Genomic DNA, 243,793 nt, shown 5'->3' with positions numbered 1-243,793 from the left:
CACAGGGTTGCTGTTAGAATTAGTTAATGTTTGCCCTGTGCTTTACGATCCTCACATGAAAGGCACTAAGGAAGTACAGTGTGTCTACACAAAGTAATAATATCAGTACACATTGTAAAGAATAGTGGGATCTTTCTGAATGCAAGGTGGAATATTAACTTCAGGTTATTTTTATTAGTGTTTGCAGAAGAACACGATGAAACTGAAAAGGTTTTCAGGTGAACATGTAACTGACAAAAGCAGACACAATTCTGTTGTAGACTAAGGCTATGTAAATATCAAAAGACTAAGGATAGGTAAATATCAAAAGAAAGAAACAAAGAAAGAAAAGAAAAGAAAAAAGTACATACTCAATGTTTAAAGAAGGCAGACTAAAAATAATAATGAAGATTCTTGATTCTCAAGATTCTTTTCCCATTGAGATAAAACAACTATAAACTGGCCCCAAAAGAGTTTACCAGAAATATTTGATCTTATTTTTACTCTGCATAGTTTTACATGTAGTTGATGGAAGGCAGTTCAAAGAAAAAGGAGGAGGGAGGAAAAACTGGCTAAGCATAAACATCAGTGAACACAGGAGATGCCGGAGAGTTGTTTTGAACCTGCCCTTTATTTCCCTCCTCTTGATAATGAAGGCCTAATAATATTGCCTTCCAAATATCAGTTCCTCCTTTCCCATTCCCACCTGCCTCACCCCAGTTGGATCCCGCAGCAGCTCAGATCCAGATTGCCACAGCAATTCCTAACACTCTCACCCTGTGTGCCAAACTCATCCTATCCAAACTCCTTTCGTGCCTTTGAAGGCCTGTTATTATCAGGCCCCACTCTACCTACCCTGCATAACTCTCTATTCAGCTACATTGTTCTTCTTGGAAGTTATTCCCTCCTTCATAATCTTTAAACCACTGAGATGTACTATCCTTCCCCTCCACCAAGCTAAACTAAAACCATTCTCAAAGTTTCTGGTCAATTTTAAAGCCTTCCCTAACCATGACAGCTCTCAATAATACTTTCTCTTTTCTGACCTTTTTTTTAAAATATAAATGTATTTATTTATTTTTGGCTGCGTTGGGTCTTCATTGCGGTGCGCGGGCTTCTCATTGCAGTGGCTTCTCTTGTTGTAGAGCACGGGCTCTAGGCGCTCGGGCTTCAGTAGTTGTGGCACGTGGGCTCAGTAGTTGTGGCTCGTGGGATCTAGAGCACAGGCTCAGTAGTTGTGGCGCACGGGCTTAGCTGCTCCATGGCATGTGCGGTCTTCCCGGACCAGGGATCGAACCCATGTCCCCTGCATTGGCAGGTGGATTCTTAACCCCTGCGCCACAAGGGAAGCCTTTTTCTGACCTTTTTTGACATCTAGGCATCTAGAGTTTGTGCCACAGACTTCCATGTTTGTTGCTCTTACCTACAGGATGAGACTGTAACCTCCTTGAGGGCAAAGACTGTTTTTTGGGGTTTTTTTTTAGCGACTCCATTCAATTTTATTTCACACTTAAGTAAACCTGCCTCTTAAATTTGCCAATTTCAAAGACTGTTCTTGATATACATTTTGCAGGTCACAGAGTGAGGCACTTCAGAGGAACTGAGTAAACATTTGTCTGATTGGCTCTGATCCTAACTGTGGTCTATTGTTGTCTCCCTTTCAAAACAGGATTGGCGGGGGTGGGGGGGTGCTGTGAAAAACACTGGCTTTGGAGTCAGAGCTGAATGATAATTCCACTGTTGCCACTTACATTCCATCTCTGTTGCATGAACGTGGGGAAGATTTTTCTTTTCTAACATCCAGAGAGCTACCAAGACATGTTCATCCAGCCCCTGACCCATGGAGAAGGACATCAGATCTGGCAACAAGAGCCATCAGGTTGTGTCCTCTGGCATGGGGGAAGGAGTATTTCACTAGCCATGTCCAGAGCCTAAAGGAAATTTTTTTTACTTCCCTTGCTACAATTCTACTCACTAATAAACTTTCTGGTTTTCCAGGTTCCGTGATACCAGAAGAGGGACTCCCAGGCAGAGGGTCAGAGTTTCCAGACACTAGAAAGGAATATATCACTTGACTTGGCTGTTATGTTACTGTCCTACGAGTTTGGTCAGTGTGAATTGTCATCAAGACACTCATCATCTTTGGGAAATTGAGAAATTCCAGTTTATGAAAAGGGCTGAAAAACAGTCACTGGGCATTGATGATCCACCAGGTACTCTACCAAGGAAGGCCTGCCAGAGCAGCTAACTCCTAAGCCATACTTCCACTCGGTCCCCACACTGTTACACACTTCTGCTTGTCAAATCACCTGTCCCAATTTTGGTTACAACAGAGTAGCCATATATTGCAGTGGCCTCAGTTTGAAACATGACCCTATTATGTACTAAATCACCCTGAGCAAATAGCCAAGGCTTATGTGCCTGTTTCCTCATATGAAGTAAGATGCTAACTGCATCTACCTCACAAGGATGTCATGAGACGCTAACATACATAAAATACTTCAAACAGTGCCCAGCGTCTAATTGCTCAATAAATAATAATTATGAAAAAAGCAAGTTCTAGGTAGGACTATGATAAAATTAGTTTAGTCCCAGTCTCCTGACTCATTTTGGTAAAATATGAGGAATAATTTAAAGAATTTGTCAGGATTTTGTAAATATTTCTTACCTCTCCATTTTCGCCAGTTTCTTTTGACCACAAATTTGTTTCCACATAGCAATTAACAGTAATTCCGTGAAAACAAAAAGGGTGTCTGGGCTTTTTTTCCTGAGGTGATTAAGCATGGTTAAAGAAAGCTGAAGAGGTAGTTTCTCAGATAGCTTTGTAAGGAGAAACATAGATGGGGTAGTGGCAACTGTGAAGAAGAAAGAAATATAGGAGGAATCCCATAAACCTGAGGGAAGAAAGGTGTTCAGAGGTGTTACTGGATCTCAAGATCTCCTTCTGAACCAGAGCTTCTGACTTAACTAAAGGTCGGCTTGATGCTTGCTCTCAGCTCTGCAAAGAGACAGTCTTCAATCCTTCAGTAGCTAAAGTTGTTTGTAATACAAACAAGCTCTTAGTTAATACCCAAGAATGTGCAAGATATGCTTTTTTGTGGACATTCTCTTAGGAAATTGAAATACATTGTATCTGATATATTCTTTGGATGATTTAGAACACTGATAGAATTTTTGAAAATTCACTCCAAACTCCAACAAACATTTCTGGGTCTTCAGCATCTTATGAAGGTTCAAAACCAAATTTGGTCTCTTGCTTTGATTCCAAAACCTCCCCTAAGTATACTTGAAAAGATGTTTTCTCTTATCCAACTATATTGGGTGGGTTTTTTTCCTCCTACTCTTTGGCAGCACAGCCTAAGAGTCCAGATTTTGGGTTGGACTGTCAGGGCTCAGTTCCCAGATCTACCACTTTTTGATGAGTGACCTTTGGGCAAGCAACTTAATCTTTCTCTTTCTTCCATTTCCTCATTTGTAAAATGGAGATAATAATAATAATACCAATTTATAAGTCTCTTATAAGAATTCGAAGCCAGTATATTTGGAACAATGCCTGACATATAGTAAGCACTCAATTAGGATTAGTTGCTGTTGTAAGTTTTACTGTTGTCCTTTATTGAATTATCTAAAAATGAGTTTTCATACAGCTTACTTAAAAGGCAAAGTATGGTGAGCATGCGATTTTATTTTACTTTTTTAAAAATTAATTAATTAATTTTAATTTTTTTGGCCACGCCATATGGCATGTGGGATCTTAGTTCCCCAACCAGGGATCGAACCTGTGCCCCCTGCAGTGGAAGTGTGGAGTCCTAACCACTGGATTGCCAGGGAGTTCCCAGAATGTGATTTTTAAAGATATTGAATATTGTAACATAGATTTATCTGCCTAGCCCCCTTCTTCTGGTTCCATGTGGTCTTGGAGTTATTAATCAAGGTCCCCATTTTCCCAACCACAGGGGTGGGTACATGCCACAGGTTGGGCCAGACCCTTCCTCTCCTGGACTTTCCTGCGTATTATGCTGAGAATGGGATTGAGAGGGGGGAGCCTCTCTTGCTTTTGCATTATGGACTATCAGAATGTAGCCCTGGACTACTAACCACATCCTCCCTCCCCTTTCTGCTACAGAAGAGAATGATGCCATGAGACAAAAAGTAACAGTCCCAAGAGATGCAGAGAGAACAAATCTCTCCCTGCCTAAATAATCCAACACAGTTACATGAGCCAATACAGTCACCCTTTTAGTGAAACTAGTTTGAGTTGGACTTCTACCAGCCACACGTGCACACAAAAATCCTAGACTTTCCAACATAATTTCAATTTCAAACATTCTGTTTTTTTTTTTTTTTTTTTTAAGATTTTTAGAAATTTCATGTAATGTCTGAAACATTTATATTAACATATTTCCATACAAATAACCCAAAAACATTCTGTTTTATTGTTCCCACAAATACTACTACTACTACTAAACAGCTACAATGTATACTGCTTTGTATGTTCTAAGCACTGTTCTAAGCATTTCATATGTTGTAACTCATTTAAACCTCCCAACTATGCTATGAAGTGGTATTATTATTATCCTTACCTTACAGATAAGGAAAGTGAGAAACAAAGAGATTAAGTAATTTCCACAAGACCACATAGATAGAAAGTGGAGATAGGATTCAGATCATGGTAGTATGAATCCCGAGTTCATGCTTTCCGTGCCTCATGGTGTGTCAAATGGCCACTGATCATAGATGTTGGTAGGAATTAAACTCTCTGTAGTGTACCCTAAGAAGAAGATAGGAAGTGGCCCATATGATACATGTGCACTAATTTGAGAATGGGGAAGAGGGAAGGACACAGAGGCCAATTATACTTCTATAGCTACTAAATGGAAAGCATGCCAGAAAATGTTATCAATGATTTTCCAAATAGATTAAGTTCCTTAGATATTCTTCTCCCATATTCCACTCATTCTTCATGCCATTTTATACTCTCTAACCCTTTTCCAATTTTAGAGAAGTCTGGCACAATTTTCATTCATTTCTGGGATTCTTGAAACACTTGATACCTCTACTATTTTACCTCCCTTTAACTCTGAAACCCACTGCATTTTGGCTTAATTGCTATACCCTCTTCCTTATGAAACAGCCCTGGAAAAGGGTGCCAAGAGCTTCCTGCACACCAGGTCCATTGAGCATGTCTTAGTAGATATGTTGCTTGATAGATACTTCTGGTTTTTTAACCCATTTCTCTAGCCTTCCTTGGCATCCTCTCCCTTGTTGTTTGGGCCACCACCTCTCCTCATTCTCTTCTTCCATGCTGGCTATTCTTTTCAATCTCTTCGTAACATCCTTTTCCTTTTTACCATTAAATATTGATAATCCTGTTCAACTTTTTAAATTCAGGTCAATGTTATTTCCTCCAGAGAGGCTTCCCTGTCACCTACACCCATAGAGTTCACCAAACCTTCATCTGGTATGTATCCATTGCCCCTCTTGTGCTGTATTGTTATTTTACTTGCTACTTATATCTCTCCTGCTTTGGGTTGAAAATTCCTACAAGGGATGATGTTTTATTCATCTCTGTACCCCAGCACTTAGCAAATTTTCACCATGGAGTGGATTCCCAGTAAATGTTTCTGAATGAATGAATGGGCTTGTCTGGTTTTCAATTGTGGAATATCTGCCTATTATGACTCAACTTGGCCTTTTTTTCTGTAAAACAGGAGAGACATTACATTATCATAAAGATGCCCGGAGATATAAATTACCTAATAAGTCAAAGGACACTTGGATACCCAGTAGCGAGCATCTCATACCTAGTAAGTCTGAATATCTGTTTTCCTGCTAAATAAATCACTGGTGATGTGTGTGTACTTGTGTGTTTACAGGAAATTAGAGAAAAGTAGGCTTTTAGTACCTGACACAAAAATCAAAACACCTGGGCTTCCCTGGTGGCGCAGTGGTTGAGAGTCTGCCTGCCAATGCAGGGGACACGGGTTCGAGCCCTGGTCTGGGAAGATCCCACATGCAGTGGAGCGAATGGGCCCGTGAGCCACCACTACTGAGCCTGCGCGTCTGGAGCCTGTGCTCCGCAATGGGAGAGGCCGCGACAGTGAGAGGCCCGCGCACCGCGATGAAGAGTGGCCCCCTCTCGCCGCAACTGGAGAAAGCCCTCACACAGAAACGAAGACCCAACACAGCCAAAAATTAATTAATTAATTAATTAAAAAAAAAAATCAAAACACCTGATTGCTAGTCTTGGCTCTATGACTTAGCCCAGTGACCTTGGGCAAGTTATTTAGATAATCTGAAGCTTGAATTTTTAAAATGATAATTAAAATCTCTAGCCTACCTACCTCATAGAGCTGAAGTGTGGATAAGATGGAAGAAATATGAAAATGCTTTAAAAACTGTTTTAGGTTGTTACATTGGTTGCAGAAAATATAAACACACCCAGATTATGTCAGGTAGTAAATGGTTTATTGTAAGGATACCTGGGGAAATTTTTAAAAACAAAATAAAGCAGAAATCTCAGCCACTAGTTTCAGCCAACCAGGGAAGTGGAAAGTGACACAATCATGGGGTCACACAAGAGTAATGGGAACCTGAGTATAGCTGAAGACTACAGAGACTGTAATGTGGTTTCTGAACTGGAAGTTTCTTCAGGGTCTGGCACAGATAAAGCAAGAGCTTGCTAATCTCTCCTGAGTGCTCTGCAATTGACATGATGTCTTTTCTCTCTGTCTCTTTTTCTTTCCTGGTGACTTTCTGCCTTTGATCCCACCAACTAACTGACCCCCTAAGTCTATAAATCAAACAACAGATAGATTGTTGCTAAGGGCCTAATGGCAAAGCTCTCTGCTCCAGGTTCTTTCATAGGAAGCCAGCCAGCCAATAGTTGGCCGTTCTTGGCTCAGAGGCACTCCCCTGGTCCAGTTAGTGGTGGCCGTGGGTGATAGAGCCAAGAAGAACAAACACACTCATTTATGTACCCAAGGCTCTTGCTTTAGATTAGCCACAGTAGGATGTCACTAGGCTAAAGGGTCTAAGGGAGAAATGAGTGTTAAAGGATCCCAAGGACTAGGGGTTACCTGGTGGAAGCCTGCCCAGAAAGCAGCTGGAACCATGAAAGAAATGGCTGATGTCCAAGATGCCACCTGAAGCAGTTAGAAGGGGGTTTGATGAGAAATAACCTGGCTTCTTTTCCTTCCTGCTCTCCAAACTCCTCCCTTTAGGCAAACATACCAGGAATCCAGCTGACACAGGAAAGTAAGTCTTCCCTGTGATACAGAGAAGATCAGAGAAGGGCAAGAAATGGATCTGAGGGCAGAGAGGTTCAGGACCAGCTCTGTATCTTATCATTAACAGAGTCAAATCTTCAGTTTACTTGGGGATGGCCAAGAGAGTCAACACTGTTATAGTGTAGACCTAGTACATTGGAATGAGTAGAACTGGCTTTGAATCTTAGCTCTGCTATTTATTCTCTTTTATTTGGGTTGAGTTACTTAACCCTTCCAAACCTGTGTCTCATTCTGTAAAATGGTGATAACAATACCCATCTTCCAGGATTATAAAGATTCAACATAATGAACATAAAACTTTCAGCACACGTCTAGACATGGGGAATGCTTTATTGTTACAAAGATGATAGTGATGGTGGTAGTGGTGGTGATGGTGATAGTGGTTGTCCCTGCCACTAGGATATGTTTAATTTTTGCATCTCCAATAGCATGTCTTAGAGGTTTTTAAGCTGGTTAAAAATATAGGCATCACTGGGCCTCTGAGTAACTTTATCAATATCAAGGTTACCTGCGGTTAAAGAGTCTAAATTGGAAAAATGCCATGGAGGTTTCTGCATCTCATCAAAAAAAAAGAAAAAAAAATTATGAGGTGCTTTACACATATAAAATGCTTGCCTATGTACATGGTAACAGTCATACCACAATATTAACCATTTAAGAAAAAGTACAGGGGCTTCCCTGGTGGCGCAGTGGTTAAGAATCTGCCTGCCAATGCAAGGGACACGGGTTCAAGTCCTGGCCCGGGAAGATCCCACATGCCGAGGAGCAACTAAGCCCATGCGCCACAACTACTGATCCTGAACTCTAGAGCCCGCAAACCACAACTACTGAGCCCATGTGCCACAACTACCGAAGCCTGTGCACCTAGAGCCTGTGCTCCGCAACAAGAGAAGCCACGACAATGAGACGGCCACGCACCGCAACAAAGAGTAGCCCCCGCTCACAGCAACTAGAGAAAGCCCACGCACAGCAACGAGGACCCAAGACAGCCAAAAATAAATAAATAAATTAATTAATTAATTTTAAAAAAAGAAAAAGTACAAAGCATATGTAGCTAAGGGACTGTATCTTTGAAACTGCAAATATATTTGAGTAGACCAAGAAATGAATCTCAGGGGAATTATGTGACTGATTGTGAACAAGTGATTCATCCATTGTGATGGATAGGAAGTTAGTGGATAGTCTAATAGTGTTTTGGTGATTTAACCAAATTTTGGAAAAGTACTCACACTAATTTCTTTGTCATTATCTGCAATGTCAAGTTCAAAATATCATAGGGTTTATTTATTTATTTATTTATTTATTTTAAGTTAAACCTCCTTTTATTAGCAAATTCCCTGAGAGGAGAAGACAGTGCTTTCGGCTCTCTATTCTGATGTTTCTATGACTTTTAAATTTTTCAAATTTTAAAAATTGTGTAATATATAATGTACATAAAATAATGAATGAAATTGTACAGTTAAAGAGTAATGATACAATGACATGTGTGTATTCACTACCCAAGCCAAGAAACAGAATATTTCCACCCAGGAACTCCCTTATTACTACCAAAGTGAACACTGTCCTGAATTTTAATTAATGTATTAATAGTTCCTGTTTTCTTTACATTCTTAATCACTTGTGTATATATCCTTAAATAGCATATTATTTAGTTTTGAATGATTTTGAACTTTAAGTGGAATCATAGTGATTACATTCTGCTAAGACTTGCCCCTTTCACTCGACATTGTGAGTCATTCATGTGAACACAGCTCTAGTTCAATTTTGCATCTATATCGTAAGTTGACCTACAATGTTCTTTTATTGTATTATCTTTATTGTGTTTTGAAATCAAGACTATAGCTTTCTTTTAAAATGAGCTGGGAATCTTTTGTTCTTTCTCGGTTTCTGGAAAAAACTTCCATGAAGCAAGAATTAGTTGCTCCTCAAATGTTTAGTAAACTCACCCATAAGAACATTTTGACCCGTTTTGTTTTTGTTTTTGTTGGGGGGGGAGGTCTTAACTACCATTTTAATTTCTTTAAACTTAATGTTTATTCAAGTTCTCATGTCAATTTTGAAATTTTATAGTTTTAGATATTTTTGTATTTAATTTAGATTTTCAAATTTATTACATATGGCTGTTGTAATTCTTCACTGTCTTGTAAGTGCTCTCACGTCTTCAAGATTTCAAAAATATTTTGACCAGCTTTTCTAGTTGTTCTCAAAAGAGGGTTGATTTGAGCTCCCTAGTCCATCAGTATCAGAAATAGATGTTTGATTCTTTTTTGAATCTGCCTACTCTTGATTCATGCTTTAAAGTTTTATTTCTCCCTAGAAACATTAAAATTACTTACTGATTTTCTGTGTTGAATAATTCAACATCTGAAAATTCCATGGATCTGACTCTGCCATTTCTGTTCATGATGCCTTATTATCTTGGGTGATTATTGCTTATTGACATTATTATTGTTTTTCTTGTTTTTACTGTGAATTATGCTTTTATATTTGAACTCTCAGTGAAATTCTTGAGGCCTGGGATGCAGGTAGATTCCTCCAGAAAAAAAATTGCCTTTACTTCTGTCAGGTGTCTGGAGCAAACTAGTCAAGAGCCACTTTAAATGAAATGATTGGCTTGAGATATTTTTGGCCTACTCAAGAAGTGAGAATTCAAACTATAAACCTGCAAAAGGGTTGGCTGGTGGTAATGAATTTTCAGAGGAAAATTTTTCCCCTCCATTCATCACCAAAGTTTAAAATAGGTAATTTTTTGCAGTCCCAAGGAGGAAAGAAGCATTCATTTATAGTTCATCCTAATACTGAGGGTACAGCCCTCTGGATCCTGGCTTTAGGAGGGAAAACTCTCATGTTAGACTTTATATTTTGACTCTTGCTTTGTCTTTTGTGCCCCTAGTCCTTCTGGGCCATGGAAACTGAGTTTACCAAGAGAGGCAAATTCAGCAAATGTTCTCAAGGAGAAAACTCTCAGAGCTTCTTGTAAAGCTCAGAGCTCCTGACTTTATTCAGAACTTGGCCTGAATATTCTTCACTTTCTTGCCAGCTCATGTATATATACAAGATCATTTTTTGTTGCTTTCAGCAGGAGGGTCTAAGTCACTGATAGTATTGTTCTCTGTTTATATGATTAAAAAGAATCATATTATATACATGGTTTCATAACCTGCTTTTTAATATTCATAAGGTAAAAAGAATACTTACCTAACTTAAGGAATACGTGTCTACAATCATTATTTAATTATTTATTCATTCAACAAATATTTCCTGAGGCCCTAATATAGACATTTTTTGTCCCCAACGATACAACAATGAATAAGACACACAGTTGCTACATGTACTAAACTTAAATTCTAGGGGAAGGGAAATATTAAACCTATTATTGCACAATAAACTATATAGTTACAAACTTTCTTATCAAGAAAAATTAGAGGATACTTTGAGAGAGCCACTCAATTTAGACTGAGAAGTCAGGGAAGGCCACTCTGAACAAGAGACATTAGAAACTAAAGGATGAACAGGAATTAGCCACATGAAGAGTGAGGGGAAGAATTTCCAGGCAGAAGGAACAGCAGGTATGAAGGCCCTGAGACAAGAGGGAACATGCCATGTTTTGGAGATGAAATAAAGCAAGAGAAGCTGTAGTAGAGATCAAAGGGGAAAAGAGTGAGACATGAGCTGGAGAAATTGGCTGGGTCCAGAGCATGCATGGCCTTCTACTCTGTATTCGTCAGCTTTGGATGCCACAAAAGCCTGGATGGCTTAAGCAAGAGAAACTTATTTTCTCCCAGTTCTGGAGGATGAAAGTCCAAGATCAAAGTTCCAGCATGGGCAGGTTCTGGTGTGACTTCTCTTACTGGCTTGCAGACAGCTGCCTTCTTGCTGTGTCCCTACATGGTAGGGAGAGAGCTCTGGTATCTCTTCCTCTTCTTATTAGGGCACCAGTTCTGTCAGATCAGGGGTCCACTCTTAATCCTAATTACCTCCTTAAAGGCACTATCTCCAATACAATCCGTGGGAGGTTAGAGTTTCAGCATATGAATTTGGGGCGGGGGCGGTGGGTACACAATTCAGCCCATAGCATATGCCATGGATTTTTATTTCAAGTGTGATGAGAAGCCATTGAAGAGTTTTGTGCCAGGGAATGACATGATCAGTTTATGTTTTGAGAGAATCGGTGTGCTTCTTGAATTGAAGACAGAAGAGGAGAGACCAGCTAGGAGACAATTGTAATAGCCGAGATAAAATATGGCAGCTGGGACCTCTTTGGTGTGAGGAGTAGAGAGGATTCAATGCATTCTAATACAAATTTAGGAATAATCATTGTCACCATTTAGTGATTGTTTGGATGTAAGGAAGACCTAAATATCGAGGAGGTGTCTAGATTTATGGCATGGGCACATGACTGGATGGTGGCATAATTTACTGAGGTGAGAAACACTAGAATTGCAGGTTTGGAGCAGGAAGAAGATAAATGTAAGTAAGTCTGTTTTGAAATGCTGAGTTTGAGATGTCTACTAGATGTCTAAGTGAGATGTCAAGTAGCAGATAGATCTGGGATAATGATACAAATGTGCAAGCTGGTATTTGAAGTCATAGGAGTGGATGAGATTGGACAGGAAGAGAGAACAGAATAGAGAAGAACAGGGGGCCTAAAACTAAGCTTTGAAGAACATAATTTCCTCACAACACTGTATGATGAAAATTTTTAAACATAAGGACTCACACTGTGAGCATCCATATACCCACCACCAAGATTCTACAATTAGCATTTTACTATATTTGCTTTATCCCATATCTATTTATCTGTCTATTCTTCTATCCATCTATCAAGGCATCTTATTTTTTGATGCATTTCAAAGTAAGCTGTAGATATTCGTACATCTCACCCCTAAACACTTCAGCATGCACATCAACTAGAGTTCAAAATTTATTTATGGTTCATTTTTATTTTTATTTTTTATTTTTTTTAACATCTTTATTGGAGTATAATTGCTTTACAATGTTGTTAGTTTCTGCTGTATAACAAAGTGAATCAGCTATATGCATACATATATTCCCATATCCCCTCTCTCTTGCATCTCCCTCCCCCCTCCTTATCCCACCCCTCTAGGTGGTCGCAAAGCACAGAGCTGATCTCCCTGTGCTATGCAGCTGCTTCCCACTAGCTATCTATTTTACATTTGGTAGTGTATATATGTCAATGCTACTCTCTCACTTCATCCCAGCTTACCCTTCCCCGTCCCAGTGTCCTCAAGTCCATTGTCTACATCTTTGTCTTTATTCCTGTTCTGCCCCTAGGTTCTTCAGAACCATTTTTTTTAGATTACACATATATGTGTTAGCATACAGTATTTGTTTTTCTCTTTCTGACTTACTTCATTCTGTATGACAGACTCTAGGTCCATCCATCTCACTACAAATAACTCAATTTCATTTCTTTTTACGGCTGAGTAATATTCCACTGTATATATGTGCCACATCCTCTTTATCCATTCATCTTTTGATGGACACGTAGGTTGCTTCCATGTCCTGGCTATTGTAAATAGTGCTGCAATGAACATTGTGGTACATGACTCTTTTTGAATTATGGTTTTCTTGGGGTATATGCCCAGTAGTGGGATTGCTGGGTCATATGGTAGTTCTATTTTTAGTTTTTTAAGGATATGGTTCTTAAGATGAAATTTACATATAATGAAATGTGCCAACCCTAAATGCACTATTTGCTGAATTTCAACAAATGCATACTTGCCTATTTAATGCAAATTCCTATCAATATTTAGACATTATGATTACCCTAGGAAATTCCCTCAGGTCCCTTTCCAGTCAGTCTCTATCCCCTCTCCCATAGAAGCAACCATAGTTCTGATATTTTTCCACCAAAGATTGCCTTCTGGAACTTCATATAAATGGAATCATACAGTATATACTCTTTCTTGTATGTAAGGCTTCTTTTATTCAGCATATTATTTTTGAGATTCATTCCTGTTGCTGCATGTATGATTAGTTTGTTCCTTTTTCTTGATGGGTCTTATTTTATTGTATGGCTCCACCTTGGTTTGTTTAGCTTTTCTTCTATTGATGGACACTTAAATGCTATTTCCAGTGTGAGACCGTCATGCATGAAGCTGCTATGAGCATTTCTGTATAAATCTTTGTGGACGTATGTTTTCACTTCTCCTGAGTAAATATCTAGAAGTGGAATTGCTCATGAGGTCAGAAGGTCGATAGATGGTTGCTTTGGTTTGGTTTGGTTTGGTTTTTGTTCTTTTGTGATAGAATCTTTATTTTACATGTTAGCATCATAGCACGAGAATCCATCCCAGGCATTGTCCTGATCTGAACCCCCACCCATTATGTTTACACAAGTACTGTTCCATGATCATTTGTGTTAAATATATATAAATATAGAAAACTCCTTCTGCATATCCAGCTAATCTAGAAGCAAAATGATGTTTATAGACTTGCAATCCTTCCCCTAAATGAAATTTGTTTCTGGATTAAATATGTCTGAATTCTTTTGAGGTCACATGATGAGGAAAATCCAAATTACAGTCTGCAAAAGCTACTCAAGGAGTCAAGAGATTCCCTTGCATGCACAGGATTTTTGGATCCTTCTATAATAGTACTTTTTAAATTAATTTTTAAAATTGTGAGAAAAAACACAAATTAATTTACCCCCCTAACCATTTTTAAGTGTTCAGTTCAGTGGTGTTAACTATACTCACATTGTTGTGTAACAGATCTCTAGAACTTTTTCACCTTGCAAAACTGAAACTCTATACCCGTTAAACAACTCCCAAATTTCCCCTCTCCCCTTCCCGGCAACCACTGCTCCACTCTATGTTTCCGTGAGTTTGACCTAATCTAGATACCATGGAACCATACGGTATTTGTCTTTTCGTGACTGGTTTATTTCACTTCACATAATATCCTCAAGGTCCATCCATGTTGCAGCATGTGACAGGGTTTCCTTCTTTCTTTCTTTTTTTTTTTTAATTTATTTTTGGCTGCGTTGGGTCTTCGTTGCTGCACATGGGCTTTCTCTAGTTGCGGCGAGCGCGGGCTACTCTTCTTTGCAGTGCACGGGCTTCTCATTGCGGTGGCTTCTCTTGTTGCAGAGCACGGGCTCTAGGCATGGGCTTCAGTAGCTGTGGCACGCAGGCTCAGAAGTTGTGGCTCGCGGGCTCTAGAGTGCAGGCTCAGTAGTTGTGGCGCACGGGCTTAGCTGCTCTGCGGCATGTGGGATCTTCCCGGACCAGGGATCAAACCCGTGTCCCCTGCATTGGCAGATGGATTCTTAACCACTGCACCACCAGGGAAGCCCTCCTTCTTTCTTAAGGCTAAATAATATTCCATCCTGTGTATATACCACACTTCCTTTATCCAGTCATCAGCAGATGAACATTGGACTGCTTCCACCCCTTGTCTAATGTGAATAAGACTACAATGATAAATAAATAAATTTTTTAAAAAAGACTGCAATGAACATGGGTGTGCAAATATCTCTTTGAGATCCTGCTTTCAATTCTTTTGAATATATACCCACAAGTGGGATGGCTAGATCATAGATGTTTTGTTTTTATAAGAAACTGCCAAACCTTTTTCCAAAGCATTTCACACTCTTACTAACAACACATGAAAAAACTAGTTGCTCCATATCCTTGCAAACTTTGTGGTCAGTCTTAGAATACCAACATTTAAATGTCTAATAAAATAGGTGGACCGATTAAAGGAGACTATGGAGTAGTAGAGAGATAGGAGAGAAACCAGGTGTGATTACATAAGAAGGCAAAGGAAGAGAGGTTTAAGAAACAGGGACTGATCAAGATCTTCTCATGTACTTTTGCTCTGCCTCTAATACATCTTCCACTCTATAATTAGTAATTTTTCAACAAGCAAATTTTATCATTTCCCTCCTTTGCCTTTCAGACCTCACATTGCTATGAAAATGGAGTTGCCAGGTTTAGCAAGCAGGATGTCCAGTTAAATTTAAATTTCATATAAATAACAGATAATTTTTTCAGTGTAGAGTATGTTCAGTGTAATATTTGGGACTTACTTATGCTAAAATATTGTTTATCTGAAATATAAGTTTCAGGTATATATCTGAAATATAAATTTAATTCAACATCCTGTATTTTATCTGCAAATCTATCAAAATAAAGTTCAAAAACTCCTACTTTGGCCTCCAATGCCTACCTGCCTACCTCTGCAGCATCTTCTTTGCTAGATTGCTTCTGAATCTCTATACTTTCTTGTAGTCAAACAAGAAAATTCTACAAACTTTCTCATAGGCTTCTTCTGCCTCAGTGCACTTGCATATGCTGTTTTCTCTGGCAGAAACATTTTGCTTTCTCTCTTTGCCTAGCTAAATTCTACTCATCCTGTAGCTTTCAACTTAACTGTCACTTTTGTTCTTCCCCTTGGCCATGAAGCGGCATGAAGGATCTTAGTTCCCCGACCAGAAAATGAACCCAGGCCCCCTGCAGTGGAAAGGCAGAGTCCTAATCACTGGACCAACAGGGAATTCCCTAACTGTCACTAGGACTTCTCTATTCATCTCAGGCTAGGTTAATTCTCATTGTTATATATGCCCTTTGGCCTTCCAACTTGTGGTTATTTAATTATTTATATGTATTTTATCTTCCCTGCTAGGCTATAGGCCTCCAAGGAAGAGACTGCCTGTCTTGTTCATTGCTGTATCACCATAGCATAGTGACTGGCATAAAACAGGTTATCAAATATTTGTTGTGATTGCTTGCTATAAAGTGGATGCAAATTAATTTTGTTCTGTGACTTTTATATCATCAGTTGAGAACATTTGATGCTCAGTTAGATGTTGCAGAAACGAGGTTACAAATCTCTGCAGAAAAGAACCACAAATGAACACCTCAAGTATAGGAGTTGAAATACTTATGCAAAAAATTTAAAAATAATTCTGTTTCCATGTAATTTTACCAAAGAGGAAATGCTTGATTAGGAAGATGCCTGTTAGCAAAAGGAATTCAAGAAAAAACAAAAAGCACTTTGCATTTGTCATAATTTTTAGCTAAGAGAGATATTTATATGGAGACTTTCCCTTTCAGAAATCTGTGAAATATTAGTTTTTAATGTAGACACTGAACATTCTTGGCAGAATGAGAAAAAAAATCAAATTGAAAGCTTGAGAGGAGTGCTTATTATTTGAGTATAATCAATGAACTGAGTAACAGAAGGAAACGTAATTTAACATACCTCCACTTCGGTTTAAGTGAAATGGATACAGATGTACTCTTAAGTTTTGAGACTGTAATGACTAGAGTCATGAAATCAGGGCCCAAAGAAAGAAAAAACATGGATAACTCCATTAAACTGAGTAAAGGTCAACTATATGAGAAATGAGAAAATGGATTATTTCTGCAAACCCTTGATTTCTGTACCCTTCCTCTTGTATGTTAAACTATCTCAGTGGCTAACTTAAGCAGAAAGGGAATTTTCTGGAAGAACACTGAGTGGCTCATAGTTTTGATTGTAAGGAAGGGAACTGAGGGAAGCTAGATGGCCAGAACCAGAGCTAAAGTCAATCCTGAAATGGCCTGGTAAGGGTACTACTGCCATGACCAGTAGATGCTAGACATAACCCCAGGGATTGTTGCCATTGTCCCATCAGATTCTGGGTATCACAGGTGTGAGTGGGATGAATTCTACTTACTTATGGGTAACTCAGTCCAGATTCAAAGTCCCAAGTAAGAGCATCCAGTCTACCAAGCTTAGATCATTTTCCCTCACCCTAGGATTGCTGTGGGGCAGAGGGGGGAGGAGGTGGTGAGTGGAGGGCAGAAGGCAAATATCTGGACTTTCTGGCCTGTAGTGGGAGAAAAGATTCTGCCACCCACAAAAATTCCCAAATGGAAAATTCCCAAACAGTGTAAGGGGGGGAGGGTAAGATGGGGAGCAGCCACAAAATTATAAATATCCATTATATATGTCTATCTTTCAGGGGTATGAGGAGATATGAGAATCTTGCTCTATCTGACAGCTACTATTGTGTCATTTCTACAATTGTAGGCACTAGGTTACTAAATCACCAATAACTTGATTTAGACATATCCATATATACATGTACACACAAGCATACAAATTGATCCATTGACTTTTTTTCTAAGTTTACTATTCCTATCGAGAAAGGGAAAGCTTTTTCTTTTTTCCAGGTCAAATAAAGGGAATGGTCACAGGTGTCATTAAACTACAGCTATATCATAGCCCCTAACCTCAGAGGATAAATTTGACAATAATGTATTTTGATGAAATTACATTGAGAGAAGGCAAATTCAGCCACGTGGAGAGTCATGAGGTCCCATTTAAAGGACTCCTTTAAAAGATGCTCCCTGATCAGCTCGGTGCTTTGTGACCACCTTAGAGGGGTGGGATAAGGAGGGTGGGAGGGAGGGAGACACAAGAGGGAAGAGATATGGGGACATATGTATATGTATAACTGATTCACTTTGTTATAAAGCAGAAACTAACACACCATTGTAAAGCAATTATACTCCAATAAAGATGTTAAAAAAAAAATGTGTTAAAAGGGTAGATCTCATATGAAATGTCCTTAACACAAAAACAAAAATCAAAAAAACAAAAGAGCCTAAGGAAATATGTGGTGGTATGTCTATTACCTTGATTGTGGTGATAGCCTCATGGGTGTAACCTCATCAAATTGCATACATTAAATATGTGCAGTTTTTTAATATACCAATGATACCTCAATTAAGCTGTTTATAATTAATTAATTAATTAATTAATTAAAGTTATGCTTAAAACTATTCCAAGATTTCTGGAGGACAATTAGGCACTATTATAAAATCTTCAAATATATGCATAACTATTATCTAACAATTCCACTTCTACAAATTTATCCTAAAAATGAAAGATATGTTGAAAGATTTAGCAAACTTTTAGTTGTGAATAATTTCAATGGTGTGATATATCTCAAATAAAAATGGAAATAAAACCTCAACAACAGTGGAAAAAACAACAAAAAAAAGATGCTCCCTTATACAGCTTCTTGCTGAAAAGGAAGATCTAATCTGGGGCATTGCTCTCCTCTTCACATTGGTTCCCGAATGAGCCCTTGTGCTCCTTTGATTTTATCTGATATTTGTAAATCAAAAGCATTAGGAAAATCTGCCCACCTCTGAACTCAGTTTCCCACTTAGTCTTGTAGAGTCATCTGTATACATGACAATTACTCACACGGGATTACTTATAAATATTATGTCAGTGCTGTGGTTGTTTTAGATTACTAATTCCTTGGAAAGGCAGGAGCTCTGCCTGTTTAATTAATTGCGTTTAACACCAAACAGTGGTCATTACATGTAAGGTTTTTAAAGCTGCTGTTGGACATTATAATAATAAAAGACTTTTGCTGGCTACAGCAAATGAAATCTCTCTTCACGTAAGACAGGTCTGACAAACAACAGTGTGGGGGCCAAAGCGAGCCCACCACCATCTCTTTATCTCTGTTCCTGTAAATAAAGTTGTATTGGAACACAGTCATGCTCGTTAGTTTACATACTGTCTGTATCTGATCTCGTGCTATAATGACAGAGTTGAGTAGCTGTGACAGAGACCGAAAAGACTGTAAAGCCTAAAATATTTACTATCTGGCCATTTACCAAAAAACCTTGCTGACCATGGATCTACTTCAGTGGTTCTCACCTCATATAACAGGATGGGATCCTCTGTAAAATCCCAAAAAAGAAAAAAATCCCTGTCCCCACACCAACACCCCAAATCAAAAGGTCTATGGTGGGACTTCCTTGGTGGCGCAGTGGTTAAGAATCCGCCTGCCAATGCAGGGGACATGGGCTCGATCTCTGGTTCGGGAAGATCCCACATGCTGCGGAGCAACTAAGCCCGTGCGCCACAACTGCTGAGCCTGCGCAGGCTCTAGAGCCCGCGAGCCACAAGCACTGAAGTCTGCGCGCCTACAGCCCGTGCTCCACAACAAGAGAAGCCACCGCGATGAATAGCCCCCGCTCGCTGCAACTAGAGAAAGCCCGTGCGCAGCAACGAAGACCCAACACAGCCAAAAATAAATAAATAAATAAATTTCTTAAAAAAAACAAAATGTCTATGGTCAGAGCTGGAGATATACAGCTTTTAAAAGTTCACACAAAACTGAGAATCATCAGCCTAATGTAATACACAGTACCTAGTATAATTTTAATAATTTTCATTCATTGTCTACTAGATGTCAGGCATTGCCCTAGACGCTCTACATGCATTTTCTCATTTATCTCCATAAAAACTGTCTTAGATACATTTTACAATCCTTATTTTACAGTAAAGAAAATGGAAGTATTCTAAGGTTAACTTGTACAAGCTAACACAGCCAGTAAGTGGAACAAGAGCTTGCACTAGGTCTTTCTACCTATCCAAGATTGACAACAGAAGAAAAATATCCAGGTGGAAAGAGACTCTGACTCTTATCCCCTGAGATGTGCTTTTTCTCTGGGAGAGCTGTAGGTATTTCCCATTACTGATGCTACACTGACCTGCATAAGAATGACTGGCCAGGGACTTCCCTGGTGGTCCAGTGGTTAAGACTTCGCCTTCCAATGCAGGGGGTGAGGGTTCAACCCCTGGTCGGGGAGCTAAGATCCCGCATGCCTGGTGGCCAAAAAGCCAAAACATAAAATAGAAGCAATATTGTAACAAATTCAATAAAGACTTTAAAAATGGTCCACATAAAAAATTAAAAAAAAAAAAAAAGAATGATTGGCCTAAGTATGGCTGCAGAACTCTCCTGTTGATAGAAGGTAGCACAGCTGAGAAAAGACTGGAACATTCAAATAAGATGTTATTCAAACCTAGAGGATAACAAAAGGGAAATAAACTCATCAAGTAACATGAAGCTAAGTATTCATCTTCAATGAGAAGCGCACCATAGGAACATCTTTCTTTCTGGTTCGTGACCTGCCTCCAATTTGTAGAGCTCATCTTTAATCCCTAACCTCTTGGAACATCATAAAGAACTCTAAAGACTCCCCCACGTCCAGATCCTAGAAATTAAGGCATAGAGCAAAAGGAAGTTTCCTTTCCATCTTGCCTAAAGCACAACTTTCAAATTCTGGTTTCCTGAATGATTTATACACCAATGTTCAACTTTTTCTTAACTGGTTACTCATGACATGACAAATCTAATAATGTCTAAGAAATATTGAACATCCATTTTTGCTAGATGATATCATTTGGTTACAATATGTATTTGACCTCAGTGTATCTATAATTGCTTATTTAGGCAGAGCTCTAAATGATCTTCAAATCATTAACCCTATAAACAAAGTTTAATCCTTTCATACTAATCTTGGGTCTGTTCAAGTTCTGGTACTTGTTTTCTGCTAATTCTTATTGTGATGTGACTCAGATAATTTTGATAATCAGTTTTTAAAAAAAATTCTAGTATCCTATTTATTGTTGCTAATTTATACCCCCAAAAGCATTGACATTTTATGATGCAAGGAGTAATCAGAAAAAGAAAAGCTTCAGATTTCATTGGGTAGATTTAAAATTGTACCCTCATAAGGGTGCCTTTATTCATAAGTATGATACTCTAAAAATGAGCATTTATTATTGTTATGGGCTGAATTGTATCCATTCATCCCACCCGCTCCCACCACCAAAATCATATGTTATAGTCCTAACCCCCAGTACCTCGGAATGTGACTGGATTTGGAGATAGGGCCTTTAAGGAGATAATTAAGGTAAAATAAGGTCATATGGGTAGGCCTTAATCCAACATGCCTGGTGTCCCTATAAGAAGAGATTAGTACACAGACACAGTGAAGACCATGTGAAGACAGAGGGAGAAGATGGCCATCGATGAGCCAAAAAGAGAGGCCTTGGAAGAAACCAAGCCTGACTACTCTTTGATTTTGGACTTCTAGCCTCCAGAATTTTGAGAAAATTCCTGATGTTTAAGCTATCCAGTCTGTGGTATTTGTTACAACAGCCCTAACAAACTAATACAATAATGAAAACCAACAATATTCCAGTGAGTTTTGCCCAAGTGACAAGTGGAGCTGCTTTCTCCTATGACACTGTTTAAAGTAATACCTAGGATGCCCCTCTCTGCTGAAAGTTGTCTGATGTCCCTTTCATAAAGGGGGTGCTGTTTACTATCACCCTGGAATACGTCTCAGGAGATCAGTTAAAATTCAGATATTCTCAATTCATAGAAGGTAGGCCAGTTCAAAAGCAATTTCAGGCAGGACTCGGAAACATCATTTTCTTTAGCTCTTTTAGAATCAAGTCTACAGGGACTTAGTTCCAGAAATCCCAGAACTAACTTGGGCTACATCTGCCATGATCACTTTGGATTGTTTCCCTGAATCTAAGGCAATCCCTTAGCTTTAGTTTGCAGTTTTACTGACTTGGGCCTGTTTTGGGACTGGACTCTAAAGATTAAGGGTAGGTCAGAAACTATTGACTTCCTCATATTTCCTTGGGACATCTTTACTTACCTTAATGAACACTGGTAAGAGGAGTGTAGACTGGGGGAGAAAGTAGATTATGGAGAATCTATGTGTAGGAAAAGGGGAGGGTGGGAAGGGGAGGACTAAATTGGCCTCCCACACTTACTTTACCTAAAGCAATTCAGAAAATCCAAATGACTCAGCTCCAGTACCCCCTATTTTGTGCATGTGTTCCTGTTTGAGGATGTCATTCCCTCCCCATATATAAATGATTTACACTGGAGAAGTCTTAGGTCCTAGCTGTACTTTAATAGAGTTAATCCAAACTCTATTCTCATACCCTCCAATTAGCCCTGTATTGAAAGCTGATTGTACTTGTATGCCTCTGGGTACAGATCTAATACATTGTATTGACATCTGTTAAAAGGTAGGTTCTATGACATTAGAATGAAGATTCCTACTAGCTTTTCCTTTTAACTTTCATAGAACTTTATACTTTTTAATGCAATAATCACCAAGCTATTTTATACTCTAGTTGTTGACATTTACTTCTCATTGTATTCCTCCTACTAGATTGTTACATTTCTTCAAGGCAGGGACACGTGACTCATTCATTTTTGAATTTTTTCCTCCTATTCCACTCCTTCCCACTCTCTGACCCCCTCCTCAATAACATGGTGTTTATTTATAACAAAGAGTTGTATAGATACATGATCTAACTTTTCTTAGTCTCTGTTTCAGCTGTTGCAGTAAGTGGGTTGGTATCTTAGGTCTTTTCTAGTCCTATAAGACAACCAATGCTTTAGGTTGATAATTACACATTCCAGAGCAATTTTAAAGCATGTGGTAACTTAAAAAATCACTTAGCATAAATGAAAAAGCATAGGCTATTCTAAATAAATAAATAATCAAAGGAAGAACATTATAGTACAGGTATATCAGAAAATACATTTAAAAGATTCATAAGGCCTTATTAGCATTAATTTTTTTTTAGAGTTCATGCTAAAATCAAAACTGTATTTGGTTACTTGTCATCCTTATTTGACTGATCAAGAAACTAAAGACTATAATGACATACCTAAAATGGATTTTTAAAAAACATTTGAGTACTTACTACGTGCCATGTGCTGTTCTAAATCCTTTACGTGAAGTGATGCATTTAATTTTCATAGTATATCAGTGGTGGAGGCCGAGGCAGAGTCCAAATTTCTAGAACTAGATAATAAAATATAAAATAAAACCAAATTGTTTAAATTGTGTTAAAGCTACAAAATAGTGATTTCTAAGCACAAACGACTATGAGACATTTAAGCTGTTTGTCTTTAGTAGTTCATTCTTAATGAGTTAGCTTAGCTTAAGGTACTTCTCAGGCACTATTTTGCTGTATTAATACAAATTTCACTTGATGAAAACAAATTATACAATTTTAAGAGTTTAGAAGCTAAATATAATTTAAATTTTAACATAATTATTTAATCTTATTCATATTAACTCTCAACACCCTAAAAAAAGTCACTATTATTTAACAACAACATAGCAAAAATTTTAAACAGCAAAATCAGGAAAAAAGAGCTTAATTCACCACCTAAAATTCTTACAGAGTTAATTTGGGAATAAAACCCAGAATATCTTTTTTTTTTCACTGAATAACCGTATTATCTTTCTTCTAAATAGACTCAGTCTCAAGGGATAAATTATTCACTGTATCTTGTATGTCTACCTTAACTGGGGAGTTCAAAGCATATAAATGACTTTTTGTAGATTAGTTTTTATTGCAAACACTTAAGTGTTTTCTTCAGAGCTGCTCTTCTCCTTTTTCTGCCAAATTTTTGTTTAATTATATCATTAAAATGAATTTTGGGAAGCCCCTCCATTTTAAACTTATTTTTAACTGAAATATTTATGAAATAAAAACAAATTTAACTTAAAAACCATATTTTTTTAAGGGAACATTGAAGGGGGTCTACCTGTTGAGGTGTAACTATTAATAGTTCAAAGAAATTATATTATCTAGGTTGATTCTATTGAAAGTTGCCTCACCTAAACAGGGAAGTTGGCATGTTTGCCTAGCAACAGCCGCTAAAACCTTCTGTTGTGGAAGGTTCCCTAGGAGTGAGAAGGGAGGAGGAGGAAAAACTGGAGGAAGAGATTAATCTGTTTTTTTCCCAGCAGGGGACTGAGGCCTGGCTGAGGGATAGCCTTTAGATTAGCACACACTAACCTAATCCCTCCATGGTAGCTAGAAATTTGCTCTTTGTAGGACTGGGGTTACTATTTAGTGGGTTGAAGAGATGGTTACAGATTTAGCCCACTTCAAAGAGAGTAAATTCCAATCAGCAGGAAGACATCAATAGGTCTTCGAAAAGAAGCTGAAATCTGAGTAGCAGGAGGGTGTTAGCAACCAAAAAGAACTCTTCCCTGCTTAGAGTTTAGGAAGGTGTGTGATATATTATTTACAAATAATATAAGAACACTAGCTGTTACAGTAATTGAATTTATCACCTTAAAAGCAGAAGCTTCTCTAAATATAGTACTTCTCTTGGTATTGGGGATGTATGCAATGAAGAAAGGACAGGAAAGCAAAATCTCTGCTCACTTGGCCAGACCTGAAGCAAAAAAAAAAAAAAAAAAAGTGGGGGGAGGGTGATAAGGTACAAGAGTGTTAACGGGGTGCTTACTTGAGCACCATCTCTCTCCTCTATTCTAGACGATTTATTTTGAAATTAGGACTGTATGGTATGAAAAGAATTCCATTTCTCTCCTTTCTTAAAAGCAAGGGTTTGGCTAAACCGAATTATCTTGAAGGGGACTCCCATTTTACCCAAAATGAAAATGGCTTCTTTTCCATAAGGGAGAAGAAACTTCCAATAATCATAAGGTTAGCTTTAGATCCAATAGCTCTTCTAAGGGCCGAAACTTTTTCTGTCCTGCCCCAGACAGCTCTTAATTGGTCACATAGGCCTGGAGAGACGTTTTGGGGCAGTGAGTGTCCAGGCCTTTGGGCTGTTTACCCCTGCTGGGAGGCTGAACTCTTTGGGGGACTCTGTGAGGTAAATGACTAGGGCAAAGCTGGTGTGATCAAGAACCAGGATAAGACGGAATAAGAACAAATTCTTCTGGGGTGGAGGAGGAGAGATGTGAAAAAGAAACAAGAGCAGAGGGACGAGGCTAAGAGAAGGCCAAGGAGGAGAGGTAAGCGCGGGATTGGATGGAAACGTCAGAAATTTTCCAATTCACCATCTGGCCACTTGCCCGCTGGGCGCCGAGGCGCTGGTGGACCAGTTCTTCTGCTCAGGGGGTGGTGCGCTCTGGGTCCAGGCGGTAAGCGACACCACCCTCCCTCCCGGGCGTTGGTGGCCGGTGACTCAGAGCTTTGCTCCCGCGCCCGCCCCGCCCGTCCGCTTGCCCCGCCCCCGGAAGGAGGGGCCTCACTCTGGTCTCCGCCCCAGTCTCTGGGGCGGGCCGGAGCCCGAGGAAGAGGAAGGGGACGAGGACAACGAGCGACGGGGCGGAGGAGGAGGAGGAGGAGGAGGAAGAGGAGGCAGACCAACAAGATGGCCCCTGCTGCAGGAGCAGCCTCAGCAGCAGGTGGGAGGCCGGAGGCGGCGCTGGCGGTGGCAGCGGCGGCCGTGGTCCGGCGGCCTGGGACAGAGTCAGAGTCGACGGTGGCATTGGCGGCGGCGGTGGCTGCCGCGGCGGTGGCGACGGCCGCGGGGACTCGGAGCTGAGAGGAGCTGCTGCTCGGACCAGCGCGGTGAGCGAGCGGCAGGCGGCGGCGGCGGCGGCGGCGGCAGCGGCGTGGGGAGCCGGGCGGCTGCGGCCCGGCCTCCGTCGGGAACAATAGGCAGCCGCGGCGGGGCAGGGGCTGTCCTCGGCCGCCCTCGGCTCCTCGGCCGTAGCGCCCGCCCGCCCGGCCTCAGGCCCCGCCGGCGGCCGAGGGGCTTGTCAGTGCCCGGCGTCCTTTAGGCCTCGGGCCTCCGCGTGCCGCCTGGAGGGCCTGCCGGGGTGGGTAGGCCGTGGGGAGTTGCAGACGCCGCCCTGGTCGAGGGGAGGGCGAGGGAGGGTTCGGCCAGAGGGAGGGGGCCACAGGGCTGCCCAGCCCCGCTGTTCGTCCGAGGGCCTTCGCGGGAGTAGAGTGCGCTCGGGAAATGCTTTTTGGACCCCCAGTCTGTGGGGGTGGGGGAAGTGAGGGCGTCTGTAAACAGGCGCCGCCTGCACCTCAAGGCTGCTCCCTCCCCCTCCCCCTTAAGCACTCCTGTTCCTCGGCCAAGTGGGTTTTACGATGTCTGTTTCCCTGGAGCTACTGCAGATCGAGCCCGATAGTCTTTTTTTTTTTCTTCCTGGCGGCGCTAGGGAGGTTGTGTTTGCAGGTGTTTTTCAAAAAAATTTAAGTGCAGCAACACCAACAATTCTGCCTGGTAAAATGTGATTGTCAAGGGATGGAGAGAGATAGAGGGCTGAAGGATGTTCCTCTTTAAACATTTCTAGGCATCAGTTCTCTCTAAACAGTTTTGCCCACGTCCCGGTGAGAGTGGAACTAGGGCCCTTTTGGAACAGTAGATAATGTAACTCTTGACATCCCAGAATAGTCCCTGAAACTGGAAACAAAGCCGCTTGCTGGCAACGCGAAGACGAATTGTAATGTTTGAATAGAACTTTTTTCTTCAAAGGAACCGTTGTGAATTATTAATGTGCCGCATAAGAAACAATGTTAACTAGCATAAAATGGACCTAATGAAGCATTTTTTTCAGGAGACAGAAGAGCTTCGTCTCCAGGCTAGAACTACTTTTCTTTTTTAATAATTTTCAAAAACTAGGAACAACTGTTCTGTATTGAATGTTTAGGCTGAAAAAGAGACGGCTCCTCATTATAGTTGCCCTGCATAGTGATTTCTGAAACTTCAACAGTTAACTACTATTTCTCCTAAACTTAATTTCTCAGGACATCTATCATGTACCTTTCCAAGTGAAGGGGAAAATTATCCAAGTTATTTCTATGTCAGTTTCTATACGTATGGAGAATTTATATTAAAGTTGTTTGGATGTCTCTAAAAGACTGCTTTCCACTATTTAATATTAAATTGCGTGGTCCATCTAGTTCGTGTTCTTAAAAGGACCTGTGCTGGGCAGAGAAAATGCCAATTAATATCTTTCACCCATTTTTAAGGTGAATTTCTAATGAGAATTGTCCATATCTGTTGTAATTCAGAGCATTTTCAGGTTATATGAAGTTTAATGAGAGGCACTGGGCCTTGGTTCTTCCACAAGAGTTGACAGTAAATAGACTAGAAATTGAATAAACCTGGAGGTTGGACTGTTTTATTGTTGCTTAGGATTGAAGTATAATGGATGAATATGAATGACTTTCATTTTAAGCCTAGTATAAATAATGTGGATATTTTGACTTTTTAGGGAGTGGGGAAAGAACAACTTTCACATGGCTTCTGCTGATGTGAATTTTCTGGGAATAAATTTCAAAAGGGGCGTTTTTTTTTTGAGTGTTCAAAGTCATGATTTAATCAATCAATTTTTTTTGCTGAATTTTGTTAGGTTGGTACAGAATGCAAGTGAACTCTATCTCATAATGATACTTAAAATTATCTGTGACTCTAAACCTATTAGAACAATTGTAGTAACATATGAATTTGTAAGTGGTCAGTGTGCTTTGTTGTGAAAACAAATCTTATGTTGTGTCAAGGACTAATTTGCCTCATCAGTTTCCTAAAAACAAAGATTTTTAAGTGTTAAGGTTTTGTGTTTGAAATTAGATGCTGACCCAGCAGTCATTGAGTCTGGGTCCCAGTTTATGCTTGATATAGAATTCTGTTTTTATTTGTGTCAGGCTGTTTTAAGATGTGATCCCTCAATTGTTATGTCTTCAGTATCAGTGTTTATTCCGATTATGTCAGTTCAGATTTTCTCAAGTAATATTTAAGAATTTTCTTCCAAGAAGTTTTGGGACCATAGCTTAAAAATTAGATTTGTATTTTCTCGGTAATATTAAAAGTTAATATATGTTTGTTTCATTTGGAGAAATTTGAAAGGGTTTTTTTTTGTACATAAAAAATTTAAAATAAGTTTTTCAAAGCACATTTGTTAAATGAGTAAAAATATTCTCATTTATTCCTCCTAATTAGTCTGTAATATAGGAAGAATCTGAGGCTTAGGCGAAGCTAAGTAGCTATAACTAGCAAAAAGGCCGCTTAATTAATAGGTAAAAAAGCTTACTCAAACTGAAGTCTTGTGACACAAATTAGATGCTTTACTATTGCTACTGCTGCCATATGTCCCAGGGTTAAACTTTGAAGCATCTCCTGTATTGACGGATTCCTTTTTTTTTTAAAACCATGAACTGTGTTTTGTAATACTGTGCTTGCCTTTAGCTCTAATATCTTTTCTATTATCATTATTTGTACACGGCCAAATTATTCACTTATAAGTTTGAGAACGTATTTACTCGTGTGAATTACCAAAGAAGCACTTATATTTGTTTTTAACAGATCTGAATGCCGTAAATATAGAAACTCATACCGTTTACATAGGACAAATTTGTGGTATTGCTGTAATTGTTTCATGGCTTTAATTTGTTATATAAGCAGTTAACTAAGTTGTGCCTTTGAAATAAATACTTAATGAAAGTTTTTTTTTATTTTTATTCTTTTTAATAAATTTATTTATTTATTTTTGGCTGCGTTTGGTCTTCATTGCTGCGCGCAGGCTTTCTCTAGTTGCGGTGAGCAGGGGCTACTCTTTGTTGCAGTGCGTGGGCTTCTCATTGTGGTGGCTTCTCGTTGTGGAGCACGGGCTCCAGTAGTTGTGGCACGCGGGCTCAGTAGTTGTGGCTCGCGAGCTCTAGAGCACAGGCTCAGTAGTTGTGACGCATGGGCTTAGTTGCTCCGTGGCATGTGGGATCTTCCTGGACCAGGGCTCGAACCCGCATCCCCTACATTGGCAAGCAGATTTTTAACCACTGCGCCACCAGGGAAGTCCCTTAGGGGAAGTTTAAAAATGACTTTAGTAACATTCAGTAGTGTTAAAGTCAGGTCAGCTAACATTTGGAATTCTTCATTTATAATTTTTTAAAGCCATAGACCATTTAGAATTCTGCAGTGTTTTTTATCTCCAGATATTAGAACTTGAAATGGAGTTCAGTGGGGTCTAATCAGTCCACTCTTAACATATATCTTGCCAATGGTTGGCACCCAGTAAAGTGAAGAATAAACTGATAAGTGATCCTTGTTTGGTGGACACTTCAGAGCAGGATGTTCCTTGGCAAGGTATACTGACCTGGTTTAGCTTTGGCTATGTCCATGCTCAGGAGTTGAGGTATTCTTTCGGATTGGATTCAAATGGATTTAAATTCTCAGATTGACCTGCATCAGAACACTCACAGATTTCAAAATCAGCCTGTTCGTTAGGATCTTCTTTAAGATCGCCTTCTTTTTTGTTTAATCCTGGAGTCTAGACTGCATTTGGACTAGCCTTGGAGGTTATAGCATAATATTAATTTTGTCAGCCATTTATATAAAGGAATTTTTCTTACTCCAAAGTTTCTTAATGTTGATTCTATACATTTTCTCTTTTTTTAAATATTTATTTATTTTTATTTGGTTGCGCCGGGTCTTCGTTGTGGCATGCGAACTCTTAGTTGCAGCATGCATGTGGGATCTAGTTCCCTGAGCAGGGTTCGAACCCTGGCCCCCTGCATTGGGAGCATGGAGTCTTAACCACTGCACCACCAGGGAAGTCCCGATTCTATACATTTTGAAGTGTGAAGTTTACTTAATCTGAAGTGATGTTGTGCTACATCCCCAAGACAGTTAGCTTTAGCATATTTATTTATATCCATTATTGGTCAGATTTGTGTCTGTTTACTTCTTATATTCTTATTTACTCTATGTAATGTTAGACATTTCTTGTCAGTGCACAATATTTTCCTGATTGAGGTTTGAGAAAAGAATTCTAGTAAAAAATTTGAGTTCATCTTACATGCACAGTTGAACTGACTCAAATTATGTTCTGCCCTAGAGAAATAAATGTTTTAAGGTTCATTTATATTTATTTGAGATTATTTATAAAGGTATGTTTGATGTTTGTCAAGCATTTTAGCACTGATATCAGTACACACCCATTACTGTGCATATATGGTAATAATTTAGTTCGTAATGTGTTTTTTTCTAAATATCTCCAAGATCTAAATAGCGTTTGAATGTGGTAGCAATGTTTTTGAAGAAGAGTTCTACAGTGGTCTATATATCTTAACATAAATTTTTTTTTAAATGGAGGTTTAAATTGCATAACATAAAATTAACCATTTTAAAGTAAACGGTTCAGTGGCAGTACATTCACAGTGTTGTGCAACCACTACCTTTAGTTCCAAAACATTTTATCACCCCAAAAGGAAACTCTTGTGCCCATTGAGCAGTTACTCCCCATCCCCCTCTCCCCCAGTCCCTGGCAACCACCATTCTACTTTCTGTCTTTATGAATATTACATAAAATGATTTTGAGCCAAGATTGAGCAAGAGTGCTATGTATAATTGAAATTGCAGGAAAAAATTTTGGGATATGATTGTTAGGAATCAAAAACCACCTCATTCTTTACATTCTTCTCTAAGTACAGTAGGCATGCTGCCAGGGATTCTTTATGGAAGAAAAGTTGGAAGTCACAGCAGTTCGAACTTTTCGTCTTGATCACTCCAAAGAAGTTGTACTTAAGCTCTCAGACTCATTAGTATTTCCTCGTTGAGTTGTGAGAATTAACTAAGTTTTAATGTTCTATACAAATGTGAGCGATGAATAGTCTTATCTACAGCTTGTTTGGCTTTTGTTTTTTCTTAATATAGAGAAGAAACTTGGAATATTAATAGACAAGGACTTATATGAAGTTATATTAGAAAATGATTGTTAGATTGAAACTCTTTAATCTGTGTGAATCTAACTTTATTACTTTTTTTTAAATTAATTTATTTATTTTTGGCTCCGTCGGGTCTCAGTTGCGGCACACAGGAATCTTTTGTTGTGGCACACCGGCTTCTCTCTAGCTGTGGCACGTGGGTTTCTCTCTAGCTGTGGCATGCGGGCTCCAGAGCACACTGGCTCAGTAGTCGTGGCACGTGGGCTCCAGAGTGCATGGGCTCTCTAGCTGTGGTGCATGGCCTCTCTAGTTGTGGTGCATGGCCTCTCTAGTTGTGGTGCATGGGCTCTAGAGCACGTGGGCTCTGTAGTTGCAGCGCGTGGGCTTAGTTGCCCCTTGTCATGTGGGATGTTAATTCCCTGACCAGAGAACCTGCATCCCCTGCATTGGAAGGCGGATTCTTAACCACTGGACCACCAGGAAAGTCCCCTAACTTTATAACTTTTATTCAGCTAATCTTTGAGGCTGTTTAGAGTTATGATTTGCCAGACACTCTGCTTGTTGAATAAATCTTTGAAACCTTGGTCTTGGCTCTATACCTGACTCCCTCCAAAAACATAGACACTGTTACAGAAGCAATTGGTTTGTAGCTTTTTAAAATTGTTTGTTTGATTGAGGGAGAAAATAAACAGACTTTTTTTCTTTCAGCTTTGACTTAAATTCAAAATTAGGTACTTCCCCTAATTAAATTTAAATCTTAACAATTAAGGTGAGAAGTGAAATACAGATTTTATGTTACTGTTAAAGATTTGTAATGGTTTACAGATACAGAAGCTCTAAATTGGGAAGAAGAATTTAAATTTTGATACTAATTTCCCCCCTTTTAGGAAAATTTTATTTAACTATTAAATTTAGTTATAAGAACAACTTAAAAAGTGATGAAAAGAATTATAACGAATATTTAGAACTCAATGCAGTAAAATTCCTGCTTTTCTTTAATAGTGACTTTTTTCAGGAAATATCAACTCTAAATATTTCTATGTTTATATACATCTGATTAATCTTTAATAGTAACATTTATTAGAAAGCTAGTGTACTAAATTAATACATTCAATCATAAAATAACATCTTTAAATGAGGTTAAGTTTAGAGATCTATGCTTGAAAATATGGTTTAGTGGAACATTTGTGAATGAAACAGGATCATTATATTCTTAGCTTCATTATAGAACAGTATATCATCTAACCTGATCCCAATTGAGAATAAGTAGACAAAAAGACCTTTATCACAAAGTTAATGAACTAAATCATCTACACTAAGGCACTGGCTTAGAACCTCTCTTGCTCTGTACATAATTCTAAGAAGTTTGATATTTTCACAGCAGAATTTAATCTGCTGTTTTCTAATTTCACAGCAGATTAAAACATGCAAATTAGATGGGGGAGTAAAGGTACTCTAGGTAATATGGACAGCAAGAAGGGTAATGAGGTAAAAATCACATTAGCATGGGGCAGTTTAATGCAGGGCCACTTTTTTAGACTCTGAGTATATCATTAATTAATTACTGTATTCTGCTATATAGCCTGTTGTTCCTGATGATAGATTCATTGTGGGAAAATTCGCTTTTTTTAAATTTTTTTTTTATTTATGGCTGTGTTGGGTCTTCGTTTCTCTGCGAGGGCTTTCTCTAGTTGCGGCAAGTGGGGGCCACTCTTCATCGCGGTGCGCGGACCTCTTACTATCGCGGCCTCTCTTGTTGCGGAGCACAGGCTCCCAGACGCGCAGGCTCAGTAATTGTGGCTCACGGGCCTAGTTGCTCCGCGGCATGTGGGAATCTTCCCAGACCAGGGCTCGAACCCGTATCCCATTGGCAGGCAGATTCTCAACCACTGCGCCACCAGGGAAGCCCTCACTTATGTTTTTGATTTTGGGAGTCATAAAACTATGTACAGAATATATTAGAACATACACTTTGGAGTCAGATGTATCTAAGCTCCCATCTTTTGTCACATAAGCTTTATGATTCTTCATCTCTAAAAACAGAAATGGTAATATCTTCTTTTAAAGGATTGTTTTGTAATTTAAATGAGCTAGCATATATCTATAGTATAGCACCCATTCAATAAATGTTGTTTTCTTCCTTAAATTTTGTTTAACAAAAATCACTTTAGAAAGCTATTTATCTAGAATATTTGAAAATTTTCTGCTGTCAAATGTTAGTATTCAAGATACAAATAAACTGTGTATTTATGGAGTTGGTGGTCAGAAATGAAATACCATTCTCATTTTCTTTCCACATCAGTCTTTTCATTAATATGGACCTGTGCTGTTTAATATCAGCCACTAGCTACATGTGACTACTTAAATTTAAAATTTTTAATGCACTTTTTTTTTTTAAAGCAGTGTGCTTTCTTTTTTTTTTTTAATTATTTTATTTCATTTAGTTTTGGCTGCGTTGGGTCTTTTGTTGCTGCGTGCGGGCTTTCTCTAGTTGTGGCGAGCGGGGGCTACTCTTCGTTGCGGTGCGTGGGCTTCGCATTGCAGTGGCTTCTCTTGTTGTAGAGCACGGGCTCTAGGCGTGCGGGCTTCAGTAGTTGTGGCACGTGGGCTCAGTAGTTGTGGCTCGTGGGCTCTCGAGTACAGGCTCAGTAGTTGTGGCACACAGGCTTAGTTGCTCCACGGCATGTGGGATCTTCCCGGACCAGGGCTTGCACCCGTGTCCCCTGCATTGGCAGGCGGATTCTTAACCACTGCGCCACCAGGGAAGTCCTTTAATGGACTTTTTTTAAAAGCAGTTTTAGGTTTATAGAAAATTGCACTGAAGGTATAATTTCCATATATACCTTCCCCCACAGTTATTTCTGTTAACATCTTACATTTGTTATAATTGATAAACCAACATTGACAAATTATTAACTAAAGTCCATAGTTTACATTACGGTTCACTCTTTGTGTTGTACAGTTCTATGGGTGAGATTGTCTTCTTTCACTTAACAACGTACATTTAAGGTTCTTCCATGTCTCTCTGTGACTTGATAGCTCATTTCTTTTTATTGCTAAATAGTACTCTGTTGTATGGATAAATTTAAGTTTTAATTAATTAAAATCAAAATTTTAAATTTAGTTCCTCAGTTGCACCAGCCACATTTCAGGGGCTCAATAGCCACATGTGGCTAGTGGCTACCATATTGGAAAATGCAGATATAGCACATTTCCATCATCTCAGGAAGTTCTATTGAAGAATGCTGATATAAACCAAAGTCCGGTTCTCCATTTATATTCACTCTCACAGAGAACTTACCATTTGCATGGCCTCAATTTGTCCTAAGCCTACCTTTTCAATGTTTTTGCTTGTGCTGCCAGCAATCCTAAACTTGACATAATTTAAAATCCTTTACTCTCCCCCCCAAAGAATCAGCCTTTCCAGATGCTGTCCATTATAATACGGTTTCTTATCAGGGCATCATCTTTTACTCCACTCTTCTTGTCCCTAAAATCTGGAGTCATCTTTTTCTTTCTTATTTTTTCTGTAAACCTTTTGAATATTTATCAAAGATAAACAGGTCTCAGAGCTAATAACTGGCAGAGTTGAGATTAGAATCTAGAACTCCTTTTTCTAGTTCTCTCTTGGGATCTCCACTAGTTGGGGTTGCTTTTACAATTAATTTTAAAGTTGCGGTCACTTTTGAAGAGATTATTGGGGACTGTTTGATTATGTACTATGTAATTTAAAATATAAATCAAAACTATAGAGGCTCTAGCTATAGATTTAATAAATACTAATGTACTCATTCTTTAAAAAATTAGAACTTGAAATGAAGAAGTTTATCTTATTTCTTATCTTAAATAAGAAATTTATCTTATTTCTCTATAATTCAGTTATTATGGAAAAATATTTTTTCTTCTGTGTGTGATCCACTTTACATAATAAAAATTAATTACCTGTACTAATATGAATTGCCTGGTAAGGGTGAATAGAATTTAACTGAACAGTGTTGCCATCCAGAATTCTCTATTGGTACTGATTTACATTGGTATTCTATTCAAATACTTTGTAAAATCCAATTTGGTTACCACATGAACTTGTACCTTCTTAAACATTCTTTAAATTACCATGTTAAAGTTTCCAGAGCTCTTTTGCCTTTCTTTTGGGGTAAGCTTTACCTCTGCTTTTGCTGAAAACAGCTATACTGTGTAAGGTCTTGATTTGATCTTCTCTGTATACTGGTTATGCTTGCTCAAAAGTTCATTTTTGTGGAGACATTCTGTTAAAGAGTAGTAGTCTTCCATGTTTAAGTACTGTATTTAAAAAAAAAAAAAAAAGCCTGAATTTTAAACTTCATTTTGAAATGCTTTCCCTATAATTACTGCTCTTAAAACCCATGTTTTATATGTCAGCTTTTACATTAATTACTGTTTTGATTAAAACTGTCACTCTTTGCTCGAATCTGTCCTCTCTTTAAATTTATTAAAAACTTCTTTAAAACATAAGGCTCTCCTTATATTTAGAAAAGTTGAGTTATGAGTTATCTGAGTCAGTTTTTTCAGAAATGTCATTTTATTATGTAGGTTTGCAGTTGACAAAATCTGCTCATAGGGACACAAAAGTTCCTTCCAATATATTCTCTTTCTACTGCGTTAGAAAAAATGAGGGCAGGAGAGAGAGAGGGTTTTTTGAAATAAGAAAATCCTTAGAGTAGAAAATGTAATATTTAAATCTCTTTAAAAACATGTAAGAGTAACTTAGAATATCACAAAGCTTAGAACAGTTAATGTCATGACAGCATCTTTGAATATTGAAGTTGTAGTACCTATTCCCATAGTGACGTGCATTATTTAATTCATTGTTCTCAGAGTGTTAAAACTTTAAGCGTCTTAAGTGTATCATGACAAAATGGTGAGGGGCAGAGGGGAAAGAATGGGCGGGGAGCAAAATCCTGTCAATAGAATCTCCATTTTTGAGAGAGATTTCAGGTTCACTTGTTGATTTTTTTTTTCCAGTATTTTTTGTTTTTAAAAGACTTGGTTGGTTGGTTGGTTGATTTGTTTGTTTTAGAGTAGTCTTAGGTTCACAGTAAAATTGAGAGGAAGGTACGAAGATTTCCCGCTTACTCAGCTGCCTCCACACATGCATAGCCACCCTTATTATCAACATCCACCGCCAGAGTGGTACGTTAATTACAATTGATGAACTTACATTGATGCTTAAAGTCCATAGTTTGTATTAGGGTTCACTCTCGGTGTTATACATTCTGTGATTTGCACAAATGTATAATGAGAGGTATCCATTATTATAGTATCATACAGAATATTTTCATTGCTTTAAAAATCCTCTTTGCTCTGCGTATTCATCCTTCCTCACCCCAGCTTCTAGCATCCACTGATCTTTTTATTGTCTCCATAGTTTCGCCTTTTCCAAAGTGTCCTATAGTTGGAATCATACAATATGCATTTAAGTTTCTTCCATGTCTTTTCGTGACTTGATAGCTCATTTCTTTTTTAGTACTGAATGATATTCCATTGTCTGGTTGTACCACAGTTGTACCACTGGTGGACATCTTGGTTTGTTGCTTCCAAGTTTTACAGTTATGAATAAAACTGCTATAAATATCCATGTGCAGGTTTTTGTGTAGGTACAAGTTTTCAGCTCCTTTGAGTAAATATCAAGGAGAGTGATTGCTGGATCGTATGGTAAGAGTATGTTTAGTTTTGTAATACAATGCCAAACTGTTTTTCAAAGTGGTGGTCCGATTTTGCATTCCTATCTGCAATGAATGAGAGTTCCTGTTGGCTCCACATCTTTGTCAACATTTGGTGTTGTCCGTGTTCCAAATTTTGGCCATTCTAATAGTGTGTAGTGGTATCACATTGTTTTAATTTGCATGTCCCTGATAACATATGATGTGGAGCATCTTTTTATATGTTTATGTGGAATATATAATATTGTATAGTTGGACTCATGCAATACGTAGCCTTTTCAGATTAGTTTCTTTATCCTTATCTTTTTAATCTGTCACTTCACTTTTAGCTTTACCTCGCTTATAGGTAGTTTTAAGAATATGGTTAATTTTGGAAGCGTACGATTTTCTTTTTTTTTTTTAATCAGTCATCAATTTTATACACATCAGTGTATACATGTCAATCCCAATCACCCAATTCAGCACACCACCATCCCCATCCCACCGCGGTTTTCCACCCTTGGTGTCCATACGTTTGTTCTCTACATCTGTGTCTCAACTTGTGCCCTGCAAACCGAAACCGGTTCATCTGTACCATTTTTCTAGGTTCCACATACATGCGTTAATATATGATATTTGTTTTTCTCTTTCTGACTTATTTCACTCTGTATGACAGTCTCTAGATCTATCCATGTCTCAAGAAATGACTCAATTTCGTTCCTTTTTATGGCTGAGTAATATTCCATTGTATATATGTACCACAACTTCTTTATCCATTCGTCTGTCGATGGGCATTTAGGTTGCTTCCATGACCTGGCTATTGTAAATAGTGCTGCAGTGAACATTGGGGTGCATGTGTCTTTTTGAATTATGGTTTTCTCTGGGTATATGCCCAGTAGTGGGATTGCTGGATCGTATGGTAATTCTATTTTTAGTTTTTTAAGGAACCTCCATACTGTTCTCCATAGTGGCTGTATCAGTTTACATTCCCACCAACAGTGCAAGAGGGTTCCCTTTTCTCCACACCCTCTCCAGCATTTGTTGTTTGTAGATTTTCTGATGATGCCCATTCTAACTGGTGTGAGGTGATACCTCATTGTAGTTTTGATTTGCATTTCTCTAATAATTAGTGATGTTAAGCATATTTTCATGTGCTTCTTGGCCATCTGTATGTCTTCTTTGGAGAAATGTCTATTTAGGTCTTCTGCCCATTTTTGGATTGCGTTGTTTGTTTCTTTAATATTGAGCTGCGTGAGCTGTTTATATATTTTGGAGATTAATCCTTTGTCTGTTGATTCGTTTGCAAATATTTTCTCCTATTCCGAGGGTTGTCTTTTCGTCTTGTTTATGGTTTCCTTTGCTGTGCAAAAGCTTTGAAGTTTCATTAGGTCCCATTTGTTTATTTTTGTTTTTATTTCCATTACTCTAGGCGGTGGATCAAAAAATATCCTGCTGTGATTTATGTCAAAGAGTGTTCTTCCTATGTTTTCCTCTAAGAGTTTTATAGTGTCCGGTCTTACATTTAGGTCTCGAATCCATTTTGAGTTTATTTTTGTGTATGGTGTTAGGGAGTATTCTAATTTCATTCTTTTACATGTAGCTGTCCAGTTTTCCCAGCACCACTTATTGAAGAGACTGTCTTTTCTCCATTGTATATCTTTGCCTCCTTTGTCATAGATTAGTTGACCATAGGTGCATGGGTTTATCTCTGGGCTTTCTGTCTTGTTCCATCGATCTATATTTCTGTTTTTCTGCCAGTACCATATTGTCTTGATTACTGTAGTTTTGTAGTATAGTCTGAAGTCAGGGAGTCTGATTCCTCCAGCTCCGTCTTTTTTCCCTCAAGACTGCTTTGGCTATTTGGGGTCTTTTGTGTCTCCATACAAATTTTAAGATGATTTGTTCTAGTTCCATAAAAAATGCCATTGGTATTTTGATAAGGATTGCATTGAATCTGTAGATTGCTTTGGGTAGTGTAGTCGTTTTCACAATATTGATTCTTCCAATCCAAGAACATGGTATATCTCTCCATCTGTTGGTATCATCTTTAATTTCTTTCATCAGTGTCTTATAGTTTTCTGCATACAGGTCTTTTGTCTCTCTAGGTAGGTTTATTCCTAGGTATTTTATTCTTTTTGTTGCAGTGGTAAATGGGAGTGTTTCCTTAATTTCACTTTCAGATTTTTCATCATTAGTGTATAGGAATGCAAGAGATTTCTGTGCATTAATTTTGTATCCTGCAACTTTACCAAATTCATTGATTAGCTCTAGTAGTTTTCTGGTGGCATTTTTAGGATTCTATATGTATAATATCATGTCATCTGCAAACAGTGACAGTTTTACTTCTTCTTTTCCAATTTGTATTCCTTTTATTTCTTTTTCGTCTGATTGCCGTGGCTAGGACTTCCAAAACTATGTTGAATAATAGTGGTGAGAGTGGACATCCTTGTCTCGTTCCTGATCTTAGGGGAAATGCTTTCAGTTTTTCACCATTGAGAATGATGTTTGCTGTGGGTTTGTTGTATGTGGCCTTTATTATGTTGAGGTAGGTTCCCTCTATTCCCACTTTCTGGAGAGTTTTTATCATAAATGGGTGTTGAATTTTGTCTTAAAGCTTTTTCTGCATCTATTGAGATATCATATGGTTTTTATTCTTCGATTTGTTAATATGGTGTATCACGTTGATTGATTTGCGTATATTGAAGAATCCTTGCATCCCTGGGATTAAATCCCACTTGATCGTGGTGTATGATCCTTTTAATGTGTTGTTGGATTCTGTTTGCTAGTATTTTGTTGAGGATTTTTGCATCTACATTCATCAGTGATATTGGTCTGCAATTTTCTTTTTTTGTAGTATCTTTGTCTGGTTTTGGTATCAGGGTGATGGTGGCCTCATAGAATGAGTTTGGGAGTGTTCCTTCCTCTGCATTTCTTTGGAAGAGTTTGAGAAGGATGGGTGTTAGCTCTTCTCTAAATGTTTGATAGAATTCACCTGTGAAGCCATCTGGTCCTGGACTTTTGTTTGTAGGAAGATTTTTAATCACAGTTTCAATTTCATTACTTGTGATTGGTTTGTTCATATTTTCTGTTTCCTCCTGGTTCAGTCTTGGAAGGTTATACCTTTCTAAGAATTTGTCCATTTGTTCCAGGTTGTCCGTTTTATTGGCATAGAGTTGCTTTTAGTAGTCTCTTAGGATGCTTTGTATTTCTGCGGTGTCTGTTGTAACTTCTCCTTTTTCATTTGTAATTTTATTGATTTGAGTCCTCTCCCTCTTTTTCTTGATGAGTCTGGCTAATGGCTTATCAATTTTGTTTATCGTCTCAAAGAACCAGCTTTTAGTTTTATTGATCTTTGCTATTATTTTCTTTGTTTCTATTTCATTTATTTCCGCTCTGATCTTTATGATTTCTTTCCTTCTGCTAACTTTGGGTTTTGTTTTTCTTTCTCTAGTTCCTTCAGGTGTAAGGTTAGATTGTTTACTTGAGATTTTTCTTGTTTCTTTAGGTAGGCTTGTATAGCTATAACTTCCCTCTTAGAACTGCTTTTGCTGAATCCCATAGGTTTTAGATCGTCGTGTTTTCATTGTCATTTGTCTCTAGGTATTTTTTGATTTCCTCTTTGATTTCTTCAGTGATCTCTTGGTTATTTAGTAACGTATTGTTTAGCCTCCATGTGTTTGTGCTTTTCACGTTTTTTTCCCTGTAAGTCATTTCTAATCTCATAGCATTGTGGTCAGAAAAGGTGCTTGATATGATTTCAATTTTCTTAAATTTACTGAGGCTTGATTGGTGACCTAGGATGTGATCTATCCTGGAGAATGTTCCGTGCGCACTTGAGAGGAATGTGTAATCTGCTGTTTTTGGATGGAATGTCCTATAAATATCAACTGAATCTATCTGGTCTATTGTGTCATTTAAAGCTTCTGTTTCCTTATTTATTTTCATTTTGGATGATCTGTCCATTGGTGTAAGTGAGGTGTTGAAGTTCCCCACTATTATTATGTTACTGTCAATTTCCTCTTTTATAGCTGTTAGCAGTTGCCTTATGTATTGAGGTGCTCCTATGTTGGGTGCATATATATTTATAATTGTTATGCATCTTCTTGGATTGATCCCTTGATCATTATGTAGTGTCCTTGTCTCTTGTAACATTCTTTATTTTAAAGTCTATTTTATCTGATATGAGTATAGCTACTCCAGCTTTCTTCTGATTTCCATTTGCATGGAATATCTTTTTCCATCCCCTCACTTTCAGTCTGTATGTGTCCCTAGGTCTGAAGTGGGTCTCTTGTAGACAGCATATAGATGGGTCTTGTCTTTGTATCCATTCAGCAAGCCTGTGTCTTTTGGTTGGAGCATTTAATCCATTCACGTTTAAGGTAATTATCGATATGTATGTACCTATGACCATTTTCTTCATTGTTTTGGGTTTGTTTTTGTAGGTCCTTTTCTTCTCTTGTGTTTCCCACTTAGAGAAGTTCCTTTAGCATTTGTTGTAGAGCTGGTTTGGTGGTGCTGAATTCTCTTAGCTTTTGCTTGTCTCTAAAGCTTTTGATTTCTCCATCAAATCTAAATGAGATCCTTGCCGGGTAGAGTAATCTTGGTTGTAGGTTTTTCCCTTTCATCACTTTAAATATATCATGCCAGTCCCTTCTGGGTTGTAGAGTTTCTGCTGAGAAATCAGCTGTTAACCTTATGGGAGTTCCCTTGTATGTTATTTGTCATTTTTCCCTTGCTGCTTTCAGTAAGTTTTCTTTGTCTTTAATTTTTGCCAATTTGATTACTATGTGTCTCGGCGTGTTTCTCCTTGGGTTTATCCTGTATGGGACTCTCTGTGCTTCCTGGACTTGGGTGGCTATTTCCTTTCCCATGTTAGGGAAGTTTTCGACTATAATCTCTTCAAATATTTTCTCGGGTCCTTTTTCTCTCTCTTCTCCTTCTGGGACCCCTATAATGTGAATGTTGTTGCATTTACTGTTGTCCCAGAGGTCTCTTAGGCTGTCATCATTTCTTTTCATTCTTTTTTCTTTAGTCTGTTCCGCAGCAGTGAATTCCACCATTCTGTCTTCCAGGTCACTTATCCGTTCTTCTGCCTCAGTTATTCTGCTATTGATTCCTTCTAGTGTAGTTTTCATTTCAATTATTGTATTGGTCATCTCTGTTTGTTTGTTCTTTAATTCTTCTAGGTCTTTGTTACACATTTCTTGCATCTTCTCGATCTTTGCCTCCATTCTTATTCCGAGGTCCTGGATCATCTTCACTATCATTATTCTGAATTCTTTTTCTGGAAGGTTGCCTATCTCCACTTCATTTAGTTGTTTTTCTGGGGTTTTATCTTGTCCCTTCATCTGGTATATAGCCCTCTGCCTTTTCATCTTGTCTGTCTTTCTGTGAATGTGGTGTTTGTTCCACAGGCTGCAGTATTGTATTTTTCTTGCTTCTGCTGTGTGTCCTCTGGTGGTTGAGGCTATCTAAGAGGCTTGATGGGAGGCTCTGGTGGTGGGTAGAGCTGACTGTTGCTGTGGTCCGTACTATCTTCTAAAGATTAAGTACCAGTGTTAAAAAAAATGAACTCATCTTGTGATGATAGATTTAGCTGCCTTACATTTTATGTGAATTGTCCAACACTATCTTTAGAAATATGAAACTTGCCACAATCAAGGAGTGATATTTTTCAGTCATTTAACAATTTGTTGAACAAATATATGCCATACAACAGCATACAACAATATGGACTTCCTCTTATAGAAAGAGTTTAGAATGTATTGGGATCATCAGAGGGGCAACCTAATATACATTGGGCTATAAAAAGGTTTCTTGAAAGAGCTTCCTGAGTTGAATACGACTTAAAGGATGAATAGGGGTTTAACATCCCAGATTTAGGGGAATACTTGAGCCAAACAAGACCTAGAGTGAAAAAGAATATGTTGTGTACAGAGAAACCTTCATACTTTTGTTGCTAGAGTATAAAACATGAGGCAGATGGTGGTGAAAAATAAAGCTGGAGAAGTAGGTGGGGGCCACATCCCGGGGATCTTGTATGGCATGTTCAAGCACTTGGGATTGATTCTGCTAAGGCACCATCTAAGAGGTTTTTTAAAATTTTATTTATTTATTTATTTATGTATTTATGGCTGCGTTGGGTCTTCATTGCCGCACGCGGGCTTTCTCTAGTTGCGGCGAGCACGGGCTACCCTTTTGTTGTGGTGCATAGGCTTCTCATTGCGGTGGCTTCTCTTGTTGCGGAGCATGGGCTCTAGGCGTGCGGGCTTCAGTAGTTGTGGCATGTGAGCTCAGTGGTTGTGGCTTGCGGTCTCTCGAGTGCAGCCTCAGTACTTGTAGTGCACGGGCTTAGTTGCTCCACGGCATGTACGATCTTCCCAGACCAGGGCTCGAATCTGTGTCCCCTGCATTGGCAGGCGGATTCTTAACCACTGCGCCACCAGGGAAGTCCCTAAGAGTTTTTGTTGATGTTGTTTGTTTTTTAACTTGAGATACAAAATACATGCACTAAAGGGCAAAAATCATAGCGGTAGATCTTGATTACTTTTTACATATATACACTTGTGTAACCATCACCCAAATCAAGATATGCAATGTTTCTAACACCCAAGAATTCTTTCTACTCTTTCCCAGACAGTACACCCTCTACTGCCTCCCAGCTTTCCTAAGAGTTAATTCTGACTTCTAGCACTATAGTCTGTTTTGCCTTTTCTTAAATGAAATCATGCATCATGTCTTCTTTTTGCTTCCTCTATAAATTAAATCCTACAGTAGGTGCTATTTTGTATCTGGCTTTGTTCATTGTAATATCTGTGAAATGTGTCCATGTTATATGTAACAGTGGATCAATTGTTTTATTTTTATTAGTGCTGTATAGTATTCCATTGTATGAACTTATCACAGTTTATCCATTTTGTTGATGGACATTTGGGTTGTTTACAGTTTATTTTTGGCTTTTTATGAGTAAAGCTGTTATGAACATTACTGCATATGATTTTTGGTGGACATACTTAGTCATTCCTCTCATATAAATACCTAGCAGTGGAATTTGTGGGTCATTAGTAGACTTTGGTTTAGCCTAAGGAGATACTCCCAGTGTTCCAAAGTGGATGTACCAATTCACACTGCTGTCAGCATTGTATGAGAAGTTCGTATGCTCATATCATCTTTAATACTTCGTATTGTCAGTAAAATTTTTTTTAGCCATTCTGGTAGGCATGTGGTAGATTTCCATTGTCATCGTAATTTAAATTTCCCTGGTGAGTAATGACATCTTATGACTCTTAAATAAGCATATTATACACTTTTTGGCCATTTTGATGCCCTCTTTTGCGAAAGAGGATCTTTCAAGTCTATTGTCCTTCTTTTTAAAATTTATTTATTTTAATTTTATTTTTGGCTGCGTTGGGTCTTCATTGCTGCGTGCAGGCTTTCTCTAGTTGCAGCAGGTAGGGGCTACTCTTCCTTGCGGTGTGCGAGCTTCTCATCGTGGTGGCTTCTCTTGTTGTGGAGCATGGGCTCTAGGCACGTGGGCTTCAGTAGTTGTGGCGCGTGGGCTCAGTAGTTGTGGCTCAGGGGCTTTAGAGCACAGGCTCAGTAGTTGTGGCTCATGGGCTTAGTTGCTCCATGGCATGTGGGATCTTTCCAGACCAGGGCTCGAAGCCGTGTCCCCTGCATCGGCAGGTGGATTCTTAACCACTGCGCCACCAGAGAAGCCCTATTGTCCTTTTTTTTATTGAGTTTTTTGTCATAGAAGAAAACCATAAGTGAATAACCAGCAGCTGTGAGGAGTGTGGAGGAAGGCAAGAACAAAGCTGGAGACAGAGATCAGTTAAAATGTTACTGTGTGATGCAGGTGAGAGAGACTGTATGCTGTATGAAAGCAGGGACTTTGTTTCATTCAGGGCTACATCTTCAGATCCTAAGACACTGTCTGGCACATGGTAGGTGTTCAGTAAGTAACTTTTGAATGAATGAACACAAACTTCAATCAGGGAAGTAGAGATGGAAAGGAAGATATAGATTTAAGAGATAATAGAAAAGTTTAATAGAGGTAGAAGAGGACGGAATCTAGGATGATTACCAGATTACCAGGTGTGTACATTGAGTGTCAAGTTGTATAGCGATGTAACTAAAGAAAGAAGGGCTACAGAAGGAATTACAAGTTTAAAAAAATAGGGACAAGTTAATTACCATGTGACCTTGCACATATTACCTAAGGTTTGTGCTCAGTTTCTTCAACTCTAAAACTAAGGTATAATGATATGTAATATCTAATAATAGGGTCATTGTGAGGACTAAGTGAGATAATGCATGCAAAATTTAGAATAGTGCCTGGCACATAAAATATACTAAAAAAAAATTAGAGATAGAAACAATCGAAAATCCCTGTTTTCATGGAGCTTACATTTTAGTAGTGGTGTGTCCACACTGTAACAAAATAACTAAAATATAGCATATTGGATGGTGAGAAGTATTGTGGAGAAAAGTTAATCAGGAAAGAGATGGGAAGCACAGATTGTGGTGGTAGTGTGATTAGGGTTGAGGGATCAATTTTAAATAAGGTGATCAAGTAAGGCCTTCCCTAAGGGAATTCACATAGTAATAAGTGTAGGGAAATGGGAAAAAGGTTCAGGGTTAGGAGAAGAGAGGGACAAATTGTTCGTAATTTAAGATAAGAAAGCAGGGCTCCCTATTTTACCAAAGAATAGAGTGTGATAATAGTAGATTTATTTGTTATTGTGCAACCCACAGCAGTTAGGCTTGTCCCATCCTTTTATCCTCTCTTCCCTGTAATACACTACACAAACTTAAAGACGAATTTATTCCCTAAAAGATCTTTGTTACATATGTTGGAGTAAATGTTTTATGTTTAATTCTGACATAGTAGCAACAAATCAGTAGGTTCTTTAACAGTAGCTAGTACTTGGGAACAGCAAAATATCTTTTTACAATTCGTATAACTGTTTCAAACCACTTGATATGTGTAAATGACATACATTATAACTATAGGCTTCTGTGTTTGGACTCCATGTAGCAATTCGTCCATTCTTTTAAACTCAAAATGAAATATTGTCTGGGATAACAGTCTAGAAATAGTTCTAAAATGGAAAATTAATCTATCCTTTTTTTTTTTTTTAAGCATTATTTTTCAAGTATGCGCAATTGAAAATCATTGGAAATAGTTTGAATTCTTTCAGGCATATTCCATAAAAATAAACAGTGACAAAAAATGTCCTTAAGGCTTGGCCAGTAGATTATGGGGACAGTTTAATAATACTAATATTATTGTTATTTTACTATTATTAAATATGTTAGATTATATCTTTAACACAAAAGTTCCCTAGGTCATAGTATACACTACATATCACCCAACCATTGCAAAAGAAGTATGTTGCATATGCAGCTTACCTATTCTGAATAATCTGCATGTTTTCTCTTTGCTGTCCAGTTCTAGAATCAGTCAGAGCCCTATGGTATCTACCAAGTGCCACAAGGAAGTCTAGGACACAAGCTCCCTCAGAAAAAAAACAGAAACAAGTAAAAGTAAAGCAGTAGGGGCTGTAAGTGTGACACATGTGCAGCTTTGTTTTCTTGAGTAAAGAGGGAATTCTTTGTTTCCAGTTTTTGTTATTGATACTTGTTTTTTTTCTTCCAGTTCAGCACCAGAAATCTGCTACATTCCAAATCCAAATGTCATCACTACTCCAAAATTGAGTTCATGAAGGGTAGCTTTCTAACTGTGGTAGAGTTAACTGGAGTGTTTTGTAACAGCTTAGTAATATAAATGTAGAACAATCTAACAAAGATGTTGAGTGAAAGAAGTCAAAATACAAAACACATACTGATGATTCATTACATAGAATTTTAAAACAGGTAAAAGTAATCTATAGCATTAGAAGTTAGGATAGTAGTGACCTTTGAGGAAGAATAAAGAGGTAATGATTGGGAGGGATGGTGAGGGGGCTTTCCGGGGTGCTGGTAATGTTCTATATCTTGGGTATACAGGTATGCTCACTTTGCTTACTATGTTCATTGAGCTGAACACTCTTGTTCTGTATACTTTTTATGTGTATGTTATATTTCAATACATTAAGTATCTTAAAATATTTATAAGATTAAGATTAATTTTGTGTTTTAGTCCCCTGATTATTTCTCAGTGAAATATTCTGATAAAGTATTCTTTGTGATTCTCTTCAAAAGAAATAATAGAAGTTGCTGTAACCTGGTTTAAGAAAAAAAAAAACCTAGTAGGCTTAAATAGTTCCAGTATTCCTGTACTAAATCTACTTAATTTAAAACTAATTGTGCTCAGATTAAACCTAAAACAGGCACCATTTAGTTTAATTTAGACAGATATTTATTTATGGCTGATTAATAACATAATTATTACGAAGTATAAAAAATTACAGGTGCTAGGGCTTTCCTGGTGGTGCAGTGGTTAAGAATCCACCTGCCAATGCAGGGGACAGGGGTTCAAGCCCTGGCCTGGGAAGATCCCACATGCCACAGAGCAACTAAGCCCATGTGCCACAACTACTGAGCCTGTGCTCTAGAGCCCTCGAGCCACAACTACTGAGCCTGCATGCCACAACTACTGAAGCCTGTGCCCCTAGAGCCTGTGCTCCTCAACAATAGAGGCCACCGCAATGAGAAGCCCGCACACTGCAACGAAGAGTAGCCCCCGCTCACCACAACTAGAGAAAGCCCGTGGGCAGCAGTGAAGTCCCAATGCAGCCAAAAATAAATAAATAAATTTATTTTAAAAAATTACAGCTGCTGAAAGTTGGAAGACAGTGTATTATAGCGGAAAAAGTACAGGATTTGGTGTTGGACAAGTGTAGGTTCAAATTATGACTAGATCACTAAATTATCCAGGTAACTGTTTTCAGTTTTCTTTCCTTCCTTCATCGATAAAGTAGAGGAGATATCTCAGAAGGTTGCTGGAGGATTATATGAGATGATTTGTAAGTGCCTAGCACTCAAATCCCAGTCCCCCCTCCCACAGTTTTGGGATAGAGGGGGAAAGATTTGAGGAGTACATAAAGAAGTAGGTAGGTGAAAACAATTATAACTTGCTGAAGATGACTAAGGTGATGCTGGTAAGGAAGGTTAAATCTTTCTTTATGTAGTAACCAGTAAAGACTAACAACTTGGGAGTATTTGAATCACTTTCAATATTAAGAGTTAATAGTGCTGCTCTGGCACGTCGACATGGAGGACTGTTGCACAGATGACAATTTATATTCGGTTGGAATATAATACGAAGTTTCAGATAGATTTAAATTGAGCCTAAGTAGTACGTATTTTTAAGTCTAAAGGATTTGTTATCCATGCTGTGCTTTGAAAATGTTACCGTTTTGGTACATTTGAATGCTCTTCCCTGTAGTTACTGATAATTTATGCTGCAAGAATAAGGAGCTAAATTTAGGCATGTTGTGTTTGTGAAGGTACTTAAATATATTAGTAATTTTTAGGCCTTAAAAAAAGAGGATAGATTCATTCTATGAAAAATTTGTAATTCAGTTGAGGCAACCTTTCAGATTCCAATGTCAGTATTACATTCAGTATTACTCTTTTCTCAAAAGGCTATGATGAAATTTATAAATGTAAAATTGTGTCTTGATTATATAAACAATCAGATATCTATTATTGAAAAACAAACCACCCCAAAACTTAGTGACTTAAAACAACCACCATTTTATTTGCTTACAATTCTGAGTTAGTGCGTGAGGCTAGGTTAGCCACAGGTGGTTCTGCTGCTGGTCTCCACTGAGGTCACTCATGCAGCTTCAGTCATCTGGCAGCTAAAATTGGGGCTGATTGTTCTAGGGGTCTGAGCTGGGACAATTTTTCTCTGTTCTGTTGGTCTCAGCTCAGGTCTAGCTCAAGCCTTCTCACATAGTGGCACCATGCGTGTTCCAAGAGTGGAAGTTGCAAGGTTTCTTGAGGCCTATGCTGTGGAGCTCTCCAAACATCACTAATGCTATATTCAACTACAGTATTCAAAATAAGTTAAGGCCACCCAGATTCAAAGCGTGGGGGAAAAGATTCTATCTCTTGATAGAAAGAGAAGCAAAGTCAAATTACAAAGGGGCATAGCTACAGGGATGGGAGGAATTGTGGCCATCTTTGCAGACTACCACAACAAATGATTAAGAAACCTAAAGAGGAAGTCTTATAATAGTAAAGTTAGACAAACCTGGGTTGGAATCTCAACTCTACCCCTTACCGGCTGTGAGACCTTAAGAACATTGCTTAACTTTTCTGGGCCCTGATTTTCTCAAGGGTGTGATAATATTTTGCAAGGTTATTATGAGTATTAAAAGATAATGCACTTCAAGTTTTTAGAATGTTTTGACCCATAGTAAATTCTATTGTTATTACTTTAGAACTTGCCATTCCTTTAAATATCCATTTGCTTGTATTGCTCACTTATTACCTGAACCTGTGATAATCTCCTTCAAAGATAGGAATGCCAGCATAGCTTGCTGCTAATAAGTGGTGTCCCAGAGGCCCTCTGAAAGATAGCGAAAATTGAGAGTTTCTTCCTCTGTTTGCCAGCTTTGATATATTAAGACTCATTTGCTCATATTAGAAGTTGTCTGCTTAAAATATCAAACAAAAACCTAGGTTTTATATTTGGATACATAAGCCTTGAGTTATCTCCCCACCTCCCTCTTCCAAAGTGGAAATGTGTGTGTTCATTGTAAAAAGGAACTGTCAAGATTTTTAAAAATTGCATTTACACCTCATAAACTAATTAATATTAAACTGTTTGGGATATAAGAATACTTGGGTTTTTAAGCTTTTAATGTCTTTTGTTTATAAGTTTCTGTTTTGTAGTGTTTAGGGAAGAAATCATTTAAAATTGGCATCACTTGCTAATAATATTAAATTCAGAGTTTATGTTTTGGCCACAGAGAATTTGTCATCATGTTGCTGATGTTAGATATCTTTTTTCCCCAGTGTCTGAAGGTGGAAAGTAAGATTATTGATTTGAGACTTTCTTCTTTTTTAATATAGACAGTTAAAGCTATAAATATCCATCTAAGCCTTGCTTTAGTTGCATCCCATGAGTTTTGGTATGGTGTGTCTTCATTTTCATTCATTTCAAAATATTTTCTAATTTCCCTTTTGATTTCTTCTTTGACTTACTGGTTATTTAGCAGTATGTTGTTTAATTTCCCTGTATTTGTGAGTTAAATTTTTTTTCTGTTAGTAATTTCATTCCATTGTATGCAGAGACTATAATGTTTATGATTTCAATCCTTTTAAACTTATTGAGACTTGTTTTATGGTCTAGCATATGGTCTATCTTGGAGAATGTTCTGTAAGCATTTGAAAATAATTCTGCTGTTGTTGTACTGAGCATTCTGTGGATGTCTTTTAAGTCTAGTTGGTTTATAGTGTTATTCTTGTGTTATATATCCTTGTTTATCTGTGCATGTTACTTTTGGAAAAGCCCTAGGTTCCTTCCCTAGCAGCTTTCTGTTAGCCCAGTTGATTTTCTGTTGGCAAAAGCATAAATATTCCAACTTGATAGGTTTGCTAATGTATATTGTCTGGCTTCTTTTGTATTAAAGCCATAGAGAAAATAGCAAGAGAGGAAGAAAACCCAAGACATTCTCTGATTTTAAGGAACTTACAGTCTAGCAAGTAGTGGCTTTCTCTGTTGAGGATACCTTTAACATGGATACCACATAAGAAATTGTCACAGTAATCCAGGTAAGAGATGTTGGCAGCCTAACATAAGGATTTAGGAATGGATGGGAAGGTTTCAAGAAACATTAAAGAAATAAAATGAATGGGACATGATGACTGATTAGTTGAGGCAGGGAGCAGGTTTGAGGAAAAGTGAATAGTGAAGGATGATTCCCTATGCTTCTGTCAACAGGTAAGTCACTCAATCACTAACATAAGGAACGAAAGGTTTGGTAGGGTTGAGATGGTTTGAGACCCCAGTTGGACATGGATGACTGGTAACCAACTGGTTATGTGACCCTGGCACTCAGAAGAGAGGCTTGAACTTTTGGAAGTTGTCAGCATCTAGTTGGTAGTTGAAAGCTGAAAATAGATGAAGTCACTGAGGGAAATTTTGTAGAGAAGAGAATTGAGGAAGGAATTCTGAAGAGCCACATATATTCCAAGGATGGGCAGAGAAGGAGAAGCCTTCAACAGGGACACGTAAGGAGTGGCCTGTTAATTAGTGGAATACCTGGACAGTGTGCTGTTATAGAGCCCCAGAGGGACAGCATTTGCAGGAGTAACTGGTCACCATTATTAAATGCTGTATAGAAAGAAAGGAGATAAGGACTGAGATGTGACTGTTGTATTTCATAAGAAGGTTGTTGATATACTTGTTAAGAATAGTTTCAAAATCGTGGTTGGAATAGAGAATAGAGACTAGAAGATAGAAGAAGAGAGGAACAGGGACAGGGATTGAGTGAGTTTTTTTTTTTTTGATTAAATAAGACAGGGTGGAGATAGAAATGTGGTGTGGTTTGTTTTGTTTTTAGTTTTTGGGGGTTTTTTTAGCTCCTCTGCAGAAAGGTTTAAACATGCTGGTGAGGAAAGAACTAGTAAATTGGGATACATTGAAGAAACAGAGTATTAGTGCTGCCCCTTAAAACAGCAGTCCCCAACCTTTTTGGCACCAGGGACCGGTTTCGTGGAAGACAATTTTTCCACAAACCGGTGGTGGGGGGGGGATGGGTTTGGGATGGTTCAAGCACCTTACATTTACTGTGCACTTTATTTCTATTATCATTACATTGTAATATGTAGTGAAATAATTTTACAACTCACCCTAATGCAGAATCAGTAGGAGCCCCGAGCTTGTTTTCACTTGCCACTCACTGATAGGGTTTTTTTTTAATTTTTCTTCGTTTTTTAAATTTATTTAGTCTTATTTTTTGGCTGCGTTGGGTCTTCGATGATGCATGTGGGCTTTCTCTAGTTGCGGTGAGCGGGGGCTACTCTTCATTGTGGTGTGTGGGCTTCTCACTGCGGTGGCTTCTCTTGTTGCGGAGCACAGGCCCTCGAGTGCCTGGGCTTCAGTAGTTGTGGCGTGTGGGCTCAGTAGTTGTGGCTCGCAGGCTCTAGAGTGCAGGCTCGGTAGTTGTGGCGCACTGGCTTACTTGTTCCGTGGGATGTGGGATCTTCCTGGACCAGGACTCGAACCCGTGTCCCATGCATTGGCAGGCAGATTCTAACCACTGCTCCACCAGGGAAGTCCCTGATAGGGTTTTGATATGAATCTGCAAGCAGTTGATTTATTACGGTCTCTGTGCAGTCTAACCTCTCTGCTAATGATAATCTGTATTTGTAGCCGCTCCCCAGCGCTAGCATCACCGCCTCAGCTCCACCTCAGATCATCAGGCATTAGATTCTCATAAGGAGGGTGCAACCTAGATCCCTCGCATGTGCAGTTCACAGTAGGGTTTGTGCTCCTATGAGAATCTAATGTTGCCGCTTATCTGACAGGAGGTGGAGCTCAGGTGGTAATGCAAGCAATGGGGAGCGGCTGTAAATACAGATGAAGCTTCGCTCGCTTGCTCGCCACTCACCTCCTGCTGTGCGGCCCAGTTCCTGACAGGCCACAGACCAGTACCAGTCTGTGGCCTGGGGGTTGGGGACCTCTGTCTTAAAATGTCTCAGTTTCACTGGATTTCTCAGGAGCTTTATAGATTAGTATTTAACAATCTGAAATATAAATTTATGAGACACAAGTTAAATTTTCTTTTCATTGTGACCATTTTCCCCTACATTCAAGATTACTGAGGACTTGCCAAGCAGATTTGTCATTGTGTTTCAAAATAACTTCTGGGGATAGGTGGAGCAAACTTCCTCTTTAAAAAGGAGCCGTTATTCTAGCAGGAGGATGGATTTCAAAACATGACCTGAGAAACTATTTGAAGTCTTGTTAAAATATTTGGCCTAGCCTTCAAATTTTATTCATGTATCTTTTGTACTGGGACTGAGTCATCTTTATGGTTTAGAAAAGAGCCTTAATTAAGTGGGCATCAGTTTTCTTTCTTTTTTTTTAGGATATTTAATTTTTAGAGTAAAATGAATTAATATATAGAAAGGGCTCAAAACAGTTCCTATGCATTGTTATTGGTGTTGGTTTTGTTATTGTTTTTTAGCAAGTGTTATTATTAAGAAGAGATCAATTTTCACAAAGAAAACAATTTTCAGACACTTGCATTTAATTTGAAAGCAGTTGACATGATAACAGATCAACTAAAATGCTTAGCGTATTCCAAAATATGTCTGATTTTGGTTATTCTCATTATGTCCTTGATGTTTGGACTGCCACTAAATGGTGAGGACATATTTACATACAGTGTATGTAATATTCAGCAGAATATTAATGCAAAAACTGAAAAAATAACCTTTTGATGTTTTGCTATAACAGGTCACTTTCCCTGCCTACTGCCTCACAGTTCCTTTGAAGATGATGCTTTTGAGTCTGGCCTTTTCATTCTACTACCTCTTTAATAACTGATGTCCTATTCAGTGGAGTACGTTTTACACACAGTGTAGAACTTTGCTATGTAGAAGAGAAACCTGGAGCTTCAAACTATGTACACAAATTTAGAAACTGTCCTTCACTTGCAGTGTTTCAACTTCAGATCAGTCATCTTCTCTGTGAATGGTTTTATCCTTCCTTACTGTTTCTTCTTCTAAATTTGGCGTTAGGTTGGAGGTAGATGTGTTTCTTTTGGTTCCTCTGAACACTAGGAAGGTAAGCCACTTAAATTAGCCCTTTGTAGCTTTCTCAACCCTTCTTTATCAAGTTCTATTTTCCAGGTGTTTCCTCCTCTAAATCAGAAGCCCTTCTCTTTATACCTGTCCCAAGTATTTGTCAATATTTGTACTGACATTAGCGTATTAAGTTATTTATATCTAGGATGATGTGTACAATATAGGGTTACAATTCAATCCATTTATTTTGGGAAGAAGTATTTTTACAATCAAAATTGGGTCTTCACAGGGTATTATTGCTGGAAAAACCTTGAACCTCCAAAAATCACACACTGTTTCATCTGTAAATTAATTAATACTCTGCTGAGAATTATAACACTGAGTAGTATTATAATAAGCCTTCATTTATTTTTATTTTTGTTTTTATTTTCTTTAGCTTCATTTTTCAAGATAGTTAAAATTTTTCTCTTCTCTTATGTTTCCCTGCTTGTTGGTTGCTATGGAAATGTCCCAGAGAAATGGCAAATTAAGTTAAGGCCAGAGATAATAGTTAAACTCATCTCATGGGGTAGGATGGGGTAAAAGGAGATCCAAGATTTTCTTCTTACAGACAATAAGGTTTTGTTTGTTTGATGTAATATCTTACTCAGGGCAACTTACACTTTAAATTCACATAAGAACTGAGTTTTAGTCTCAGCTCAAAGATTTATTAGCTTTGGGCAAGTTATTTAATGCTGCTGAAGCTCAAAACGGGTATAAAATTGGTATAAAGATGCCTCAGAGGAGTGACTAGGCCAGAGTAGATACTTGATGAATTTCATTTTTCATATTTCTTTCTCTAAATCAGAGACACAAAATGAACCTTAATAGAGGAGATGGTAAGAACTTTTTAACAATTTTTAAAATGTCAGTTTGTAACATTTAAATGAAATCTTCAAAGCAGTATAATTTAGCTATTTAGTAGGGTTATTGCTGTGCTCATAGAACAATCTGAAAGGTGTCTTTATATTTTTTAATTATTACATTAAAAATTTGAAAACTAAGAGTTTATAAAAAGCCTTTAATGACTATTTAACAGTTTTATTAAAGTATAATTTACATACTGTAAAATTTACTTATTTTAAGTGCACAGTTCAATGATTTTTAGAAAATTTGCAGAATTGTGCAACCATCAACACAATTCAATTTTAGAACATTTCCATCACCCCTAAAAGCTCCCTTGCCTTAATGACTATTAACTTTCACCTGTAAGTGGCACAAATTACAGAATTTAAAAGTACCAGCTTGTGAGTTAGGCTGGACTGAGTTTGAATCATAGTCCTGCCACTTACTAGCTTTATGTCTTTGGGTAATTCTCTGTATTTTGGATTCTTTATCTTTAAAATGGAGATAATAATTACATTACAGTATTGTGGTGAACATTTACTTAATTAGATACAGTATATAGAGCACTGAAAGTGCTGGCACCTAGTTGGTGCTTAACAAATACTGGTTACTGGTGGTGATTTGTATTGTGGTTTAGATTTGTGGTAGACATTTAAATGAGAGAAGCACCTGAAAACACCTAGCATAAGGCCTGACACATGGTTTACTTTCAGAAACCCAAGCTCTGTTACGCATCGTGTCATCATAATTTTGTCTGTAGTAGCTCTTTGGGAATTGCTTTAATCACGCTTAAACCTTAAGACTCACAACATGTAGTTGTTTGTTATTTTGCAGAGGCATGGATTTGAATTGAGTAACTACAAGGCAGCTACAAGACTTAGAGTTTGATATCTGCAAACTAGTCACTTAGCTGGTGGAATGAGTCACTGGTCTTATTGTTTACTGTTCGTCGAAATAATTTTCTTACTCTGATAAGATCTTATTTCTTTATAAAAAAGAAATAAGCTCTGAAAAAAGTCTAATGATAATATTGATGATTAATTTTATTAATATAAAAGTATAGAGATTTTTCTTTTAAGTTTTAATCAGAACTTAGAAGTTGGGATGACTTAGTAAAATGTCAAATGTCAGATTCTGTATTGTAGCTCCTATCAATGACATGAAGAAGGCAAATAAAACAACCTTTTAAATGCTGTCTATGCACCCACCTACTGGTGTAAAAATGTGTATTTTATTGGGGAAGTTATATTTTTTTAATTTGGGCTTGCTTCAAGGTTGGACTGATTGCTATTTAATTTGTGTGTATTCTGAATTATCTGTTATGAATTATCAACAGTAAGATCACTAATTGTTGCCATTTACATAGGAGAGTAGGCCTTATGGTAAACTGATGGGAAAGTTAACCATTGCTCTCAACACTGAGCAGCAGAGTCACTCTTGGATTTTTTAAGACATAAAGAGGATTCATCGTTCATGCTCTGTTTCTGATTAGGAGGGTTCCAGTAGAAGTATTCCCTAATGAGCTAGATTTGGGCTGACCCCTAACACATAACTATTTATCTGCAGACTTTGAGCACGTGTGCATTAATTAATAGAATTTTTTTTTTTCTGACAAAACCTTGCTCTGAAGAAGTTTAAAGAATCTGAATGTTGGTATTTAGTAATTTTATCTCATATGTTTACTCTTGACTGAAAGAATGTTTGTTTATTACATCCACAAAGCCATATGTCCTGTGTGGTTTAGATATGTTTTGTGGTTGAACAACTGTCTTTGAGAAGCTTGGAGAATGTTTGGAAAGATGACTTTGGAGAAAGATGTTTAAAGAATGAGGAAGTGGAAATTCTTCTTAGACCTAAAAACTACAATTGATGACACTTTGAGTCTTTAAAAAATCTTTGGTTTATGATTTTGATGATTGAAATAGAATCATCAAAGAGCGACTTACTGTTCTTAACCATCAACTTTCCTAGGCAAAATCAAACTTTTAAAATACTATTTTCCCCGTAGTCTCTCAAACCTATCCTTATGGTCAAACGAATGCTTATATTTTTAGTGACGATATGGGTGCTGATTCTGAATGTTAACTCTATCAAGTTTGTTATATATCTCTAAGAACTATTTTACTGGAAAATGTAAGAGGTTAGCAACTATATACTTCATTTTACTAGGTTAATACAGATGGAAATGATACATAAAAGTAAAAAATTATATTAGTTCTTTGAAACAAATTCTAGAAAAGTTATTAAAAGGGTTTTTAATGAATTTTAAAAAGAACAAATAAGTTTTGATGATTTGGCTATCCAAATTTGTAAAAGGTCAATTTTATAAGGAAAAATGTTTTGAATAGCCTTATAGTAATTTATCTTAGAGCCTAAATTGTGTTCTAAATGTGCTCTTATGTTCTTTTGTTTTCATTCTTTCAAATTTTTTGCATTTATATAACTAATTTGTGATTATACACATTTTGTAAGTTGCCCAACTGTGTAACTGCTGTTAAGTTTGTTAGGTATCTTTCCAGACCTTTTTCTTCTATCCATTTATATTCATTAATACCAAGACTAATACATAGGATTTTTTTCCCCAACACAAATGACATCATATTTATTGGTCTGAAAGTTTTGCTTTTACTTAACGTTTCTACATGCTTAACTAATTCTCTTTTTAATTATTCCATATGTTTTCATAGTATAGGCATACCCTGTGTTAGAAACAGTGAAACAGTGGTCATTTCCTGCCTCTTCAGTGCCTTCACATAACTCTTCACATTATGACCAAATACCATACTATGAGTTAAAAAGATCCTGTAGTTTTTGGTTCCTTCTAATTCTTTAGTCTCATCTCATATCTTTCTCTCTTGATCTCTGTTTATTTTTTGTTTTGTTTTGTTTTGTTTCTGGCTTCCCTGTTGCTTTGGTTTTTTTCAAGCTCCCCAATTGTATTATATTCTGTCTAGTCTCAGAACCTGTGGTTATGCTTTTCCTTTACCTAAAATCTACATACACATATTACGTATTATTCTTTCCATAACTTTTATTCAGCCTTCATCTTCAAATCTTTTTTTTTTTTTTTTTTTTTGTTTCAAACCTTTCAGTCAATAGTCTTTATTAACATGCAAGTATCATTTGCCGCAAGCTATACAGTTTTTCCTAATCTTTCAGTCCTATTTCAATATTTTGAACTTAAGGTAACTTCTGGACCTAACATATAAAGTAACCTACTAAAATGGGTCAAAGTTAAACTGTATTCTAGCTATCACCTTGACCTTTAAGATCACCACTTAGGTTTATAATTGGCATTATTCGTCACCAAGTAGCAGAATATAATTCTTGTACTTGATAATTCTATACTAAAATATGTAACAGTGTGTCTTAAGATGTTACTAAAATATATGCAACTAACATTTATATTTAATTGCTTTCAATAACAATGTTAGGTCTTCTAAGAGGAAAAATTACTTTTATTGATCTTGGTTGTTTATGGTTTTTGCAGGTTCTAGAAAAACTGGTCCATATTGAACCAGTCTTAAAGAAGTAAGCTGAAGACGTAAATTTATAGACCCTATAATAACAGCTTTGTTTTACTACTAAGACAGAGACAATAATAAACCCAACTCTAGTGCTTCTTTTTCCACGACTAAGCAGAGACGCTCTATAATATAACGTTCTTCAAATTTTTTTTGTCTTAGTGTAAAAGCTGAATGACCTCTTCTATAAGTTTGAGTTCAGTAGAAGACCCAGATTATGGATATCATATCTAGTGGGACATACTTTAATTAACAGAAGATAATGAATATACTACATCAAAGTGCATTATTACTGCATCTCTCCACGTTTTTCTTATTTTATAACATTTCAGTTGAATGGAGGAAGACTGGAATTGTCAGAGAAGTCTTGCTCTTAGGATCTAGATGAAAAAGTTCATAGTGAGTCTTTTAAAACATATTTAAATAATGAGAAGTGTAATCACAACAAGGGACTGTGTAAGAATGAATATTGCAAAGAAAACTTTATAGTCAATGGACTGGCCGAAATGCACAATGCACATGAAACTTAAGTCATGTAGTTTACTTGTTGACCATGTGGCTACAGTTCAAAAAGTCTCTGCTCCAAAAGCTGTACCTAGTAATCTTCCAAAATTGATTTTAAATAAAGTTCTTAAATTGTAGCAATAAACAAAAAGACAAGAAACACTTAAACAATACTGCAGTTTATCAAAAGACACATAAGAAATTTCAACTCTCATGTCTTTGACAGTTATAAAAATCAATATTTTGGCTAAGTTATAAACATGTTTATAATGCAATTATATGCAATTGCATAACTCTAGTAATGCTAATGACAGCTCTAAGATCAGAATAGGTTTTTAAAAAAACACTAAAAACATAAAAATATGTAGCCCCATTATTTACCTGTAGAACGTGTTGAGCTTATGCCTAAATTTCAGCATTTACTATATCACCACTGCTCTAACTTTAAAAATCACATCCAAAGGATAAGGCAAAACCACCTAAGAATTGGCATATTTGTTTATTTCTCAATTTGTGAAAATGTCCTTAATTTGTTGATGTAGCAAACAAATTTCAACTCTGATTGCTATGCAAAAGAACAGAAGATAATCTGCTTTGCAACGAACTTTAAAGTTCAATTGCACACAGGCAACATGCTATATATGAAAAAATTACTAACTGAACTACGGGTATTAAATACTGAAAAAAGTTAACAGTTTATTATAATTTATTTTATTTAACAATCTAGGAAGTTTGCAGCCATCAGCAGTTCCAGTGCAATTTCAGGTGCAATTGGAAATTCAGGAATCTCCGTGGAGCTGTTAGTGTAGCGAACCTTGTAGGTAAAATACATGCATACTTTTGACAGCACATGTGAAAGGATCTCTCTAAAATTGACTTCATTCGTTTCGTTCTCAGCAAATTGACCTGGGCCACTCAACATGGCTTTTATTGTTCCTGATGTTAGAGCATGTTCTCTTTTTACAATAAATTCATGACCATCCGAAGATATCAATTTGACATACATGGCGTCAGGGCCCTCACAGCCACCATAGGTTTTCTCTTCTCCATCCATTATGTTCTTATGAAATTCTACTTTGCGTCCACAGGAACTTTAGTAGTTTCTCGTCAGCCCCGCAGCAACCGCAGCCACCGCACCGGGTCCACGCGCACCGCCACAGCCCCTACACCAGGGCCGCCCCCCCCCCCACCCCCAGCTGCCTGCCGCCGTGGGTTCCGGGGCAGTTCTTCATCTTCAGATCTTAACATAAATATCACTTCTGCAGGGAAGCAATGCCCTACACACAACCTCACCCCCATTTGGTTAGATTATCTCAGTTATATGTGCTTATATCTCCCTGTCCCTTACCTGCATATCATTTACCATAACTTGCAGTCATGTTATTTAGTTGTATCATTATTGTTTGTATAGCTGATGAAGGAAATAATGTTAGCCCCATGCAGACTTGGAATGATTTGCTCACTGTTTTTTATCTCCAATACTGGGCATGTAATAAAGACCAATAAAATTTTTTTTGCAAGTAGCTAATGTTTAATTTTTACTGGGAATGGAAAAAAGGTTTCTGGGTATAATTTCTCAGAAGAACTGGTTTAATGAAGAAAGAGAAGAGTTGTAAATAGTAGCATTAAAATACTTTTTTTCCACTTAATATATATTTGTAAATCAACCAATTTGGATAAAGAAACTAAAAGGAAAATATAATGGCTTATCTGTGGAGGTGGGGTGGGAATGAGGACTAGAGAGGTGGGAGATAGCCCTGGGAGGGAGATATTTCACTGTAATTATTAAAATTCTTTTTGACCCACGTGATCATATATTACTTAACACTTTTTTTTAAGAGTCTGATGAGATTGTGGTGTAAATACAGAGAAAATATATGTTCTTATAAATTATTGCTTTTATTTTTTCTATATTCTTAAGTTTTCAACAGTTATTTTATTTCAATGTGCCTGGATCAGTGATTCTTATCTTCCCTTTCCCTCCCTCTCCAAACGAAACACATCTTTAAGAATCTGATAAGTCATGGATCTTATTCCTAGAAGAATGAGCATGTTGTATATAAACAGCTTTATGTAGCATTTCCAAGGCTGATGGATACCTTAATCTGTGCCAGATATTGTTAACTGTAGTTTTAATATGCAAGGATATTTATTAAATCTTTCAGGTATTCAGTGATGGCTTTATGTGCAACGTAATCCAGTGGGGGAGCAGGGGATACTGAAAGTAGGATTCAGGAAACTTGGTTTCTGATCTTGGCTCTGCCATTATTAAGCTGTATGACTTTGAGTGAAACTCTTTTACTTGTCTTTGGTATCCTCCATGTCACGTTGGTATAGTGGAAGGTGCATAGACTTTAATGTCAAGTACTGGCCTGAAGTTGATGTGTTTTGACTTCGCCACTTACTACCTGTATGACCGTGGACAAATTCTCTGAATGTTATTTTATTTCTCTGTGAGAAGAAGGAAAATGATTCCAACTTCTTTGGGTTTTAAAGATTAAATGAAAAGAGGTGTTTGAAAAAGCTTAATAACACTTATTACTGATAGAGATATACATAAATGTTAGTTACCTCATCTTGCAAAATTAGGCTAGAACTAGATTCCTCTAAGGTATCTTTTATCAATGATTTCTCTTATGCTTCTATTTTAAATAGTTCCGTTATGACAGAATAATTTGGAAAATTTGTTATAACAGCACTGATCTGAAATCACGTGGGAGAGCAGTGAGGTATTTTAAGTCTGTAAAACTGATGTTGACCATATTTTCTGCCTGTTTTCTGTATTCTACTGTGCTGGATATGTAGTAAATCTCCAAATACTAAATTCCAAGATTCATGAAACACTAATGTAGGTTAGACTTTCTTAACCTGGAGTCTTTAAATACCCAAGAGATCTATGAATAGATTTTCACAGGTCTGTGAACTCTTTGAAATGAAATGCAAAATTTTTACTGTGCCTAAATTGTAGTGAGAAACAAGCTGTAGCTTTCATAGTGAACAAGGCAGATTAGGTCTCTGTTCTCATGAAGTCTACGTTCTAATATAAGATAGACATTGAGTAAACAAATAAAAATATAAGGAAGTATAACTTATAGATGGTAGAACTATTTTGTAGAGAATTTAAGTACAGTGATGGACTAGAGAGTGACTTAAGAGATTATTTTAGCATTTTAAGTGGTCAGGGAGTTCTGAGGAGTTGACATTTTTGGCGACATCTAAATGATAAAGAGTGGCCTTCAATTCAAAGATTAGACAGAGAGTCCAGCTAGTACTAATATCCTAAGATAGGAACAAGCTTCACTTGAGTAGCTGAAGGATAGTGGAGTGATGGAGACAAGTGTTAGAAACTGAAGTTGGAGAGATAATTACAGGTCTTATCATTTAGGGCTTTGTAAACCAGAATATAATATCCAGATTTTATTCTCAATGTAATAGGAAGCCATTTCAAGATTTTCAACTGGAGAATGATGAGAAAAGGAAACTCAAGATAGAACCCTGATAACTCACTTCAGCATTTAGGAGTTTAAGAGATCAGAAACAATAAGCCAGTGAGTTGGCAAGGATGAGGGGAGTGTGGTTCATTGACACTTTCAAGAAGGAGGGAATAGTCATGTTTCATATCTTGTTGAGAAGACAAGTAAGATTAGAACAATGACCTAATCATTAGATTTGTCAACAGTGTTGTCTGCCATGAGAACGAAATTACTGTGAAGTCAATAAATAGCTATTAGGGGACTTCCTTGGTGGTCCAGTGGTTAAGAATACACCTTCCAATGCAGGAGATGCAGGTTCAATCCCTGGTCGGGGAACTAAGATCCCAGACGCCACGGGGCAGTTAAGCCCACATACCACATCTTCTGAGCCCACGTGCCACAACTACTGAGCTTGCACACTCTGTAGCCCGTGTGCCACAACGAAAGATCCTGCATGCCACGACGAAGATCCCGCGTGCTGCAACTAAGATCCAACACAGCCAAATAAATAAATATTTTTTAAAAATAGCTATTAGCAGCTTTGTGACATTGGTCTTTTCCTTTTTAACTTTCAAAAATTTTTTAAATTTTTTTATATTTCATTTTTGTGACATTGGTTTTTGAATGAACCTGCAAGTAATTCTTCCTTTTTTAACCTTTAATCTGTGGGTGGTGATTGATGTGGTTAAGAGTTTGGGTTTTGAGCCAGACTGTCTGGGTTAATATTGCATCTCTATTTGTTTTTAGCTTATTCAGCCTCACTAAACCTCCATTTCTCATGGAGTTGACAGTTGAACACGGGGGTTAGGGGTGCTGACCCTCCGCTCAGTTGAAAATCTGTGTATAATTTATAATTGGTTCTCCGTATATGCAGTTCCTCCTCATCTGTGGTTCCGCATCCAAGGATTCAGCCGACTGCAGATCATGTAGTACTGTAGTATTTACTATTGAAAAAAAAAAATCCATGTATAAGTGGACCCTTGCTATTAAAACCCATGTTGTTCAGGGGTCGACTGTATCTGTAAAATGGGATAACAGTAGTTACCTACCTTTTATAATTTTGTTCTGTGTAAAGCAGTTAGCTGTATAAATAGTAAAAATTATAATGATTGTGCAATAAAACGTTTATATTTTGTGCTCTTTGGGGTTTCTGTAGTTTTATAGTGTTTAAGGAAATAAAGTGCTGTGTTTTAACTTTGTTTTATGATTAATTAACAAATGTTAAGTGCTCTACAAGACCATACTGGTAAAAAGGAAAGAACCATTAACTCAACTTAAGTAGAGATTAACTTAAGATCAGATTCTTTGTAGGCATTATTTTAAACTGCCATGCTAATCTATAGAAAAGTTTGTATGGATGATACTTTATCAACTTAATCAACTTCAGCAAACATTTCTGACTAATATCCAGTCCTCGTTCTGAATATTATGTCTTCCAAACACTTTTTTTCCTTTATTTTGAAGCATTCTACAACCCCATGTACAATTGTAATTGTAGCATTTGACTCTACAATTGAGTGATTACATACTGTATTTTCTTTTTTAGCACTCTGGATGATAGTCTCATTTTTATTAAGTAATAATTTAATATAAACATACTTGTAGCTACTCATTCTGTTTGCAGATGCATTTTATTTAAATTATTTATAATTAAAACATTATAGAAATCAAAATGTGGACAATTTCTTTATTCACTTTCTTATTATTGCAAGGGCGATTTGGACATATACTCAGATAACTTTAATTTTAGATCTTAAATGTGATTAACTTGGTAACTGTTTAGGTTCTTAAATTTTTTTTCCACTGTCCATTTATCTGATAGCACACTTCACAGAAACCCAGACAAAGCTGAGGTTACTCAGAAGGCAGATACTATGAGTATGCTGTTTCACTATTTCCCTAACAATTCAGAGTCTGGCACACAGTAGTAATAGTGCTTAGTAAATAATTGTTGAATGAATGGATACAGTTTTTAGCATACCTAATAGAAATTGTTCTCTCAATAATGGGCTTGCATTTAAGGTTGAGTTACTTCAATAAAACATGAATTAAGTGTAATGCTTGAAGAGTAAAATGGGTAGATAATTTACTTTTCTAATAATTACAGCTTAAATGACATTTTTGTTTCCATCTTTGTAAGCAGTCTCTGCTGAGCATGATCAAATTGTTAAGAACTTGTAACACTATGTTACTTTATTGTTCTGTGCACCAGTTCTCATTTTTAGAAACTACAGTTAAAGTACTGCAGGTATTGTTTAAGATGTGTGCTAGAAACTTCAGATTAGGTTTTGTATGTAAAGAAAATTTCTGTTAGATGCAGGTGATAAGTTTTGTGATTTGGTTTTTATCCCCTACCAAAAGGAGAGGGTAGACAGTGAAATTTGACTGTGTATGTGTTCTGGTTAACTGTATTGACCTATCATTTTTTAAATTTGGGAATTTAAAAAATCTTTTGAAGGTAAATACTTTTAACTATATTCTAACACAACATACTGTAGCAACAAGTATAAACCATAACAGAGGCTTAAAAGATCTTTACCAGTAAATAAAACTCTTAAAAATAAACCTTAAAAAGAACACCACGGTCTCTTTTTATCTCATTACCCACACTGAATTTGATGATAAAGTATTTTAAGGTAGATTTTATTTTAGGCCAATTTTTTTAAGACTCTTTATTAGGGTGTAACATACACCGAAATGCATATGCTGTAAGTGTAAAGCTTGATAAATTTTCACAGCTGAACATATTAGCGTGTTCAGATCAGAATATTATTAGCTATCTTAAAAAGGCTAATTTTAAAATATAAAACAATCATAGACTTAGATAAACTTGAGAGACTTACATTTTGGATCTAACTTTATTACTAACTTGTCACCTTCAGCAAGTTATTTCCTCTTTTTGGGGTCTACTCCCCATCTCTAAAATGAGGGGATAAGACTAGATGTTTTATTATGGCTCTCACTTTGTAAAAATGCAAAGAGGTGGACTATGTTGATATAAATGTGGTATAAAATCTTATAGGTAGTAGGGTGAGAATGTACAGTTTAATTGAAAAGGAAGAGGCTCATTTTTTTTTTCTTTGTTTTTCAGGTAATATTTCACACTATGTGCTGACTGTATTTACAGAAGATATTTAAAAAAAAAAATAAACTTTTTTCAAAGATTTTGATTCCAGTGGAATCTTTGCTTTAGATTTTGTGTGTGTGTGAGTGAATTGTAACTCCAGAAACAATGCCTGTACAAGCTCCACAGTGGACGGATTTCCTCTCCTGCCCAATTTGCACTCAGACTTTCGACGAAACAATTCGAAAGCCCATCAGTTTGGGTTGTGGCCATACTGTCTGCAAGATGTGCCTGAACAAACTCCACCGCAAGGCTTGCCCGTTTGACCAGACCACTATCAATACAGACATTGAACTCCTCCCAGTAAACTCAGCATTGCTGCAGTTAGTGGGTGCTCAGGTAAGTTGAGTAACTTGTTATCCTTTTAAATTTCTGTATGTGTGTTTTTTCCTCCCGAGGGAAACTTGTTAAGATCTGGTAATATAGCATTCTATTTTTTTTTTTTTAACATCTTTATTGGAGTATAATTGCTTTACAGTGGTATGTTAGTTTCTTCTTTATAACAAAGTGAATCAGCTATACATATACATATATCAACATGTCTCTTCCCTCTTGCATCTCCCTCCCTCCCACCCTCCCTATCCGCCCCCCTAGGTAGTCACAAAACACCGAGCTGATCTCCCTGTGCTATGCGGCTGCTTCCCACTAGCAATTGGTTTTACATTTGGTAGTGTATATATGTCCATGCCACTCTCTCACTTTGTCCCAGCTTACCCTTCCCCCTCCCCCTCAAGTCCATTCTCTAGTAGGTCTGCGTCTTTGTTCCCGTCCTGCCCCTAGGTTCTTCATGACAATTTTTTTTTTTTTAAACCACTGTACACTTTAAGATTTATTGATTGATTGATTGATTGCTATGTTGGGTCTTCGTTTCTGTGCAAGGGCTTTCTCTAGTTGCGGCAAGTGGGGGCCACTCTTCATCGCGGTGCGCGGGCCTCTCACTATCGCGGCTTCTCTTGTTGTGGAGCACAGACTCCAGACGCTCAGGCTCAGTAGTTGTGGCGCACGGGCTTAGTTGCTCCGCGGCATGTGGGATCTTCCCAGACCAGGGCTCAAACCCGTGTCCCCTGCATTAGCAGGCAGACTCTCAACCACTGCGCCACCAGGGAAGCCCCCATGACAATTTTTTAAAAAAATTTTTTTTACATTCCATATATATGTGTTAGCATACGGTATTTGTTTTTCTCTTTCTGACTTACTTCACTCTGTATGACAGACTCTAGGTCCATCCACCTCACTACAGATAACTCAATTTCGTTTCTTTTTATGGCTGAGTGATATTGCATTGTATATATGTGCCACATCTTCTTTATCCATTCATCTGTCGAAGGACACTTAGGTTGGTTCCATGTCCTGGCTATTGTAAATAGCGCTGCAATGAACATTGTGGTACATGACTCTTTTTGAATTATGGTTTTCTCAGGGTATATGCCCAGTAGTGGAATTGCTAAGTCGTATGGTAGTTCTATTTTTAGTTTTTTAAGGAACTTCCATACTGTTCTCCATAGTGGCTGTATCAATTTACATTCCCATCAACACTGCAAGAGGGTTCCCTTTTCTCCACACCCTCTCCAGCATTTACTGTTTGTAGATTTTTTGATCATGGCCATTCTGACTGGTCTGAGATGATATCTCATGGTAGTTTTGATTTACATTTCTCTAATGATTACTGATGTTGAGCATTCTTTCATGTGTTTGTTGGCAGTCTGTATATCTTCTTTGGAGAAATGTCTACTTAGGTCTTCTGCCCATTTTTGGATTGGGGTGTTTGTTTTTTTGATACTGAGCTTCATGAGCTGCTTGTAAGTTTTGGAGATTAATCCTTTGTCAGTTGCTTCATTTGCAAATATTTTCTCCCATTCTGAGGGTTGTTTGTTCGTCTTGTTTATGGTTTCCTTTGCTGTGCAAAAGCTTTGAAGTTTCATTAGGTCCCATTTGTTTATTTTTGTTTTTATTTCCATTTCTCTAGGAGGTGGGTCAAAAAGGATCTTGCTGTGATTTATGTCATAGAGTGTTCTGCCTATGTTTTCCTCTAAGAGTTTTATAGTGTCTGGCTTTACATTTAGGTCTTTAATCCATTTTGAGTTTATTTTCGTGTATGGTGTTACGGAGTGTTCTAATTTCATACTTTTACATGTACCTGTCCAGTTTTCCCAGCACCACTTATTGAAGAGGCTGTCTTTTCTCCATTGTATATTCTTGCCTCCTTTATCAAAAGTAAGGTGACCATATGTGCATGGGTTTATCTCTGGGCTTTCTATCCTATTCCATTGATCTATATTTCTGTTTTTGTGCCAGTACCATACTGTCTTGATTACTGTAGCTTTGTAGTATAGTCTGAAGTTAGGGAGTCTGATTTCTCCAGCTCCGTTTTTCTTTATCAAGACTGCTTTGGCTATTCGGGGTCTTTTGTTTTTCCATACAAATTGTGAAATTTTTTGTTCTATTTCTGTGAAAAATGCCAGCGGTAGTTTGATAGGGATTGCATTGAATCTGTAGATTTCTTTGGGTAGTAGAGTCATTTTCACAATGCTGATTCTTCCAATCCAAGAACATGGTATATCTCTCCATCTGTTGGTGTCATCTTTAATTTTTTCATCATTGTCTTACAGTTTTCTGCATACTGGTCTTTTGTCTCCTTAGTTAGGTTTATTCCTAGGTATTTTATTCTTTTTGTTGCAATGGTAAATGGGAGTGTTTCCGTAATTTCACTTTCAGATTTTTCATCATTAGTGTATAGGAATGCAAGAGATTTCTGTGCATTAATTTTGTATCCTGCTACTTTACCAAATTCATTGATTAGCTCTAGGAGTTTTCTGGTAGCATCTTTAGGATTCTCTATGTATAGTATCATGTCGTCTGCAAACAGTGACAGCTTTACTTCTTCTTTTCTGATTTGGATTCCGTTTATTTCTTTTTCTTCTCTGATTGCTGTGGCTAAAACTTCCAAAACAATGTTGATTAATAGTGGTGAGAGTGGGCAACCTTGTCTTGTTCCTGATCTTAGTGGAAATGGTTTCAGTTTTTCACCATTGAGGACAGTGTTGGCTGTGGGTTTGTCATATATGGCCTTTATTATGTTGAGGTAAGTTCCTTCTATGCCTACTTTCTGGAGGGTTTTTATCATAAATGGGTGTTGAATTTTGTCAGAAGCTTTTTCTGCATCTATTGAGATGGTCATATGGTTTTTCTTCTTCAATTTGTTAATATGGTGTATCACATTGATTGATTTGCATATATTGAAGAATCCTTGCATTCCTGGGATAAACCCTACTTGATCATGGTGTATGATCCTTTTAATGTGCTGTTGGATTCTGTTTGCTAGTATTTTGTTGAGGATTATTGCATCTATGTTCATCCATGCTATTGGCCTGTAGTTTTCTTTCTTTGTGACATCTTTGTCAGGTTTTGGTGTCAGGGTGATGGTGGCCTCTTAGAATGAGTTTGGGAGTGTTCCTCCCTCTGCTATATTTTGGAAGAGTTTGAGAAGGATAGGTGTTAGCTCTTCTCTAAATGTTTGATAGAATTCGCCTGTGAAGCCATCTGGTCCTGGGCTTTTGTTTGTTGGAAGGTTTTTAATCACAGTCTCAATTTCAGTGCTTGTGATTGGTCTGTTCATATTTTCTATTTCTTCCTGGTTCAGTCTGAGAAGGTTGTGCATTTCTAAGAATCTGTCCATTTCTTCCAGGTTGTCCATTTTATTGGCATAGAGTTGCTTCTAGTAATCTCTCATGATCATTTGTATTTCTTCGGTGTCAGTTGTTACTTCTCCTTTTTCATTTCAAATTCTATTGATTTGAGTGTTCTCCTTTTTTTTCTTGATGAGTCTGGCTAATGGTTTATCAATTTTGTTTATCTTCTCAAAGAACCAGCTTTTAGTTTTATTGATCTTTGCTCTTGTTTCTTTCATTCCTTTTTCATTTATTTCTAATCTGATCTTTATGATTTCTTTCCTTTTGCTAACTTTTGGGGGTTTTTGTTCTTCTTTCTCTAATTGCTTTAGGTATAAGATTAGGTTGTTTATTTGAGATGTTTCTTGTTTCTTAAAGCAGGATTGTATTGCTATAAATTTCCCTCTTAGAGCTGCTTTTGCTGCCTCCCATAGGTTTTGGGTCGTCGTGTTTTCATTGTCATTTGTTTCTAGGTATTTTTTGATTTCCTCTTTGATTTCTTCAGTGATCTCTTGGTTATTAAGTGTTTAGCCTCCATGTGTTTTTATTTTTTACAGATTTTTTTTCCTGTAATTGATATTTAGTCTCATAGCGTTGTGGTCGGAAAAGATACTTGATACGATTTCAATTTTCTTAAATTTACCAAGGCTTGATTTGACCCAAGATATGATCTATCTTGCAGAATGTTCCATGAGCACTTGAGAAGAACATGTATTCTGTTGATTTTGGATGGAATGTCCTATACATATCAATTAAGTCCATCTTGTTTAATGTCTCATTTAAAGCTGTGTTTCCTTATTGATTTTCATTTTGGATGATGTGTCCATTGGTGAAAGAGGGGTGTTAAAGTCCCCTACTATGATTGTGTTCCTGTCAATTTCCCCTTTTATGGCTGTTAGTATTTGCCTTATGTATTGAGGTGCTCCTGTGTTGGGTGCATAAATATTTACAATTGTTCTGTGTTCTTCTTGGATTGATCCCTTGATCATTATGTAGTATTCTTCTTTGTCTCTTGTAATAGTCTTTAATTTAAAGTCTATGTTGTCTGATATGAGAGTTGCTACTCCAGCTTTCTTTTGATTTCCATTTGCATGTAATATCTTTTTCCATCCCCTCACTTTCAGTCTGTATGTGTTCCTAGGTCTGAAGTGGGTCTCTTGTAGACAGCATATATACGGGTCTTGTTTTTGTATCCATTCAGCCAGTCTATGTGTTTTGGTTGGAGCATTTAATCCATTTACATTGAAGGTAATTATCAATATGTGTGTTTCTATTACCATTTTCTTAATTGTTTTGGGTTTGTTTTTGTGGGTCTTTTCCTTCTCTTGTGTTTCCTACCTAGAGAAGTTCCTTTAGCATTTGTTGGAAAGCTGGTTTGTTGGTGCTGAGCTCTCTTAGCTTTTGCTTGTCTGTAAAGGTTTTAATTTCTCCATCGAATCTGAATGAGGACCTTGCTGGGTAGAGTAATCTTGGTTGTAGGTTTTTCCCTTTCATCACTTTAAATATGTCCTGCCACTCCCTCTGGCTTGCAGAGTTTCTGCTGAAATATTAGCTTTAACTTTATCGGGATTCCATTGTATGTTATTTGTTGTTTTTCCCTTCCTGCTTTTAATATTTTTTCTTTGTATTTAATTTTTGGTAGTTTGATTAATATGTGTCTTGGCATGTTTCTCCTTGGATTTATCCTGTATGGGACTCTCTGCGCCTCCTGGACTTGATTAACTATTTCCTTTCCCATATTAGGGAAGTTTTCAACTCTAATCTCTTCACATATTTTCTCAGTCCTTTTCTTTTTCTCTTCTTCTTCTGGGACCCCTATAATTCGAATGTTGGTGCCTTTAATGTTGTGCCAGAGGTCTCTGAGACTGTCCTCAATTCTTTTCATTCTTTTTTCTTTATTCTGCTCTGCAGTAGTTATTTCTACTATTTTTCTTCCAGGTCAGTTATCTGTTCTTCTGCCTCAGTTATTCTTTTGATTCCTTGTAGAGAATTTTTAGTTTCATTTATTGTGTTGTCCATCATTGTTTGTTTGCTTCTTAGTTCTTCTAGGTCCTTGTTAAACGTTTCTTGTATTTTTTCCATTCTATTTCCACGATTTTGGATCATCTTTATTATCATTATTCTGAATTCTTTTTCTGATAGACTGCCTATTTCCTCTTCATTTGTTTGGTCTCGTCGGTTTTTACCTTGCTCCTTCATCTGCTGTGTGTTTCTCTGTCTTCTCATTTTGCTTAACTTACTGTGTTTGGGGTCTCCTTTTCACAGGCTGCAGGTTCGTAGTTCCTGTTGTTTTTGGTGTCTGCCCCCAGTGGCTAAGGTTGGTTCAGTGGGTTGTGTAGACTTCCTGGTGGAGGGGACTAGTGCCTGTGTTCTGGTGGATGAGCCTGGATCTTGTCTTTCTGGTGGGCAGGTCCACGTCTGGTGGTGTGTTTTGGGGTGTCTGTGGCCTTATTATGGTTTTAAGCAGCTCTGTTCTAATGGATGGGGCTGTGTTCTTGCTTGCTAGTTGTTTGGCATAGGGTGTCCAGCACTCTAGGTTGCTGGTTGTTGAGTGGGGCTGGGTCTTGGCGTTGAGATGGAGATCTCTGGGAGATTTTCGCCGTTTGATATTACATGGAGCTGGGAGGTCTCTGGTGGACCAATGTCCTGAACTCGTCTCTCCCACCTCAGAGGTACAGGCCTGTTGCCCGGCCAGAGCACCAAGACCCTGTCATCGACACGGCTCAGAATAAAAGGGAGAAAGAAAGGGAGGGAGGAAAATAAAGTTATTAAAATAGTAAATAGAAAGTAATTATTAAAAATAAAAATTTTTTTTAAAGTAATAAAAAGAAAGAAAGAAAGAGAGAGCAGCCAAACCCAAAACAAATCCACCAATGATAACAAGCACTAAAAACTATACTTAAAAAAAAAAAAAGGGGAGACAGAACCGTAGGACAAATGGTAAAAAGCAAAGCTATACAGACAAAATCACACACAGAAGCGTACACATACACATTCACAAAAAGAGAAAAAGGGAAAAATATATATATATATCGTTGCTCCCAAAGTCTGCTGCCTCAAGGTGGTATGATTCGTTGTTTATTCAGGTATTCCACAGATGCAGGGTACATCAAGTTGATTGCAGAGATTTAATCCGCTGCTCCTGAGGATGCTGGGAGAGATTTCCCTTTCTCTTCTTTGTTCTCACAGCTCCTGGGATTCAGCTTTGGATGTGGCCCCGCCTCTGCGTGTAGGTCGCCTGAGGGCATCTGATTCCCGCCCAGACAGGACGGGGTTAAAGGAGCAGCTGATTAGGGGGCTCTGGCTCACTGGGGGGGTGGGGTTACGGATTGCGGGGTGAGCCTGCAGTGACAGAGGCTGGCATGACGTTGCACTAGCCTGAGGCGTGCCATGTGTTCTCCCAGGGAAGTTGTCCCTGGATCACGGGACCCTGGCAGTGGCGGGCTGCACAGCCTCCTGGGAGGGGAGGTGTGGAGAGTGACCTGTGCTTGCACACAGGCTTCTTGGTGGCTGTAGCAGCAGCCTTAGCATCTCATGCCCGTCTCTGGGGTCCGCGCTGATAGCCGTGGCTCGCGCCCATCTCTGGAGCTCATTTAGGCGGCACTCTTAATCCCGTCTCCTCATGCACCAGGAAACAAAGAGTCAAGAAAAAGTCTCTTGCCTCTTCAGCAGCTCCAGACCTTTTCCCAGACACACTCCCGGCCAGCTGTGGTGCCCTAGCGCCTTTCAGGCTGTGTTCACGCAGCCAACCCCAGTCCTCTCCCTGGGATCTGCCCTCCGAAGCCGGAGCCTCAGCTCACAGCCCCTGCCCATCCCAGCGGGTGAGCAGACAAACCTCTCAGGCTGGTGAGTGCTGGTTGGCACCGATCCTCTGTGTGGGGATCTCTCCACTTTGCCCTCCGAACCCCTGTTGCTGCACTCTCCTCCATGGCTCCGAAGCTTCCCCCCTCCGCCTCCCGCAGTCTCTGCCCGCGAAGGGGCTTCCTAGTGTGTGGAAACCTTTCCTCCTTCACAGCTCTCTCCCACTGGTGCAGGTCCCGTCCCTATTCTTTTGTCTCTGTTTTTTCTTTTTTCTTTTGCCCTACCCAGGTACGTGGGGAGTTTCTTGCCTTTTGAGAGGTCTGAGTTCTTCTGCCATTGTTGAGTAGGTGTTCTGTAGGGGTTGTTCCACATGTAGATGTATTTCTGATGTATTTGTGGGGAGGAAGGTGATCTCCACATCTTACTCTTCCGGCATCTTGAAGCTCCTCCTGCCTTCTATTTAAGTAGATAAAATTTTGTTCAGTACTGTGCAGATCCTTTATTTCAGTACGTTAAGGAGATTTGTTATGGTGGTGCAGTGTTTCTAGTCACTGTACAGTAACATTCATTCGGTCTGGTGGTCAGACTTTCTCAACAGCCTCAGCTATCAGATCACTAGAGAAACCTAAGAGGTAAGTCACAAGAACTTCTTAATATTGAAGAAAATATTATTCACAAAATAATTGCATTTTACTTAATAGGAAAAGTGAAGCTGCTTCAGACTATTTTACTTAGTAGACACTAACTGAAATGAAAGATCAAGAAAGTGACGAAAACTATAGAGCACAGCCTTTGGGAACCATTTGTCTAGAGTAGGAGCAAATACCCCTAGGTACCTAAATATGAAAGTTACTCTAGTAATTCTGAAGGTAATGCTCTGAAAGTTTTGTGTCAGTATTCTCAAGGTAGAGATCAGTAGTATCTTCAGAAGGTTTCACAAAGCCAAGGGAAGCAGGCTTTTCAGAGTTAGGTATGATTCACTTAAACAACCCCTCACTGTTAATTTGCATAGTGTGAGTCTAAAGTATCATATGTTTACCATAAATCATTTTCCAAATAAATATGCTGGAACTTTGGACATTAATATTTATATTAATATTAGCACCACTAATATTTGCTAAATCAGTCTTTCTGTAAGTTGATAAAAAGTAGGGAAGGTTGATATTATGTATGTAGGAGATAAAGAGAGCAGTTTTCGAACAGCTTATTCCAAAGGAAAACTTACTGGGACTTCCCTGGCGGTCCCGTGGTTGGGACTCCATGCTTCTACTGCCGGGGGCATGGGTTCAGTCCCTGGTTGGGGAACTAGGATCCTGCATGCCACACGGTGCAGCCAAAAAAAAAGGAAAACTTACTTTATTTACAAATCTATCTTGATGATGTCGCCAACACTACAAAATATTAATATTTGTCAGAGGGAAATTGCATTCGATTGTTTTTCTTCTCTTCCTATACTTAATTTTTCATTTCATAATCATTTCTCTTTTTGTTTTGAAAGTTCCATTATGACATTTTGGAAATGTTATTAAAATAGACTTATTGGGGGTAACCATTTCATTAATGTAATATTTTAATAACAAATAACCAAGACTTACTTTTTTTCATAAAGTTGTCTAAGGATGAACTAATTCTTTTTCTACAAAATGAGTAAGACCTTGTCATGTCTTAACTGTAACAACTAATGTTTATGAAATTCGAGGATAGGACATTTTAATCCATAATAGCCATTATTTTAACCCCACAGATTTCCATTAAAAAACTGTTAGAAGTAATAAATGAATTAAGCAAAGTTGCAGGATACAAAGTTAACACGCAAAAATCAGTTTCATTTCTGTACACTAACAATGAACAATCCAAAAGGAAATTAAGAAAATAATTTCACTTACAGTAGCATCAAAAAGAATAAAATACTTAGGAATAAATTTAGCGAAGGAGGTGAAAGACTTGTACATTGAAAATAAAACATTGCTTAAAGAAATTAAAGAAGACATAAATAAATGTAACGACATCACCTGTTCACACACTTAATATTATTAAGATGACAGTACTACCCAAAGCAATCAACAGATTCAATGCAAGCTTTTTCAAAATCCCAATGATGTTTTTTGAATAGAAAAACCCATCCTAAAATTTATATGGACTCACAAGGGACCCTAAATAGCCAAAACAGTCTTAAAAGAAGAACAAATTTGAAGGAATCACACTTCCTGATTTTGAAACTGCAAAACTCTAGTAATCAAGACAGTGTGGTGCTGGCATAAAGACTGGCATTTAGATCAGTGGAATGGAATAGAGAGTCCAGAAATAAACCCACATATATGGTCAAATGACTTTTTACAAGATTGCCGAGACCATTCAATGGGGAAAGGACAGTCTTTCCAGCTAATGGTGCTGAGCAAACTGGATATCCAAATGCAAAAGAATGAATTTGGACCACTACCTCACACCATATACAAAAATCAAAATAGATCAAAGGCTAAAAGTAAGAGCTAAAACTGCAAAACTCTTAAAAGAAAATATTTGCATAAATCTTTGTGACCTTGGAGTAGGCAGTGTTTTTTTAATTTATTTTATTTTATTTATTTATTTGGTTGTGCCAGGTCTTAGTTGTGGCAGGCGGGTTCCTTTAGTTGCAGCTCGCTGGCTCCTTTGTTGCAGCACACAGGCTCCTTAGTTGTGGCACGTGGGCTTTTAGTTGCAGCATGCATGTAGGATCTAGTTCCCTGGCCAGGGATCGAACCCGGGACCCCTACATTGGGAGCATGGAGTCTTAACCACTGTGCCACCAGGGAAGTCCCTAGGCGGTATTTTTTTAGCTATGACACCAGAAGCACAAGGAACAAAAGATAAATCAAACTAAATCAAAATTTAAAACTTAGTGCTTCAGGGAATTCCCTGGCAGTCCATTGGTTGGGACTCCGTGCTTCTTTCATTGCTGAGGGCCTGGGTTCAATTTCTGGTCGGGGAACTAAGATCCCACAAGCCACGTGGTGCAGCCAAAACAAAACAAAAAACTTAGTGCTTCAAAAGACACTGTCAAGAGAGTGAGAGAACAACCCACAGAATGGGAGAAAATAATTGTAAATCATATACCTGTAAGAAACTTGTATCTAAGAACCCTTACAACTCAGTTATAAAAAGAACATGATTTTTAAATGGGCAAAGGTCTGGACACTTCACCAAAGAAGATATGCAGGTGGCAAATGAGCAAATAAAAGCTTGCTCAGCATTGTTTGTCATTAAAGATTTGCAAATTACAACAACAATCAGAAGTACAAACTACTATGTGTAAAATAAATAAGCTACAAGGATATATTGTACAACAAGGGGAATATAGTCAACATTTTATAGTAACTATAAATAGAATATAATTTTTTAAAATTGTGAAAACAACAGCAACAGTGAGCTACCATCACATAAATTAGAATAGCTAAAATTCAAAACATTGACAGCACGAAATACTGGTGAGGATGTGAAGCAAGAGAGACTCATTTATTGCTGGTGGGAATGCAAAATGATACAGCTACTTGGGAAGTTATTATATGATTCTGTTTATAGGAAATGTCCAAAATAGGCAAATCCGTAGAGACAGAAAATAGATTAGTTTTTTCCTAAGGCTGGAGGGGGTTTGGGAGGAAATATGGCAGGGGTGACTATGGGGTTCTTTTGGGGGGGCCATGAAAATGTTCTAAAATTGTGATGGTTGTATAACTGAGAATATACTTAAAGTTATTGAATTATATACCTTAAATGGGTCACTTATGTGATATGCAAGTTATATCTCAATAAATCTGTTACAGAAACAAAACAAAAATTTAAAAGTGCAGTAATTTTGTGTGTATGTATATAAAAGATCTTTTGAAAGAATTCAGTAAATTTAATGGGAGTTTTGATGTTACCAGTGTTAGAGTAGGAGTGCATAAAACATACTGAATAAAACATTTGATTATAATTAATTAGTGAGCACTCAAACACACCTTTTTTTTTTAACCTCTAGGTTCCTGAACAGCAGCCCATTACTTTGTGTAGTGGGGTTGAAGATACAAAGCATTATGAGGAAGCCAAGAAGTGTGTAGAAGAATTAGCACTGTACCTGAAACCACTCAGCAGTGCTAGAGGTAAATCAGATGAAATTATCCATGCTGAGCACGTGTTCATTAAAGATGCTTTTGTCACCATAAAAATTGTGAGCTATAAGTGAATGTTAACGAAATTCATTTATTTATTGTAAGCCAAACCCACTGGTGCTAAATAATTTATATCATTACAAACCACATCAAATAAAGTGGTGAGTTTAAAGTTTATGTACTATTTATTGGAAACATTTTTTGAATGAGTTGCAAAAGTAAGTATAAACACACTAGTGGTTTCAGAAGGGCTCTCTATCATTTGACAACTCTAAATTGTCGGCCTTCTATCCAGTTTTGTGTGGTATGCTGTTGGGGATACAATAAAATTGGAAGTTGCCATTACTGTCTTGCCATTATGGCTTGTTTTCATTAGGAAGGTGAGCTTAACCACTAGGAAATATACCAGACCTGTTAGGACCTCAAGATTTGGGTTTTTTGGGGGGTTTTTGGGGTTTTTTTTTTTAACATCTTTACTGGAGTATAATTGCTTTACAATGGTGTGTTAGTTTCTGCTGTATAACAAAGTGAATCAGCTATACGTATACATATATCTCCATATCCCCTCCCTCTTGCGTCTCCCTCCCACCCTCCCTATCCTACCCCTCTAGGTGGTCACAAAGCACCGAGCTGATCTCCCTGTGCTATGCGGCTGCTTCCCACTAGCTATCTATTTTACATTTGGTAGTATATATTAACTCCATGCCACTCTCTCACTTCGTCAAGATTTGGGTTTTTAATTACTAATATTGACTGGCCTTTTTTTCTTTATTTCTCCATGATTAAAATGAATAATGATATATTTAATGTCATAATGAGTGTTAACATTTGCATGCAATAACAGCTTTTGTATACTTTTAAAATGCAAACTAGGCTTCACTTGTGTAATTTGTATTGTTTGTTTTGAATATTCTGATAGAACCCAGAACTATTCCACATAGCCATAAGTCAATCAGCCCATCAGAGGAAGTTTTTCTGGACTCTAAAATTACATTGGAAACCTAGAAATAACTTTATTTTCTGTTTTAAAGGAGTGGGTCTGAATAGCACTACTCAGAGTGTTCTGAGTCGCCCAATGCAGAGGAAGCTGGTGACTCTGGTCCACTGCCAACTAGTAGAAGAAGAAGGCAGGATTCGTGCCATGAGGGCAGCTCGATCTTTAGGTGAACGAACTGTTACAGAGCTCATTCTCCAGCACCAGAATCCTCAGCAACTCTCTTCCAATCTTTGGGCAGCAGTCAGAGCTAGAGGCTGCCAGTTCCTTGGACCAGGTATATAATTAGGTTTGATATTTACTATACCATTAATTCTAAAAGTATTTATAGTGTAGGAGCTATAAGTGATGTACAAAGGCTAGTTCTTTGCAATATTCTGTTGTTATCAAGTAATATCCCACTTGGTATCCCACAATAATGGCTTGGGTAATTCCATGTCAGTTTTTCAGGATACTTAAAACTTTTAATGCCAAAAGTTTATTCATTTTGATAGAGGTTTTCCCTAACTGTATTAATCTTTTATCTGCTTTCTTAAATAAAGTATATGGAATGTAATAAAAAATTGCCCCCAAATGGTTCAAAAGTGTAACTGAATATCGGTTGTTGTTGTGTTGCCCATTAATTAAGTGGTACCTGTAAAAATTATTAAATGTTTCCCTTCTAAGAAATGGAGTTATCTTATCTCTGTACGTGATAAATTTTGGTTTTGCTCAACTTTTCCTAGCAATGCAGGAGGAAGCTCTAAAGCTGGTTCTCCTGGCCTTAGAAGATGGTTCTGCTTTGTCAAGAAAAGTATTGGTTCTCTTTGTGGTGCAAAGGTTGGAGCCACGGTTTCCTCAAGCCTCTAAAACTAGCATTGGGCATGTTGTCCAGCTCCTTTATAGAGCCTCCTGCTTCAAGGTATGAACCTATGGTAACTTTCAGCTTAAAAGGAAACGTCCTTTCCCCAAACTTAGGTAGTAAGACTTTGAGTTTAATAAAGTTGCCTGTATCTTTTCATAAAATTTTAGCAGTTTTTCTTTTCTCTTTTAAAGAATATAGATGGTGTCCTGTTAAAGTTAAATCTTGTATTGAATTTTGTATGTTAGATATTGTACAACATAGATTAAATCAAGGCTTATAGATTTTTGTATTTGAAGAGACTAAAAAGCCATGGCCGTGTTCCACCAAGACTGCAAACAGAATTGGTCTAAAGAGAGAGGGTCATTGAAGCAGGAGTACATTTTATTTGGCTATTTGCTCCTGATATAATTCCACATATACAGTACTGGAGCTCCATTTGCCATTTTGGTTTTAGTATATATAGTAATGCTGGACATGTCCTTTGTATGCCAAGTTGAATCAGCACTACTTCAAACACTGGTGCCCACTATGTATCACTTATTGTTCATCCTGTTTTCCTAGCTTCTTAATGTCAGGGTTTCTTGCTTTTGACACAACACATAACAAGTACTTCATGGGCCAGGGAAGCATGTCTCTAAAAAATTGTTAATTCATACAAGCTATAAGGAGGTCACCACATTCCCTCATCAGACACTGAAACTAAAAAACTCCCACATTAGCCATCCTGCTATATTCTAATCTTGTCATTTTTTGAGAAGGATAAAATGGTTCACAAAATCAACAGAGCATATAGATTTAACTTAAAAAAATTTTTTTTAAAGTTCTAGCTAAATGCCAATATTATTCTGTTTCTTTCTAGACTCAGATTATATACTGAAAATGGGGTGTGGATTCCACGTCTGTACCCACCCCTCTTGTTTTCCCTACGTCCCTCTGGAGCTCTCAGAACCTCAACTGGTCCAGATTGTCCCTGAATAACTCACATTTGTTGTAATGGTTGTAATAACCTGACTGTACAGTGTAATCCGGAATACATTTCAGAATGTCTGTCTGCTTCCAGTGTTACTTCTCCATTAACAGCGCCAGATAGATACAGTATAGGAAGCTTAAGAAATAAAGGGAAGGAAATCCAGCCCTCCTCTGTGAAGAAGAATAAGGGGCTCAAAAACGCCAGAATACCCCAAGTGAACCTTTCTCAATCCTAATTTAAAACGTTAATAGTAATTTTAAAAAGATTGGAATATGTAAAAATCCAATTATTTTTCACTTGGGTCATGATTATGTCCCTTTATTTCATTGTCCACCTGCTTTCTTCTTTTGGTGGCAGTTTGTACTATACTCTCAATCATGAAAAGATTCATCTTCTCTCATCACAATAGGTCCATACCCTAAACTGTATTCACTATTGCAGAGTTTCTATTAAGTGTCTGCCAATATCCATTTCATCTTCTTCATGGAACTCAAATCAGCATTTTCCTTTCTTTGCAGGTGTTTGTGTCCGTATAGCTGTGTTCTAGCTGGGTCTTTTTAGCATCTCTTTTATTTCCATTGGAAAAGCCTTTTCAAGCTGCAGGATAATTCTAGGCATTTTTAGTACAGTACAGTTCCAGGACTTCAGACATTGCATTTCTTGGAAATCTTTAAGTGTTTTTAGTTAAAGAGAGTTTTGAGAGCCAAGTCCACGGAACCAGTACATCATATAGAAAGCATATACTACATTTTAATGAGATTTAATGTATATTGAGAGGGTGTTTCATACATATACATATACATTTGGTCTTTTGACTTGCCTTTGAATAGGAGCAAAATATATTTAGTTTTTGTGACTGTAGTTCTTGATGTTTATCTGTTTGGTCTCTCTATGGACTTACCTAACAAAATTTAAGTTAGACCTTCTTATAATAAGAATGGAATACAAGTAAAAATATATCAGTATGACCTAGAAGTCCTGACTAAGATAGTCTATTGTTTCTTTGATGGGAGGGAAAAAAAATTGGGAATTTTCTATAGAGGAATTTGAGTCCTTATGAGAATAAAAGATTAGCAAGGCAAAAAATGTTGTAAAATATGTTAGGATATACGTGATCCTAGACTAGAATTAATTCTTTTACTTTGATTTATTAGGGCTTTGGCCTGAATCCAGCTTGACTTAAAATGTGAATTATTAAGGGTGATACCACTAGTACCTACCTCAACAAGTTTAAAGAATTAAATGAGTTAATATGTCACTATAACAGTTAATAAGGTAACTTAACACACTGGCACATACTAGGTGCTCAATAAATGTTAGTTATTTTTATTGCTAAAAAATATTATCATCATTGTCGTACAGCATCTTAGAATTTGCACTTTCAGGTGGTGAGCTAACCTACAAAACTGCAGGGAGAATTAAACCAAATACAAATTAGTCATCTTTAGAATCACACCAGCATCTGAAGCTCTTTCAGTTATTGAGTACCAGCTATCTCAATACCAGGCAAGCCCAAGAGTAATAATCCATAGATATGAAGAAGAAGCACGGTGTTTTTCAGAATACTTGTATGAGTGTTTTCTTCTTTTCTTTTTTTTTTCCACATCTTTATTGGAGTATAAATGCTTTACAGTGTTGTGTTAGTTCCTGCTGTACAACAAAGTTAATCAGCTGTTTGTATACATGTATCCCCATATCCCCTCCCTCTTGAGCCTCCCTCCCACCCTCCCTATCCCATCCCTCTAGGTGGTCACAAAGCATCGAGTTGATCTTGTGCTATGCAGTAGCTTCCCACTAGCCATCCATTTTACATTTGGTAAGGTGTATATATGTCATTGCTACTCTCTCACTTCTTCCCAGCTTCCCCTTACCCCACTGTGCCCTCAAATCCGTTCTCTATGTCTGTGTCTTTATTCCTGCCCTGCCACTAGGTTCATCAGTACTGCTTTTTTAAATTCCATGTGTATGTGTTAGCATACGGTATTTGTTTTTCTTTTTCTGACTTAACTTCACACTGTATGACAGATTCTAGGTCCATCCAACTCAATACAAACAACTCAGTTTCGTTCCTTTTTATGGCTGAGTAATATTCCATTGTATATATGTGCCACATCTTTTTAATCCATTCATCTGTTGATGAACACTTAGGTTGCTTCCATGTCCTGGCTGTTGTGAATAGTGCTGCAGTGAACATTGTGGTACGTGTATTTTTTTTTTTTTTTTAATCTTAAGGAATTTATTGATTGGTAACAGGAGTCTAGAAGTAGGGAGGTTCCTATCTGGCTAATTCACCAGATCAACCACATCCTCAAAAACCCAGGCTTCTCCCATCAGTCTTTTCTGCATCTCAGGTGGATCAGCTGCTCTTCACGTGGCTGCCCAATGGTGGAAGAAATTCCCAGCTCACATGCTCAGACACTAAGAAGCAGAGGAAGAAAGTTTGACTTCCTTGTGTCTCCTCTTAAGGAACCTTTCCCAAGAGGGACTCCACTGTCCCTCCAACAGATGTCCCATTGCATCTCATTGTGAATGTGACACACTAGGTCACATGACACTTCCTAAGTAGTCTCCAACTCAGATAATGGAATTGCCAGCATTGGCTTAGACCAGGGTTTATTCACCTTTTCTGTGCCATGGGCCCCTTTGGCAGTCTGGTGAAACCTAGGGACCCCTTCCCGGAATAGTCTATTTAATTGCATAGAATAAAATGACCAGATTACAAAAGAAACCAACTATATCAAAAAATATATTTTTTAAGTCATACAGGAATAAACTTGCTTCTTTATTAGTGCACTAAATAACAAAATCTAGTGGCAGATCTAATAACAACCATAATTTTTAAGTAGTGATGAGGATAAACAGTGTTCTGAGATACCTGTAATAACTTTTGTGATATGAAAATATTTGTGATTTCCATTGGTGACAAAGTCACAAGTTACTGCTAACGATACTGTGGTTTGTTGCTTACATTCATAATAGAAGGAAATGTTAAATTTCAGTTGGAGTTTAATGAAAAGAAAGACATAGTTTTTTTTTTTCTTTTTTCCCAATGAAAGATTGTGAATCCCATGCATTCCATCCACGGACCCTTGGTAGGGGTGGTCTGTGGACTACATTAAAAGCCCCTAGCTTAGATGAATTAAGATTCACATACTGAGTCTGGGAGTGGGCAGCTCTTTACTGAGACAAGTGGCTTCAAAGGAGTGTGGATATCTAAACTAAATCAGGACTAACTCAAGCAAAAAAAGAAGTAAGAGTGTGAAGAGGGTGGGAGAGTAGGGTAGAGGAGGAGTGGGGTGATCTTGACTCCAGGGTCTGCTCCGTGTAGGGTCAGCAAGGGCTTCCTTCAGAGGGAGAACACTTCTCATCACTGGAGGAAGAGACCTTGTCAAGGGGACTCAGACATACTAGGATTCCTGCCAACCTTGGCATCTTACATACCGCCCCCGCCCCCCCCCCCCCCCCCCCCCCCCCCCCCCCCCCCCCGTTTTATTTACTTTTGTTTCTTGGTTGGTTTTCTTTAAACATCTGTATGTATTTCAAGGTACAGATATAAAACTTGCCCTTTACAAATATTCAGCCTACTGGAATATATCCCTTCTATCCCACTCCTTAGAAGTGACTACAGCTCTCAGCTTAATGGATGTCTTTTCAGACTACTTGCTATGCACATGTGATATCCCACCAGCTTACAAACTTTCTTGTGTTAGCAATGCAGAGTACCAGGCCCTGCCCTCCCCCATGCTGGTGAATGAGAACAGCCTCAGTGTGCTAGATGCTAAACTCACAGTGTCCCCTTCGATTCCCCAAAGACACTTGAGGTTCAGGCAGGGGAGGTGGCCCTCACACCGCATACCTCAGAAGTGGCAGAGCTGAGATTTGAACCCATGTCTGTCAGACCCCAAAGTCCATTCTCTGAATGCCATATGTGTTGGTTTGTAGAGCTGTACCTGATGGTCCAGTCATTTTTTCCCTTTTTTTTTTTTTAAGGAGTGGGGTGGGCATATTCCTGGAACCTGGCTTGGATGGTGCCAACTTGAAATGGGCGTTCACATTGAGGTGTTCGGGTGTCTCATCAATAAGGCTTGAGTCTCCTAAATCATTCACAGGAGACTCCAGACATATTCAAAAGGCAGCATTGGAAGCCTGAGAAGAATTTACAGTAAAGCTAAAAAACAAGGCAAAGATGTCCTCTATGAGTTCCATAATTTAACATTATCTTGGAGGTACTGACCAATGCAGTTAGACAAGAGAAAAAAAAATAAAGCTTATATAGATTGGAAAGAAATGAGAAAGATAATCTTACTTGGGGAGATCATTAATCAGATGAAAAACTATTATAAGCAAAAAAAATTCAATAAGGTGTCTGGATACAAAAGTTAAAATACAGAAACCAATAGCACTCACGTTTATGCAAGCTGCATCTCGTTAGAAGACATACAGAAGAAAAGATTACATCACAATAGCAGCAACACAGGTGTTTTGGAATGAATTTTTTTTAATGCAAATCTGTAGGAAGGAAACATCTAAATGCTCTCTTCTCCTCAACATCTTACTATAAAAATTTAAAAACATACATAAAAGTTTAAATAATTACATGGAGAACACCCATATACCCACCACCTAGATGCTCCAGTTAACATTTTTTGTATTTCACATGTATTACACATATCAGTCCATATATAATCCTTTTATTCATTCAAAAATCCGTTATTTTTGTTTGTTTCTTTTAATTAATTTATTTTTTCTTATTAGTCATCCATTTTATATACATCAGTGTATACATGTCAATCCCAATCGCCCACTTCATCACACCACCACCCCCACCCCTTGCTGCTTTCCCCCCTTGGTGTCCATATGTTTTTTCTCTCCTTCTGTGTCTCAATTTCTGCTCTGCAAACCGGTTCATCTGTACCATTTTCTAGGTTCCACATATATGCGTTAATATACGATATTTGTTCTTCTCTTTGTGACTTACTTCACTCTGTTATGACGGTCTCTAGATGCATCCACGACTCTACAAATGACCCAATTTCGTTCCTTTTTATGGCTGAGTAATATTCCATTGTATATGTGTACCATATCTTCTTTATCCATTCATCTGTCTGTTGAAGGGCATTTAGGTTGCTTCCATGACATGATTATTGTAAATAGTGCTGCAATGAACATTGGGGTGCATATGTCTTTTTGAATTATGGTTTTCTCTGGGTATATGCCCAGTTGTGGGATTGCTGGGTCATATGGTAATTCTATTTTTAGTTTTTTAAGGAACCTCCGTACTGTTCTCCATAGTGGCTGTATCAATTTACATTCCCACCAACAGGGCAAGAGGGTTCCCTTTTCTCCACACCCTCTCCAGCATTTGTTGTTTGTAGATTTTCTGATGATGCCCATTCTAACTGGTGTGAGGTGATACCTCATTGTAGTTTTGATTTGCATTTCTTTAATAATTAGTGACGTTGAGCAGCTTTTCATGTGCTTCTTGGCCATCTGTATGTCTTCTTTGGAGAAATGTCTATTTAGGTCTTCTGCCCATTTTTCAATTGGGTTGTTTGTTTTTTTTAATACTGAGCTGCATGAGCTGTTTATATATTTTGGAGATTAATCCTTTGTCCGTTGATTCGTTTGCAAATATTTTCTCCCATTCTGAGGGTTGTCTTTTCGTCTTGTTTATGGTTTCCTTTGCTGTGCAAAAGCTTTGAAGTTTCATTAGGTCCCATTTGTTTATTTTTGTTTTTATTTCCATTACTCTAGGAGGTGGATCAAAAAAGATCTTGCTGTGATTTATGTCAAAGAGTGTTCTTCCTATGTTTTCCTCTAAGAGTTTTATAGTGTCCAGTCTTACATTTAGGTCTCGAATCCATTTTGAGTTTATTTTTGTGTATGGTGTTAGGGAGTGTTCTAATTTCATTCTTTTACATGTAGCTGTCCAGTTTTCCCAGCACCACTTATTGAAGGGGCTGTCTTTTCTCCATTGTATATCCTTGCCTCCTTTGTCATAGATTAGTTGACCATATGTGTGTGGGTTTATCTTTGGGCTTTCTATCCTGTTCCATTGATCTATATTTCTGTTTTTCTGCCAGTACCATATTGTTTTGATTACTGTAGCATTGTAGTATAGTCTGAAGTCAGGGAGTCTTGATTCCCCCAGCTCCGTTTTTTTTCCCTCAAGACTGCTTTGGCTATTCACGGTCTTTTGTGTCTCCATACAAATTTTAAGATTTTTTGTGTTAGTTCTGTAAAAAATGCCATGGGTAATTTGATAGGGATTGCATTCAATCTGTACATTGCTTTGGGTAGTGTAGTCACTTTCACAATATTGATTCTTCCAATCCAAGACCATGGTATATCTCTCCATCTGTTGGTGTCATCTTTAATTTTTTTCATCATTGTCTTATAGTTTTCTGCATACTGGTCTTTTGTCTCCTTAGGTAGGTTTATTCCTAGGTATTTTATTCTTTTTGTTGCAATGGTAAATGGGAGTGTTTCCTTAATTTCACTTTCAGATTTTTCATCATTAGTGTATAGGAATGCAAGAGATTTCTGTGCATTAATTTTGTGTCCTGCAACTTTACCAAATTCATTGATTAGCTCTAGTAGTTTTCTGGTGGCATTTTTAGGATTCTCCATGTATAGTGTCATGTCATCTGCAAACAGTGACAGTTTTACTTCTTCTTTTCCAATTTGTATTTCTTTTATTTCTTTTCCTTCTCTGATTGTCATGGCTAGGACTTCCAAAACTATGTTGAATAAGAGTGGTGAGAGTGGACATCCTTGTCTTGTTCCTGATCCTAGAGGAAATGCTTTCAGTTTTTCACCATTGAGAATGATGTTTGCTGTGGGTTTATCATATGTGACCTTTATTATGTTGAGGTAGGTTCCCTCTATGCCCACTTTCTGGAGAGTTTTTATCATAAATGGGTGTTGAATTGTGTCAAAAGCTTTTTCTGCATCTATTGAGATGATCATGTGATTTTTATTCTTCAGTTTGTTAACATCGTGTATCACATTGATTGATTTGCGTATATTGAAGAATCCCCGCATCCCTGGGATTAATCCCACTTGATCATGGTGTATGATCCTTTTAATGTGTTGTTGGATTCTGTTTGCTAGTATTTTGTTGAGGATTTTTGCATCTATATTCATCAATGATATTGGTCTGTAATTTTCTTTTTTTGTGATATATTTGTCTGGTTTTGGTATCAGGGTGATGGTGGCCTCGTAGAGTGAGTTTGGGAGTGTTCCTCCCTCTGCAATTTTTTGGAAGAGTTTGAGAAGGATAAGTGTTAACTCTTCTCTAAATGTTTGATAGAATTCACCTGTGAAGCCATCTGGTCCTGCACTTTTGTTTGTTGGAAAATTTTTAATTACAGGTTCATTTTCATTATCTGTGATTAATCTGTTTATATTTTCTAATTCCTCCTGGTTCAGTCTTGGAAAGTTGTACTTTTCCAAGAATTTGTCCATTTCTTCCAGGTCCTCCATGTTATTGGCATATAGTTGCTTGTAGTAGTCTCTTAACGATGTTTTGTATTTCTGTGGTGTCAGTTGTAATCCCTCCGTTTCCATTTCTAATTTAGTGATTTCATTCCTCTCCCTTTTTTTCTTGATGAGTCTGGCTAAAGGTTTATCAATTTTGTTTATCTTCTCAAAGAACCAACTTTTAGTTTTATTGATCTTGCTATAGTTTTCTTTGTTTACATTTCATTTATCTCTGCTCTTATCTTTATGATTTCTTCTTTCTACCAACTTTGCATTTTCTTTGTTCTTGTTGCTTTAGGTGTAAGGTTAAATTGTTTATTGAAGATTTTTCTTGTTTCTTGAGGTGAGCTTGAATTGCTATGAACTTCCCTCTTAGAACTGCTTTTGCTTTGTGCCATAGGTTTTGGATCGTTGTTTGCATTGTCACTTGTTTCTAAGTATTTTTTTATTTCTTCTTTGATTTCTTCAGTGATCTCTTGGTTATTTAGCAGCACACTGTTTAGCCTCCATGTGTTTGTGTTTTTAATTGTTTTTTTCCTGCAATTGATTTCTAATCTCATAGTGTTGTGGTCAGAAAAGATGCTTGATATGATTTCAGTTTTCTTAAATTTTCCAAGGCTTGATTTGTGACCCAAGATGTGATCTATTCTGGAGAACGTTCTGTGTGCACTTGAGAAGAAAGTGTAGTCTTCCGCTTTCGGGTAGAATGTACTAAAAATATCAGTTAAGTCTATCTGGTCTGTGTCATTTAAAGCTTCTGTTTCCTTACTTATTTTCTGTCTGGGTGATCTGTGTATTGGTGTAAGTAGGCTGTTAAAGTCCCCCACTTTTATTTTGTTACTGTCGATTTCTCCTTTTGTGGCTGTTGGTATTTGCCTTATGTATTGAGGTGCTCCTATGTTGGGTGCATAAATATTTATAATTGTTATGTGTTCTTCTTGGATTGATCCCTTGATCATTATGTAGTGTCCTTTCTTGTCTCTTGTAACAGTCTTTATTTTAAAGTCTATTTTATCTGATATGAGTATTGCTACTCCAGCTTTCTTGTGATGTCCGTTTGCATGGAATATCTTTTTCCATCCCCTCACTTTCAGTCTGTATGTGTCCCTAGGTCTGAAGTGGGTTTCTTGTAGACACCATATGTAAGGGTCTTGTTTTTGTATCCTTTCAGCCACTCTGTGTCTTTTGGTTGGAGCTTTTAATCCATTTACATTGAAGGTGATTATCGATATGTATGTTCCTACTACCATTTTCTTAATTGATTTGGGTTTGTTCTTGTGGGTCTTTGTCTTCTCTTGTGTTTCCTGCTTAGAGAAGTTCCTTTAGCATTTGTTGTAAACCTGGTTGGTGGTGCCAAATTCTCACAGCTTTTGCTTGTCAGTAAAGCTTTTGATTTCTATGTCAAATCTGAATGAGACCCTTGCTGGTTAGAGTAATTTTGGTTGTAGGTTTTTCCCTTTCATCACTTTAAATATGTCCTCCCACTCCTTTCTGGCTTGCAGAGTTTCTGCTGAAAGATCAGCTGTTAACCTTATTGGGATTCCCTTGTATGTTATTTGTTGCTTTTCCATTGCTGCTTTTAATATTTTTTCTTTGTATTTAATTTTTGACAGTTTGATTAATATGTGTCTCTGTGTGTTTCTCTTTGGGTTTATCTTGTATGGGATTCTCTGTGCTTCCTGGACTTGATTGACTATTTCCTTTCCCATGTTACGGAAGTTTTTGACTATAATCTCTTCAAATATTTTTTCAGACCTTTCCTTTTTCTCTTCTCCTTCTGGGACCCCTATAATTCGAATCTTGGTGCGTGTAGTGTTGTCCCAGAGGTCTCTGAGACTGTCCTCAATTCTTTTCATTCTCTTTTCTTTATTCTGGTCCCCAGCAGTTATTTCCCGCATTTTATCTTCCAGCACACTTATTTGTTTTTCTGCCATTGATTCCTTCTAGAGTATTTTTTTTTTTTTTTTTTTTTTTTTTTTTTTTTTTAAATTAATTTATTAATTTATTTATTTTTGGCTGCATTGGGTCTTTGTTGCTGCGCGCGGGCTTTCTCTAGTTGCAGCGAGGGGGGGCTACTCTTCGTTGTGGTGAGCGGGCTTCTCATTGCCATGGCTTCTCTTGTTCCGGAGCACGGGCTCTAGGCACGTGGGCTTCAGTAGTTGCAGCACATGGGCTCAGTAGTTGTGGCTCACGGGCTCTAGAGCGCAGGCTCAGTAGTTGTGGCGCACGGGCTTAGTTGCTCCGTGGCATGTGGGATCTTCCCGGACCAGGGCTCAAACCCGTGTCCCCTGCATTGGGAGGCGGATTCTTAACCACTGCGCCACCGGGGAAGTCCCTAGAGTATTTTTAATTTCAGTTATTGTGTTGTTCATCATCGTTTGTTTGCTCTTTAGTTCTTCTAGATCCTTGTTAAACATTTCTTGTATTTTCTCCATTCTATTTCCTAGATTTCGGATCATCTTTACTGTCATTACTCTGAATTCTTTTTCAGGGGTCACCTATTTCATCTTCATTTATTTGGTCTTGTAGGTTTTTACCTTGCTCCTTCGTCTGTAACATATTTTTTTGTCATTTCAATTTTTTTTTTGATGGCTAGGTCTGTATTCCTGTCTTACGGGTTGTTTTGCCTGAGGGGTCAAGCACTGGAATTTGCAGGCAGTTGGGTAGAGCGGGTCTTGGTGCCTAGATGAGGACCTCCAGGAGGCCTCACCCTGATTAATATTCCCTGTGGTCTGAGGTTCTCTGTTAGTCCAGCGGTTTGGACTCGGTGCTCCTACCACAGGAGCTCAGGCCCGACCTCCGGCCCAGTGGCTGGGGGTTCCTCCTGTCCCCTCAGGGGACTGGTGCCTGGTAGGTGCCCTAGTTGTACCGAGATGCGAACTCCACATCCTCCTAGTCCGCCATCTTGACTCCCTCTCTTCTCTTCGAAGTATTTTTATATCTCTCTTTGGTCATATAAAGTATAAGCCTAGTTTGTTTCTTACCTGACTCATTATGAGATTGCGTGTGTCTTCTTAGGTCACCAAACGTGATGAAGACTCTTCTTTGATGCAGCTGAAAGAAGAATTTAGAACCTATGAAGCTCTGCGGCGAGAACATGACTCCCAGATAGTGCAGATTGCTATGGAAGCAGGCTTACGAATTGCACCAGACCAGTGGTCCTCTTTGCTTTATGGGGACCAGTCTCACAAATCTCATATGCAGTCCATTATTGACAAGGTAGACCCTTTTTTGTTACTTACTTCTTGGAGTAATCATGCAGGTTTGGTAATTCATTTATTTAACAAGTGTATATTTAAGTGAATCTTGTATGTCAGGCTCTTATAAATTATATTCTCTGTAACTGAGTGTCATGTCATAACTAGTCACATCATAATAGCAGTTTGTTCATGTAAAGGTTTTTTAAATTGAGGTATAATTGACATTGTTCATATAAGATTTGATTTAATTAGTTTTAATGCTTTATCCAGTGCTGTCTCACATTCCTGTGACAGTCTCCTATCTCTATTTTTTCATTGCCTTTCTTCCTTCTTGTTTTCTGAGTTTTGATCACTGTATTAGTTGAATTCATTTTCTAAATGCCTTTATTGTCTTCCTGGAACAGCCATTTAATGGCCTGCAAGATGTATACATTGAGGTTTCTTGTGGTTCTTAGCCAGAAAAATTTCACATTATAAGTTACCAACCATTCTATATTTGATCAAATTTTCAGTAAACTTATTTCTACTTTCTTTGTTGTTTGTTATGATGAAAAGATCACTTGAGTACACATGAATTTTAGGTCAGGCCCCATTATTTCTGACTCTGAGTTATATTTAATTCTTTTAAAACTATAGAGTAATACTTAAACTGGTTTTGTTGCAGTTCAACATGAAATATGTGAAAGTGCTGTATAAAAATCTTAAAAGTGCCATATAAATACATTATGTACAGTAATTTTTTAAAATTTTCATTATTTACCTTAATTTTTACTATTTTATCTTAAATCCTTATAACCATAGAGATGATTATACATTAGAATCCACCTTACATTTAATTTAAAGAAATAATGTCGGGACTTCCCTGGTGACACAGTGGTTGGGAGTCCGCCTGCCAGTGCAGGGGACACGGATTTGGGCCCTGGTCCAGGAAGATCCCACATGCTGCGGAGCAGCTGGGCCCGTGTGCCACAACTGCTGGGGCCCGTGCACCTAGAGCCCGTGCTCCACAATGGGGAAGGCCACCACAGTGAGAAGCCCGCACACCACGGTGAAGAGTATCCCGTACTCGCCGCAACCGGAGAGGGCCTGCGCGCAGCTGCAAAGACCTAGAGCAGCCAAAAATAAATACATTAAATAAATAAATTAAAAAAAAAAAAAGAAATAATGTTAGTATGTAAGAGTAGCCTAAATAAAATAATATTTAACACTTACTGAGAGCTTAGTATGTGTGTGGTGGTTTTATTTTATTTTTTGATTTTAGTGCGTTAATACTTTGCTCAGAATATTTTATTTTGTTTTAGTTTAGTTTATGTTATTTTAGTTTATAGTTTCGTTCAGTTCAGTTTTTGGCCGTACTGCGTGGCTTGCAGAATCTTAGTTCCCTGACCAGGGATTGAATCCTGGCCACAGCAGTGAAAGTGCCAAGTCCTATCCACTGGACCGCCAGGGAAAGCTTCCTATCTGGTGGTTTTAAATAATTCATTTAATCTTCTCAACAGCCCTGTATTATTCCTTTTATACAGAGACAGAGGGAGATTAAATACATTTCTCCAGGATCACGTAGGTAATAAGTGACAAAGCTGGATTTGAACTTGGACATTCTGACTCTAGAATCCCTGCTCTTAACTACTAAACCTCTTTCCAGACTATTCTCCCCCCACCCCACCCTTTTTTTTTTTTTTTGTTATTCCTAAAGGTAGAATTCTTGAAATAAGTAGAAGGTTGATGTCAAAGGAGAATTAGGAAATGTTTTATAACTGCATGATGTGTAATTGTCAGTATAATGTGTATTATTTGTTCTGTCCTATAGATACCTTTATCAAAACTTCACCTGCAACTCCTAGGCCTGAAATTATGCAGTGGACTGATTATAACCTTAATCATGATCTTTTAAAGGAGTGGCTTTCTACCTCTGAAGAGAAACTTGACTTGCTTTTATGAAAATTCTACAAGGAGGTTAAATTAACCTTCTTGTCTGAACTGGACTATATAACTAGATGTATATCCTGCAATAATTTTCTCACACCATGAGCAGTAATTTGAATTTAATATCCTAAACCTTCTTACAACAATCTGGTAAATGAAGTTAGCAGTGTGACATCTTATTATTATATAGAGCAATAGAACTTCGTGTGATAATGAAAATATTCTGTATACGTGCATTGTCCAATATGGTGATCACGAGACACACTTGGCTGTTAAACACTTGATGTGTAACTTGTGTAACTGATGAACTAAAATTTTTATTTTACATACTTAAAATTTTTAATAGCCATATGTTGCTAATGGCTACTGTATTGGACAGTGCAAATGGAGAATTTATTAAAAGTGATAAGGAAAGCAATAACCCTAGTAAGTTAATAGACAAAGAAACATGAAATAACAGTTCACAAACAGGAAGTATATCTAATTGATGGGCTAGAATTCGGTGCCAATAATAAATACATTTAAAGCAGTGACATGCCAAATACTGCCTGTTAAACTATAAAGAAACATATACTCTCATTCATTGCTGATGGTTTGTAAAATGCATTACAGGTTGTTTGAGAAACAGTTTGTCAGTGAAGCCTCAAAATATTCATGTACTTTACCAAACCTACTATTTCCAGGAATTTATTTTAAGGGAATAATCCAAACTTTCAAAAAGGTTATGAATGCAAAGGTGTTAATTGCTAAATTATTTACAAAGGATAAAATAAAGGGATGGTTAAAGAAGTTAAGATATATCTGCTCAGAACACTGTTACATGGCCATTAAAATTGTGGTCATGTCAGGACAGATACTCTCTTCAGCTACTAAGTAGCATTTGATTTCTCTTTAAAAAAAGTTAGTGAAATATTTTTGTTAAGTCTCAGTGGTAGATACATGGGTATTATTATATTAGACAGTTACTTTGAAGTATTTCATAATAAAAATGGTTAGGTATTTTTAAAATACCTTTGTTATAATATTAATGGTAGGCAAATCCGTAAGTTTATAAATAGCTGATTATAAGTGTATGAAAAACATGCAAAGATGAAAAAATTGAATAAAGACATGCCAGCATTTTAATGATTAGTTGTGTTATTCCATGTTTTTTGTTTTTTTTTTGTTTTTTTCCATGTTTTTTAAAATGTATGCTTTTTAAAAATTTACCTTTTAGAATGACCTTTGGGGGAGTAAAAGTTCCACATGTGTATATATATATATATAATTGTTTTTTTTTAAGTGAAAGTGAGTTTATTTAGAGAGATACACATTCCATAGGCAGAATGCAGTCAGTCTCAAAAGTGAGAGCAGCCCTCATCTATATTAATAAACTACATAGAGATCTAAATGTTTCCAAGTAAGAACCCTTAGTTAGTATCACATAACCAGGTTTTTTACTTTACAGGTCATATGTATTGACCAGCTTAGGGGAGTTAGTGCAAGTATGTGTGTCATTAAGCCTTAGGAAAATACACAACCTGTTAGCTTCCAAGAATCCCAAACCAGTATAGGATTTTTTGAACTGGAATGAACTTCTCTAATTATTTAGTCCATACAACAGATGGAGTTCAGATAGAGTCTGTAAAGGTTATATCTGATGTCATAATCTTTGGTCCATAACAGAACTTGAATTCAAACACAGTTTGAGTACAGTTTCATTGTTTGTGCTGTTGTATAGCATTATCTCTAGACTGTATTTCCAAATTTCAATTATTTGGAAAGACCCCAAGAGCCAAAGTAACACAGTACTGTAAGAACTGGAGATGTAAAGAGTATTTCCAAATTGAGGAGGTGAGAAAGATCTCACATTTGAGGAATGTGATGGCAGAGGGAAGAGAGTATACAATATACCAACCTGTGGATGCAGAGAAGTGCAGGGTTTGTTCAAGTAACAAGTGATCCAGTCTGGCCAGAGCATGGGATGTGTGGGAAGATAAAAATTAAATATAATTAATTGCAAAAATGGTTGTGATATTGTAAATAATCTTTATTTTAAAAGGATTATCTGGTCTTTGGGGGAAGTTAATATTTATCTTTTTTTAAGTTGCAGACCCCAGCCTCTTTTGCACAAAGTGTTCAGGAACTAACAATTGCTCTCCAGAGGACTGGAGATCCAGCAAACTTGAATCGACTAAGACCCCATTTGGAGCTATTAGCAAACATTGACCCTAGTCCAGGTAAGCCCAGGGGAAATTAACGGGCTATCCTATATGTGCCTTAGTGCTATTGGGTGAGTCTTTTAATTATCTTTTGTTACATTTCTCTAGAATTTCCCAGAGTAGTAATTCCAAATCTTTTCTATAGTATTTAAGTTTCTGGCCCCAATCTTGTCTGTCTCTTTATTACTTCAACTAATATTTATTTAATACTTTTTACTGTGCTGCTCACTTTACCAGCAAAATAGGTTCCCTCTGGGATCCTTTATGTTTCCTCCCTCTCTCATCACAAATTGTGCTCTGTTTTTACCATTTTCATCTCTTTTGACAAAACTCAAGTTTTCTCATTTTTTCTGTATCATATGTCCTTAGTTGCATTTTTTTGGTCCCAACTTTACTTTCTCTACAATAATCTTGTTCTATCACATATCCTCCCTTGTGTGTCTACTTTGTCCAGCCATTTCCTGTTCCTCCTCCTTGACCTGAAAGTCACCCAACCTTCATTTTTCACTTAATACTTACATCTAGGGTGTGTTAGCTTATATCCTACTGCTGTCACTGTGTTTACTCCTACTACTGAACTAAAATTCTTAACATTCACTAGTAATTTCCTAGTTTCTAATTCCAAAGATTTCTTCTCGGTCCTTAAATAACTTGATTTGTCTTCAGCATTTGATAATGTTGTTGGCCACTTCCTTGATATAGAAACTCTCCTGATACCTTATCTTTCTGTAGTCTTATGATTCTCTTCTGGCCTGTCTGAATGCTGGTTCTGTCGTATTTTGACCACTCTTTCTTCTTCTGCCTCCTAAGGAGTAGGCTGGTTGTGTTCTTGGAATTTTGTTTTTTCTGCGCTCTTCTGTTGATGATGATGGTCATTCATTCTCAGCATCAGGTATTATTCCTTTATAGATAATAGACTCCCAAATATCTCTATCACTATTATCTCTTCATCACTCCAGACCTACTTTCCCAGATGCTTTCTGAGATTCTGTATCCTCTCCTCTCCTTAGTGTGTTTCAAAACAAACTCATCTTCCCTTGATACCTGCTCTTCCTCCTGTCTTCCCTTTCTCTGTAAATGAGCTCATTCTCTGAGGTATGTAAGCTTAAAACTTGAGTCTTTTGTCTTACCTCATATCTTTTCCTTTCACTTGCTCTACATACCATTTCAGACAACAGGATTTTTTTTTTTTTTTTTTTAAGCTGCATTTGGTCTTCATTGCTGCGCATGGGCTTTCTCTAGTTGTGGCGAGTGGGAGCTACTCTTCATTGCGGTGCGTGGGCTTCTCATTGTGGTGGCTTCTCTTGTTGCGGATCATGGGCTGTAGGCACACGGGCTTCAGTAGCTGTGGCATGTGGGCTCAGTAGTTGTGGCACACAGGCCCTAGAGCACAGGCTCAGTAGTTGTGGCGCACGGGCTTAGTTGCTCCGCGGCATGTGGAATCTTCCCGGACCAGGGCTCGAACCTGTGTCCCCTGCATTGGCAGATGGATTCTTAACCACTGCGCCACCAGGGAAGCCCGAGACAACAGGATTTATCTGTTCTTTCACAATATCCCTCTATCCCAGGCCTATTAATACTGCCTCGGTTGAGGGCCTCATTCCTTTTCCTGAGACTAAATGCCTTTCATTTTTCTCTACCCTTCTAATTCTTCCTTCTAGTCTACTTACTGCTGCAAAATGAATCACATCTCAGATCTTATTTTACACTCATAAACTTTTAGTGACACCCCTTTGCTTATAGAATAAGGTTTGGAACTCTTGACCATGACATTCAGAGTAGTAAATTTATTACCAAAATCGCTTAATCAAACCAGGTAAGATCTTTTTTTATGTTTTTATTTTATTACTTTTTAAAAATTATTTATTTTTTTGGCCGTGCCACACGGCATATGGGATCTTAGTTCCCTGGCCAGGGGTCAAACCCAGGCCCAGGGCAGTGGAAGGGTAGAGTCTTAACCCCTGGACTGCCAGGGAATTTCCCTAAGATCTATTTTTAGAACACAATGATTTTTTTCCCCCCACTTCTGTGCTTTGATCATTCTGAGCAATCAGAAGAGCACTTCACAAGCTCACTACCTCATCAACACCAATCTATCTACCTACTTCTGTGCCAGTATATTCTACTCTCCTTGTGTAATAGTGGATAAACCATGTAACAGTGGATAAACTTCTAGCTAAGGCCACCCTCTCTCCTCATGTACCAGTATCATCTTGTCAAATATATCCTTCCAGTATCATCTGTTTCTTGTGTCATCAGTTTTTTTTCTCTACTAGAGTAGCTCTATCAACATACAAACATTTTATTGTTCCTCTCATCAAAACCCACTTTTAACACCATTTGTCATCTACCTATGATTCCAATTCTCTCCTTTTTATAACACTCTTGAATGCAGTCCTATCAGGCATTTATCTCTACCACTCAATCAAAATTGCTTTTGTCAAAGTCACAAGTGACTTCCATGCAGCTAGTTCCAAATGTCAATTCTTGGTTCTCTTTGTGTTTGACCTGTTAGCAACATTTAACATTGTTGTTTACTCTCTACTCCTTGTACCACTCTTTTAACTTCCAGGCCACCACACTCTCCTAGTTTTCTTCTTGCTTTATTGAACCCTCCTTCTCAGCCTCTTGCTGATTTCTTCTCATCTCCATAGGCTCTAAACTTTTTTTTGTTTTTTTCCCATAGCGTCTCACCTTTTTTTCCCCATAGCCTCTAACCCTTGAAGTGCTTCCAGAATTTAATCCTTGTGTCTCTTTTCTATTTATACTCATTGCCCGGGTAATCTCATGTAGTGTCTTCAAAGTCTCATGGCTTTAAATATTATTTATATGACTCACACATTTACTATATTTCGTCAATTCTGAAGCTCACATTTTTTTTTCACATTTTAACATTTCCGAAACTGGGCTGCATTTGTATAATCAATGACAGGTGATAATCAGCAATCTTTTCCATTTTGGTAGCACATAAAATAATGGTATGTGTTACAGTTCATGGTGTTTTAGAATCTGTGTAACATAGTGTATACAGCCTAGACTTTCTTCCTGAATTCTTTTGTATATCCACCTGCCTGCTCAATATCCAATAGTTCTACTTGAATATCTAATAAGAATTTCAAAAGTAGTCTGTCCAAAAGTGAGTTCTATCCCCTGTCCCCTGCCCACCCACCCACCATTCCTGTTAGTGGCAACTCCATCCTTCCATTTCCTCAGTCCAAACACCTTGGAGATACCATCAACTCGTCTTTCTCTCATAAGGTACATCTAATCTATCAGTATATCCTGTAGGCCTTACCTTTAAAATCCATTAGGAATCCATCTACTTATCACCTTCACTGCTACCCCCCTCATCCCTCTTCATAGATTATGGAATAGCCTTCTGTTGTCTGTCTGGTTCTAGCATAGGAGCCAGAGTGATCCTATTACCCCTCTGCTCAAAAACTCTCCAGTGCTTTCCATCACTCAGTAAAAGCCAGTCTTTTCTATGACCTACCAGGCGTCACATGATCTGGTCTTCCTTTACCTCTCTCCAACTTCTTTTACTCTTTTCCCACCTCATTCATTCCAGATTTCACCTCCGTGAACATGTCAGGCATACTCCCATATTAGGGCCTTTGCACTTATTCTTTCTATTTCCTAGAATGTTTTTCTCTTCATATATCCTAATATATCTACAAGGCACACTCAAACCCTACTTTCAGGTCTTTAATCAAATGTAACCTTCTCCAAGAGGCCTTTTCAGGCTACCCTGTCTAAAATTTTACACATACCTGGCCCACTCCCTTTCCTTGCTCTATTTATTCAACTCAGTATCTAAATACTCTGTATTTTGGTTGTTTATCTTATTATCTGGCTTTTCTCCTTGCATAGAATAGAGGTTTTTGTTTTGATTGCTACTGCTTCCCTCCCAACTAGAATAATACCTGGAACTTAGTAGGTGTTCATTAAAATACTTTGTTGTATGACTGATCTCTTTACTTTCTCTGCATCTTTATCCTTTTCTCCTGTTGAAATTCCACCTGTCTTTCAAAGCCTAGTTCAAATGCCATCACCCAGGAGTTTTTTAGAGTGTTCCAGCAGGAAGTCATTTCTACATATGTGTTCTCGCTTCATTTTATATTTCTTTTAGAGAACATTTCAGATTTAGCCTTACAGTTAATTTTTCCTTTATAAAGTCACAGTACTTACTAAATGAAGAGTGTGTATAGCATAGCTGCTTTATATAATAGCTCTTCTACTAAATTTTTTAAGCATTCTGTTTAGCAATACTTGCTTTACAAAGAATTTCAAAATAGACATTACAAATTGGCTGACTGTAGGCAGTCCACAGTCAAGTTTGTTTGATCCACAAAGTGTTGGTCTGCAGTATACTCTAAATTTTTTAGGTGCAAACACTCAAAAACTAGAAATTTTTACATAAAAATCTCAGTTTTCCCTAGGAAACAGTGGTGTATCTGCCAGTGTCAGCCTTGCATCTTCACATAACAACAGTCAGCTAAAGTTGAATAGTAACGATAATCTTAGATGTGAGGCATACTCTTTAACACAATCCCTGTCACTCTTCATTGCCATTTTCAACACTAAGGGTCTGATGACAGTTGCCGTTTATTATCTGTCATATTTAATTCCTTTGTTACCTTCACTGTCCCTGAAGTTATTTTAGATTGTAACCCCTGCTTTAAAAGGATATATTTATTCCTTTAAGATGATGTTTAGGTGAATAAGCTATTTCATGAATAGCTGTATGAAGCTTAACTTGATTTCACTGAAGTGCTGACACTCCTTTACTAATTTAATATTGGGCAGAACATTGAATAACATAGTCTGAAAATGTTTTTAATTTGTTGTGTAGATGCTCCTCCTCCTACTTGGGAACAGCTAGAAAATGGGCTGGTTGCTGTGCGTACAGTGGTACATGGGTTGGTTGATTATATCCAGAATCACAGCAAAAAAGGAGCAGATCAGCAGCAGGTAAGGGACATGTTTGAAACTTAGAAGTAAGCCACTGTGTCTATCCTTACAGATAAAAGCAAAGCCAACAGGATGACGTGAATCTTTTTAGACTCTGTAAAAACTAGAAATTAAACTAAAATAAAAACCTATTTTTAACTCCCTGTTCCATTAGACATCATGAAGAATGTAACAAAAATTATAAGATTTATAGTTTAGAATGGTTAGCAGCCAGTTTATTGGATTAGCCTAGTAATTTTATGTGACAACATTGAAACTAAATAATCCTTGTTGGTCTAATGTGCTGGAGTCACTTTTCACATTGGATACAGCAGCATTTGATTCTTGCTAAAGGTTATTCCATTTATATAAAATTATTCTCTTTGGTTACTATTACATTTCAGTTTGACAGTAGATATCACTTTTCAGTGCTAATGCTGTATCTCTCCAGTACTGTTCACATATTTTGTAAATGCTTTTTCTGCATTAGCATTCAGATATTTTTCATTCATAATGTCTGTTATGACAGTGGGCCAAATTTTCCTCAGGTATTTTTAGATGAAATATATGGCAGTAAAATATAATAGCCTGTGTTATGGCTAGAGTTTTTAATTTTACTCCCAATAATTTCATTTTGCCCTCAGAATTTATGTTAGGTTCAGTACATCTTTTATTTTGTAGTAGTAAGCTTGAGAAATTAAAACTTTGTTATTAATTTATCTGGCTCAGTAAATATTAACAATAGATTATTCAATACTCCTTTTTTCTTTAAAAGTAAGAAATATTAAAAGTGTCCTAGTAGAATAATATGGATATGCTTTTCCCAATCTAAGCACAGATCAGGACTTTATTTTATGATTAAGAAATTTAGAAAATTAAAAACTTACTTTTAACTCCCTGTTCCATTAGACATCATGAAGAATGCTACAAAAATAATATTAACTTTTAAGTTCTGCCTCTTGTAGATTTGTAGTGTGTTATAAGGAAACATAATTGTAAGTATAGCTATATTGAACATTGTCCACAACAAATATTAGGAGACAGTTTAAATATTTGAAAGTCCTAATCTCCAGTGGTTTGCTTGTCCACTGTAAAACGTTGGAAAGAAGATCATAGAGCTCTCATGAGATTGAATCAAGAATTTATGTGATGTTACATGTTTGATAGTTAATATCAGCATATCAGAAAAATCAGGACTACTTTTTTTTTTTAAGTAATTTATTTTGCACACTTTCCAGGACTTTTCTCTGGGCAGTCTAGATAAGTGTATGAGTTAGTCTGAATTATTCATCTAGATTATTAAGATCCTAAAATGGCAATGCAAGATTTACATTTTTTTTTTATGGCTAATGTTTTAATTTTGGTCGTAGCCTCCACAGCATAGCAAGTATAAAACATACATGTGTCGAGACATGAAGCAGAGAGGAGGATGCCCTCGTGGGGCCAGCTGTACATTTGCACACTCACAGGAGGAACTGGAAAAGTAAGTGTGAAAGTCATCAGACTCAACCTTCCAGTAATTTGTTAGAGAATAAGATAGAATTATTAAGTAGAATAATTTGCTGCCATTGAGAAATATGAAAAGATGTAGTTGCATTCCCTTTGATGAATAGGAAATGTTTAGAAAGTAATACAGAATTTTAAAAAAGAAAACCAAAGCAGTTTCTTCACCTTTCATTACATTGTACCTACAAGTAGGAAGCTACTTGTGGTTAACTGAATCTAAAAGTGACTCATTTTCACTATACCCCCCCAATTAAAAGTCTGAGAATTTTCATCAACTTTAACTGATTGATTTTAACTAACTGCATAATGCATTTCCAATGGAAAAATTTGCCCTTTGCTCTATTCAAGAAATTATTTATTGCCTGGCTCATTTTCACAGATTATTTCAAATTTCAAGGACCAGATAATTTCAGTGATGTTAAATTGCCAGCACATAGTAGAAAGAAAGGAAAAGCTTCTTAATTGTTTTATAAAACCAGTATAACGCTGACAGTAAATTTGACAAAGCACAATTAAAGAAAACTACAAATTCATCTCACACATTAATATTTTTAAAAATCCCAAATATTAAAACTTAGAATTCAGTAATACATTAAAATAGACACCATTACTAAGTGCAAAGGTAGCATAATATAATTACTCTGGGTTAGAGAAGAATGGGTATGATAACCACGTGATCATATCCAAAGATGCCAAAAGGCATTTGAATAATATTCGATGTCCGTGATAGATCAAGATCCCTTAGTAGAACAAAAACATAGATGTTTTCCCAACATGATAATTAAATCTCAAATCAAAAGCCAGCATGATAGCATGTTGCTTAATTGGTATTAGTTTATTAGATTCAGTCTTGTTACAGACAAGAGTAAGGGAAATTTTTCTACTAGTAAAAAATGTTATTTAACATTCTGGAAGTTGTAGCTAATGTATGTAAACAGAATAAAATAGCCAAAATCATTAAATGGGAATACTCAAGAGAAATACTAGAAACAAAAGAAACAAGAATTTAGTAAGGTAGCAAATCAAAAAATTAGTTTACAAAAATGAAGTACTCTCATATAAACTAGAAGGGGAAACATAACCAGTTAAAAAGTAAGGTGACATTAAAATCCCTTTTGCATTAACAACAAAAACAAAAAAAGATAAATACCAAATAATAAACTAATAAGAAATATCCAGGATCTATTGAATTGAATTAGTAAACTACGTAGGAACATAAGAGAAGAGTTGAATAAATGAAGAAGCATACTGTGTTCTTGGATAAGACTTGGCATTATAAAGGTTTTATTTCCTCTTAAACAGTAAGTTCAGTGAAATCCCAATTAGAATCTTAACGTGATGATTTTGGGAACCTAACAGAATCATTCATTTGGGAGAAAAAATATGCCAATAGCCAGGAAAATTTTGGGTAAAAAAGGTCTTCAACAGGGGCTAGACTAATAACTATTAACCTGTTTTATGAGCTAAAGTAAGTATAAAGACTGTGGTATTAGCATAGGAATAGATAGACCAATGAAATACAATAGAAAATCTAGAAAGAGTTCCAGATACATATAGGAACTCAGCATATGTGCAAAAGGTGGCATTTCACATCAATAACAAAAAAAACATGATGATGAAACAACTCTATCCATTTGAAAAATAGGGCTGGATTATTACCTTTACACCAAAACAAATTATAAATTTATCAGAGATTTAAATGTTTTAAAAGGAAACTATAGAGTACTTAGAAATTTTTGTTGTTATATAATCTTACAGTAGGAAGGATTTTTTTTTTTTTTTAAACATCTTTATTGAAGTATAATTGCTTCACAATGGTGTGTGGAAGGATTTTTTAAGAATGACACCTAGCATCTATAAAGGAGAAGATCAATAAATTTGATTACGTGAAAATTAAAAACTTAAGATAATGGCCCAAACACCACAAACTTTAAAAAAAAAAGTGGGGAAATGACATAGAAAAGGCTGATATCCGTAACATAAAATGAGCTCCTACAAATCTGTAAGAAAGAGAAGAACCAGTAGATATATGGATCATGTAAATAAGCAATTCACAGAAAAAACACTAATGGCCAGCAAACATGTGAAACTATGTTCAATATCACGAATTGTTAAAGAAATGTAAAGTAAAATAAAACTTTATATTTTTGAACTGTCAAATTGTCAAAGACTGAGGCTAGCCAGTGTTTAATGAGATACTGAAAAAAGCCTTTTTTTGTTAATCGGTAGTAGTTATAGCTTTGGAGCATTATAAGAATTTCTAACGTGCATACATTAGACTTAATAATTCTGCTTTTGGTTATTCACACAAGTGCAAAGTACATGTACATAATTTTCTGTTATTACATTGTTTTAATAGCAAAAAATTAGGGACAACCTAAAGTGTACTGACAAAGAAATATTTAAGATTATGAAGTAGAGGAAAATATTTACTATGCAGCCATATATGACCCTATTTCTGTAATTTATAGTCTTAACAAATCTAAGAATATTAAGCCAGTGTATGGAGTGGAAAAATCTGTATTATATACCAAGCTGTTAACAGTGGTTACCCCTGATGGGTGGTCCACCCCCCGCCCCTTACCCCAAAGTGTGTGTGTTTGTGTGTGTGTGTGTATACACATACACAAGTTTTTAAGTTGATAGCTAGAGCCAGTGTTTCAAGAGAATTTCTAGAAAATGATGTGCTTGGAATCCTTTCCTTTTGTATCCATTTCTTAAATACATTTTAGTTCTTGATTTTTGCTTTTGCTTTTACAGTTTTGGTTTTTGATGTGTGCCTTTGCTTTTTATATAGATTTCGTAAAATGAACAAACGCCTGGTTCCCAGAAGACCCCTGAGTGCCTCTTTGGGTCAACTTAATGAGGTGGGCCTGCCTTCAACAGCTATCCTTCCGGATGAAGGTGCAGTGGATCTGCCTAGCAGAAAAACCCCTGCTCTGCCAAATGGAATTGTATCAGCAGGGAATACAGTAACACAGCTGATTCCACGAGGGACAGACCCCAGCTACGATTCTAGTCTGAAACCAGGAAAGATAGATCACCTGAGCAGTAGTGCGCCTGGATCCCCTCCTGACCTGTACGTTGTTTTTCCTAACTTTTATTTAAAGTTTCTTTATAGACATAAAGTAGAAGGAAGAAGGAATAATCAATGCTTTGTTTTGGGGGGCTTATTTTGTTGTTTTTTACTTCTCTTTCCTGTGCCAGTGATTTTTGAGAAACAATTAGCATAGGTGACATAAGATCAAAGTTTGCAAATTTTGTAGAAGAAATGGCTGTTGGAAGAAACCAGTTTCCCAAATTGTGGCAATTTTTTTTACATTTAACAATTTGTGTACATTAGAAGTATTTTCAAGACCTTAAACTTGACTTGCAGAATCTTGCTCCCATAGGCTAGAATCTGTCCCTAAGAGTATTTCTGCCTTGCCTGTTAATCCACATCCTGTACCTCCAAGAGGGCCAACAGACCTGCCCCCTATGCCTGTCACCAAATCACTTCAGATGGTACCGCGAGGTTCTCAGTTATATCCAGCACAACAGGCAGATGTTTATTACCAGGATCCTCGAGGAGCTGCTCCACCATTTGAACCAGCACCTTATCAGCAGGGTAATGATCTTTCACTTATGTCACTCACTTTTCTTAGAAGGTATGAGAATGATTTCAAGAGTGATCATATTTTCAGTAATCTCAAAATAAATAAATGCTTTTTTTTATACTTGGAAAAAACCGAGGTTATATGATCAGCTAAATAGTGTGAAATAAATGAAGTAGCAAAGCTATGAAAAGTAATTCGCCCTAACTGGTAAAAGCAGTTGTATATTAAATATGTTTACATATTTATAGAAGTAAGTCATCCAAGTAGACAATGGAAATTTGCTGAGGCTGTATATATTTTCCTGACCAAAATTTTCTTCGAGTACGAGAAAAGAATTTAATATTACAGTGGATATAAATTAAACACACAGTACATTTTTTTGCTTTCAGTTGTCACCTAATATTTTTTCTAGGCCCTGTAATATATATGAAAAAATGCCAATACATACTTTTAGATAGTTTATAGTATAGAATCAGTATTAGTAAAGAATAGAAAACTATATGTGTGAGAGTATATATATCTATATATGTGTTTAAAATGAAGTGTTCAGTTGTGGTAGTTAATATTACTGTGGTAGAAATTAACTGCAAGACTCAAGGAAGATCATTGAGAACTTGAGGAATCAAAAGACTTTGTGGAAGGATGCCCTAAGTAGAGGTATTGGGAAGAGAAAGGAAAATTTACAAATGGATTGTAAAGATGAGAGTTTAGAGTGAAGGAGGAGTAAGGAGACTCGTTGTTAATCCAGGTGTGACTGTTGAGGTCTGGATTAGTGTGATGGGAAAAAAGAAAGTATTTGAGAAAATAGACAAATGTGGAAAATTAGCCAGTTTTAATAATATACCGGGTATGGAGAATGAGGAGAGGACTTGATTGAGGTTTCACATAATGTAATTCATGTGAAAAAATAAACAACAACTTTAAAAATAAAGTGTTGACTCTCTCTATCAGAAACAGTATAGTGCTATTGTTTTTTAAACCGGGATAGATTCAAGGTGTTCTCCATTTCCTTTTCCCAAGGCTATATTAATTTTGAATCAGCAGTGTCTTCTGATTTCAAAAAAAGTAGTTTTAAGTTGGCATGGTGTCATTAATACATATAAGAATATGATCAAAGTTGATCTGTGTCTTCCTTTTGACCATTCATTGCAGGAAAAACCCAACTGCTTTTGTTGAGTTAACCTTACATATGCTGAATCAGTAAGGGTTCAATTGCAGATAGCAGAAACCATTCTGGCTATATTAGCAGAAAGAGATTTAATGCAGAGAGTCCTACAAAATCAGTAGAAGCATTGGAAAAGCAGACTTAAGCTTGGTCTCCAGGAATGAGTCCCAGAGCTAGTTGCTGAAAGACCCTGTTACAATGAAGCTGTAGAAATAGGAAACTTCTGCCCTAATCACCAACTTGAGGAGCTCATCAGTTGAGGCAAACGTCTTGAAATTGGGAAGCTACTGCCACGACTGTTGTCTCAAGAACTCTAGGGGACTTCCCTGGCGGACCAGTGGTTAAGACTCTGCACTTCCACTGCAGAGGGCACGGGTTCAATCCCTGGTGGGGAACTAAGATCCCACATACCGCACGGCACAGCCAAAAAACAAAGAACTCTAGAGCTATGCAGTTAGCTACTAGATCTGTACCAGCAGAATGGATCTCTTTCCAGTTAACTCAATTTCACATTCAAAACTTATGCAAATGAGTGATTTGTAGAACCTAAGCTTCAGGGAAATATAGTTTTTTTGCTTTTCAGTGTTTGCAGTATGTTAAGGCACACCAGAAAGATGGCCAAACAATTGAGAGAGCCAATTTACTGTTGTAGACTATAAGTAGATTGGTGTTTTCAGTAACTTTTAAGGATAATTTTTGCTTGTTATTTTTCACAAAGCTAGCCTGACTACATAAGCAGAGGGAAGAACATCTAAAGAAAGGAGTGGATTTTTAATTCTTTAGTGTTGAAATATTTTAAAAGGAAAAGTCTTAAATAGAAAAATAGATTGGCTCATTGTTGCTTTTGGTTCCTCTTTTGTATTGTACAGGTATGTACTATCCTCCACCACCACAATGTGTGTCCCGCTTTGTCCGACCTCCACCATCTGCTCCTGAACCTGGTCCTCCCTACTTGGATCATTATCCACCGTACCTCCAAGATCGTGTAGTAAACTCTCAATATGGCACACAGCCACAACAGTACCCACCTATGTACCCACCACACTATGATGGCCGTCGAGTATACCCTGCTCAGTCTTACACAAGAGAGGAGATTTTCCGAGAAAGTCCTATACCCATTGAGATTCCACCTGCAGCAGTACCATCCTATGTACCAGAATCCAGAGAAAGATACCAACAGATGGAGGGTTACTATCCAGTGGCTCCCCACCCAACTCAGATCAGACCTTCGTACAACAGAGTATGCTGGGTTTTTGGGGTTTTTTCTTATTATATAGATTTACTTGATTATTGCTTGCAGTGATTTTTTTTTTTAACCTTTTGCCATGGTAATAACTCTTTGATCAATCAGTTCTTTTTTAAAAGAAAGCATCTTCTCTTTTTTCACCTTTTCATAATCTGCATAGGTTGTTTGGTTTTTTTTTAACTTTTAAAGGGGAAAAAAATTAATACCCCACTCCCGCTAACCCATCTTAGTTTCTGAACATTAGATGGTTTTATTAACATTTCTAGATTTACTTAAAAATTATGGTCTCTGACCAAGAAAAAGAAACTTAAATTTAGCTCTTTGGGAAATCCTGAGAGCTTTCGGGGGGTTTTGTTTGTTTTGTTTTGCTTTGTTTTATTAAGTCTTGCTATTTCGGATGTTAAGATGAGTATACAAGCTGCTTATTTAAAATATGTGCTAAGTGAATCAATGTGTCCTGAAATTCTTTTTCAATTTTTACTCATCTTTGCATTTTCAGGAGCCTCCTTACAGCCGGCTTCCTCCCCCTCCCCAGCCCCATCCTAGTCTAGATGAGCTACATCGAAGACGAAAGGAAATAATGGCACAACTAGAGGAAAGGAAGGTTATCTCTCCACCTCCTTTTGCACCTTCACCAACATTGCCTCCTGCCTTCCAACAAGAGGAAGTAAGCACATCTTTTTTAGTCTCTATTAGTTTTTCCTTAATCAGTGATTTATTGTGTCCTATTTAAGTCATCTTCGCCTATTCCCAAGGTCATGAGGGTATTTTCCTCTAAAAGGTTTATTATTTCACATTAGGATCTACAGTCCATCTAGAATTGATTTTTGTATATAGTGTCTTAGGAGTTAAGATCCATTTTTTCCCCAAAGGATATCTCATTGATCAAGCATCATTTAATGAAAAGACCATCCTTTCCCCAGTACCCTGCAGTCACCTTTATCATAATCTGGTCACCTTTGTCATAGTCAGGTGACTGTATGTTTCTGAACTCTATTCTGTTTCATTGATCTGTTTCTCTATCCTTGTACCAACACCACATTGTCTTAATGTAGTAGTATTGTACATCTTAATGTGGTGGTGTATGTTTTCCAGTTTTGGTCTTCAGGATTGTCTTTGCTGTTCCTGGTCCTTGGAAATTCCAGACACATTTTAGAATCAGCATGTGGATGTCCACAGAAATCTCTGCTGCAGTTTTTATTAGGATTACATTGAATCTCTGGATCTGGGCAGCCCAGTATGGTAACCACTAGCCACATGTGGATAATGATGCTTAAAATGTGGCTAGTTCAAATTCATGTGTGCTGTAAGCATAAAACATACATTGGATCTGAAGGTTTCGTACCCCCCCCAAAATATCAATATATTTATATTAATTACATGTTAAAATGATACTACTTTGGGTGTATTAGATTAAATAAAATGTATTGTTAAAATTAATTTTACCTGTTTCTTTTTACTTTTTTTTTTTTTTTTTTTTTTTTTTTTTTACTTTTTAATATGGCTACTAAAATGTTTTAGATTACGTATGTGGGTCAATTATATTTTCATTGCACAGTGTTGCTTTAGATCCATTTGAGGAGAAGTGACATCTTTCCAATATTGAGTCTCCAAGAACATGGTATACCCTCCACTTCCTTGGATCTTCTTTAATTTTTGTCAATAATGTCATATCTCATATAGTTTTCAGTGTCTTGCATATCTTTCAATAAACTTATTCCTAGAAAACTAATGTTTTTGAAGCTATTTTAAATGGAATCCTTTTTGAAATTTCGTTTTCTCTTTGTTATTATTAAAGAGAAATTAAGTAGATTTTTGTGTATTTTGACACCTGTGTTCAGCAGCCTTGGTAAGTTTCCCTATTAATTCTAGTATTTGTTAGTGGATTCTTTTGGATTTTCTGTGCACACAGTCATGTCCTCTGTGAATAATGACCATTTTACTTTCTCCTTTTCAATTCTTAAGTCTTTTCTTTTTTTTATCTTAGTTAGGTGAGCTAGATCCTCCAGTATAAAATAAAAGTGATGATAGGTTTTCTTATTTCCAGTCTTTGAGCAAATGGAGCTTCTAATAATTTACCATTATGATGTTTGCTGTCAGCCTTTTTGTAGGTAATCTTTATCAGATTAATGAAATTTCCCTATATTCCTAGTTTTTATAGTTGAGACTGTCAAAGGTTTATTCAGTAGTGAGGAGAACAGCAGGATGATAAAGTTGATTCAAAGAGTAGGAGAGACAGGCTAATATAGGTAGTGAAAGGCAGGAAAAAAAACACTGAAATAGAGTTGCTAGAATAAACTGGTTAATGTACTAGAGGGTAAAAAACCATAATTTGAGGGTTATCAGTATTTCCACAAGTCAGTACTAACAGTTACCATGAATGAGTGTTGTCTTATTATCTTTTTAATGTCTTCAGGGTCTATAGTGACCCCATAGACATTTTTCCACTTCTGATAATTTTTTTCCTTGGTCAGTCTTGCTAGGGATTTATCATCAGTTTTATCTTTTCAGAAAGCCAGCTTTTTGCTTTGTTGATCTTATTTGTTTAATTATTTTGGTTTGTTGATTTTACATAACTGCCTCAGCTCAATGTGTGTGTATGTGTGTGTGTGTGTGTGTATATATATATATTTTTATGTCAAGTAGTTTTTTCAGTAGGGTTGCAGTTGATATTATGTAAGGAAAATGTCTTGCATCCTTTTTTTGTAGAATTATGATTCTAAACAATATTTCTAGCTGACAAATTATGAATAATAAGCAATGAAAATTGAAATATATCACACTGCATATAATAAACAGTAAACTTTGGGGTCTACAAAAGTAATCTACTAAATAAAGATTGTTCATAGTATCTGGCTTTCCTGTCTAAACACTTTGGATGAATTTTCCACAATAATGTAGGTTAATTAGTAAAGCTATAACATCTATTTTTTTTTTATCTTCTATTAATATAATTTTACTTGTAAAGTATCAACATTACATGATATTTTTTCAAAAACTGACTATTAGAGACGTCCCAGAGCCTTGTTATGCCATACCAGTTTGTGGGAAATATGGAAAGCAGTATGACACTGAAAAGTGAGCTAATTTTGGAATGAAATATACTTATCTATGAGGTTCAGCTTTGTGGCTCAGTGTGTGATCTTTTGTAAGTTATTTAGCTTTCATTAACCCTGAGGCTCAGGTTTCTCTATTTGTAAATCAAGCATAATAAAACCTACCTCACAGTGGTGTGGTGAAGATTAAATGAGACATAAGGCATCTGGCACAAAGCAGGCATTCAGTAAATAATAACTGTGTATTTATTACTTTTTTACTTGTAATAAAAATTACAATAATGCCTGGCTGTTACGGAACTTTATCTATTGACAGAATTATTTTAGTTACTGACATACAAAGATATATAATTAAACTTCAGTTCTGATTATAAACAACCTACATATAATTATACTAAATTCATACATTATAAAAATATATAATATAGAAAGAAATTTCTCCAAAATCTCATTTTCTATATCACTGTCAGTTTATTATATATTTTAACTTTTTATATGTTTCAACTTTTCTGTGCATGAACTAACACATCATTATAATTTTTAATCAGATCATTTAGTAATAATATATTCAGATTTTACGTTCTGCATTTTTTTTGTTTTTGTTTTTACTTAACCAGTTATCCTGGATGTCTTTCTGTATCAGTATATAAATGTATCCCATTTTTTTTTTTAATAAATTTATTTATTTATTTATATTTTACTTTTGGCTGTTTTGGGTCTTCGTTGCTGCACAGGGGGTTTCTCTAGTTGCAGCGAGTGGGGGCTTCTCTTGTTGCAGAGCACGGGCTCTAGGCGTGTGGGCTTCAGTAGTTGTAACTTGCAGGCTTAAGTTGCTCTGCGGTGTGTGGGATCTTCCTGGACCAGGACTCGAACCCATGTCCCCTGCATTGGCAGTCTGATTCTTAACCACTGCACCACCAGGGAAGTCCTATCTCATTCTTTTTAATTGCTGTATAATACATTGATTGCAGGGGAAAAAGCACTCTTGTTAGTAGGTCATGTCTTTAAAAAGCTAGCTGTTCTACACAAAATTTGTAAGCAGAGGAGAAATGTAAAAAGGAGCTGGAATTTTTAAAATAGAAGTAGGACAAAAAAAAGGAAAGAGATTATAAACAATGGAAACAGGAGTTGTGGTTGAAAATGAGTGGTACTGTGAACAGCATATCCCTCTGCCAGTGCAGAAGACCGAAGTGATGACTCAGAAAATAGAAGGTTTTTTTTAGTATAGGGGGAAGCATAGAGCCATTTAAATGTACCAGTACCCCCTGGATTATTAGTATGTCAGTATATACATCTGTGATAAAGTGAGAGCAATTTATTAGTGTTCTAGCACTCCCTATACTGGTATAACCTTGGTCCGATCACCCACGTTGTCTCTCATGGACTTGAAGAACATATGAGATAGTGTATACATAAAAGTACTTAGAAAACTGTAAAACATTACACAAATGTGAATGTAAGTAAAAATGCATTAGACCTAGAATACCTATTTAGTTATTACATAATTTCAGAGCTCATCCTGAGAAAAGAAAATTAGGAGTCTTATCCTTTTCACTTCATTGACTCAACCCTAAGGACCAGAATTTATTCAAGATATGAATTATTGCTATTAAAGAGATTTAGGTAAAAAAGTTATTACGTCGTCACATACTATATAGAACATTTAAGATTACATTTTAAAGAATTTCTAATGTTCTTGTTTACCTGGAATGTTATTGAAAGAAACATTAAGGAGGGTCTAGCAAAACTAGGGCCTAGTACATTCTTGCTTAAGTGTTAACTGAATCTGATGAGAAAGAGGATGGGCAAATCTCTTCAAAGATCCTAATTTGATTCTCTGAAAGATATTGAGATACTTCTTTTTTTTTTGAGATACTTCTTTTTGACCCTCTGTTAACAAAGTGTAAAGGCTGAATATCATTTTTCATTTGTTTTATATTTTTCATAGTCTACAAAAATCTTCTAGTGACACAAATCAAATAACCGTTACTCTGTTGCTTCAGCATGATGTTCTAAAGAAATTCCTGCTTTCTTTGTGCTGTTACTCATAGACCCATTTCCTATTTTGTTTCTTTTTTCCTTTTTCCATCTGTAGTTTTTGGATGAAGACTTGAAGGTAGCTGGGAAATACAAAGGAAATGATTATAGCCAGTACTCACCGTGGTCATGTGACACCATCGGCTCCTACATTGGAACCAAAGATGCAAAACCCAAAGATGTTGTGGCAGCAGGGAGTGTGGAAATGATGGTATGTGTAATAACTAAGCCATAATTAATACAAATCAAGATAAACCAAATAAATTATCCCCAGTTAATAGTGTAAACACAAGTAACTGAGCTTTGCTTAAGTTTCAGACCATATTCTATAATATGTGATTGAATTATATTTATATGTTTTTTTAGTTCTTTCAGGTATATGTAAAAATCTTTTCAAACTTGTCTAGACAAAGAAGAGCGTTTCTTATGTTTCTGTGAAGCTAGCAATTAACCCAACAGCTGTTTAGAATTGAAAGTAAATTAATTTGCATAATTAAGACCTTGAATTTCTTGTCCAAATAAATTATAACTCTTTTACAACTCTTAAGTTTAAACAGTAACGTTGAATCTAGTGAACAATACTAGTGTTTGAATCAGAATTATAGTTACTTAGCTTCAGTAGCAAGGGTCTAGCAATTAGATTTCCATTTATCTTTCTGACTGGAATGCCTTTTAAAAGCCTATGTTGGCGCTTATATTTTTAAACAGTATTTTTCTAACTATTGATTGTTGAAAATTAATTTATTGGGTCATGATGGGCCTTTTTTTAAAGAAATGAATTAGAATAACAATATAAATACAAGAGTACATTACATGTAGTTAAGGATAAATGTTTGTCATGAAAATATATATACATATATACATTCAAATATATACATATTTGAATGTATATATGTACTGGGTCATGATGTAAAAAATATTATAGGGAGTGGTCAGAGGTTTGAAAAGCAATGTTTTATATGACAACTAAAGGCAACTAATGATTTTAGTCTTATCAGTAAGAACATTATACTCTATTTTAACCTTATTACAGAGCTAGAGGAAATTATGTTAGAGATCTAAGTGTGGGGTGGATTTCTCATTTTACTTTTTACCTTCTCATTTTACTTTTTACCAGAATGTGGAGAGTAAAGGAATGAGAGACCAGCGATTGGACCTTCAGAGAAGAGCAGCAGAAACCAGTGATGATGACCTCATCCCATTTGGAGACCGACCAACAGTATCTCGGTTTGGTGCCATTTCTCGAACTTCCAAAACAATATATCAGGGTGCTGGCCCAATGCAGGCTATGGCACCTCAGGGAGCTCCCACAAAATCTATTAACATTTCAGGTAAGAATCTCAGAGGTAAGCCGATTTGGAATGTTCATAGTCACAACTCCCAGCACCACCTACTCCCCATTTACCGTCAGTGCTTTTCATAATCTTGCAGGGCAGTAGTCTTCAAACTTTTCTGTGGAATTATCCCTGTAGAAAGGTAATTATAACCCAGGGAATTGTAGGGGTACAAACTAAAATTAAATATCTGTATATGAAGGTAATAACCTATGTGCTATTTTTAATAGTTTCATTGCTTTTGTTAAAATAATACATCTCATTTTTTAAAAAATATCAAACAAAAGAAAAAATTACAAAGATTGACATTTTAGTGGGGGAAAAACAAACATCAATACCCCTCCATCTTTCAAGATAACTGTGTACATAATATGCCTATGCCTTTTAGATTATGGCTACCTAAAAAGAAGAATCAAATCTATGAATTGCATCATTCCACTGTAAATTACTCTCTTACAGATTATGGTCCGTATGGAACCCACAGTGGCTGGGGAGGTTCTCCATATTCACCTCATCAAAACATACCTTCTCAGGGACACTTCAGTGAGAGGTATAAGTCATTCTTTTTACTTTTACAAGCCTTTAAAATTACTCAACTTACTTTGTTTTTCTGGTCATAACATGTTTTAAAAATAAAATTTTAAATTTATTCCATACTTTCTTTCCCACAAAAGGGAGAGAATATCTATGGCAGAAGTGGCCAGTCATGGAAAACCCCTTCCATCTGCTGAGAGGGAACAGCTACGACTAGAATTGCAGCAGTTAAACCAACAAATTAGCCAACAGACCCAGCTGCGTGGACTAGAGGTACCAGCCTAGAGATGTTTTTTCATTCCAGTTTGTGAAGAGTTCTCAAAAAGATTTTACAAGGAGGAACTTCGGAGGTAAAATGAACATAAAACTTTGAGGTTTGTTTCCCAAGAGTTAGTGTAGTTGTCCATTTTTCAAAGAATGTAAGTACTTCGAAGTTCTGAGACAATAGGAAATATAGAATTTCTGTTACCTGAGAATAGAAAACATATTTTATATGTTTTATATATTATACATTATATATTATATATGTATATATATAAGCTCCTTTTATATTTTTACACTGTATAATATTTTAGATAATCTAAAATTTGTAGATTATCTAAAATATTATATAAAATAAAAAAATATAAAAGGAGCTTATATTCCTTGATGGCACATTTAAGTTGAAGGTATATAGTATATAGTTTTTCAATCAACAGATGCTTTTAGCTTAAGATTTGTTTTTAATTTCTTATATTTTCTTTAATTTTTAAAAATTTCTCTCATTTCTTTTACTCGTCAGCATCTTTAGTAGACGCTTAGAACTTTGACCAAAAAAAAATAGCCTCTGTATAATAATAACACCTTTCATTAATATAGTTCTTTCATTTTATAAATTACTATCACATATCTTATTTGACCCATACATGTCCCTGACAATTAGATTAGGGAGGTGGTATTGTCCTCCCCCTTTTTGGTTGAAGGATATTAGTTTCACAGAGGTTGAAACATGAACCCAGCTCTTCATACTCCAAATTCAGTGTTCTTTCCACCATGCTACCTGATACTTATGAGAAACAAAATGTCAGAAGGCAAAGAATTCTTAAAGTCCTTTAAGTGCCACATCAGGAAGACTAGGTTTTGTTTATATTATCCTTTGCATTGGAACATAGACTTTGAATATGGAAAGCTAAAGACCTTCTAGTGATAAATGCATTGCTCCCTTCTGGAGAAAAAGATGCTCTTAGAATGTTTCTTTCTAGATCTAGATCTTTCTACCAAGATCTGTAATAATAAGTAAGATATTGCTTTGGAAATAAATTTCTAACTTATTAGCAAGACCAGTAGGAGGGATTTTTGTTTGTGTGTGTGTTTGTTTTTGAACATGTGTCTGGCTTGTGCTCTTATGTAAGCAAGAAGGTTTAGAAATAAAAACCTGTATAGTACTCATGTTTGTCTCCTTTTTCCTATTGCTTTATTAACATTGGTCCAAAATTTCTTGCTGATTCCTATCGTAAGAAAAAAGAATGCTGTGTTTATTATGTTCACCGTTAGTTTATTAACTTGTTGAAGATTTGGACCTTTAACTCCATAAAGCATTATTCCTTACCTTGCTATTTCATGGCTTTTTGTCTTAGTTGAAATTTCTAGACTGATTTTCTGTTCCAAAAGAATTTCAGCACTATTTAACCCACTGTGGTTAAAAGTCCCTGCCATTACTGAGGTTTCATGAAAGAAATTATAGAATTTATATCAGAGAAAATTCAATTAAAAAACAAAAGGAAAAAAATAGAAAAGAAAAGGAAAAAAGCACATTTATAGTTGACTTCTCTTTCCACTAAGAAAAAGAGCGACTTATACCAAAGATTAAATTACTATTCACTGAGTTTAAATGCCCCATCTTTTCCCTTTTGTATTCAAATGGTACTCAGAGAAAGAAGCAGTGCCTTAACGTTTGCATCATTTTTATTGCCAATCCCTGAGTAGTAAGTTGCCTGGGTGGGTCTGGCGTCAGGCCTGGTCACTCTGTGCGCGGCGTGGCATGTGTTGAGCTGTGTGCTTGGCTTTTGCACTAGGCTGTCGGTAGCAGGTTGGCGCTGCAGAGGGAGGCGAGCGCCTTGGCAGGCCAATCACAGACCCCACCGCCGCCGCCGCCGCCGCCAAAGTGGCCTGGAGCGCCCTCAAGTGAGCAGCTGAGCTTGGAACTGCACCAGGTGGAAAGGGAAATCGGGAAGAGAACCCGGGAACTGAGCATGGTAAGTGCTATGGTGGGAAAAGAGAGGAAAGCTGAAAGAAAAGCCTCTGTGTAGTTGTGTCACTGAACTCGTGGCTCTGGAGTTCTAGAATCATCTAGAGCTGTAGAGTCATCACTCCAAGGCACTGCAGTGAGTGATTAATACTGACAATGAGTGTCCTGAAGATGGTCTGCCTCCCTGTTTTATCATTCTTCTCCTCATTCTCTTTTGGTTTGAGTGTGTTCTTTGTCTTAGTTTTCTGCATTACAAAAAACTTTCCGGGAAAACAAGGCGGTTATCTGGAAGTTACTAAATTTCTGTTAAACGTATTGATTAAGGAAGCAGAGGGGATGGTGTTTTTTGCAGTGCCCTCATGTTGAACAAAGATGTATTACCAAATAACGTTTCTAGGTTTCACAGCCCTTATATTATTGATGACATATTTTTTTGTCATGAGTGAGATGCCATCTATGTATTATTTCCTGTGGAATTGTATCCATAGATAATGCTTAGGGTTTGTTTCATAGTGCATGAACTCTCATTTCAGTAAATTTTTAGTCTTAAGAGATTGAACCATTCCCTCAGATTGCATGGTAATTGTTTTTTTGTTGTTGCATAGTTTTCATATTCTTTTTAAGCAAATACATGGGATATTTCATTTTTCTGTTTTCAATAAGTGTATTATAGATACTTATTATATTTTGACTTGCTTTTTCTGAGTCATCAGTTTTTCTGTGAGATTTTTCCATGTTAACTTGAGGCATTTGTCCCCTTGCTATCCAGCTTGGATAGTGAGCAAGTGGGCCGTACTCCATTATGTTTTTGTGCATGTCTCTCTCTCTCTCTCTCTCTCTTTTTTTTCTTTGGCTGCATTGGGTTTTCGTTGCTGTGTGCGCGGGCTTTCTCTAGTTGCTTCACGCAGGGGCTACTCTTCGTTGCTGCGCAGGCTTCTCATTGTGGTGGCTTCTCTTGTTGTGGAGCATGGGCTCTAGGTGCACAGGCTTCAGTAGTTGCAGCACACGGGCTCAGTAGTTGTGGCACGCGGGCCCTAGAGCACGCGGGCTTCAGTAGTTGTGGTGCATGGGCTCTCGGGCACGCAGGCTCAGTAGTTGTGGCGTACTGGCTTAGTGGCTCTGCGGCATGTGGGATCTTTCTGGACCAGGGATCGAACCCGTGTCCCCTGCACTGGCAGGCAGATTCTTAACTACTGTGCCACCAGGGAAGTCCCTATGTTTCTCTTTTAATCTGCCTGTAAACGTTGGTCATTTTACAGAACTAAATATGATTTCTGATCATCATTTTGTATTATCTATATCTGTTCTCTCTTCCATTAGCACCATTAAATAAAAGATAATTGAATTTATTTCCTTTTCTTTCAAAGGAGAACCAATGTTCTCTGGACATGAAAAGCAAATTGAATACAAGTAAGCAAGCAGAAAATGGACAACCAGAACCACAAAATAAGGTTCCAGCTGAGGACCTTACATTGACATTCAGGTAAAGAAAGGGACATTTTCATAGTCTTATACAGTCATGACAGAAGTACCCTCATACATATAATTTGATTTTTTAAATATTATTTTGTATACATTGAGAAAAGAATATTTTTGCATAAGTTCAGGAGTTAAAACTTATTTTAGATCAGACCCAAGGTTGAATTATCTGTTAATACCTAAGAAATAAAATTTTCTGCTTCCATCTCCTTTTTCCCCTTGTTTTTTAATTTATTTAAAACCAGTGTTAACATTTTGATGTATACCCTTCTGGTCTTTTTTTTTTTTTCTTCTGGTTTTTTGAAGTGTGTAGGCATTTAGCCTCTTCCACCCACCTACCCGCCCCGCCCCCACCCATCCTCCTGGTTTTTAATTTGGTCTATCCCACATCATCCATTATTCTTCTACAGGTACGGAAGGATACATATCAGCTATTATGAACAACCCTGCAATAAACAATATTATAGTTAATTCTTTGTTTGCATATCTTGCATCTTAGAGTATTTTGCAACTTAGGGTATTTTGAGGCTTTTGATGCATAGTCCCGAGTTGCCCTCCTGATGATATACAACAATTTCTAATGCCCTGTTGCTTTCAGGCTTAGGTTTTTGGCTCTTTAAATCCATGCATTATCCTGGGTTCAAAGCAATTTCTTGTACTAGTAAACCTGCTAAAAGCAGGGGTCAGCACTTTTTCTTAAAGGCCAGATAGTGAATGTTTAAAATTATAAGTTTTACTATTTCTGTCACAACTCAGTTCTGCCACTGTAATGTGAAAGCAGCCATAGACAATATGCAAGCAGGTGGGCAGGCTGCGTTCCAATAAAAATTTGTTTACAAAAACAGGCAGCTAAAAAAAAACAAAATTAAAAAAAGAAAAGGCAGCTAGCTAGCCTTAGTTTGCCAACCCCTATGCTAAAATAAAGCATGGATATAGAGCTGTAAATTAAAGTTTGAATGCCATTCATGTATGCCATTCCATACTGCTAAAAAGAAAGGCCCTGTTGATTTCATTCTACTAAATAATCATTTTTATCTCTCTCCTTTTTTTAAAATCCAAACTCCTTTTTTTAAAAAAAACGTGAACAGTGATGTGCCGAATGGATCAGCCTTGACACAAGAGAACATCAGCCTCCTATCAAACAAGACCAGCTCTCTGAACCTGTCAGAGGACCCTGAGGGAGGAGGGGACAGTAATGACTCCCAGAGATCAGGAGTTACATCCAGTTCTGCTCCCTAAAACATGAGGAGTCCTACTTTTATCTTCTGTTCCTAACCAATTTGTGGGGCATAGGGGTAGGAGAACAGATAACTTCTAAACCTTTTCTCTGCAAGTGGTCAGAGAAATCCAGGAAAAGCACCGGAGGCAATGTGCACAAACACCACTACTAAAAACAAACCCTGCACATAGTTCACAATAATGCATTTTTTAATTTAAAAAAAAAAAAGAAAAAGAAAAAGAAAATTAGCAGTATCTGCAAGCAATTCAGATTAAATTTGTTTTTGTTCTGTGAATGAACTTTATTTTAATAACTTTGGACGCCTTGGATCCAGGGCTTTAAAAAAAAAAGAAGATATTATATATACACTCTGTTTGATTAATTGTATGATCTTAATGAAGTAGGTTTTTCTTGTATTTTGGTATTATTACATACCCAGTGTATAATTCCTTACCCCCAATCCTTTCCAACTCTCACAACCCCATAAATTACAACAGACAAAAAGCACTGGCCTTTCTGAGAATTCTGTGGTGCTTGAGAAATAGACAGTAATAGACTAGTTATTAGAAAATGTGCAGCAAACCAACTTTCCAAGAGCTGTTATTTAGAAGCCATAATCTGCTTTCTCTTTCTGGGTCACTAGCTTCATGTGTAGGTAGGTTTTTCATATGGCATTAAAACTTTTTGTAGTTATTGTTCAGGAGGGCTTTATTTCTTGTGTTTGTGTTTATTTCAGCTTTTCAGAGAGATAATTACCAATTAATTTTTGAAGCCCTCATTTCCGATATTATGGACCCCTTTCATTCTCTTAATGTGATCAGAAACATGAGTCAATTTTAGATTGCTTGAGTAGATTTAAATGGAGATTACTTTCAGGATAAACTGTAATTTATTAGCACTGAAAATACATACTTGGTTTATTACCTATATTGAGGTGATGGCTGGAAATTTAGAGCTGTGCTTTTCCAAATTGAACCTCTGCTGAAATCATAGAATGTTCAAGAACCAGGACAATCAACCATGTTTTAAAACTGCAACACTTGATTTGAACTTAAAATGAACAGAGCCACATTAGTTCAATGGATGTTTATGTTTTACTCTCAAAAACCAAAAGTATACAATTCCTGTACACTGGAGCCCTTGGCTTTCAGAGATTGGCAAATAGGAACTGCCTGAATCTTAAGGATAGTTCATGGATTAATCAGTTGCTACTTTTCAGAATCATTAGCACAAGTAGATAGTAAGTACCTAGAAGTCAATTTTTGTAGTCTTGGCTTTACAATATTGAAGATTCTTCATGAAAATGTTGAAAAGAATAAGGAAGAATTTTTATTACTTAGTTCTGCTGCACATATTCTGATGCCACATGTCTGTACTGAACTAAGACCATATGAAACATGTTTAGTGGGGGTTATTTGATATAGTCACCCACCCTATCCCTATGTTTGCCTGATTTTCTAAAAATTTCCCTTTCTGGATTGATTATACTACTAAAACAGAAAGCACTGGTTGTGTAATAGTTACTGCATTGCTTTGGTTGGGTAAAAAGCAAGAGTTTGTATTTTTCTTGTTTCTTATTTTCTTAACCCTTAACTCCTGCTGAGGTCATAACAACCTCAGTCTAAGCTCTGTGTCCATCATATTGTTAAATGAAACAAATGGGGGGTGAGGGTGGGGGGAGGGTAATACAGTCCTGCCATTGCCTACCAGTAGGAGAGTCCAAACAGAACACTCTTTTGAGTAGCAATTATTTAATTTGCCCAGTCAAGGCACCGTGTTTATATACTATTTCACATTGAATTTGATTATGCCCTACAGACCTGGCTGGTCAAGGATTTGATATACACATATTGGCTTGGGATTCGAGCTTTCTTTTTTATTTAAATAAAAATTTATATATATATTATATATATACATATATACATAGCTATATCTGTATATATATTGGGTATGTTTTATGGATTTTTTCGCATGAGCGCAGCTGTTGCGATAAAATGACTGATTGGGAGGTAGAAGCACTGAATGAAGATGAGGCATTTTATCAGTTGATATCCATATTTTCCTTTTTTTTTTTTTAAATACACTTGCTTTTTTGCCTTTTTTATTTGTTTTATTTTGCTTAAAATCCTCTTACATTTACTCTTCAAGTACTTACTGTTTTTTTGGGAGAAGGAGAGAAACTTTTACGTCTGACGGAGTCCTGAGATTTTTCATTTCTCTCTATAGCCATAAAAGACAACATTCTTGGCCTCTAACCTTCTGTAGGCAGATTTGGGCAGATGTTATTTCTCCTTTGGACATGTTTAATTCCTAAATTTTAGGAGCAGTTGGTTCAATTTGGAACTCAGAATGATTCTGGTACTGAAAAGGAATTTATGGGTATTGATTTTGTTGAAATTTGGAGTAAAAGTAAAATTCCATTTTGGGTATCTGTTGAAACCGCTAATAACTCAACTTCTGTTGTTCTTGTTTATTTTCTTCAAATACACTCATTCTTCCTTTCACCATTTTGATTTTGTAAGCTAGGCAGAAACAGGGATTAATTTACACAGTATTCCTATTCTGAATAATACCAGAGAAGCCACTGTTTTGAACTGACTTAAAATACTCTCTTTCTCTTTTTAAGGTATTTTCATGGAGTGAAGATGGGGGGAATCTCTCAAATTGTAGCCTTAACCCTAGCTGTACCTCTCTAAGGCCTCACACTCTAGAGGAAATCTGAGTGCGTAGAACAGCAAGAGAAAGGTATACTGTCCCGTTGTGCCTGTAATTTACCTGTTTTAAATTGGTTATTCTGCCTTACCTCATAGAAATTCTTACAACTTTCCCAGTGCTCACAAGCAGTTTTAGGAATTCAATAAAACCTCCAATTTTTTTTCCTCTTTCTTTTCCTTTTCTCTGTTGTATACCTTGTGATATGATGAGCCTATAAGGGTCAGTGGCCTGTTCAGGCAAAACTGCTTGACTTTCTAACTGCTTTTTTGTTAAAATCTATGAAAAATAATTGATTTTTCTAGCTTTTTGAATTTATTCCTTTAGAGACATGTAGAAGATGAAACCAGTCAGATAGGAAATACAGTTTTTATGCTTTCTACTTATTCAAATGTTAATTTCTTCTGAAGATGACTGTTTGCTTTTCACTGAATTAAAAGGCAAGACTCAGACATCTCAGATGAAAATGAACAATTCTGAGAGGGTTAAGGTAGGAGTAATGAGCATTGTGTTCAGTCTGGATAACAACACCAGAATTTTATTACAGCTAGGAATATAAAAGTACTTGGACTTTTTCTTTCTTCAGTGAGTCTCTGGAAGAGGGTGGAAGAACAGAGAATAAGATATCTAGACTCAGTTTTCTGACTTATATACAGTTCTTTTGCCTTACTTATAGATATTGTCATAAGTTCAGTAGGTGCCACGACTTGGGTAATTTACAGAGGCTGAAGTGACCAAAGATCCATTCCTTGTTACTTTTCTAATCAAAAGAAAAGTTAGTTATAACATAGGTTTCTAGTAATATTCAAATAATAAGACACTATTTCTAATGCCAGCTACAAAATACGCAGCTACTCAGAATGTATAAAAATTTATTTCATACAGCATTAATGTGGTTGATTCCCTTCTCCCATTTTATTTCCCTTCCCTTCTCCTAGTCTTTCCCATGTATTTATTTATTTATATATATATTTTTTGCCTAAAAGACATAAAATTGGTATGATTCTCATTTGCTACCTTGAATATGTAACTCCATCAGACTTTCCGTTGGTCTTTAGGGTTGGAGCTCAAAGTTTTTGTTTTTCTTTTTTTCTCTGTCCCTTCTGTATCTTGCAAATTCCCCTTGATTTACCCACTGCCCTTCCCAATCTGCAACAGTGACAGTTTGCTGCCTCAAAACAGAGCATTCAAATGAATTCGCTTAGCCAATAACTTCTGTGAAGTTGCCTTTTCTAATGGTGTTATTACTCAGTGATGCACAAATGTGGTATTTGCCCTACTGGTAGGCAAACAAAGGTCTGGTTAGGAACGGTAACCTGCTGTTTTCTTTAAAGGAGAGCCAAAGACTTGTGCTTTACTCTGTTTTGGTTTGGGAGGAAATAGTAGCCATTTCGATTGTGAAACTTCTTAGTAGCTGTGAGTTGATTATACTGTGTAGGGAGATGTATCTAAAGTTAACTGTTAAAGTTAGCTGGCCTTATAAAATGTAAAAGTAATGAAAATTCTTCAGTTTTTCTAAACCATGAATGTCATCTTTTACAGTATTGTGTGTAAGCAGTTCCTCCTCCCTTTTGCTGAGATTATCCTGTCATGATAGCATGTTGTATTTTTGTTATTTTACTTGTGCCTAAAGGACAATCTACTATCACTATGGTCAAGTAACTATTGTCAGTACATGTTAGGTTATATTGAGATTCAGAGAAAAATAGATTCTTTTCACTAAAGAGTACTCGGTTGTTATTGCTTATGTACAAATGGTTATAGATGGAGATCTAACCATCTTTTTCTACTTTTTTTTGTTTTTTTGCTCATTTTAAAGAATTGAGTAAAGGTTTCATATATAAAATCTATCTGTAAAAAGCACTTGTAATGTCTTATATATCATTAAAAGGAAAGGCTCAGTTACTTTTTAGGGGAAATTAATAACCTGTCTGGAAATTAACTGCAGTGTTTACTTAGATTTTTACCCTAAAAGAGTCCAATTGTGTTTATTTTTTATTGATGATACATGGTTATAGTGTTTGCAAGGTGATCTCTTCCCTGAAAAGTCTGCCTATCCTTTTAGATAAAAATTAGACAGAGCTACTAAACTAAGCAGATTTTACATTCAACGTTAGGGATTGAACAGGCAAGCAGTCTACTACTGTCATCATTTTACCTGACTGCCCATTTTGCTGGCCCTCATTCATACCTTTCTACCTTGGACAACTATGTTTTTTATATTTATTTGTTGCTTCAGCTCAGCTTTATGAAATTTTCCTGCTGAAATTACTTATTGGGAATTGTAGGTGGATTGCAGTTAATATTTTTTAAAATTCTTACTTCAACTTTCCTGAGCCACTTAGAAAAAGAAAGTTGTTTTTGTCGAAAGATACTGTTAATTGTAGTAAATGCCAGCTTACCATTTGGTTCTTAAGATTTTATTTCTTTGACTGCTAAAGGTGTTTTCACTTGTATTAGATTGTAACGCTAGCTATAATGTTAATGAAGAATAGGAAACTGCCACCACCAAGAAGTAACACCTTTTAATAATAAGTATGTTCCCAGTGGGTAGATTCTCAATACTGCACTGAACAAAGTGGGTAAAGAGCCCTTTGAAATCCTATTGTGATAAAGGGACTAACCTCACCACTGGATCCTTGTTTTCAGAGCTTCTGAATTTTCAGCCAAACACTGAACTGCCCCTAAACTTTATTCCTGAGCAGAACATCCCTAGAGTAATAACCATTATTTTCAAAAGAAAATAAGGCACAATAACCCAAGAGAGAGAACTTAAGCCTCACAACAATATTGTGTCCAAAAATATGTATTTAGAAAAATAAAATCCTGTGGAGTTTGTTATCCTAATGTATGTTGTATACTAGATAAGGTGACTTATTTTCTTGTATTGAGGTCTCATTATTTCTAGTTGGGTTTTTTTGTGTATATTGTTTTTAATTTAAACTCTAAGTAGACAGAGCTCACAGGTCTTTGGCATCCATTCTAGGTTGTACACTCAGAGTCATCTTATAACTGGAAACTGTCAGGTGGGCCCCTACCCCAACTCCAGATGGTGTATGAAAGGGTCAAGAAAAGAATGGAAACAAACTATTGGGTGGATAATTGGTAGCCTTTTTTTTTTAACCTGATTTTTTAAAATCACCATTTATTAGTGTAATCTCTCTCCACTGATAGGCTGCCATTCTCACAATATCTGAACCACCCTGTAAAATATTCCTCTGATTTCAAGGCATTTTAAGCTTTTGCTTATCATGTTTACATCCTCTGTTCAACCAAGACACTGTTCTGAGAGCTACTTTTTCCAGGTGTATTGTTGCCTAAATTTCCTTTATTCCCCCTTTCATCCTTTCTCTTCTTCCCACCTTCTGGGAATGAAAGGAACTTGGGGGGAAAAAAGGTTTTCTTTTTTTCTTTTTTTTTTAAATTTTATTCATTGATTCATAGGCTTCATTATCTTACTTGACGATGAATCTGTGAGTTTTTAGAACAAGAGAAATGGAAAAAGTGAATCAAGATAATGAACAAAACCTTCACCCACTTAAAACATTTTCCAGTTGTGAGATTCCTCTTCTTGTGTGTGGTCTCTTCCCCTTGTTACCCCTCTTACCCTTTTTCCCTGACTATGGTCAATTTGGCTCATACCAGTCTCCCCGAGACATTCTGCAGTCATTATCACCTTTTTGGGTGGATTTTATTTTGTTTTTGTTTTTTTAAGTAACTTTTTAACATTGATGCATATTTGCTTGGGATAGAGCTTGTGTAATTTACCAATCGTATTGATTGTATGTGATTGTGCCCTGCGGAGGTATATTTAACAAGTCAAAAATAATCTAGGATAATAAAGGAGCCCATGAGATTTGAGTCAGGTTATAAATGATTTCATGAAATCATTTACAGTTTGAATAGTGAGAATTTATATCTCCTGTTCTTAAATTAATGCTAGACAAAATACCATTTTTTAAAAGTTTTCTTGCATTCCTATTTTTCTCCCTTGCCTTTTAGCTCCCTGTTCTTTCTTGCCTGCCTCCTGTTCAGAAATAAAAATATTGAGCCTTAAAGAGACAGCTCATTTTTAAATTGCTGAAGTTTGTGAAATTTTACTTTTTCCAAGTGTTTCCAACTTTTCTTTAAAAAGTGAAGACATAATGAGTTGGAATTTCACAAGCTGTGAAATTAGCACTTGGCAAACTGTGAAATCTTATTTGAAGACTTTATCTCCTGGAAGTTCTTTTGGAATAGGAAAAAAAGAACCCTGTTTTTGAAATAGACCATTTCCCTCTCTTTTTAAAAATCTGTTTATATTTTGAATTTTTAAACAGACTTCAAAAAAGTGAAGTGGAAGAAAAATAGTAGTAGGAAGATGTTTAGGACAGCAGAATGCTGGGTCTGAATAAGTACGTACTCTACTTGTTGCAGAGTTTTGAGAGGATGAGGGCCATCTTTTTAATTTGTATTAGCTGTGTGCATATTGTCTATATCAAAGATGCCACATTTTGTTAAAATGCTGTTCCTTTCTTTATTATCTTGGAAACTGACTCAGCCTCATGTTGCTCCAAATTAGTGTTTAAGGCTCCCACAAGTTGCAGATAAAAGGACTATTTTAACAAGTAGAAGGAGGTGATTCGCCTTTCGGTTTGTAAATATATGAAAGTCTACAAGGTCTTTATCTGCTTTCTGTCAGCATTTATATTAAATGATAAATTGATGAGGAGAAACGCGTAGTCTTTTTTTGTAAATGAGCCTGTGCCCTCTTATTCTAACCTTGGGATTGTTTTCTTACACCTTTTTTATGGAGTTGTGTTTGTTTGTTTGTTCATTTTTTAGGTGAAAAATAGAGAAGTAGGTAATGTATACAAACACACATACTTGTAGTGTCAATTTTATAGCTATCACAGGAATTAGTCCAACACCACAGTTCGGAATACTTCATTTGTTATATAGTGATTGCACATTAGGAGTAAAGGTAATGGTTCTGAAATCCTAGAGTCAGTGTTCAGTGAGACTCCATGGTTAACATCCAAAGTTCTGGTTTTTATGCCTTCTCTTAAAATCAGAACCTTTTTATGCTTAAGTAACATGGCCTTGCTCTGAATACCTTCCTGATGCAAATATTTATTGTCTTTCCATTCTTACTCACTTTTCCTAATTGTACTGAAATCCCCACCAATTAGTCATTCTTGGCATTGAGAGGATTTTCTCTTAGAGACCACTGTAAAATATGCCCTATTCAAGAACTCAGTGGCATGAAGAAGAAAAAAGGGGAGGAGAGGGGAATACTCTAGATTTAAAAGGAACTTCAGAGATACAAAAATCACATGCAACATGTGGACTTTGGATCCTAATTCCAACAAACGAAACATTCAAAGACTCTTTTATATAATATAGTTAGGGGAATTTGACTTAAGTATTGAGTATTAGATAAAACCAAGGAATGACACTTTTGTTCAGTGTGATAATAGCAACATTGTTATATAATAAAATGTCCATATTTTTAAAAGACAATAACTGACAATGGCTAGAGTTTCCTTTAAAATAACTGAATATTTTTAAAAGAAAAATAATATACATTACCAGTGAACAAACATCACTCCTTGTACCATCAGTTAGCAATTAGTTGTCCGTTAGTACCATATCTGACCTCAAGAGAAGGGGCCACAGTAAGAAAAAGTTGAGAGGGTATGAAGGATGGTAACTATTGCAACCATTCTTGAATGTCATCAAATCTAGAATGGGAATTCCAAAACCAGACTTGCTGTCTTTACCACTTACCTAGGCCTACCCTGCTTACAAGCAGCAGGGTACTTTGTGATCCCTTACACTGAGACTCATTGATTAATACGAGTTTGAGGGCTTCCTTGGTGGTGCAGTGGTTAAGAATCCAACTGCCAATTCAGGGGACACAGGTTCGAGCCCTGGTCTGGGAAGATACCACATGCCACAGAGCAGCTAAGCCCGTGTGCCACAACTACTGAGCCTGCACTCTATAGAGCCCACAAGCCACAACTACTGAAGCTCACGCGCCTGGAGCCCATGCTCCACAACGAAAGAAGCCACCGCAATGAGAAGCCTGCGCACCGCAACGAAGAGTAGCCCCTGCTCACCACAACTAGAGAAAGCCCGTGTGCAGCAACAAAGACCCAATGTGGCCAAAAATAAATAAATTTATCTTTAAAAAACCATGAGTTTGATATTTTTGTGTATATTAGCATCTCAACCCCAGTAATCAGCTAATCTGCAATGATCAATTTGTAAATCCCTCTGCTTTCCAACATGGTGGCTCATTTAGTTAATGGCTGCCCGCCTTATTTGGAACACCTAGCACATCAAAAGTAAACTTTCAACTACTCACTGAACACTTAGTACAGTATTTACTAAAGTAATTTACTGAGTACTCCGTATATGGCACAACACTGTAGAGGACAAAGGAAATACTCTCTACCCTTAAGGAGCTCAGACTCCACTTAGGGAACTTGACATGTATACAGTTTAAGGATAGATAACAAATCATCTACAAAGCACTAGACGGAATTACCAAAGGATTATGCGACCACAGCTATCCTCAGAAGAGCAAGGAGCTGTGAGGCTATACACAAAGAAGATTCAAACTTGCTTGGCTAGCCAGCAAAGGCTTTCTTGAGGAAGTGGCATTGAAGGTAAGAAACAGCTTGGGGGGGGGGGTGCGCAGGGGTGGGGCAGGAGACGCCTAGTCAGAGAAAAAAGATGGGTGAACTCTGCTAAAGAAGAAAGACTGTTACGGAAACGAAGGTCATTGAAGTTAGAGTAGAGAGAGTGAGATAGTGGCTTTGGATGCAGAGCCAGATCACAAAGTTGGGTTTTATTCTTAAAAGGAGTCCAAAGAAGGGTTGTAAGCAGGGGAATTAAAGGGATCAGATTTGTGCCTATTGAGAAGCTTCTGTGTCAGTGCTTCTCAAACCTAACATGAATGCAGTTCACCTGGGGCTCTTGTTAAATTGCAGTTACTGTTTGAGCGGGTCTGGAGTGGGGCCTGAGATTATCTAACAGGCTCCCAGGTGATACCAGTGCTGTTTGTCGGAAGACCACACTTTGGAATAGTAGGGTTCTTTCTACGTGATAGGCAATTTTAGAAGCAGAAGGATCCAGTTCTGCCTATCAGACTTAAACTTTTAGTGAAATGAGTAAGATGTAAGGCATAATTAGCACCACTTGGAGACCACTTAAAGGCAAGTGTGTAAGGCTGGGAGAAACAAAGTAATTCAGGAACGTTTTTGCATTTGAGGAGTTGATTCTGAAAGGTATAAAGAAGGGTTTATATGATGAACAAGGTGGGAAGTGGAGACTCCAAGCCTGGGAGCACATACACAATTATGAAAGAATATGGCCTGGAATAGAACTTCAAGGAGTTGGGGATAACCAGAAAAGTTAGGTTGAGGCCAGGTCTTGAAAAGCTTTATGTACCCTTCTGAGTTGTGATTTTATCCCTTAGCAATTAAAAACCAGTAAAGATTTTAAGCCCGAGAGTGATGTGATGATTGTAATTTGAAGTGGAGTAGGGCCTAAGGCAGAGAGCTCAGTTATGAATCTGGTGCAGTAGACTTACAAGAAATGATGAGGGCTTGCACCAGGACAATGGGAATGAAGAGGAGGGGAGGAATTTCTAAGAACAGCACGAGCGTAACTGGCATTTCTAAACACCCAAGTGGGCGCCATCAAACAGATGCCACCAAAATCGGGTGCGTCCCGTAATTCCCTTAACCAAGCGCAAGACCTGATCCCATATTATCAAGTTAAAGGGAAAAAAATTACCTTTGCAGTGTCAAAGCCCTTAAAAAATACAGTTTTATGGAAAACCTACAGTAACCTTAGTTTATCATCACCTTCCTATCCTCCCAAGTCCGACAGTGTTCAGGTTATTATGAACTAAAACATGCCCTCTAATTTTCCTCAGCCCCTATGCTTACCATTGTCATCATCTAACTGGGCATTTTGCTATCCTGACAGCAAGCCGGGCAACCTGATGAAATCCTGGCCTTAGGGCGTGACGCAGACTGCCTCTCCAGAGTGGGCTGGCCCGTTCCTCTCTGAGCATCTCGAGGGTTTTGTCTCCAGCAGCATTCCCTGGTTAGCTGAACCTCTGTAGCCATACCAAGATGTGATTCCTGAAACTTGTTTCTGTTCAAAGTTAGAACAGCCTGTGCCCAAGCAGTATCTGTTGGTTTACAGCACTGGCCATTTGGGAAGGGCCTGAAACCAACTATGTCCTGATGGGATAAAAGCTGCCAAACTACGTTCATTTCTAGCCCCTCATTTCCTCCTCAACCCTCAAATGGACTTGGTCAGATTTGCTAGAGCAGCCCTTGGCAGAGGTAGGTAAGAGACACCAGTCACACAATTGACCTGTACTTGTCAAAACACACACCCTTGGCCTTGGCTTTACTGTGAGTTTCTTCCCGTTGCTTCTTGGTCTGTCCAACCCAACCCCTATCTCTCCAGGGAACTTTCTCCCACTACCTCTACCTCTTCCTCTGCTGTCTTCCCAATTTCTCTTTTACCACCTACAACTTCCTGAACGAACGTAGAAGCAATGAGCTTTGACTCCATGCAACTCTCTCTTGCTCAACCTCCCAAGAATACCCTTGTCTGGTGTTTCTGTTCATACAAGGTGTCAATTCCTCTGGATAAGTAAGCATTTTTACTTTACTTGATAATCTTAACTTTCCATTTGAGAGGAATTTAAAGTTATTTTCCTGTTAATAAGTCAGCAAAACTACTCTGAACCTGGGTTTCTTCAAACACAAATATTTATTGAGTACCTGGTACATTCAAGACCCAGTGGCATGTGCACTGGACATGTTCAATAAATATTTGTTGTTTTGATTTGGTTCCCATTTGGTTTCCCTGAAACCAAAACTGAACTTTCTAACAGTTGTGAGAATTTGGACAAATTCCAATGAGATTCTTTGAGAATCTCACCTGAAAGCTGGCAAATGATAATGCAGGATTTATTTTGATAAACTTTATTTCGCCTTAATTAAAATGTCGTAACCACCAAGTAAACTAGAAACCTAAGAGAGCTGAAGACAACTCTGTTTTTTTGTGCTAGATGTTTTGCTGAATTTCTGTGGAAGAGTTAAGCTTTGAGTTACTCAGTAACCACAGCAGGGGCTCAGCTCTACTGTTTGTTCTCTGCCAAGGTCTTACTCTTGGATCCAAAGAAAAGAATAGAACAGCCCAGGATATGAGGCAGTGGCGAGGACCAGCTCAATTACCTGCTCACAGGAGTTACTACTGAGACCACAGGCAAGGCTAGGGGAAGAGGAATTTTTTATTTTATGACTGATCTTGAAGGAAGTATTAAAAAGAAAAGAGAGGGTGATTGAATGCTACATTCTTTCCTCTGCATGGCTCCTCAAATCTACCCCTAACACAGCAAAGCACAGAGGCCCTCTGAGATCCTTCCAACCTTGTTTTTGCCCAGAATAGAGAGAAGTAGTGCTAATTTTTATCTGATAAAAGTTCTTAAGTCTGCCTCCAGTTCCAGAAATGGTTAGAAGTTTCCATGAAGAATTTGATTTTAAAATATACAATTATTAAAACACTTTACAGAATACCAGTGACAGGGGAGGGGAGGGGAGAGATAGAGACCCAGATTAGTTTGCCCAGTGTACAAGCTGTTTTTTCCTTTCCTCATCAAATCAGTCTAAGATGAACCAAGAGGAAAGGGATTTGGGGTCATCAAAATCTAGACAATGAAAGCCAAGGGGAGCTGTGTGCAAGAGAACCAAAGACTGGGCTGGTATTAAAGACTCCAAAAGACCAACTGAAAGTCTCATTTGGAAGGTGCGTCAGAGACAAATGCTTTCTAATTAAATATGGGCAACCAAAGGAAAAGGTGGCAGTCCCTGAGTTTGCTTCCGGGCCCTGGATTTTGAAGGACACCTGGGCAAACTTGATAGAGACTACCCAGAGGAGACGAACCAGATGGTGACATATCATAAACACTACCCCAAGAAAAATAATTGGACACTGTAAGTTTTAACCTGGGGAGGCATGGACATTTTCTTGATAGCTATCCAGACAAGGCTTTGAATCTCACCTTTGCCAGCTTTGTGATTTGGGGCAAGTTCCTAACCCTTGTAAATAGCAGTTGTTTCGTCTGTAGACCGGGCATATTATTATCTTCCTGGTAGAGCTGACAAGAGAATTATATAAGCTAATGCCTGTAAAGCACTTAGCATAGATCCTGGAATGTAGTAAATGGAACCTATCATTATCATATTCAAAGATTTAAAGATTTTGGACTTCCCTGGCGGTCCAGTGGTTAAGACTCTGCACTTCCACTGCAGGGGGCACGGGTTCGATCCCTGGTCAGGGAAGATCCCCTCGCGTGCTGCGAGGTGCGACCAAAAAAAAAACAAAAAAACAAAGATTTAAAGATTTTGACCTAAGCTAATGTGAAGTAATGGTTAAATTCTAGACAATGAAATATTATACAGTCATTAAAAATAATTTTGCCAGTCAGGGCACACCTAAACACCTCTGTTCCATCCGTTCCACCTGAACTGGGCTTCTCTCAGTCTCCTTTTCTCCTTTGTCACCAGCCAGGGGCTCAGGCTGTTTCTAGTTGCTCTTTGGTGCTGCCACCACCTTCGTGTCATACCCTGGTACTCCTCTCTCCCCAAGCCTCTGTGGGACACAACCCTGATGCTCTTGTTGCTCACAAAGTCCAGACCTTCTTGACTAGGTGATATATTGACATGTTCAAAAATAGAAAAATAAGAAGGTTCATATTGACAAATCTCACTTCCACCCCTGTCTGTCTGCACCTGCCCCATCATCCCCACTTTGTGAGACAAAAGTTAGCATACTATAAACACTGCTCTGCAGCTTGCTTTTTTCTACTTAGTGAGCCTAGAGATCCTTCCATTTCAGTACAAAGAGAACAGCCTCATTCTTTTTGACAGTGGCAAAGTTTTCCATTGTGGGGATGTACCTTGGTTTAACTAGTCTGCTATAGATGGAAGTTGTTTCTAATCTTTTGCTATTGCAAATCAAGTTACAATTGGTAACCTAATTTATACCCATGCAGATATGTCTATAGGATACACTTTCTGAAGTGGGATTTCCAGCTCAAAGTGTAAACTCATTTGTAATGCTGGTATTGCCAGATTTCCTTCAAAGGGTTATAGCATTCTGCACTCGCACCAGCAATGAGTGAAAGGGCATTTTCCTCACACCCTAGCAAGAGGGTGTGTTGTCTAACTTAGTTGATGTCTTTGAATTCTAATGGTTTCAGTGATAATCCTTTTTAGGGAATCAGATGGGAACTAGGAAAAGAACAGTGCTTAAAAAGTCTTGCAAAGAACCACCGAGGAATGCTAAAATTAGCAGGTGAAAGTCTGATGAAAAACGATGTATCTTCATATTCTCAAAGTATCTTCTTACAGGATACTTGTTTAATAAAAAGGGAAATATTGTAATTTTACAGCAGAGAAAGAAACTCGGCAGTCCTGATCTTAACCAAGTGATCAAAATTAAGATCACCAGTAATGGAGCAAATTGATATCATGCGCCTCCTGATATGATGCACTGAGAAGGGTACAATATTATTTCTTTAGTATTCCTACCAAAAAAAAGTATAACTTGAATCTAATCCTGAGGAAACCTCAGATATACTCAAATTGAGAGACGTTCTTCAAAAATAACTGGCTCGGGGACTTCCCTGGTGGTGCAGCTGTTAAGAATCCGCCTGCCAAGGCGGGGGACACAGGTTCGAGCCCTGGTCCGGGAAGATCCCACATGCCGTGGAGCAACTAAGCCCGTGCACCACAACTACTGAGCCTGCGCTCTAGAGCCCAGAGCCACGACTACTGAGTCCGTGTGCCACAACTACTGAAGCCCGCGTGCCTAGAGCCAGTGCTCTGTAACAAAGAGAAGCCACCACAATGGGAAGCCCGCACACCACATCAAAGAGTAACCCGCGCTCGCCGCAACTAGAGAAAGCCTGCACGCAGCAACGAAGACCCAGCGCAGCCATAAATAAATAAATAAATTAATTAATTAATTTTAAAAGTAAAAATAAAAATAACTGGCCTGTACTCTTAAAAAATTCCACAGTCATGAAAGACAAAAGAGAGCAACGATTCCAAACTAGATGAGACCAAAGAGACATGACAATTAAATGCAATGTGACCCTGGACCAGGAAATGGGGGGTGGGGGGGAGTGGAGTTTTGGGGGCTATGAAATGTTTCCCAAAGTGTGATCCAGGGATCCAAGGAGGTCCACAAAACCTTTCAGTGTATTCATGAAGTCAAAACTATTTTATATAAACTATTTAAATAATTATATTTAGATGTAATTTAGCAAGACTATAAAGAGATCCTGAGACCAAAAATTTTGAGAACAACTGCTATAAAGAACATTAGTGGGACACTTGGCAAATTTAGAATATGATTTATGGATTTGAAAATGGTACTATATTACTGTCAATTTCCTATCTTTGATCTTGTACTGTGGTCATAAAAGGGAATAGCCTTGTTTTTAGGAACCTCACTCTTCATAAGGGTAAAAGGGCATTATATCTGCAAATTATTCTCAAACAGTACAGAAAAATAATAGGGAGAGGGAGTCAGAGAGAGAGAAACAGAGAGAGGGAGAGGGAGAGAGAAAGAGGAGTACCAAAAGCAGAGCAAGAAACAAATGTGGTAAAATGTTAACAATGTGAACATTTGGGGAATCTGGGTGAAGGGTATACAAGAATATTTTGTACTATTTTTGCAACTTTTCTATTGCTTTAAAATTATTTTAAAATAAAAAGACTTTGTGTCTTAGTCTTGCAAATTAAGAAATTTTTACATTATCACCTCCTGATCTTTCCCTCTCCTGACCCCAGTTCCATGGACCAGACCCACCTGTCTGCCCTCCCCCTTCCCCTATACACACTTGAGTCAGATGGCCAGTAGCATTGATTGGGATGTTTATCTTCATGTCTGGGGTCTGCTATGAAGCACGGTGCTCCTTGAGGACAAAGTCATCTTTATAACCCCGGACCCAGCACCAACCATGCCCGGTACGTACAGGCATTTATTAAACATTTGTTAATTAAATGATCATATGACTCAATGAATGGATGAAGAAATTAAACACAACCCCTGATGTATAGTTCTTCACTACCTGGCCAGGTGGTATCTGCATGCTTATCTCTTTTCCCACAGATGTTCACCAGAACCCCTTCACCCTTTGGGCAGGGTCCCCTCATCTGCCTTCCTCCAAGGACCTTCTTTACAAGGCACAAGTCTCACAACTCCTACAAGCTGGAACAATAGGTCTGAACAGCATATTCCCACCTCAGGATCTTTGTATCTCCTGTTTCTTCTGTGTGAAAAGCTCTTCCCAAAGATATTTGACTCCCTCCCTCATTTTACTCTGGTCCCTTAGTGTCAGTTTATTAGGGAGGCCTTTCCCACCTCCTTTCTACAACCGTAGCCTCCTTCCCTCCTCCCATCACTTTCTGTCGCCTTGCCCTGTTGTATTTTCCTCTGTAACCCTTATTAACACCTGACTGACATGTTATCGATTTATTTTTTATATACTGATTCTTCATGTGATCGCTGCACGTCTTCCTGTCTGGAGCTCCCAGCCCCTAGAACAGTGCCTGCTGACTCAGGTAGTGCTCCTGTGTTTGCTGAACACAAGTGGTTGAATAGGAGACTTTCCACTTGCCTTTAATCTGGAGTGATAAGGAGCCTCCGACCATTCTGGGGCTTTTTAGGACAGTTCCTTGTAACTTCATACTGTACACAGGGGCCCTCGAGATGTCCAGGGCCTAAATCAGTCAAGAACTTAGACGCAGCTTCAGTCTAGGTAGAGGTTTCCTGTCTGATGAATAAAGAACTCTTTAGAATGCCTATGACCGTACCAACTTCAAGGAGTCTTCAATCACACAGAAGGTGGCATACTTGTATCCTGTGAATACAGTTGCAGCAATCCTTATGATACTGTTTTTGGCTATTTAGGAAGAGGGAAATAAATATAAACCTGCCCTTTATCTCCATTAGTTTGACTTCATCTCCCCAATAACTAAAATAAGTAAAAATAACAATATGCATAAATAAAAATAATTCGTTCTGTTTGCTTCTTAGAAGTATGTCAGTAGTTGCATGTATGTTTTTCACCTGCCCCACCCTTTCTCCTGATCCCCCAAGAGAATTTTTCGAAGTATTTCCCACCCAGCTCATCCACCCTAGAAATGTCCTTGGCAGCACCCTGAGGCCCCTGCTCCTGTGCCCCCTCCCACCACTTCAAGGCTGAATGGGGAATGAGTCCACTGTACACACAGGTGTAACCATTGTGTGTCCTTGACTGGGTCACTGACACATCAGCTCTTAGAGGCCTGAAAGTAGCACCTGTTTCAGAATATTTCTCTTCTCTCCCCTATGATTAGATAACGTGGGCTCTTTTTCTCTCTCTTTCCCTAAAAACCTGTGAGAAAGAGGATATTGCACTGAGAGGTAGAAGACTACCTCTCATTCTGGGCATTCAACTTGGCTAGTTATATACTATTTTATTTATATAGAAAATAGACTATCTTCTACCTCCTGGTTTGGTTAACCAGGAAAAAAGAAAAAAATTCCTGCAAAGTTCTCATCAGCTAGGTATTTTCTGACTAAGTTTGAATTTGTGAACATGTTCGCCTTTTCCTTTTCTATAGAGATGAAGAAGAAAGTGAGGGAGTATGGGTAGGAAAGGTGGACCTTCTTTCTCTGGACCTGACTGAACTTTAAAACTTCTCTACTAATTAACCAGCACTGGGCTCTACACTTTGCTTAACCCTGGGAGCAGGTCATCAGCCTTTGACCTCAGGCCTCCCCTCCTCACCAGCTCCATCCCCCATCCTAGCCTCTGGAACCTCATCCAGATTTAGAGGAAAGAACCAGTTCAGAGGGATTGCCTCAGACCACACTATCTCCACTCGCCCAGACCTGTGGAAGATTAGCAACCATGCTTTCCAATGGGATAGGAACTGTAGCTGCTGGAAAAAGGTAAGAGGGGTGAGCTTTCCCTTTGCATGCCCTCACTGGGTTTTCTGACCTCTGAGGGACTCACCAGGATGACCTCGACACCTTCAAGAAGACCAGGCCCTCTCCCTGGTAGTTTTAATCAGACTTGTTTGGAAGACGTCATTCCAAGTGCCCTCCCCCCCACTCCCTTCTAGGGGTAAGGCCTTTCCCTAAGCCACACCTTGGATTCGTAACCCAAGAAACAAAGGGGATGTCTTCCCTTGTACAGAGACGTTGCATCAGTGTCAGCCCTCACAGCAGTCCAGGAGATACTCCAAGGGGAATTGCTGGGCCTGCCATACATCTGAAAAGAGGGCAAATTTAATCTATGAGGACCTCCTAACTCCCTTTTTGCTCCTCCTTCCACTCAATTCCCCCCTGCCCCACCCCCGTCACATCCCCCATCCCCCCACCCAAGGTCTCAGTGACCTTTGACAAAGGACTGCAGCCCTTAACATCACACACATCCCCTTCTTGATCTGGTGTTTTACAGGAAGCTAGAAGTGAGGCTGTGGCTTGACCACCTTGGTTTTTCTTTGTGCTTAACAGAGCTCCTAGGGCCCCCTCAGCCTCCACTTGTATTTCCAAATATAGCTGAGGGACAAAATGGGAAACAGAGGCAAGCAAGCTGAGGAGAAGAGTGGCAAGATTCTCTCTGCTTCCTCACCCTGCCTTCCATAGCTCCCTCAGTGCCTCTGCTCTCCCATTCTGTGCCTCTGTTCTTAAAAGGACTGCAGGGTTCACTTCAGATCATGCAAGAAGCCAAGTACCCCTCAGCTGCCCCCAGCTTCCAGCCAGCCCCACACTTGCCCAGCAGACCACTTTGGTGAGTTCTTTCTTCACTGCATGCATAACCTGCTTTTCTGCTGGGGGAAGATTGAGAAGACTCAGTACCCTCATACAGACTCCCCTCTCTAGACCTTAGGGCCCCAAGTCAGCCACAGGAAGTTCCTGGCCCCTCATGTCTTATCTACAAAAACATTACAGAAGAGTTTATCTCTTGGTTTACTTAATTGGGCGTCCCAATTCTCCTAATTTGTCAATTTCATGATCTCATTTTTTTAAAAAGTGAAATTAGTTTTATTTACTTTAGCGAACACACGTTGGAAGTTACTAAAACGTCTAGGAATCAGAAAATGATGAGGGCCTGAACTAAGGCAGTGAGAGAACAAGGAAACAGAATGCATAGAATCTAGGGTGTGACTAATGAGAAGGGTAAGAGGGAGAAATCCAGGGTGGCTCTCAGGTACCTGTGGGTCCCATTTGCTGAGTTGAAGGGCACAGAAGGAGAAACGTGTGTGGGTGAGAGTTATGAGTCCAGTTTGCTCGTATTTCACTAAGGAATCTGCAGGACATCCAGGTGGAATTGTCCAGCAAACAACTGGTCTGGAACTCAGTGGAAGGATTAGGCTGGAGCTAGAACTTGGGTGTTTTCAGCACATTGATTGTGGCTTTGCCCCATTCATTTCTTCTTAACCCTCTCATGTTGCTGAAATCCCTCTGCTGAATCAATCAAAATCCTCCCAATCCTTTAACATCCAGGTTAAAAATCCATCTATTTCTGAGGCCTTCCCTAATCAGCTTCTGTTAATGTCTCCTCCAACTGACCTAAGTTTTCATTGGGCACTAAAGTTCTCTGCCATTTTTCTTGTGTGCATGTCCCATCTCACCAGTTGGAAACTTTGCATTCTTTATATCTTCCAGCATGAGGCCTTGGGCACACAATACTTCTAATAACCTCTGTTGCTTCAATAGTTGATTCTAATTTCAACATGACTATGGCCAGGCAAGTGAAACTATCCACTTGAAAGGAGTCCAGGACTGGACTTGTCCTGGGCCCTTGAACTTTCCAAAGATTTTGGCCCTCCTCGTGGCCACAGCAGGTGGGATGGTAATCTATGCTTTACTGGGGCAAATCTGTGGTGGGCAGTGGGACAGGTGATTTCTCAGCCTAGCTTAACTCGGCTTTCTGTCCCCCTATAGGAGTGTATGTCTTCTCTCCTTGCTGCTTATTGGCCTCTGGGGCTGTGTGACCTGTCATTGGAGCCCTGGGGAGGACATCTGCACAGCCAAGCCTCGGGACATTCCCATGAATCCCATGTGCATTTACCGTGCCCCAGAGAAGAAAGCAACCGAGAGCGAGGGCTCAGAGCAGAAGATCCCCGAGGCCACCAACCGGCGGGTCTGGGAACTGTCCAAGGCCAATTTCCACTTTGCCACCACCTTCTATCAGCATCTGGCAGACTCCAAGAATGACAAGGACAACATTTTCCTGTCACCCCTGAGTATCTCCACAGCTTTTGCTATGACCAAGCTGGGTGCCTGTGACAACACCCTCAAGCAGCTGATGGAGGTACAACCCAAAGCCCTTCTGCCTAACCTCCTTGCTGGAACACCCAGGAGAACATCTATGTGTTGGTCTAGAGCCCTTTAGAGACTTTGGGTGGTATCCCAGTCTCTTTGTGTTTCTTTTTCTCTTTCTCCTTCCTACCCTTTCTTCTTCTTTTATCCATTTATTCATCTAGAAAACACGAGCTGAGCATTTATGCTGTGCCAGGCACTGTGTTGAAGGGACTCACAACTATTGGTCAGGGGCTGACTGGCACTGTGCTCGTCACCCACGTTAGCCAGGCTGCTTTACCAGACCCACCGCTATTTTCTTTTGGCTTCTACAGGTTTTTAAGTTTGATACCATCTCTGAGAAGACATCTGATCAGATCCACTTTTTCTTTGCCAAACTGAACTGCCGACTCTATCGAAAAGCCAATAAATCCTCTGAGTTGGTATCAGCTAACCGTCTTTTTGGAGACAAGTCCCTTACCTTCAATGAGACCTACCAGGACATCAGTGAGATGGTATATGGAGCCAAGCTCCAGCCCCTGGACTTCAAGGTGAGTTGCAGGTGTCATCCCTGACCTCAGAGTTCTTCTTCTCCGCTCAGAAATTAAAGAGATAGAGAAGCAGGATCCAAATTAACACTGCTATGGTAGTGGAAGCAGGTGGAGGTGTCATAATACTATAAGTCGGAGCCCCTGGGATATGTATTCTTGCTTGAAACCTGAGAAATCAATGTAATCTCTGGATTGTAGAGGCTGCTCTGAAAAAGTTATATAAAAGTCCTGCAACAAAGAAATCTACTGACTTTATTCAATCAGTATTTCTCAAGCTTTTTGGACCACATGGGCATCTCTCCTGCCCTCCCCCTAACTCCTGCATCACTCATTAGCTTCCCAGAGAACATATCTCATGAATACTCATAAGAGTTCAAATTTCCAGAGTCAGAGAAGATAATATTTTGTTTTCTTTTCTCAGACTATATCTTTCTCCTCTTCTGTTTCCTTATTTCTTCCTCTTTTTCTTTCCTTTCTTTCTCTTTCTTCTGGTACCATTTATTAACGATATGGAAGCTTCACGACACTGTACTAGATATGTGAGGTTTCGGCAATCTGGGTTAGAGACATGGCTTAACCAAATGGTGGGAAAGAGCAGAGGGATGATGGACAAAATAAAGTGCTTCACGGGGAAATGGAGAAGCCAATTGAATAGCACAGTTGGGTAGGTTTGTTTCCTGTTCTCTTCAGGGAAATGCAGAGCAGTCCAGAGTGACCATCAACCAATGGATATCCAATAAGACTGAAGGGCGTATCACTGATGTCATTCCCCCAGAAGCCATCAATGAGTTCACTGTCCTGGTGCTGGTCAACACCATTTACTTCAAGGTACTCAAAATGTCCCTGGAGAGACCTCAGGGATGACTTGTTTTCCCTCCAGCTTACCCTCTTTCATACCATTGGGCATGTGTCAGTAGATCTTTTTGAGAAATGGTACATGCATGGTCTGGGTAAAATACAAATTTGCTGAGTCTAGAGTCATGTCTAGGGCTGTGGCTACTGGGCTGAGGTCCAAAGGGGGCCTGGTAGTGTCTCTGGGCCCAAGGCAAAGTGTACACACTCACAGACCCAGCATGCTCAGCAGCAAGGTGTGCGTGGTAATAAATTCTCATATATATGTGACGATTTCTCCTGTCCTTAATTAACTCCATTTTGAAATCTGGAACAAAATGACAGAGTCTATAGACCATCCTCAGTGATGAGACATTGTCCATCATCTAGAGCAGCTTCTGCAGTGACTCAAAATTCCTCTTGCCTGAAGCTTCTGAACCTCCTGATGCCAGACTAACCTCAGACTTTGCAGAGGCCTTGTTACATGATCATGCAGACTCAGAGAGTCAAGAGTTCTAAAGACTGTTCCAACTTTATTACATTTAGGAAGGATGAGGGAGAAGGTACTGGGAATAAACAGACCATTGATACTCAGGAGGGCCTCCAGCTTAACGCAGGTTGAATTGTGCCCTTCCCGGGTCATGCTCCAGATACACTCTTCTCCCCCACTGGGCCCAGGGGGTTAGCCAGTCACTGCTGTTGTCAATTATTCTGTTGCTTGGGGGGTCCCCCACCCTAAGAATGGAGTAGGTTGCATTTCTACAATGTGTACTGCCCTTTACAATTTATGGAGCACTTTGCCTTTTATTAGTCCTCCTGATCTTCATAACATCACAAATGTGAACTTGGGCTGCTCAGACAGTTTACTTAATTTAAATTCTGAGTCTTCCATTTCTGACTGCAAACTTGAGCAAGTTACTTGACACTTTTCTATGCCCCAACTCCTGCGTCTATAAGATGGTAATAATGATACATCTACCTTACACGGTTACTGAAGGGATTAAGTTAATGCACATAAAATGCTTGGAGCAGTGCCTGGCACACAGTAAGCATCCTTACAAATATTAGTGATAACCAGCTCCTAATCTTACAGATGAAGAACCACCACTCAAAGAGTTAAATGACTTGTCCCAAAATCAAAGAGCCAGAAGATGACAAGGAATGATAATTACAACTCAGAAATGTCAAAGGAGTGTCTTGTATCCCCTCCTTCTTTGAACAGAAAGTTGGCCAGGCCTCACTCTCTGCCTGTCAGGACTCCCAGATGACCCCCTGGGGTTATTACCTCTGTCTGGCTTTATTCATCAGGGACAGAGCCCAGCATTTTGAAGGATGGCCTTTGAGAAAGAGGCTGGTGGGAGGCAGAAAGCAAAAGGCAATTAGATTTAAACTCCAGAAGAGACTTGCAAAGAGGCCAGTAGGTTGTTCTTGTTTTTATTTTTCTTGTTATAAAAGCAAATAGTCACTGCTGAAAATCTGGGAAATAAAGAAAAGTTCACAGAAAAAAAAAACGACTCATGATTCTATCACTCTGACACAGTCAGTGTTAAGACCTTTGCATGCATATCCCTCTAGCCTTTGTTCTTAAAAATTACACTTACATATTAATGTAATTAAATATTGTGACTACTTCCCATGTCAATATTCTCCTACGGATGTTTTTGGTCTTCTTGCTTTGTGATTCTCCCACCTGGCGTCTTCTTCCAGGGCCTGTGGAAGTCAAAGTTCAGCCCTGAGAACACAAGGAAGGAACTTTTCTACAAGGTCGATGGGGAGTCGTGTTCAGTATTCATGATGTACCAGGAAGGCAAGTTCCGCTACCGGCGCGTGGCAGAGGGCACCCAGGTGCTTGAGTTGCCCTTCAAGGGTGATGACATCACCATGGTGCTCATCCTGCCCAAGCTTGAGAAGAGCCTGACCAAGGTGGAACAGGAACTCACCCCAGAGGTGCTGCAGGAGTGGCTAGATGAGCTGGCAGAGACACTGCTGGTGGTCCACATGCCCCGCTTCCGCATCGAGGACAGCTTCAGCGTGAAGGAGCGGCTGCAAGACATGGGCCTTGAGGACCTCTTCAGCCCTGAGAAGTCCAGGCTCCCAGGTGAGTGCAGGAAGGACTTTCCTCCTCTCTCTGCCCCCAAAGAAGTCTGACCAAAGGTGGAAGAGATGGGGAAAGAGTAGAAAAGGGCAAATCAGGACACCTGGATTCTAATCCCGGTTCTACTGCTAACTCAGGGAAATCCCTTCCCTCTCAAGGTGTCAGTTTTCTCTTCTGTAAAACGGGACGTTGGCTCTTAGATCTCCACAGGCCCATATGGCACTGGAACCTTTTGAGTCTGTAACTGATAGAAGAGATGGGACCAGGTAGAAAAGAACTTGAAAAGCATTGGAAAATTCAGAGCAAGGAGACAGATATGATTAAGAGCCAGGGACATCCGGGTCCCACAAAATAGGCATAGCTGACATGTAATAGCCCTTCTTCACCTGATATTCCAAAAGGCTCATGTGATTTCTAAGGTCACATGGACAGATACAGTCACCCCCTTCCCAGTTTTGATACTTTGATAACGGTGTTAAGTTGGTTTGGTTCTTCCAACCCACCATCCTTTAAAAATATGCATTAAAATCTCTCTCTCTTTTTTTTTTTTTTTGGCCGTACTGTGTGGCTTGTGGGACCTTAGTTCCCGACCAGGGATTGAACCCTTGGCAGTGACAGCACGGAGTCCTAACCACTGGACTGCCAGGGAATTCCCTAAAATCTCTCTTTTTTAAAAAGGAGTTTACAACGTTAGTTAATTGGATTTACCTTTAATGGTCTGTCTTTAAACTAAGTCTGAAAACCACTCCCAAAGTGTTGCCACACTGGAAGGGAAGACATTCCGACCAGATGGAGTGAGTTTTTCTTTAAGAACAGAGTTCACCCCACGCCCCAACCCCCCATGAGCTGAAGCAGGAGATTAAATTCACAGGAGCCAGGCTGAATAAACCCAAAGTACTTTATTATCTTTAACATGTATTTATTTTTCAGGGTATCATTAAGTGAGGGTCCAGGATTTCTTTCTATTTTTCAAAAAAGCCCCAAAGGACCTCTTAATTTAAACTGAATTCCTTTCTGTGGGTTGAAGCCAACTTTCTCCCATTTCACAGAGCTTTCTCTGGTCTTCCTTCTAGGTATTGTTGCAGAAGGCCGGAACGACCTCTATGTCTCAGATGCATTCCACAAGGCATTTCTTGAGGTGAGTACACCTCTCTTCGCTCTCTATTCTTCTGCTGCTTTTTTTATTCTCATGCTGCTTTATTATTCAATACATCAATATCTCATGTGATTACTAGCTTTGGAGTTGTTCCTCCACTGGCTCTTACAGTGTAGACAGCAGATGTGTGAACACTAGGAGACAGCTGTGGAAAAAGGCATGATTCCAGTGTCCCTCAAACCCCAAATCTGTAGCGCCCTCCTCCACGAGGACTGCTACAATATAGCCCTGACTTGAAGCCCTCATGGTCTAATTGTTCCACCCTCCATCCTCTACCTCTCCTGGGAACATAGACATTAAGGGGAAGGTGACACAGGAAAAGCAGCCAGCAAAGGCATTCAGAGGAGGAGAACCAGGAGAGGATGAGCTAATGGAAACCCAGGAAGGAGTATTAAGACAATGGAAAGCATCTAGTAAGAAGATATTTTGAAAAGGGACCGAGGTGACTTTTCCCTGAGGAATTTGGACAGTGCAGTATGGGCACATGCCTAGTTGTAATGGCTGAAGAGCAAATGGAAAGTAAGGAAGGGGAGCTGGTGAGTGCAGATCATGTCCTAAAGTGTGTTCCAGAAAACTAGAGCTCTAGACTACACTGCGGGTAACAGAACGTTAGATGGTCAAATAAATGTATATCCTCTTCTTGGGAAATTAACAAGAATTAATGCACATTGGAGTGCCGACGTCTGAGCAGTTCCATAGTGAAGAAAATGGTTCAGTATTCCTTAACCTAGTGTTGCCCCAGCTAAGATGCCCATGGAACCCTTTACTAGAGTAAGAGCTGTATAAAGCCTTTAGAACTTCTGGTTCTCAAACAAATACGGAGCTATATAGATCAATGGCATTAGCTTTCTGGGGAGCTTGACTCAGGATGGGGTCTGAGAATCTGTATATTTACAAAGCTCCTCAAGGAATTTTGATGCACAACCATGTTTGGGAACCATTTATACAGATTATTCTTTGGGGGAACCAGGCTATGAGGGAAATGTGATGGGCCAATGTTAGAGAAGGTCACAGGATTGAGGAAATTGCAAAGAAAGAAGATTGTGGTCAGAGAGAAAGGTTTCAGGGCATCGTGCTAGTAAATATAGTTGCAGAGTCCAAGCTCAGTGGGAAATATGTAGTTAGGAGGAAAGTGGAGGGATCAAGGGACAGGAGGAGGTCAGAGTAATTGTAATGGGAGTGAGGAAGTGTGATAGCTTAAAAAAACCAAAGGTTATATAGTCTGAGAGAAGGATAATGTAATTATAATCTCAAAAGTCTAGATGTTCTGAGAGATGGCAAGTTCAAGGTGTAGCCATGGACTGGTTTGCTTTAGTGAAGGTAATGCTCATTGGGTTTGATGAGATGAAAGACATGGGAGGTTAGAGTATTGAATGGGTCTCCTACCACGACATTTTAATTGTCTAGGTCACATGATAGCAGGAGTTAGGATAGACAGAAAGGCCACGGGCTAGGCAACAAAATCGTCAATGTGGGAATATAATCCATAGAACAATAGATGTTAGTGACCTATAGGACAACAGCAAGAGTAGAGGGATATATCTTAAAGACACTGAGGTCAGAACAGGGGATTTTACATGAGTACTGGATTAATGGTTTTGGAAGTAAAAACAACACTGATACCATATGGATTATGGAAGAAAGAGCACTTAGAAAGGCTGCAAGGGAAGATGAGTCCTCAGGGTTTTAACTATGATTGAGAATCTTCTTCCAAGGACCCCAAATAGAAGTGGTCAGCTCAGACCTCCTTGAGGGCCTTGAGTAACTATTAAGAAGCAGAAGTTTACATTCATTTTGTCTACTTGAGCCCACTAAACAATGATGCAAGCCTCCTCCATGGCTCTTGGGAACCCAATACACACACCCCAACTGATTGTAGATCTCCTGAGAAGCCATTAAAAACCAGAATCTGATTCGAATAAAAGGATCCTGGTCTTACAAAAGCTCCAGTCTGCTCATAAATTTAGTACTAGAATGATCATGAAATAGATAGTATGGCCAGAAGGGAGGTGGTAAGGAAGGAGGGAGGGAGAGAACAGCATCAACCAGCTCCTGAAGACTCAGGGATCTGAAGTGCTTTCATTAGAGTCAGGGACAGAGTTTTAGTGACATTCTGGGTCCCCAAACAAAAGTTTCTAAAGATATCTCCCTCCAGACCTGTGCAGTTCTACTTAGCAGCAAGTTCAAATACCATCACTTCAGTCTATTACTCCAAGAAATACTCATCTCATCCAGCCAGAGGACCCTCCTCTTTTCATGGGCCCTAGTTCCTGAGTGGCTGCTTACAGTAGTTGTATCTGGGATCTTGATGCTCCAGGAGTGAAACTATCTCAACTGTAGTGCTCTAATCTGGAGTCAAAATGTCTTTTAGTATCTAGTACGATACCATATACAATGGTGCCAGCCAGAAATGTGACAACCTCGTATACATCCAGATTTCTGGTTTAGAGATTACCTGAATGGACCCTGGCACTTATTATTCAGCACAAGGCTTGGATGAATACAAGTGCTTACATCAATATTCAGTGGATGAAAGAAAGGCTAAAAGTAGGGTTCCAGAGGGAACCCAACCTGACCCAAGTGTACTTTCACCTGGAAAACAAATGGCATTTTGAGGAATTGCTGTGTCGATGGATGATTTACCTGCCTGTAATGAGCTGCAGAGTAGCTAATGTAGCAGTTTGTTTCCTATTTGACCTGCAGGTAAACGAGGAAGGCAGTGAAGCAGCAGCAAGTACCGTCATTGGCATTGCTGGCCGTTCGCTGAACCCCAGCAGAGTGACCTTCAAGGCCAACAGGCCCTTCCTGGTTCTTATCAGGGAAGTTGCTCTGAACACTATTATCTTCATGGGCAGAGTAACCAACCCTTGTGTTAACTAAAATGTTATCCTTTATAGTTCTTCCTATTTTGGTTTGTGAATAGAAGTAAAAATAAATACAACTACTCCCATATCTCACAATTACAAATGGACTTTGCCACCTGAAATGAAGACAAGGAAAGGAGAAATGGATAGACATGCTGTTGGGCATTTGGTAAAATGAGGCTTTCAATTGTTCTCTACCAGTGAACACATCTGGGTCAAGAAAGTGAAGAAGGGAGATATGTCACTGCTTCATCTTGACAGATGGTAGGCATCCTGAGAGGGCAGGGGGAGCTTGAAATCTAGGTAATCCCCTCATACTAAAAAAATCCAAACATTTTAAACGAATTAATCTCTATACAGAAAAGACAGAGATTCAAATCTGAATATTAAATCATTTAATTCTCAAACCACTCACATGCATAATGTTCTTTTACACAGTGTTAAAATAAAGAGGAAAATGTATTTTTATACAAACAGAATTTCAAGTATACATTAATAGACTTTTCAAATTACTAACCAAGTTGCTAAGATTTCATTCACATTGTTCTTAAAGCTGTTCAACGAGAAAGCTTTTGCTAAACTGCTTTAAATATGTTTATATAAACCCATATATTTTCACTTTCTCTGAATCTCCCTCCCCCAACCCCAGTCTCTGCCCACCCTCCTGCCCTCCCCCCTCCCCCGACACAACAGGGCTCCTGGGGCTCTAGGAGACATGCAACCCCACCAAGAACTATTGGCTTGTCATCAGGGGAAGGACAGAATCTACAGGAGGAGAGACTGAGAACGCCTGTCAAATTAAGGGAGAGAACAAATCTGATACTTAGAAACAACACAAATCAGGATCATATTTTGTAGCCTGTGATTCACTTGCCTTTTATTAAAAAAAAAAGTCTCAGCCTCCCACGAAACCACCCGCAAGTTTCTGATAATTTGGTAGCTGAGAAAATAATTTAACATTGGGTATTTTCCCCCGTGAAACTTCTAAAATCAAGGCAGGCATTTTGAACTTTTTCATTTGGTTGTTTCTTTTTCCCTTTGGCTGGGGGTGGGGGGCAGCTTAAAAATGGTTGATTTCTGTGTTTACATTATGGAATTTAGTTAATTTCACGAGGTCCACCAAGAGTTCTCCCTCCTCAACTCTCCTCCTGAAGTAATCTGGCTTCAGGGCGAGGAACAGCCACTCTCCTTAGGAATTAAAGTGCATTTTTTCAGTAAAAGTGGGGTGGGGGGAGGTGTGGTTTACACTTAAGTGATAATGATTAAAAGAGGGTGGGGTGAGAGAAAGTCCTACTCCTATATATAGGTATTTATAGTTAAGGTCATAATAAAAACAGATATTCTCTAAGGAAATAAGATGTACAAACTCAGTCCAGCACCCTCAGAGGTGCAAGAGTGCTAGCCTGGCTCACCGACTTTTCTGAGGCATCTTTATTAATGGAGTAATCGCTTCAGATGAAAGACACAAACCTCAAATGTTAGTTTTTTCAAAGGGAAAAAACAGACCGGTAGGTTCTTCTAGTTAAAAACTCTATCTCATTCCCTTTCAGGGATAACAACATTTTAGAAATTGATTGTCTGTTTTAATATGAATCCTTGATTAACAAGTTGTGAAAAAATGTTAGATAAGTTTGTTGCTTAGAAATATTATGGTAGCCTTTAGAAACTCAGGATGAGGAGGCATAGTTGGTCCTTGCTATCAATAAATATCAGCTGAGGGGAAGTTAAAATTTTCCTGTAATCTCTTTATTTGATAGCTACCACCAGAATCTTACTTTCTGTTTTCCTATAAATGCTTTACTATTTCTTGGGGGACAAACCCAAGAATTTTCCAAAGAGAAGTAAATGCTACATTATTAGCTGTATGAAGAAGTGATGAGAAGGGGGGAAATTGTCCTGGATTCTGGCCTCTGAGTCCAGTGTGATCTGCTTTTCACAGTGACCAGTGGGAAGGCACAGTGCCAGGGACAGGTAGATGGGAGACAGCTGTCACCCACCATATAAGCACCATTGAGAACAGGTGGACAGATTTCTTTCAGACTATGTCCATCTGAAGGAAACCGTATTTCGGCTACACTGACTTTTCTTTGAACCCTCCGTCTTGTCTTTTCTTCTCAGAGACAGAGCATAAGTGGGTCCCACCTGAAATTATGAGAAGCCAGGATGTCTAAGGGCAATCTAAGTGGCTTGCGGGATCTTATTAGTTCTCTGACCAGGGATTGAACCCAGGCCTTTGGCAGTGAAAGCGCCAAGGACCCACTAACCACTGGACCGCCAGGGAATTCCCTAAGTGCTCTTTCAACCTACTTCTCCCTTTACTCACTTATGCTGACGTGCCAAAAATTGAGAGTTCTGATTTTAAGATTTCTTAAAGGAGAAGCCATTGGTTCCTGACTGATCTGGCAGATCTATTTAAGTTCTGCTATTAGACCACAAAATAATTCAACAGGCTAAAACAGTGAACATAGACCATAGAGGATGAAAAGTTAACGGACTGAGACATTTCTTTTGCCTATAGTTTGGGAATGTTTTTCTTTTGTTGTGAAACTGCAGTCAGACCAGCTTTTGTTTAGCTCTTTCAGAAAGGATTTCTTAGAGGTTTAAGAGGAATCAGCAAGCCAATCAGTAGGACAGAAGAACTTGGCCGAACTTCACAGTCCTGATGGAGAATTCCTGATAGGGAATTTGTTTCATTACTGGTGTAAAATATAGTACAAGTTTCTCTCTCTATATTTTTACCATTACTTCCCCCTCCTCCTCCTCTACTCTCCTTCCCCAAATCTTAAAATCCAGTGCGGTGTGATTTGCATAAAGTTCAACAGTGTTTCACAGTACTCCACCATGTTCCTCAGTATGAAAACCCTAATGGGCTACTCTCTGGATGCAAACAAGTCTCAAAGGCTATTGCTCTTCTATTCCACCCAATATAAGGAAGCCTTCACAAATCTTCTAAGGCATAGGAGGCATTTTTCTCTGACATTGCAGCATACACATGCTAAGCAAACAGCCAGGCCTTAATGTTATTTTAATGAAATTTCATAGCCTGATGCTAATTCAGTCCTCTGCACTAGCAATTTTTCCTTCCACCCACTTTTTCTTCTCAAACACGCCACCTATTTGAGACTTAAATTATCAATTATTTGTAGGCAATATATGAATGAAAATTTCTACAGTGCCGGCAGTCTCTCAGATGAGAGACTGCTATATTTGAACTTGCTCTCAAACACAAATTTCTTTCATGAATTAGAAATCACTTGGTAGCTATTTAGTTGGAATGGTGGTTCTCACTTTTTTTAAGGATAATCAAACAGTTCTCCCCTCCCCATTATCACGTGTGACGTTGCCGTGGGCAGGTATCTTTATACCTGGGCAGGAGAAGGAAAGATATGAAAACTCGTTTGGGAATTAATTACTGGGTTAAGTCTTTGATATCCTGGAACAAAGATGCTGAAATGACTCACTTCACATTTCATGTAAAACTCAGAAATATTTACGCCTTAGCTAGTGCATTTAATTCACAAAGAAACATGGAAAAGTGAAAGTCACTTTACATCGAAATCCCACTTAGAAGACAGGCTAAGAAACAATCAAATACATCACCATCACCCCAGGAAGGGCCCTTCTTTTTCTTCATTAACTTTAACAATGCCACCTGCTTACTTTACAAATAAAAATCACCCTAGGTGGCTTGGGCTTGGCTCTCTTAATAAGTTCAAGCGCTCCATCTCAGCTAGCAGAGTTAAAAAAATCTCCACTTAAATCACATATGCAAGGGAAAGAGGATTCTAGGGTGCAGACTTTGAAAATCTGTTTTGCTGACTTATGCATACTTTGGTATAGAGAGGAAACTGAGTGGATGGCAACATCTCTCTACTGAATTACTCCGAGGACAAATAAATGATCCATTTTACCACTTGAGCCTTGGCCCACTCTAAGTTTTAAACTCAGAGCCATGCCTGGGATACCAATAAAGGTATCTTATGACAAAAGAGAACCAGGTAGAGGTTATCCTGCCAAAGACCATTCAGGACTACCTAGAAAATGATTCTCAACCTTGGCTGCCCATTAAAATCATCTGAGGAGCTTTTAAAGCCCAGGTTGCACAGCAGGCCACTTAAACGTGAACGTCTAGAGGGGGCCCCAGGCATCAGTACTTTTTTAAGTGCCCCAGGTGATTCTAATGTGCAGCCAAGATGGAGAATTACTTGTCTAGGTCAACTGGCTCTGTAACAGAAAGCATTAAGGTCACTGTTCACCCAAGCCAGATAGAAGAAAGATAAGACTCTATGCTTCCTCCCAGATTCATGGATTTAACATGCCTCAAACAAATTACCTAGGCATTTCTCACTTTTTTGTTTGTTTTGTATTTCAATAAATCACTTTGGCTGTAAAACAGGCTGCACTGCCGACAGTATATTACTGACTTAGTAAGACTGCACCTTAAGTATGTGTTTGTAGCAAAACAGCTGGGGACAGGCCTAGGCAAAAACTCTGGGCACACACAAAAGATAAGCCAGCAGGAGTTAATTCCTGAGTCTAGGATATTAGGAGCATGGCTTATAGGCTGACGATGATTCTATCGTTAGAAAAAAAATAGCTGTGGTGAATAGATTCACTTGATTTTACTGCCTATCTCCCTATAGCATTCAAACTGTATTCGGGCGAACCTTACGATATCAGTTGTCACCAATGGGTACTGCTTGTCTCATTTGGAATTTCACACTATACTGTCACTTGCCCTACCCAGTCATCAGGAAAGTAACTACTTATCAGCTAGTACCTAAAACACAGATGCCAACCTCTAAAAATCTGAAAATGGATCACTCTCTCATTTTCACTCCTAATCAGAGAATCCCTGTTTGCAATTACAACCAGCCAGTGCATTAGAAATGAAAAGGTGGAAAGCATCCGGGGGTATTTCTGAAAAGGCCAGTAGTCCTTCCTCAGCTGTAACAAATGTTCAAACGGTAGGTAACCTGACTTGGCTCAGTGTACTTGTGCCCCAAACAGCAAATCAGTTGAGTGCTACAACTGCATTTAAAGATTAGGTGGCCTGCCTAGTGGCATTTTACTCCCGAAACTGAATTTCCTGACACCCACAACAGGCCATCCTGACTATTTCAACAGTATTGGCATTAAAACCAGAAAAATCTCTCTTCGGAGTGTCTAAAAGCAAAACGGGTCATCCAAAAAACTGCATGCAAAACTGCAAGTTAAGATATTGGCAGAAGGCTCATTATCAGGAAACTATGGTTGATATTCCAGTCCCCCAAAATGGACTGCAAATGGCAATTTAAAAATAAAAAAAAAAAAAAAAACTCAGGATTCAAACAAAATTTTCACATCATTAAAAGGAGTTGAGTGCACCTTTAAAAACAACAGAAAGACTCCACTTCCACGGGGCTACTCTTGCCAAATAGAAGCCAGTGGATAAAAGCACTGAACCCAAGTGTTCTGACACTGTTTGATTTGGGCAACGAAACCAAACACTGACATCTGAACATGACAAGAGGTGAGATACTGCAGTCTCTATATTTTGGGTCTGGCTTTCCTTTGCTTGCTACAGAAAGCTACACTCTTTCTTCAGCCAAGTGCTCAGAGGTAGAGGAGCTGAAGCGAGTACAAGAGAATGGGGTGGATGGTGGCTGAGGAATCCAGCCTCCTGCCTAAGGGGCTACAGGGCAATCTTGGAATATTCTCAGTCTTTAATGGGAGGTAGAATTTTCTACACTGACTTATCTGCCTTCATCAGACACCTTTTTCTCACACACATACATAAAATCACATACACATAGCTGGCAACTCACAATGATATTGCAACTTGCAGCAACTGTACACCTAGCCCAACAGATACTTTCAATCTAACTTTTATATTATCGCCCAGCTTTTCTCAGGTAGATGCAAGCCAAATTTGTTCTTTTGAGATCCCTCCTTTTGCCAGGCTTCTAAACATACATTTCACTTTAACGCCTACATCTTTTGTCGCTGAAGAACAGCTGCACTAAGTGGGTGCAAAGTGTTATAACGTCTTTATAAATAGAAAGTGCAAGAAACAATTTTCTTAGCCAAAATACAAACACAGCAACTAAAAGCTCTCATAGCCTACTATGCCAAGAATTCGATTTTTATAATCAATGATGATACAGCTAACAAGATGCTTCTAAAGCTACCAAGGTCATAGTGGATGAGTAAATATATTTATAAACATACATTTATGAAAAAAAGATATTAAGAAAATAGCCAAACTTCCCACAAAAGTTATTTGCATGAACTATCTTTAGTATACCACTCTGTGTTCAATGCACATGCATATACAATTGAATTATATTAGTGTTATTTTTATTGGCCCACTTTTCCAAAAAGAAAACAGGCTCATTTTTTAAAACTTCAAGTTACATGATTTCAAATCATTTTTGTAAAAATATCAAATACGATATAAATTCTAAATATCTTCTTTGCTATCTGGCTGATGGCCATTCTAGAGGTGGATTCCAGCCACACGTAGTGACTCCTGATTTACAGCATCTTGGCTTCCAGAGGAAACACATTTTAAGCTTTGTTCCCTGTGTTGTAATTCTGTTTTTGCAGTGGTTCTTTAAGAACCACTGCAGTTAGGATTCTATTTATAGGAAACTCAGTAGATCATCTTCAAAAATGTCAAAACATCTGCTACAAGATATGCTAAAAGCAGAAATCTAAACCTGAAGGAATTTCTCAGGATGTGGTTATTAAATGGTTTAGACTTGTGATGCTGAAAAGAAAGAATAAGTATTTTGTCAATCTGCAGGTTCCCTTTCTTCTGACTTTGTTCTCTTTTTCAATTTGAGACCACAGTACAGTTGACCCTTGACCGACATGGGTTTGAACTGCATGGGTCCATTTATAGCCAGGTTTTTTTCAATAGTAAATACTACAGTACTACACCATCAGTGGTTGGTTGAATCCCTGGATGCAGAGGAACCACAGAAACGGAGGCCAACTATAAGTTATAGGGGGATTTTCCACTTGCAGAGGGTCGGCACCCTAACTCCCACATTGTTCAAGAAACAATTATACTTAGTTTTCGTGCAAACACCAGATGATTTCAAATTTAAGAGTCACAGAGAATCTAGAGGAGGGCCCAAAGAGCTGTAAGAAACCGAATGAGAGGCATCTTCATAGATTATCAAATATTTTTCAAGTGTCCAGTATTTTCACTATAAGCATCTTTGCTGCAAACATTTTCACAGCATAACTAATTGGTCATAAGACAATTTTGCCACAAAAGATAAAATAACTGGATGACAGTTTTTGGTTTGATAGTTTGGTTTCAACTGGCATTTCTCCCAGTTAGCAACATTACTGATGCCTTTATTGAGCTGACAGATAATGATGATTTGCTCCAAGAGTTGGTTTCTTATTTTGAAACACTACATTGGAGGATAAAGAGGCCAAAAGCCTGAAAGGTGCACAGTTGAACCCACATTTCCCACAGAACTTTGGAAAGTCTATGAATGGACATATGACAAAATGCCAAGAACAAACAACAGTGCAGAGGCTTTCACAATGCAATACAAAGCATGGCTACAAATATGCATCCTGGTATTTGGAAACTGATATCTCTCTTAATGAAGGAAGAAATTTAAGCAAAAAGAAAAAGCACAATGCTGAATGAGGAGATGAATCAACAAGCAAAAAAAAAAAAAAAAAGTATAAAATACTAAGAATGAAAGACCTGGAAGACAAGTGCTTAGGTACAACACACAAAATCAGTTATTTGTGCAGGATTGCCATGAATCTACACACATTTTAGAGGTATTCAAATATTTTGTATTTTGCAATAAAGTTTTTAAAATTTTGTTATTCATGCTTCATTATGTCCTTTTTAATGTCCCTCTTTTATTTTTTATTTTATCTTTTATGGCAAAATCGCCTTACAGCGAATTAGTTATAAGGTGAAAATGCTTGCAGCAAAGTTGACTATGGCAAAGATGGTTCTAGCAAAAGTACCTAGAACCAATTTTTCATTCCCTGGGAGTATATTTTCAAAGGCTTCTCTGTCACAAACAGCAGACTTTGAGGTACAGCAGAGTGGAAATATGGATAAAAAAGAAAATGTTAAGGCTATTTTATTTTTATTCATCAAAATTTGCCCCAATCATTATATGATAAAATCTAATTAATCCTGATGCCTAAATGACTCAAACATTCCAACCCTGGTTATTCAACTACAAATGCCAAAGTCTTTCTTTTCTCTTCCCAGCATTTTCTAGAGTCCTAAATTAAGTCTTCAGCCCTGAGTACCCCTTTTATATCCTGTATTTGTAATTCCTGAGGCCTGACCGGGGAACAGAGATCTCTTCACTATATGATAATTGGGGATGACCAGCAAGAAGCCCTCACAACTAATTCTCTAGGAAACCACTATACATGGAATGGATAGATAATACCAAACCTTTCTTCTCTTAGAAAGTTTATTCATTTGGGGATGATCATTTTTAGAGCAGAATCCATTCTCTGCCATTATTCCTTCTGAAGGCAATAAAAGTCCATTTATAAGCCAGCAGGAATTTAAATAAAGCATCCTAAATTTGACAAGTCTAACCAAAAATTGTAAAAGTTCAATGATTTGTTATTCTATATAACAGAAGCTGATAGCAACTGATAATTTTAAAAGATTAACAACTATAAAACTGGGCAACGGATTTTCCCATATGGAAGGTAATATAAATGGAATGAACCTATTCTCCTAGCACAAATTTGTGCCAGAGGTGGTATGGTGGCAGTAAAGATGTGTAGGATATGTAGGCAAAACTTGCAATTATCTCAAGAATATAATCCATCTAGCCACTCAATAGAAACTCCTGTTGAAACAGATTTAGCAGCCATATAAATTTTCCATACCACAGGAGCTTTTGCCTATTTGTAAATTAAATACAGCTGACATCTCTAATAAATCAAGGTCTGTAACAGCAAGCTTTTTATTCCCTCTAGAGTATTTCTGGTTTAGCATAGACAGTTACTGTGGCTTCACAGGAAAACAAAAAACAAACGGCAAATGCTCACAATTTGGAACTTGGAACAAAAGAAAAAATGGAAATTTTGCTATAATATAAATGAAACTCAGGGGGTGGGAAGCTAAAGAAATCTGTTCCAGGTATTTGTCTCATTCTCCTTCTAGCTCCTTTACTGACCCATGGTAGATTTAAGAAATGGTTTCTATGGCACAAACAACTGACCTAAATGAACACACAAGAGTTAAGACAAATCAAAAAAAACCTAATGCTACCTATAACAGATTAAAGTTGGCCCCAAATCCTTGACACATCTTCCATCAAGTGGTAAGGTATTTCCTCTCCCCTTGAATCTGGGCTGACCAGTGACTTCTCTGACCAAGAGTGTATGGTGATGACTCTATGATAGCTCTGGGCCTGGCCTTGAAGAGGACTGGCATCCTCCGCCCAGCCTCTTGGAGGCCTAAGCTGCCATTTCATAACTCTGACTGCTATGATGGAGAGATCAGATACAGAGTCCCTGAGACTCCAGAGAGGGAGAGGAGGCCTGCTGGGCCTAGTCTTCTAGCCCTCCCTACCAAGGTGTCAGGAATGTGAGATCATCTTGGAGACTCCTGACCAGTCCAACCACCTGCTGAATACTACCAGGTGACCTGAGTTGTCACCACAGGGAGCAAGAAGTTGCCTAGACTAGCCTTTCCTGAATTTCTGATTCACAACATCATGCGATATATAAAGTAGTTGCTGTTTTAAGTCACTAAGGTTTAGGATAGTTCATTACACAGCAATAGATAACTGGAATGCTATCTTTCAATTTTTGCCTTGGTAGTAACTCAATCATTCACAATTAGAACTACCAAATGGGTGACTCCTCTAAATTGGTGGGCAATATCCCCAGAAAATATTCATCATTCAACATCTGCTCAGAGGTCAACTGCTTTATCTCATGAAGAAATCTTCCAATCACTTATTCCTGAATTAAAAGTTCACTAAAAGCAGTGCTGTTATTGGCTATTGTATATTCTAGTTCACTCCAACACTTATAAGTAAACAGAGTTAACACGATGTACTGGAGATAGCCTGGGCTTTGGAATCAGATTGGTAAATATTGGCTCTGCAATTTATCCATTGTGTAATCTTGGGCTCAACAGTTTCCTCATCTATAAAATGTAGTATAATTACACCTATTAAAGGCAACATAGTCTACTAAGAATGTCAAGTGTAGTGAAAGACTGCCTAGGTCAACCTCTCTTTGTCTCCGTTTCTTTCTCTCTAAAGTGAGGATAATAACAGTATCTACCCTAATGGGATTGTCATAAGGATTAGATGAGTTAACAGAACTGTGCCTAACACACAGTAAACACTTAAAGTCAGCTATTTTTAGTTACTACCATTACTACCTCATAGGATTATTTTGAGAATGTACTGCAATTATGTCTCTAAAGCACTTAGTATGGTTAATTCTGTCCCCTTCTTTTTGATCTTTTATCTCTGTAGTGAAAAGTGCAGGCTTTTAAAAGTATACACCAGCCTCTAACCAAGTGGGTTTAGGACTCTCAAGTATAGGAAGCCACATCTAAACTATGTCTAAAATCAATTTTGTTATACAAATTCCAAGCAGATTGTCTGGTACCAAAAATTACTTAATGGAACAAAAATTTACTTAATGGAACAGATTCTCCTGTATGCTACCTACCATTTAAGATAAGTGATTTCATAGAATAGGGAACATTTTCCTATGAGATACATACTTTGACTTCCAGCATTATGGATTAATTGAGATTCTAAAATTCACAGTATATTAAATTGTGTTGTTGGTCATATGAGATACTGAACAAATATCTCTCTTAACTGGGTGGTGAATTCTAGCTTCCGTAACAGGACTTACTGAGTAGACATGAAAAAAGCAAGCATTAGAGAAGTGTTTTTTTGGTTTTTTTTCCCTAAACTGCTCTGCCTTTGTAACTAAGCTTTGCGCTTAAAGCTTCCACTATTTGAGCTAATGGACCTTTCTTAATTATGTTACTATGGGAGGTATTTATTATACAGATAATGGGGAAGATGTAAGATAAGAAATTTATTTATCTTATATATGCACGCTCTGTGAACATAATGTATATTTCAGGTAATATTTGCCTTCTACGTCATTGCTGTTCCTCACAATTGAGGGAAAAGATAGTCTGCCTACACAACAAAACTGGATAGTCTGTACAGATATCTTGCAGGTTTTGATATCACCGTTCCTATCAACAATTACATCCTTTGGAATGTAATTAAGTCAGGTTTGAAAGTACTCAAAATATCCAACTTTGGCTTGTCCTGAGCAAGAAAACATACTTAATGCAAAGTAAAAAGACTGGCCCTGGGAAAAGCACCACTTAAGAATAAGAGTGAAAACAGACACTAAAAAGCAAAGGAGGCAAAGCAACATAAGACTGATAATTATCAAAGAAGTCATAATGCTTGGCAAACTCCATTGTTTTCAACAGATTCGTATTTAAATGACATCTATCACCAAGACCTCAAATGGTGGTGGATGCAGATGATTCACTGGGCTACCTAAATACAATTTCTTTCGCAAGTCCTCTACCCCAGATTAATCAGAATCCCAAATTAACCAGAAAAGCAGCACTCCAAAGTCTCAAGAACTATTACTATGAGTGCTCTAAAACAAGGCAGATATCACCTATGCAAATATTCTGGAACCTTCTAGATGAAGATTATCTATTACTTGGAGGGCGTAACATATAAAACCTACTAACATCCAACTTAGAAAAAAGGCAACTTTAAGAATAAAATGCCTACTGAAGAGGTGCCGTATATGCGGCTAGGTCACTCATCCAAACTTCGTATGTCTTGGTAGAGCTCACAACAAAGTAAGAATCAAATCCACTGTATTGTATCAGCATGGCCTAGAACACTTTGCCCAGATAAATTTACCTCAGAAGTCCATGTATTGTTTCCAAATGGGGAGCAATTATATTCTCCTCTTGCAAGGAATTCTGTTTATTATCATCCTAACATTTTCCATTTTTTCCAGATCTGGCATAAATAAGCTATTTGAACAGTAAGAATGAACATTCACAAATCAAATACATAATGGCCCATTACAGATTTAGAAGAATTACAAACAATAACAGAAATTGGAAGGTAGGTCTAAGAAGAACTTTAAATCTTCAGATGTTTCATTATGTTTTAAAACATTGACTTAAAAAAAAAAAAAAGGAAGATTTTGGCTTTTTACTATTCCGCATGGAACAGAGTGAGTTTACTTGAGAAAATGAAGATTTATAGTAAAGGAAATGGGTAGAGGTTTCTAATCTAGAAAAACAGTACTTTGGATAAGAATCAAACCACTTATTCATAACAGAAATTAATTTTTAATACTAGTGGGAATAAATTCATTCTTGCCATCATCATCATTATGTTAACTAGAGAAATGGCAAAACACTTATAAAAACATTACTTTTTTTACAGTACTTTATGTAAACATGGTATTCATTTAACCCTACATTATTATGCATGGGAATTATTTTAAAAAATTACTTTCTTAAATCTGTAATTACCATCCTAAACTTTAATGCACCTTTAAGGCAAGGACAAATCATAAGGCCTACTCTAAATGCTTTAAAGCAATGGGATTCAAGAAGGAGCACAAATGAGACAAGGATCTAGAAAAAGATGGCAACCTCTTTCAAGAAACTGATGCATATATGGCAGTATGAATTTAAAACCTCAACCAAACTATTATTATAAAGGCAAAATGGCAAGAGTGACAAATTGAGAGGCAGTGGTGTAATTCTTTCAAATCTAATTCTGGACTCGGCAAACTTTTGTTTTCAAGCTTTGCAGGCCATGTGGTCTCTGTCAAAGTACTCAACTTTGCCACTATTGCAGAAAGTAGCCATAAACAATACCTAAACGAATAGGTGTGGATCTATCCCACTATCACTTTCTTTACACATACAGGTGACCTCAGGATTTGGCCTGGGGGCTATGGTTTGCTGAACCTTGATCTAATTCCTAAATCCTAGAGATATACTTTGCTAAGGGGCATCCTCTCAAATTAAGGGATTTACCTGGTTTAATTGCTAGTTGTCCCTTCTCTAAATCTCAGCAACCAAAATACTGAATGAGTAAGTATACAGATAAGGAGAACATTTGAGGAAGAGAAAAAAAAACCATGTCTGTTGCAGCTGAAAAAATAAAAACTTCCAAGATTCCAACTCCTTCCTGATTAAATGCCTTTGCACTATGACTAAGAAGACTTTTATCTTTGTTCAATTTAATTTCCTTTCCATTACCCACTGCTTTCATTTCTTTAAATTAGATCTTCCAGTCAAATAAAATGTCGTTTTTACCAGTTAAAACAAAATTAGTGTTAAGTAACAGCTAAAACTTTTCAAAAGTTATTTCTTGACTAAAGACTATTCAGCTATTAAGGATGAAGTTCACTATTTCACTCTTCCATCAAACCACTTCCAACCAAGGCCTGATTTCAACTATGAAGTTAGTAGGACAATGGTTTATTTCTATTGTCATGCCATCTTTGGAAAACCCTGTTTCAATGATGTAGGGGGAACTGGAAACATTAAAACAAAAAACAAAAAATAACAAGAAAACTTCCCTTAACTGCTATCTCCCTTCTTTTCCAATTTTTATCCTTCAGGAACGAATTTACTTTTACACATTCAAGATTAGATTTGACCCTCTAGTATAACGGACAGCTTGGGGGTAGTTTGCAACTCACATAAAGTAAAATTCAACTCAGTTCAGAGGTAAATATGGTTCTGAGTAAAGAGAGAACAAGTCATTAGAAAGAGCCTCCTGCCTAAGTACAGTATTACCGTTCATGCCAATGCCATATTTTAAACTGGTATCAGAGTTCTGAGAGAGAATAAAAGGTACCTCTTAGAATGAAAGCAGATTAATATATTGTCATCTCTCTTCTTTTGCTGAGAATATTGGGTAGCTCCTTTGCTATTAAGTGCTACTCAATAAATGAAAACAGTCCCAGTGTTTGCTATTTCATGGCATTAAGGTACTTAATGATGATTTAGCTCTCACTGCTAATGCTGTTCCCTTCATAAGGTGACACGTGCAAGTTAAAATTTGGTAATGAGTTTTCAGCATTAGCTAAAGTCCATTTAGTACATCCTTAAGAGAGGTATCCTCTGTGCACACACCTTTATAGCTATTCATTAAGGTAGATAGAACACTACTAACTCCTATGACCCTACAGTGATGTTAGCTAAGAACTAGGACAATGTCACAGTGAACCTGGATAACAATCTTGGATAGTTATTTAGAATAATATCTCTTCTAACTAAAACGGGGAAACTGCTTTCAGAAACTTAAATTTGTTTAAAAGTTAGGCTGGCTTGAATTTTCATGAATTTCATAGCTCTGCACTAGGCCAGTTAATAGGAGAACCAGCAAACATGATTGTGCTGATGTGGTCCTAGATGACCGAGAAGCACTCTATTCACAGTACAGATACAGCAAAAACCTATTAGCAGTGAACAAAAAGGGAGGGGGAACCCATCAAACACTCATAGCATTTCCACATCTATCAGACAGTCCCTACTTCATTTAAAATGTTTGTTGCTAACCCTGGATGGAGTACTGACAAATGCTGCAAAGTTTCTCTTTACAGAAATTACTGCACCTCACTTTTACAATTTGGTAATAGTTTAAATAGCTCTATTTTCTCAAATAACATCTAAGAAATTAACAAAGCAATAAAGAACTTTCCAGCATAATACTTCTGAAAAGTAGGATGGACTTAACAATTTTTTGGTAGGCTTAAAAGCTCCATCTAAAGCAGCATATTCTGTACCTCTCACCTCCCTGCCTATTTAGTAATGGCAAAATCTGTCCACTGAAAGCCTTGGTTACCAGCTGAAATGTTTCCTTAAAGATTTCGGTCTAATTTCAAATCTACTTTTTCTATGCCACAGAGCATAGTTGGTCCCTAAGACGGCCCTAGGCGACAGTTTTCACCCTATCATGCTGTTGCCCATCTAAAGAGGAGAATGCCATAGTCTATGTCTTCTGAAGACAAAATACGGCTTCAACATAATGTTTAAGGGTAGGCTCTAATCAAATGGTAGCATTATTACATTCCTATTAAAAGATGCATTCTGTTTTTCCAGAAGAAAAAATAACCATTCATTAGTGATATGGTGCAGCTGTATATATATGTACAGGTCTCAGATTGCTTAAGAATTACCCTTTGCATTCTAACTTCCTATCATCAAAGCAACGCCATTCTTTCCTACCCACTTTTTCACATACCCAAAGCAGTCTCAGGAAGGGAGCACACTACTAACGTTCTCACAAATGGCTCACCACCAGTCCAGGCATGACCGGCCCCTCTCCCAAATCTCTTTTACAATCATCTATGCCCCTGCACCAAAACAATTTCCTAAACCACTACATATTTAAATACTCTTTAAAAAATTAATGATCAATTAAGAGAAGCTAGAGATTTTTCTCTTTTCTATTGGCACTGTAACTTGTAAGCATCTACTTGCCTGCATCCCTTAATAATCCTCCTTCATTCTCTGCATGCAAGACAGGGCATCTAAAGCTCTACATGTTTGGTAAATTCTTTCTGACTCTCACTGCTGGATTAAGAATCTCAGAAATACCCAGAACTACCAAAAAGGTCCCTTGAAGTTTTAAAAATCTTAGGAATGATTAAGTAACCAAACCTGATCAAAATCGATCCCTTGATCAATTTATTGCAACATGATTGTGCATGATGTTTTCTGGTAAATGCCCTGTAGTGTATTATTAAAAAGCAAAGCTCTTGGAGTCACCAGCAATATGCTGATGGTTGGTTTACGAATCACTAAGTTTGCAGACGCAAGACATGGATTTAGTGAGGTTCTTCTATTGGACTGAAAATATAAACTATCACAAATGTAGAAGGAAATGGAATTGTAGTTGCAGTAAGAAGCATAGTGTTGAATTTCTACAACCACAATATTGCAGAAAAAAAGGTGTTTAAAATGTCATATAAAAGTTATCAAATATGGAGACCTGTGGATTTAAAAATACAATCCAGGCTCACTTCACTGTAAAGTGACATTTTTGATGCATAATATTGCTGTTATGTGAAGCTAGGAGCCAAAGAGACTGGATGAAACTTTGGTAGTCAGCCTTACGCGTTAATTCATCTGGACTAGAGCCATTTCCTAACACCTGAAGATGTATAAGCACTATGGCTTACAAATACCAACCAGGAAGTTGCAGTACGGCTGGCTCTGTGCTGTTCGATAACTGCAGAACAAAAACACTTCCTTCTTTGCTCCCCCCTTCCTCAACACAACACCCAGGTCCCCAAGTGCAGAACTACCTACTGCAAACACTTTGCTGCTCATTTCACTTCCAGGTGCCTGAAGTGCTTCAGGTGATGCTGCCCATTATAATACTGCTCCACGATGGCTGCACACGTGAAACAATCAGGCAAAGTATCAGACGCCTTGTCAGGGCAAAGATTAATCTAACCTTTCAAAACAAAAAGAACCACCGGGATTCTTTTTTTTTTTTTTTTTTTCTTCTTGAGATATGAAACTGCGTGTTCTGGCAGGGAAGGAAGGAGAGAAATTCCCCCTCATCACCACCATCATGATTACTTCCTTCTCTCTTGTGGCTGGCTGGTTCAGATGACCAAGGCTCCTGCTTCATTTTTCAGATCTGGGCAATTACAGCCACCAGGGTGATATGGACCAAAGTACAGTGTTCAAACATGACTGGTAGATAAATGGTCATTTATCATTGTTTTGTTAAAAAAAAATTTTTTTTTTATAAAGTTAACAAACCAAGGCTGTTGATCCCTGAATTAGAAAGCTGATTTGCTTGATTATTTTCCAAAGTGTGAGGTGGGAAGAAAGAGGGGAAGAGCCTCTAATGCTTTTGTGTATGTTGCTGATACAACATCTTGCTCACATCTTCTGATCTGGTGTTGTGGCATTTTGTGAATATAAGTACCAGCCCATGGCCCTGATGCTGGTTACTTACGGCCCAAAGGGGAAGAAGGTCTGCCCCCCTCCTTGCTGTTTCAATCTGGCCCAGTAGTGGACACAGAGCCCTGGGCAGTTTCCCCAGAAGCAACTGTCTCTTCTTGTGAAGGTGACTCTTCCTCGGCTTGTCCCCGAGATGTGACAGTTGTTTCAGGGGAGATGCTATGAGGCCCCTCCAGGGGTATACAGCCAGGGTGGTTTTTGCGAAAGTGCTGATTCAAGATGGCCTGGAAGGGGAAACTTTTGCCACAAACATGACAGTGAAAGGGCTTGTTGCCTGTGTGCTTGCGGATGTGATACTCCAGCTGATCTTTCCGGGTATATTTCTTGCCACACATGCGGCAGACGAATGGTGTAATTCCCATGTGCAGGCGCATGTGGCGGTCCAGGCTCCCCTTCTGGTTGAAAGATTTGGCGCAGTAGATACAGGTGAGACGGGGGTTGTACCGGAACCACCGCTCAGATACTTCCTGCTCTCGGAGATACTCCACATAGCCACTTACTCCCATCATTGCTGACTCTTCTACCTGTACCAGGTGAGGACAATAAGAAAGAATATATATTATTAAGTATATATAGTAAAAGACATCAAATCTATTTTTACTTCTGTTACTAAGCTATATGCTTATTTTTTGTAGCGATCCAAATAGGAAATTAATTACTACGAAAAAGTAAAGATGTTAAGATAGAAATTAAACAAAAAAAAATCGAGGCCACTCTACTCCATTACCATAAAAGAAGAGGACAGCTGAGTTACTTTCTGGCTGAAAAACTGCATGCTTATTAAACCCCTGCTGAATGTTTAATTTACGGTGAAAGGAGAATCTAAGCCCACTCATACCATCCATTTGGACTCTAATTTGCAATTATAGTCTAGACAATCAGGTAGGTACTTAGGCAATGTTGGTCCAACAGAACTTTCTGTGATGATGGAAATACTTGATAATCCGCACCATCTAATACAGTTGCCACCAGGCATATGTGGCTATTAAGCATGTGTAATATGCTAGTGTGACTGAGGAACTGAATTTTTCATTTTAATTGCTTTCACTTAACTAAAATTTAAATTTAAATAGCCACATGTGGCATGGCTAATGGCTACTATATCTGACAGTACAGAATACATTATGGCACGCACATTATAAATCATATTTATGGCATTATCATTAATACCAAAATTTAACCCAACAGTAACTAGCTTTATAAAAATGTATATAATTCGTAGGTGACAGTATTCCTTTTTACCCAAAAATATTTTAGTACCACACCAACATATTTTCTTCATTCTAAAGACTAACAAAAGTTTAACTGACCTCAGAGAATATTGGCAAAAGAGCTGGGAAAGGAAACTAGGCTGAGATATGAACTTACTAACTTGGTTATTCCCTCCTATAACCTCTTCACAATTTGATACTCAGTAAGTATTTACTGAGTGACTATTGTCCGCCAAATACAATGACAGGTGCCACAGAGAAAGAAGTACAAGACTTGGTTTCTGGGACCTCCCTGATGGCGCCGTGGATAAGACTCCATGCTCCCAATGCAGGGGGCCCAGGTTCAATCCCTGGTCAGGGAACTAGATCCAACACACATGCTGCAACTAAGAGTTTGCATGTCACAACTAAGGAGCCAGCCTGCTGCAACTAAGGAGCCGCCAAGCCACAGCTAAGGAGCTCTGGAGCTGCAACTAAGACCTGGCACAACCAAAATAAATAAATAAGTATTAAAAAAAAAAAAGTCACACACACAAAAAAAGACTTGGTTTCTGATTTTGCCCTCTGAACAAAAAGATAAAACTTCTGAACAAAAAGCAGACAAAACAAAGAGAAGTAGGAGAAATACATATTCCTAATGATGTTGCTAATTCACTTTTCAAACCGTTTATAGTAAAGGTAAGTGTCCTTAAAATACACTGCACAGAAGTATTAGCATCTAATTTTACATACCTATTATTTGTAATGGTTTGATTTAAACAGATTATTAAAAGTAAAGAGAGGGCTTCCCTGGTGGCACAGTGGTTAAGAATCTGCCTGCCAATGCAGGGGACACAGGTTCGAGCCCTGGTCCGGGAAGATCCCACATGCTGTGGAGCAACTAAGCCTGTGCGCAACTACTGCGCTCTAGAGCCTGCGAGCCACAACTACTGAGCCTGCGCTCTAGAGCCCGCAAGCCACAACCACTGAGCCCACGTGCCACAACTACTGAAGCCTGCGTGCCTAGAGCCTGTGCTCCTCAACAAGAGAAGCCACAACAATGAGAAGCCCACACACTGCAACGAAGAGTAGCCCCCGCTCACCGCAAGTAGAGAAAGCCCACGCGAAGCAATGAAGACCCAACACAGCCAAAAATAAATAAATAAATAAATTTATTAAAAAAAAAATTTCTGATTTATTTAGCCTGCTGACTTCTGAAGTCCTTGTGTGCGTGGGTGTATATAGCACATGTTTTATGTATAATGTTTTGAGTAAAAAGCTTATATACAGGGCTTCCCTGGTGGCACAGTGGTTGAGAATCTGCCTGCTAATGCAGGGGGCACGGGTTCGAGCCCTGGTCTGGGAAGATCCCACATGCCACGGAGCAACTGGGCCCGTGAGCCACAGCTGCTGAGCCTGCGCATCTGGAGCCTGTGCCCCGCAACGGGAGGGGCCGCGATAGTGAGAGGCCCGCGCACCGCGATGAAGAGTGGCCCCCGCTTGCCGCAACTAGAGAAAGCCCTCGCACGAAACGAAGACCCAACACAGCCAAAAAAGAAATAAAATAAATAAATAAAGTAGCTATTAATTTAAAAAAAAAAAAAAAAAGCTTATATACACATACATACACACACACAAAAATATATAGGGGCTTCCCTGGTGGTCCAGTGGTTCAGATTCTGCGCTTCCACTGCAGGGGGCATGGGTTCAAGCCCTGGTCAGGGAACTAAGATCCTACATGATGTGCAGCGCGGCCAAAAACACACACACACACAAATATATATGAGCATTTTATTTATTTATTTATTTTTTGGCCACACAGCATGTGGGATCTTAGTTCCCTGACCAGGGATGGAACCCGTGCCCCCTGCATTGGAAGCACAAACTCTTAACCACTGGACCGCTAGGAAAGTCCCTATATAAGCATTTTAAATATATAGGAGAAAATTCCATACGTGTAGCAGAGGTAAAGTACAATGCAAAGAGGAGAATATGTAAAAGTTGACTCTGGATTAACTGGAGAAAAATGAATCTAATTAGCAAATAATCTTATACCCTTTTCTTGAGTATCTAAAAATGTGTATTGTCTCCTTTCACATGTTAGCTAACAATGCTCTTCAGTATTTCCAACAGAATAGAGGTGGTTCTCAGCAGGTTTGGGAAGCAGTATGTGAGGTCAAGCATCGAATGGTAAGGCTTTAGATGATTTCTCATTTATTTCATATAACATTTCTTCCTGCTCCAATTCCCTGGATAATCAAAACTGAACTCACATAAAGAATGAGGGACTGGGACCTCCCTGGTGGTGCAGTGGTTAAGAATCCACCAGCTAATACAGGGGACATGGGTTCGATCCCTGGCCCGGGAAAATCCCACATGCTGTGGAGCAACTAAGCCCTTGCACCACAACTACTGAGCCTGCGCTCTAGAGCCCGCAAACCACAACCACTGAGCCTGTGTGCTGCAACTCCTGAAGCCTGTGCGCCTAGAGCCTGTGCTCCGCAACAAGAGAAGCCACCGAAATGAGAAGCCTGCGCACCACAAGGAAGAGTAGCCCCCACTCACCACAGCTAGAGAAAGCCTGCGCGCAGCAACGATGACCCAACACAGCCAAAAAAAAAAAAAAAGAATGAGGGATTATCCCACTAATAGGTCCTGGGTGACTATGGGCAGAGCATAGGATAACTTCTCTGAGGCTTAGTTTCCCCATCCATAAAATAAAAATGTTAGAATATGTTTTGCCAATTCCATTGGATTCTCATGGGAATCAAATATAATAATACCTTGAGATATCCCTGAATGCCTGATGTTATACTTTACAGCAATGAAGGGTGCTGGAAATTGGGTTCAAACCTGCATCCTACTTATTGTTCAACTTTGAGCAAGTTATTTAACTACTCTGTGTGTCAGCTTCTTCATCTGTAAAATGAATATAATAATAGCATCTACCTCATAGGTTGCTATGAGCATTGAATGAAAGTGCTTAATGCAGCTCAATAAATGTTAGCTATTATTAAACATTACAAAAATTCACAATATTATTCATAATCTTGAGGATACCAATTCCCTAAAAAAAACTGCCTAACTTTAAGGAAAACAATGTCATAGCAGTATTATCCAAAAACAGAAAGTAAATGTATTTTAGTTATCTGTAATGAACCATAATCAGAAAACTCACACATTATGATCAATTTCACCTAAAAATTATTGCAATAAAAGAGCAAATGAGCATAAAATGTAGATTAGGTCCTTGTCAAAGGTAACAATGTATCTTTGGTAGTTTTATTCCTTTATACTCTAAAAAAGAAGCAAGGACAGAAATGGCTGCTTCCTGGTTCTCTCTGTCACGAAGAAGTGGATCATTTCACTTCTCCCAGTTGGCAATTCCCTTCCAGATTGTGAACTCTGTAAGCACAGGGATAATTCTATATTGCCGAATATGCCAGAACTTGACAGTGCCTGATATGTAGCTGGTGTTCAAAAACTATTTTTTAAATGAATTATTCCATACAATGAGTAAATTCCATATAAATGAATGCTTCCCATATTTTCTAAAACAAATACCAGTCTAGATTCTTGACATGGCCTTCACTGCTGTCCACAATCCTAACCTTCAGTTACTAATCAGAGACTAAAAGAACTGAAGGGACTTATCTGATTGGTTCACTAATTTTATTTAAATATCTCCCAAACTGAGGACTTCACAGCGAACTAAATAATTCCTTATTTAGTAGTTGTCTCTTTATTGGGCACCTACTCAGTAATCTTAGCTACTCAGAACTACTTAGAGGTAAAACAACTCCCATTTAGTGGGCACCTGATAAGACAACGTCAGACACTAAGATTAGAAAATGTGGGCTCTGCTCTCAAGGAGATTTCAATCTAGAAGGAGACAAATTAATGTAAATAAGAAAAGAATAATTTATATGAGTCGGTAGAGAATTAGGAAAAAATTACACGGTACCATGTATAAATGCTACAGTGGTTTAAGAAGGGGAGATCAAAGAGGACTAGGCTGGTTAGGACAGATGGAACTAGGCGTTAGGCCTTGCGTGGACTCAGACACCTGGGAAGAACAGAGTATTCCAGACTCAGGGTGCAGACACAGAAGTCTGATGGAGTTCTGAGGCACAAAGTCTGCCTGTTTGGGACAGTTAATGCTGATGAATGGTGGGAAAAGCTGGGTTAGAAAGATTATAAATTACCTGCAAAATGAGACCAAGTATCTTAACCTTCATGTGGTAGAAAAAGGAAAAAGCCGTAGAATATTTCGAATAAAGGAGTGACCTTAAGTATTCTGTTCCAGTTAAATCACCCTTATAATCAGGAAGCTCTTCAAGCCTACCAAAATTTGTTTTTACTACAACATAAGTCCATGTCCTGTTTTGGTTCTATGTGGTGGGAAAAAAATAACTGGTGAATAGACTCGTCCTAATAAACTTTCCATGTTAAGGCAGCGGTCCCCAACCTTTTTGGCACCAGGGACTGGTTTCATGGAAGACAATTTTTCCACTGACAATGGGGAGCGGCAGATGAAGCTTTGCTTGCTCGCCACTCACCTCCTGCTGTGCAGCCCGGTTCCCAACAGGCCACAGGCCGCTACCAGTCCGAGGCCTGGGGGTTGGGGACCCCTATGTTAAGGCATATATTAACTCATCTCTTAATAGCAATTCCAGACAATACTACTTATCTCCTATTTCTTTACAGCCTGTCCTTCTGCTTCAGTCAGTAAACAACCTTGCAGAATTCCAATTTTTGTCCCTATCCTAACTATACGTGGAATAAGTCATCTCTGACTACTTTAAAAACCACACTTAAACTCTCCTGAGTAACACTTTCCTTAAGTGGATATTGATTCCTGTAACTGCCTTTTAAGCACTCCTATTCCCACAACAGAGTTACTTAAGTCTATATAGTCTTATCTACATGTGCTTTGTGTATCTGTTAGTCTGTCTTATGCCCACATTCAGTTGTAAGGTCTGTCTCATTGCTGTATTTATTTTCACAATAGTTACCGTCACATAGGTCACAGAGTCATCACATTTCATTTGAGAGATGAAGAGAAGAAGGGCCCTAATAATATGAGTAAACTTACTTTTCCTCCAAGCCCCTAACACTTTCTCTCACACCTTATTAAAACTAAAAAATTCTCCTATAATGGTTGCAGTTCCTTTTCTGATACCAAACAGCATGATAATATACAAGTAAATACAGTTTATAACAATGTCTTACTGCTGTTACTATACTATATACACAATAAACATCTAGTGGTTTAGATAAAAATTAAACAAGATACTATCAGTATAGTGCAGAAGATAAAAAATTAGCTACGCAATCTTAATCCACCAGTGTTTCCTTTTAAAGGGCCACAGTGTTTACAATTAATTGTGTTCTACTTGGTGAGTTCACCAACTTTTTAAAAATCAATCTTCAATGATAGACACCTGTGAGAAAAAATAAACAAAATTATCAACCAACTACATACTTATACTACTTGCTAAAAAGAGTTGCAAATAAAATAGAAGACATCATTCCTATCCTTTCTAGAACATTTTAGTCTAACAGGACATTTAGGAAGAAAATAAATGAAAGGATACAAGCATACTAAAAAGCAAACAGGACACAAAAATGCATAAGCAATTCATTTACAAATCTACAATACTATATAAACTAATAATTATGTAGTCTTATATCCACACATGTACAAAATCAAACTCTCTCCATCCCAGGTCCTACATTACCTGCATGTAGTTTTCAGAGGTTATTTTTATTACGCTTAGGACTATAGACTGGCTCCTATAATCAGGAAAGAGTTTCACAATCTTATCCTTTTCTACTTCCCCAAATCTGCTGACACCACAAGTGTATTTCCTGCATGCTCGCAAGAATAAAGAGAAAAGTAATCATATACAGTATTTATTAAACAGGGCCAATGTCACCTCTCCTACATCTTTCCTTTCTTATTCATTATACTATGTTCACACACAGTGGCAATTTCTTCAACCACTGCAGCAGTTCTAAATCCACAACTACATACCTGGGAGCTGGGTTGCTTAGGCTCATCCATTCTCCCAGGAGACTCACTTCTGGCTCTGTGTCTCTCCGTCAAGGGAACAACACTGCCGGAGGGGCTAAATCTGTCGGAAGAGGAGCACAAAGGGGACTAATAGAAAAGTAGTGTCAAGGAACTTAAAAAATGGTGATGTCTGCCTCCTTTATCCCATAGTCTAGGAAGGGGGAACAAACTGAATAACAAGATTTCTAAGAAGTCCTTTCATGGAGCCCATACAGAATCATACATGAAATAAGAAAAGCTTGCCCTAGTAAATTTAAGAAATACAAAATGACGCAGCCAACATGACCTGGTGAAGCTAAGGCTAAATATAAACTTCTACCCTTACATAAGTACCAGAGGACCAAAAAAGAATAAATTAAAACTGGGTCTGTAATTCTGTTTCTTCTATATAACTTTTAGGTTCTTGGTTGATCCTTTCCCCAAGCCCCATGATAATTTTTTATATATTTCAGACTGTTGACGTAGATCATGAAGATCAAAAATCTTTGCATTTAAGCTATTATTTCTGATACAGTTCTAATATGGGGGGGGGACAACAGTGCTAACATAGGGTGACAATAAGTATTATGCTCAAGAATATTTTAACTATTAAGGACACAAGAAGGAAAATACTCTAATCAAGACCAACTTAAATGGATATAGTATATACTCTCTGAATTTCTGTGACACACTTGTCTCTCAAGACCAGATGCGAACCAAAATCATAGCTTGTTTAGTTATCACTGTTCATACAGTCAATTTTAAATTTTTAAGAAAGGAAAAGAATATTACCCATCTTAGTTGGTAATATTTATTTCAATTGAGACTTTCTTTCAATTTACTTAGATTAAAATTATTGTTATTTCCCCCCAAAGAAATGTTCTAACAACTGCAATGCATTAGAAAGAGAAAAGTGGGGCATAGTAGCACTGGTGAAAAAAAGAAACTGTCAGGTTTGTGGTAGCAGCTGTCATCAATGACAAAACAGAAAAAATATCATCAAATGACAAGTGAAAAAAAAGGAATGAAAAACATCCAAAAAGCTTTTCTTTGGAATTACTGTGATTACACTAAAAAGAACAATCACTGCTGGTACCATATTTCGTCTAATTTGGTAGATGGGGGCAAAGAAAAGTAAACAGTGCTACAAAGGAATGTGAAACTCCCAGAGGCCACCTACCTGTGTGAGAACATACCAAGCAAGGGCAATGCTGTCAGATTCCCAGCTGATGACCAGCTCTCTTCCTGGAATTCCGAAGAAGCCCTGGCAATTACTGATCCTAGCATGACTGCAGATGCTATTCTGATTCATGAAGTGTCTAACTTTACCATAATTCTCACAACACTGTGAATACTTCAGGACTAGGAGCTTCCTGCTTTAAAAAAATTAGAATGCAAGTCTTTTGGCATACTTCCAGTTTCCCCAACATAAACTTAGACTACGAACATCAAGTAAGGAAGATACTCTTTGTATCACACACAGGGCCTGCTTTAATTACCTCTGCACAACAGCCATTAGATGGGCAAACAAAACTTACCTGTCAATTTCACTGCTTGTTGGCCTAGCGACCTTGGCTCCTGAAGATCCTAACATGTAATTTTCCTGTCCTACAGAACCATGGCCTGTGGTGTCAATCACCATGGCTGTGACTTCCTCTGCACTACTCCCATCTTCTCCAGAAGGCTGATTCTCAGGCCCAAGCCACTCTTCTAGATTTTCAGTTTTGATGTGTACTGCTCCAAGAACTCTAACTTCATCATCACTCCGGGCCCCTCGGTCTGCTACTCCTGTCTCCACGTACCACTGTCCTGCTCGGTTGATCCGAAGAATGGGCTCCCGGCTCTCTACATCAGAACTCTGTTCAATTATCTGAGGGCTGGTGGACTCCTCAGGAGGGCTGAGCTCCCTGATATCCAGCACAGCACTAACCTGACCTCGCCGGTTTCCCTTTGGGGTATTATGTCGGGGGCTAAGGGAGCGGTTCAGATTTGGTGTAACTCTGTGAGACTCTGGAGGTCCCTCTGGGTGCTTTGTCCTTGTTTGACTTAATTCAGCTTCAACCTCAGCCACATTGATTTTGAAATGAATGCCCTCCAGGATCTGTGTACATTTGTCTATAATATGCTGCATCTGCAGAAAACTGGCAGCTGTCAGGTAGCTGATGATATCTGCCAGTTGCAGGCATATCCGCCCCGTGTAACAGAAAGAAAGGAGCTGTTCAAAAACAGTAGGGTTCTTTATGACTGAAATGGAGACAGTACTCATCTCATTCAAGGACATGTGATCTCGGAAATAGGGGGAGCTGGCAGCCAGTACCACTTTGTGAGCCCGAAAAGCTTGTCCTTGCACGTTGACCACGATGTCACAGAGACGGCCCTGCATGCGCAGCTGGTTTAGATGGCTCAGGACAGAGTTGCTGAAGTCAGGGATCTCCAGTTGTATGTTCCCACTTTTCTCCATGGTCGTGCCTGAGGGTGTAGGCAGGCATTCAACCCTGCTGAAAGAGGAAACGAACTGTCGTTAGTAATTATAACCAGTCCCCTCAGGCTTTCCAATTCACACCTATTTAAAAATATTATCTGGTAAAATTTCAAAATCTCCAAATAAATAGAGATACTTTCCTTATGTTTAAACATGGAAAAGAAACACCAACTGGTTTAGTAGTTTAGGTTTCACAGCAAGGTACCATTAAAACCAAAAAGTGATTGTTAGACTTCTAAAAATTCAAGCTATGCCCATATTTTCCTTCTTAACAAGCTATATAACATCAAAACTGAAGTTCAACAGAATAGAGGGGGTAAAAAAAGCAGTGTGACAATTTTTATTTACTAAGTGTTAATCATAAGGTATTTGCACACATTATAAAATGCGGTGACAAGTTTTCTTTGGAGAAGGAAAGAAAGAAGCTTTTTGAATAAATGTAATTATACACAGGTGGGCTGATTAGATACTGTTAATATTTTACTACTTGATGCATGAGTTATGTTTATTATTTTATAAAGTGACTAATATCCCTCCTGAGTATAATCCATTATTTCTAAGCTGAAGGGTCAGAGCTCCCCACAGAAAGGCTTTGGGTTTAGGACTTGGAGGTAAACTCTAGGTTACGAAAAACTCCAAGTTGTGTCAGGACTCAAATGCAGAGAACTTGAAGAAGTTCACTCTCAGGATTAGGTAAAGGTAGATAAGTCTGCCTCTATCTAAATTCAAAGTTGGAAATTTCAGGGTGGTAATGATACTTTGATTCTGAAATTTAGTTCCCCAAAGCTGGTGAAAAACAGAGCATTTACCAGGTATGGACGATATTTTTACATTAAAAGATTTCTGAAAAGTTGCAGAACCACTAAGCCTGTAACTGCATCCAATAGTCTTCACTGGTTGAGAGTAGTTTGTATAAATCCCATTAGAAAGACACTGACTTGAGCATACATAGTTACCTAAGACCTGAAACTTCAGGAACTTATCCTGACAAGCTCACAGTATTGCCCTGCATTTACCACACACTTATCAGTAAATAGGGAAGTGTATACACTGCTTTCAAGAACCAACTTTAGCCAATCTGACCTTTTTCCAAAGCGTTTTTGTTTGTTTTGAAACTTTTAATCCAATAAGAGCCTCTGTCGATGCCATCATGAATTCAGATGTTTATTTTGGAGCCTACACCAGCGCCTTTTTTGTTTGCTCTTTCCGGCAATTCCCCAGTGAGGAGGAAGCCCCTGGAGTAAGGTCTTTCTCTACCGTCGGCACTGGAGGGGTGAGAGCTGTAAGAGGGAGAATCGGGAACTGCATGGGGTTGGCCACTCCGGTACTCGAGTGGCTTTCGTCCGCGTTAGGAAGCATGGGGAACGGGGAAAAAGCAGAGGGGCGAAATGTCACCGAGGAGCGGGGGCGGAGAGGGGAGCAAGGCGTGCGGCCGGGGAGCGAGCAATCAGGTGAGGGTAGAGGACCGGGAAGGGGGCGGCGCCCCGGGACCCGGTCCAGGCGGTAGGCGTAAGCGGGCGGGGAGCTGCCTAGAGGTGGGTGTGTGTATCTGGGTGTGTCCGGGCTGCCGATGGGGAGGGGGCCGCCCATCCCGGGGTCCTGAGGGAGGGGCCCACGAGGGGGCGGGTCCGGCAGCTCAGCCCGGCCCGGGGCCAAGCGGGTGGAAGGTCTCCGGGTGCCTTGAGGCGGGGTGGAGGGAGGTGGCTGAGCGCCCCAGGAGCAGGCTGCGGCGGAGACCGGGCGAGGCGGCCCCAGTGCAGGGCAGCGGGACTGCTGTGAGGGGCCCGAGCCCAGTCAAGGAGCAGCACCTACCTCCGGGGGTGGAAATGGGCCGGAATGGGCCGGAACACCGTCCCGGAAGTGAAACCCCCCACCCCCTCCCCCGGAGCGGGCGACGTGCCGGAAGGAAATCGCTCACCCTTACACCGCCCCCCTTCCCCCTCCCCAGCGCTTTCCGTCCCTCGCGCCCCCTCCCCTCTCTTCCCCTCCTCCTCAGTCCGTAGGAGGGCGGGAGCCCTGCGTCACGTGGGCGGTCGTGTCTCCGCCCCGGGGCGCGGCCAGTGGGCGGGGCCGAGGGCGGGCTTAGAAGACTGGACGGAGGTGTGCTGAAGGAGGAAGCGAATGAGAGGGGGAGGAGTTGAAGCCGACGCTGGCGGAGAGTCTGCGTCATGACGTCATGGAATAGAATACTTATATACAGGCGCCTGGACGCCATCTCGGTCTTTAGAAGGTACGAGGCGGCTTTCGGTATGTGCGTGTTTTGTGTGCTGTTAAGTAAGTTCTTAGCCTGAGCGGCCTCCAGCTCTTGGCAGTTAGGATCGCCTTAAGCCGGCTGGCATTTCTAGGCCAGTCGCAGGCCTTCGCACGGTTCACAAGATGAAGATGCTGGAGGATTGCTAGTTGGGTGCGGGCGCGACCTAATTATACTCCTCGGGTTGTTGGGCCGAACTGCGGAAAAACCCCGGCTCGCGGGCTCTGCCTCTGATGAAGCCTGTGTTGGTAGGGACATCTGAGACTGTTGATGAATGCCAACGGCTCTGATGGCGGCGCGTTCCGAGTTACCGAGTGGGTCTTTGTTAAAGACCTCGCTCGAGTCTCCTTCAGCCACTTGTTCTCAGGAAGGCCACGTGGTTCTCTAAAGGCTGCATTCCGCACTGCACCATTATTTCCGTCAGTGGTTCTTAATCTTAATTATGTTGAATGCATAATTTCATGCAGTTGTGGATGGTGTAAACGACTTGCTTACGTGGTATGGAAACGACGCAAGGTTTAAACTTACGTTTAGAACAAAATGAATTTTTTAAATCCCTAATTTTTCCTAGGAACGGTGCAGGCATGGGTGCCAGGCATGAATGCAGTGTGGCTTTAGAATGGCTTCTGGTGGACAGGTAAGTAACGGCTAAATACAGTGGGAAGAATGAAATCTGCTTAGATGTGGTTTTTATGTTAAGCCTGTGATGGTTTAAGAGTAGTGGGCAGAAGGGATTTCTGAAAAATTCTGTTCTGAGGCTTAACTACTTAACGACATTAGTGATTAACTTAGCAGCACAGCATGTTTTATTGGATTATTCTTTGTCTGTTTTCTAGTTGTGTACCAAAGGGATGAGAACCGCTGCTGGGGTGAGTTACTGAAATTCCCTGACAAAGGGAAGTTAGGTTGAAAGTCCACTGAATGTGCCACAATGATGATAGTTTATTTGCTACTCTTGACTGTGAGGGTGACGAGAATTATTACCACCATTATGCTAACTGAGGCACACAAAATGGTGGTTTAGAGAACATAGAGATTGCACCCAAGTTTATACGAAACTGTTTATTCCCAGGTCTTAAAGCACAAGCTTAATGCTGTATCCGTGGGCAAACAGGTGAGAAACCTTTTTTATAGTCCATGTTTATCTAGTACTTTGAATTCTTTTTTTTTTTTTTATAAGGGGTTACAAATTGCCAAGTCAATGTTGGTGCTTATATTAGGGTTTTCCTCCCCTTTTTTTCAAATGTAAATTGCTGCATTCTAGTTTTATATTTAGTATGAGGGGGAATCTGAAGAAACAGATACTATGATGGTTGCATAGTTCAACAGATTGAATCATGAAAAAGATAATACTATTTGTCTGATGTATCTGAGTTAGTAATACTTTTGCTGATAGTGTAAGTAAAATACCACTACTAACTAGTTTCTCTTTTTTTGTAGGCATTATGCAGGAAGTTAAGCACTATGTAGGCACTAAGCTGAAAGTTGAAGGGGTAAGTAAAATTGTAACTGAACTAAACATTGGTGACTGGGCAAACATGACAAAGAATACCACTAATGGCTTTTTAGGGTTGCCTTCTAATGCACGGGAAGCAGTCCTCCCATAAAGTGCTTGAACAGTATGTTGAATACATTAAATAAAAGCCAGATCCTTGTCCTGTCTTAATTTGTGAGAGCAGCCTGTGTGATGATAAGCAAATACTGACTGAACATGAAGGTCTTAATTAGCTCTATCTGATTTCAGGCACTTTTTAGATTTGTGGGGAGAAAATTGATTTTTGGCTATTATAAAACCACTCTCATTTCTTAGGTGGACTTGAATCCTTGACCTGTCTGGGCCAACTTTTTGGTAAGCATTAATATTAAAAACAATTTAGTAAGCTCAACTGTTACTGAGAATGCTGATAAAGTGGAATGCTTAACTACCAAGCTAATTTCCTATGTCTGGTTTGCAAGTGCATGTTGAGCATGCTCTGAACAGGGTTTTTGTAATGATGTTGAGCAAATGTCTGACCTGAAATGAGCATGTAGACAAATCTAACACTGAAGAACCCTGTGACAAATATTAAGTGAGAAGAATTTAACAATAAGATTGACATTTTAATGAAAGGTGTCTCATTTCTCTTATAGATCCTGGGTACACGTTTTTATCCATGGATGGCTTGCTTGGGGTAAGACATGAAAACAGTTCTTTGGCTCCTGGCATTTGGGTTTATATTCCAAAAATATGCTGGTCTTAGTAGTTGTTCACCTATGTTAGGGTTTTCTGGTGTTGGACCGTTGAGAAATAAACAGGCCTTAGTATGAAGCTGTTGTGAAGTGTGTCTAAAGAAATACTTCTTTGCAGGTGCAAATTTTGGAGATCTTTTATATAAAGGTATGTATGTGTTTTATCAGTCTTACCTAGTTACTGAGCAAGATGCTGTTAGTGATGATTTTTAAAAAATTAAACAGATGGGAATCTCTCTGAAAAAGAATGAAGATTTTTAAAAACTGAAACAGTATCTGGAAAATTTTTGAAATCTACTTATTATACTTATTCAGTTTGATTAAATTTCATTAAATTTTTGCAGGTGTCAAGAGAGGTACTGGCCACAACGCAGGGAGCAAGAAGTTTTAAGCAAAGGTATAGAAGTCTCAAGTTTGGGTTCTGTGTTTTGTGGTTTAAAGCCGATACAATGATGATAACATAGTTCAGCAGACTAACAGTGATGAGCAAATACTGTCTTTCGCTCCTATCTGATGTATCTGGCTGCAACAATTCTGTTTATATACCCTTGAAAGTGGAAACCAGCCGCTGTCTCACAGAAATATTCAGGGATTTGGATAAGTGTAACGGCTCACGCAGATGTTCTGTACTGTTAATTTCAGGATTAGGCATTTACATTTTGGATAAGAACAGGCTAACGTGAGGAAATTTTTATGGCATATACTGTAGATTACACCAGAATGAATAATTTAGCTGATTATTTTTGATAGTCATTTCTCAGAGCAGTTTTAGATTCATAGCAAAATTGAACAGTAGGTTCCCATATAGCATCCTCCCCATCAACATCTACCACCAGAGTGGGACTTAAAATTTTGAACCTATGTTGACACATCACCCAGAGTCCAGTAGTACATTGGGGTTCACTCATGGTGTTGTACGTTCTCTGGGTTTGGACAAATGTATCATGACAAAGATCCACCTTGCACAGAATAGGTTCACTGCCCTAGAATTTTTTGAAAAATTTAAAAGTGGGCTACAAAAAATGGGAGAAAGGGCAAATTTTAAACATAAGGCTTTTATTTTTCATTTTCAAACAGGCAAATGTGTTACCCTGAAGATTTCAAGGTCAGTCAGTCTCTGGTATATATGGTGAGTTAGAATGTAACCAGTGATGTGATGATTCTGCCAAATGAATAAAATGATATCACCCGTAAAACCGTTCCATTTTGATTCTGAGGTTACTTTATCAACAAGTATCACAAGTTTTTTCCCTTCTACTGTAATTTGACATATATGGTCTTTACTTTTCAGGGCATTTATGACAGCAGTCATGCATCTTAACAGTTGACAGGTGAGGCTTGAAAATATCAGTACTGTTGTCTTGTTCCAGAATACATGATGATCTCACCCCAAGTTGAACTCTCTCACTGATTACTTGATGATGTTCAAAGATCTGATAATTCTGTGTATCCCAAATGCAATTAGAATTGGCATGGAAGTGGGACTTAAAATGGTTTCTCTGTTCTTGCAGGCAGCTGGATGGATGCTCATGGGATAGGAGAGGAAACAACTTTCAATTTTTTTTAAAGCCTATTTTATTTATTGGCCATGCTGCACAGCATGTAGGATCTTAGTTCCCCCACCAGGGATTGAACCTGTGCCCCCTGCAGTGGAAGCGCAGAGCCCTACCTAACCACTGGACCACCAGGGAATTCTCCAACTTTGAATTTTAATAAATTTTTATGAACCATCTGAAGTGTGCTCATTTCAATTTAATGAGATGAATGAAGGGAAATAGGACATTTTTGTAATTGAGACCTGATGGCATATTTTTTGCAGAAATTTTCTGTGATTTAATGTGAAGTGCCTGGGTCAATTTGTCACAGTTGAAAACCAACCATTGGAGTTGTAGTCTGAGGCTGGAAAAGCAAAAGATGAGCTTGAACCACCTTTGTGCTGTGCAAGAAAGTTCCGTAGGAATGAAAATGTTGAAAGAACACAGGAACTTAAATGATCCTTAATTTCCAAAATGGGCAATTAAATCATTGAAATACATTGTTTATGTTGAAAATTGCAGAGAAAAGCAGAAGCTCTTAATGTTAAGTAGTGGTAGGGGTGCAGAAATTGGGGAAAATCTCCATTTGCTGTAGTAAGCACCAGGGTGATGGGGTCTGGCAAGTGTTGATGCGGAAATTGGTGTAGGAATTGGTTTCAGTGCTATCTAGAAGATGCATATTGAAAAAAACGTAGAACAGTGAGATCTTTAAGAATGAGATGAGTAATACTGTGGTTATAACGTCCTTAAGAAAATGGGTACTGGTTTTGCACATTTCTGGGGTGGGGAATGTGGTTTGTTCAAGTTAATGAGAAAATTAGTGAACCAGTGAGTTGCTGGTTAATTCCTAAATACCAAGGAAACCATTAGCTCTGGGAACATTAAAAAGTAAATACCTGCCAATCAAAGTTCAGCTTTCTAATTTGGCATTTGAGGTGTGTAGGAACATTAAATTGGGGTTTTAAGTCTTGGTTGCATGCCAAAACGTTTACTTAAACTCCCACTGACTGAAATACTATTCTTTTTTTTTTTTTTAAACTTTGGGTTTATTTATTTTTTATTTATGGCTGTGTTGGGTCTTCGTTTCTGTGCGAGGGCTTTCTCTAGTTGCGGCAAGTGGGGGCTACTCTTCATCGTGGTGCATGGGCCTCTCTTGTTGCGGAGCACAGGCTCCAGACGCGCAGGCTCAGTAATTGTGGCTCACGGGCCTAGTTACTCCGCGGCATGTGGGATCTTCCCAGACCAGGGCTCGAACCCGTGTCCCCTGCATTGGCAGGCAGATTCCCAACCACTGCACCACCAGGGAAGCCCTGAAATACTATTCTAAAAACCAGTTTATGTAAAAGCAAGTTGACAGATTTTTTTTTTTTTTTTTTTTTGCTGTGCTGTGAAACTTGTGGGATTTCTGTTCCCGAGATTGAATCCGGGCCACAGCAGTGAATGCACCTAATCCTAACCACCAGACCACCAGGAAACTCCCTGCAAGTTGACAAATATTAAAGTGTTAGTTACCCCTTGGTGTCTGGGGGGTTGGTTCCAGGACCCCCTGTGGATACCAAAATCCATGGATGCTCAGGTCTCTTAGAGGTATAGTACTATAGTGGGCCCCACATGGATTTTGAAACTTGCATTTTGAACATAATATCCAATGTTAAATACTGATCTCCCATGCCTGGTTGGATTATTTCATACTTTAGAAAACTTCTGTCAACATTCACTGTATGTGCTATTACTCCTCATCAAAATCTTCATGAAATCTAAAAGACAAAAGAGTAGCTATTTCTTGAATATTCTAAAACATGACAGTTTGGATTAGCCTTCAGATTTTCAGGGCATAAAAGATATATAAAAAGTATCCTTGTTTTAAAACAAGGGTAAGGTAGTATAACAAAAATACCTTCAACTTTAAGATACTGGGAAAAAACCCTAAGCAAACAGGGTATGTTGGGCCAAGTTACTTAGTAAAAATACAGCATGTTGATCAGTTTTAAATCAAATCAAAAGTATTAAAATTTTAAGCATTCACATAGTGTAAAGATAAAACATAGACAAAAAAACCCTCAAACTATTTCAACTTATAAGCAATAAGATTTCAAATTAAATTATCTTCATTGTTTGGAAAATACGCTTTTATCTCAAATTCACTTTAAATGCTTGACATATAATTAAATACCCAGGAAGACTCCTGCTAAATTTGGTAATATATGGTGATACTTCTCTGGGATGACATTTCACACAATGGTTTTCAATTAATGCTGGAAAAAAAAAATCACTTGATAACTTTCATCACCACTGGCTGATTAGTGGATTTACACTTAATAGGCACACCTTGGAAATAATTGTAAGTTCAGTTCCAGACCACCACAATAAAGCCAATATCACCATAAAGCAAGTCACAGGATTGCTTTCCTAGTACATGTAAAAGTTATGTGTACACTATAGTCTATTAAGTGTGCAATAGCATTATGTCTTTAAAAAAGATGTACATTAAAAAAATAGAAGTATAGTAGATTTTAATATTGTGTTAAACATACTTTAAAAATATTTGACTGCTGGGAATTCCCTGGCAGTCCAGTGGTTAGGACTTGACTTGACACTTTCACTGCCGTGGCCCCGGTTCAATCCCTGATCGGGAAACTAAGATCCCGTGAGCCACGAGGTGCAGCCAAAATAAAACAAAACAAAACTTGACTGCTAAAAGATGCTAACCATCTGAGCCTTCAGTGAGTCATAGTAACATCAAAGATCACTGATCACAGATCACCATGACAAATATAAAAATGAAAAAGCTTTAAATATTGCAAGAATTACCAAAATGTGACACTGAGACATGAAGTGAGCAAATGCTGTTGGAAAAATGGAGTGGATAGACTTGCTAGACTCAGGGTTGCCATAAAACCTTCAATTCATGAAAAAAACAAAAAATGCATTATCTGTAAAGCACAATAAAAAAAAAAAGCTAAGTGCAATAAAAGAAGGTGTGCCTGTACTCAGTAACTTATATGGCATAAGGTCCAACAAAGGGAAGAATGTGATAATTGCTCAATGTGTAATTCTGCCTATTTGTACTACTAAGCTAAGACTTTGATAGATAATCCACTCATTCGGATTACGTTTCTATGTATGTGATTTGATCAACCAAAAAATTAGGTACAAAATGTCAAGCTTTTTCCTTTTTTTCTTTAAAGGGCAGCGCAATGGTTTGGGATTGGTTAGTACAATACAGAGAATACAGAGGATACTTATAAAATGTCTCTAACACCAATGCCAGTACTCATCTCATAAGTAAGGATATTATTAATTTTTGTGTTACTCACTTTTCTTTAGAACAAAGTCATTAACTTGAACTTGCTGTATACACACAATACATATACAACCTTATGCAAAATACTTTTCATAAGTAACATTACATTTTAAAATATTTGGAAACCAAATATCTGTGATCTGCATTATGACTTAGTGGGAAAAGAAGACAACATTGAACTAGGGAGGATTATACTGATAATAAGACTCAAAAGTGTCTTCCTCTCCCTTTGTACTTAACACAGCCTATACAATGACCTGAGAGATTCACTGTGAGAAAAATGTCCATCATAGCTTTAAAACCTTGCTTCGGAAGGAACTAATGAGAAAGCAAATTGGAAGGTGAGACTTCATCTTTGTTTTCAAAGAAGTGGTCTTAATTTTTCTTCTTATAGGAAAAGTTTAAATCGGTTCATTGTAAATATAACTAAACTATTAATTTTTGCAGTTTTCAATTATACAAAAGCTACGAGAAGAGGGCAGTAGAGATCATCTAATCTTAAATCATGATGTCATCCATTCAAGTCCTTGGCATAATCCCTGGTCAGTAAGAGCACAGAATACCTGTATATGCCACAAATGATCTTTAATATATATCAGAAATTACTTTCAAAAACTGGGAGATTTCTACTATAGCCATGCATTCTTTAACATCTTGTTCATTAGCAAAAATCAGCAATGCAGCTTTCCTTAGGTCTTCATGGGCTAACATTTTATAGAGTTCCTCAGTTACAGCAATCCTTTCTCTGTCTGTACCGTCCACAACAGTTATTACAAACTCTGTTAGTGTAATAAGTGTTCCAGGAAGAACGAAGAGACTCTTGGCCACCAGTATCCCACATTATGAAATGTGTATTAATCACTATTTCTTCTACATTGCTTCCTATTGTAAGGGATGCATGTACAACTTCATTCACAGACAACTGGTAAAGGATGGTAGTTCTCTCTGCATTACGCAGTCCAACAATGATAAGTATGTGCTCCTGGTGGTTGAACAGTCTCCCTATCCTGGTGAAGAGAATACACGTTCTTAGGCAGCAGGCCCCCTCCAGCCACCAGGGCCACCTGGCCTCTCCCACTCAGGCAGAAAGGGAGGCAGAGATGTGCCAGAGCCTCAGCCTCTTGCTTCGAACTGGAGAGAGACCAAAGCCCGGGCCACAGATATTGGCAGATATTTTCTCAAAAATAAGTTTGGGGAAAAATCTGATGGTATTTGTTGCCAAAGATAAAATTCAAGCTTTCAAATGAAAATTACAATTTTGGAAAGCTTGTATCTGTCACTGGGCACTTACACCTTCTCCATACTTAAAGACTTATGATGAGATCAGTCATGATGTTAATCAATGTGATTTTTTAGATATCGTTTAATGAAATCTGTCAACACCTGGACGATCTGCATAATTCAGTGATTCAATATTTTTCAAATGATCAATGTGCAGTGTTAGAAAACCATGCATAAAAGTTGTATTCAAAATATAAGACAGACCAATGGATTTTAGAAAAATTTACCAATATGATTTCAGATTACACATTGCAACTAACCTTTAGGGAACTTGTCAAGTTGTGGTGTAGTATCAAAGAAGAATATCCATAATTTTCAGAGAAGGCTATTAAAATACTCCTCGCTCTTCTAACTTCATATTTATGTGAGACCAAATTTTCTTCAGCTATTTCAACCAAAACAACATATCACAACAGATGGAATGCAGAATCAGATATGAGAATCCAGTATCTTTTGTTAAACCAGAAATCAAAAAGATCTGCAGAAACAATGTCACTCTTCTCACTAATTTTTGTTTGGGAAAAGAATTAATTTAAAAATAAAAATGTACTATTTTTGCTAGCATGTAATGGGTTAAATCTTAATCTTAAATCTTAATTACTGCTACAATAAAAGAGCTATATACAACTCTTTGGGATCCTCAATAATTTTTAGAGTGTAAGTAGTCCTGAGACCAAAATGTTTGAGAACTGCTATTCTAGGTAAAGATACAGGAGCCTAAAGAGGTTAAATGACTGGACCAAGGTTGCATAACTAGAGAGTGTTAAAGCCAGGAATTAAATCCAGTTATGTCCAAATCAAGTTCTTTCTACTAAGTCCACTGTCTTAAACACAGAAGACTGACTTAGAAGTGCATTTAATGTATGCCTTACATATGAAATTATTATACAGATATCCCATCTAATATTTTTATTGTGTACTGGTTATTTCTCATGTCATGAAATAACTCGCTTTCCATGAAACAAGAAGAAAGTATCCTTAAGGCAGCATCTCTAGGATGAGTTAGGCTTAACAAAAAATCAGCAGCAAGGAATGTGATCAGTGTCACAGTTCTGGTTCTTCAGAGAGGGGAACTCTGGGAAAAGACAGTGCAGCTGTATAGATGCATTGTTTTATTCCGCCAAAGCCCATGAGCATAAAATGACATAAAAGCCAAAGCCCACAAGCATAAAACGTCACACTCATCATCTAACACATCTCTTCCCAACAAGGAGAAACTGCTCATAAGACAAAGCTCTCTTGAAGCCAATAATAACTATCGATATTGTAGCTGGCAGTTGCTTACCTTGTTTTTAAAACTTGCAACATAGAATAAATCTAAATTCCCTAGGAGGCTGGGGAGATTGGACCTGGAACCAAAACCTGGCTTACAGTTTACAATTAGTTTGTGTGTTCCAAAACCCTGGTTGTGCTGTTTCCAACTTTATCAGTAACTAGGTTCTTTATTTTTGAGAAAATATTTAATTAATGGATATTCCCTGGCAGTCCAGTGGTTAGGACTCCATGCTTTTACTTCTGAGGGCCTGGGTTCAATCCCTGGTCTAAGATCCCGCAAGCTGCGTGGTGTGGCCAAAAAAAAAAAAAAAAAAAAATAGTGACATTTCCCTGGATTTCAGAATAAGCTTTTTTCCTGACAGGCAGGACTGAAGAAAAGCTGAGTGATGCCCAAAGTGACTAGGTCTCTGTGATGCCAACACGAGATTGTATGACATCTGGGGACTTGGGGCCTTTGGTGTCTGTAGCCTAGAAAATATTCTCTGGATTTTGGGTATCTTTTGTAACTCTCATTTACAGGATAGAAAGACAATATTTTGGTCAGAATTAGGTTCTAAACAGTGAATAGTAAATTTATTATATTTAGAAACTAGGTAATGCAGATGTGGGGTAAATGAATGTAAAGTTGCATTTTCTTACCTAATAAAGGGCATCTCTAGAAATTCCCTCCACTGAGAAAGGGTAGGCAGAGTTGGACTCCTTTCTCACCATAAGAACTCTGCCAGCAAGAATTTTCTGGCTCCAGAGTACATCCACAAATGGGGAGAGACTGGGTTAAAGGACAAACTTTAGGGAAAAGCTCCACCTAATGGCATCAGTGAAGGTCACACTCTTCACAGCCTACTGAGCATCACAAATTAGACCTGGAAGCAAAGCTGATTTTATTTTCAAACAGAAAGATTATAGTATCGAACTGCTTACAGCACTGAGAAAAATAGGCTGGAATATAAGACTGATATTTGGTGTTTATAAATTGTAAATCAAAAGAATGTCAAGGCAAAAGTGAAGATAAAGTAGAAAAGAACAATGTCATTAATCAAGGCCTTATTCCCATTTTATAATTACTAATTAATTATAAGCCTTTATGTGTGTCAACAGAACGTATAAGAAAATCACAGTGAGTTTCAGTGTTCACTTTTCTACATTTGAGGTTGGTTTAAGGTCAATTAATATTTTCAATTACTTATAATTGAGGGAAAGTGTTATTCAGAGATTAATGATTATTTTAAAAAATAGAAATGTAAGCAGAATACTGATTAATGAAATTACTGTTTTCCTTTTACCACAGATGTCAGTTTTGTTTAACCTTAAACTATAAAATACATAGATATATCTGTATACTGTTTACAGATGGATAATATCATTATCTTACATTTAAGTAATGCTGTAAAGTTTTTCAAAGCGTTCTCACTCACACTATCTTCCACATACATTACCTCCTAGGATTCTGGCATGAAGAGGCCAGTGAGGGAGCCAGGGCAAGTGCGGTTTACATTTCACACGTGCAGGAAGGGACGCTAAGAGAGGTTTATACAACTTGCAAGGTAAAGCACTGATTAAGAGTTTGTGACTTTTATGTCAGTGATTTTTTACTTTATATCATGTTGCTTCTCACTATATTACGTTGATAGCTGAAATGTCATTATCCAGCTTACTTTATAGGATTCTCTTGGTGAGGCTGGTTGAACTGACCCCTCCATCAACGGACCCGTCTAAAGGGGCAAGAATCTTCCCACATTTCACATATGGTTTGATTACCTCTGTCCTAAGAGAACAATCTACTATCTGGGTATGAAACACATGATTAGAAAACACTATGCCATTATGTTACTCTGTCAAAGAGCCATGTTTCACACCTCTCCAAGTAAAAAGAAACTTCAAAAAAGTCCCAAATAAAATAATCCTAATAATGCATGCTCTCGTTAAAATTGGATACCTTTTATCTGTTTCTTCATTGAGGTGAAGAATGTGGCCTGGATTCCTTCCATTTAAAAGCTTGAAGTCAGATCTGTGGCTGAACTCCAGATCTGATTTTAGCCTTGGGGAAGCAAAGAGGACAAAACTCAAAAGCTCAACTTTCTGGATGGCATGGATGATTCAATGAGCTCTTTTCTGTTTTTGAGTCTGTTGGCCAGGAGACCTGGATATGATAGGGCTTCAGTTCCTCAGGCGGGATAGAATCTGGGGCATTGCTCATAAGGTCGTGGCCCTGGAAAGATTTGGGGAAGGCTATGACATCTCTGATGCTTGGCGCTCCAGTGACAAGGCACATCAGTCTGTCTAACCCTGTAAAATACAAAGTTAATAGATGAGAATGTAACCTAAGGTTGGGGGTGACTTAATTTTTCTATAAAGGTTGTAGAAAACTTTTAAGTAAGAACCTTTAATAAGTTGCAGCTAAGCATAGTTCCCTGCCTTTTTAGAGAACTTTTGTTTGTTTGAGAGGTTTTTTTTTATCTCATTCCAGAAAAGTGCTCAGGACTAATATTCACACGCTACTGGGATTAATAGTCACAGCAATTAATGAGTCCTGAGCAAGGGCTTACTGAAGGTTGAACAAAATTAGGTGCTGTGCAGGGGACTCCAAAAACACAGAAGGAAGTCCCTACTGTTGAGAGCGTACAATCTAGGTAAGCTACCTAGAACTTCTCACACTCTTCCTTGTTTGATAAAACAAGCAGTGTGAGCAACCAAGGCCATCAGAAAGGCACTGGCTCTCATTAGTTATCTACTTCATACATAGTAGTGTATATATGTCAATCCCAGTCTCCCAATTCATCCCGCCCTCCCCTTCCCCCCTTGGTATCCATACGTTTGTTCTCTACGTCTATGTCTCTATTTCTGCCTTGCAAATAAGTTCATCTGTATCATTTTTCTAGTTTCCACATATAAGAACCTACTGTACAGCACAGGGAACTCTACTCAATGCTCTGTGGTAATCTAAATAGAAAGGAAATCCAAAAAAGAGATATATGTATATACATAGCTGATTCACTTTGCTATATAGCAGAAACAAACACAACATTGTAAAGCAACTATACTCCAATAAAAGTTAATTAAAAAAAAAAAAAGGCACTGGCATATTCCTACTTTCGCACAAGCTGAATACTGTGGAGCAGTACTTTTCACACTCTTATGAATTTGTCTGTGAGCCTCCAGGGATTTGAGCAATATTGACTTAAGACTCTGTAGTTTCATTCTATTAAAAAATCTTTCAAATGCAAATTATCAGTTAAGTTTTATCTTTATAAATGGTTAAATATATTTTTAAAGTATATCATCAGGGAATTCCCTGGTGGTCCAGTGGTTAGGACTCAGTGTTTTCACTGCTGAGGGCCCGGGTTCAATCCCTGGTTGGGGAACTAAGATCCTACAAGCCACACGGTGCGGCCAAAAAAAAAAGTCATCAAAATGAAAAACACCAAATTAAATTCTTTAGAACCCTTGGGCTCACCCCCTACCCTCTTTACTCCTCCACTCCCCCTAACCCCACCCTCTTCCCCATAAGCTGAGCGTCCAAATTTGACACTTAGAGCTACAGAATGAAATTTAGCTTGTAAAAGGACAGATTGTTTACCTATGGCAATTCCTCCATGAGGGGGCGCCCCATAATCTAAAGCCTGGAGCAGATGGGAGAGCAATTTCACGTCTTCCTGAAATTCAAAAGATAATTCAATTTAAATACACACTGAGGGTCCACTAGGTGCCACACAATACAATTAGTTGCTAAAGGGAAAATAAAAGTTGAGTTAAAAAAGTACCTTAAGGGGGGCTTCCCCGGTGGCGCAGTGGTTGAGAATCTGCCTGCCAATGCAGGGGACACGGGTTCGAGCCCTGGTCTGGGAGGATCCCACATGCCGCAGAGCAACTAGGCCCGTGAGCCACAATTACTGAGCCTGCGCGTCTGGAGCCTGTGCTCCACAACAAGAGAGGCTGTGATAATGAGAGGCCCGCGCACCGCGATGAAGAGTGACCCCCGCTTGCCGCAACTAGAGAAAGCCCTTGCACAGAAACGAAGACCCAACACAGCCATTAAAAAAAAAAAAAAAAAAAAGGGTACCTTAAGAGGTTTACAGTTTAGCAAGAGAATATGACAAGTCACAGATACTACAACATGCAGGGAAATGCCTGGGGCTCAGTAAATGCAGCTATTATTATGCTGGTAATGCAGACAGGGTAAGACCAATTAAGGACATGGAGATGTGGCCTCAGAAAGGTAGGATGAAAGAAGGAACCGGATCTGTCAGAGGGACCAAGAGGAGAGAACGTTATTAGAAGGGCAACAATGCAGATGCTGCCAGAAGGTAGGATGGCTTGTGGGCCAACAACAGACCGCTGGATTTGGTGACCGTGCAAGTTACTTTTGTGAGGCAATGCCTGTAGAAATGTTGAAAATGTGTCTGAAGTGGTTCCCTAACCAGTCTACAGATCACAATCAAGTGGCAAGCTTTTAAGGAACAAATGCCCAAGCCTCACATCTAGAGGTTTTTATTTAATTGGTCTGGTAAGGAGCAGTGAGTGTTTTTTTTTTGTTTTTAATGCTTTTCAGGTGATTCTGTTCTAATGTGCAGAAGGGCTGAGAAACACTGGTGGGTAGGGAAGAAGTGGAAGCAATGTATTCTCACTCACATTTTGAGAAGCTTGAAAGGAATGAAAAAAATAGGCTGGGAAACATTAGGGACTTTGGCTTAAGAGGAGAAAAGTTAAGGGAGTTTGCAATGTTTTTAAAGCTAAAGGGGGAGTTTGGTGTTGAGTTTTCCAATCCTATTCTTAGAAATAAAGTTCCTGGGACTTACCTGGTGGCGCAGTGATTAAGAATCCGCCTGCCAATGCAGGGGACACGGGTTTGAGCCCTGGTCCGGGAAGATCCCACATGCCGCGGAGCAACTAAGCCCGTGCGCCACAACTACTGAGCCTGCGCTCTAGAGCCTGCGAGTCACAAATACTGAGCCCGTGAGCCACAACTACTGAAGCCTGCGCGCCTAGAGTCGTGCTCCGCAACAAGAGAAGCCACCGCAATGAGAAGCCCACGCACAGCAACGAAGACCCAACGCAGCCAAAAATAAATAAATAAATTAAATAAATTTATATTAAAAAAAAAAGAAATAAAGTTCCTCTATCCCACCTCACCCCTGTTAGTTAATCCCACAAAATGATCTTTTAGGATCAGACTCTTGGACATTTGCCTTCCGAAAATCTATCCTAGCATCCTAAAGAGTCATCAACAAACTGCAGATTCTTAGGCTTGCATCTATAGAGACTCTTCTTTTCAAAATTCTGATTAACCCACTCTCTGTCATTAAAATCTACCCCCACCTCAAATACTAAGTGACATAAAATCCTTTCAAACCTTTCTCTCTTTCTCTAGCATTATCAACATTTTCAGTCATTTCAGACTGCATCCTTTTTTGAGCAGTGCAGTGGTTAGGAGTTTAGGAGCTTGGGTTCAAGAACCAACCTGCCTGGATTCGAATCCTGGCTCTGTTTGCTTCTGTGCTGTGTGACTTTGGGCAAATTAATTCATCTGCCTCAGTTTCTTATCTTTAAAATGAGTAGAATAAAGGTCTTAATTTAAAAAGTAACTGTGAGGGACTTCCCTGGTGGCACAGTGGTTAAGAATCCACCTGCCAATGCAGGGGACATGGGTTTGAGCCCTGGTCTGGGAAGATCCCACATGCCGCGGAGCAACTAAGCCCGTGTGCCACAACTACTGAGCCTGTGCTCTAGAGCTCGTGAACCACAACTACTGAGCCTGTGCTCTAGAGCCCACGAGCCACAACTACTGAGCCCACGTGCCACAACTACTGAAGCCCACGTGCCTAGAGCCCGTGCTCTGCAACAAGAGAAGCCACCGCAATGAGAAGTCCGTGCACCGCAGCGAAAAGGAGCCCCCGCTCACCACAACTAGAGAAAGCCCATGTGCAGCAACGAAGACCCAATGCAGCCAAAAATAAATTAAAAACAAACAAAAAAAGTAACTGTGAGGATTAAATGTATCCATGTGTATAAGGTACCTAGTGCCTGGCATATAGTAGTCACTAAAAAATACATATTATTATTTATTTTTCAAAGTCTAACACTAAAGGTAGAGAAATAAGCTTGATACTATTCTATATCTAGTGAATCCTCCATTCATAACAAATTTTAACAAAACAGACAAATATTACAGTTTTTTAAAAAGGCCAAGTTAGAAGATGATGTTACCTTTAGTACTGTTGCCAGGATGTAATGCTGTAGCTCTGCATCATGAATTCGGATAGAACCACCTCCTATCTCACTGCCGTTTAAAACCAAGTCATAGTGTTGGCTACGGACCTAGAAGATTCAAAGAGCCTTTATGTTAGAGAAAATCTCTGGTTTTCTGTTCTGTACGTTGAAGACCCTGTAGCTACTTAGAGACAATGGCTCAAACCCAGCAATTTCTTCTGGGGCTTCCAGAACTGGGTCAGACTATGAAACCTGAAGTTCTTTGCCTTGTTTCCATATTTCCTTTTAATTTGGAAGTATAGATATGTTACCTTTTGGGGCTCAGTGTAAAGGAGGTGGACGTCACTGGGGTGGGGAGCAGTAAATGGGTGATGGGCTGCCTCCAGCTCTTCGGGATTTTCCTCCTTGGGAAAGAAGAGGGGGAAATCCACAACCCAAAGGAAAGAGAACAGAGCTGGGTCACGAAGCACCACTCCTCTTGCTTCTAGAAGGTCAGCACACTCCAGTCGTAATTTTCCCAACAAAGAGCACTGCAAACAGAAGATACAAACGTTGAGCTAACTGCTGTGACAGAGTAGGCAGAAAATGACACAACATGGATTCTAAAGCCAGGCCTTTCTCTGAGAAAGGATTAGCCAATTTACAGATGAGGTGCTCTTAGCCTCTCAGGAGAGAAAAATCTGAGGATGATCTGACTGCGACATGGTTGAGAATCGTCAGACTCAGCCGACTTGGTGAGTATCTGCTAACACAGTGACTGAGAACACAGGTATCAGAGCTTGATTAACCTGGGTCTGTATCTCACTTTGGCTACTGACTAACTTCTCTGCACCTTTTTCCATAGTAAAATGGAGATAGAAATATCTACTCCAAAGACTGTTGTGAAGATCAAGTCAGATAAGCTCTGTAATACGAACCAGCTATTATGATTATTATTTCCTTACTGTTCCTGAAGGGTTGTGGTGAGGATCTGATGAGAGCCTGGAACACACTTAATGTTCAATAATGTTGGCTGTTATTAGACAGACAGTATGGATTAGAGGTTACATTAAGAATGTGACTTCTGAAAAAAAAAAAAAAAAAAAAAAGAATGTGACTTCTGGAACTGGACTTTGTGGGTTAGAAACCTGGCTCCTCTCCTCTACCTCCTCGCTGTGTGAGTGTCAACAAATTCTCAACCTCTGTGCCTCAGTTTTCTTATCTTTTAAGATGGTAACAGTATCAATACTTCTCTCAATAGGGTTGGCATGAGGATTAAGTTAGTTAATATACACCAAGTACTTGAAACAGTTGTGGGCAGACAGAGAGTGCTAACTGTGATAAGTGCTAACGATGACAGGCAGGGCATCCCTGAGAAAGGGCAGTTAGTCAGAACAGGAGACATGCCTGGAGACATGCACAGGGTGTCACTCTGTAGCCTATTCTATCTGACACTTAGGTATCCGCAAAGGGCACCTTCACTGTGACATATTCAGAATGCTAATGTTATTCCTCACAAATCTGCTTTTTAGCTTTCTCTCAAGGAAGTCCCAATAGGAATTAGAGTGATGCCTTTCTGGGAAGAGAACAGGAGCAGTTTTAGTTCATGCCAGGGTAAAGTTTAATGGCCAAATGAATTTGCAGCAGGATTTTTAATACAAAATCCCAAATTCTTTTTTAAGAAATGCATTGACAATAAAATTTGTAATTAACTGGTGCATCCCCCAGCAAATTTAACAGTACTGGCTCATGGCTGGTATTAAAAACTAATGTTGATAAATGAATTAATTAAAAAAAAAAAAGACTGTAGGGAATTCCCTGGCAGTCCAGTGGTTAGGACTCCATGCTTCACTTATGAGGGCCCAGGTTCGATCCCTGGTTGGGGAACTAAAATCCCACAAGCTGCGTGGCATGGCCAAAAAAAAAAAAAAAGAGGGCTGTAATATCAAGAAAAGTTGTAATTATGTAGCTTTCCTCACTCTACTATTGCAGGGAAAGGTACGGACAGTGGATTATATTTAGCTTTGTAGCTGAACTCTGAAACTTTTCCTTTGGAAGATATAATGATAAATAAGCACAGTGCAAATATAAATTAGAAGAATGAACTTGATAAAGTACTAATCAGACACTATAAGGATATCATACTATAGTGTAAGGATGAATTTTTATTTATTTATTTATTTTTGGCTGCGCCCCATGGCTTGCGGGATCTTAGTTCCCCAACCAGGGACTGAACCCGGGCCCCGGCAGTGAACGTGCCGAGTCCTAACCACTGGACTGCCAGGGAATTCCCAAGGATGAATTTTTATCATGTTTGATCTTTACAGTATATTTTCAATATTCATGTTTGAGTTTTATACCACACTTTGTATATTTTATAATGATCTCTAAAGTTAAAATCCATTGTTCCATACGTCTCCTGAAGAATGGTGATTTAGCCAGTGCATGGCAGCCTGCACCACCTCCCAGCTGCTGCTCCTGAGGAAAAAGGGTACTGCCTCAACCAAGTAGAGCCAGGGGTGTCTGCCAGCCCAGCAGCCCTCCAGCAGTCTGATCTGTCCCTCCACATTTTCAGGAATGCATTATGTACAAAAGTTTGGGACAACCAACTTTTCTTAATCTGTAAAACTTCAAAACTGAAAATATTTTTTCACAGTTGTACAATGAATACCAATAGCTCTCTACCTAAGTGGCTTTCCTAGAGCCAGACCTAATCGCTGTGAGCAATGCCAATGTAGGCTGTTAGCTGATGAAAAAAACTCTAGTTTTTATACAGTGCATTTTATTACAGTGCCAAAAGACATAAAAACTCATGCAGAGCAGCTCCAATTTATGAAATTAACAGTCAATTTCAAATATGTACTATACACACAGGAGAAGAGAGGCATCATTCAGCATCAACAGCACAGATGCCAGGAGGTAATGTTGCTTACTGCTTTCTTATGCTCTCCGGCAGTTAGCAGGACCACATCCTCCTCTTGGGTCTCCAACAGTCTGATTAGTCCCAAGCCTTGCTCCTCCATTATGAACTTAGCAACTGGAGAATTCCAGTTGTTATTGGTTTTCAAGAATATAGGTAAGACTTCCTGTGACAAAGAAAAAGACTTATACATTTTTCAAAAAGCGGGGTTGATTTATTTTTCCTGGAGTACAAAGATTTCTTGTTTCCAAAAGAAAATGAACCTACATGCGATTATCTCTATTCCCTCCCTGAAGCCCTTCAAAATGATACTAAAGGAATCTAAAAATTAATCTCACCAAAATGAAAAAAAAAAAAAAAAAAGGAATGAAGGGTGGGAAGGGATATAAGAGCGAAGAGATTTCTGAAAATTTTTGGCAGGTTGCAGGCGAGTGGAATAGGAATGACTAAAGAAGCAAGATGCAGGAAGCTCTGGCCTAGAGAACAATGGAGCAGCTTCAGCACAGGAAGGAACTGATCTTACCCTGCCAAATCCTAGAGGTGCAGGGCTCTTAAGAAGAGCCCTGGGGTGATAGCCAACTGTGTTGTTGCTCACCCAAAACTAAACCTAACCATTTACAAAACCTAACCATTTACAAAACCTAACCATTTCTAAACCTAACCATTTACAAAAGCCCCTTTAAACAGCTTTTTAAATGGCTCATATTCTTAAATGTGTACAATTAACAATCACATCACTACACATTGAAGAAGCTACAGCATTAAAAAAAAAGAAAAAAAAGACCCAGATAAACAGAAAAAAAATGACCCTAGAGGAAAGAGGTAATTTAGGGACCAAAAAACTTGAATCCTCAAAGATATTAAAAAAGGTATTTTATCAATAAGACTGGAATAAAATGTAATGAAAATAAGCAAGAAAGAGCTAGTGGGAAATAAAAATATGATTGCTTAAAAAAAAAAATTCAACAGAAGAGTTGAAGAAATCTCCCAGAAGGAATAAAAAAGACAGATTTTCCACAGATGAAAGACATGAGCCTTCATATTCAAAGGGCCCTTCAAGTGTGCAACACACTGAATGAAAAATGACTCAAAGTTATACAGACTGTGAAATTTCAGAGCATCAGGAATCAGGAGGCTGAAAGCTTTCAAAGGGAAAAAAAAATTAGGTTTACTATAAAAGAATAAATTCATACAAACATCAGACTTCTTATCAGTAACAGTAGGTATAAAAAAAATAAAGCAATGCCTCCAATGAGCTAAGGCTCATTGTCACATGCAGCTATTTAAATTTAAAGTAAAATGAAATAAAATAAAAAATTCAGTTCCTCAGGTATATATTTGCCACATATCAAGCATTCAATAGCCACACTGGCTGGTGGCTACCATAGTGGACAATGCAGATATGAAACAGTTCCATCATTGCAGAAAGTCTACTGGACAGCACTGTTCTAAAGGGATATGACTACCAATTCAGAATTTTATACCAAGCCAAATTATTAATCAAATGTGAGGTTTTGAACACAAAGACATTTTTAGACATATAAGGATTCAGAAAGTTTCTCTTTCACATGCTGTCTTAGGAAGTTACTTGAGGATATAATCCAGCACTAGTAAGAAAGAGGAAGATCTGGGATCCAGGAAAAGAGCAACTTCAACTCAGAAGAGGAATGAAGAAAATGTCCAGAAAGACAGCTGTGAAGAGGTACAGAGTAATTAGGTAAGGCCTGTGTATGTGAGCCTTACCTCTCATTGCAGGAGGTACGATGCAAGGTTTTTTTTTTTTTTTAGAAATTTCATGTAATGTCTGAAACATTTATATTAACATATTTCCATACATATTTCCATACAAATACAAATATAAGATTTTTAGAAATTTCATGTAATGTCTGAAACATTTATATTAACATATTTCCATACAAATAACCCAATGAAAGTTTAGTATTAGTTGTTTTGTTTGTTTTTTTATACTGCAGGTTCTTATTAGGCATCAGTTTTATACACATCAGTGTATACATGTCAATCCCAATTGCCCAATTCAGCACACCACCATCCCCACCTCACCGCAGTTCTCCCCCCTTGGTGTCCATATGACCATTCTCTACATTTGTGTCTCAACTTCTGCCCTGCAAACTGGCTCACCTGTACCATTTTTCTAGGTTCCGCATACATGCATTAATATACGATATTTGTTTTTCTCTTTCTGACTTACTTCACTCTGTATGACAGTCTCTAGATCCATCCATGTCTCAACAAATGACTCAATTTCGTTCCTTTTTATGGCTGAGTAATATTCCATTGTATATATGTACCACAACTTCTTTATCCATTCGTCTGTCGATGGGCATTTAGGTTGCTTCCATGACCTGGCTATTGTAAATAGTGCTGCAATGAACATTCGGGTGCATGTGTCTTTTTGAATTACGGTTTTCTCTGGGTATATGCCCAGTAGTGGGATTGCTGGGTCATATGGTAATTCTATTTTTAGTTTTTTAAGGAACCTCCATACTGTTCTCCATAGTGGCTGTATCAATTTACATTCCCACCAACAGTGCAAGAGGGTTCCCTTTTCTCCACACCCTCTCCAGCATTTGTTGTTTGTAGATTTTCTGATGATGCCCATTCTAACAGGAGTGAGGTGATACCTCATTGTAGTTTTGATTTGCATTTCTCTAATAATTAGTGATGTTGAGCATCTTTTCATGTGCTTCGTGGCCATCTGTATGTCTTCTTTGGAGAAATGTCTATTTAGGTCTTCTGCCCATTTTTGGGTTGGGGTGTTTGTTTCTTTGATATTGAGCTGAATGAGCTGTTTATATATTTTGGAGATTAATCCTTTGTCCGTTGATTCATTTGCAAATATTTTCTCCCATTCTGAGGGTTGTCTTTTCGTCTTGTTTATGGTTTCCTTTGCTGTGCGAAAGCTTTGAAGTTTCATTAGGTCCCATTTGTTTATTTTTGTTTTTATTTCCATTACTCTAGGAGGTGGATCAAAAAAGATCTTGCTGTGATTTATGTCAAAGAGTGTTCTTCCTATGTTTTCCTCTAAGAGTTTTATAGTGTCCAGTCTTATATTTAGGTCTCTAATCCATTTTGAGTTTATTTTTGTGTATGGTGTTAGGGAGTATTCTAATTTCATTCTTTTACATGTAGCTGTCCAGTTTTCCCAGCACCACTTATTGAAGAGACTGTCTTTTCTCCATTGTATATCTTTGCCTCCTTTGTCATAGATTAGTTGACCATAGGTGCGTGGGTTAATCTCTGGGCTTTCTATCTTGTTCCATTGATCTATGTTTCTGTTTTTGTGCCAGTACCATACTGTCTTGATTACTGTAGCTTTGTAGTATAGTCTGAAGTCAGGGAGTCTGATTCCTCCAGCTCCATTTTTTTCCCTCAAGACTGCTTTGGCTATTCGGGGTCTTTTGTGTCTCCATACAAATTTTAAGATGATTTGTTCTAGCTCCGTAAAAAATGCCATTGGTAATTTGATAGGGATTGCATTGAATCTGTAGATTGCTTTGGGTAGTATACTCATTTTCACAATGTTGATTCTTCCAATCCAAGAACATGGTATATCTCTCCATCTGTTGGTATCATCTTTAATTTCTTTCATCAGTGTCTTATAGTTTTCTGCATACAGGTCTTTCGTCTCCCTAGGTAGGTTTATTCCTAGGTATTTTATTCTTTTTGTTGCAATGGTAAATGGGAGTGTTTCCATAATTTCTCTTTCAGATTTTTCATCATTAGTGTATAGGAATGCAAGAGATTTCTGTGCATTAATTTTGTATCCTGCAACTTTACCATATTCATTAATCAGCTCTAGCAGTTTTCTGGTGGCAGTTTTAGGATTCTCTATGTATAGTATCATGTCATCCGCAAACAGTGACAGTTTTACTTCTTCTTTTCCAATTTGTATGCCTTTTATTTCTTTTTCTTCTCTGATTGCCGTGGCTAGGACTTCCAGAACTAAGTTGAATAATAGTGGTGAGAGTGGACATCCTTGTCTCGTTCCTGATCTTAGAGGAAATGCTTTCAGTTTTTCACCATTGAGAATGATGTTTGCTGTGGGTTTGTCATATATGGCCTTTATTATGTTGAGGTAGGTTCCCTCTATGCCCACTTTCTGGAGAGTTTTTATCAGAAATGGGTGTTGAATTTTGTCAAAAGCTTTTTCTGCATCTATTGAGATGATCATATGGTTTTTATTCTTCAATTTGTTAATATGGTGTATCACATTGATTGATTTGCGTATATTGAAGAATCCTTGCATCCCTGGGATAAATCCCACTTGATCGTGGTGTATGATCCTTTTAATGTGTTGCTGGATTCTGTTTGCTAGTATTTTGTTGAGGATTTTTGCATCTATATTCATCAGTGATATTGGTCTGTAATTTTCTTTTTTGTAGTGTCTTTGTCTGGTTTTGGTATCAGGGTGATGGTGGCCTCATAGAATGAGTTTGGGAGTGTTCCTTCCTCTGCAATTTTTGGAAGAGTTTGAGAAGGATGGGTGTTAGCTCTTCTCTAAATGTTTGATAGAATTCACCTGTGAAGCCATCTGGTCCTGGACTTTTGTTTGTTGGAAGATTTTTAATCACAGTTTCAATTTCATTACTTGTGATTGGTCTGTTCATATTTTCTGTTTCTTCCTGATTCAGTCTGGGAAGGTTATACCTTTCTAAGAATTTGTCCATTTCTTCCAGGTTGTCCATTTTATTGGCATAAAGTTGCTTGTAGTAGTCTCTTAGGATGCTTTGTATTTCTGCGGTGTCTGTTGTAACTTCTCCTTTTTCATTTCTGATTTTATTGATTTGAGTCCTCTCCCTCTTTTTCTTGATGAGTCTGGCTAATGGCTTATCAATTTTGTTTATCTTCTCAAAGAACCAACTTTTAGTTTTATTGATCTTTGCTATTGTTTTCTTTGTTTCTATTTCATTTATTTCTGCTCTGATCTTTATGATTTCTTTCCTTCTGCTAACTTTGGGTTTTGTTTGTTCTTCTTTCTCTAGTTTCTTTAGGTGTAAGGTTAGATTGTTTACTTGAGATTTTTCTTGTTTCTTTAGGTAGGCTTGTATAGCTATAAACTTCCCTCTTAGAACCGCTTTTGCTGCATCCCATAGGTTTTGGGTCGTCGTGTTTTCATTGTCATTTGTCTCTAGGTATTTTTTGATTTCCTCTTTGATTTCTTCAGTGATCTCTTGGTTATTTAGTAACGTATTGTTTAGCCTCCATGTGTTTGTCCTTTTTACGTTTTTTTCCCTGTAATTCATTTCTAATCTCATAGCGTTGTGGTCAGAAAAGATGCTTGATATGATTTCAATTTTCTTAAATTTACTGAGGCTTGATTTGTGACCCAAGATGTGATCTATCCTGGAGAATGTTCCGTGCGCACTTGAGAAGAACGTGTAATCTGCTGTTTTTGGATGGAATGTCCTATATATATCAATTAAATCTATCTGGTCTATTGTGTCATTTAAAGCTTCTGTTTCCTTATTTATTTTCATTTTGGATGATCTGTCCATTGGTGTAAGTGAGGTGTTAAAGTCCCCCACTATTATTGTGTTACTGTCGATTTCCTCTTTTATAGCTGTTAGCAGTTGCCTTATGTATTGAGGTGCTCCTATGTTGGGTGCATATATATTTATAATTGTTATATCTTCTTCTTGGATTGATCCCTGGATCATTATGTAGTGTCCTTCCTTGTCTCTTGTAACATTCTTTATTTTAAAGTCTATTTTATCTGATATGAGTATAGCTACTCCAGCTTTCTTTTGATTTCCATTTGCATGGAATATCTTTTTCCATCCCCTCACTTTCAGTCTGTATGTGTCCCTAGGTCTAAAGTGGGTCTCTTGTAGACAGCATATATATGGGTCTTGTTTTTGTATCCATTCAGCCAGTCTATGTCTTTTGGTTGGGGCATTTAATCCATTCACGTTTAAGGTAATTATCGATATGTATGTTCCTATGACCATTTTCTTAATTGTTTTGGGTTTGTTTTTGTAGGTCCTTTTCTTCTCTTGTGTTTCCCACTTAGAGAAGTTCCTTTAGCATTTGTTGTAGAGCTGGTTTGGTGGTGCTGAATTCTCTTAGCTTTTGCTTGTCTGCAAAGCTTTTGATTTCTCCATCAAATCTAAATGAGATCCTTGCCGGGTAGAGTAATCTTGGCTGTAGGTTCTTCCCTTTCATCACTTTAAGTATATCATGCCACTCCCTTCTGGCTTGCAGAGTTTCTGCTGAGAAATCAGCTGTTAACCTTATGGGAGTTCCCTTGTATGTTATTTGTCGTTTTTCCCTTGCTGCTTTCAATAATTTTTCTTTGTCTTTAATTTTTGCCACTTTGATTACTATGTGTCTCGGCGTGTTTCTCCTTGGGTTTATTCTGTATGGGACTCTCTGCGCTTCCTGGACTTGGGTGGCTATTTCGTTTCCCATGTTAGGGAAGTTTTCGACTATAATCTCTTCAAATATTTTCTCTGGTCCTTTCTCTCTCTCTTCTCCTTCTGGGACCCCTATAATGCGAATGTTGTTGCGTTTAATGTTGTCCCAGAGGTCTCTTAGGCTGTCTTCATTTCTTTTCATTCTTTTTTCTTTAGTCTGTTCTGCAGCAGTGAATTCCACCATTCTGTCTTCCAGGTCACTTATCCATTCTTCTGCCTCAGTTATTCTGCTATTGATTCCTTCTAGTGTAGTTTTCATTTCAGTTATTGTATTGGTGATCTCTGTTTGTTTGTTCTTTAATTCTTCTAGGTCTTTGTTAATCATTTCTTGCATCTTCTCAATCTTTGCCTCCATTCTTATTCCGAGGTCCTGGATCATCTTCACTATCATTATTCTGAATTCTTTTTCTGGAAGGTTGCCTATCTCCACTTCATTTAGTTGTTTTTCTGGGGTTTTTTCTTGTTCCTTCATCTGGTACATAGCCCTCTGCCTTTTCATCTTCTCTATCTTTCTGTAACTGTGGTTTTTGGTCCACAGGCTGCAGGATCGTAGTTTTTCTTGCTTCTGTTGTCTGCCCTCTGGTGGTTGAGGCTATCTAAGAGGCTTGATGGGAGGCTCTGGTGGTGGGTAGAGCTGACTGTTGCTGTCGATGCAAGGTTTAAAACGGGTAAGTAGGGGCTTCCCTGGTGGCGCAGTGGTTAAGAATCTGCCTGCTTGTGCAGGGGACACAGGTTTGAGCCCTGGTCCAGGAAGATCCCACATGCCTCAGAGCAACTAAGCCCATGCGCCACAACTACTGAGCCTGCGCTCTAGAGCCCGTGAGCCACAACTACTGAGCCCACGAGCCACAACTACTGAGCCTGTGCTCTAGAGCCCGCGAGCCACAACTACTGAACCCGCAAGCCACAACTACTGAGGCCCGCAGGCCTAGAGCCCATGCTCCACAACAAGAGAAGCCACTGCAATGAGAAGCCCACACACTGCAAGGAACAGCAGCCCCCGCTCACCACAACTAGAGAAAGCCTATACGCAGCAACAAAAACCCAACACAGCCAAAAAAAAAAAAAAAGGCATTCTGATAAAAACAGAGGTACTCTGGTATGGGACTGGAATAGAGTGAGCTAGAGTAAACACTTATTGTATTGAACTATTAATCCTTCTTTACTATTTGTTTTTTTTTTAAACCATGTACATGCAGCATATTGCTAAAAATAAACATTAAAAACAATTCAAGGCAAATCAAGTTAAAACATATTAATACATTTTAAAAATATAAAAATTCAGGAAATTAGGAAAGTAAAGAAGAAAAGAGGAGAAGAAAGAGAAGAAGAAGAAAATGTAATAATAGTCTCATCAACTAAAGGCTGCCAAAGTTAACTGTCAGGCTTATTTTGTGTTCCTGTGGTTCCTAAATACAGGTTTCAAACACTAGTAAAATAAAAACAGAGAAAATTGGGAGATATAGGGTTGACAATTTTGAATTTTATCAAAGGCATAAAACAAACCCCAAATATCTACTATTACCATCATTTCATAAAAGAAAACACATTTCTATAGCAAAAAATGAGAAGTATAGTCCTTTAAATTCATTTAACTTTATGAAAAGCTTTTTATACCCCTGGCTTTTCTTATTTTGCCTTGACCCATTTTGGAAACCATTATCCTTATCTTTTTCTTGAAAAATCCCTTTGAACTTGATGTATGAGACTTGTGATGTGTGGTAGTAGAGGTGGGTAGTCCATTTCCTTTTTTTTTCCCTCTCTTTTTTTAAAAAAATTGCAGTATAGTTGATTTACAATATTGTGTTAGTTTCAGGTGTACAGCAAAGTGATTCGGTTATTCATATATATAAATTTATTTTTTGATTCATTTCCATTATAGGTTATTACAAGATACTGACTGTAGTTCCCTGGGCTATACAGTAAATCACTGTTGCTTATCTATTTTATACATGGTACTGTGCATTTGTTAATGCCAAACTCCTAATTTATCCCTTCCCCACTTCCCCTTTGGTAACCATGTTTGTTTTCTATGTCTGTGAGTCTGTTTTTTGGTAAATAAGTTCATTTGTATTGTTTATTAGATTCCACATATAAGTAATATATTTGTCTTTCTCTGCCTTACTTCACTTAGTATGATAATCTCTAGCTCCACCCATGTTGCTGCAAATGGCATTATTTTGTTGTTCTTTTATGGCTGAGTAATATTCCATTGTGTGTGTACACACACACACACACACACCCCACATCTTTATCCATTCATCTGTTGATGGATACTTAGGTTGCTTCCATATCTTGGTTATTGTAAATAGTGCTGCTATGAACACTGGGATGCATGTATCTTTTCAAACTAGAGGTTTGCTCTTTTCTGGATATATGCCAGGAGTGGGATTGCTGGATCATATGGTAACTTTATTTTTAGTTTTCTAAGGAGCCTCCATACTGTTCTCCATAGTGGCTGCATCAATTTACATTCCCACCAACAGTGCAAGAGGGTTCCCTTTTCTCCACACCCTCTCCAGCATTTATCATTTGTAGACTTTTTGATGATGGCATTGTAGTTTTGGTTTGCAATAATTAATAATTAATGATGTTGAACATCTTTTCATGTGCCTATTGGCCATCTGTGTGTCTTCCTTGGAGAAATGTCTATTTAGGTCTTCTGCCCATTTTTTGACTGGGTTGTTTGGTTTTTTGATATTGAGTTGTATGAGCTGTTTGTAATTTTGGAAATAAAGCCCTTGTTGGTCACATCATTTGCAAATATTTTCTCCCAGTCCATAGGTTGTCTTCTTGTTTTGTTTATGGTTTCCTTTGCTGTGCAAAAGCTTCTAAGTTTGATTAGGTCCCATTGTTTATTTTTGCTTTTATTTCTTTTGCCTTGCGAGACTGATCTAACAAAGTATTACTATGATTTATGTCAGAGAACGTTTTGCATATGTTCTCTTCTAGGAGTTTTATCGTGTCATGTCTTATATTTTAAATCTTTGAGCCATTTTGAGTTTATTTTTGTGTATGGTGTGAGGGTGTGTTCTAACTTCATTGATTTACATGTGGCTGTCCAGCTTTCCCAACACCACTTGCTGAAGAGACTGTCTGAGTAGTCCATTTTCAATCCACAAATACAGTGTTTATACATGGTTATGATCAGTGAATATATAGTTCTGTATTCTCCTTTTCCTACAAATCATTATAACCTGAACATTTTTCCTACATTACAAACTTTTAGTTAAGAGACAAAATTTTTAAAAGGAACTTTAATATTTAATCCTTTAATTCTACCTTAATTTATTTAATCACTCCCATATGGTTTCATTTTATTCCTGTAAATGATACTGTGCATAAGTGTCCTCATATCTAAGATCCTTTCTTTAAAGTATAGAAAATTATTGACTCAAAGAGTCATATTTTAAAATATGACTATTTTTAAAGTTAGTGATTCCAAAATGGCTGAGGTAATTTATACTTCCAGTGACAGTGTAAGAATGCCCGTTCCCTGCTCCTCCGCCGTATTTTAGTGCTACTGTTCACCAAGCCAAGAACACAAAGTGTATCTGTCAAAGGAAAGGTATATTCATAATTCTAAAAAGGGTATGGGAAGAACAATGAATACTGGCTTTCTTTCATACCTGCCATGCTTTCATTTAAACCTTGGGCACATGGGGCTCTATTTAATTTTCCCAACTGCATTAAAGTACCACTGTTTATTTTAAAAGGCTATGGTTGAACTTTCACATTCTGATTAATGGTGAATTCAACTAAGTTGAAGTTTTGGAGTTATACCCAGGGGTAAGATTAACTTTAAAAATAAAAAGAAGAAAAGTAGAATGATCTGAAATAACAAGCCCCTCAAAACTAATGATAGCATAAGAGCTCAAGCAATTAACAGTTAAAAATATAGAATCCCTAAAAGAAAGGAAAAAACCTGCTCCTTACCTGATTAAAATGGTCAGCTGCAAATTTTCTAATGGACTCAATGTCTTTCCTTTTTAAGTATTTCTGATGAAAGAAAATCAAAGTAAACTCATCAATATGACACTTAGCTTCACAAACATGTTTATGAAATGAAATGGGAAACAAATATATTTTGTGTTTTTCCATCACAATAATAAGATTCAATAAAGATTTAATTTCTGTTGTCAAATGACAAAATTTTAAGGCTTGTTACAGGGTGTATTTTTTTCCAATTATGCAGGTCTTATTGGAAATAGCTGTGAATGTATTCCACAGAAGACTGTGTATCTATAATATGTTCAAAATGAATCTTTGCAACTGAATTGTGAAGGATCAATAAAATCAATAAGAGGATTCAGAATTTGATTATTTCAAGTCTCTTAAAATTCTTTATATCTTTTCTAAATTACCTCAATGTGTTTCTAAGTGAGACATTATGGCTATCATCATCACTAATATTCATGGAGCACTTAATTAGGTATGGGAGATATAAAAAAGGTTAAAACATGGTTCATGGCCCTGCAGTCCTTATAATCTACTTGGGAAAGAACTGGACATACTCCAATTGGGGTAAATAATAATAACAAGCAATATATGTTATACCAAGCTTACCCAAACACATTCAATATGTCTGGACTAGAATACAGACACCAAATTACTTTCACTGAACATATGAAGTGAAAAAAAAAGTAATGAGACTGAATTCTTATCCCCATTTTAAATATGCTAATAGGCTTATGTATCCAACTGAATAGCCTTTCAAAATAGTAATCTTATTCAAAATACTTTTAGAACTCTTCTTAAATTATTTTCAAAGCAGGTGTACTAACTACAGAAAATAGACATGCCCCATTACTTAAGAGTCCATGCTTACCCAACCCAACCCAACCATTCTTTCTCTCTCCTACCCTCATTTCCCTTCCTTTTGCTTTTCATAGCTCCACCTCCTTTCTCTTCCCATTATTAATGCAATAGACCCCAGAGCATCAGAAGACCAAGAACCAACACGCAAGGGCTATGCTGGAGCTGATATGGGGCTGGGAGCTGTTGGACAAACTGAGGCTGGAGACAGAATAGGAATACTATTTTATACTCATCACTGGTGGAGATAAACTCAAATGAAGGAGAACTTTACAGCATTATTTAAAAGGAAAAATAAAAGCTCTAGATCTCGAGAGTGTAAACTCATATTCATAAAGTTTTATCATTTTCTACTTATAGTTTTAGAGACACTATTAGACTCTATATGAAAAAATGCATTTTTATTTAAAGAGAATTTTTCTTTCTAAAGTTTAAATGTACCAATGTTGAACATATTTACTTCCCAAATGTACATTTTAGAGAAAATACAGAATTGTGCTCCACTTACTTCTCCTTCAGGGATACATATGGCTTTGATGGTTCCTTGGGGTTTACTAAGCGCATCCTGAAGAAATCCAACCTTTGTGTTTCTGAACATATCACTGATATCTACAATCTGGAAAATGGATAACAGGAAAAGGTAATTAAACGTGAAGTAATGTTTATCTCAAAACCTTTTTTAAAAAGTAAATTTATTTAGTTATTTTTGGCTGCATTTGGCTCTTTGTCGCTGCGCGTGGGCTTTCTCTAGTTGCGGCGAGCAGGGGCTACTCTTCATTGTGGTGCATGGGCTTCTCATTGCGGTGGCTTCTCTTGTTGTGGCTCACGGGCTCTAGAGTGCTGGCTCAGTAGTTGTGGCTCGTGGGCTCCTGAGTGCAGGCTCAGTAGCTGTGGTGCACAGGCTTAGTTGCTCCGCGGCATGTGGGATCTTCCCAGACCAGGGATCGAACCCGTCTCCCCTGCACTGGCAGGTGGATTCCCAACCACTGTGCCACCAGGGAAGTCCCTCAAAACCTTTTACAAACAATATTTTAAAGAGGAAAGTAGATCTTGTTAATGTTTATAGAGCGCATTCATAGAGTGTTTACCATGGGCTGGGCACCATGACAAGTGTTAATGTACTAATTATTCATTAGTAATAACTCATTTCATCTGCACAACAAGAGTATGAGGTAGGCCCTCTTATTATCCCCATTTAATAGATGAGAAAACCAAGGCACAGAGAAAGAAATGACTTGCCCAAGATAACACAGCTAGTAAGTGGCAGAGCCAGAATTTAACTTAAGCAGTCTGACTTAAGAACCACCATTTCATATTACAAAAGAAGAAACAAGGAGTAGTCAAGCTGGCTGCTGTAAATAGGCAGTTATGACTTTTTTGTGTGCTATGTTTTTTTCATTCTGAGAATTGAGCACTGCCTATTTGTGGACCAAGCAGAACTCAGTTTCTAAGGAATCTGCACTGAGAACTGAGATATAGAAATGTCACCAGCATTACAGTGATGAAGGGCTGTTGCTGTCTAAGAGCAAATAACAAGAGGCCTGCTAAGGAAAACTGCTCTGTGTAAGTTCTACTGTTACCCTTAGTTAAATATGTGTAGATCTTAACAATATGAATAAACATTTCCATATGTTTGAGCTCTTTATAGACCAGGGAAAAAGAATAAATAACTCTTAATCATTTGCCTTTCAAGTGCCATTTTAGCTTAAGAAAAATTCAAGAGGAAAGAACAGGTTTTTTTTTTTGTTTTTTTTTTCCTTTCAAGTTACCATTCGTATCCATGTAACTAATAACTTGCCAGTAATAAAAACATTATAGCAAGAACCTTGCTCTTGGAAATGAATCTTGGAACACAGTAGATAGAGAAAAGGTACTGTAATGCTAACATGCTATTATTCTCTCCTGCTGTAGCTGGGTAACAACAAAAGTAACACGCTAAGGTAACAACAAAAAATATGATATAACAGTGTGTGTAACTGGTTGTAAACATCAAAGTGGTTCAAAAGACTATAGGACTATTCGGGGGCAGAGTCTTGGAAAAGTGAAGAAAAGTACCTTCATCCCAAAGCGAGTGTCAGGTTTATCAGTTCCATAGCTGGCCAACGCCTCAGCAAAAGTCATAGAAGGAAAAGGAACCACCACAGGATCTTTGTCACTGGGCCATGAATACTGGAGCAAACCCTCAATTAGACTCTGGATGCCAGTCTGTTCTACAAAGGACATCTCTATGTCAATCTGAAACCAAAGCAACATATGGAAACTAACTTGAAGAGCCACAATATTAGTATATACATACATATTTATATATTTCTCATTTCAAATTACCATTGGATTCTGTTCTTAATACAAGGGGAAGCAGGTTAAATATTACTGTACATCTAGTGCTTTACATACATCAAACTGTTAGTTCCCACAACTATCTCATGGCTTAAGGCTCAGAGAGGCTAAGTGACTTGCCTGAGTATGTACGGTTACATTACATTTGATCTTAGGTCTGTCCAACTCCAAATCTTATGGTTTTTGTGCTGATTACTGATTTCTGTGCCATACTAATTAATATGATATCATACAGAAACTAAATCAGAATAGCTTTGATGACGTTGACCAGATAAATAGATTAAGTATCAACATACAGAATTGTCTGTTTTAGTGCACAAGAGATTTTTTAAAGAACTTTGTCATATCATGACCATTAAAACACTGTAGGAATCTGTCATTCCTTAGTTTATGACCATATTCTTTATAAATGGATCAAAAATTAAATAACTAATGCCTCAACTGCAGGTTAGTTTAATTAAATATCTGATAGATAAAATGTAATGAGAAGTATATATAATTTCTGTCCTGGTTTTGACATTCTTGGCTGTAGCAAGGCTGAATCAGTAAGAGATGAGTGAATATAACTTAGTACCTGAGTAAATTCGGGCTGTCTGTCTGGTCTTGATCCTTCATCTCGATAACATCGGGCAACTTGAAAATATCTACAATTGGAAAATAGTGTTAATTGAGTCAGGATTCTAGAAACACACACACACTTTCCCCCAAAAGTTCCTGGCAATGCAGGGTACGAAATAATAATGATACTAAAAGGGCATAAGAAATTTTAAAATTCTTTATGATACTCTAATCTAATCAGATACATAGTTGACCCATGAGAAGTTAACTGCTCAATATATTCTTACAAATATACAATGGTATCTTTGGATATTCATATATTAGACTGACATGCAAGGCAGTCCATGCTTCTTTATACACACTCTTTTGCTTCAGCCAAATTGAAATACTCACTGCTCCATGAATACACTTGAGCTTTCCTGTGCTATGCCATTCCAACTCTCATCTTCATCTGCTGAAACGCAGCTCTGTCCCAGAAGGCCTAGTTCCCAAAGTTTTTCGTGATATTTCCCAAAACAATATAATTTCAAACCTCTTAATACAACTAATTTGCAACACTCAACATACTTATTTTTGGTTTACATCACAGTTGATTTTAATATCCTATTTTGTCTTACTAGATTCATTAGCTCCTTGAGAGCAAAACCTATTCTTTTTTGTTTTTAACCCCCTACCCCATCTACTAGCATAGAGCTTTGTACACGATGGTCACCCAATAAATCTTTACATAATGACTACACATTTTTAGGGTATTTTACAAGTATTTTCCAAACTCTCATACATTTTCAAACCTTCTTTTAAGAGATTAGACAACTTTGTGTTTCCTTTTCCCCTTTCTTCCCCCTCTTTTCCTTTTCTGACCAGTACTATCATAAAGAAAGCTCACCTGTCTAAACCACCAACCATCAGAAGCTGCTTAAACTGCTGAGGACTCTGAGGGAGAGAATAAAACTTTCCAGGTTCCCTGGATGGTATTACAAACTCTTTTGCACCCTTTGAATGAGAGAGAGGGAGAGCAGAGATATTATTAAAAAGCAAATTCAAGATCTGGTAGAAGTCAATACTTCAGTTCATCAATGAAATCAACTAAAGAGCAAAGTTCCCACAATGACAGATCATTTCTTGCTCATCCTTTAGTCCCCAAAAGGCTTGCACATAGTAGGCTTTAAATATTTGTATACAGCAAGTATTAAATGTATGCTTGTTGAAATGAATGCCCAATTCTGTTACTAGCTAAAAAGGATTTTGTGCATCAATTCCTAGTCAAGTAATTCCTAACTGCTTTTCTAAATTTAAACTATAATTTTATAAGTCCATAGACTGTATAAATACCAGTGTTTGAAAATGTCAGTTCTTAATGAACAATGGATTTATTTTTAATGAACCAATTCATTATTGATTTGTAGCTATAAACCTCAATGGAAAGAAAATGATGTAGGATTAAAGGATTCTGACTAAAAGTACTGACCCATATAATTTTCTCAACTCTTAAAATACCTAGTTAGTCTGAACATCCTAAGGCAGTAAAATAAATAAAAGAAATAGAACTAAGGGAATATAAAAGCTAAGTGGTCCAGTTTCATAATTAACAGGACATTATTAGTAGGCTGATTTAAGGAATATACATACCCCTGGAGTCCTTTTAAATAATGTTGGTGTTTCTATATCCACAAACCCTAAAAAGAGAGAGATATCAGAATTTAAAAGATGGGAATTTACCAAATATGATGTCTACAATACAGTCCAACAAATCTGAGGCTACCCTTTAATTAGGAATTTTGACTGAAATAAGCTACGAAGCATATTGATTCTGGTTTCTACAAACCCAAGAGGGAAGCTGAAGATTTTCATAAAATTCTATTCTGTTCATAAAGTTGGTAATTTTGTAATGTAATAATTCTGTTTGATAGATTCTTGTGTACTGAACTGTTCTGGTTTTTCTTGTGTTCTGCTAGTGTAGCAAAAATAACACAAATACAGTAGGAAAAAACCCAGGACTGACTGAAGAGTCTAGTTTCATTCACATGACATTTCTGAGCTCCCAACAAATGATGTACAAGCATGATAAAGAATTAAGAAAACTTACAGATAACAACCAAAGGGCTGGTCCACCTTCAACAGTGATGGTAAATACTTAGACAACATTAACAGGCACTATCACCTTTAAAAGGCTGTATTTATGACCCACTAGGGAACTAAATTATGTTTTATGTTACTAAATTATGTTCTAGGATAAAACACATGGAAATTACTGTTTCTTCCCTTACCATGTAGATTACAGAGATATTCCCGCATTTTCATGACCATCTGGGACCTCAGTCGCAGGTTATACTGCATTTGGACACCACGCAAATCTAAGTAGCGATACCGCAAACGAAGAGCCTCTGTTTTCTAAACAAATTTAAAGATTTTTATGTTTAAATATTTTTCAAATATTAAAAAGATATTAACTTTAGATACAGATTGTGAATTTTCAAGAACTTTAGCTCTATCTTTAGCTTCCACCATTTGTGCACACACACCACCATCCTTAATTCCTATGACTTCTAGGCTTGTTACTAGCATAGATTTTACATTTTTCAGTGAACCACACTTCACTGACTGAAATTTGCCTACCTTACTAAACATTTATTCATTCTTTTTTTTCCGCCTTTTTTCTTTTTGACCACGTGGCTTGCAGGGCCTCAGTTCCCCGACCAGGGATTGAACCCGGGCCATGGCCATGAAAGCCTGGAATCCTAACCACTAGGCCACCAGGCCACCAGGGAACCCCCTACCCATTCATTTTTAAGCCTGGAGTTTAATCCTGAAAAAAAAAATGTAAAGATTTCAAAGATCATTAGAAAATATATACCAGGGCCAAAAACAGCCACGACTTTATGACCTGGATGGGACGACAAGTTTAAGAAATGCAAGCGAGCAGCAGACGAATCTCTACAGCTGTACTAGTAGGAACACAGTGATAAGGTCTGCTTATTTTCAAGGCTGGAATTCTCTGCATCCCTCCTGTGCTGACAACCTTTTCTAAAAAGTCCTTTCCCCTGGAATAGTTTATTTCTTTGATACTAGAAATAGAAATAGAAGAACTACCTGTCATTTCTCTTTCTAAAAGCTTAGAGCTGGTGGAAAACTGCATATTTCCTTTTTTTCCCCACAACAAGGTCAACTCTGTAATTATACTGCTTTTTCTAATTAAAATGTTAAGTACTGGGAACTCAATTGTAAGACTAAGTGGCCATGCAATTTAAAAAATCCTTTATAGATTAGTTTATAAATTAGGTATATATAAGTCTACAACTGTAGACAATTGTGACAAAGCTGAAAATTAGCTGGGCTTACATATCCAGTGCTGTCTAGCTTCCTCAAAGAACATCCTAAATTACAGTAATCATATTTATATGCCTTATAAACATTTTATCACTGTTAGAGGCTTAAACTTAATATATGCAGGACCTCCTACGCCACGTGGCCATTTCTAAGGTAAACGTAAATTTCCTCTCAAAATGTAAAACCATAGCAACAAAAAAAATGGAACAAAATAACATCTAAGTCTTAAAGACAACCTTGTTTCCAGCTGTCTGAAAAAACATTCTAGGTGTTCAGGAGCTGCAACAGCTTAATGAACTGTTGATATTTAAGAACAGTTCACAAGGAAATTGTAAAACTAACAGAATAATTCATGATATAGCTATAATAACATGCTTAATTTTGTAGAAGTTAAACTTTTTCTTTAAAAAACTCTGAAGACACTTTACTGGTTATCAACATTTTCTAGATACTCTATTTTATTAGTAACAGAGGATGGCACCTTCACAAAGTCCTTAATTTCAAAGGGCAGCTTCTTGCAGGAATTCAGAAGTTTAGCTGTTTTAACTTTGATTTCAATCTCACCTGTTGGCATTTTCTTAAAGAGAGAGAGAGAGAAAAGACCTATTTTAAAAATCACTCATCAGGACATGTACACAATGAATATTTATAAAACACAAGCATTTATTTACATATGTAAAACACGGGGTGCTTATAGTGTATAGTCTAAAACATAAATGTCTGTGTACGACTTTGACATTCTTATGTATATCTGTGGCTGATGAGCTCATTACCAAATGTCTTAACATGCATATTTACATAAGTGTTTATGTTTGCAGTGAAGATTTTAAAATCTGTAGGTTCATTTGTAGAACCTGCAGAGCTTTAGTGCTGGATATCTAATAGATACTCAGTCGCTGTTGCCTGAATGTGTTGACAGACAATGCACATGTACACAGGTAAAATTTAAATAGACAGTTTCTAAATTACTAACTGGATTCTCTTGTCCTGGAGGTCGGGAAATTACTGTCCCGGACACTTGCACCACAGATTCCATGGGCGCTTCACATAAAATCTTCTTCACAGAAGCAGCCGACTACAGAATAAGAGGGGAAAATAGTTCCAACAAATAAATGAACTTAAAGGACTCTGCAGCAACTGTAGCTTATGGCTTAGAAAAATGTTAATACTCATAACTTAATTGCAATAAATACTGGGGCTTCTCTTAATGACTTTATTAAAGAATTTGGTAAACTGCATCCCCATTTTGACTCCGTATAATACAGCAAGTAAAACTATTAAGAATTAAAAATTTTTTTCCTTAAAGGAGAATAAGGAGAAGAATGTTTAATGCAAACAATTCCCACATACTTTAAAGGCAACTGTCTCCAGGGTTAGCCTTAGGGGCAGTTAAATCCAAGAGCAATAATGGAGTCCAAAGTGAAGGAGTTCTCCTGGGTTAGCTATGCTCATCTCTGCATCCTGATCCCTGAAAGATAACCCATGGCTCTTTACTTACTTCAAACATTAAAAGCTGAGTAAATCTTATTTTTCTCAGGTGTACAAACATTTGTAAATATTACCAAAATAGAAACCAATGATGTTCAGCAAGCATGATGAGAGTTCTTTATTTTATCTAAATTTAATGGTAATTATTTTTTGAGCAGGTAGTACCTTCACATGGCTCAAATTCAAAGGGTATAAACAGATCTACAGTGAAAAGTCTCTCTCCAGCTCCTTAGTTCCCCTCCCCAAAGATACCCAATGTTATGTGTCCTTCCAGGGACAGTTCATAACATACACACACATACACAAGCCCTTTTTAGTACAGATAATATCACTCTACATGCTCTTCTGTATCCCGTTTTTATATCTAACAATATACCTTGGATTTTTTCCCATATTAGTACATAATAAGCTTCTTCAGTCTTTTCCATAGCTGTAAGGATGTACATTATTTTTTACACCAGTCTCTTACTGGGTAACATCTAGATTGTTCTTTCGATTAAAAATATTTCAGCAGTGAATAACCTTGTATTTGTGTCATTTTGCATCTATGTAAGTCTACGTGTAAGATAACTTTAAGATCATTGACTACAAGTGGAATGAATGGTTCAAAGGATATATGCATTTATAATTTTGATATTGCCAAATTGCCATCCATAGAGCTAGTGCCAAGTTATACTCCCTCCAGGAATGTATGAGCACTTGTTTTCCCAAACACAGTGTGTTGTCAATCCAGTGCATAAAAAATAACAATTCTGTGTAGCTTTAATTCATATTTCTCTGCCTATGAGTGAAGTTGGGCATATTTTCATATGTCTACAGACATATAGAAAAATAGCCATTTATATATTTTTTCTATAAATTTTATGTTCATATTCTGCACTCATCATTCTAGTGGGTCACTGGTATTTTTTTAAAAAAATTTTAATTGATTTGTAGTAGCCTTTTAGATATTAGAGAAATTAGCCCTTTGTCTGTGACATGAATTGCACATATGTTTTCGCAGTTTGTCATTTGTCTTAATGTGGCTTATGGTAGTTTTAATTTTCATTAACAATAAACTTCTTAATTTGAAATCTCAAACATACTTATCCAACATGCTTCATTTATTCTAACCACAGCATCAAAGAGGCTTGGAGATAACAGGAGGAACCTTCTATTACCTCATCCTGAGGAATGATAACTTGAACAAGCCCATGGAAATCTCTTAGGACCAGGAAGGTGTTTTGCCTGATTAATGAAGAAAGTGAACATATTAGGATAAAATCTTTGAGACCAAAATTTAAGCAGGCAAAACAAATTAAACAAATAAAAAACCCATGCAATTTCACATGTTGCTTTTTTATAATAAATAATATGCATTCATAGTTATATTTGTGTAATTATCTTGTAGCTTATTAATGAAAAAACTTTTTCGTTTACAATTTCAACTTTTAGTAGCTGTATGTACAGCTTACTAATGCTATCCAGATGGCTTATTAATGAAAAGGCAGATTTTAAAACTTAAAAAATTTTATTGGCTTAAGTCTTTATAAGAAATTTGAGTTAAAATTGGAAACTTTCCATATATTAAAATCCAAAGGTAATATTTTAGCATATTAGAGACATCTGATTGGTCATTTTTTAAAATACGGCAATATAAAATCTTTTATTTTCCTAAAAATAAGATGTAATCTAAAATTTTCTAAAAGAGGTCCAGTACTAACTTAATACCTCTATAAGCCATCAAAAGGTCCCCCAAACCCCAATATTTTAGCATTCAACCGACATTTCACATACAGTTCTTAGTACCAAGAAGAGGTACAGAAAGCCTCCTCAGATTTTCCTTCAGGAGATAAAAGTCACCAAATGTATGGGTCAAGTATCCACCCATTTGGGACATATTCTTTAGGAAAATCACTCAGTCTATGTATTTTGGATCTCTTCATTGTGAACTAATGTTCCATTCAGGTATGTTCTGGAATATAGAGATGAACAACAACAATAATATGTCCTCTAACATTAAGGAATCATTGTTCATGTTTTTAGGCTTTTTCTCTACCTAAATTTAGCAAAAACTATGCTTTTCTATGCTATGGAAGCTTACCAGCTTACTCAATTACTGGTCCTAGGAACTCTTCAATCTTAGTAAACCTAGGGACATTTCTGTCCCTTGGTGGATCACACTTATTATACCCTTCAACAGATGTTACTGGTACTTACTGAGAGTGACACTATTTGAGTCTTTCAAAACAAAAACAAAACTGAAAATTCAATGACTTCTGAGACTCCTACAGAAGTTGCAAAGCTTTTATTCTTCTGACTGGTTAGAAATTAATAGCAGTTTGAAATTGCCTTAGGAAAACCACCATCATGCATACTTAAACCACCTGCCTCTATCTACCTTCGGTACTGAATCCATCCACACAAGGTGACTTCTTGGCCTAAGTAAGAAGAACGCAACTCTCCACACGTGTTGGTCCGGGCAACAAAGCTACTGAGTTCTTAAAGAAACGAAAAAAAGTAAGATTAAAAATATATCATTTGCACATTGTTTGAGAATAGACTCTCAAATCATACCATCTTTGGTATTTCATGTCAATGGATGAAATTTATAAAGTTGAAGAATGTAATCAATCACTATTAAATTCACCTGCAAATGTGTCAAAAGCCATGTGAATAACTGTCTTAATGTAAATTTTTGCCTTGTGTTAAGAATCTAAATATTTTTGATCACCCAGCATCTGCATTGACCTAAGACGCACTGTTCTTAATAGTGCACATTTCTTCCCCAAATGAAATAGGATCTTGGGAATTTCATAAATTTGATGGTGCAGTAACTGGTTTTAGTATGAATCTAGAGTGAAATAGTCACTTGTACATTTGAAAACCCTATTTAAAATATTCTCAAGTATGAAAGAATTTTTTAGGCTTCTTATTCACAGCATGAGCTTAATGAATAGCCTATTCACGTGGTTACTTTTCTGCTCTTTTTAAATTCCAGGGAGAAAACTACATTATAAGAAATGAAGAGGGTGAATGATGTGCTTCTACACATAAAGCTATCCAGTCGAGACTAGGGGGAAAATGGAATAAGCACTCTTGCTGCAGAGAAAAGGAGGAAGGGCTGTTCAGAGGACAAACCTCTTCACTACATTCACCTGGAATTCTCCTCTGTGAACTCAGTACCAGACTTCGGGAGAAAGAACCCCAGATCAGCTGTGTGGTCCTTCTAGTGGGTCTGGATAAACCCCTGTACAGCCGACTTAACCAACAGAACATGTTAGAGCCGCAGGATGGCGAGACGCTCAGGAATCTCACGCTGCACGTGTTGGATGGCGGTCAAAAGTCAGTTTTGGAAATACACACAAATCCCTTAAAATGTTAGTAGTTCCCACTCTCTTATATTTAAGCCCTTGTCCGCTGAACATTCAAGAGCTCGTGTCGGCAAACTAGATAAGTTTGCTCGTGTCGGCAAACTGCAAAGTCTTTGGGGCCTTTGGGGAAGTTGGGTAGGGGAAAGAACTTTTAAAATCTTTGTCCCCTCTTAACGCATCCGTTTCACTTCTATTAACAAACGAAGCTTCGGCCTGAGGTGACAAGCGTACGATTCCATACAGCAGCCAAGGCGGGACACCGCGGCCACGCAGAGGCAGCACAGGGCCGGTCAGCAGGCGCACGCCCTTCCCATCCTTCCACGCTTCCCAGAAGGTTCCCGCGGGCAGAACTGGAAAACAGGGAGGAAAATCAGCCCCGCGTTTCAAATCTCCCAAACCTGGTGACCGACCTCGGGTCTTCAGAAGGAGGAATGCAAGCAAATCCAAAATGTTTCTAGGGCCCGAAACCACACACAGATCGCCGCTGGGAGCCAAGCGCTCCTTAACCCACCCCACGAACAACCGAGATTACGGTGGAAGGAGTCAACCAGTCAGAGCACAGGGAATGCCGCCATCTTTACTACGGGCGGAAATTTGAAGGACCGTTTAGCACCGGTAGAAAAGCGCGGAAGTTAACTCCCCGCGATTAGGAAAGTAGACGATAATAGTTAGAGCGCTCCCGTGCCCTCAGTCAAAATGGCAACCGTAGTTGCTTCACTGACTTGAAATCGGCGCCATGGAGGCGTCTAGCGTCCTGCCGCAGAGCTAGTCGGGAAACGATTTTAAACTGAGGAGGCGGCTGAACGCAAGGTTGCTGCTTCTTAACGGCGGGATTTTGGAGCTGGCGTTGGCCCCTGAGGGCTCAGCTGGAGAGGGGCGAGTTGGGACACACTGTCCCTTGCCCTTTCCCTCCGTGGGCTGAAGCAGACTCCTCAGGAGCGAGGGTCGCGGAGCTGGGTGGCTGAGTCAGCGGAAATGTCCCTCCCGGCGTGAAGTGTCGGGCTCGGCTGGCGCCTGCGGGAACGGAAATCTCCTTACTGGGCCCGTTTGCGTCCGTCGTGAACCCACCTGTGGTGGAGCGAGAGGGAATTTGGGAGCGCCAGGGGTTCCTCCGGCCTTACTCTTCGCTGTCATTTTGGCGGCTGTTTTACTTCAGGGGATTTCAGTTTCGACGTAGTTTTGGATCCAGACTTGAAGAATGATTCGTGAAGGGAATGGTTGACAGCGTCATCACGGCATTTTATTGGTAAGATGCTTTGTTATTGGTCCGGGCGTGGCAGTAAACTTTGTGTTTTGCCCTGTTGTGTGGTCGTTATCTTTACAATACTTGGGGGTTTAGATGTGTTTCACACGACCTGCTTAGCATTGGCGTTAGGTGACGATGTACAAAAGTGATTTAAGTCAGGGTCCCTTCCTTCACGGACTTAGTACAAGAAAAACAACTGAGTTGTAATTGTGTGTTCTGAACTGCAAGTGCAAGAGGAATTGGCCGGAGAGCTAGCTCTGTGGATGCTTGGAAGCTTCTCCTGAGGAGATGAAACTTGAAGGATAGATTGGATTTGGTCAGACAAATGGGTTTGGAGAAGTAGTCTTAATTGGCAATAGGTTTAATAAAAAAGTCCGGGAGCAGAGGCAAACATGACAGGCATGAAGAGCAGGAGGGTGAGGAGCAGCCTAGGGGAAGGAGTGCATGTTTGGGGGTAGGGCAGTGGCTCTTTACCGTTTAAAGAATCATCTCCTGGACCTTTCTTCACCCCCTTCTCCCACCAGATACACACGCATACACCATTTTGCATCCAACCTTAGAGGGCTTTTAGATTTTGGAAAGACCCTTTGTCCATGGATCTTGGGGTAAGAACTGAAGTAGTAGAACATGAACCTGGATAGGATCAGATAATATGATCAGGTGCCTTGAAACCCAGGCAGAGAAGTTTGGGCTTCATTTATTTAGAAGATGTGTGGGATTGTTATGGCATCTCAAGCAAGGTAATGACAAGATAAAAGTGGTGTCTATGGAGAAACTAGTCATGGATTGGGGAAAGAGGTTAAGACTGGGAATAAGATAAATGGCTATAATTAAGAATGCAAGTGAAGGCCAAATCTGAGAGGGCTAGTATATATGCTTTTAAGAAATACGTCAGAATTTGATGCTAATTCGGATGTAAACGTGAAGTTGAGGGAAGAATAAAAGTTGACTAAGGAGTATTTTAAGGGGCAGGGAGGAAAATGAGAAGGAAGAGTGGAATTATTACTGAGAAACAGGGTAGTTGGAAGGGAAAGATTGATTGTGAACTAATGTTTAGCTTTAACTTAATGAGTTTGAGGACACAAAATTTTAATGTTTTACAGGAAATTGGAAATGCAGGTGCAAAGGTCTGAAAATAGAGATTTAGGAGTCATATGTAGAATGAATGTTATCATATGGAGAATGAGTGATTTCAGAGTCTGGGGAGACACGCACTGTTGGGACTGGAGGAAGGATAGGAATCAGCAAATGAGTCAGAAGGAACCATAAGAAACAAGGAGGAGAAATAATTGAGTGTCTGAAAACAACAAGGTAACAAAGTTTAGAGGAGTAAGGAGGAGCAAACTTGATGAACCAAGTATTTGGCCATGATTTTCGCAAAAATATTATTGGTAATCTTCAAAAGTGCCGTGCCTTTATAGTGATGGATTCATAAGAGAGGTTGCTGAAGATTTCCAATAAAATATTTACTAGTAAGTGGAGGCAATAGTTATATACCGTATTTCCAGGAAATTGGTCTCAAGACGAATGAGACGGATAGGATTTAAACAAAAAATTTTTAGTGTTAGGAATACAAGAATATGCTTGGCAGTGGAAGAAAAGTATCCTGTGAAGTAGAGATTAGAGATGATAGAGGTTTGAAATAAACGTGGGAGATGGTGCCCAAGGGAAATGTGAAGGGACATGGAGATCTAGAATATTGGTTGATGGATTGGCTTTAGAAAGCAAGTAAGAGGACCTCTTTCCTTACAGTTGGAAGGAAGAATATTGGGACAGTAAAATATTAAGTCAAGCTATATTTTTAACCTCTTAATTATCTGGCGGGGCAAAATTACATATTATTGAGTATGGAGTGAGAAAGTAAAATAGGTATAAACCATTTTCTAATCTTTAATGCATGGATTGGGCTATTTCACATTACTGCAGTATTAAATTACTCAAGGGAAATGTTTTCTCAAAACCAGTCCTTTCAGAGCTAGTAGTCTTTCTCTCACCTAGATAGACTTTAAAATCCTTTTGGAATTCATAGAATTTCTCTTTTAAGGAGTCAAATTTAGTAGGGCTTATTTTGCCTTGAAATTGATCCCTATTGAAAGACAGTGTGCAAGAAGGAGGTAAGAGCACCCACTCTGGTGTTAGACGGTCTCGGTCCAAATTCTGGCTCTGGCATTTTTAGCTGTATGACTTTGGCAAGTTATTTAATTTCTTTATCTTCCTATCTGTCAACTGGGAATATAATAACCCACCTCATACAGTTGTTTGAGGATTAAATGAGATAATATTTGTTAAAGGGCTTAGAAAGTTACCTGGCATATGATGAATACTCAATAAATGTTAGCAGTTATTCCAAATAACAGATTTGAAAGAAACATTCAATGTAGATGGGACTGATTAAAATTCCATTTTGAATAGACAATTCTGTATGCATTTAAAGCCAGACTGCTTTAGAGTAGCTGCTATTTAAGTTGTATGGTATATGATCTTTCTCTGGGCATTATCTGAGTTTTGAGAACTATATATTTAATTTATGGAGTTTGGTTCAAGATATAGAGTGTGTCATACTTTGACATGATGAAATTTAAATATAATGATAAATAAAGCTCTTCATTTGTGAAAAAAATTTTTGAAAGGGTAACTGTGCCACTACTTGAGAGTAATTTTTATAACTTTTAAATCATAATTCCTTTCAATTTTGGAGTTCCATGAAATACTTCTGTTCAATTAAACTAATACTTGCTTAACAATTAAACAGCATTCAACATTATACTAGGGTAATTATACAAGAAAAATACAAAGAGCATGATTTCAGTCAAAGTAGTTTAGTTTTGCTGGGAAGAGAAGAAATGCACACCAAAAAAATAGTACAGAGAAGTAGATGAATTCAGGCCAAAATGAGTGGTAGAGACTAGGTGATTGAAGAGAGCTGTGTGGGCTGGTGTATTATTAATCTCCAAAGGTTTTGTAGAATATTCTCGAGGGATTTTGTTAGACTCATTTAGAGGGCTTTTGGGCTTTTTCAAAATATTTACCCCTGAGGATCTCATTCTGTACACACACACACACACACACACACACACACACACACACACACACACACACACACACACACACACACACACACACACACACACAGCTTCCCAGAATGAGCCACTGATACAGACACAGACAGAAGTGTGTAACATAGGTATTCTGGGGGGGAAAAGGTTAACAAAACCCTACTATTTGAAAGGGGATCAAATTCACACATGGTTTTAATGGAGGTGGAATGGAAAAAGAACACTTGAGATAGGGAATACAGTTGATAAGCAAACACATGACGACAAGAATGTGTTCATGTCTAGGAGAAGTAGGATAAGGACAAGCTGAATTATGAGTTATGAATACCCAGCAGAAGAGTAGAATTTATCTCATCACTGTAAAGTTTTTTGCACAGGTGACTAATAATAAAGTACCATTTCTGAAAAATGGATTACCCTCAGATATGGAACGTTTAGTTGTGGTAATAAGACCTGGCTAAGGAAGTAGCTTTGGGAATGGATGGAGAGACTGAGGAAGGAAAAATTCAAAAGAATGTGCTTAATGATTGTTAAAAAATGAAAGTGGGAGACTACTTAAATAAATTTAAATTAACTTAGAAAATTGACAAGAATTTGAAAATGGACCAGCTAGCTTTTGGAAGGAGGACAGAAGGAGTTGAATTTAGTTTTGAACATAACTGTGTTTGAGCTATCTGTAAGATGTTCATAAAAATAGCCTATAGCCAATGAGAGATATAGGATTTGATTAAAACGTCAAAATGGGGCAGGGAGTAGGAGGGAGAGAGAAAGAATTCCTTTATAGTAGATAGAGGAATCAGTGAAACTATGAGCATGAATTAACTTTTTAGTGTTTAGAATTCTGGTTTTATTTCTTTTTATGTAGACCATGGATTCTTATGATGCACCAGAATCGACTCCTAGACAGTGTGCATCCTCAAGGCTTAAAGATTACTTTATAGGTGCCACCCCTCTGCAAAAACGATTAGAATCAGTCAGGAAGCAGACTTCATTTATCCCGACTCCACCTCGAAGGAAAATTCCCCAGTGTTCACCACTGCAGGTATGCTGTTTGTGTTCCTTTGTGTTACTAATAATTGAGAATGTCTGTGAATGAAACATTTAAATTGTTGTTACTATTTATAGTATTTTTAGTATATTCTTACTCCCTGTGGTAATAAAATAAATGAGTAACAGCTATAACAATTATTCACACTATCAGTACCATATGTTTTTTAACCTCTTTTTTTTTTTTTTAAATTCTTTCTCTTTATTTACTAGCTTTCAAAATAATGCTTGGTGTTGGTTTCCTAGCATTCTCCAGTGGTGACAAAGTTTTTGTTTTTTTGGTTGATTTTTTTTTTTAACTTTTTATTTTATATTGGAGTATAGCCGATTAACAATGTTGTGATTGTTTCAGGTGCACAGCAAAGGGACTCAGCCATACATATACATGTATCCATTCTCCCCCAAACTCCCCTCCTATCCAGGCTGCCACCTAACATTGAGCAGAGTTCCCTGTGCTATACAGTAGGTCCTTGTTGGTTATCCATTTTAAATATAGCAGTGTGTACATATCGATCCCAAACTCCCTAACTATCCCTTCCCCCCTGGTAACCATAAGTTCCTTCTCTTAAGTCTGTGAGTCTGTTTCTGTTTTGTAAATAAGTTCATTTGTATCATTTCTTTTAGATTCCACATATAAGGGATATCGTATTTCTCTTTCTCTGTCTGACTTCATTTAGTATGACATCCTCTAGTTCCATCCTTAACCTCTTTTAATTTGGGACGTTTCCACAATATTTCTTTGTCTTTTATGACATTGACATTTTTGAAGAATATGTTTCCTCCTCTTCCCTTTTTAAATAGAATATTCCTCATTTTGTATTTGTCTGATGTTTTCTCAAGATTAGATTGAAATTATGTATTGCTGGCTGGAATACTGTATAGGTCGTGTTGTATCCTTTTGGGGAATAACATCTGGTAGCACATAGGTGATGTTAATTTTGATCATCTTGTCAACGTGTTGCCCAATAATTACTGCTTTATTCCCCCCTGCAACTAATAAGCAGTCTATGGGGAGACACCTTAAGATAATACAAATATCCTGTGCCTCATCAAAATTTTGCCTCACACTTTACATCCTTCATCCATTGATATTTTTTGCCTAATCCCATCTTTATGGTGATGGTTGAAAAATAATGATTTTCCATCTCTATTTCCTCCATATTTACCAACCAGCCTTTGGCATTCTATTTTAGGCCCTTCTCATTTCTGTTCCATTTATTTATCTATTTATCAGTACAGATTCATGAATTCCTGTTTTTAAAATTTTTCTAATTCCTTACTAAATTATTTTCGTGTTTATATTGTTCCAGATTTGTCTGGTGGCAACATGCTCTGTTTTGATCATTCATAAAAAAACCCCTGTGTATAACATTAGTAATTTGTAATTTTACTGAACTATGAAATAAAGCCCCAGTCAATACAAGTTTTTTTGTTGTTTTATAAATTTATTTAATTATTTATTTATGGCAGCGTTGGGTCTTTGTTGTTGTGCGAGGGCTTTCTCTAGTTGCAGAGAGCGGGGACTACTCTTCCTTGTTGCGGAGCATGGGCTCTAGGCACGTGGGCTTCAGTAGTTGTGGCTCCAGGGCTCTAGGCACTCAGGCTTCAGTAGTTGTGGCTCGAGGGCTCTAGAGCGCAGGCTCAGTAGTTGCGGTGCATGGGATTAGTTGCTCCGCGGCATGTGGGATCTTCCCAGACCTGGGCTCGAACCTGTGTCCCCTGCATTGGCAGGTGGATTCTTAACCACTGCACCACCAGGGAAGTGCCGTCAATACAAGTTTGATGGATGCTTTTGAGTCACTTAGCAAGGAACCTGGCTGATCAGTCACTCACACTTTCCTTTTAACTTTTTCTTGTCTGTGTTGTGGGTCTAGTATCTTTTGGCATATGAGAAAATTTTTGCTTTTTTGTGAAAACTTTTTTAAAGAAAAATTACTAGGGCTTCCCTGGTGGTGCAGTGGTTAAGAATCCGCCTGCCAGTGCAGGGGACACGGGTTCGAGCCCTGGTCCGGGAAGATCCCACATGCCGCGGAGCAACTAAGCCCATGTGCCACAACTAAGGAGCCTGAGGTCTAGAGCCTGTGAGCCACAACTACTGAAGCCCATACGCCTAGAGCCCGCGCTCAGCAACAAGAGAAGCCATCGCAATGGGAAGCCCACGCACCACAACGAAGAGTAGCCCCCACTCACCCCAACTAGAGAAAGCCCGCATGCAGCAACAGAGACCCAACATAGCCAAAAATAAAATGTAAATAAAATAAATAAATTTAAAAAAAAAGAAAAATTACTAGTCCTGGTAATGAAAGTTATGGTTCTTGACCAGAAAACAGAGATTGTATATAAATTAAAGACTGGAAAAATAAAAAAACAAACATTGCAACAGTAAAAAAAAAAAAAAAAAAAAAAACTGGAATGTCCAGTTCAGTGTTTCCTTTTCTCTATGATACAAATAATTTTGCCAGATCTTTTTTTTTTTTTTTTTTGGCCGCACCACGCAGCCTAAGGGATCTTAGTTCCCAACCAGGGACTGAACCCGGGGACTGGCAGTGAAAACACCAAGTCCTAACCATTGGACCCCCCTTTTTTTTCCCCAAATCTTTCGATAGTAATAAGAAAAAAGTTTACAGCTTTTCCATGAGTACTCTAGTAAGAACAAATATTTTTGTCAAGTGGACAACTGTGGTGAAAGTTCCAAAAGATATTTGGGACTGTGGAAGTATGGACTCTATAGAAAAGTTCAATTCAGGATAAAACTAGGAGCTTATGTAGGGGTGTATGAAGACCTTCAGCACTGCTATAGTGCCAATACAAATGAAGTGTTTTGTTTTTAGTGGTCCCTGTGATTCTAATAGAGCCTGGCCAAAATACTCCTACTTATCTTTTTATTTGATCTACTGAATTAGAGTGATGGAGTGAATTTACTGCCAAACAATTTTAGAAATTACTTAATTAAAACCAATCAAATTAGATGCTCTAGGAATATAGTGGTGACTATTTTTAAACTCTATAATTTGAAGTTTCTAAAAGTCAAATATAACTGTTCATCCAATAAATATTTATTGAACAGCTGTTCTAGATGACATTGTTCTAGGTGCTAGAGATATAGTAGTGAATAAAATAGGAAAAATTCCTGTTCTCATCAAACTCATACTCTAGTAGTGAAGACAGTAAAAATCAGACAAGTACCTAATGTCAGATAGTAATAAGTGCTGTGAAAAAAATAAAGCATGTTAAGGAGATATAGAGTGACAAAGCTGGAATGGGTGCAGGTGCTACTTTAGATAGGGTGGCCTCTTGAGTGACATTTGGGCAGAGACCTGAATGAAGGAAAGGAACATGCCATGTGAACTCCCTGGGAAGAACATTCCAAAGGGAAAGTACAGCAGATGCAAAGATCAGGTACCCAGTAATGGCTTTGTTTTAAATATTTAAGATACTGTGATTAAGTTCTTAGTTACTAATGTTCCCTAATTCTTAAACTTCCTTTGTCCTGATTTTTTTTAGGAAGATGTTGATCCTCAAAAGTTTGCATTCCTTCTGCATAAACAATGGACTTTATATAGTTTAACTCCCTTATATAAATTCTCCTATACTAATTTCAAAGAGTATTCTAGACTTCTGAATGCATTTATTGCTGCTGAAAAGCAAAAAGGACTTGCTGTGGAAGTGGGAGACGACTTCAACATCAAAGTGATTTTCTCTACTCTCCTGGGAATGAAAGGAACACAGAGAGACCCTGAAGCATTTCTTGTCCAGGTATATCATATAAGCAGTACTTGCTTCCTAGGAGAAAAGAATGTGCGTTGTCTTGATTTAGAAATTGTGATATTTTCTTACTGTTTTTAAAATTCTTAAGCTTGTGATTTATAACCTATTTTATGTCTTGTTTGACCAAATTATAGTAATTAGATATGACCAACTTAAAAAAAAAGTTTCTTTCCTTTTACAATATAATCATGTTTATTTTAGAAAACTTAGAAAATACATAAAAGTACAAAGAGAGAAGTTTGAGCTGCGAAGAAGTAGGGATTCTTCTCCTGGAGCTGAGTAAAACCTACCCCTAGCTAGGGCTCCTTCCTTCTTTCCTTCCTTCCTTCCTTCCTTCCTTCCTTCCTTCCTTCCTTCCTTCCTTCCTTCCTTCCTTCCTTCCTTCTTTCCTTTTGAGGTTCTTGGCAGGCGAACCTCTGCTCTCTGTGGGCCCACAGATCTTCTACTTACACAACCCCAAAGACTTGTAGGCTTGAGGAAGTGAGGCTCCATCTGTTTGTGGAAATTTCTCTCAGTAAACTAGTGCATGGTGGTGACTCCAGAGTTTCATCCATAGTCAGTATAATGGAAAATTCTAAGACTTATGACTCTTTTCAACGTGAACTTCAGGATTATATTAGAAAGCAAAGAGCCAGAGGATTACAACCAGAGGTTTGCTTTAGAAAGGGGACAGAAGACTCTGTGTACAGAGAAAAGGACCACACTGCACCCAGACCTCCAATGCTGGAGCAGAGATTCCCCTTCAGGAGGCCCCACAAGTCCTCCAGTTCCTACAAAAGGCCGAAAACAGTGGAAAGCCACTTACCCACACTGTCCAATATTCATCACTTCCGGCAAAGACTGGAACCTGTAAATCACTGTCAGAAAAAACACGACCATTTCTTCAATAACCGGTGGTTTCCAAGCCCACCTGTGCAAGGAATGACCACTGGCCCCCACACAGCACAACACAGAGAAGAGGCCAGCTGCTTCTCAGAGGACCACACCAGTGTCCATCAGGCAGGAGATCAAGACAGAGGCTGCACTGGCAGGTCCAGGGAGAAGGGAGGAGGAGGACATGGCGATGAGGAGCAGGTATCGTGGAAGAGGAAGCACCACAGGGATAAAGAGGATGAAGATTCCCACAAAGAGAACAGGAGGAAGGCCAAAGTGGCGCCAGGAAGCACAGAGAAGTCCCAAGTACGGAAAGAAGAGCACCCATGATTGGGACACCATGAAGGAGGGAAGAAGGTCCAGTAGAGAGAAGAAGCATCCTGGCAAACATAGCACCCAGGAGTGGGACTTGTGGGATGAAGCTATCCTCGGTGGTTCTTACTGATGCTGGAGATTTGGGACCTGGATATTAAATGATTTGGATCCATTGGAAAGGCTGGATTAAATGGTATTGAAGCAATTCAATAGCCATACTTCAAAGAAAATAAAATTAGATCCCCACCTATATCAGACTCTGTTCAAATATAAAAACCCAGTTGGTTTAAAGATGTCAATTTAAAACCAAAATAGAAAAGTATTAGAAGTAAATATAGGAAAGTTGTTTTCAATCTTGGAATATGAACGGCTTTCCTGAACAAGACATGTTAGCCAGGGGCCATAAAAGAAGAAAAAATAATACATGTATTTGCAAAAACACTTAAACTCTGCATGTAGCAGAAGATTTTGTTGTACATTTTCTTAAAAACAGAAATTAAAAGCTGCATTGTGCATATGCATTGAGCAGCTCCAGAAAGATACACGAAACACTGGTAACTGGGCTCTGGGGGCAAGAACTGAGTTGGGGGAGGCGGGTAGACAGGGGTAGCTGGTAGACTAACTTTTCAAAGTGTACATTTCTATTTTGAATTTTGTACTATATGAGACTACTACCTTTCCAATAAATATTTTAAAGGTTAAAAAAAAATAAAAAAAAAGAAAGTTAAAAACCACAGTTTAACATTTTGGTATACATCTATTTGTCAATAGACAATCTGAATAGGCCTAATCCTATTAAAGAAATTGAATCAATAATTAATAACCTTCCAAAACAGAAAGCAACAGGTCCAGATGGGTTCACTAGTGAATTCCACCAAACGTTTAGGGAAGAAATTATACCAATTCTCTACAATTTCTTTCAGAGATAGAAGCAGAGGGAATACTTCCTAATTCATCCTATGAGCCCAGTATTACCCTAATACCAAAACTAGACAAAGACATTATAAGGAAATTACAGACTCCATCATGAACCTAGATATATCTATTTGGCTGTCTGTATCTATTAAAATTGCGGTCATATTGCCCATACTTCTGCATTATGGCTTTTTTTTTTTTTTTTACTAATAATCAGTGCTGTAGATAGTTACTCATGTCATTTTGAGTAACTAAGTGTAAATGTAAATTTTACGTTTTTGTAAATTTATCTGTATAATTCTATGGTTTTTAGTGGGATTAAAATCCTAGAAATAGAATTTTAGCAAAAAAGTAACATTGTTGCATATTGTGATGTATCACACCAAGTTACTCTCAGAAATGTAACATTTTACATTCCTTCCTATATGTAGTATATAAAAGTAATGGGACTGTCCTTTGATTTATTAAGAAACCAGATTTATTTTATTATTTATGCCTGCTTCTTCTGTTTCTGCTAAATTAACTCATTTTAGTCATTGATAAATTAAATTCTGAAACAGTTGAAATTTTGTTTATTTGTATAGATCAGGGGTTAGCAAACTATGGCCTGCTGCTTGGCTTTGTAAATAACGTTTTATTGGAATAGAGCCCCTTTCATTTGTTTACATATCATCTATGGCTGTTTCTGTATTACAACAGCAGAGTTGTAGTTGCTACAGAGATCACATGGCTTGCAAAGCCTAAAATATTTACTATCTGGCCCTCTGCAGAAAAAGTTTGCTGACCCCTGGTATAGATCATAGTATTGGCAAGGATCTCAGGATTACTGGGATTAGGTTCAGCAGCATGTAACAGAAAGTCTAAGTAACAGTGAATTAAAGACAATAGAGGTTTACTTGTCTTCCAAAAAAGTGTCCAGAGGTAAGCTTTTCCAGGCTGGTAAATGCTTCATGAAATTGTTAATAATCTAAGCTCCTTCTGTCCTCTCTATCATCCTTGGTGCATGGCTTCCCTCCTATGGTCACACTATAATCTAAATTGGCTCCTGGAGCTCTAAATACTATATGTAAGTTCAAGGCAAGAAGTAGGAGGAAGATGGGAAAGTCAGACAGGATGCCTGCCACTGAGTAAATCTTTAACGAGACTTGCTGACACCCAACAGTTACTTCTTTTTACATCCCAGATGGAAGGGAGACTAGAAAAAAATTTTTAGTGGGTACTTTGCCACCCCAAGTGAAAGCACTGTTTTACTGTGGAAGGAAAAATAGATACTGGGTAGATAATTAGCAGTCTCTGTCAAGTTGAAGCAGCTGATGCCCAAAGAAGTTACATGGTTTGCATGTCATCAGGCAAGCAAATATTCTTGTGAGGAATAGAAATGACCTCTTGAATTCCTAGTATAGTGTTCTAATAGTTTTCTAACTAAATCTCATTTCTTGCCAGTGCAAGAAATGAGATAAAGAGTATTAGGAGAAAGGTCAGTTAACTTGATACACCCTAATAATGATCAGGGAGAATATTACCTCTGTGGTTTTTGGCAGGGTTACAGGACTTATAGGTTATAAAAACGTGATAGACATAATACATCTGGCTTTAAGGTATTTGAAAGTCTCTTATAACTTCTTGAACAAGGAGAAAAATGGCAAAAATAATTGTTTAAATGATCATCTCTAAAGGGATATAATATAGGGCTGTGATCTTCACCTTGTCCTGGTCAAACTTTAATTAAAACTTCTATTAATATCTGGAAGGTATGTTTGTTATATAATTTACAAATTTAAAGTTTGAGGGATTAGTCAATCTGCTGGAAAATATAATCAAGATTCTAAAAGAGCTGAATGGATTGACACAGTGGGCCAAATTGAAAGAGATTAAAATTTTAATAGGAATAAGTTTACTGCCTCAGTGTAAGTTGGGGGGGGGATTTACTTATTAATAGCAAACATGAGTATGTAGGGCTAATTTATGTAGAGCTGTCAACTAAAAACCAGAAAACTATTAAGATTATATTAGTAGGAGTATAATCTAGGTTAAAGGTGGTGACAGTCCTGTAATCAGACCTTTTTGAAGTAATTATGTTCACTTACAAATGATTCCTTTGCCAAAGAATTTCAGAGAAGAGTGTCCAGATAGTGTGAGCACTTGAATGTATGTCATAGAAGGAATGGTTGAAGAAACTGGAGATGTTGACCATAGCAGTATATATGATAAGGATCATCAAAAATTTGAAGGGCTTTTTCTGTAGAAGAGAGATTAGATTAGATTTCATCTACATGCACGTAAGGAAGAAAGTAGGACCAGTGGTTGGTAACTATAGGGCCTAACATATGAAAGAACATTTTAAGTGGATAGACAGAGCTGCCTTAGGAAATAGTGACGTCTTCCTCAGTGGAATAATTCAAGCACATTGGATTTGGTGACCTTTTACAGTCCCTTCTAAAGGTTTTTTAAAAATTTTATTTATTTATTTTTGGCTGCTTTGGGTCTTTGTTGCTGCGCGTGGGCTTTCTCTAGTTGTGGTGAGCGGGGGCTACCCTTCGTTGCGGTGCACAGGCTTCGCATTGCAGTGGCTTCTCTTGTTGCGGAGCTCTGGCTCTAGGCACGCGGGCTTCAGTAGTTGTGGCTCGTGGGCTCTAGAGTGCAGGCTCAGTAGTTTTGGCGCACGGACTTAGTTGATCCACAGCATGTGGGATCTTCCTGGATCAGTGCTCAAACCCGTGTTCCCTGCATTGGCAGGCAGATTCTTAACCACTGCGCCACCAGAGAAGTCCCCTTCTAAAGTTGAGGTTTTTGTTTTACATTTTTTTAAAGTCTTTATTGAATTTGTTACCATATTGCTTCTGTTTTATGTTTTGGGTTTTTTTGGCCAGGAAGCATGTGGGATCTTAGCTCCCTGACCAGGGATCAAACCTGCACCCCCTGCATTGGAAGACGAAGTTCAAGTTGAGATTTTTTTTTTTAAATTTATTTATTTATTTATATTTTATTTTTGGCTGTGTTGGGTCTTCGTTTCTGTGCGAGGGCTTTCTCCAGTTGTGGCGAGCGGGGGCCACTCTTCATCGCGGTGCGCGGGCCTCTCACCGTCGCGGAGCACAGGCTCCAGACGCGCAGGCTCAGTAGTTGTGGCTCACGGGCTTAGTCGCTCCGCGGCATGTGGGATCTTCCCAGACCAGGGCTCGAACCCGTGTCCCCTGCATTGGCAGGCAGATTCCTAACCACTGCGCCACCAGGGAAGCCCCTCAAGTTGAGATTTTGAGATTTTTTTTTCAGGGTACTGTACCTGGTTATACCATACTGGCACCCCTTTTTGCATTTTGGTTGCACCAAGATCTTGCCATATACCATGTCTGTCCTAATAAAGAGTATTAGGAGAAAGGTCAGTTAACTTGATACACCCTAATAATGATCAGGGAGACTATTACCTCTGTGGTTTTTGGCAGGTAATACTACATATCTTCTTATTTTTAAATGTACTAATTAATGCTGAGAAGATGCACTTTAGGAGGAGATGTACTTTTGAATTTAATGAACCCGTTTGATTTTTCTTCATAGATTCTGTCAAAATCTCAATTGCCATCTGAGCACAGAGAAGGTAAAGTGTTGTGGACTGGTTGGTTCTGCTGTATATTTGGAGACAGTCTTCTGGAGACTGTTTCAGAAGATTTCACCTGTCTACCCTTATTCCTTGCAAATGGTGCAGAGACTAATACAGCCATAATTGGAACGTGGTTTCAGAAAACTTTTGACTGTTATTTCCGTCCCTTAGCAATCAATGCGTTTAATCTTTCCTGGATGGCCGCTATGTGGACTGCATGCAAAATGGACCATTATATGGCTACTACTGAATTTCTTTGGTCTGTACCCTGTAGCCCTCAAAGTCTGGATATTTCTTATGCCATACATCCAGAAGATGCAAAAGCTTTGTGGGACAGTGTTCACAAAACACCTGGGGAAGTTACCCAGGAGGAAGTTGACTTATTCATGGACTGCCTGTATTCACATTTCCATAGGCATTTCAAAATTCATTTATCAGCCACAAGATTGGTTCGTGTTTCAACATCTGTAGCTTCAGCACATACTGATGGAAAAATAAAGGTTAGTTTGAGCAAATCTAGTCAAGTAATTTTTCCTTATTGTTGCATAGTTTTCAAAATGTATGGCAATTGTATTTTCCACATTGAAGAAACACTTTGGGATGTCTGCCAATTGACGACAGTAGAGAGATTTTGTTTTATGCTTTATAAATGGTTTACTAAAAAGTCTTAAGCCTTCTATATGCAGCTTTATAGTGGAAGGATACTATACACTGTGTACCCATAGACTTTGGTAATAATATGACTTATTCTGTAGTAACTTTGAAATTTTCAGAATTTTCTTGTCAACTTTGAAATAATTATCAGAGTAACAGAGGATTTTGTGTGTTAGATAAGAAAATTAGAGTAGAAACACAGAACTAAAATATCATCTTTATATTTTAGGCTTTTCTATCCCTACTGGGAAAGAAATAATAGAGACATTGTTTTAGTGTCTATGAAGGCCTTGTTAGAGAAAGTATCAGAAATAAACTGAGAAAAAAAACAACAACAACTGAGAGTAGGCACCTAAATATATTTAAGTGTATTATATTAATATATTTAAAATATATTAAAATACAGCCACAATAAACACTCATGAATATTGGTCTTGTCACTGTGCTAGGAGTTTAACATACTTTAACTCTAATCTTTAGAGCAACCTTATAGTTAGGTGTTTTTATCTACATTTATTTTATTTTTAAAACAAGGAAGCTGAAGCCAAGATAGGTTTAAGTGACATGCAAGATAGCTTAGTAAGAGGAAGAGTCAAGATTTAAACACTTAATCTCTTAGGTTCCAAGAAGTTCATACTCTATCTTATAAGCACTATTTTAATGCTTTTCAGACTGGAGGTCACAATGCAGCAGTAGGTTAGGAAGTAATTTGATGGGAAGAAACCAGCCTTAAAAAACAAAAGAAAAATAGAGTGGAAAATATAAAAATGAGAATATATAACATGTAGTAAGGATATACATTTGCTTGTACTGGGTCATGATGTTAAATTTATTTCTTACTATGGTTCACAGTAATAAATTTGAAATATTATACTATTCCATCTTACTTTGACATTATAAAGAAATAAATTTACATGTTAGCACCTCAGAATTCAATTTCATGAAGTCCTTATATTTTAAAATTTTATTTCCATATTCTCACATTCTATTAATAAACTATATTTTAAAACTATTTTATATAATGTGTTCTTATCCATCTATGAATATAAGGGTGACCCTGTTTTATATGGTCTATTCTAAGGGCCTCTTGTAAGGATCTAAGACAGTAACTGTGGCTCCTAGGTTCAAATAATGCCATGATGAAGGTAACATTTATCAAGCACTAACTGTGCCAAGCATTATTAAGCATTTACACATATTGTCCCATTTAGTTTTCACAACAACCTATTTGCATAGGTTGTAAAGAGGAAATTGTGGCACAGAGGATAAGTAGGCTCCTTCAAGATCACACAGCTAATAAATGGAGCTGGAATTTAAACCCAGTCATCTGACTCAAAAGCTTATGCTTTTAACTGCAACACTGTACTGCCTCTCAAAAGTTTGAAATTAATGTATTAACCAGGTTTCTGCCTCTGCTTAGTTTCTACAAGACACTTTGGCATCATATATCCCTTTGAGAAGAAGGAAGCTATGGAACTCTTTCTAGAAAATGTAGACACTCAATTTGCATATAAGTCTAAGGGGTTCATAGATACTCCTTCTTCCCCCTTCTCTTTAGGCAGATAGTTAGCTTATCCATGGAAGCCAGGATAAATAAGAACCCTAGTCTAATTCCATCTAAGCACCATTGACTAATAGTTGTAAATTTATTAAAGTCAGTCATCTTTATTAAGTAAAGTCTATTTGACTTAGAACAGCAATGGTTTGGGTTTATATTCATAGCTTAGCTTGTAGATATGGAATTTAAAATAAGCCTGGAATATTTATCAAATATCAAACTGCTTTGCTATAAGTAATTGTATTTTAATTTTAAATGTCTTTTTTTTTTTTTTTCAGATTTTGTGTCATAAATACCTTATTGGAGTGTTGGCATATTTGACAGAACTGGCAATTTTTCAAATTGAGTGAGGCCTTGTGGGGACTATAAGTTATGGATTATATACCTTTTTCTCATTGACTATCTGCCTGATTGCTATGCTGAGGGGGACTGCAGGAGAAATGGGCATCTGTGCATTTGTTTTCCTCACAGTGCCTTGGAGTTACCCAGATGAAAGCCAAGAAGGATCTAGAAGAACAAAGAAGGTGGTAGTGGATGAACCACAGCCAGGTGCTCGTGTAATATAGTCCTGGTCATCTGGGATGCCAGTCTCTAGAGTATGCCGAGTTATTAATTTGTTGGCCATCTTTCTAAAAAATATATAATGTTTTATTATGTCAAAATTTTTAGGATTCAAATGAGATACCTCTAATATTGAATATTTCTGATTTGCATCTTTAAAACCTTTAATCCCTAATTTTAAGCATTTTAGACTTGTATTCAGAGAGAATTTATATGTTCTACAGACATTTTCCTAGCATCATTTTGCTGTAGAGAACCAGCAATCAAAATCCTCCCCAAAGGAAACTAAAGTTACTATACATTTTTTAAGCCACTAATACGCTTCTGTTTTTAATGCTGTTTAATTCTTATTGCAATGTTGAATTAAATATTCACTTTTAAAAGGAAGCCTTGTGTTTATCAGTGTCTTGGTGACAGATCTTTAATAAATATCTCAGGAATGGGAAGTCAAGGCTTTTTCTCTAGCACAAAGGTTACACAACAACTATATGGAATCATACAAATCGTAGAGTTGAAAGGCAGCTGTGAATCTCTTTTGAGGGAAGGGATTATATTATGTAATTTTCATGTCCCTAATTTTGTTTTAGCACAGTGCTTGCTAAATATCTGTAGATTAAGTGAATTAATTTTAACCAACTCCTATATTTTGCAGATGAAAACTACAAAATTGCACAACTTAGATGTGCACAAGATGTTATATCTAAAAGTCTTCTTTTTACTCACTGAGCAGAGGAAGATTTTGTTTTACTTTAGAAACAATGTTTTTTAAAATCTTCTTTGAAAGAAAATAACTATAATAGGCTGTGATTCAAAAACAAGGACTAACTTCTGGAATGGGGTATTATTTCACATATACTAGGCACAGCAGAAGTAGTGAAAAAAAGCATGGGCTTTGGAGTCAGACATTCATTCATTCAACTAAAATTAAGCTCCCACTGTCTATTCAGAATTGTATTGGGTAAAAAGAGATACAGTAGTGAAGATAAAAAGATCCCTGTCTTGTGGAAATTATATTCTAGTAGAGGAAGGCAAAAGATAAATAATTTCAGATGGAGATAAATGCTATAAATAAGGCAGTGCAGTATGAAAAAGGGTGACTGGGATAGTGCCTACTTCATATACAGTTGTCAAAGAAGGTCTCTCTGAGGAAGTGACATTTGAGCTGAGTCCTGAATGATGAGAGGGAACCAGCTGTTTGAAGATCTGAGGAAGCATGTGCTAGGCAGGTGAAACTGCAAGAGCAAAGGCCTTGAGACAGGTAAGAGCTTGGCTTATTTGAAGAGTAAAGGAAGTCTGTGTGTCTGGAGCATGGTAAGGGTGGAGTAGTATGAGATGAAACTAAAGAGATTGTGTAGGGACTTCCCTCACGGTCCAGTGGTTGAGACTCTGTGCTTCCACTGCAGGGTCGTGGGTTCGATCCCTGGTGAGGGAACTAAGATCCCACATGCCATGTGGCCAAAATAATAGTAATTAAATAAATAAAATTAAATTAAAAAAAAAAGACTGTGCAGCAGAGACTTCTTCCATTGTGTTATGTCTCCCAATTTTTGGCTGGGCGTGTGGTTGCCCAGAATAAAGATGACATTTTCTAGCATTTCTCATAGGTAGGTACAGTCATATGACTAAGTTCTGACCCATGGCATAAAAATGCAGGTGTCATGTAGAGCTTCTAGGAATCTCGTTAATAAACAGTAGGCCTGTACCCCTTGCCCTTATTCTTCTTCCAGTTTTGCTGTTTGGAACACATAAAATGACTGGTACTCTAGCTGCTCTTTTAGGTCACTGGGATAAGGGTCAGGTCCTAGGGACAGCAGAGCATGGCCTGGAAGGAGTTTGTGCCCTTAGGACTTCTTGAAGCTGAACTCCAGTGCCAGCCGGGATGTTCTTCCTCCAGACTTACGTATCAGAGATGTAAACTTCTATCTTGTTTAAGCTATTGTTACTTTGGTTCTCTTGCTCATAGTCAAACCTAATGCTAACTGATACAGAGAGGAAGGATCCACATCATCTAAGTTTTTACAGGTACTATGAAGAGACTGGATTTTATTCTAAATGCAATGGGGAACCACTGAAGTTTTATGCAGAAGAGTTATATGATCCAATTTGTATCTTACAAGATTTTATAAGATATGCTGGAGAATGAGTTGTAGGTGGACAAGAGTGGAAAAGGGAAAACAGGTAAAATGTTGTTAGAAATGGTACAACCTCATGGAGAAGTTAGCAATATCTAACAAAATTATGTGTGATTTACCCTTTGACTAGTAATCCCACTTCTGGGATTCTATCCCCAAAATTCACTAGCAAAACTATAAAATGAAACAGGAACGAGGCTATTTATTCCAACAGTATTTGCAATAGCAAGACTAAAAACAATCCAAATGCTCATCAGAGAGGGATTCGTTGAATAAATTATGGTATACCTGCACAGTGAACTACTACTGTGTAATTATAAAAGGGTTTGAGGAAGATAGCTAATATTGCCATGGAGTTCTCTCTAGGATATATTGTTATGTGAGAAAGCAAGGTGAGGATAGAGTGTATAGTATGCTATCTTTTATGGAAGGAATGGGGGTGGAATATGAGTATGTGTGTATATTTCCCTACAAAAACAATGGAAGGATAAACCAAAACCTAGTAAAAGTGATTGCTAATGGAATGATGGGAACCAACTGGGTAGAGGGGACAGGAATGAAAGTTAGGATGCATCTGAATGTTCCTTGTTTATAGTTTGGAACCATATAAGTGTTTTATGTAATTATGAAACAAAATTAGATCAAAAAGAAAGAAAAGCAATCCTTAAAAATTGAAAACAAATGAACCTAACTATATTACGTTCAGACCATAATCACACAAAGAATCATTTTTAGTATCTCTAAATCCTTGTATTTTGACTGTATATCATCAGTGGGCTATATCCTAGGAAAAGAAGAGCAGCAAAGGAATCTTAAATTGCATTGAGTTATCTTATTTTAATAATATTGGTATTGTTATTTTACCACTCTTCATAACAGTATAAAATATATGTAATTATAACAATGTTAGAAACCAAGATTTCTAACATTGTAAGAGAAAAGGTATACAATTATAAAATCAAGTAAGTTAAGTAGAAACTCTGTAATATTAACCTTGGAAATATCGAACGAACTCATTTATTTTTGAAATGCAAAATTTAATTTTGATGAAGCCCAATCTGTCAAATTTTTCCTTTTGTTTCTTGTACTTTGGATGTTGTATCTAAGAAATCATTGCTTAATTCAAGGTCCCGAAGATTTACTCCTATGTTTTCTTCTAAGCATTTTATAATTTTAGCTCTTAAGTTTAGATCTGTAATCTATTTTGAGTTAATTTTTATGTACGGTGTGAGGTAAGCATTCAGATTCATCATTTTGCATACAGATATTCATTTGTTCCAGCATCATTTACTGAAAAGGCTATCTTTTTCCCATTGAATTGTCTGTTACCTTTCTTAAAAATCAGTGGCCATAGATGTTTGGGTTTATTTCTGGACTCAATTCTATTTCGTTGATCTAAATGTCAGTCATTATACCAGTACCACACTGTCTTGATTACTGTAGCTTTGTAGTGTGTTTTGAAATCAGGAAGGTGAGTCTTTCAGCTTTGTCCTTTTTCAAGATTGTTTTGACTCTTCTTGGTTTTTTGCATTTTCATAAGAATTTTAGGATCAGTTGGTCAATCTTCGTAAAAAAGCTGAGATTTTGATAGTGATTGCCTTGAATCTGTAGATCAATTTGGAGAGTATTGCCCTCATAATGATATTAAGTCTTCCAATCTATGAATGCGTGATATCTTTCCATTTATTTAAATCTTTCAAAATTTTCTTCAACAACGTTTTATTGTTTTCAGTGTCCAAGTTTTGCACTTTCTTTTGTTAAATTTATTTCTAAATTGTTTTTTATGCTATTGAGAATGGAATTGTTTCCTTAATTTCATTTTTGGATTGTTGCTAGTGTATAGAAATATAATTGATTTTGTATATTGCTCTTGTATCCTATGATCTTGCTGAACTTGTTTATTCTAGTAGCTTTTTCAGTGAATTCCTTCAGATTTTCTATATATAAGATTCATGCCATTGAAAAAAGACAGTTTTACTTCTTAATTTCAATCTGGATGCCTTTTAGTTCTTTTTCTTGCAAAATTGCCATGGCTAGAATTGCCAGTTCAATGGCAGGTAGAGGTAGTGAGAATGTACAGTCTTATCTTGCACTTGATCTTAGTGGGAAAGTATATTTCACCATTAAATATGCTGTTAGCTGTAGGATTTTCATAGATGTCCTTTATAAGGTTAAAGATGTTCTTTTCTATTCCTAATTTGTTGAAGGTTTTTTTTTGGTTTTGTTTTTTTGTTTTTTTTTCTTTTTTCACCACACAGCTTGCAGAATCTTAGTTTCCTGAGCAAGGGTTGAACCCAGGCCCTGGCAGTGAAAGTGTCGAGTCCTAACCACTGGACCACCAGGGAACTCTCCTGAAGGTTTTTATTATGAATGGATGTTGGATCTTGTTAAATTATTTTTCTGCATCTATTGGGATGATTCATGATTTTTTTTTTTTTTTTTTTTTTACTTAAAACCACACCTTTCACTTCTGGCTTCCAGTTCTGCATGTAAGGAGCTTGGAAGTCGCCACTCTGTTCTAACAGGTAAAGAGATCAACAGATGGAAAAATCAACTATTCTTGGGTCTGTAAGAAAGGGGAGGACACAGAACAAACTGCTGCCTCCAAGACTGGAGAGACAAACAGGCCAATATGGGGAATCATGGCTTACAGGAGCAGTGGCTCATGAGCAGAAACCACTGCAGGAACCAGTGCCAGGGTTGGAAAACATGAATTATAATTGATGAATTGCTGGAGGCTCAGTGTGGATAAACCTGAGAATTAAAAACTCCAGGGGAACCTGGTCACAGGGGGGCCCTCACATTATTGTGAGATTTACCTCCAGAAGCTCAACCAGGTTCCTACAGTAAATATCAGAGAAAAATTCTCATGCTTCTGGTAGAGGGGAGGGAAAAAGAACAATTTTGAAATATACCAGAGCAGTTGGTTTTTCTTAACAAGGTCTGCCCTTAGGGGAGATTAGTTACGCAGAGCCTAACTGACCTGGGGAAAGGGAAATATCTAACACTAGCCTGCTCTAGCCATTCTGTCCACCTAAATGGGGAGAAAAAATTGAGAAACTATTGTGAAGTTCACAGTCCATAGGCATAGGCTCCCTAAAAGCCTGAGACCTAATCACAGGACTACAGAGCCCTTCTCTTCTCCCCATACCTCACTACCCCCTTACTAAAAGCCTATTTACAGCAGTTTCTTTTACCTGGTTCATCATGTCTGGCTATCAAGAAAAAAATTACAAGGCATATCAGAAGGCAAAAAAAAAAAACAAACAATTTGAAGGAACACATCAAGCAAGCATCAGAGCAAGACATGGCAGATGTTAGGATTATCAGACTGGGAATTTAAATCTACTATGATTAATACGTTAAGGGATCCAATGGATAAAGTATTTCCATGCAAGAACAGATGGGCAGTGTAAACAGAGAAATGGAAATCCTAAGAAAGAACCAAAAAGAAATGCTAAAGATAAAAAATACTGTAACAGTAATGAAGAATGCCTCTGGGGACATCCCTGCTGGCACAGTGGTTAAGAATCCACCTCCCAATGCAGGGGACACAGGTTTGATCCCTGGTCCAGGAAGATCCCACATGCCGCAGAGCAACTAAGCCCGTGCACCACAACTACTGAGCCTGCGCACCCTAGAGCCCGTGCTCCACAAGAGAAGCCACCACAATGAGGAGCCCACACACCGCAATGAAGAGTAGCTCCTGCTCGCTGCAACTAGAGAAAACCGCACAGCAACAAAGACCCAATGCAGCCAAAAAAAAAAAAAAAGAATGCCTTTGGTGGGCTTATTAGTAGACGACACAGCTGAGGAAAGAATCTCTGAGCTAGAGAATATATCAATAGAATCCTTGAAAAGCAAAGAGAGCAAAGATTGAAGAAAGAAACCCAAACAAACCAATAACCAAGGTCTGTGGGACAACTGCAAAAGGTATAACATACAGTTGACTCTGAACAACATGGGTTTGAACTATGCTGGTTCACTTATACACAGATTTTTTCAATAGTAAATACTATAGTACTATGTGATCCAAGTTTGGTTGAATCTGTAGGTGTGGAACTGCAGATACAGAGAAGCCATGGATATGGAGGAATTGTGTGTGTATGGAAGGCCAACTATAATTATATATGGATTTTCGACTGTGTGGAGGGTTGGTGCCCCTAACCTTCTGTGTTCAAGATTCAACTGTTAACACACAATGAGAATGCCAGGAGAGAGAAAGAAACAGAAGAAATATTGGAAACAATAATGACTGAGAATTTCTTCAAATTAATGCCAGACACCAAACCACAGATCAAGGGAGCTCAGAGAACACCAAGCAGGATTAAAAAAAAACCAAAAATCAAAAAAACTGTATTGAGGCATATAATATTCAAACTACAGAAAGTCAAAGATAAGGAAAAAATCCTGAAAGAAGCTAGAGGGAAGAAAACACCTTACCTATAGAGTAACAAAGATAAGAATTACATCTGACTTCTCCTCAGAATCTGTGCAAGCAAGAAGACTGTGGAGTGTTAATAAAAACCCCCAGCAACCTAGAATTCTGTGAAATTATCTTTCAAAAGTGAAGGAAGCGCAAATATTTTCCTGGACAAGTGAAAGTTGAAATTTGTCATCAGTAGAACTTCCTTGCAAGAAATGTTAAAAGAAGTTCTTCAGAGAGAAGGAAAATAATATAGGTCAGAAGCTTGGATCTGTATGAAGTAATGAAGAACATCAAAGAAGGAATAAGTGAAGGTAAAGTAAAAAATTTTATTTTTCTTAATTGATATAACATGACAGTTCAAAATAATACAACAATGTTTGATTATGTATGCTTACATATAATATACATAAGTATGTGTTTATATATAAATATATTACATAATATAAATTATATACATATAAACATGTATTTATATATGTCTATATATAAGTGAAATGAATGACAACAATGATACAAGGGACATAATGGGCTGTCCAGATATTACATATGTCCTTAAGAAGTATTTCTAAATATTATTCCATTTGAATATCTTTATAGAGAAATGTAAGTTTGACTACTTCTTTTACAATGGGGTGATACACACTTATACATAGAATAGAGACTACAGAGACTATAGAAGAATTTCCAAAAATGATTGAGCAAAGGAACAAAAAAGCAATTTAACCAAATGAGCAAATGAAAGGACAGGAAAAAAAGCAAACTCCAAGGTATAATTGTAAACATAAATAAAATGATAATTAGGGAAATTTTAATATGGACTGGGTATTAGGTGATGTTAAGGAATTGTTAATTTTATCAGATGTGATAGTGTTATTATAAGTAGACCTTATATGTAAAAATTAAATATTCAAGTGTGAGTGAAATAACATGATGCCTGGGATTTGCTTTAAAATACTCCAGTGATGGTGGGAGAAGTGAGAGTGGGAAGGAATAGATAAAACAAGATTAGCAAGGTATTAAAAATTGAAGCTGGATGGTGGGTACATGGGCATTCATGGATTTGTTATATTCTTTTTCTTCATGTATTTGCTTCTCCCAGAGTGAGAGATGAGAGGGAGAGAAAGACACCCAATATGAAAGCAGGGTCTCTTATAACCTAATCTGGAAGTGACATACCATCACTTTTTTTTTTTTTTTTTTAAACATCTTTATTGAAGTATAATTGCCTTACAATGCTGTGTTAGCTTCTGATTTATAACAAAGTTAATCAGTTATACATATACAATATGTTCCCATATCTCTTCCCTCTTGCATCTCCCTCCCTCCCACCCTCCCCATCCCACCCCTCTAGGTGGTCACAAAGCACTGAGCTGATCTCCCTGTGCTATGCGGCTGCTTCCCACTAGCTATCTATTTTACATTTGGTAGTGTATATATGTCCATGACACTCTCTCACCCTGTCACATCTCACCCCACCCCCTCCCCATATCCTCAAGTCCATTCTCTAGTAGGTCTGTGTCTTTATTCCCGTCTTGCCACTAGGTTCTTCATGGCTTTTTTTTCCCTTAGATTCCGTATATATGTGTTAGCATACTGTATTTGTTTTTCTCTTTCTGACTTACTTCACTCTGTATGACAGACTCTAACTCCACCCACCTCATTACAAATACCTCCATTTCATTTCTTTTTATGGCTGAGTAATATTCCATTGTATATATGTGCCACATCTCCTTTATCCATTCATCTGTCGATGGACATTTAGGTTGCTTCCATGTCCTGGCTATTGTAAATAGAGCTGCAATGAACATTTTGGTACATGACTCTTTTTGAACTATGGTTTTCTCAGGGTATATGCCCAGTAGTGGGATTGCTGGATCGTATGGTAGTTCTATTTGTAGTTTTTTAAGGAACCTCCATACTGTTCTCCATAGTGGCTGTATCAATTTACATTCCCACCAACAGTGCAAGAGAGTTCCCTTTCCTCCACACCCTCTCCAGCATTTATTGTTTCTAGATTTTTTGATGATGGCCATTCTGACCGGTGTGAGATGATATCTCATTGTAGTTTTGATTTGCATTTCTCTAATGATTAATGATGTTGAGCATTCTTTCATGTGTCTGTAGGCCATCTGTATATCTTCTTTGGAGAAATGTCTATTTAGGTCTTCTGCCCATTTTTGGATTGGGTTGTTCGTTTTTTTGTTATTGAGCTGCATGAGCTGCTTGTAAATCTTGGAGATTAATCCTTTGTCAGTTGCTTCATTTGCAAATATTTTCTCCCATTCTGATGGTTGTCTTTTGGTCTTGTTTATGGTTTCCTTTGCTGTGCAAAAGCTTTTAAGTTTCATTAGGTCCCATTTGTTTATTTGTGTTCTTATTTCCATTTCTCTGGGAGCTGGGTCAAAAAGAATCTTGCTGTGATGTATGTCATAGAGTGTTCTGCCTATGTTTTCCTCTAAGAGTTTGATAGTGTCTGCCCTTACACTTAGGTCTTTAATCCATTTTGAGTTTATTTTTGTGCATGGTGTCAGGGAGTGTTCTAATTTCATACTTTTACATGTATCTGTCCAATTTTCCCAGCACCACTTATTGAAGAGGCTGTCTTTTCTCCACTGTATATGCTTGCCTCCTTTATCAAAGATAAGGTGACCATATGTGCGTGGGTTTATCTCTGGGCTTTCTATCCTGTTCCATTGATCAATATTTCTGTTTTTGTGCCAGTACCAAACTGTCTTGATTACTGTAGCTTTGTAATATAGTCTGAAGTCAGGGAGCCTGATTCCCCCAGCTCCATTTTTCGTTCTCAAGATTGCTTTGGCTATTCGGGGTCTTTTGTGTTTCCATACAAATTGTGAAATTTTTTATTCTAGTTCTGTGAAAAATGCCAGTGGTAGTTTGATAGGGATTGCATTGAATCTGTAGATTGCTTTGGGTAGTAGAGTCATTTTCACAATGTTGATTCTTCCAATCCAGGAACATGGTATATCTCTCCATCTATTTGTATCATCTTTAATTTCTTTCATCAGTGTCTTATAATTTTCTGCATACAGGTCTTTTGTCTCCTTAGGTAGGTTTATTCCTAGATATTTTATTCTTTTTGTTGCAATGGTAAACGGGAGTGTTTTCTTAATTTCACTTTCAGATTTTTCGAAGTGACATACCATCACTTTTGTAGCATACAATTAGACTCACAGACCAGACCAACCTTAGCGCAGTGCAGGAGGGGATTACACAGAGATCAGAAGGCAGGGATCACTAGGGGCATCTTGGAACCTAGCCACCACACCCACACAGAAAAAAAGACTTGGGGAATAAACATCAGAAAAGAAAGCTAAGAGAGGAAACTATTGGCAATGAGGTCCTTTATGATGGTACCTGCCGGCTGCCTGCTTCTCCTGTCTTATTTCTGGACACTTGGCTTTTTTCATTTTATTCTCCTGATAAACCAAACTGCTTTGATTTCCCCAAACAGTCCATTTTGTCTCATTGACTTTATTCTGTATATCTTGCACATGCTACTCTGTCTGGAATGCCCTTTCCACTCTTGCTACTTAGCAAAACTACTCTGTGTTTCAAACCTTTTTCAGCCATAACTTCCTTTCTGATCACTCTTCCAGTCTACACCCCGCCAAACTATTTATTTATTTATTTATTTGGCTGCGCTGGGTCTTACTTGCGGCATGCGGATTCTTAATTGTGGCATGTGGGATCTAGTTCTCTGACCAGGGATCTGTATCTATCTATCTATCGATCTATCATCATCTACCATCTAGCTAGCTAACTAGCTAGCTAATTTTTAAAATATTTATTTATTTATTTATTTGGCTGTGCTGGGTCTCAGTTGCCACATGTAGGATCTTTAGTTGCAGCATATGGGACCTAGTTCCCTGACCAGGGATCGAACCCGGGCCCCCTGCATTGGGAGCACAGAGTCTTAACACTGGGCCACAGGGAAGTCCCTATCTATCT

The 243,793-nt window shown here is 38.0% G+C and overlaps 7 protein-coding genes, 1 long non-coding RNA gene, 10 other non-coding genes and 1 pseudogene across 28 annotated transcripts; 14 read left to right on the top strand and 5 right to left on the bottom strand.

Moving 5' to 3' along the window:
- Positions 1-19,879: 19,879 nt before the first annotated feature.
- On the bottom strand, positions 19,880-29,033 carry LOC118906575 (translation initiation factor IF-2-like). Its single transcript, XM_036874122.1, has 4 exons — positions 29,009-29,033; positions 24,959-25,636; positions 22,836-22,936; positions 19,880-19,916 (listed from the first exon to the last, which is right to left on the bottom strand). Exons 1-3 carry the CDS (start codon positions 29,031-29,033, stop codon positions 22,881-22,883), a joined length of 759 nt encoding a protein of 252 aa, XP_036730017.1. The 3' UTR covers positions 19,880-19,916; positions 22,836-22,880.
- Positions 25,370-125,468, top strand: RC3H1 (ring finger and CCCH-type domains 1). 2 transcript variants are annotated; one of them, XM_036843671.1, is made up of 20 exons: positions 25,370-25,475; positions 64,447-64,818; positions 75,946-76,066; positions 77,107-77,346; positions 77,795-77,970; positions 89,384-89,584; positions 93,578-93,710; positions 98,545-98,663; positions 100,013-100,125; positions 102,946-103,227; positions 103,541-103,755; positions 105,779-106,149; positions 106,655-106,822; positions 111,307-111,459; positions 112,366-112,579; positions 113,042-113,132; positions 113,257-113,389; positions 115,171-115,350; positions 116,711-116,826; positions 117,911-118,061. In XM_036843671.1, exons 2-20 carry the CDS (start codon positions 64,588-64,590, stop codon positions 118,059-118,061), a joined length of 3,408 nt encoding a protein of 1,135 aa, XP_036699566.1. In that variant the 5' UTR covers positions 25,370-25,475; positions 64,447-64,587. The 2 variants fall into 2 exon arrangements, with proteins under 2 accessions (XP_036699566.1, XP_036699575.1); XM_036843680.1 differs by lacking the exon at positions 25,370-25,475 and having other exon boundaries at positions 64,588-64,818; positions 117,911-125,468.
- On the bottom strand, positions 58,042-59,072 carry LOC118890613 (elongin-C-like). The gene has a single exon (XM_036843696.1). It carries the CDS (start codon positions 58,934-58,936, stop codon positions 58,598-58,600), a length of 339 nt encoding a protein of 112 aa, XP_036699591.1. The 5' UTR covers positions 58,937-59,072; the 3' UTR covers positions 58,042-58,597.
- Positions 125,469-135,634: 10,166 nt separating the features above from the next.
- SERPINC1 (serpin family C member 1) lies at positions 135,635-145,725 on the top strand. Its single transcript, XM_036844076.1, has 7 exons — positions 135,635-135,774; positions 137,776-138,145; positions 138,468-138,683; positions 139,374-139,511; positions 141,222-141,612; positions 142,683-142,747; positions 145,469-145,725. The coding sequence occupies exons 1-7, from the start codon at positions 135,734-135,736 to the stop codon at positions 145,643-145,645; spliced, it is 1,398 nt and encodes a 465-aa protein (XP_036699971.1). The 5' UTR covers positions 135,635-135,733; the 3' UTR covers positions 145,646-145,725.
- Positions 145,726-146,011: 286 nt separating this feature from the next.
- Positions 146,012-173,662, bottom strand: ZBTB37 (zinc finger and BTB domain containing 37). Of its 3 annotated transcripts, none has more exons than XM_036844045.1 (4): positions 173,466-173,662; positions 171,439-172,398; positions 169,883-169,982; positions 146,012-163,179 (listed from the first exon to the last, which is right to left on the bottom strand). In XM_036844045.1, the coding sequence occupies exons 2-4, from the start codon at positions 172,359-172,361 to the stop codon at positions 162,691-162,693; spliced, it is 1,512 nt and encodes a 503-aa protein (XP_036699940.1). In that variant the 5' UTR covers positions 172,362-172,398; positions 173,466-173,662; the 3' UTR covers positions 146,012-162,690. The 3 variants fall into 3 exon arrangements, with proteins under 3 accessions (XP_036699940.1, XP_036699948.1, XP_036699958.1); XM_036844053.1 differs by having other exon boundaries at positions 162,608-163,179; positions 171,439-172,395; positions 173,466-173,638; XM_036844063.1 differs by lacking the exon at positions 146,012-163,179 and adding an exon at positions 168,935-169,289 and having other exon boundaries at positions 173,466-173,636.
- LOC118890797 lies at positions 162,580-178,430 on the top strand. 5 transcript variants are annotated; one of them, XR_005018829.1, is made up of 13 exons: positions 162,580-162,591; positions 174,620-174,629; positions 175,205-175,270; positions 175,470-175,502; positions 175,706-175,747; positions 176,074-176,126; positions 176,444-176,482; positions 176,764-176,804; positions 176,981-177,010; positions 177,207-177,259; positions 177,940-177,967; positions 178,154-178,193; positions 178,374-178,430. It is a non-coding gene; the product is annotated as an uncharacterized LOC118890797 (long non-coding RNA). The 5 variants fall into 5 exon arrangements; XR_005018832.1 differs by lacking the exons at positions 162,580-162,591; positions 174,620-174,629 and adding an exon at positions 173,638-173,655; XR_005018833.1 differs by lacking the exons at positions 162,580-162,591; positions 174,620-174,629 and adding an exon at positions 174,595-174,612.
- LOC118887298 lies at positions 174,853-174,932 on the top strand. The gene has a single exon (XR_005017961.1). It is a non-coding gene; the product is annotated as a small nucleolar RNA SNORD74 (small nucleolar RNA).
- On the top strand, positions 175,332-175,393 carry LOC118887446. The gene has a single exon (XR_005018005.1). It is a non-coding gene; the product is annotated as a small nucleolar RNA SNORD75 (small nucleolar RNA).
- Positions 175,558-175,639, top strand: LOC118887192. The gene has a single exon (XR_005017912.1). It is a non-coding gene; the product is annotated as a small nucleolar RNA SNORD24 (small nucleolar RNA).
- Positions 175,935-176,004, top strand: LOC118887423. Its single transcript, XR_005017999.1, has one exon. It is a non-coding gene; the product is annotated as a small nucleolar RNA SNORD77 (small nucleolar RNA).
- On the top strand, positions 176,313-176,373 carry LOC118887301. The gene has a single exon (XR_005017963.1). It is a non-coding gene; the product is annotated as a small nucleolar RNA SNORD44 (small nucleolar RNA).
- On the top strand, positions 176,620-176,684 carry LOC118887440. The gene has a single exon (XR_005018002.1). It is a non-coding gene; the product is annotated as a small nucleolar RNA SNORD78 (small nucleolar RNA).
- On the top strand, positions 177,054-177,137 carry LOC118887216. Its single transcript, XR_005017920.1, has one exon. It is a non-coding gene; the product is annotated as a small nucleolar RNA SNORD79 (small nucleolar RNA).
- Positions 177,304-177,384, top strand: LOC118887306. The gene has a single exon (XR_005017969.1). It is a non-coding gene; the product is annotated as a small nucleolar RNA snR60/Z15/Z230/Z193/J17 (small nucleolar RNA).
- Positions 178,006-178,082, top strand: LOC118887295. The gene has a single exon (XR_005017960.1). It is a non-coding gene; the product is annotated as a small nucleolar RNA SNORD47 (small nucleolar RNA).
- On the top strand, positions 178,230-178,307 carry LOC118887213. The gene has a single exon (XR_005017919.1). It is a non-coding gene; the product is annotated as a small nucleolar RNA SNORD81 (small nucleolar RNA).
- Positions 178,431-182,064: 3,634 nt separating the features above from the next.
- On the bottom strand, positions 182,065-185,690 carry LOC118906471 (annotated as a pseudogene).
- On the bottom strand, positions 185,120-216,259 carry DARS2 (aspartyl-tRNA synthetase 2, mitochondrial). Of its 4 annotated transcripts, XM_036869653.1 has the most exons (18): positions 216,086-216,207; positions 214,703-214,802; positions 213,483-213,549; positions 212,185-212,302; positions 211,808-211,909; positions 211,316-211,411; positions 209,775-209,898; positions 209,137-209,183; positions 208,394-208,500; positions 207,524-207,593; positions 206,668-206,847; positions 205,121-205,228; positions 203,734-203,796; positions 193,377-193,529; positions 190,776-190,994; positions 190,462-190,572; positions 187,835-187,910; positions 185,120-186,543 (listed from the first exon to the last, which is right to left on the bottom strand). In XM_036869653.1, the coding sequence occupies exons 5-18, from the start codon at positions 211,868-211,870 to the stop codon at positions 186,329-186,331; spliced, it is 1,632 nt and encodes a 543-aa protein (XP_036725548.1). In that variant the 5' UTR covers positions 211,871-211,909; positions 212,185-212,302; positions 213,483-213,549; positions 214,703-214,802; positions 216,086-216,207; the 3' UTR covers positions 185,120-186,328. The 4 variants fall into 4 exon arrangements, with proteins under 4 accessions (XP_036725548.1, XP_036725525.1, XP_036725533.1 ...); XM_036869630.1 differs by lacking the exon at positions 212,185-212,302 and having other exon boundaries at positions 215,460-216,259; XM_036869638.1 differs by lacking the exon at positions 212,185-212,302 and having other exon boundaries at positions 216,086-216,201.
- A 528-nt stretch (positions 216,260-216,787) lies between these two features.
- On the top strand, positions 216,788-233,642 carry CENPL (centromere protein L). The gene is made up of 5 exons (XM_036869666.1): positions 216,788-216,921; positions 220,843-221,019; positions 224,529-224,780; positions 230,448-230,990; positions 232,981-233,642. The coding sequence occupies exons 2-5, from the start codon at positions 220,846-220,848 to the stop codon at positions 233,050-233,052; spliced, it is 1,041 nt and encodes a 346-aa protein (XP_036725561.1). The 5' UTR covers positions 216,788-216,921; positions 220,843-220,845; the 3' UTR covers positions 233,053-233,642.
- Positions 233,643-243,793: the final 10,151 nt, after the last annotated feature.

The sequence above is a fragment of the Balaenoptera musculus genome, chromosome 1, assembly GCF_009873245.2.
Source record: "Balaenoptera musculus isolate JJ_BM4_2016_0621 chromosome 1, mBalMus1.pri.v3, whole genome shotgun sequence".
NCBI lineage: Eukaryota > Metazoa > Chordata > Mammalia > Artiodactyla > Balaenopteridae > Balaenoptera > Balaenoptera musculus.
This window is presented reverse-complemented; position numbering and strand designations above follow the sequence as displayed.

Bases quoted from the DNA above. Each gene is read 5' to 3' on its own strand.
- DARS2 (XM_036869630.1), bottom strand. From the start codon at position 215,580: ATGTTCTGTTGGTTAAGTCGGCTGTACAGGGGTTTATCCAGACCCACT. The intron at 214,803-215,459 runs GTGAATGTAGTG...CGTTTCTTTAAG, and splicing joins TTCACAGAGGAGAATTCCAG to AACTCAGTAGCTTTGTTGCC. The intron at 209,184-209,774 runs GTAAGGGAAGAA...CTCTCTTTTTAG, and splicing joins ATATCTCTGTAATCTACATG to GGTTTGTGGATATAGAAACA.
- LOC118906575 (XM_036874122.1), bottom strand. From the start codon at position 29,033: ATGGACATAGCCAAAGCTAAACCAG. The intron at 25,637-29,008 runs GTCAGTATACCT...GCGGGGCCTGAG, and splicing joins CATAGCCAAAGCTAAACCAG to GCCGGGCGGGCGGGCGCTAC. The intron at 22,937-24,958 runs GTGAATTGGAAA...TTTATTATCTAG, and splicing joins AGCGGGCAAGTGGCCAGATG to TTCTAGAAATTTGGACTCTG.
- RC3H1 (XM_036843680.1), top strand. From the start codon at position 64,588: ATGCCTGTACAAGCTCCACAGTGGACGGATTTCCTCTCCTGCCCAATT. The intron at 93,711-98,544 runs GTAAGCCCAGGG...TTTGTTGTGTAG, and splicing joins AAACATTGACCCTAGTCCAG to ATGCTCCTCCTCCTACTTGG. The intron at 103,228-103,540 runs GTACGTTGTTTT...TTGCTCCCATAG, and splicing joins CCTGGATCCCCTCCTGACCT to GCTAGAATCTGTCCCTAAGA.
- SERPINC1 (XM_036844076.1), top strand. From the start codon at position 135,734: ATGCTTTCCAATGGGATAGGAACTGTAGCTGCTGGAAAAAG. The intron at 138,146-138,467 runs GTACAACCCAAA...TGGCTTCTACAG, and splicing joins CCCTCAAGCAGCTGATGGAG to GTTTTTAAGTTTGATACCAT. The intron at 138,684-139,373 runs GTGAGTTGCAGG...TGTTCTCTTCAG, and splicing joins TCCAGCCCCTGGACTTCAAG to GGAAATGCAGAGCAGTCCAG.
- ZBTB37 (XM_036844045.1), bottom strand. From the start codon at position 172,361: ATGGAGAAAAGTGGGAACATACAACTGGAGATCCCTGACTTCAGCAAC. The intron at 169,983-171,438 runs GTAAGTTTTGTT...CTCTTCCGACAG, and splicing joins ACAAGCAGTGAAATTGACAG to ATTTAGCCCCTCCGGCAGTG. The intron at 163,180-169,882 runs GTATGTAGTTGT...CACCTGGTACAG, and splicing joins CTAAGCAACCCAGCTCCCAG to GTAGAAGAGTCAGCAATGAT.
- LOC118890613 (XM_036843696.1), bottom strand. From the start codon at position 58,936: ATGGATGGAGAAGAGAAAACCTATGGTGGCTGTGAGGGCCCTGACGCC.
- CENPL (XM_036869666.1), top strand. From the start codon at position 220,846: ATGGATTCTTATGATGCACCAGAATCGACTCCTAGACAGTGTGCATCC. The intron at 221,020-224,528 runs GTATGCTGTTTG...GATTTTTTTTAG, and splicing joins CCCAGTGTTCACCACTGCAG to GAAGATGTTGATCCTCAAAA. The intron at 230,991-232,980 runs GTTAGTTTGAGC...TTTTTTTTTCAG, and splicing joins ATACTGATGGAAAAATAAAG to ATTTTGTGTCATAAATACCT.